The sequence below is a fragment of the Pongo abelii genome, chromosome 13, assembly GCF_028885655.2.
Source record: "Pongo abelii isolate AG06213 chromosome 13, NHGRI_mPonAbe1-v2.0_pri, whole genome shotgun sequence".
In the NCBI taxonomy this organism is placed as follows: Eukaryota; Metazoa; Chordata; class Mammalia; order Primates; family Hominidae; genus Pongo; species Pongo abelii.
The window spans coordinates 100,210,650-100,461,421 of record NC_071998.2 but is presented as its reverse complement, the minus strand read 5'-3'; the positions used below and the strand labels follow the sequence as shown (position 1 = coordinate 100,461,421).

General features: G+C 44.6%; 2 protein-coding genes, 1 long non-coding RNA gene and 1 other non-coding gene across 7 annotated transcripts; 3 read left to right on the top strand and 1 right to left on the bottom strand.

Annotated features, from left to right (window-relative positions):
• Positions 1–37,885: 37,885 nt before the first annotated feature.
• Positions 37,886–42,083, bottom strand: LOC129047986 (uncharacterized). Its single transcript, XR_008509938.2, has 2 exons — positions 41,898–42,083; positions 37,886–38,103 (listed from the first exon to the last, which is right to left on the bottom strand). It is a non-coding gene; the product is annotated as an uncharacterized LOC129047986 (long non-coding RNA).
• Positions 42,084–53,909: 11,826 nt separating this feature from the next.
• EPB41L4B (erythrocyte membrane protein band 4.1 like 4B) lies at positions 53,910–204,714 on the top strand. 4 transcript variants are annotated; one of them, XM_024252799.3, is made up of 26 exons: positions 54,433–54,804; positions 94,994–95,098; positions 106,423–106,465; positions 107,306–107,384; positions 109,820–109,864; positions 111,735–111,787; positions 116,566–116,686; positions 118,390–118,477; positions 118,646–118,734; positions 119,029–119,098; positions 119,192–119,361; positions 121,308–121,417; positions 123,331–123,361; positions 127,064–127,097; positions 131,133–131,197; positions 157,474–157,697; positions 160,789–160,907; positions 166,596–166,721; positions 171,019–171,086; positions 174,377–174,475; positions 180,304–180,481; positions 182,338–182,415; positions 189,108–189,224; positions 191,921–191,989; positions 197,997–198,142; positions 200,058–203,827. In XM_024252799.3, exons 1-26 carry the CDS (start codon positions 54,502–54,504, stop codon positions 200,125–200,127), a joined length of 2,700 nt encoding a protein of 899 aa, XP_024108567.2. In that variant the 5' UTR covers positions 54,433–54,501; the 3' UTR covers positions 200,128–203,827. The 4 variants fall into 4 exon arrangements, with proteins under 4 accessions (XP_054376391.1, XP_024108568.1, XP_024108567.2 ...); XM_054520416.2 differs by lacking the exon at positions 189,108–189,224 and having other exon boundaries at positions 53,910–54,804; positions 180,295–180,481; positions 200,058–204,714; XM_054520417.2 differs by lacking the exon at positions 189,108–189,224 and having other exon boundaries at positions 54,434–54,804; positions 200,058–204,714.
• LOC112135002 (U6 spliceosomal RNA) lies at positions 178,395–178,503 on the top strand. Its single transcript, XR_002916325.1, has one exon. It is a non-coding gene; the product is annotated as a U6 spliceosomal RNA (small nuclear RNA).
• Positions 204,715–207,454: 2,740 nt separating the features above from the next.
• FRRS1L (ferric chelate reductase 1 like) lies at positions 207,455–238,244 on the top strand. Its single transcript, XM_024252338.3, has 5 exons — positions 207,455–207,786; positions 224,904–224,988; positions 227,436–227,574; positions 232,998–233,244; positions 236,967–238,244. The coding sequence occupies exons 1-5, from the start codon at positions 207,567–207,569 to the stop codon at positions 237,137–237,139; spliced, it is 864 nt and encodes a 287-aa protein (XP_024108106.3). The 5' UTR covers positions 207,455–207,566; the 3' UTR covers positions 237,140–238,244.
• Positions 238,245–250,772: the final 12,528 nt, after the last annotated feature.

The window sequence follows — 250,772 nt, the reverse complement described above, 5'->3', positions numbered from 1 at the left end:
TGAAGTATAGCACTGATAGCTTTTGACAGGATCAGCACCCATCCATTATGTACATGAACCATTTGAGTAAGAATGGACAGATAACAAATTTCCAGAAATCCCAGAACCCTACCCCCTAATTATACAGGCCAGTCCTTATCTGTGACTGCCCTTGTAACCTTTGGTGGTTAGTCTCTAAGCCTCTGGATTCCTTTTAGGGTCCAGGAAGTCTCCGGAATTTTCCTTGAGGCTGCCCCAGGACTTTCAACATGATTACCCAAACCAGAGGAAGAACCAGGTAAGACTTGTTGGGATGCAGCAGCAGAGTTCTCGGGAGAGATGGTGGCAGTGAGGATGGAGGTGAAGTGATCACAACCCAGACATGATTAAAAAGAAAAGTAATGAGTTGAGACCTGGCAGGTGTGCAGGGGGAGAAACAGGGGATGAGGCCATTTCATAAGTTGGGCAACTGTGTGGATGTTGGTGCTACAAACAAGAACTAGAAATGGGACAATGGTGAGATTGCTCTTTGGGCCCCTAACACTGGGGACATGTGTAACCAGTCTGAAGGGTCTCAGGCAGCTATGTCTAAACACAAACCTTTATTCTCAAAATGATGCAGACATTTCTGAGTCCTGAGCACTTCAATCAGCCACAGTAAATGCCTTTTCTTTTGTGGCATTCCTATTTACATTTTAATCCATTCGAATGATTTCTTTTTTTATTAAAAAAAAAAAAAAAGAGAGAGAGATGGAATTGTGCTTTATTGTCCAGGCTGGTCTCCAACTCCTGGCTTCAAACAATCCTCCTGCCTTGACCTCCCAAAGTGCTGGAATTACAGGCGTGAACCATTGCACTTGGCCCTATTCAAATGATTCTGCAATCAAATCCAGTTATTAAAATTGCCTCTCTGGGGGTAAGCATGCAGTTGTCTTAATCTGCTCAGGCTTCTATAACAAAACCATAAACTAGGTGGTTTAAGCAATAGATATTTATTTCCCATAGTTCTGGAGGCAAGGAGTCCAAAGTCAAGATGCCAGCAAATTTGTTTCCTGGCCAGGACTCTCTTCCTAGATGGCAAATGGCCATCTTCCTGCTGTGTCCTCAAATGGTGACAAGAGGGAGCCTGCATCTCTTCCTCTTTTTGTAAGGACGCTAATTCCATCATGAGAGCCCCATCCTCCTGGCCTCACCTAACCTACCTCCAAAGGCTTCTCCAGATACCACCCTATGGGGGTCAGGGCTTCAGCATATGAATTTGGGAGATGACATAATTCAGTGCATAGTGTAGTCAAAGTCATATTTTATCATAATTCTAAACAGAAGTCCAAGTCCTCTCTCTCAGAGGCCTTGTTGTCCCCCAGAGCCCCACAACAAGACAGGTGAGGAGGGGAGGACTGCTCATGTGGGGTCCCCAGCCTCATCCTGTGTGGTCCTCTGCTGGCTGGTGGTCTTGGCGCAGGCATTGTGTGCTTTTCTTTAGTAGGGTTCAGCTTTACCCTGGCCCTCTCCAACATGGATAAACAACCCTCTTCCTTCCTCTCAGGGGTGTGGGGAAACATGCCATCTTCCAGCCACCACCCCAACCCAGTTTCTGAGTCACGCAGCCCATCACTCAGCCAGGTGGCTCCATGGACAACCTTATGTTTTTACCATCTCTGTTCCTCCATAGACGGCAATGTAAAGGAGGCCCCCCGGAGCTATGCAAGGTAGCAGTACTAACCATGCTTCCTCACATAGGCCACAAGAACCACTGTGCCAAATTCTGCACTGCCCTGGAGCTCCGCAGATATCGCATCGCAACTGATGGCTTTCTGGCCTAACCTGAAACCTGCTCCAGCTGGAACTCCATCCCCTTCCCATCTGTTGACCTTCATACTGCCCCTTTTGCCACCCAACAGTCAGCCCAAGATTCTGATGGAATACTTGTTGAAAATAAGCCTCATGCCTTGGAGGCTTTAACTTGCATCTTTTCATTTAATGCCAAGTAGACAATTGTGAGTAAAGGGAGGAATTCTCTCTCCCCTCCCCTCTCCCAGCTTCATACCCCAGGCAGAAATGTTGGGGCTTCTAAAGTGGTGTGGTAAAAGAACAAAAATAAAAATAAAAAATAAAGTGGTGTGGCCAGTAACAATGTCAAAATCCCATCTCAGACCTGGTCCCTGAGAACCCCACTACCACAGCCCCTAAACACAGAACACGGCGTGAACTGTTGACACCACTGAGGCCCACCCTACCCTGGACCCTGACTAGATGGGGCCCTGCAACTACCACCCTCACTATAACTAATCTACATTGTTCATGCTTCTTGGCTTCTCTGAATTCTGATTAAGAGTTGGGGGCAGGCTGGATGCAGTGGCTCATGCCCTGTAATCCCTTTGGGAGGGAGATGGGAGACTGAGGCAGGAGGATCACTTAAGGCCAGGAATTCAAGACCAGTCTGGGCAATATAGCAAGTCCTCATCTCTGTTTAGTAAAAAAAAAATAGAGATGATCTCTGGCAGAGCCTAGCTCATGTGTGCATGCCTAGCTGCAAGGGAGGCAGAAAATGCAGGAATTTGGCATTTTCTGCCTCTGTAATTTGAGATGCGGGAATTGATCTCTGCCTTCCACGGTGGAGATGTCTCCGAATGAGAAGCTGGATGATCAAAACAAATGTCCGCTATAGTCCACCCCTTTCACTCTCAATATTCTCCTCATACTTGTAAAATATAACAGCACCTGGCAAAGAATGACCATCTCTTATGTAAGTGAAAATGCTCACCCTTCCCCAAAAGTGGCCAAACAGAACTCTCCTCAACTTCAACTAGGGGCAAATCCCAGATCTCAATTTTTTTTCTATTTGGTCATGAGCCTATCTCATTTTCCTGTACTCTATGGGCTAAACTGTATGTGATAACTATCAGCATTCCCTATAACACAATAAAAGAAAAAGGAGGAGAGAAGTAAAATTAAATATTTTAAATTATACATAACACAGCAAAAGAAAAAATACAATAGAACTCCCTGGTGTGAGGGGGCATTGTCCACCAGGCAGGTGCTGTCTGGACTCTGTCCACAGTGTGAATCACTCTGCCCTAGGCCTCTGGGGCTCCATTGAGAAACTGAGATTTCACTGAGGTCAGGGGTAGGGTTTTGGTTGCAGTAAGAGACCTACCCGGCAAACGGGGAAGGTGTGTGAGGGAGAACGTGCTTGATTGTGATCAAGGCCAGTAAGTCCAGTTTCTAAACAAAAGAGATGCTATTTATAAACCTCCATCAAAACTCAGTCACTTGAAACCAACAACTGAGAAAAGCCTAGAAATATACTTTCTAAAATAATGATTAAAGTTATAGCCCCTTTATAGCCCCTACCGTGGTCTGTTTCTTGCACCAAATCCAGATTGTCCTCAATTACAAAGAGTTTGTAGGAATTCTGTTTTTGCCTTGTATAGAATTGTCTGAAAGCGCAGGAGCGCAAGGGGCCAAAGAGCTGATATTTTCCTTCTAGACACCTCCCTGCAAACTTCTTTTACTTTTCTGTTTTCCTATTTCAGTAAATTGGCTTCAGGCAAATCCTCTCTGACAATTTTTTTTTTTAATCTTCATCCTTTCAAATCTACCTCATTCATTTCAGGAAAGCTCTCCTCTCACTTTTCTTCATACCGTCAAAAACTGAAAAAGATGTTCATAGCAGGATTCTTCATAATGGCCAAAAAGTAGATACAACTACAATGTCCATCAGCTAATGAATCAGGTGGCTTCATGATTGCAGTGGCTCACACCTGTAATCCCAGCACTTTGGGAGGCTGAGGTGGATGGATCATTTGAACCTAGGAGTTCAAGATCAGCCGGGGCAACATGGCCAAACCCCGTCTCTACAAAAAAATACAAAAAAAAAAATTTATCCAGGCATGGTGGTGTGCTCCTATGGTCCCAGCTACTCCGGAGGCTGAGGTGGGAGGATCACTTGAACCCAGGAGGTCGAGACTGCAGTGAGCCATGATTGTGCTAGTGCACTCCATCCTAGGCACAAGAGTGAGACCCTGTCTCAAACAAACAAAGAAAAAGTGGTATATGTGCACAGTGGAATAGTATTTGGCCATAAAAAGGAGTGAAGTGCTGACACATGGTAGAACATAGATGACTTTGAAAACATTATGCTGAGCAGAAGAAACCAGACACAAAAGGCCCCATATTATATAATTCCATTTGTAAGAAATGCCCAGAATAGGCAATTCCATAGAGACCGAAAGTGGATCAGTGGTTGCCAGGGGCTGGAAGGAAGAGGAAAGGGAAGTGACTGCTGATGGATTTCTTTTTGGAGTGATGAAAATATTCTGGAATTAGAGGATGCTGATGGTGATACAATGTTGTGAATATACTAAAAACCACTGAATTTTACACTGTGAATAGTGACTTCTATGTTATGTAAATTAAATCTCAACTTTTAACAACAGAAGGAAAAAAATTAAAAACAGCCTTATCAGCCCCAGGAGGAAGAGCTTAAGTTGTTCTGAGTGGCAGTTTGTTTGCAGACATCAAAGCCCCATAACATATGGGAAACCACTAACCCAGTAATTTCACCTCTGGGAATTTGACCTAAGAGAATAACTTAAGGGATTTGTTTTATGATATTAAGACAGTTTTTAATGTGATTTTTACAGCAAGGTATCTTTATAATAGTGAAAATTTTGAAAGAATCTCAGTGCTCATTAGTCTGAATGTGGTTCAGTAAACATTGAGGTATCTTTGTTATGAGACACCATGCAACTCTGAAAGTGGATTTGGGAGCTGTAGGTGTCTATACACAGAAAGTAGCCATGATGGCCGTACGTAGTGGCTCACAACTGTAATCCCAGCACTGTGGAAGGCCGAGGCAGGCGGATCACGAGGTCAAGAGATTGAGATCATCCTGGTCAACATGGTGAAACCCTGTCTCTACTAAAAATACAAAAATTAGCTGGGTGTGGGAGGCACATGCCTGTTGTGTCAGCTACTCAGGAGGCTAAGGCAGGAGAATCGCTTGAACCTGGGAGGCGGAGGTTGCAGTGAGCCAAGATCGTACCACTGCACTCCAGCCTGGTGACAGGGTGAGACTGCATCTCAAAAAAAGAAAGTAGCCATGATATTTTGATAAGTAAGAAACACAAGTTACAGAATGGTATCACTATGTCATTCAAACTTTTTTTTGAAATAGAATCTCACCCTGTCATGCAGGCTGGAATGCAGTGGTGCTCATCATGGCTCACTGCAGCCTCGAATTCCTGGGCTCAAATGATCCTCCCACCTCAACCTCCCAAGTAGCTGGGACTATAGGTGTGAGTCACCATGTCCAGATAATAGCAATGGCAAAAAAAGCCAAAATTGACAAATGGGATCTAATTAAACTCAAGAGCTTCTGCACAGCAAAAGAAAATACCATCAGAGTGAACAGGCAACCTACAAAATGGGAGAAAATTTTCGCAACCTACTCATCTGACAAAGGGCTAATATCCAGAATCTACAATGAACTCCAACAAATTTACAAGAAAAAAACAAACAACCCCATCAAAAAGTGGGTGAAGGACATGAACAGACACTTCTCAAAAGAAGACATTTATGCAGCCAAAAAACACATGAAAAAATGCTCACCATCACTGGCCATCAGAGAAATGCAAATCAAAACCACAATGAGATACCATCTCACACCAGTTAGAATGGCGATCATTAAAAAGTCAGGAAACAACAGGTGCTGGAGAGGATGCGGAGAAATAGGAACACTTTTACACTGTTGGTGGGACTGTAAACTAGTTCAACCATTGTGGAAGTCAGTGTGGCGATTCCTCAGGGATCTAGAACTAGAAATTCCATTCGACCCAGCCATCCCATTACTGGGTATATACCCAAAGGACTATAAATCATGCTGCTATAAAGACACATGCACACGTATGTTTATTGCAGCATTATTCACAATAGCAAAGACTTGGAACCAACCCAAATGTCCAACAATGATAGACTGGATTAAGAAAATGTGGCACATATACACCATGGAATACTATGCAGCCATAAAAAAGGATGAGTTCATGTCCTTTGTAGGGACATGGATGAAACTGGAAATCATCATTCTCAGTAAACTATCACAAGAACAAAAAACCAAACACCGCATATTCTCACTCATAGGTGGGAATTGAACAATGAGAACACATGGACACAGGAAGGGGAACATCACACTTCGGGGAGTGTTGTGGGGTGGGGGGAGGGGGGAGGGATAGCACTGGGAGATATACCTAATGCTAGATGACGAGTTAGTGGGTGCAGCGCACCAGCATGGCACATGTATACATATGTAACTTACCTGCACATTGCACACATGTACCATAAAACCTAAAGTATAATTAAAAAAAAAAAAAATAGAATAGAAAAAAAAAAAGATGGAGTCTTGCTATGTTCCCCAGGCCGGTCTCAAACTCCTGGGCTCAAGTGATTCTCCCTTGACCTCCCTGGGATTAAAAGTCCCAGCCACCACACTTGGCTTGGATTCGAACTTTAGCTAAAGTCAGTATAGTGTGGAGGCTAAGAATAGGTATTATGGAGCCAAACAATCTAGATTCAAATTCCAGCTTCTCACCATTTACCAGTTGTATGTCCTGGTAAGTTACCTAAACTCTCTGGCCTGTTTTCTTTAACTCTTCGGAGCTTCAGTTTTCTCATCTGTAGACTGAGGATAATAGTATCACCTGTCTCATAGGGTTGGCATGAAAATTGAGTTGTTATGTGGCAAATTAGACCATTTGTGGTGCATAAGTGCTCTGTTATCTATTACTGTTTTAGATAAATAGGTGATAATAGATCAGTGATAAATAAATAAATCAAAGATAGCTCATAGATTGACATGATAGATAGATAGATAGACAGATAATAGCAAAAGGGGAGAAATGCCAATGTGTTAAGAATGATTCTTGCACACCTGTAATCCCAGAACTTCGGGAGGCCGAGGCAGGCGGATAGCTTGAGGCCAGGAGTTCGAGACCATCCTGGGCAACATGTCAAAACCTTGTCTTTACCAAAAATACAAAAATTAGCCAGGCATGGTGGTGCATGCCTGTATTCACAGCTATTCGGGAGGCTGAGGTGGAGAATGGTTTGAGCCCGGGAGGCAGAGGTTGCAGTGAGCCGAGATCTTGCCGCTGTACTCCAGCCTGGGCAACAGAGCCAGACCCTGTCTGGAAAAAGAAGAATGGCTGTCTAGTCTGGGTGCGGTTGTTTACACCTGTAATCCCAGCACTTTGGGAAGCTGAGGCCAGAGGATTGCTTGAGCCCAGGAGTTCAAGACCAGCCTGGGCAACACAGTAAGACCCTGTCTCTAAAAAAACCCAAATTTGGCTGGGCGCTGCGGCTCACAGCTGTAATCCCAGCATTTTGGGAAGCCGAGGTGGATGGATCACCTGAGGTCAGGAGTTTGAGACCATCCTGGCCAACATGGTGAAACCTGTCTCTATTAAAAATACAAAAATTAGTTGGGCGTGGTGGCACGCACCTGTAATCCCAGCTACTCAGGAGGCTGAGGCAGGAGAAACACTTGAACCCGGGAGACAGAGGTTGCAGTGAGCCAAGATTGCACCACTGCACTCCAGCCTGGGCCACAGGGTGAGACTCCATCTCAAAAACAAACAAACAAACAAACAAAAAACTTGGGAGGCCGGGTGGATCGCCTGAGGTCAGGAGTTCATGACCAGCCTGACCAACATGGTGAAACCCTGTCTCCACTAAAAATACAAAAACTAGCCGGGCATGGTGGCGTGTGCCTGTATTCCCAGCTACTCAGGAGGCTGAGGCAGGAGAATCGCTTGAACCCGGGAGGCAGAGCAGTGAGCCGAGATTGTGCTACTGCGCTCCAGCATAAGTGACAGAGCAAAACTCCATCTCAAAAAATAAATAAATACAAACAAATAAAGAATGGTTATCTCTACTTATAGGGTTATAGGTGAATTTCTTTTTCTTCTTTTTGCTAACTGGCATAGTCTGTTTCTGTAATGAACATGTGTCATTTGCAAATTTTTTAAAGGCTAGAATATTGCTACAAATACATATATATGGAAGAAGTAAAAAACATTAACCTTGGCAGTGAAATTAGATGTAAGAGTCAGAGCCTCTCACTCCTCCTTGTGTCAGACAGGATTCTTTTCATTGCAAGTGACAATAACCCAACTCAGACTAGCTTAAGCCAAAAAGGGTGACTCCTGGGCAAGACACGAGGGAGGTGCCAGAATGGAGGGAAGGTTTCAGGAAGTAGGGCAGCTTGATGGAAGAGTTGGATTCTTGGCTCCTTTTAATTCTGTTTCTCTCAGACTTCATTATCTTGGATGTCTTCAAATAGCCTGGTAGGTGGCTCTTCCTCACAGCTCCAAAGCCAAAAAGGAAAGAGAACATTCCCTCCATTCCAATTCAGCCCTGCTTAGCAGAGCTCTCTGATTGGCCCACCTCAGGGTATTTGCTCACCCCGAAGGCCAATTAGTGTTGACCACCCCAACAGAACTCAAGAGCAGCAGAAAGGAACAGCTCCCCAGAGAAAGGAGGGGTCCATTGGGGTAGACTAAGCTCTGAAAGGCCCTGATATTTTGGCTGGCCCTAAAATCAGTCCATCACTGACCCAAACACTTGACAAACTGGCTTCTTCCACAAGCCCCTGAAGAGTGTCCAGAGGCCGCCTTCAAAGTTGCAAGAGTTACCTAGTCCCTGCCTCATGTTATTTGAATTAAAACTGTATTACTCCATAGAAATTGAGGATAAGAAAGAAGAAAAGACAAAACAAAAACCAAACTGTATTACTTCAAGGACCAGCCTTCAAGAAGGAGAGGAAACCCGTCATTCTATTTCCACTTTGGTTTACGATGTCACCATCCCCGAGGTATTCTAGTTACTATCGCACATATGGTGTGGACGAAGTCAATTTGGAATTCCAAACCTTCATGTGAAGATGACTTGTTTTAACACAACTCTCTTTCCACAAGCCATTCACTTTAAGTTTTTTTTGCCCAGTGCACACACAGTGCCTTCTCGCTCCCTCTGACAGGAATGTGACAACAACTTATTTTATCGTGTTTTTTAAAAATAGAGACAGGGGTCTCACTCTGTTGCTCAGGCTGGTCTTGAACTCCTGGGCTCAAGTGATCCTCCTGTCTTGGCCTCCCAAATTGCTGGGATTATAGGCACTGAGCCCCTGTGTCCGGCCAGGAATATGACAACTTCTGTCCTCAGCGGTTCCCTCAGCTCTGTCTTCTCCTTTCCTCATATCCACATGCCCCATGCCTTCCCAGTTGCCCAGGTCCAGCTCAAATGTCCTCTCCTCCAGGAAGCCTTCCTTGTCTGCTCCTTTCTCAACTGGAGCCCTGTTTCCTGGAGAGAATCATACATTGTCCATCTCTGTGTCCCTACACAGACACACACAGTGTTAAGTAGACATTAATAAATGCTTTTTGAATGAATATAGGCTAGTACTCTTTCCCTTACACTACCAATCTTCCTTTTTTACATGATTTAATGCCCCATCCTCATGGCAAAAAGTATTTAAGAGCATTGGGGAAAAAAAATTAAAAGATTTCTAGATCTGACCACACAAAAATTCAGAACACCAGAAACATAATAAAAAAGCAGTCAAGAAACTGAGAAAAGTATTTGGAACAAATATGACAAAATAAAAAATGTGTGTTTTTTTTTTAGTTTAAACTTGGCAAAAACTAAAAGTCATGTTTTTGAAGCATATGTAGTGATCATTTTGTGAAAAATATTTAAAAATAGAAAATCCTGGAAAATCAACAATGTTTTAATAGTAATTAGACCAAGATCATGAGCTTATGGGTGAGATTTGTTTTTTTAAGTTTTGCTCTTTTCTAATTTTTTAATAATAAACAAGCATTACATACATAATCAGAAGAAGACAGCAATAGATGGCACCTTTTGCTGAATTTCCTACAAGACTCAATGTTGGCAAGGAAGTGGTGAGATGAAAGATTGGAGCAACTTTCTAGGGGGGCAATTTAATAGAACATACTAAGAACTTCCAGCTGGGTGCAGTGGCTCACACCTGTAATCCCAGCACTTTGGGAGGCTGAGGCAGGCAGATCACAAGGCAGGAGATCGAGAATATCTTGGCCAACATGGTGAAACCCCGCCTCTACTAAAAATACAAAAATTAGCTGGGCATGGTAGCACGTGTCTGTAATCCCTGCTACTCGGGAGGCTGAGGCAAGAGAATCGCTTGACCCCGGGAGGCTGAAGTTGCAATGAGCCAAGATCGTGCCATTATACTCCAGCCTGGGTGACGAGAGCGAACTCTGTCTCAAAAAAAAAAAAAAGAACTTCCAAAATATTTATATTCTGTAACCCAACTTCTGGTCATTGGTTCTAAAGACTAGAATAAAACAGGACTACAAAAAAGTTCCAGTTATTGATTCTAATGACTAGAATACAAAATGACTAGGAAATAAAACAGAAATTGGAATGATGATTTCTGTAAAGCAATATTCATTGCTGAGGTGTCTAACACACAGCAATATTAGAAACTTAAGTATCTAATATTTAAGATGTGGGTAAAAATTATGGTGTGGTCATATGGAATATTATGCAATCATGAAAATGCCACTTGTTAATAATATTAAAATAACATAAAAAGTGGCTATGACATACTATTCAGGGTAAAAGCCTGGATTTTTAAAAACTAGGTAAACAGTGTGATGTCCAAGATGTGTATGTGTACATGTATACGAAAAAAAAAGGCTCAGATTACACCAATATATTCACAATGAATATCTCTAGGTTTATGAATTACAGGGGATCTTAGGGTTTTTCCACTATTACCATGTGTTTTTTTATAAGAAGAAAAAAATTCTTTTAAACATCACAAATGCACATTACTTTGACCCAGCAATTCAACCATCAGGAACATATAGTCCTCACCTGTGTGAAGTAGACCACATATCCAGTTATTCACTGCAGCACTGTAATGGCAGAAGGTTGGAAATGACACAAATGCCCCTCAGAGAGGTCTACTTCAATAACATGATTTAGACGTACACTGGAATATTCTGCAGTCATAGACAAGAATGAGACACCTTTTATTACTTTATCATTCTATATTAATTTTTTTTTGAGATAGTCTCGCTCTGTTGCCCAGGCTGGAGTGCAATGGCACAATCTCAGCTCACTGCAACCTCCGCTTCCCGGGTTCAAGCGATTTTCTTGCCTCAGCCTCCCGAGTAGCTGGGACTACAGGTATGTGCCATCCACACCCGCCTAATTTTTGTATTTTTAGTAGACACAGGGTTTCACCATGTTGGCCAGGCTGGTCTCCAACTCCTAACCTTGTGATCTGCCCACTTCAGCCTCCCAAAGTGCTGAGATTACAAGCATGAGCCACTGCACCCAGCCAATAGGTTAATTCTTTAAAAAATTTTTTTGTAGAGATGGGGTGTGGGGACCTGGAGGGGGATCTTGCTTTGTTACCTAGGCTGGTCTCAAACTCTTGGCTTCACGCCATCTTCCCACCTCAGCCTCTCAAAGTGCTAGGATTATAGATGTTAGCCACTACGCCCCGCCGGTAATAGTAAATATTTCACATTATTTTTATCATTATTTACTAACATAATGCTCTCCAAGCTAGAGTGCTAAATAAAAACAGCAAAACAGGCTGGGCGCGGTGGCTGACGGCTGTAATCTCAGCACTTTGGAAGGCCGAGGTGGGTGGATCACTTGAGGTCAGGAGTTCCAGATCAGCCTGGCCAACATGGTGAAACGCCGTCTCTACTAAAAATACAAAAATTAGCCAGGCGTTGTAGCGGGCATCTGTAATCCCAGCTACTCGGGAAGCTGAGGCAGGAGAATGGCTCAAACCTGGGAGGCAGAGGTCGCAGTGAGCTGAGATCATGCCACTGCACTCCAGCCTGGGCAACAGAATGACACTCCATCTCAAAAACAAACAAACAAACAAACAAAAACAGCAGACACAGAACAAGGCATATGGAAGCTTTCAATTATGTAAAAAGGGAGAAAAGAATATCAATCTATGTAGACAGATGGATATGGACACTTGCGTCTGTAGGCATAACACAACTGGAAGGTTACACAAGAAACTGGGAACACAGGTTGCCTCTAGAGGCAAAGACAGTGGCAGAAGTGAGATGGCTTACTATATGCCCTTTGGAACCTCTTGAATCAGTGACTGTATTACCTATTTGGTAATATGCAATGCATGAAATTCAAGTCAAAATGAATAATCACTGGTTCCTTAACATCATCCTTAAGAGCTTGGACCATGAATTCAACTTGCCCTTATTTAAATCCCAACTGAACTGCTTGGTGATTGTGTAAACATTAAGGAACTTTCCTCATCCGCAAAACGGAGGAGTTAAAGACACCTTTCTTGAGGGTTTGTTATGAGGATTAATGAAATTATTAAACAAGGATTAAATGAGATAATCCATTTTCAGTGTTTTATTTTATACATAATAATATATACATTTTATTATTATTCCTTGACTGTCCTGGGGATGGCCATTCCACAGGAGCATTAGAATGTCCCCTGCCTCCCTAGTAAGGAGCAGTGTCACCCACTTCATTAGCTCATGAAGATGAAACAAGTTAATACATATTTGAAATGCCTGCAACAGTGCCTGGTTCACAGGAAAAGTTATCATTCACAGAAATATCCCCTAAAAAGCCATGCCCATTTTCTTCTCACTTCTCTGAATCCACAAGTTCCCTTTATTTTAATCACTGTATTATTTCTTCCCTAAAATTTCTATGTAGATGTTTTTCAAACCTGCCTATTCTTTTCTCATACTGCTCTGCTCTTGCCTTAAGGCTTAAGGCATCTGTTCCCTTATCTCTTAAATTTTGTTTGTTTGTTGTTTGTTTGTTTTTGACACTTGAGTCTTGTTCTGTCGCCCAGGCTGGAGTGCAGTAGCCTCATCTTGGGTCACTACAATCTCCACCACCAAGGTTCAAGCAATTCTTCTGTCTCAGCCTCCCAGGTAGCTGGGATTACAGGTGTATGTCATCACGCTCAGCTAATTTTTTTTTTGTATTTTTAGTGGAGATGGGGTTTCACTGTGTTGGCCAGGCTGGTCTGGAACTCCTGACCTGAAGTGACCCGCCCACCTCAGCCTCCCAAAGTGCTGGGATGACAGGCATGAGCCACTGTGCCCAGACAAAAAAAGAATTTTTTTAAGACAGCATCTCACTGCTGTCACCCATGCTGGAGTAACCTGATCACAGCTCACTGCAGCCTCAGCTTCCTGTGCTCAAGCAATCCTCCCACCTCAGCCTCCCGAGTAGCTGGGACTACAATTATGTGCCACCATGCCTGGAAAATCTTCAAAAATATTAACTCTGGCTGGGCATGGTGGCTCATGCCTGTAATCCCAGCACTTTAGGAGGCCGAGGCAGGTGGATCACTTGAGATCAGGAGTTTGAGATCAGCCTGGACAACATGGCGAAACCCCGTCTCTACTGAAAATACAAAAAAACTAGCCGGGCATGGTCGCACCCACCTGTAATCCCAGCTACTCAGGAGGCTGAGGCAGGAGAATCACTTGAACCCGGGAGGTGGAGGTCGCAGTGAGCTGAGATCTCACCACTACACTCCAGCCTGGGCAACAGAGCAAGACTGTCTCAAAAAAAAAAAAAAAAAAAAAAAATTAACCCTGCTTGTTTCAAAGTTTCAGTCTGTTGTATTGTCTTTGGTTTGTAGAGTGCAAAGTCTCCAGCTTGTTGCAGCTGCTGACTATGTGTGGCTTATTTCCTTGTGGGTTTGTAAGTATATTTCAAGCTCATCTTCATCAGATTTCTGAGAGTCCGTGATTTCATAGACTCTCAAGTCCCCCAGTTTTACTAGTTCTGGACAAGCCTTTCCATGATTTTCTCCACTTGGAATTCTCATACCACACAGATATGCACTCGGACCCCATATCTGCACATGGCCTAGAGCAAAGAGGTAGAGTTTTTCTGGTCCTGCTTCCATGGGAAAGCAGCCCTTTGTGACTCCTAGTTTGTTTTTTTTTTTGAGACGGAGTTTTGCTCTTATCTCCCAGGCTGGAGTGCAATGGCGCAATCCCAGCTCACTGCAACCACCACCTCCTGGGTTCAAGCAATTCTCCTGCCTCAGCCTCCCAAGTAGCTGAGATTACAGGCACCTGCCACCATGCCTGGCTAATTTTTGTATTTTTAGTAGAGACGGGGTTTCATCATGTTGGTCAGGCTGATCTCAAACTCCTGACCTCAGGTGATCAACCTGCCTTGGCCTCCCAAAGTGCTGGGATTACAGGCGGGAGCCACCATGCTTGGCCGACTCCTAGCTTTTTTAGGCAGGCAACTCACTTTCACCTCTGTAAGCGCAGAGCCTGTGGCTGGCCTCCCTTCACAGACAGGTAGGAAATATTCCACCCTAATCACCTAGTTATAATACCCTATCAGTCCCTGCCTGTCTTAGTCCATTTGGACTCCTATAACAACATACCATAAACTGGGTGGCTTATAAACAACAGAAATGTATGTTTCACAGTTCTGGAGGCTGGGAAGTCCAACATCAAGGCGCTGGCAGATTCAGTGTCTGGGGAGGCCCTCATAGTTGGCCACCTTTTCACTGTGTCCTCACATGGTGGAAGGGAATAATTCTGGTCTCTAGCCTCTTAAATGGACACTAATCCTATTTATGAGGACTCCAACCCCATGATTTAATCACCCCCAAAGGCCCCCACCTCCTAATGCCATCACATTGGAGGGTAGGTTTCAACATGAATTTTGGAAGGACACAAACATTCAGACCATAGCATGGCCTTTACTTCTTCCATATTATGTGTAGCACATGATATGGAAAAAATATCCATGAATTCTGGACTATGCTGATATCTAAAGACAGAAATGGCCAGTGCAGTGGCTCACACGTATATACCCAGCACTTTGGGAGGACGATGCAGGCAGGTTGCTTGAGCCCAGGAGTCGAGACCAGCCTGGCCAACATGGTGAAACCCCGTCTGTACACAAAATACAAAAATTATCTGGGCATGGTGGTATGCACCTGTAGTCCCACCTACTCGGGAGGCTGAGGCAGGAGGATCACTGCAGCCCAGGAGGTCAAGGCTACAATGAGCTGCGTTCATGCCACTGCACTTCACCCTGGGTAACAAAACAAGAACTTGTTTCAAAAAAAGAAAAAGATAGAGAAATGGGCCCAGAAGCGTCACGATGAGACTGGGAGAAGAAAGCAGAAAGTATCTGGCCTAAGTAACTTACCAGAAAATCAATTTCTTTTTTTTTTTTTTTTTTGACAGAGTCTCATTCTGTCACCCACGCTGGAGTGCAGTGGCGCGATCTCAGCTCACTGTAACCTCTGCCTCCCGGGTTCAAGTGATTCTCGTGCCTCAGCCTCCCAAGTAGCTGGTACTGCAGATGTGCAGTACCACGCCCAGCTAATTTTTGCATTTTTAGTAGAGACAGGGTTTCGCCATGTTGGGCAGACTGGTCTCAAACTCTCCACATCAGGTGATCCATCCGCCTCGGCCTCCAAAGTGCTGGGATTACAGGCATGAGCCACCATGCCTGGCCCTAGAAAATCAATTTTTCAAAAGCAAATGACACAGCCTTGTGGGAAAAGCCTCAGTATTGCAAAGAGATTGTGAAGAAACATACCAAAATGTTAACTGAGCTGGTTTGAGTGTTGGAGGAATGAACGACTTTTCCTTTTCTAATTTTCTGCATTTTACACATTTTCTATCCCTTTTACCTTGGGGGACAGGGGAAATTATAAGTTATTTTGTAAAGTGGTTTTCCAATCAGCCAGCAGGAGGTTGCTGTGGTGACAGGTGAGAACCATTTCCTCCTGTCAGAAGTTGGTGGCAAATCAAGGCAACTGCAGAGAGGGGCTAAACAAGGCCTGGGTGTGGAGGTGGAGGCTTGAGTTGGAGTCCTAGTTCTGCCAACATATTTGTTGGCACACCCACGGAATTAACTTAACCTCTCCTAATCACCTTTTCCTCCTCTGTAAATGGAGATCCATTAATTGGTTCATTCCTTCCACAGCTGTTTATTCAACACATGTGATGTGCTCAGCAAGGTGGCAGGGGTTGGGACCACCAGAAAGAACAAGACAGACCCACACTCGAAGTTTGAGTTCTGAGGCAGCACTGTCCGACAGAACTTTCTAGATGACAAAAATGTTCTGTGTCTGTGACATCCAATACGGTAGCCACTAGCCACACATGGCCACTGAACACTTAAATTGCGGCTCCTGTGACTGAGGAACATAATTTTTAATTTTCTTTTGTGTAATTAAATTTATTTATTTATTTGAGACAGAGTCTCGCTCTGTTGCCCAGGCTGGAGTGCAGTGGCCCAATCTTGGCTCACTGCAACCTCCGTCTCCCAGGTTCAAGCGACTTTCCTGCCTCAGCCTTGCGAGTCTCCTGAGTAGCTGGGACTACAGGTGCAGGCCACCACACCTCGCTAATTATTGTATTTTTAGTAGAGACAGGGTTTCACCATGTTGGCCAGGCTGGTCTCAAACTCCTGACCTCAAGTGATCCACCCACCTCGGCCTCCCAAAGTGCTGGGATTACAGGCATGAGCCACTGCTCCTGGCCAGTGTCATTAAATTTAAATTGCCACATGAGGTTAGTGACTACTGTGTTGGACAGTGTCCTAAATAGCAGACAACGCCTCTGGGCCCACCTCAGAGAGGGTGTGGGAAGATCCAAGCCATGCAAAAACAGAACTGTGAGGGGGTGTGAGGATGTTTCATGCCTCCCTCAGACAGAACAAGCTGTGGGAGGAAACGAGGCTGTGGGGACGTTTAAGACCTAGTGACTGTTGTAAGTGGGCACCGGGAGATGGAAGAAAACACTCAAAGTGGCAGAGCACAAAAGCTGCGGTGACTAAGCCCTGGCACGTGGTCTGGGAGCACCTGCCCCGCGGGCAAGCAGAGACTCCCTGCAGACCCCACCATATGCAGTAGAGAACAATACCTAACTAAAGCAAGTCTGGTGACACCTGGCTGCAGACTGGCTCTCCTCTCTCCACTGTGGTCGGCTCTGATCTCTCTGCTCCTTCCTTCCCGTGGTCCTTCTTCTGTGATACCTGGAGTTCAAGTTCGTTTCAAACTGGGCAGGGCCGCCCCACGTGGTTTCATTCCACACATACCCAGTCCTCCCTCTGCCTCTTTGAACCCTTCCTTCCAAATCAAGCCAGATTTCTCCTTAATTAAGAACATAGGGGCCAGGTGCAATGGTTCACATCTGTAATCCCAACACTTTGGAAGGACAAGGCGGGCGGATCACTTGAGACCAGGAGTTCAAGACCAGCTTGGCCAACATGGTGAAACTCTGTCTCTACTAAAAATAAAAATAAAAATTAGCTGGGCGTGGTGGTGCACGCCTGTAGTCCTAGCTACTGAGGAGGCTGAGGCAGGAGGATCACTTGAACCCAGGAGGCAGAGATTGCAGTGAGCCGAGATCGTGCCACTACACTCCAGCCTGGGGGACAGAGCAAAACTCTGTCTTAAATAAATAAATAAATAACAAAACAAAAAACAGGGCAACAGCCCTGCCTCCCTGCTGTGCCTGACATGGTGTTCTCATTACTTCCTTTCCTTTCACCTGGGTGCTCTGAAAGCACCTATAATATGCTAGAGTCCTTGCAACACCTCCTCCACCACTCACCCTGCTGAAGGGGAAACCCTAGGGCCATGAACTTCTTCCCCACTCCTTATACCCCACAGCTACTGCTGATTGGCCCAGAGATAAACTGCTGACCCAAAGTCACCCAATCTATAGGATCACTAGCAACCTGCAAGGTGGCTTGACTTGAAAAGATGAGCTAAGCCCATGAGATACTCTCTTGCAGAAACCAGTTCAGAAATCCCCAGAGAAGGAGGGAATTAGCAATGGGAGATAACATTGAAAAGCCTTGGCCGGGCACAGTGGCTCACACCTGTAATCCCAGCACTTTGGGAGGCCAACGCAGGTGGATCACTTGAGGTCAGGAGTTTGAGACCAGCCTGACCAACATGGTGAAACCGCATCTCTATTAAAAATACAAAAATTAGCCAGGTGTGGTGGCATGCACCTGTAGTCCCAGCTACTCGGGAGGCCGAGGCAGAATTGCTTGAACCCGGGAGGGGAGGTTGTAATGAGCCAAGATCATGCCAATGCACTCCAGCCTGGGGAACAGAGCAAAACTCTGTCTCAAAAAAAAAAAAAAAAAGGAAAAGAAGTGTTAAGATGGCATCAGGGCTACCAGAGGCCATGAAAGCTGGACTTGTCAGGAAGCACTCACGCAGAGAGGCAGAGGAGTAATGAGGGATGGAGAACAGCTGGTCTTGTTGCTCTAGTTCTACTTCCCAGCCCTGGTGGCTGAAGACACCTGAGAATCACCTGTGAATTAATTTAGCTTGGGCTTCCTGGAAATAGCCTCTGAGATGGAGGGTTGCGTGCGGAAGATGTATTGAGGAATGCTTTGGGGAGATACACCCTTAAGAAGGTGAGAACGGAAGGACTGGTTTGGGGAAGAAAAATGAAATGTAGGTGCAACTGTGCCTCAGTTGATCGTTCAGGGCTCTCTGGAGCCATGGTGGGCTCTCAGAGTTGTCCTAAAATTAGGGCAGGGGAGCTGGGCTTTTTTCCCACTCATTAACCAATCCCTGGCCTTGGGCCACCCTGGGAGGGGGCATAACTTTGGGGTAGGCAGTTCCCCGCTGCTGAAGGCAGTTCCTATTGAGGTGCATGGCTAGGGCTAGCAGCAGCCACACTCCCCACATCTGTGTGTGGGTGCAGGAGCACTGAAGGGGGCTTGGGTGGAGCACCACAGTACCCGTGTGACACATCTCAACACACACTGGGTTCCTTGAGGGCAGACATTATGCCCTTGCCTGGGCAATATGAGGAAGCCCCCATCTCAACAACAACAACAACCAAAAAAAAACACAAAAATTAGCCAAGCACGGTGGCATATGCCTGTATTCCCAGCTACTTGGAAGACTGAGGTGAGAGGATTGCCTAAGCCCAGGAGGTTGAGGCTACAGTGAGCCAAGATTACACCACTGCACTCCAGCCTGGGCAACAGAGCAAGACTCTGTCTCAAAAAAAAAAAAAAAAAAAAAAAAAAGACTTTATGTCCCGTGGTGTTGGAGGCCTGAGTTGGAGTCCTAGTTCTGCCAACATACGTGTTGGAACACCCACAGGATTAACCTCCCTCTCCTAATCACCTTTTCCTCCTCTGTAAATGGAGATTCATTCATCAGTTCATTTCTTCCACAGCTGTTTATTCAACACATGCTATGTGCTCAGCAAGGTGGCAGGCGCTGGTGCCACCAGAAAGAAGACAGACCCACACTCGAAGTTCAAGTTCTGAGGCAGCCTAGCACCTGGCATAGAATTCTGTTAGATTTAAATTCCACAAATTGAGACTCTATATTGTGCTAGGCATGGTGCTAGGCACATCATATAGATTCTCTCACAGAATCCTCAAAATGGTTCTGTAAAGGGCAAACTTTGTAAAGTATAAATTTTTAGCACCATTTTACAGATGCAGAAATTGAATCTCAGAAAGTGACATGCCCAATGAGCAAGAAGTAAGGGCTAAAGTAGAAATTACATCCCGGATTTCATCTAGGGCTCTTTCCATGACACCATGTATGACCAAGACAGTTCATTGTCTACCAGATATCTATTCTCTTCTTGTTTCTCACTAAGGGAGCCCTGATCTCATTGGGGGATGACTTGTGCCCAACTAAAAGACTATATTTCTGAGCTCTTTGTGCTTAAAAGGTGGCCAGGGAGACATAAGTAGAAATCATTTGATGAAAATTCCAGAAAGTTCTATGGGAGGGGGGATATTGACTCAACTTCAAGATTCACCCTCTTCCTTTCCCACTTTCTTCCTCCTCCTACTTTGAAGTTGACATGATGTCTGAAGGTGCCATTTGGGAGACTTTGAAGATGGAAGACACACTCTCAGTTTGGCAGAGCAGAAAGAAGCCTAAGACACACAGAGCTTCCATACCAATCTTAGAAGGCCCACTTGTGTCATTTAAGCCCCTTGTTAGTTTAGAATCTTCAATTCCTTACAGATAGAGTTTGTTTATTATTATCTTATAGATTCTGCTGAATATTGCACTTGGATTCCCTGGTCCGTGAAACTGTATGCTGAAAATGGTTTTTTGCCACAACTGGAAATTCTAGTAGGCAAATATGATATTTTTATTAGGTATTATAATGCTCAGTTCTCACACTAACATGAAACATACTCAGATTAAAGTAATGGGAGTAGCACCCTACATTTATTTAGCTCTTTGTGGAATGTGCATAATCTAATTTGGTCTTTACAAGTGTGTGAAGTAGAAAGGGAAGTGCTACTATTCCCAATTTATTAATGACAGAAACTGAAATTCAAGAAAGTCAATAGAATCATAGCATCCTCAAATCTTGGGACAATAAAAGACCTTAAAGAGTTTGATCATGTTAATCTCATACTCATACTCATCAGTCTCATACTGTCATACTCTGTAGGGAAGTTCTTCTTCTCTACAGAATAGAATCCAAAACTTCCTAGATGGCATTTAAGGCTTTTAAAAATGGAATCCTAGGCTGGGTGCGGTGGCTCACACCTGTAATCCCAGCACTTTGGGAGGCCAAGGCAGGTGGATCACCTGAGGTCGGGACTTTGAGACCAGACTGACCAACATGGAGAAATCCCGTCTCTACTAAAAATACAAAATTAGCCAGTCGTGATGGCGCATGCCTGTAATCCCAGCTACTTGGGAGGCTGAAGCAGGAGAATTGCTTGAACGTGGGAGGCGGAGGTTGCGGTGAGCCAAGATGGCGCCATTGCACTCCAGCCTGGGCAACAAAAGCAAAACTCCATCTCAAAAGAAAAAAAAGGGGGGGCATTCTAACCTAGCTTTTCTACTTTATCTTCTCCCAACAAGAACCTTAATCAGATAGTATTGCCCCCAGTTCCCAGAAAGAGAAAATATGACTGACAGTTGAGCCTTAGCCTGGGTTTCCTCCAAAAACGGAGACTGAGACAAGAACTTGAGTGCAGACGCCAGGTGCAGTGGCTCATGCCTGTAATCCCAGCACTTTGGAAGGTCTAGGAGGGTGATCACTTGGGCCCAGGAGTTCAAGACCAGCCTGAGCAACGCGGGGAAACCCCAACTCTACAAAAAAAAAAAAAAAATTCAAAAACTAGCTGGGCGTGGTGGCCACACCTGTAGTCCCAGCTACTTGGCAAGCTAAGGTGGGAGAGTTGCTCGAACCCAGGAGTCCGAGGCTGTAGTGAGCTCTGACCATGCCTATGAATAGCCACTGCACTCTGGCCTGGGCAACAGGACAAAACTCCGTCTCCGTAATATGTATATGTATAAAAGAGTGAGGTACAAAAGCAAGTAAAACAAAGAAAGAGGAAAGGCCGGTTAAAGAGTATGTTATTATGTTAGTCATCATTGGGATAATTGGGGCTTAATCCTATGATTCTGAGAACCCCTCTCAGAATTGTTAGTCAGGTGTGGTAGTGTGCACCTGCAGTCCTAGATACTTGGAAGGATTGCTTGAGCTCAGGAGCTTGAGACCAGACTGGGCAATGTACCAAGACATTGTCTCTTAAAAAAAAAAAAAAAAGTCTACGCTAAAAGCAATCAGAGGTATTTATCCGTTGACTCCCGTTGACTCCCGTTGACTCCCAGTATTTCATGGTTGCTCCCAGAAGGCTGTAACTCCCCGGGCTCTTCTAGGGGGCACCTGTGCGAACACCTAGCATCCCACATGGCAGCATTGGAGAAGTCTTGGGGCAAAAAATGAAAGGTGTGTGCTTGTCCTTGAGGTGAGATGCTGTCAGGCCAAAGCAAATTAAAAGCCACACAGAGTTCCTTTTCCAGTTCTGACTAATCTAAGATCCTACTAGATGGATTATCTGACAGACAACAGCTATAACATCCTGGCTTGCTATGAATAGTAAGGAGCTCCCTGAAGGCACTAGAAGGGGAACAGAAGCAGGCTGATTAAAGGAGGGAAACTGCACAAAGTGACCTCCCATGTTCACGTCTAGCTGACAGTGTAAAATGGTCTGATGTGTGACAAACCAGGAAAATAAAACACAGGCTTAAGAGCAAAGAAAATCACTAGGCACAATGGCTCACACCTGTAATCCCAACACTTTGGGAGGGTGAGGCAGGAGGATCACTTGAGTCCGGGAGTTCAAGACCAGCCTGGGCAACACAGCAAGACCCCATCTCTACACATTTATTTTTTAATTAGCCAGGTGTGATGGTGCATGCCTGTAGTCCCAGCTACTCAGGAGGCTGAGGTGGGAGGATCACTTGAACCTGGGAGGTTGAGGCTGCAGTGAGCTGAGATCACGCCACTGCACTTTTGTCTGAGTGACAGAGTGAGACCTGGTCTCAATAACAACAACAGAAAAAAAAAAAAAAAAAGAGAGAGGGAGAGAAAAGAAAAAAGAAAATCAGCTGAAAACAACTCCAAGGTAATCCAGATGTTGAAACTAGAAGACAAGGGTTTTTAAATGGCTATTCTCAACATACTTTCAATACTTTTTTTAAAATAGAAAATATCAACAGAGAAAGAAAAATCAAATGATTTAAAAATGAACTTGAAATTCTAGAAATGAAAGACACAATATCTAAAAAATTTTTAAATGTAACAGATGGACTTAGGAGCAAAATGAAAGTAACCAAGGAAAGAGTAAGTAAACTTGAAAATAGTGCTATAGAAATTATATAACATGAAGAAAAAGATAAATGTTTTTTAAAAAAGGAACAGAGTCTATCAATCTGACTCTACCAGACTATTAGATAATATCATCATAATATGTCTATCATATATGTAATTATAATATCAACATACATGTCTAACACATTTGAAATTGGAATCCCAAAAAGAAAATAAAGATAATAAGGCAGGAAAAAAAATTGAAAAAATAATGACTGAAATATTCCTAAATTTGATTTAAAACATGAATTTACAAAGCTTGGGCATGGTGGCCCCTGCCTACAGTCCCAACTACTCGGGAGGCTGAAGTGGGAGGATCTCTTGAGGCCAGGAATTCAAGGCTGCAGTGAGCTATGATCATGCCTGTGAGTATCCACTGCACTCCAGCCTGAGCAACATAGTAAGATTCTGCCCGAAAAAATAAATAAATGAAAACAGGCATTTACAGAGTCATAATTAATACACTCCCCTTGCTCACTGTTACCACAGCTTTACCCATGGGGCAGAGATATTATAGTTAGTGCTCACCAGGTACCTATGAGCTTCCCTGGATTTCCCAGCCTCTGCTGAAGTTAGCTTCGGCCGACTATGTGGTCAGTTCTACCCAATGGACTATGAGCAGGAGTGACGGGTGCTACCTCTGGGTCAAGGCAGTTAATAGCCGATGTACTTCCTCCATCTCTCCTTACCCCACTGTGACAGCACTGTGTTCCATATGGTGTGGTTATACGAAGGAAGAAATCCTCCTAACCTATACTGGACTTTGCACTAGCCAAAAACAAACAAACAAACAAAAAACAAAACAAAACAAAAAACCTTTTTTTGTGAAAAGCCACTGAGACTTGGGGATGGGGGTTTTCTGTTGCAGCACCTGCCATTAATTACACTACTATACCCATTCAATTATAGGTCTACGTTGCTAATCTCTTTCATTAGAATATGATCTACTTGAGGTCACTGGCAGGTGTTCATCTAATAACTCCAGCACCAGTCCCTGTAGAGCCTGGAACATGAAGTGTGCTTATTAAATGTGTGTTGAATGAATTACAAGTGAATGAATCATTCTGCCTGATGTTTCAAGACCTCAAGTAAACACTTACTAGAAACCCAAGGAATTCAAAAATTTCTAGAGCTGGAATTTGAACCCAGAATCTTCTAACTCCAAGCCAAGGGCTTTTTGCACATTATCATTGTGGATAAATGATGGGAACTGTGAATCACCTCCAATGTGTGGCAATTCAGCAGACAGGCAGCCTGTGTGTAGCTTTCTAGGACAATTATTCTGGAAAGTCATTTCTGGGAAAGGGCCCAAGAATCTACACACAGCAGAGGAGAAAGACTTCTTTAAACATTGACTGCTGCTGTTGATCTGGTCTTGAAGCTCTGAAAGCAACACAAGTCAGAATCCTCCTTGGGGACAGAAGAGCATCTGTCTTTTCAAAAATTTAGACATTCCTGTTAAACAATTTCTTGGGAATTAACAAGGAGGAAATTGAGCAGGGAAATTCTTAAAATCCCACAATTAGACTCGAAAAGTCAATGCAAGTTCAGGGTGGGGAAACATTTTGTGAGAGCTTATGTGAATGTCTGAATTGACTGAAAACTCAGGAATAATACAGATAAATTGCTTTGCTGTCATCAGTGAGAGGAGTCTACTGCATGTCAGGTACAGAACTGTATATATATTATCCTTTCTTGCTCCTTGTAATAAAGTGGTAAGGTATGTAATTCTGTTCCTACTTGGCAGGTAAAGGAAATGGGTTCAGGTGGGGCATGGTGGCTGACACCTGTAATCCCAGAGCTTTGGCAAGTGGAGGCAGGAGGATCGCTTGAGGCCAGGAGTTTGAGACCAGCCTGGGCAACACAGAAAGACCCCATCTCTACGAAAAATTTTTTTCTGATTAGGAAAAAAAAAAAAAAAAGAAAATGGATTCAGAGTAATTGTGAAACTTGCTAAAGATCACACAACTAGAAAATGGTTGCTATAAGACTCAAACTCAGGTGTCTTGGACTCCAGAGCCCATGCTCTAGGCTTTTAAATCTGGCCAATGCTGTGGCCAATGCAATTCTTTTATTTGAAAGTGTCAGAAACCCATGAACTGGTTTAGACAATGGGACTTTATTGGTTCGCAGAATCCAAGAAGGACTGAATGAAAATCCACTGGAAAGGCCGTGCTATCCTGAGCTTTTGGAGCAACTGCCACCAGATGCCTGAATGCTGCAGCAGTCCCTCGTCCCCCATCTCTCTGCTCCTCTCATCCGCACCTTGCTCAGCTCCTACCAGGAAAGAAGATTTGATTTGCTTCATTCCAGTTTCAGAACTCCCCAGGCAGACATTTAATTAGCCAGCTTTGGTCAGGTGCCTCTTCTATAGAAATCCATCTGGCTGGGATGATGGGTCATCTAAAAACAAGTCCTCTCCCTGTTTTGTTTTGTTTTGTTTTGTTTTTGAGACAGGGTCTCATTCTGTCACCCAGGCTGGAGTGCAGTAGCACCAACACAGCTCTCAGCAGCCTCGACTTACTGGGCTCAAGCAATCCTCCTGCCTCAGCCTCCTAAGTAGCTGGGACCACAGGCACATGCCAACATTCCCAGCTAATTAAAAAAAAACATTGTACAGACACGGTCTCACCGTGTTGCCCAGGCTGGTCTCCAACTCCTGGGCTCAAGCAACCCTCCCACCTTAACCTCCCAAAGTGCTGGGATTTCAGGCATGAACCATCTTGTACGGCCTGGAACAGGATAAGTGTTGAAAAAACCAAAATGATCAAAGGAACTAGAAACACTTAGGTTGAAAGAGAGGATGCTCAGGGGGATGTTCCTGTTATCTTCAAGCATCTGAAGGACCAGCGTGAGGAAGACAGAAGATGTGCTCTGGGTCACTATGGGACCAATAGTAAGAAGTTTCCGAGAGACAGATTTCAGGTTCACATTCAACATCCACTGAGTGCTTCCCATGTGCGGGATATTATACCGAGTTCCTTCACATATATAATCTCTCTTCATCCTCACAGCAAATCTGTCATAAATTTCATTACGCCTGTTTCACATGTGAGAAAAGAGACCAAGACAAATAAATTGCCCAAGTGGCAGGGATTTGATCCAGGTGTTCTGTCTCTGCACTTTTCCCATTACATCATTCCATTCTGCTTCTTGACATACAACTCTCTAATAATCATTTCGGTTCAAAGAGAGTTGGTATTTTTCAGGAGCAAAGGGCTGCCCATGTCTAAAGGTGTCCCTGCAAAAGTCCAGTGGCCATCTTCCCAGGACTTGATCAAGGTGTGTTGCAAAATGAAAGCCATGGTTGATCTAGAAAACCCCTAAAGTCCATTCTGACTTTCACTTAATAAATTCTTCAAGCTTTTACAAATTCTTTTTAAAACTCTGTTGGGTTGAGCACAGTGGCATACACCTATAATCCCAGCTATTTGGGAGGCTGGGGCAGGAGGATCACTTGAGCCCGGGAATTCAAGTCCAGCCTGGGCAACATAGCGAGACCCTGTTTCTAAAGACAAAACAACATCAAAAATATCTCTGCTTGATATCTTTCATATGAACACCTCCTACCCCTAAATCACTCTCTACCCTTTTGTACTCTGCTCTGAGCCTCATCATGTGGGTCTGTGTGGATTGCATCATGATCTTCCTGCCTGCTGGCTTCAGCTGATTCTGTCTAGCAGGGATCCCCAGGAGATCAGAGGAGGGAGGCAAGTGACACTATGAGGTCACCTTTGGTTGGGTCTTCCCCCAACTGAAGGTCTTTGCTCCTCTTACTGTGGCCAGCTGTGTATCTCTTGCTCCTTCTAGGTTCTGTTAACTCCTTCCTTGCCTCTTCTCTTTCACCTAGCAATGGTAACAGCTCTGTAGCTCTATACGAAAGACCCTGCAGCATCCCTTGTGATTTCCCCACACTCCCACACCTTTGAAATTAATCCCCTTATCAACGAACCACCCTCAAACCGTTTTGATGTTAGTGTACCACCTGTTTCCTATTGAGGCCCCGACTGATAGAATAACTTTTTCCAGATTATAAATTCCTGTATCCTAATTACATTTTTCTACAAACTCAGTGTGGGACTTTCAGATACAGACTCAAGAAGAAAATTTAAATGACCTATAATCCCCCCCCTAGAAATAGCTAACAGTTGGGGACATTTCTTTCCAACATTTTTCTGTGCACGTATTACATACTTCTTTACATTGTGTATATCTCAATGTATGTACAATTTCATTAACATGATAATGTCATGAGCATTTTCCCATGTCATTAAAAAGTCTTCATAAACATCAGTGTTTCAAAGTTGTATGCCATACTGTATCATGATTGTTTTTCCACTTCCCTATTTGGGTTACTTATATTTTTTACTATCATAATAAATATCACTGGGCCAGGCACGGTGGCTCACGCCTGTAATCCCAGCACTTTGGGGGGCCGAGGCGGGCAGATCACAAGGTCAAGAGTTCAAGACCAGCCTGACCAACATGGTGAAACCCCGTCTCTACTAAAAATACAGAAATTAGCAGGGCGTGTTGGTGCGCGCCTGTAATCTCAGCTGCTCAGAAGGCTAAGGCAGGAGAATCGCTTAAACCTAGGAGGCGGAGTCTCAATAAATAAATAAATATCACTGGTGTGATGATCTCCATTCATAAGTCTTAGTCCAAACATCTGATTATTTCCTTAGGTCCCTCAAAATGTTGATGCTCAAGTAATGCCCAATATATTGAATACACTAGAGGGAGCTTGAGAGTTCCCTGAAACAATCGTTTTCTGTGCCCTGGTGAAGAATGAAAATAACCTGCCAGGACTGGCAGAAGTATTAAAGGCATTTAAGGGTTTCCCTTTACCACTGGGAAAGCTATGCCTGATCTCACAATAAAACAATGTGGGCATTCTCTTCCCAGGCCTGGTTCCATCGTGGGTCGGGAGAGAGCTTGGTTTGTTATTTCGGCTGACAACAAGTGTGGTCAGGAATCTTTAGATCTGTGGATGACCAAGAGGGTGACCGCAAAGGCCACATTCAGCTTATAAAGAAAGTTGATCTGAGAGGGTTCTGAAAAAAGGCTCCGCTCCAGCCTCAGGGAGCCGCAGTCCTGGGGTGAGTTCAGCAGGCCAGACCTTGCTGTAGAACTCGCTGGGCAAGTTCTAAGCAGCTGCTTGAGAGACGGTGGTGGGTAATTGTCCCTAACCAAGGCTCAGAGTCACCAACAAATGAGTGGGTGGCAACCCATGTGATCTGGGCTGTGCTGAGTAGGACGAGGTGGGGGCAGGGACCTGAACTCCTGAGCCTTTAGCTCCTCTTCTGTTTCCCCTTCCACCCCTTTTGAGAGGGTTCTTAGTGTAGAAGACTGACACGGGGAGAGCCTGCCAGAGCCCGAGCAGCCCATAATAGCTGGATAAGTGCAGCTGAAAAGAAAGGGAAAAACTCCTCAGCAAGTGACCCAAGAACCCTCAAGGATGAAGATGGCACAAGCTGTTCCCCTTGGGATAAGCATTCTGCCTCTTCCCCCTGGATCTATCTTCCCAGGCATCGGCCCCTCCTGGCCCACCATACTTGACTTGCTCATTTATGCAGGAGACAAATTAAGACCCTCTTTCCTTAAGGCCATAATTACGGGAAGAACTTAGACTGTATGGAGAGTACTCCCATGACCCCGGAAGTCAATGAGGTTTCACAGTTAACAAAGTTGGTAAGCTTTGGAAATACCAGGTCTTGGCAGGCTCAAGGTCCATACTTTCAAATACTAAAAGCAACTCAGATAGAGTTACTGTAAGACCTGTAAGACTTGCCCTTCAAACCCATGCACAATCTTAGTCGTGCAAAAAAAAATTACTTGGGGAATTTTTTAAAGTCCTCACACCCAGAGTAATCACAACAAAATCTCTGGGGATGGGACCCAGACTTTGGTGTCTCTTAAAACTCTCCAGGTGATTTCAATGTGAGTCAAGATTGAGAACCACTGGTCTTCAAAGGATAATGAAAGAAGGCCAAGAGTTTTAATACCTCAATAGGTATATACATTTTATTTATTTATTTATTTTTATTTTTATTTTTATTTTTTTTGAGACAGATTCTTGCTCTGTCACCCAGGCTGGACTGCAGTGGCACAATCTTGGCTCACTGCAGCGTATGCCTCCTGGGTTCAAGTGATTCTTGTGCCTTGGCCTGCCGAGTAGCTGGGACCACAGGCGTGCACCACCACACCCGGCTAATTTTTGTATTTTTAATAAAGATGGGTTTCTGCCATGTTGGCCAGGTGAGTCTCAAACTCCTGACCTCAAGTGATCCGCCCACCTCAGCCTCCCAAAGTGTTGGGATTACAGGCATGAGCCACCGCATCCAGCCTCGATAGGCATATAAATTTAATGGCCATATTCCCAATCTGTACTTAGGTGTTCTCTTTCTTTGAATCTTGCTTTATGATGCACTCTGGCCTTCATTTACAAAGCCAATTAGAGATCTATAAGTAAGTCATAATTTTAGTAGTTAAATTTAAGAAGAAAAAAATCTTGTGTCACTTGTACTCTGTGAGTTACCCTTGCCTGAGGAAAGTGTCATTGGTTGGCAAACCCAAGGCCACCTTTTTTCGCTGAGCAGGCAGAATGGCTTGGCAGAATGAGAGGAAAAGTCAGAGTTCATCAAAGCGAAATCTTAAAGTTAGCAGGTGGAGAAGTTTGGGACAATGAGATGTGCATCTAAGGGGCTGGGCGCAGTGGCTCACACCTGTAATCTCAGCACTTTAGGAGGCCGAGGCACGCTGATTACTTGAGGTCAGGAGTTCGAGGCCAGCCTGGCCAACTTGGCAAAACCCCATCTCTACTAAAAATACAAAAATTAGCCGGGCGTAGCGGTGGGCACCTGTAATCCCAGGTACTCGGGAGGCTGAGGCACAAGAATCCCTTGAACCTGGGAGGCAGAGGCTGCAGTGAGCCAAGACCAGGCCGTTGCACTCCAACCTGGGAAACAGAGTGAGACTCGAGGGGAGAATCTTCGAAGTTTTTTTTTCTTTTTTTTAAGAGACAGTGTCTCACTATGTTGCCTAGGCTGGTTCTCAAACTCTTAGGCTCAAGCTATCCTCCCATGTCAGCCTCCCAAAGTGCTGGGATTACAGACAAGAATCTTGCATTTTAAGTGCAGGAGTATGGCCTACGGGGGCTAGAGGGTGGCAATCAGTCAGGAGCTTATCTGGGTGTCCAACTGACATTCAGGAAGCCCTTGGACGGGACTTTGGTTTGTGTTGTAGTCAGGAAAGCTAAGATTCATCAAATCCTGAAGACTCAGCCCTCTAATTTCTGCATCCTCTTTTCTTTTCAACCTCAGCCACCCTCCTCTATGGTTTTTCATGGAGTAATACGGAATATAGAAAGAGCAGGGATCTTGGAATGAGACAGATGTGAGTTCACAGCCTAGCTCTGTCGCTGACTGACCACTACGTGATGGTCATGAGATGTTTAGCATCTGAGCATTCCGTTTCACATCCATGAACTCAGCAAGTGACCTGAGAATGTGCAGTACTGGTGTGTCAACCCTACATCACCCATGGATTAACATGGCACCAGCTGTTCTCCTTGGATTAAGGACTCTGCCTCTTCTCCCAGGGTTCATCGTCCCAAGGATTGGCCTCTCCCAGCAACGCTGTTTGATTAGCTCATTTGTGCAGGAAATGAAGTCAGTAAAACCTTTAAGCTAAGGCAACAGGGGCCCCTGCTGTCATCAACCCTCATCAACCTATCAATTGTAAGGCCCTCTTCCGGTGCTCTTTTGCCTATACTCACCCTGCTGGGCAGGAGTTTCATGGGGCCAAAGGGACCTGCCTGTTAGAACAATTGCTTCCCTTTCTTCTTTTTTTTTTCAAGACGGAGTTTTGCTCTTGTTGCCCAGGCTGGAGTGCAGTAGTGCTATCCTGGCTCACTGCAACCTCCGCCTCCCGGGTTCAAGCGATTCTTTTGCCTTAGCCTCCTGAGTAGCTGGGATTACAGGTGCCCGCCACCACACTTGGCTAATTTTTTGTATTTTTAGTAGAGATGGGGTTTCACCATGTTGGCCAGGCTGGTCTTGAATTCCTGACCTCAAGTGATCCACCCACCTTGGCCTCCCAAAGTGCTGGGATTACAGGCATGAGCCACTGCACCTGGCCCAGTTGCTCCCATTTCTAGACCACATTACAAGAGCCAGGACCCTGAAATTCCCTGTCCAAATGAGGCCGAGCTCACTTCTGGGTTCTCTGAAGGTTACTCCCCAGATCTTTCCCCTTGAGGTTGGACTACACGGCCCCTCCTAGGCCCCAAAGGAAGTCAAAGGCAGCTGATGGGAAGGGGGTGATCAGAATGGAGGTGGACAGAGCTGGGGCATCCTACTTCCACTAAGGTGGGTCCTCGTGGTGGTTCAAGACAGAGTCAGGGTTGAGAAGAGAAGGAGGCAGCTCTCCCTGCCTGGCTACATACAGTTCAGCACAGAACACTGATGAGCTTAAGAATTCTAAATGTGAACTTGGCCTTCCAGATCATTAAGGAGATATGTGTCAAGTTAGGAGGTTAGCGCATCTTTTAGTTAATAGCTTATTAGCATAATTTTTAACTTTGAAAAATTGAGGCATATGGTATGTGGACCTCACCCTGGCCCCACAGATGTTACAGGCAGGCCTGGGGAAAATAATACAAGCATTTAGGTTGTTGTGAGAATTAAAAAAATATATATGAATGCAGAGTACGCAGAGAAGGTGCTCAGTAAGAATTATTCTCCTTTCTTTCTGACTTGCCAATGTCTCTCTTTAAAAATGCAGTGACAAAAGAGAATTCTTCTCTAGGTAGGGCCATCACCTTCCTCCTTTTTTTCCAGGGTACAGCTTCATGCTGTGTTAACACTGGGGCTGGCTAACATGCCCTCAGGCCTTCCCACTAAGAGGCTGATTCAAGTTTGACAGCTAAGTCAGGAACATTTAGTTAACCGTGGCCAAAAAATTTAAAAATGGCTCTTATGCCAACCAAGAAGGCCTCGGCCCCTTGTGAAGTACCTCTCCAGTGAGGCAGCCTTAAGGTAGGCAGGGCTTCAGGAACCCCAGGCCTTCTGGCAAGACCCACAGAAAGAGATTTCTGGGTGTGGGCAGCAGGGAGGCTCAGCAGCTGCTTTGGGGGCTCTGAGAGCTGTCTGCAGAAGTGCATTGTCCTGAACCAGGAACTGCACCTGGAAAACTAGCCATGCTTCTTCAAGGGCCAAGGTAAGGGGTTGTTGGGGTGGGACTGATCAGGGGATCAAGAACCCAGCAGTTAGGAGAAGCCAGACTTCTCTGATAAGTTGAAACTAGCAGCTGGGCACAGTGGCTCATGCCTATAATCCAAGCACTTTGGGAGGCAGAGGCAGGTGGATCACTTGAGATCAGGAGTTCAAAAACAGCCTGACCAACATGGTGAAACCTCATCTCTATTAAAAATACAAAATTAGCTGAGTGTGGTGGCACATGCCTGTAATCCCAGCTACTCAGGAGGCTGAGGCAAGAGAATCGCTTGAAGCCGGGAGGCGGAAGTTGCAGTGAGCCAAGATCGCGCCACCACACTCCAGCCCAGGCAACGGTGTGATACTCCAACTCAAAACAAAACAAACAAAAAAAACCTAGCAGAACTGGTTCACTGTGCTAAGTATCTCAAATTTGCTGCTGTGTATCTACTTTTTACTTCGAAAATATCCATTTATTTATTTATTATTATTTTTATTGATTGATTTTTTGAGATGGAGTCTCACTCTGTCACCCATGCTAGAGGGCAGTGGCGTGATCTGGGCTCACTGCAACCTCTGCCTCCCGGGTTCAAGCGATTCTCCTGCCTCAGCCTCCTGAGTAGCTGGAATTACAGGTGCATGCCACCACACCTGGCTGATTTTTGTATTTTTAGTAGAGACAGGGTTTTACCATATTGGCCAAGGTGGTCTCGAACTCCTGACCTCAGATAATCTGCCCACCTCAGCTTCCCAAAGTGCTGGGGTTACAGGCGTGAGCCACTGCACCTGGCCGAAAATATCCATTTAATTTCTGCATTCTAAACAGCAAGTAGGAGTATGCTAAGCTGTTAGAAATTGGGGCCCAAGGAAAGGAAGACACGGCAGTTCAGGTGGAGGGAAGAGTATATGCAAAGAGCTGCAGGCAGAAGAGGTAGGGTATCAAAAGACAGTGAAGCTTGGCCAGACACGGTGGCTCACGCCTGTAATCCCAGCTACTCGGGAGGCTGAGACAGGAGAATTGCTTGAACCCAGGAGGCGGAGGTTCCAGTGAGCCAAGATCGCGCCACTGCACTCCAGCCTGGGTGACAGAAAAAAAAAAAAAAAAAAAGACAGTAAAACGTGGACCACAAAGTGTGTGTCAGGGGATGGAAGGAGAGGAGGATGGGAGGGTGATCTGGCCTTATTGAAATGGCTTTGAAGCATTCTGATGTTGCTTCTTGAATCATAGAGAAATATGTGCTCAAGACTCTATAAGATGATTTCCTCCTCATTAGAAAAAGGCTTCTATAAATTTTGAGAAATTAAAACATTTTGGTTACTAAGTGTCAAGGAATGTTTAACCCATATATACATTGGACCTCTTGTAGCTAAATTTCAAATTAATCTATTTGTCTCTCATCTATCTATGTTTTTAAATCACCAGAAATAGAAAATTATTTTATACTTTTAAATCAAAGACAAATTTATTTGATAAATTAGGTATCACACTTAGACCTAAAAAACAGATCCCCTGAAAAAAATCACTATGAAAAAATGTTCTGACCAAGAGTGGTGGCTCACCACCTGTAATGCCAAGACTTTAGGAGGTCTAGGTAGGAGGATCGCTTGACCCCAGCAGTTTAACACCAGACTGGACAACATAGAGAGACCCCTGTCTCTACAAAAAATTTTAAAAATTAGCCAAGCATGATGGCACATGCCTATAGTCCCAGCTACTTGGGAGGCTGAAGTGGGAGGATCACTGGAGCCTGGGAGGTTGAGGCTGCAGTGAGCTCAGATCACATGACTGCTCTCCAGCCTGGGCCACAAAGCAAGATCCTGTCTAAAAAAAAAAAATAAATAAATAAATTCCCAAAGCCCTCCCTCAAGACCTGAAAAACAAACATGACAAATGTTCTCAACTTATTCAAATGCTAAAGAGGGCTGTCACTCTCAGAAACAAAATCTATTCAGTTATGCATCTCGTCATCTAGGGTAGCATTGGCCCTAAAGATCAAGAAATGTATACTCACATTGAGTATACATTTGTACTCTTTTGTTTCAATTTGTACTCTTTACCAAATTTTACCTGAAGGGCCTAGGGGTTAGGGATGCAGTAAATTCACCTCCACACCCATCTTCTCCTCCCCACAACATACATACTTTGTATTAACTCCTTCTTGCCTCTCACGTTAAACCCAGGTTGGCTAACTTTGATGATGAAACACTAGTCCTTTATACTTAAGGTTGGTACAAATGCAACATTGTTTATTTGCTAAATCCCAGAGAGGCAAAGATCTAATTAATCTATTAAGGCTTCTCTTGGAAAAATGTCAAAACTTTCAGATGGGAAACCTAGGTGACTATCATCAGGATGTTTTGCAACATCCTGGGCTGGCTGGATTGCTCCAGACGATTGAGACGGCCTCTGCTCATGGAAGTTGTGGGTAGCAGGCTGGGAATGCAAATGAGGGAGCAGCTCTGTTTGGGGATGTTCAGCCAGGCCAATGGCCATTGCCCTCTGCAGTGGAACAACTGTTCTGTTCCTGTGCCTCCAGAACTGGGACCAGAATAAGGGAAGGTGCAGATCGAATGGGGTCTCAGGAACCCCCAGGGCATGCCCTTGGAATCTTCCAGACAGCAAACTTGAGAGTTGGGGCTCAGCTCTACTGAGTGAAGCCTTCCTCTGAGGCTTTTGTTGGTGGGCATAGCCACTCTTGGGACAGAGTGATCTCCTCAGAAAAGCTCTCAGGGAAGCCACTGTATTGCATGGTACTACTACTAGTTGGCCCAATGAGGGTGAGCAGGGGGAGGGAAGGTGGGTTGGTTTATGTTTAAGCTGCAGCCTTTTATGTTTTCCCCAAACCTTAATGACATTGAAATCCTGGAACAATTCCCCATTTCAAGGCTTCTCTCTGGCCAGGTGTGGTGGCGTATGCCTGTAATCCCAGTAATTTGGGAGGCTGAGGCAGGAGGAATGCTTGAAGCCAGGAGTCTGAGACCAGCCTGGGCAACAAAGTAAAACCACATGTCTACAAAATATTTTAAAAATTAGCCAGGTGTTGTGGCATGCACTTGTGGTCCCCACTGCTTGGGAGGCTGAGGCAAGAGGATCATTTGAGCCCAGGAGTTCGAGGCTGCAGTGAACTATGATCATGCCACCGCACTCCAGTCTGGGCAACAGAGTGAGAACTTCATCTCTAAAAAGAAGAAAACAAAAAGAGAAAAAGGCTTCTCTCCCTTATAGGAGCACAGAAACAGATCGCCAGCTCATTGAAATGAAGACTATGGCTGCATTGATAGAAAAGACCAAAAGGGGGGAACCAATGAGCCCCCTCTCTCTGCAGAGAGAGAGAAAACCATGAAAAATCTAGAGCCATGCAGCCCTCCTCAGAGGATTTTTATTACATGGTTTTTGCGTCACTAGATATCCAAACTGTCTGGGTGTGGTTGCTTATCCCTGTAATTCCAGCACTTTGGGAGGCCAAGGTGAGAGAATTGCTTGAGGCCAGGAGTTCAAGACCAGCCTGGGCAACAAAGCAAGACCCCATCTCTATTAAAAAACAAAAAATCTCCAAGCACAAATACTAAACTCTCAAGGGATTTCCAAACTGGCTTTGTGACATCTGTACCCACAGGGTGGGCAAAGCATGACCGACATTTAGCAGGTGGGGGGAGCAGGGAGGGAACACAGGGACAGAGCTCTGTCCAACAGAACTCTCTGCACTGATGGAAACGGTTTTCCTCTGCACTGTCTAAAACGGTAGCCGCTAGACACATGTGGCTGTAAAACACATGTGGCTCAGTTGCTAGGGCAACTGAGGAACAGAGTTTTCAAATTTTGTTTCATTAAATTTAAATAGCCACAGGTGGCTAGTGGTTGTCATATTAGATAGCACAGCAAGAAGTTCGCTGGCCTTGAGATGCTGAGGGAAAGAGGGCATCTTTACCTCTGCCTGGGTTCCTCTTTTATCTTCCATCCCTGGACATTCAGGCTTCTCGTTCATCAGTCTGGCAGCTCCAATACAGAGGCCCCTCCTCAGTTAACCCTACTGCACTGGCCAAACTTTAGCAAGAGGAAACATTACACGATCTGCTTTGAAAAGACTGTGCATGGCCTGGCGCGGTGGCTCACGCCTGTAATCCCAGCACTTTGGGAGGCCGAGGTGGGTGGATCACCTGAGGTCAGGAGTTTGAGACCAGCCTGGCCAACATAATGAAATCCCATCTCTACTAAAAATACAAAAGATTAGCTGGGCATGATGGTGGGCACCTGTAATCCCAGCTACTCAGGAGGCTGAGGCAGGAGAATTGCTTGAACCTGGGAGGCGAACGTTGCAGTGAGCCGAGATCCTGCCATTGCACTCCAGCCTGGGCAACAAGAACGAAACTCTGCCTCGAAAAAAAATAATAAGAAGAAAAGACTGTGCCTGGCTTTCTCTGAGCAGGATGAGGTTGGCAAGGATCTCTGAAGCTGAGCAGGATATTCCAAACTGCTAATTTGCTAACATAATTTGGGAAAGTGCTACTTAAAACGCTGACCCGAGTGAAGGCAACATTTCTGAAATTTGTGGGAGGCCAAAGCCCATGCTACTGGAGGTTATATTTGCTAATTGTCTCAGTGGTTGTTTATTACATGGCTATGCAGTATTTATCTCTCTCTCTTAGAATACTTGGCCCAGTAAGGCAGGCTGGTTCACCTAGATTTTCTTCTGTAACCCAAGCTAAAGAGTCAGTTGGATTTCTTATCAACTGGAAATGTGGGATGATGTAATCTGCTTTTTCCCCCAAAAGAGCTACAAGATGTTTTTCTGATTGCCTTTGCAACCAGAGCAAACTGTCTCGTCCATTGGCCCTACTGAGAAGACAGAGGCAGGCAGGCATAGGGGACTGTATTTTGTACGACCCTGCTCAACCATCTACAGTGGTGGGATCAGGGCTGGGCACTGACCACAAAGCAAGCTGATTTCATCGGCTGGCCGGTGACCTGTGACGTGGCACATAAGAATATCTTCCAATCAGATTCTCCCTTTCTGGACTCTAAACTGGAAACAGAGAGAATCTGACACTGGAAATGACAAATAGGGAATTGGAAGAGGGAAGCCAAATGTAGTCATTTAGGTAGAGAGCCAAAGACTGATTTTGCACAAATGTGATACCAGCCTTGGACTCTGTGTTTTAAAAATTCCTCAGGGAATTCAAACGCACGAATATCCGCTTCTTAATATTTCCCAGTGTACTTAGTCACCTCCAACAGGACATTTCTACCTCATCTCATACCTTTTATGTGAAACTTTAGCAAAAGAGACAGCCAGCATTTTACTGTTGTTGCTGGTACTTCAGTGTAAGCTTTCTGTTCAATATTTTCTTAGGATAGATTGCTAGCAGTGGGATTACTATGTCAAAGAGATAATTATCTTTGTGGTTCTTGCTACATACTGCCTTCCAATAGGTTGCGTAAATTTACGCTGTCATTGTAACCACTGAAACAAACTATGTGAGTTTTATTACAACCTTTCCAGCACTAGGAATACCATTTTGCATTTCCCTCCCAACTCCCCATATTTTTTTTAGTAAATGTCAGAAAGTGCCCCAAATCTGTTTTAATTTTCATTAACTTTGATTATTAGTGAAGATGAACCATTTCCCATTGGTGTTTACTATCCATGTCTTCTCTTTTCCCTGAGTTTCTCAAAAATAATATCTTTTAGACAGCCCCTTTTTCTGCTATTAAGACTTTTATTCCCAATATTTTCAGAAATAAAACAGAGGTTTCAACATCTCTAGTGACAGCATCCTAAAACCCCACCGGTCAGAAACGCAGCCCCTTTCCGTTTTAGTAAATGCCTGACTGCAGTGTTTCCCATGGGTGTTTTATACACAATGACTGACACACATGCTTATCAAATATCCATGTCACTCCGGTTACGTGGCCAAAGTGTTCAGTGTTCATATAAAGAAGAGACAACTGAATGAAACAAAATTAAACCGATTTCTTTACTGCAAGACTGATCAGAGCCTTCGATGTTCCTTTAACAAATTCTCAGTGAAGCCTTAAGAGGAGAATGTTTGAGGCATCTTTCTGGAATCTATGCTGCCTGCCAAAGGAGTCTCATAGGCTGAAGCATGCTGAAGAAATGGTGTCGTGAAGAAGGTACTTTGAGAATTCCTGCTGCAGCATGACGGTCACCAGCACACTAAATTCAGTGTGTGGCCAAAAGCAAGAAAAAGAGAATCCAGTTACTCCACTGCAGAAACCCACACACGGTGTCAAAATGCAAACGTGTCTTAAGAAGTACTTTAAGTAATACATTTGAAAAGTCAATAAGGATGTTGGAAAGGTATTTTATGGACTGAAAGGGAAAGCTACAACATAGCATGTGGAAAGCATCTTGTTTTTTGTTCAGAAAAAAATGTATCTGTTGTGCTCCCCAACTCCCCCACACTACTAGAATGTAAATTTCCAAGGTCAGGAATCTGAAATCATACAGACTATTCTAAATTTTCTTAAAATTTTAGGATGTGTTTATATTGGTAGACTATTGCATTTGTTTATTGCACTGTCATGTTCTGTTCTATATTTTATTTTAAAATATTACACTTTTTTGCTTTATCTAAAGAATGCTGTTTACTTAATATAAAGTTATGTCTGTGTGTATGCACATGTATGGAAATAGAAAAAAATGTCTGAAAAGATATGTATCAAAATTATATCTGGTTTTCTTTAAACGATGGGATCCTGTTATTTCTTGGTTTTTGTTTGTTAATTTTTTTATTTTTATATTTTAGAGACATGGCTGGGTGTGGTGGCTCATGCCTGTAATCCTAGCACTTTGGGAGGCTGAGGTGGGCAGATCGCCTGAGGTCAGGAGTTCGAGACCAGCCTGGCCAACATGATGAAATCCCATTTCTACTAAAAATACAAAAATTAGTCGTGTGGTGGCAGGCGCCTGTAGTCCCAGTTACTCGGGAGGCTGAGGCAGGAGAATCAGTTGAACCCAGGAAGCAGAGGTTGCAGTGAACTGAGATCACGCCACTGCACTCCAGCCTGGGTGACATAGCAAGACTCCGTCTCCAAAGTAAATAAATACATAAATAAATAAATAAAACTAGTTTTAGAGATAGGGTCTTGCTCTGTCACCCAGGCTGAAGTGCAATGGCACTATCATAGCTCCCTGCAGCCTCCAACTCCTGGACTCAAGCCATCCTCCCACCTCAGCCTCCCAAGTACAAGTAGCTGAGACTACAGGCCTATGCCACTTTGCCTGGCCAACCTTATGTTTTTTAAAACTTGTTTCTCTATGTTAGATATTGCCTGAGAAGCATGTTTTTACAAGGAGTATGTTCATTTTACAATCAAGGAGAGAAATAAAGCTATTTTTGTTTTGGGGAAAAAACGGCAATAAGGGAAAAAATACTTGAGCAACTGTTGTGCCCCAGGCATTTCAACTATGGGATATCTTTAATCCTCTCAATTATTATTCCCCTTTTAACGTTAAGGAAACTGAGGCACAGATCACTTAATTGACTTGCTCAAGATCATACTGTAAGTGGTAGAGTAGGTTTTCTTTTAAATGTGAATACAAAATTAGGCATGGTAGGGTGCACCTGTAGTCCCAGCTACTTCGGAGGCTGAGCTAGGAGGACTGATTGAGCTCAGGAGGTCAAGGTTAGTGGGCCATGACTGAGCCACTGCACTCTAGCTGGGTGACAAAGCGAGACTCTGTCCCCCCCAAAAAAAATTGTGGTAAAATATACATAATGTAAAAACATTACCATTTTAACCAGTTTAAGTCTACTATTATTGGCATTAAATACATTCACAATGTTATACAACCATCATTACCATCTATGTCCAGAAAGTCTTCATCATCTCAAGCTGAAACTCTCTACCCACTAAACATTAACTCCCCATTCAGTCTTTCCCTATCCTCTGATAACCTTTATTCTGCTTTCTGTGTCTATGAATTTCCCCATCTAGATACCTCACTTAACTGGAATCATATAATATTTGTCTCTTTGTGTCTGGTTTATTTCATTTAGCATAATGTTTCCAAGTTTCATCCATAACACAGCATGGGTGAGTACTTCATTCCTTTTTATAGCCAAATAATATTCCATTATATTAATATACCACGTTTTGTTTATCCATTTATCTGTTGGTGGACATTTGAATATTTATTTCTACCTTTTAGTTACTGTGGATAATGTTGCTATGAACATTGGTATACACATATCTGTTTGAGTTTCTCCTTTATTTGTGGGTATATAAACATAGGAGTGGAATTGTTGAATCACAAGATAATTCTATTACAACTTTTGGAGAAACTGCCAGACTGTTTTCCACAGTAGCTGCACCATTTTCTGTTCCCACCAGGAATGCCTGAGGCTTCCAGCTTCTCTGTATCCTGGTCAACATTCGGTCTTTTCTGTTTTTTGTTTGTTTGTTTGTTCGTTTTGTTTTTTAAATAATAGTTATCCTAATAGATGTGAAGTGGTATAAATTACAGTTTTGATTTGCATTTTCCTAATGGCTTGTGGTGTTGAGCAACATTTCATGTGCTTGTTGACCATTTGTATACTTCTCTGGAGAAATGTTTATTCAAATCTTTTGCCCATTTTTGAATTGAGTTGCTTTTTGTTGTTGAATTTTAAATTTTCTTTCTGTGTGTGTGTGAGAGAGAGAGAGAGAGAGAGTCTCGCATTGTCACTGGGGCTGGAGTGCAGTGGTGCAATCTCAGCTCACTGTAACCTCTGCCTCCTGGGTTCAAGCAGTTCTCCTGCCTCAGCCTCCTGAGTAGCTAGGATTACAGGCGCCTGCCACCAGGCCCAGTTAATTTTTTGTATTTTTAGTAAAGATGGGGTTTCACTATGTTGGCCAGGCTGGTCTCGAACTCCTGATCTCGTGATCCACCCACCTTGGCCTCCCAAAGTGCTTGGAATACAGGCGTGACCCACTGTGCTGTAAATGTTCCTTATATGGTCTGGATATTAATCCTTTATCATATATATATGACTTGCAAATACTTTGTCTCATTCTGTAGGTTGTCTTCACTTTGTTGATAGTGTCCTTTGATGCACTAAAGTTTCTCATTTAGATGAAGTCCAATTTATCTATTTTTTCTTTTTTTTTGCCTGTGCCTTTGATATTTATACGCAAGAAATTACTGCTAAATTAAATGTCATGAAGATTTTCCCCTATATTTTCTTCTAAGAGTTTTATAGCATTAGTTCTTAGGTTTATGTGTTTCATCTATTTTGAGTTAATTTTTTTATATGATAGAAGGTAAGGGTCCAACTTCACTCTTTTGCACATGGATATCCAGTTTTTCCCAGCACCACTTATTGAAAAGACTATCCTTTGGCCATTGAATGATGTTGTTACCCTTGTGGGAGTGGGGTTTGAAATCCAGCTCTGTTGGACTTTAAGTGGTGTGGTATGGCTTTTAGTAGTAGAGTGTGTGCCCTAGATTTCCCTAAAGCAGCCTTTCTCTCTCTCTCTCAGACCTGGAAGGGCTGTCACAGGCCATGCCTGGAGAGTCCCTGACAGTGCTTCCTAGATGGGAGAGGAGGTCTCGGGCAGTGCCCAAGGGCAGCTGTACTATGGGCAGCCTTCTCCCTACCAGATGCCAGCCTGTACCAGCTAACCCAGCCTGGCTCTGGGACTGCCCAGACCGGTTTGCAGACTTTCTGTTCCCTGGGAGCTTGTTCTCTGGCCACAGCTGAAGCTTGCTTTCTCTCTCTCCCCACCCATCACCACCCCCACTGACCCCCCTGCTCTTCTGCATGGTCCTTGCCAACCCGCAGACCAAAGGCTCTGGGCTGCTGACCTTACTGCTACTCTCCTGCCCGAGGCTTGGGGCCCCTTTCCTCCCTGGGCCCCCTGCCAGGCTAGTCAGGCTCTGACCCAGAAAGTTTCTATTTCTTTAGTGGAAGTAAAATTATCAATAATAACATGACCACTAATGTGAACAATAATAATTCAACTTACCCGTCAGAGTTGAGGTGCTTTACATGGTTTACTCCCTACAACAGACCTAGGAGGTCACTACTATTATTATGACCTCATAACAGATGAGAAACTAAGGTGTGAGGACTCAAATTCTTTGCCCAAGGTCACACAGCCAAGAAGTGTCACAGCCAGGATTCAAATGCCACCTCCGGACAATGGACTAGATTGTCTGATGTCCACTCTCTCGTGGTGACCATGGCTATGTAATGAACAGCTATATATGCCATCCACTCTGTGTGCGTGTGTGTGTGTGTGTGTGTGTGAAGGGTGCAGGGTTGGGGGGTAGAGCTCTGCCAGGGCAGGCAGGCCCATGGAGAAGTGACTTAACTGAGGTCAAGGGGTGGTAAGCACGGGTAGAATTAGATCTCAAAGATAGTTTTTCAAACCTCAGACTTTTTTTTTTTTTTTTTTGAGACAGAGTCTCTCTCTGTTGCCCAGGCTGGAGTGAAGTGGTGTGATCTCAGCTCACTGCAACCTCCGCCCCCTGGGTTCAAGCGATCCTCCTGCCTCAGCCTCCCGAGTAGTTGGGATTATAGGCGCCAGCCACCACACCTGGCTAATTTTTGTATTTTTAGTAGAGACAGGGTTTCACCATGTTGGCCAGGCTGGTCTTGAACTCTTGACCTCAGGTGATCCATCTGTCTTGGCCTCCCAAAGTGCTGGGATTACAGGGGTCAACCACTGCACCTGGCCACTTTTTTTTTTTTTTTTTTTTTTTTTTGAGACACATTCTCACTGTGTCACCTGGGCTGGTGTGGGCGTGATCATAGCTCACGGCAGACTCAAAATCCTGGGCTCAAGCAATCCTCCCTCATCAGCCTCCTGAATAGCTAGGACTATAGGCATGTGCCACTACATCTTGCTAATTTTTAAAATTTTTTTGTAGAGATGGGGTCTCACTTTGAACTACTGGTCTCAAGGGTCCCTCCTGCCTGGGCCTCCCAAAGCACTAGGATTAGAGACGTTGAGACAGGGCTTGGTCAAACCTCAGACTTTCTGGTGTCCATTGGGCATTGGCTCACCTATAGAAAGAGGGTGGTGGGAAGTGGGGGAGCAGGTTAGGAGCTGAGAGCCAGCAACAGGAGGCAACTTGTAATGAAAGTTCTTGAACACCATCCACTACCCCTTGCTAGGCCTAGCTTGATTCTCTGCCTGTATTCCCCAAACTATCCTGGCTGGACTCACTGATATTACTTTCTAGCAGGTTCAGGCCTGCCCCAGTGTTGAAGGAATTCCCTCAACCAGGTCTGCAGGGGATGAAGAAGTAAACAAGATATGCTTCCACCTTCCAGGAGCTCTCAGTTTGGGAGGGAGGGAGACTTAACAGCCAGAAACCCAGGAGTCACAAGACACTGGCCTCCCACACCACCCACAGCCCCATCACCACATCCTGTGGAGTTCCCTCCTCATTACCTGTCAGTCCTGTCCACTGTGCTCCACTCTAGTCCATGGTGCCACTGTCTGTAAGCAGGAAGCTCTGCCACCCTTTAGCACCGAGGGGCTGCCATGTGTGAAGCAGAGGAGATGAGTGTGCATATGACGCTGTGAGAGGACAGAGAATGGAAACGACTACGTCTATCCAGACAGTCAGAAAGGGCTTTGTAAAGGAGGCTGACCTGGGTTCTGAAGGGTAAATAAGAGTTTGCAGGTGGGAAGATGGAAAAATATTTTTGAGGGGGATGGATTTTGCATATCAAGACAGGAAGGGCATCTCAGGGTGTCCAAAGAATGGCAATAACTTATAATTTAGGTTGGGAGTGAAATGACAAAGCCAAGGCTTTTTCCCTGTAGTTAATGAGTAGCCCCTGAAAGATGTGCCCTCCAAGGGTGAAGGGGGAGTTCTGTTTTAAAATTTGTTCAGTGGCCGGACGTGCTGGCTCACACCTGTAATCCCAACACTGTGGCTCTGAGGTGGGCGGATCGCTTGAACCTAGGAGTTCAAGACCAGTACATGGGGAAACCCTGTGTCTACCAAAAAAGATACAAAAGTTAGCTGCGCATGATGGTGTGCGCCTGTAGTCCCAGCTACTCAGAGGATCGCTTGAGCCGGTAAGTGGAGGTTGCAGTGAGCCATGATCATGCCACTACACTCCAGCCTAGGCAACAGAGCAAAACCCTGTCTCAAAAAAAAAAGAAAGAAAGAAAAAAGAAAATTTGTCCAGTCTCCCCACCCAGCCTACAAATCTTTTTTTTTCTTCTCCTTTTGAGACGGAGTCTCACTCTGTCGCCCAGGCTGGAGTGCACTGGTGCAATCTCAGCTCACTGCAACCTCCTCCTCCCGGGTTCAAGCGATTCTCCTGCCTCAGCCTCCTGAGTAGCTGGGATTACAGGCACAAGCCACCATGCCCAGCTAATTTGTGTATTTTTAGTAGAGATGGGGTTTTCGCCATGTTGGTCAGGCTGGTCTCGAACTCCTGACCTAGTGATCCGCCCACCTCGGCCTCCCAAAGTGCTGGGATTACAGGTGTGAGCCACTGCGCCCGGCCTAACCTACAATTCTTTTAAGTTAAATTTTTCCATTTAGGCAACAAAGACCACCCAGGGCCCCTTTCAGACTCCTAGAACTCTGTGTCCTTTTTGCTGGTGTCTCTTGTCATCAGCCCTGCTGCAAGATTGTCAGTAGGGGAACTATAGGGTCCATCTCCCTTTCAGGAAGTTTACCCTGGATGCTGCAGAGAGGCTGCAGGAGGAGGCCACTGCAGTGGTCCAGGGGCCCGAGGGATGGCTGGGGACAAGTTGGGGATTGGGGGTGTAGATGTCGGGGGTGAGGGAGAGGAAAAGATGGATGTTTCTAGCTTCAACTGCTATAATGGGCAGAGAGGTCCTGCCCAACTCCCCACACCGGGCAAGTCTCCTTCCTCAGCTCTTCAGAGGAGAGAAAGCTAATCTGATTGGTCGGGTTCCAGTACAGCAGCTAGGCCAAGTTTACTCACAAATAGGGTCACTGAGTGTAAAAAAAAAATGACACACAAGAATGTGGCCCTCTCCTCCTTCCACCCACACCTAAACACACTCACCTTTGCTTCTCCATCGAGTCTGCTACTGAACAGAAGGAGGAAACATCTCTCAAAGAAGGAGGGCTCGGGCAGAAGGAGAGGCCCTGTTAGGCCTACAGACGGCTGCAGGCTCCATTCCAGCTTTATTGGAGAGCCCTGAGCCCTGGGCAGGCCCCACAGATAACAAAGTGCAGCCTGTATCCTGTTGCTATGGTCGGTGGCATCTGGTCCCTTGAGAATCCCATGGGCAGAATGGGGAGTGGCAGAGCCGGATGGTCCTGTCGTGGACCCCATCTTACTATTATCAAAATGCCTGCCTTCATTTCTAACAGCTTAATCAAAAGAGAGAAAAGGCCTGGGGGAGGGGGAGATGAAGGGAGGGAGGGTATCTCAGAGCAGGAATTGAAGAGAGGGTGGAGACGTCAAGGTCAGAAACTGGCTCTGAGGAGTCGAGAACAGGGGCCCCCTCCCAGTGAGTCAGTCAGGGCGGGAGCCCGTGTGGCCGCTGGGCAGGGCCAGGTTTCAGTTTGAAGAGGACGTCAGCGAGGGAAGGAGGCCCAGCCAAACAGCTGTGGGATCCAGGAGTTCTGATCGTAGCCCCCACTGCTGCTTCCCAGCTATGTCACCTGGGGCATGTCCCAGGACTTCTCTGAGCCCCAGTTTCCTCGGTATAAACCGGGGATAAAAACACCTCCCTCCCAGGGTTGTCATAAAGAGTAATTAAATGTGGTAATGTCTGTGACAGCACTTAATAAACCATAAATCTCTGCGCAGCATAAAGAGGTACTATCCTTTTTATTATTCCCTTGGGAATGAAAAGCAGAGTGCCTTTGATAAGCATTTGTCAATTCTCAGCTCCACCCAGCTTCCCCGGCCTCATCTTCCCTCCAGCTTCAGAAAATGCCATCTATCTAAAGCAGAAATCACCAGTTAAAAGAAAAGGAAAGGAAGAAAATGCCATGTATTCCTTCTCCATAAACCTCCTCTTTGTTCTCTGCTGCTCTTCATCCCTTTGGTCTCTCCCTCTCCACAGGCTTCTTCCTTTTTTTTTTTTGCTCCTCATATACATCAGCCTCCTCAACATTAAAATAAGAACCATGCCCCAGCTGGGTACGGTGGCTCACGTCTGGAATACCAGCATTTTGGGAGGTTGAGGCGGGTGGATCACTTGAGGTCAGGAGTTCAAGACCAGCCTGGCCAGCATAGTGAAACCCTGTCTCTACTGAAAATACAAAAAAATTAGCCAGGCGTGGTGGCGCATGCCTGTAGTCCCAGCTACTCAGCTACTCCGGAGGCTGAGGCAGAAGAGTCATTTGAGCCTGGGAGGTGGTGTAGGTTGCAGCGAGCCAAGATCAAGCCACTGCACTCCAGCCTGGGCGACAGAGTGAGACTCTGTCTCAAAAAAGAAAAAAAAAAAAAAGAACCATGCCCCTAAAACCTTTAATCTCCTTGCCCCATGTTTCCTCCTTCTTCCATTCTTATATTGTTATATGATTTTACAGTTTCTAAAGTTTTTTACGCATCAGTTATGCTTTGTCATATAGTGAATGTCATATAGTAATGAAATTTTGAGGTGAGCAGTATTCGCCCATTTCACAGATGAGAAAAGTGAATATCAGATTAGAATTCAGCAGAAGTCCATATCTTTTTTTGTTTTTTTTTAAAATTTATTTTTATTTTTATTTGAGACCCATGCTAAGGGTCTCACTGTGTTGCCTAGACAGGTCTTGAACTCCTAGGTTCAAGTGATCCTCCTGCTTTGGCCTCCCAAGTAGCTGGCATTACAGGCATGAGCAACAGTGCATCCCCATGTTCTTTCTTTCGGAGACACCTCGCTGCCTCCTTTTGATGCTAACTTTCTTTTCTTTCCTTCTTTCTTTTTTTTTTTTTTTAAAGACAAAGTCTTGCTCTGTTGCCCAGGCTGGAGTGCAGTGGTGTAATCATAGCTCACTGCAGCCTCAACTTCCTGGGGTCAAGCGGTCCTCCCACCTCAGCCTCCTGAGTAGCTGGGACTACAGGCACATGCCACCATGCCAGGTTAATTTAAAAATTTTTTTTGTAGAGACAGGATCTTGCTATGTTGCCCAGGCTAGTCTTGAACTCCTGGGCTCAAGCAACCCTCCTGCCTTAGCCTCCCAAAGTAGTGGGATTATAGGCATGAACGACTGCACCTGGCCTGATGCTACTTCTAAAATGATGGTCAGGATCTACCATCTGTATTGCCCTGCGTCTATTTTCTCTTAAGCCCATATAAGTCCATTCCTTCCTTGTACCACTGCACCCTCCTCAAGGACACCAGGATCACTAGCTTCAGGTCAGCTGGCTCACTTCAGAGGCCCTTCACGGCTCTCACTCCTATCAACACTTCACTGGCATGGCTCTGATTCAAGACATTCTTCTCCAAATTTTCTTTCCTTGGCTTGAACCAGGACTTGAAGTTTCCCAAAGGAGAAGGAGGATATGGGGAAGGTTCCTTTTGTGTCTCTGGTTCCTGTATCTTGGTTGTGTAATGTTAACATAGGTGAGTCACAGGACCCCTACTTTGGAATGCTGCTTCCATGGTGAGCTCTGAGTTGCAGCAGGATTTCAGTAGCACATTCCACCACCAGCAGCAGCCCAGCTGCCAAGGGCTTTCCCTGAAAGAACAATTTACCTTGGTTTTGACCAACTTGGCAGGAGCTGGGTTTTTGATTTGATGGCAAAAAGGACTGGAGGTGTCATAGCTTGTGAATTGGCCAGGCATGGGAAAGTTAATGTCAGCAGTCTAGGACAGGGCAAAAAGGGTTACCAGTTGGAACTAGACCTTCCCAAGGGGATTGGACAGGGGCAAGGGAGATGAACCCAATTATATGTGATGGGGTGGGGGTGATGTGGAGTCCTGCATTGTCCAGTATAGTAGCCACTAGTTACATGAGATTATTTAAATTTACATTTTGTGAATTTAAATTTAAATTTAAGTGAAATCAAATTAAATATTTAGTTCTTCGGTCTCACTAGCCATCTTTCAAGTACGCAATGGTCCCATGTGGCTAGTGGCTGCCGTATTGGATAGAGCAGATGTAAAATGTTTCCATCATTGCAGGAAGTTCTATAGGACAGGACTGATTTTAGTCCATCAAACAGAAAAGAACAAAGGTAAAGCAGTTGGCTAAGAGATTGTAAGGGAAAGGCAAGCACATCAGGGATGTCCAGGAAGAGGGAGCATGGCAAGGGCAACCCAAGGGTAAGTAACAATGGAGATGGAAGGGGCAGGGTAGGTAGGTGCTATAATAAGTACCCCCCTTCCACTCTATGTGTGCATCTTCCATATGGATATTAGGATTATTTTATCAGAGCCACATGTGTTTCCCAAACCAGGATGCACATCCTCTGGGGAAGAAATGGGTCCTCAGATAGAAACCCCAGCTAAGGCTGCCATCAGGTAAGGAGGGGACCCTCCTGTTTCTCTCCAGATACTGACCTCTTGGGGTCTCGATGGAAGGCTAGATAGTAGATGTTTGGAATGGAGAACTAGGGATTAGATGTTGAGGAGGAAGTCAGAAATACCATCTGGAGCAGAGGGAAAGGATTAGCTAAGAATGTAAATTTGGGACTCAGTTGTAGTCACCAAAGAGTCCTTCCATGATTGCCACTTCTGGATCTAAAAGCTTAGATGACTCATTAACTGTCCATTTATTTCTATACAATTCAGTGATAAGCATTGCATTCTAATTATTGCCTGGAGATGAGTCCTTTAAATAATAAATAAAGTGAGCACCTATTCAAAATAATGTTTATGTCCTGTGCTCAAGAAAGAGAACAAGAGGACAAAGAGAAGATCTGGGACCTGAAAAACCATTCTAATTCTCTTTAAGTTGTAAATTCCAGGAGCTAGATCTGGCTTCAGGCATGGCTGAATCCAGGTAGTCAAAATCAAATTGCCCTCTGTGTCTCTCCATCTCTTGACTCTGCTTCTGTTTGTGTTGGTGTCTTCCTCAGGCTTTCTCCAAATTATGTCAAAATGGGTCTTCAGCAGGCAGTTCCAGGCTTGCACACTTCTCATTCTCCAATTCCAATGGAAAGAAATGGCCTATTCCCAACAATTTCAGCCAGAGTTAAAGGGCTGACCTTCATTGGCCTGGCATGGGTTATGGTCCATTCTTGAGCCGGTAGCAGGTCTTTGGGAAATGCAATTCTCTAATTGACCAGGCCTGATCCTGTGTCCACACCTGCAGCACAGTGTGGGGTCAGCTTCACCTAAACTGTTAGGCCTAGGTGAAATGGCTCCACGAAGTAACCCAAGCTCTGTAACCAAAAGAAAGAAAATGGATGCTAGCCTGGCAGAAACCACAGCTGCCTACTATATGGCCTTTAATTAATGATAGCTATTATTATTGTGAAATGATAGAGGAAAGGTTAAGCTGACATTAAACACCTGTGGCAGTAGGGATGGCTTTGTGGCACATAGGAAGTTCTCAATAAATGTTTATTAAAAGAATACATTTATAAGGGAGTGAATAGGAACATACATTAAAGTGTAATCCTGCTCTATGGGAAAAAAAATGGAGCCCAACAAAATGAGGGCACAATTTTGTTGAGTCTAGGAAATGAGCCAGGAAACAAAGGATAGAGACAAATGGCACATTTCTGAAGAGGAGTTCCTTAAAGACAGGGCTGAGGGCTGTTTAATTAACATGTAAAATTACTCTGGAGGAAGGGAGTGCATAAGGAACTCTCCAAGGTTTGTTGATGACACAAAACTGAGTAGTGATGGGAAGGATAATGGAAAGTTCTCCTGGAGGAAGTGGGCAAAGAGGTGGTAGTTGAGCTTTAACAAGAAGGCAAGAAGGTGACTCTAGAGATCAAATTCCAAAAGATGCCTATGAGACTAAGGAAGTCAAGCTACTGCTTATGACCAAGAAAAGGATCTAGAAGTTAGTGTGGACTGTTTCCTGAGAACTTCAGTCCAAGATAGTTTCAGACAGAAAGGCAGGAGAAATCCTGGGTGTCTTATTCCTTCAGGCTATTCTAACAGAATACATGAACTTGTATTATAAACAACAGAAATGTATTTCTTATAGTTCTGGAGGCTGGGAAGTCCAACACCAAGTTGCTGACAGATTCAGAGCCTGGTGAGGGCCTGTTTCCTGGTTCATAGATGGCACCTTCTCACTGTGTCCTCACATGGTGGAAGTGGCAAGGAGTCTCTGGGGTCTCTCTTTCTCTCTTTTTCTTTTTTAAGATTAGTCAAGTGCAGCAGTGACAAAGGGAGAAAGAATCGAACAGGAATTTGATCTGTAACTGACTATGAACACTTAACTGAGATAGCTCTCTACCTTCGGACTAGCCTCTGGGGTCTCTTATTTTTTTAAATTTTTTTAGAGATGGGGTCTCACTATGTCATCCAGGTTAGGCCCCAACTCCTGAGCTCAAGCTATCCTCCCCACCGGCCTCCCAAAGTGCTGGGATTACAGGCATCAGCCACTGCGCTTGGCTTGGGGTCTCTTTTACAAGGGCACAGATTCCATTCATAAGGGCTCTGTCTTCAGGACCTAATAAACCTCCACCTCCTACTCCTTGGGGGCTGGGATTTCAGCATATGCATTTTTGGGGGATACAAACATTCAGACCGTAGCACTGGGGGTTCTGAATAACCATTTGAAGATCAAAAGGCCCATAAAAGAGCAATGCATTGATAAACAGAAGATATGTGCAGCTCTGGCCCATTCACACTGGGCATAAAAGAGGTCCAAGCAAGAGCAATTAAAATCTTTGAAGGGCTGGTTATAGAGTTCAGATAACAAGAATACAGAATTTTCGGTTCAAAAGACAAAGATTAAGAAAGAGCAAGCATTGAATCACATAATACTGTGAACAGACAAACTGCAAACTTACTCATCAAATATTGAAATTCTAAGATTGAAACTTGACATAAAATGTAGTCAAAGGAATGCCTGAGCCTTGGCTTTTCCTGTGTAGTGGAAAGAATAGTGCTTAAATCACTATTGTGATAAGGATGGAATGAGATCCATGAGGTGACAGTGCCTGACACATAGGAGGTAGAGGTAAAACTAAAGCAATCTGGAGTTCCCGTGTGATTCATGATGACATAGTATTGCCAGTGCTACTATGTGAGAGGCTCCATTCCAGTCTTCATTTTCCCTGTCTCTAAAAGGCAATAACAATATCTACCCCACAGGGCTGTTATGAAGATGAAGTGAGATCTTGCATTCATTCAACAAACATTTATTGACTGCCTACTACTTATCAGACAGCAGGCTAGGTGCTGGGTGGGGATATAATGATGAATAAGAAAAAGTCCTCCAGCATGGGCAACGTGGTGAAACCCCCATCTCTACAAAAAATTAGCTGGGTGCGATGGCGAGAACCTGTGGTCCCATTTACTTGGGAGGCTGAGGTGGAGGATTGACTGAGCCTGGAAGATTGAGGCTGCAGTAAGCCGTGATTGCACCACCGCACTCCAGCCTGGGGAACAGAGCAAGACCCTGTCTCGAAAGAAAGAAAGGAAGGAAGGGAGGGAGGGAGGGAGAGAGACAAAAAATCCCTATCCTCATATAGCTTAGGTCTAGTGGGAGAGAATGATCATGGATAAATCACAAAACTGAATGATACCTACTAGGAGACGGGTGGCACTATGAGAGTTACAAAGGAGATCATGGCAGTAGAGGGCTTTGAAAACCATAATGCACCAAACTAATATTATTTATCTTTTGTGAAACAGAGTCTCCCTCTGTCACCCTAGCGGGAGTGCAGTGGCATTACCTTGGTGCAATGCAGTGTACTGCAACTTCAAACTTCTGGATTCAAGCAATCCTCCTGCCTCAGCCTCCCAAGCAGCTGGAAACACAGTCATGTGCCACCACGTGTGGCTAATTAAATTTTTTTTTTTTTTTGTAGAGACAGGTTTTCACCATGTTGCCCAGGCTGGTCTCGAACTCCTGGGCTCAAGTGATCCTCCCACCTCGGCCTCCCACAGTGCTGGGATTACAGGTGTGAGCCACCACACCCAGCCATGTTATTAATAGTGCACTCATATTAGTTTCCTGTTGCTGCTGGAATAAGTTACTACAAACTTAGTGGTTTAGAACAACACAAATGTATTATCTTACAATTCTGGAGGTTTCATGGGCTAAAATCAAGGTTGCATTCCTTCTGGAATCTCTAGGGGTCAATTTGTTCCTTATCTTTTCTAGCTTCTTTCAGCTACCCAGGTTCCTTGTATCCTGGTTCCATTATGCTGACTTCTGCTGCCATTGTTGTGACACCTCTGACTCTGACCCTCCTGCTTCCCTCTTACAAGGACCCCTGCGATTACATTGGGTTAATACAAAATAATCGCTCTACTTCAAACTCCTTAACTTAATCACATCTGCAAAGTCTTTTTGGCCACATAAAGGGACATATTCACAGATTCTAGCAATTGGTCTGTGGACATCTTTGGGTGGCCATTATTCAGTGTGCCACAGCATTCCTGGGCTATATAGCAGGAAATGGACTATCCTTAGAAACCAATAAGCAGAATTGGGCTACCTTTGAACATCTGCTTGTGGCTGTATTCTATTAAATACAGTCTGGGGTGGAGCGGTGGGAGAGGAGTAGATTGGGTATCTGAAGGCCGATTACAGATGCCCTCTCAGAGAACACTGTCACATGGGAGACCTCCATAGTATCATAAAAGGAACATTAGACAATGAGTGAGGGTACTGGCTGCTGCCACTCAGGAGCTCTGAGACCTCGGACAAGGATATTACTTCTCTTAAGACCCGAACTCCAGTCCTATGTGACTTGGGGGGTACATAGAATACCTGGAAAGATTGGAGTGTGGACTAATGAAAATTCCATCCATGAAATCACCTCAGACAGAGCCTGATCCTTAATAAATGTCTGTTTTAGAATGCCTCATGAATGCACTACTTCCTCTTTGTCTTTTTTGCTGTGTCCACTGCCTTTTCCAGGCCTCTCAGACATCTTCACTTGCCTGCCAATCATGCACATACCTCTGCCTGGTAGCAGAGGTAGTGGTTAGCAGCCAACAGCTTTGCAGCTGGGTAAAGGAGCTGGTCTTAACCATGGAATCTGGAGCCCGTCTCTTAAGCTCTCTAAGCTTCAGTTTCCTCCTCTGTACAATGGGGATAAGAACGTCTATCTAACCAGGCTGTTGTGGGGATTGAGATGATGAATGGAAAGGGCTTAGCACGGTGTTTGGCACAAGATTAAGGGAACAATAAATAGTAGTGTTATTCTTCCCAAGAGGCCTGATCTCCTTTCAGCTTCATCCTCTTCCACATTCCTCATTTAGCAGCACTGGTCAACCCTCTTCACTCGAAGCTGACCTTGAACTTGTATACTGGAGGGCCACTGCTTAGAAACAACTCTGTCTCTCTCCGATATTCTCAGTGTGTCCTACACTACTCATTCTCGGAGCCTCAGATCTACTCTGCTTCTCAGTAATTTTCAACTTCACTAGCCTTCTCTGTTATTTATTCAGGCCTTTATCTCAATACTGGACCTGAGATCTTGAGGAAAGGTGTTTTCTTGCGTAGCATATTGGAAAAATACTTCCTCTCCTCGCCGGGCCTCAACTTCCTTATGTGGAATGAGTCCACTGGACTGGAATGACTAAAAAAGTCCTTCCAGTTCTGAGATCTTAAATTGACAGAACTTAAGTAGCAAGGACCTTGTAGATTACCTTGTTGATTACCTAGTCCACCCCTCTCCTTTTCCACAAGAGGAAACAGTGCTATTTTTCCAAGGGGGAAAACTTAGTGCTATTCTGTCTGGTCTCCGGGGCAACGCTTCCCAGAGGGCACGCGGCCTTGTCTTCCTATCAGTGCAAGGGGGCACTCGGCGCCTCCAGGGCTCTGGGCGCCGGAAACACGTGTGTGCTCACCTACGTGTACACACGTGAGCACACCTACAGCAGCAGGGGGCGCTCGGGCCGGCAGGGGGCAGCACAGACCCGGCTTGCAATTACCCGGCGCAGCCCCGAGGGAGGAGGGCGTGCTGCAGTCCCGGCGGCGGCGGCGGCGGCGGCGGCTGGAGGTGCAGCCTCCCAGGTGGGAGGCGGGGGCTGCGGGCGCAGGAAAAGGCGCCTTGGGAGCGGGTGCTCGGCGGGGCCTCCTCGGGCCCCGGGCGCGGCGCGGCGAGTGGGAGCGAGCGCGCCAGGACCACGCAGGCGCCCTGCTCCGGCTGGCCCTCGGCCGGCGCGCGGCGCGGGAGCAGCCCGCAGCCCGCCCCCCGCGCCCCCGGCAGCCCCCGGGCAGCCCGCAGCCGCCGGTCGGGAGCAGCCCCTCGGCTGCCCGCGCAGGCCGCCGGCCCGGGAGAGCGCGCGGCGGCGGCGGCGGCGGGACGGCCCCGAGCGCGCCCTCCCGCCTGCGGCCACTCGCAGCCGGCGCTGGCCGGGCCGGCGCGCCCCGCAGGCGGCCAGAGCGCGGCCTCGGCCTCGGCGCGGGCTAGCCCCGGGCCGTAGCCCGCGAGAGGCGGCGCGGGCGGCCGAGGGCACTGACGGCGTCGCGGGACGCTCCCGGGCGGCGGCGTAGCGGCAGCGGCAGCGCAGGGGGCGGAGGCAGGGGGCGCCCCCAGCCAGGATGCTGCGGTTCCTGCGCCGGACCTTTGGCCGCCGCTCCATGCAGCGCTACGCGCGGGGCGCGGCGGGGCGCGGGGCCGCCGGGCTGGGGGACGAGCGCGACGGGGGGCCACGGGGGGGCCCGGCCGCCGCCTCCTCCTCGGCGCTGCCCGCCGCGCCCGGGGGCAGCGTGTTCCCGGCGGGCGGCGGGCCCCTGCTCACCGGCGGCGCGGCCGTGCACATCTCTGCCGCCGGCGCCGCCAAGGCCACCCTCTACTGCCGCGTCTTCCTGCTCGACGGGACCGAAGTGAGCGTGGACCTGCCGGTGAGTGACGGGGCCGGTCTGGGGCACTGGCACCTCGCGCCCCTGGGGGCAGCTCCCCCTCCCCCAGTGCTTGCCTCGGGGGCGCTTTCCTTGCACCTCCCTGGGGATCCCCTCCCCCATCCCCTTCTCCGAGCACTCCTCAACCCTTTTTCTTCTTGGGCCACCCCGTCCCGGTCTCTTCCGGGGCCCCACCTTTGGCCCGCGCCCCCTCCTTGGCACACTGCGCCGCGGGGTTGCGATTTCTCTGGCGCCCACCTAGTCCTTGGGGCCTCGCCCCCTCCCCAGTACACACGGTCCCCAAGTCCCGAGACCCCGCCCCCCCTGGTGCGGGTGGCCGGCGCTCCCCTTCCGTCCCTAGCTTCCAGCAGGGGTCTTCCTGATACTGGGTTATTGGGTAGAAAATCTCAAATCAATATGAGGCCGTCCCGGGGTATCCAGCTTGTCCCCCTCAAACTCGCCATCAGGCCTTGATGAGACAGCAGAGAGGAGATCCCCTTGCTTGCTGCTCGGCAGGCTCCCCAAGTTTGGGAGGCGGGGGTTAGACCATTTCTGCTCTCTGCTGATCCCTTCTAGGTACACCCCATTCTCATTCCCTGAGCCCCATCTGCCCCGCAGCCTCGCAGCGGGTAGGGTGACTTGGGAGCTAACTCTAGAGTTGGCTGTCTCGGACCTGCCTGCCTTGCACCGGCAGAGCCGTTGCTGGGGCGTTGGGAGTCGACCCCGGGGTGCCCGGGGGGCCAGGCGCACCTGACTTTCTCCCTTGGGCACCGTGCGTGGGGTCGGCGGGGCACCCCAGGGCGGCGGCGCCTGGGCCTGCGTCCCGGGCACCCGCCCACAGGTGGTTGCACCCCCGCCCCGCGCCAGCTGAGAGCTAGGCCGGCGCTGCCGTCCGCTGCAGGGCGTCCAGTTACCAGTGAGTCTTCCTGGCTGAAGGGGCCAGATCAGATCAAATCAAACCACACATTAACCGGGCGCCCACTGTGCACCCGGCGCTGCGGCAGACGGTGCCTTCGGGAATTTCTGGGTGTGACTGAGGACACAGCAGTAATTGAGCTTTAGATGAATGTTACAGATCATCTCGAGAATGTCAAGGGAAGAAATAACATACCCGGACTTCCAAGGAAGTATATAGCCTTCCCGGGTGGGAGAAATGTTTGGACTTCATGAGAGAACTAGGAACATGTGAAAAGGGTCTCAGATGGGAAAATCAGAGCCTGCCTGGCTTGGAGTTTAACGCTTCCCGGTGTAGGCTGAATTTCGAGACAGTTTCAATTTATGGCAATTTTATTTTTGTGGTTCTTTGTGCTCTCCATAAGATATCATTTTGCTATGAAAATACCCTTTTGGGGCCTTTTTATTGATGGAAAAGGAGCCAACATTCGGGTGCTTAGAGCTGTTGCCTTTAAAATAGCATAAAAATATTACTGTTCCCCAAGAATGAGGCTCTCCAGCTTTTTATTCAGCTGGGAGAGGAGGCCTGAGGAGCCGGGGAGGAAGAGAGGGGAGTAGGCTGCCTCTGGAGTGGGCAGCTTGTGTTAGGAGAGGATGTGGCGTAGTTTGCATCTCGGATCTGGGAAAGGAACGCTATCCTTGGGAAGTTTGACAGTGCTCCTTGCCGGTGGTTTTCTCATCTGTTCCCTGCGGATGATTCGTTTATAAAATGTATTGCTTGTCAGCTCCATGAGACAGGCTTAAGTGGTGTGCATGGTGAATAGACCCAAACAGGTACACAAATGAACAGGTTGGGACAGGAAGGCTGACTGATTCTAGCCAGTGTAGCCCTTAGTGGAGCCTGGTGGGGGAAGGGGATATTTGCATCCTAAAAGGTTTCTTCACTTTATAAAAGGCTGCTTAACAAAAGAATTCCCCCGTCCCAGGTATTCCCAGGATGGCAAATTTCTTGATTCCTCTATGATATGACTTAGTGGAGCCCACATTTTATTTATGCGCGTGCACACACACACACACGTATATGCCGCCTGTCCACAGGCAGATAAAATGCAAATGCTGGCTTGTGTCACGTGAGCTCTCAGGGAGGAAAGATGAAGAAAAATCGCCAGTGGGCACAGCTCATCGATTTAAAGATTTATTCGATATTAGGACTGCATCACAGTCTCCTACACTAATCTTCCCAGATCTGAGTGTGTGCTCCTGTAATTAACTCTGAGTTACGAGGTTAACGCTAGGCGGCCAGCTCCCCAATGCATTTGTATCATTTGCTGCTCCTCAGACCCACTTCACTGGGCTCACTCTTTATGCTGTCCTTTTTGGCATTTGGCCCCGCTTGTCATTATTCTCTTTTGTGTTCCTGGATTTTTACCGCTTCCTGGGCCCTGGTGTTGCCTTGCTGCTTGTCGCAAGATAGGATTTACCTTTGACCGCGATACCCCAAGCTGGCTTCTCAGGCACCCAGGGACATTGCCAGGCTGAATGTCTCCTTTGTAATAAAAACCCTCAGGTGGCGTTAGCCTTGAGAATTCCTTTGCTCAACCTCCTAAAAGTTGGCTATGCGCTGTCATAAACCTTTTTATTAGCCCTAGTTAGGATGCTTGTGTTCTGAAATTGTCTGGAACACAGTAACACCCTCAGTGTGACCGTGCTGTGGCACCTCAGTCCAGTCCAGACTACAGTTATTGGGCGTCTCCAATGTGCCAAGCTCTGTGCTGCAGACACAAAGGTGAATGAGATGTGGCCTGGAGGCTCTTGGGAAACACAGGTGAAAACACGTTTCTTTTATTCTGGGTGATGCTAAGTGGTATGACAGGCACACCCAGACAGGGTGCTGTGGCTGAATGGGATGGGAGAATTGGAAGGACTTCCAGGAGACTTTGACACTTGAGATTATGGGGTCTCAGATCCAGTGTCTCTTGGCAAAGCCACAGGCCAATTGTTGTATATAATAAAGGGAAAAGTAGCTGCAATTGTTTCTTCTGACAGGGCTTGGAGCCCCCTTTTCTGGTGATAGGTTGAGTCACCTAGCATTCCTGAGTGTTCTTTTTTTGTTTTGTTTTTTGGATATGGGGTCTCGTCTGTCACCCAGGCTGGAGTGCAGTAGTACGACCACAGCTCACTACGGTCTTGATCTCCTAGCCTCAAGCAATCCTCCCACCTCAGCCTCTCTAGTAGCTGGGACTGCGGTTGTGCACCAGTACACCCTGCTAATTAAAAAAATTATTTTTATAGACATGGGGTCTCACTATATTGCGCTGGCTGGTCTCAAATGTGTAGGCTCAAGCGATCCTCCTGCCTCAGCCCCTAACAGTGTTGGGATTACAGGCATGAGCCACTGCGCTTGGCCCCTGGGTGTTCTTAATCTTTGCTATGGATAGTCAGCAGCTTTCCAATCTTTGATAAAATAAAATGTGAATAAAAGGATCTTTTAAAAAAATCTATAACATGCAGTCTAAAGTGGACTTGCTGTACAAACCCAGCTTCCAGATGAGGCCTTGCTCGCCCTACCAACCAGAGTGCCAGCCTGAGCCAGTCCTCTTCAGAAACCCTGGCCCTGCCTTCGACAGCACCTCCCTCTCCTTAGCCCAGCCCAGCCCTGCCCAGCCCTCAGGTGTGGTCTGGTCAGAGCAGGGCAGGACTCCCTCCCTCGGCCTGCCCTAGACGCTTTCCTTCTATTAATGCAGCTGAAGATCCCATTAGTGTGCTTGGCAGCAGCACCCACTGTTGACTCATATTAGCTCTCTGTTGACTAAATCCCTGGCATCGCTTTTGCTCGTGTGGCTGTTGCTCAGCCCCGCCTCCCGTTGCCCTGTGTGCTCAGTGTGGAAAGCTGTTAGGATGTGTGGTCGGCCAGTTAGCACTCCCGCCATGCTTTGGAGGGAACGGCCCATGGGCCATTGTTGCATTTGGTGCACTTGCCTTATGTGGATCTGGAACTCAGCATCGACTCATTGTGGTCCAGTGCAAACATGGAGGATTTCAGAATTCGAAGATCTACCTTTGCATATTACACCATGGCTCTGCAGCTTTGGGCAATTTCAGCTCTCTGAGCCATTGACTTCCTGATCTTTCAAATGGGGATGTTGGGAGGATTCAGTGATGGGAAGGCCTCACGGTGCAACAGAGTGCTGAGAGGTTGCTAGTAGGTTGTGATCTTAGAAACTTCTCCTTCCTCTACTTTGGACTTTGGAAAGATTTGAAGAAGTTTCTAGTAATAGACATTAAAAAAAAAAAATGCTGTGCCAGGCAGGCTAACCATTGCTTGGCTCTTCTTTAGTGGAAATTGGAAGTTAGATGTAGTATGAGAAATGCTTTTTAAAAGTTTCACTTTGGATGTGAAAAGTGATGTTTTTTTTCAGCAAAAACAGGAGAATGCAGGTTTCTAGAATTTTAGGACTGAAATCTCTGATCTCACGTAACATACATGATACAACGTAAAGGTCATATGGCTTATTTTGGAGTTGAAAGGGACCCTGGACAGCACCTCCCCGGCCCATTGGAGAAACTGGGAAGCTGTGGTCTGTGGCTATAAAGTGACTTCCCTTCAGTCAGTCAGTGAAAGAGTTGGAACCGGCTGCTTTGGGAACCCTGATTGTCAGCGTCTGAAGGTCAAGCGTAGGGTCAGCAGTGGGAGGGAAGACTAACCCCACGTCCTAACACAGGATCATGGAAGAGGGATGGGGTACATTCCTGGCAGTTGGAAATAGAACAGATTTTCCCAAACAGTGGAAAAACTCGAGCAAAATGATCCCAACTTCAGTGTTTACAAAGTTCATCTGGGATTTTTTTTCTTCCATTAAAATTCCCAGAGCACACCCCGAGAATTTCTTGATTCAGTATATCAGGAAGCTCAACTTTTAACAAGTTACTCCAGGTGATTCTGATGCAGGTGGTCTCTTCACAGCCAATGAGAAACCCTGGCCCTAGAACTGTGAGAACAGAGGCAGCTACACCATGCATTATAAATTGCTGTAGCAATGGGGCGAAGGGTGGTAGGGGGGTTGGCAGTCTTTGAGCTGGGGTTTGACCTGTACTTTAGGGAGCCCATTTTTGTCACAGTGGAGTGGAGGGCTAGGGGAGGGACTGGAGACCAGTCATGCCATTGCAATTGTCAGATAAGGGGTGATGAGGGCCTGGCTAGGAGAAGGGGGCAACGGTAGAGCAGCTCACAGGTGGAGTCGGGTGAGTGTGTTGGGGAGGGTGAAGATTTGAGATAGAGCTGTCTTCACTCTTGGTTGGGAAGAATTAACGGACCCGCAGGAGGTCGAAGACAGCTTCTCATTTCTACTCTTTCCCAAGGCTCTGGCTGCCATGGGCACCCTGGCTTATCCCAGGCCTCTGGGTGGCTTGCTTTTTCTGCCCCTGTAGGGTAGGTGTTGGCTAAAGGTGGCCTTCTAGTACTTGCTCCTCCTACACCCCCTCTCAGATCTGGAATGAGGCCTTGGATATCTAGTGGGTCACGAGTTTGTGTTATTTTTGGATATGCCTTCTTTGTTTTAAAAGGAAAGCTGAGGTGGGGGCGGTGAGAGAGGGGTAATGAACACCCTTCCCAAAGGGGGTGTCATGATACAAGCAAGAGCACTAACTCCCCTTCTACACTTGCTGGATTTGTCAGTGTTAATAAGGGACGGGGGTTGGCCTGCGGCGGGGAAGGGGCCACAGCCCAGCCTCTCCAGTGCCGGTAACATGACCCTACACTGGTACAGGGCTCTGGACAAATATTAACTTGCTAAGCACTTTCACGTGCATAATCTCATTGAATTCTGTTCCTAGTACACTGCAGTGGATGAAGGCACAGGTCTGTTTCGTTCTGAAACAGCAGAAGGTCGATGGGGGTGGGGCCTTCCCTTAAATTCTTGCGTGGGGACTTAGAAAAAAATCCAGCCTGGCAACCACAGAAATCCTCCGCCTACCATTTGTCCTCAAAACACGTGTTCCATCCTTGCCCACTGCTTGACTTCCTTTGGCCGGCTGGGAGTGGGCTCTTCCCCGGGCCTCTCTGTGTGCCGCCCGGAGCCTTCTCCTCCAGTGGGAACTGCACTCCAGTTTCCACCTGTAGCCCGTGGCTGCTGCCTGAGGGCAGGGTCAGCTGCTGATTCATCTGGGTGTGTTTTCCAGGTTCGTGTGCGTGCTCTCCTTTCATCTCTCATTTACAATGCATTCATCGAAGACCCGTTTGAAAATACGCAAAGGTTGGAACAACATCTACAGTTTCATTAGATAAGCACTGTTAAAATAGGGGTGCGCATTCATCTGTGCTTTCTTTCATGTTCAGATATAAACATGTTTTTAAAATGATGGGCTTATATGGGTTAATGGAAGTCTCTCTCCCCGCCCCCACCTCAGCACAGTTGAGTAAGGATGGTCGACTTGGAGCTTGTGTCTCTTTAGGGTGAGGCCCTCGGCCCTCCTCTCTACATTTCCTGGGACTCTTAGCTGGGGTGGGGAGCCGCCAGTGCTGGTTAGCCATCTGCGCTGTGTGCTGCCTGCTGCCCCTTCCTTGGTAGGAAGCAAGCTGCCTGGCACTCTGACCCTCCTCGCCACAATTTCTTTCTCTTGCTGGCAGGTTAAAGGTCTTGTTGATGTGACCTCAGAGTCCCCTTGCATCTGAAAGCACCTGCTATGGGGTAGTCTTGACTCTCGCTAGCCCAGGATGCCTATGACTCTGCTACCAGCCAGAGCTGATCTGGCAGAGTGGGGCTGGAGCCTGGCAGCATCCCTGGTGTGCCCCCCCCCCCACCCTAATCCGTCTAATCTCACTCCTTCTGCAGCCTCCGTGGCCTCTCTGTAGAGCTGGATTAATTTTACTAGTCCCACTTGATTTTAATTTCTGGTTTATTTTAAATTGTTTTCCAAAATGTTTTTGTTTGCTCACAGTATGTTTTCTTCAGTCAGCAAAGGCTTACTGAGCCCTTACACTACATTAAGCATGGGGGAGGGGTATCAGAGAGAGAAGAGTGTTTCTTGAGCTCCCAGTCTTGAGGGGCAGACAGAGTAAACAGATACCCATAAACCAACATGGGGTGGTGCCGGGGGTGAGCAACTGAACTGTGGGCTGGAGTTGGAGAAGGTTTTTTTTTTCTTTTTTTGGTAACATTGGGGTCTGGCTATATTGCCCAGGCTGGCCTGGAACTCCTGGCCTCAGGAGATCCTCCCACTGCGGCCTCCCAAAGCTCTGGGATTACAGGTGTGAGCCACCACACCTGGGCAGCTGGAGAAGGTTTCATCCCCAGAGTGACAATGGAATTGTCCCAAAGGATGTGTAGGAGTTCAGCTGTGTCTGGGTGGAGGGAACAGCAGGTGGAAATGCATGGAAGATGGGAATCAGAAAAGCCCCATCCCTGGGCTCCGGGTTCCTTGGGGTAGGGGAGCCAGATGAGTTCTGGCTGTGTCCCTGGATCTTAAAGGAGTGAGTGAGTGAGTTGCCTTTGAAATGAAGATGATGTCGGGAGCCCACCTAGGTGATTGTCTTGTTGAATCCTCACAAAAACTGTGTTGATGGTTACTGTTGTTATTCCTGATTTGTAGAGGAAAGAATCAGGGTTTAGCACAGGTTAAGAAACTTGTCCAAGGTCACGTAGCTAGTAAAGGCAGACTCTAGCTTGATTTGTGGTCTGGGAAGGTCTCTGACAGCACAGCTGGGCGAGGGGGGTGGGAGAGCTCTGAGCTTGCCCCAGAGGTTCTGAGCTGGATGGGGATCCCTGAGTCCCCAAAGGATTTCCACCTTTGTAGGCCACTTGGGATCAGATTTACTTCTTTAGTTAGACTCATTGAATGTCATTTCACTCGAGTGCATAATGGTTTGATGGCCATAATTCAACACTCAGATCAGAAGTAGGTGATGTTTTTAAAAAGTGCTTAATAAAACAACATTAAAATTATCTCAAAGAAAAACATTTTCGTATTCCTATCCTGCTGCATAGCAACTGGTTGGTTTCACTTTGTTCCTTTCCATCTTTGTGCTTTTGTATACATGTTTATAGGCGTGGTGTATATCCTTTAAAACATTTTTTTCTTTTCTCCTCCCCATCCACATTTCTTGACAGGCTTCTCACCAGTTTGGTGCCCTCTTTTGTGCGTATTCTAGAATACTTAAATTCAACCCTTATTCTCTGCTGTGTGTGATGTGGTTTGAGTGAGTAATACCTGTCTCTGGGGGCTTGGAGGTTGATATGCAAAGCACCTGATCACTTACGCGTCAGGCAGCCCCATCTCCAAGTCATGCAGAATCTGTGTTGCTTCCCTTAATCGCTGCCGCCTGGGAAGGTGCACGTTATCATCCCCTTTGCAGATGGTCTCGGAGAGCAGATGGCCTGGGGCCACTCTGCTAGTAAGTATGGGAGAGCCAGATTGAATTTAGGTTTCCGGACTCATTTTCCAGTGCTCTTCCCCTCAGCCCATGCTGTGCACACCCAGCCTTCCTGTGTTAAATATGTGTTCTCTTAGAACTCCCTGGGAAGGTCAGAATTTCATGCAGTAAAATCCCCTGTCTTTTCTGAACCACTTTGCCTTTCAGCATCTCTGGCATTTGGATTCTGTCTACCATTTCTCAGCATTTTTTGCAGGTTCTTTTCCCCAAAGTCATAGCTGGCTGAGTGCCCAGCATTTTCTTCATGAAGCTAAGAACTGGAAGATGATATCCCAAGGGCCCTGTCCCACCCGTGGGATCATCCGGTGCTTCCTTGGTACCCAGCTCAGTCCCTCCGGGTGGAATGGTCTACCCTGCAGCTGTGAGGATGCCAACTGCCTGGTTCAGCGGGTGCCTGCAGGGCTGGCATCCCTCAGCTCTGTGGTTTCTTTTCCATGCCTGTCTCATGAGCTGAGTGTTGTCTGCAGCATAGCATTCGCTCAGGTGTGTTGAAGTCGGCCTGATCATGCATCTCCTTTGCTCTACCTGTTCACTTGCTGAGCTGCACCTACGCTGAGTTATGAATTTTGTTGAAAATCATGGTATTAATATAAATAATATAAAATTTACTATTTTAACCGTGTTTAAGTGTATGCAGTTAAGTGGCATGATGTACATTCACACTGTTTTGCAACCTTCACCACCATTGGTCTCCAGATGTTTTTCATCTTCCCAAACTGAAACTCTGTCCCCATTAAACATTAACTCCTTATTTCACTCCCCCCAAACCCCTGGCAACCACCATTCTACTTTTTTGTCTATGAATTTAGCTACTCTAGGTACCCCATATAAGTGGAATCCTACAGTTATTTGTCCATTTGTGCTGGCGTATTTCACTTAGCCTAGTATTCTCAAGGTTCATCCATGTTGTATGTAGCAGGTGCCAGAACTTCATGCCTTTTTAACGCTGAGTAATGTTCTCTTGTAAGAGTATACCACATACAGTTTATCCATTCATGGATTGTGGATGTTTATGCAGGTCTGGACCATCTTAACTCGGTCCTACCCATTCACTTGTGGCACTGCCACCAGAGACTTGGATGTCCCCAGCCCTCACCTCGTGGTGTTATTCTTGGATTCTGACACCTCTTCCCTGGTACTCTTCTGCATCGTGCTGATCATCTTCCAAGGCTGTCTGGGCTTCGTTTGGGGGTGTGTGGCAGACAAGTTTTCTCCCCCTTACATTTTTATCTGAGTTGCTCAGTGTTGGCAAGCCCTCTGTCCAGCACATTCTTTAGATTTTTAAATGATGAAATATAAATACAAAAGACTCTCTATAACATGAATAGTTTTAGAGAAATAACACAATGAACGTCCTTGTGCCCACCACCCAGCTTAGGAACAAAGACCATCCCCAATGCTGTGAAAGTCCCCACATGCTCCGTCTCAGTCACATTCCCCTCCCTCCCTCCTGAAGTTTGTCTTTCGTCCCTTTCTTTTCTTTATAGGTTTTCTGCATATGTACGTTTTCCTAAACAATATCATGTTAGTTTTGCAGGTTTGCGAGCTGTATATACATGAATTTTTCCTTCAATATTGTGTCTGTGAGAATTCGTGTCAGTGAGATGACTGGAGTTCTTACTGTTTTGTAGTTATTCCATTGCATGCATATACCGGAATTGATCCTATGTGGACATTTGGGATGTTTTCACTTTGGAACTATTAGGGGAAGAAAATACCGCTTTGAGCTTTCTGGAATTGGTCTCTGGTGTACATGTGCCAGGAAGCATCTCTCCTGGGTGTGTACCTGGGAGGAAGGGTGGGCGGGGCCCTTTATAATCATACAAAATTGTTTTCCAGAGTCCCCACAGCATATAAAAGCTTCCCTAATCCATTCTTCTCCAACACTTGGCATTGTCAGCTTCTTTGTTTGATTTTACCAGGATAGTGGGAGTTAGTGGCACCTTTGTGGTCTTTACCTTCCCCCAGTTGTTGATGGGGTTGAGTACCTTTCACCTATCCATCTCTCTTTCTCTCTCTCTCTCTCTGTGTGTGTGTGTGTGTGTGTGTATTTTTCAGTAATAGAGATGGGATCTGGCTGTGTTGCCTAGGCCATTCTCAAACTCCTGGCCTCAAGCAATTCTCCCATCTCAGCCTCCCAAAGTGCTGGCATTACAGGCATGAGCTGCTGCATCTGGCCAGGGTTGAGTGTCTTTCATATGTTGTTAGCAATGTGTAGTTCTTCCTGGAATGTTTTGTTTTATGATTTTCACCTGTGTTTTTAGGTGGAGTTGTATTTTTCTCACTGGCCCCTGGACTCCATGAGATTGTCTCCCGTATCCCCTTCCTCTTCTGAGGTCACCTCGGTGGAATAAGGGAGCGAACACTGTAAGCCCCAGATTGACAAGCTTCCGTGGCAGGTCTTTCCTCGCTAAGTAGGAATTAATGTTTTGACTTCGCTTTTCACTGTGAATGAGCTGAAGTTGGTTGCTGCTGGTGGCTTTTTGTGTGAGCAACTACGGGATCTATAGTATTCACATCAGCTCTGCCCACTCTTTTTGAAGTTTTTATTATGGAAATTTCTAAGCATATTCCAGAGTAGCGAGAACTATATATGGACCCTAAGTAGTCATCTTCATTTCCGTACTTACCAGTTTATGGCCACTCTCCTTTTATACCCCTCCTTACTGCCCTTTCCTGATTATTTTAAACAAATTCTAAACATGTGATTTTTTTTTTTTTAAAGACAGAGTCTCGTTTTGTCACCTAGGCTGGAGTGCAGTGCGTGATCTTGGTTCCCTGCAACCTCTGGCTCCAGGATTCAAGCGATTCTCCTGCCTCAGCTTCCTGAATAGCTGGGATTACAGGCATGCGCCACCACGCATGACTAATTTTTTGTATTTTTAGTAGAGACAGGGTTTCACCATGTTGGCCAGGCTGGTCTTGATATCCTGACTTCAAGCGATCCGCCTGCCTCAGCCTCCCGAAGTGCTGAGATTACAGGCATGAGCCTCCGTGCCTGGCCTAAACATTTAATTTCAAACATGTATTTCAGTAGGTATCTCTAAAAGATAAGGACCAGTTTTAAAAAAATAGAGTTGGTTGTGATAGCACACACCTGTAATCCCAGCGACTTGGGAGGCTGAGATGGGAGGATCACTTGAGTCCAGGAATCCGAGGCCAGCCTGGGCAACATCACAAGACTTCATCATATATATATATCCCTAATACTATTAAAGCTTCTAAAAATAATGAACAATTATTTTTTAGTGTCAGATATTCAGCCAATGTTCAAATTTTCTTCTGTGATTTTCAGCAAGGTTCTTTCATTGCATTTTATAGATATTCTATCTAAGACTCTTAACCTAAAAACCTTCTCTTCACCTTTTTGAGCCATTTATCTGTTGGAGAAGTGAGGCTGTTTGTCCTATTACAGTTTGTTACTTTCCGAGTTTTGTTGATTGCATCCTCAACATTGGTCACCCCTGAGGTACAGTTAGTATCGGGAATGGTCTTATTTCAAGCATCTGATCAGAGCACACAGAGATCAGTAAGATCCTTATCCTCAAGAAGGCTGAGTGGAGATCAGCTGTTGAATGTCTTCCTCAAGCGTGGGGTCTTCCTCCCTCTAGCTCACTCCTGTTTGGGTCCCCTTCACATACTCGGGAGGCCCTCCATGAACCCTTTCTGTCTCTCCTGGCTGGAGATGCCAGCAGACATTTTAAGGCATGTAGAATCAATGAGAAGGGAATTGGGCCGACTGTGGGACAGCTTGAACCAGTGGGGTTCGCTGCTAAGGGAACCGTTGGAGAACACCTGGTCCAAAATCTCATTCTGGAGGCGGCGAAAGGCCTTTCCCATCTGCCTTGGAAGGCTCTCACTCCAGCCTGCTGCTGCTCACCTGTGGCAAATGAGCAGTAACAAGGGTGTAACAAGTGCAGCTTCCTGCACGTAGCCCCCCAGCGCTTACGAGTGACATCCAGCCAGCCTCTTTGCCTCTCTGAGACTCTGCCATCTCTTCTGAAAGTGACCAGGGTTCTCAACCCCGGCACATGAGAGCTGGGGCTTTCTCCAGCTCTCCTGCCCATGTGATGGACGTGGGCATCATTCAGGGAAGGCCGGTAGATTGTAAAAGCCTACCGGGGTTAGTTATTAACCTGCAGTGCACTCTTGACAGCCCATTCCATGGCGTTTCACTGAGCGGAGTCCTTTTATTCCTCTTGCCTGTTGGGGCCTGAGACCCAAGGCCCATATCACCTCCTGCTCAGTCGGTTGCAATCTGTATTGAGTGGCATCAGCGCCGCTTTGATGGTAGCAAGAATGGCTGGTCAAAGTCCAGGGAGGGGCCCAAGCTGGCTTGGAACTGGCCCAGGTCATGCACACAGCCAGCAGTGACACATCCAATGGGACACTCCAGGGTGAAACCTGAGAAAGGCAGTCTGGGATATGGGATATTGTAATGGGAAAGCAGGAAGTTTAAGGTTGGAGGTATTTGTTTAGGATACCTCAGTATTCTAGAGCTATGGGATTTATTTTGCTTTGAAGTCCAGAGGTATTTAGCTTTGTTCTAAAAGCGATGAAGTTCCTCTTAATTAAAGATGCTCCTGGGGAAAAAAAAAAAAAGGAAAAATTTAATGCTATCTTTTAAAAGGAAAAGGATTGTATGTACTATAATAGAATTACTGTAACATGTCGTTTATTAACTCACTTCAGGGAGTGAGCTCTTCCACATAGGTAAGTTTTCCAGATAATTACAGTTGCATCCATTTACTGACAAGAACTGTTTTATTTCAGCTATTTCATTTATTTCTTGAAGAAAAAAAAAAAAACTGCAGAGCATCTAGTGTCTGTAAGGCCCTGTGCGAGGAATACAAAATGGTCAAATGTATGGGCATTGCTCTAAAGGAGCTCATTTAGGGTGGGGTGTGGATGTTCATTGCATTACCTTGACTTTGCCTTGGTGGCCCCCAGTCAGCGTGCTGAGGGCTCCAGCAGTCCCAGGCTTCTGCATCACCTGGATTCTTGGGTCAGCTCTGTATAGTGTTCAAAGCATTGCTTCAAAGCATTGCTTTACTCTGCCTTTTCGAGGGCTGGCTGATTAATAAGTTAATACAACAGTGGTTTTCGATGTTTACTGCATGCTTAGAATCTTCTGGGGAGTTTTTCAAAGTCCAGCTTCTAAGGTATACCCCAGACTACTACCACCAAGATTGCTGGGCTTGGGAGCTGGGACCCCTTCACCAGAAGGTTTTTTTTTTTTTTTTGCTTGCTCTGTTGCCCAGGCTGGAGTGCAGTGGCACAATCTTGGCTCACTGCAGCCTCCGCCTCCCAGGTTCAAGCTATCCTCCTGCCTCAGCCCCCCAGTAGCTGGGATTACAGGCGCCCACCACCATGCCTGGCTAATTTTTGTATTTTTAATAGAGACGGGGTTTTGCCATATTGGGCAGGCTGGTCTCAAACTCCTGACCTCAGGTGATCCACCTCCACCTCGGCCTCCCAAAGTGCTGGGATTACAGGCGTGAGCCACCACGCCTGGCCCAGAATGTTTTAAAACTCCCCAGGTGATTCTGAGGTGCAGTCAGGTTTGAGAAACAATGTTTTACAGGGCTCCTTCCCTTTTGTGTAGCGTTGTAGGTTTAGATCAGGCTTTCACCTTTGATCATTTCATTTAATCCTTATAGCATTTACTTGAGAGAATTTTGGGTGTTCTAATTTTATAGAAAGCTCACCAGTAAGATTTTGGCTCCATATCCCACAGCTAGTAAATACAAAACTAGACTTAAAAGTCATTTCCAGGCTGTTCAAATCCACTTCTCCGGTTTTTCTTCATGGCCGTCACTCTAGTGGCTCTCTGGTAGCTCCCCAGTGCCCCCTTCACTTCTCACCTGTGTATCTGTACCTGTGCTGCCTTATTTTTTTAATTTAATGTAATTTTTTTTTTGAGACAGAGTCTCGCTCTGCCACCCAGGCTGGACTGCAGTTGCGCGATCTTTACTCACTGCAAGCTCTACCTCCTGCATCCATCGATTCTGCTGCCTCAGCCTCCCAAGTAGCTGGAATTATAGGCATTGGGCCACCATGCCCAGCTAATTTTTGTATTTTTAGTAAAGACGGGGTTTCACCATGTTGACCAGGCTGATCTTGAACTCCCGACCTCAGGTGATCCACCCACCTCAGCCTCCCAAAGTGCTAGGATTACAGGTGTGAACCACCGTGCCTGGCCTTTTATTTTGATTTTGATTTTTTGAGATAGAGTCTCGCTCTGTCGCCCGGGCTGGAGTGCAGTGGCGCAATCTGCACTCACTGCAACCTCCTCCTCCCAGGTTCAAGTGATTCTCCTGCCTCAGCCTCCGGAATAGCTGGGATTACAGGCACCCGCCACCACACCCAGCTAATTTTGTATTTTTCGTAGAGACCAGGTTTCACCATGTGAGCCAGGCTGGTCTTGAACTCCTGACCACAAGTGATCCACCCGCTTTGGCCTCCCAAAGTGATGGGATTACAGGCCTGGGCCACCGCATCCGGCCTGTGCTGCCTTCATATTGGCTGAGTCTTATCCCTTAAGGGCCTAGCCATCTTTCAGGGCCTGTCTCAGATGATGCCGCATTTATGAAGCTTATCCCATCATTCCCCCCATCCTCCCACCCCACCACACCACTTTCCCCCGCTTCTTCCACTTCTCCCATATAGCATTCCCTCTCCTCCCAGGAGCTTGCAGGGCACTTTTTTGCCTTGGGTGGGACCTAGCACATGTTGTAGTAATTATGTAGTAATTCAAACAATAGATAACATTATTGACCTTTTTAGTTTTTGCAAGTGATTTTTAAAATTGTGGTAAAATATACATGACACAAAATCGACCATTAGTGACATTTAGTACATTGACATTGTTGAGAAACCATCATTACTATCTGGCTCCGGAATATTGTCATCACCCCAAAAGGAAACCCTCTACCTGTTGAGCCGTCATTCCTCCCCTGTTCCTAACCCTGACAGCCGCTAATCTGTCTTCTGTCTCGCTGGATTTGCTGTCCCTGGGTATTTCATATAAATAGAATCATGCAATATGTGGCATTTTATGTCTGGCTTCTTTCACTCAGCATTATGTTTTCAAAGTGGATTGACCATTTGTTCCAAGCCCTTTCCATGGCTTCACTCTGACCCCTCATCCCCCCATGGAGTAGGCAGTTCCTATTGATATCCTCATTATACAGGAGATTGAGGCACACAGAGATCAGCCAACTACGAGAGAACACACAGTGCCTAAGTACTCTTGGCCCCTGCACTGTCCTGCTGGTGTCTGCTGTTGACTTTGACCTTTAGAAGGGTAAAGATGAAACACCAAGGAAGAATTCATCTATGGTATAAGAACAACATATGATACGGCTCCAGGAGCAGAAATCATTAGAGGTGCCCCTCGGGACTGCAGAACAAAATTCCTGGGGTTGATTGTGCGCTTAAAGCTCTTGGCTTAATTGGAGTGAGTCAGTATTGCTGTGAATTTCCCTCAAATGTTAGGGGTCAAGTATAGGATTGTATATCTAGTATTGGAAGCCAGCTGGCGTTCTAAGACCACTGAAATGTTGAGGAATGACTCTTAAGGACTCAGAAAGGCAGAGGTACCCCAAGTAAAGGTTTCTTTTCAAAGTAGTGCTTACTATGTGCCAGACAGAGTTCTGAGCACTTTATGTATCTTTACTTGGTTAATTCTCACAAAATCTTTACAAGGTAGCTACTGCCCTGTTTTATGGATAAGGAAGCAGAAGTGCAAAACAGCTAAATTACCTCATCAAGGTCTTGCCACTAGAATGTGGTGGACCCAGGGAGTCTGGTTCCGGCATCCATCTGCTTCATTCTTTTCCCTTTAAAAATTTTTAATTTTCTTTTTTTGGTTACAACATACCTTTCCCAAGACAGTTAGAACAGAACAGCCTAGTTGCTTGAATAAGAACAGAAAAAGGGAAAAAACATGAGGGGAAAACACCTGATTTTATTTTATTTTTTATAAAAGTTATCTGGTCATATCAGTTCTGTGCCTTTAAAAAAAAATAAAAGGCTGGGTGTGGTGGCTCACAGCCATAATCCTAGCATTTAGGGAGACCGAGGTGGGAGGAGTGCTTGAGCCCAGGAGTTCGAGACCAGCATGGGCAACATTGCAAGAGACCCCTTCTCCACAAAAAGAAAAGAAAAGAAAAACAAAAAACCCAGCCAGGTATGGTGGCTCACACCTGTGATCCCAGTACTTTGGGAGGCTGAGGTAGGTGGATTGCTTAAGCCTGGGAGTTTGAGACCAGCCTGGGAAACTTGGTGAAACCCTATCTCTACAAAAAACAAAAACAAAAAAAACTAGCCAGGTGTGATGGCGTGCACCTGTAATCCCAGCTACTTGGGAGGCTGAGGTGGGAGGATTGCTTGAGTCTGGGAGGTGGAGGTTGCAGTGAGTCGAGATCACGCCACTGCACCCCAGCCTGGGAGACAGAGCAAGATGCTGTCTCAAAACCCGCCCCCAAAAGAAACCCACAACTTATAAAAATAAAAGTAATACATGTTTATTTGATAATGTTTAGGTATTATTGATTAAAGAAAGTTAAAAATTGGTTTTTTTTATTTATCACTTTCACCAAGTGATCACCACTTCATTAACATTTTGGTGTATATTCTTGCCTCTTTTTTTCTAAGTATGGAGAAAAAAGTTTTTTCAACAAAAACGGGATCATACTATGTATACCCTTTTTTTCCCCTTTTTTTCTTTTCTCTTTTTTTTTTTTAGAGATGAGGTCTCAGTCGGTCACCCAGGCTAGAGTACGTTGGCATGGTCGTGGCTCACTGCAGCCCAGAACTCCTGGGCTTGAGTGATCCTCCCGCCTCAGCCTCTTGAGTAGCTGGGACTTCAGGCGCATGCTACTGCGCCCAGCTTCTTTTTTTTAATTGTGATAAAATGTAAGCTTAATCTTTATACTATACTGTCTCTTATGTTTGAAGAAAAGCTTAGGGACATCTGGTTCTCATCATAGGAAGGAGAAATCTTATCTTTGCAGCCAGGGAGGCAGCTGCACCCTGGTACAGAAGGATCCAGAATGGCCATGCTGTGAGAAGGCACATTACTGGGCCTTTATGACTCATCATAGGACCAAAGTTGGCCAGCAAGCTCTAAGGTCCTGTGGAGAACGTTGGATCTTCGGGTGTGTTCTTAGTCCTCATATAGTCCCCTAGGTCAGGATACCTCAGTATCCTGACAGGGATGACATCCCTGTCAGTCATGGCAGAGCAGGTTCTGCAGTTCCCACTTGGCTAAGGAGGTAGCTGTTTGGGGCTGAATTGTGACCCCCTCCATTTTCCCCAAATTCATCTGTTGAAGTCCTAATCCCCAGTACCTCAGAATGTGACTGGATTTGGGGATAAGGTCTTCAAAGAGGTATTTAAGTTAAAAGGAGGTCCTAGGGCAGGCCCTAATCCAATATGACTGGTGTCATCTAAGAAGAAGAAATGTGGACACAGACCTGTGCAGAGGGAGGACCATGTGAAGACACAGGAAAAGACGACCATCTACCAGCCAAGGAGAGGCCGAGAGCAATGAAGAGACAGGCATTTATTGAGGACCCGCTGTGTACACAGAACCAAGCCAGGCTGCAGGTAGATAAAGACTAAGTCAAGGATGCCGCTCTTTCCCTGAGTAACTGCCGCTTGGGTAAGAATATGTGTCTTTTGCATCTGCAGAGAACTCTATGGTTTTTACATGCTTTTACCCAGTTTTGGTCTACCTTGCTTCTCTGGGGATGTTGAAAGTTGACTCTTGGTGGCCAGAGCTCTGGCGTAGTTGTTTTGCTGCACTTTAGGTGCAGAAACTGGCATCTGTAACATGGGACCAAGGGAAGAAGCAGGACTTGAATAGTTTATTGACAAAAATGGTTCTGAATCCAGTTGGAGCTGTTTGTTTATTTATTTATTTTTGAGACAGGGTCTTGCTCAGTCTCCCATGCTAGAGTACAATGGCGCGACCATGGCTCACTGTAGCCTGGAATTCCAGGGCTCAAGAGATCCTCCCACCTCAGCCACCTGAGAATCAGTTGGGGTTATTTTTATCGGAAATATTTATCTCAACGCGTTGTAGCTTACCCACATAAGATGGCACAGGAAGTATGTAGATGTGTCTACATGAGATTAGCCAAAACTGCATATTGAAGGCTTTTTAATTCATATGCATTATGCTGAGTGAAATTAACCTTAAAAGAGTAGCCTCTGTATGATTCCATGTACATGCAGCTCTAGAACTGGCAGAACTAATCTGTGGAGAAAACAAATGAGAATAACTGTTGCCTCGGGGATAGGGAAGCTCAGGGATTGATGAGGAAGGGGCCTCCCAGGAACTTTCTGGGGAGATGAGAAGGGGCTGAGTGGTAGAGTGTGGGGTACACCAGTCCATTTGTCAAAGTAGAATAGCTTAGATTTGTACATTTCAAGGCAAATGCAATTTACTACCATCCCAAAAAAAGTATAAAAAAATTAATGGTGGGCCAGGGAGGAATGAATAGAGGAAAAGATGGTACACAGTGTTGATCATTGTCAAAGCTGAGTGACAGGTGTTTACTGTACTCTTCTGTTGACTTTGTGTTTATTTGAAATTGTAATCTTTGTTGATCCCTCCTTCTGAGAAGTCAGCCTGTTGCCTCCTGGGGCAAATGCAGGATCTCAGGGCGGTGGGGCTAAGTGACGGCAAGAAGAGGGTTTGTTTTGTGTTTTCAAATTGACATTTTATTTTTATGTTGTTGGAAATATCATTAGTGATGTGGAATAAATTAGGCATATGTAAAATTACAGGTTGAGCAGGGCTATGGTGGCCATGAGTATAGGTATAATGAGGCTATTATTTTTTGTTAGTTCTTGAGTGATGCCTCATTTGGGTAGAAATCCTGTTAGTGGGGGCAGTCCTCCTAGGGATAGTAGAGTAACAAGCACTATGGATGTTAGTAGTGGTAACTGATTTCACATATAGGATAGTGATAATGTTGTAGCACTTATATTTGTATTGGTTTTTTTATTGTTGTTGTTTATTTCTTTGTTTTTGAGGCAAAGTCTTGCTTTGTCGCCCAGGCTGGAGTGCAGTGGCATGATCCTGGCTCACAGCAATGTCCATCTCCCGGGTTCAAGCGATTCTCCTACCTCAGCCTCCGGAGTAGCTGGGATTATGGGCGCCCATCACCACGCCTGGCTAATGTTTATATTTTTAGTAGGAACAGGGTTTCCCCACGTTGGCCAGGCTGTTCTCAAACTCATGACCTCAAGTGGTCTGCCTACCTCAGCCTCCCAAAATGCTGGGATTACAGGCATGAGCCACCACGCCTGGCCTGTATTTGTATTGAATAATATAAATATGGTTACTGTTAATATTAGGTAAAGTAATGGATTTAAGATTGTGATGGTGGGGTTGTAGGTTGAAACTGCAGCTGTTCAACCTATATGAGCAATTGATGAATACACTAAAATGTTTTGGAGCTGCGTTTAATTGAGTCTCCCTCAAACTCCCACTGAGATGGATAGTGCTCCCGTTGTTAATAGTATATTTAGGTCCATTGAGGGAAAGATTTGGAACATGATAGAAATTTGGGCTAGTTTTTGTCATGGCCCCAGCCACCCTGGCTGTAATCGCTGGACTTGGGTATTCTCTGCCCTGTCGGTGACCGTGAACTTTTAGCTTCTTACCTCTGGCACTTGCCACCGCCCTGTCCCTTCGCTTTCCCTTTTATCTGGGAACAGACCCTCCTCTTCGGTTGACTTTGTCCCTGGCCCCACCTAGTCTCTTCTTATCTCTGCCTCCTCCCTCCTTCTGAGACTCGGAAGCCTTTCTTCACTGTGGTGAATCCACTTGGGTCTCATTTTTGTTCTTCGTAGGGTTGTGGTATGGCACTGGTGTGTCTTTGTTCATAGCTGCAGGCTCTGCTGTGAATGTGGGGATGGGGGTGAGTGGATCATCCCCACACAGCTGTAAAAGAGGCATGCTGTATGATTCCATGTGTATGAACTTCGGCACAGGCAGGAGGAATCTGTGGTACCCGTGGGAGGAAAGGAAGGGGTAGAAATTGGAAAGAGGCACACAAGGAACTTCGCGAGGGGTGAGGGGTATTGCTGGAAATGTTCTATATTTTCACCTTCGTGGTGGCTGCCAGGTACATTCACTTGTGGTAATTCCTTGAGTTGTACATGTATGATCTGTGCACTTTTGTCTAGGTATGTGATGCTTCAATTAAAAAAAAAAAAAACTTGCTGGACATTGTGGCTGATGCCTATAATCCAAGCACTTTGGGAAGCTCAGGCAAGAAAGAGAATCTTTTGGGGCCAGGAGTTCAAGACCAGCCTAGGCCACATAGCAAGACCCGCACCCCCCCCCCCATCTCAACATAAAAGAAAAAAAATTAGCTAAGCATGGTGGTGCATGCCTGTAGTCTCACCTGCTCAGGAGGCTGAGGTGGGAGGATTGCTTGATTCCAGGAAGTCAAGGCTGCAGTGAGCCATGATGGTACCACTGTACTCCAGCCTGGGCAACAGAGTGAGACCTTGTCTTAAAGAAACAAACAAAAAAATCTAGAGAGCCGTACAAGGTTCTTAAAAATCTTCCCATTCTACCTAAATAAATAAATAAGTAATCACATTTGTATACTTTCTTGAAAGACTGGGAGATCTGATAGCACGGTCTGATTTCCCATGGAGTGGCAGTTGGCTAGACCTGTGTAGTGACTGCCACCTCCATTCCTCATGACCCACTTCGCTCATTAGAATGTCCCCTGTCTTTACAGCGTCCAGCAGGAATTCCTCAAAGTGCCTGGTGTGTGGGTGGCAAATGTGTAACCCCATTGCAGAATTCCCTCCTATTTTTGCTTCTCTAGGTATCTTAGAAGGTATAGGGACCATGGGGGATTCGGTGCCTGGTCTGGTGGTACTCTTGCAGGAATACCTTTGACATGGTGTACTTTTTTTTGTAAGAATACTTTTGGACGATACCTGGGACATTGGAGCCCTGTGTGCTCAACCATTCCAGATAAATTTGTTCTCCTTGAACTGCAGAAAATTGGGGTTAGCGAAAATTGGTCAACTCTTAGCAGTTAAAAGATGACGAGACGTTACCTAGGTGTTTGGTTCTGTAAATCATTTCCTATTTGTGTCTTCTAAAGTAATATTTCATCATAGTACCAGTTAACACTTGTTCCTTGGCATTCAGTTGTTGCTTTTAAAAATGCGTATATGGGCCAGGTGCCGTGGCACACACCTGTAATCCCAGCAATTTGGGAGGCTGAGGTGGGTGGATCACAAGGTCAGGAGGTTGAGACCAGCCTGACCAACATGGTGAAACCCCATCGCTACTAAAAATACAAAAATTAGCTGGGTGTGGTGGCAGGCGCCTGTAATCCCAGCTACTCAGGAGGCTGAGGCAGGAGAATTGCTTGAGCCCGGGAGGCAGAGGTTGCAGTGAGCCGAGATCGCACCACTGCACTCCAGCCTGGGTGACAGAGCAAGACCCTGTCTCGGGGGGGAAAAAAAAAAAGCATATATGATTGGGAAATTTTCTTCTTAGTTAATGGGTAAGGAAAGGCTAACTTTTTGTGTGGTGAACTTATAGTCAAGATTCTATTCACAGTAGCCTCACCCTAACCACAAACCACAGACCTCAGGGAAATAGTCTTGATAATCTGTATAAATCCAAGCCTAAAGAGAGGCTGTCAGCATCACACCTTTCTTTTCTCCAGCTGAACGTGTCATTCTCTGCCTTCTTCCTGCAAGAGGCAGTGACTTTTTTTTTCTGAAGACTACTGACTCACCCAAAAGAAAAAGGCTATCTATAAAAAGACAACTTTATTTGTATACTCCTCCATCAGATGAATGGATAGTGATGCCTTGGTTATAGTTTTATGACCCTAATAGCCAAGCTCACCATAGACAGGGTTAAAGGAAAAAAGTTCATGTGCTTTTCCACTCATTGTCCTTTTTGAAAATCTTACACACAGAGCCAAGTACATAGCTCTAAAGTTCTGCTCCTTATGTACAGAATACCAGGCATGAGTGGGACCCAAGGAGCTTGGGGTCCAAGACTGTGCCTTGGCCCAAGTAGCATCCAGGCTATTAGGGACAGCTCTCACCATCAGTTTCAGTCCAGGGGAGTACCATGCAAAGCATCCAGGGGCTGCCATGCAGCGAGGCCCCTGATTGCCCCAGGGATGCTGTGGGAAGTCCTGGGGCTTAGAGTCAGAGGTCCCGGGCGCAGGCCCTGGCTTTGCTGGTGGACGGCCGTGACTGTGCCACATGGCGCATCTGCATTGGTTCTCATTTCATCCTCACATCACTCGGTGGGAAATGCGTGCTATCACCTCCATTCACAGACAGAAAACAAGCTCAGAAAGGTGAAGGGGCTTTGTTGGGGTCATGCTGGTTGTAAGTAGTGGAGCCCAGATTCAAACCTGCCCTCTAACTTGAAGCCTGTGTTCTTGTCTCTTGTTAGTTTGCTAGGACTGCTGTAACAAAGTACCCCAGACTGGGTGCCTTAAACAACAGCAAGCAATTTATTTTCTCACCATTCTGGAGGCTGGAATCCAAGATCGTGGTGCGGCAGGGTTGGTTTCCTCTGAAGCCTCTCTCCTTGGCTGGCAGATCCCCCCCACCCACCCAGCTGCCTCTTCTCCCTCTGCCTTCATGTGGTCTTTCCCCTGCGTATGTGTCTCTAGTGTCTCTGTGTGTCCCGATCTCCTCTTTTTATAATGACACCACATTGTCATCCAGTCAGATTGGATTAGGGTCATTCTAACAACTTCCCTTCAGCTTAGTTACCTCTTTAAAAGCCCTGTCTCCAAATACAATCACATTCTGAAGTACCAGGGGTTAGGACTTTAACATATTAATTTGGGGTGGGGGGGTGTGACACAGTTCAGCCCATAACACTCTCCTGTCTCTTAGCCACCATGAGCTCACTTCCTTCTTCTTTTTTTTTTTTTTTTTTTTGAGATAGGGCCTCGTTCTGCAGTGGTGTGATCATAGCTTACTGCAGCCTCAAACTCCTGGGCTCAAACGCAGTCTTCCCACCTCAGACTCCCCAGTGACTGGGGCTACAGATATGTGCCATCATGCCCAGATAATTTTTAAAATTTTGTGTAGAGATGGAGATGTGGCTGTGTTGCCCATGCTAATCTCGAACTCTTGGCCTCAAGTGATCCTCCCGCCTCCGCCTCCCAAAGTGCTGGGATTACAGGTGTGAGCCACTGCACCTGGCCTCACCTCCCTCTTCTGTAAATAGGCATGCTACCTAAATGAGGTACCTTCATCCCCAGGCCCGTCCCATGGGTGAACCCAGGCCAAGCCCTGTTAAATTCATCATCATTTCATATAATCCTTATAACATCCTTGCTAGGTAAGAAATTTACTGGACATCAAACTCAGCCTGAGCTGAGTAATAGAATTAGGACTCAAACTCTCACCTGCTGACTCCCGAGCTCGTGTATTCAGTGCACTGCATCATAAGGTATATTATGAGATTCCAAAACTGTGATTTCAGGGCTGTGGAAGCTTCATGGCTTATGGGGGAACAGTCACTACAGGACTTGGGAGTTTCAGGAAGCGTCATGTGCGAGATAGCATCGACATGCCTTACTTTTCAAATGTTCTCACATTCCTAAGTTGCAAGGATGGGTAGGGGCAGTCATCCACCCAAAGTTAGTCCTTTCTGTTCACGTTTCTTGGCTAGATTTCCTGGGAATTTGTTGCATATTTATTTATGTGGAATTATTTGCTTTCAGAATTGCACGGAGGGGGAATCTGCAATCTGGCTGCAAAAAGTAATTTGGCAATTTATTTTCAGGGCTGCCCTTCTTCCAGCAGCTTGTTTCAAATTCAACCTCTGGCACAGAGACATCCATCATTTTAATTGCATGTTACTGTTTAGTGAGGCACAAATTTGTTTCATTTTCTTTTTCTTTCTCCTGTAGTAGTAGGTGGTTGTGGGTTTTTTTCCTGATTTGCCACAAAAAAGAAAAAAATAATTACCTAAACCACTTTTTTATGGCCAAGGAGTTTATAACACTGAGCTGTCTGGGGTTTTTTTTTGGCGTTGCATATTTGGTTCTTAACCTTTCAGTAGCAGAAATGTGAGCCTTGCCTTTTCTTTTCCTGTTCAGATAACGTCCATAATACAGTCGCCTGAACATAGTCCCAAGAAGGAAAATTGTATTGGTCTCAGGGTCAGAAGGTTTGCTTTTCATTCTGGTTTTGCAGTGACTGCCTGCCTGTGTGACCTGCCTCTTGCCTCACTTTTTCCATCCATAAAATGAAGGACTTGAATGTGCAGATTTCTAGAACATTCCTATGTTCTTGTGCCTGTAATACTGAGTCCTGGGCAGAGTGGCCATCCAAGGATGTACACTGAGGAGCTTCTCTTGTTCCATATCGTGATGTTCTTATTCTGCTGGGTTGTGGATTATGGTGCTTTAGTTCAAAGTCAAAAATCAATCCTATATCCCTCAGCAGTCTTCTAAGGGATAAAAATATTGTTTACATAAAATTAGCTTGGGTAGAAAGTTAGCTTTGGTGTTCAAAGCTAAGAACTTAGCTTTCATTGCTGCATATACTTTGTTTCTTCCTGTAAAAGGACATGGTGTCTGTGAAGTTAGGCACAAAGTCCAGGAGTGCATCCCCTTTATAAGGTGCACCAAGCACTGGGGCGTGGGGACAAAATGTGATTCAACGTCCGTAGGTGGATGCTGAGTTGGGTGCCAGGACTCTTGTGTATTGTGTTTTGTTTTCACAGTGTGGAAGAGATTGTTAATGGTTTGGAGTAATTTTTTCTGTCTGCATCTCGCGACACTTTCCTCGTCACTGTGGATGTCAGACTCTTCCCCCAGTGACCTGGAGTCTCCAAGTCAGGGCTCAGCCCACACTGTGCTGACACCCTCCAATCCCCAACTCCTTTGCATGTTACAAGATTTTATTTTAAGTGTTTATTATGGAGATTTAAAAATATACAAACTATTGAGAAGGTGTGATGAAACTCTCATGTACACAACACCCACTTATTATTCTGAAATATTTTAAAGCAAGTCCCAGGCAACTTATTGTTTAACCTGTTAATACTTAAATATTCACTAATAAATACTTATACACACACACACACACACACACAGCCACAATATCATTATACTCCACAAAATGAACAATGATTTTTTTTTTGAGGGGGGACAGGGTCTCTGTTGCCCAGGCTGGAATGCAGTGATGCAATCGTGGCTTACTGAAACTTCAACCTCCTGGTCTCAAGCAGTCCTCAATCTTCCTCCTACCTCAGCCTCCCGAGTAGCTGAGACTACCGGCATGTGGAACTGCACTCGGCTAAATTCTTATTTTTAGTAGAGATCAGGTCTCACTGTGTTTCCCAGGCTGGTCTCAAACTCCTGGGCTCAAGCATTCCACCTACCTCGGCCTCCCAAAGTGCTGGGATTATAGGCATGAGCCATCATATCTGGCCTAACAATGATTTTTTTTTTTTTTTTTTTTGAGACGGAGTCTCACTCTCTCTTGCCCAGGCTGGAGTGCAGTGGCGTGATCTCAGCTCACTGCACGCTCCGCCCCCTGAGTTCACATCATTCTCCTGCCTCAGCCTCCCGAGTAGCTGGGACTATAGGCGCCTGCCACCACACCAGGCTAATTTTTTTGTATTTTTGTAGAGATGGGGTTTCACTGTGTTAGCCAGGATGGTCTCGATCTCCTGACCTCGTGATCCGCCCGCCTCGGCCTCCCAAAGTGCTGGGATTACAGGCATGAGCCACCACACCCGGCCAACAATGATTTCTTAATGTCACCTGATACCACACCCGGCCAACAATGATTTCTTAATGTCACCTGATACAAAGTCCTTGATGGGTTTAGTGCAATTATCTTAAAAACCTTTTTATAGTTGGTTTGTTTAAACCAGAAGCTACTACAGACCACACATTGCATCTAGTAGATATGTCTCTTAAGTTCTTTTTATCTGTACGTCCCCTTCTCCTCTTTTCAATGCGGTTTATTGAGTTCTAATATGGAGTTGGTGATGTAGCGTAAGGCAGCCTCAGAGAGTCCAATATCGTTAACATCTTTCTCCTAAACGGAGTTAGTGCCCTTCAAAGAACGGTTTTTAGTTTATCTTTTTTTTTTTTTTTTTTTTTTTAAGAATGTGTATGTTGTCCGGGCATGGTGGCTCACCCCTGTAATCAGCACTTTAGGAGGCCAAGACAGGTGGATCACCTGAGGTCAGGAGTTGCAGACCAGCCTGGCTGACATGATGAAACCCCATCTCTACTAAAAATACAAAAAATAAGCCGAGCGTGGTGGCAGGTGCCTGTAATCCCAGCTACTCAGGAGGCTGAGGCAGGGGAATCACTTGAACCCAGAAGGCAGAGGTTGCAGTGACCCGAGATCACGCCATTGCACTCCAGCCCTGACAACAAGAGTGAAACTCCGTCTCAAGGAAAAAAAAAAGAATGCATATGTTTATTCTGCTTCCTTGTCTTCAAGCAAATGAAACCTAAGTTAACGTCATGGTGTGGGGATGTCCTAAGAAGAAACATTTTTTAAATTATGAAAAACATCGTAAATACAAAATCTTTTATGTACGCATACAATACCATGCATACACACTGTATCTGTGTATATGTATGGTTTTCATTCTGGTAATCTTTTGTTGCATAACACACTCCCCCAATGCTTAGTGCTGTAAAACAACCACATTTATCATGATGGGTTCTGTTGGTCAAGAATTTGAGCAGGGCTCACAGCTCGGAGATGCTTCTGCTCCTCATGGCATTGACCAAGGGGTACTCAGTTGGAAGGTGGGCTCGTGTGGAGTGTCCAAAATGGCTGCACTCACATATCTGGTGTCTTGGAAGGGATTGCTGGAAGCCTGAGCTCACCTGGGATGGTTGACTGGCACATGTGCTTGTGGCCTCTTAAACATGGCAGTCTTAGGGTAGTTAGACGTTTCACATGGTAGCTGGCTCTTCTAGAGCAAGCTTCCTAGGAGAACTGTCACCTAGCCTTGGAAATCACAGAACATCATTAACACCATATTTGATTTGGTTGATGCAGTGACAGGCTCTTCCAGATTCAAGGGAAAAGGACAGAGACCCCCTCTCTTGATAAGAGTGTCAGAGAATTGCAGCCATGTTTGTAAGCTCCACAGTTTAAAAGAATAATACTGAAACTGACACCTTAGGTATTTGGCCACCTGGTACTTTTTAAGTCCCCATGTACTTGCTTGTCTCTTGGTGTAAGATGGAAGCCACTGGGATGGGAGGCATCTGCCTTAGAGGTCATGCAGGGTATCTCCTGCCTCCCATTCCCATTCATAAGGGATTTGAGTGGACTCAATTGGGCAAGCGCACTGTGACAGTTTACATGACTTGCCTTGCCTGATGATAATGGCAACAGTGGGAGGCTTCCAATACAAACTCTAAAAGAAGTTTGTCCAGCGGACCTTTGTGTTAGGGAGGCTGCCTGATATTTTGTTCATGTCCCTGTCAGTAGGGATAGTATATTAGCGAATGTGTCTGCTAGTATTGTGACCAGAAAAAGTGGTGAGTGAAACCAAGTCTCAGGGCAGCCAGAATCAAGTAGCTTTAGGTATCCTTGGCTTTAGTGAACATCTTGAGGAATAAATGGGAAACCTATTTGTAAACTATTGAATCACTAGTGTTAGACATGTTTGGACAGAGCTATAGGTAGACAGGAATCGAGGTCCCTAGCAGATGTTAGGTATTCTATGTTGATTGAAAGAGGGTTCATAGGAATGTGACCAGTGGGGTCACACAGTCCTCATAGTAGCCTTGTGAAGGAGATGCTGTTAAAGGAAGAAATGAGCACTTTGAACCCCTGCAGAGATCTAAATACAGCATGGCCTAAGGACAGTTCATTGGCCTGGAACAGAGGCTGATCAATAGTTGATCAATAATGCAACACAAAGTCTCAGTGTTTTAAATTGATCCCTCTGTGAGTCGAAGCTAGTGCGGCTGTGGTTCTGTGGTGGAACAGTTGAGCCTAGAATCTGCCTGTCTGGGCCTCCTACAGCACATTGGAAGCCCCTTGTCCATGGAGTGAGGAGGACCCTGGTCATCTGTGGAACTGATCATCAATGCCTCCTTCCACGGACTCGCACACCAAGATGACAAGCAGTCACTTTCTTCTAAGATTGTTCTTACTTCCTTGTTGATCAAAATTAAGGACAGTTGTTTTGTTGCTTCCTCTGATTTCTAAGAGATTGTTAGCCAGGCAAGTCAGGAAATTAATAACATGTGCTCTGTTTTACCAGAATTGAATTTCCAGGAGCCGCCTAGACTGTTGACGTCCCTTCTCACTACAGTGTCTTGGCCTCTGTGTTAGTTTGTGAGCAAATAATCTGCTTTTCACTGTGCTTCAGCTTTCCTGCCCTTCAGACTAAGTGGGAATTGGGAATTGCCTCCCTACCGTGAGATCTGTTTGTTGGACTGTGTGTGGCCTTGTATCCCAGCCCTAGCCAAGACCATGCGTGGAGTAGGCTTTCAGTATTTATGTGTTAAATTGGGCTTAAGAAATAGTTCTTGTTTGCAAGGCATATTGTATGTGCTTGGAGCTAAAGAGGTGAATGAGATGGCTAGAGAGGTAGTGGGATGAGATAGAAAGAACTCTGTCCTAAAAATCAGGAAGGCTGGGCCCCTATTATAGTTCTGCTACTTATAAGCAGTATGAATTGATGATGTAATTTCCCTGAGGCTCAGTCTCCTCTGCGAAATGGGGTCATAGAACCTTTGTGACGTTGAGGCACCCTTCAACTGGGAGGTGAAATTTATAAGCTGGACAGCCTGGCCGTAAGTCCAGTAGACCATGGACACTTCTGCATGGTCTTTGCATCATCGTGTTCTAGTTTTGAGTCACCAAATCTTGCTGATGGCTGAGATGGTATTTCTTACTCATGATGAAATGTTAAGGTAGCTTATTTGGTAATTTCAGATATTTGTATTTATGATGTCCAAGAGTAAACAGTTTATATTTGTTTATGACGGCTTAGCAGTGTTGGCAATGGGAACTCCTGGGCTACTTGGTGGGGTGTGTGTGTGTGTGTGTGTGTGTGAGATATATATATATGGCTAGTTTCCTGCCAAGGCTCCTAGAAAATGGCAAGTTATTGGGGGGAGGGCAGAGCTGGTAACAAATCATGAAATCAGCACTTCCTAGAAATAGCTGAAACAGGCCTTGAGGTTGGTGCCTTCTGGGAACTGCTGGCTGGGAAGCCAACTGCTGATCCCAGGTGGAGCTCTGGGACAGTATTTTAAACTAGGGGTGTTTAAGGACTTGGGAAAGAAGGAATTGATCTCTAGGGATGAACGTGGGTTTACAAAAGTCCCCAAACCAGACTAACCTCAATATTTCTTTCAGTGAAATTACTAAACTTCACATACCTCTATTTTTATTAAGCATCTGACAAAAAGCACACCATGTTATTCCTGTGGACAAGTGGGAGAAATAGGTTTCGATGAAAGTCACAATAATTCCTTTGTATAGAACACCACAGGGCGCAGTGTATGCTCATTTGCTATCTTGCTTTTTCATTATTAGCATGATTTAGCAAGGGTGACAGGGCAGATGAGAGTACTCCAAGACTTGGAGGTGCCTAAGGCCATGGTCATATTGCTAGAGAAGTGGTAGAACTAGTTTCCAACCCACCGTTTCTGCCTCACAGAGTCCCAGGGCACAGCCCCATGTGGTACAACTGTGTGCAGTCATGCCTGGGGTTGCAGTTACCATCGGACAGGTGCCATTAGGTACTGTCGAAGAACAGAAAGATACCCCAGCACCACCACTCCCCACGTCAGACCTGCTTAGCAGATTTCCCACGTGCTGTAAAACAGGGATCAATCACTGGTAAGTGGAATAACAAACTGAGACTTGTAATGTTCTTAATAGGATAGATCATAGGCCAATTTAAATAGGATGCAGTTTAGTTGGAACAAATGCAAAGCCTGCACTTGGGGTTAGAAACCATCACTACAACTATTTTGATTGTTTTCTAACCCAGGACTTGTTAGCATTTTGTGCATAAAAGGCATAGCATTTTGTTAGCCACAAGGATAGGCCATAGTGAGATATGGCTTCCAAAACATCAATGTCCCAGTGTGCCTTAGGACCGACGAGGGGTCTGGAAGGGATGACAGGAGTAACAGGGTTCTGCATCCAGGTCCTGGCCAGCTACAGATAATTCCGATGGATTTGGACCAGGCAGATCAGGTTTCTGAAAAGTGAGTTGTTTGAAGACTGTTGTAGGAACTGAGGATTCTCCTTAACCCACATTAGTGTTTATGTTTATTGAGCCTCAGAATGTCAGCTGGCAGAGAAGCAAATATGAATAGGGCAGGGTGCTGCCAACAAGGAAGCTGAATAATGAAGAGTGTTACTTGAAATTGGCCCTGGAAACTGGCTTGCTGCAGGTGGAGAAAGGAATGGGGGTGCGGGAGAAGGGCATCCTAGGCAAAGGAAGGACACAAGCCAAGCCTGAGAGGCGGGGCCTGCTGTTCATTGTGGGGTAGGCCTTGTATTTGGAGAACAACACGCTTCATAGTTTGACCAGAGCCCAGGGTACATGTAGGGTCCTGGGAGGGATAAAACTTGAATTAGGTTGGGCAGGGTTGATGGGTGCAAAGTCCCTGACACCAGGCTGAGGAACCTGCACTTTATTCTCTGGTGGATGTTTTTTGATCAGAGAAGTGACTAAGACGAGGGCTGTGTTTACGGAAAGATCATTCTGGCAAACACAGGGAAGATGGGTGTCAGGAGGGACCCACTGGGGGGTGGGTGTCTTAGTCCTTCTGGGCTACCGTGACCAAATACCTTAGATTGGGTAAATTATAAACAACAGAAACTTTCTTTCCTTTTCTTTTCTTTTCTTTCTTTCCTTTCTTTTTCGTTCCTTTCCTTCTTTTCTTTTTTTTTTTTTTTTGGACAAGGTCTCGCTCTGTTACCCAGGCTAGAGTGCAGTGGCATGAACAGCTCACTGCAGCCTCAACGTCCTGGCTCAAGTGATCCTCCCACCTCAGCCTCTTGAGTAATTGGGACTACAGGCACATACCACCACACCCAGCTAATTTTTTTTTTTTTTTTTTTTTTTTTTTGAGATGGAGTCTCGCCCTGTCACCGAGGCTGGAGTGCAGTGGTGCGATCTCAGCTCACTGCAAGCTCCGCCTCCTGGGTTCACTCCATTCTCCTGCCTCAGCTTCCCCAGTAGCTGGGACTACAGGCGCCCGCCACCAAGCCTGGCTAATTTTTTGTATTTTGTTTAGTAGAGACGGGGTTTCACCGTGTTAGTCAGGATGGTCTCAATCTCCTGACCTTGTGATCCGCCCGCCTCGGCCTCCCTGGGATTACAGGCGTGAGCCACCATGCCCGGCCCTAATTTTTTTGTTATCTGTAGAGATGGGGTTTCCCTGTCTTGCCCAGGTTGGTCTGGAGCTCCTGGACTCAAGCGATCCTCCTGCCTTGGCCTCCCAAACTGTTGCGATTATAGACGTGAGCCACCATGCCTGGCCCAGAAACTTTTTCTTATAGTTCTGGGGCCTGGATATCCAAGATCAAGGAGCCGGCAGATTCAGTGGCTGGTGAGGTACTTGTGGATGGCACCCTGTTGCTGCATCCTCACACAGCAGCAGGGGCAAGGCTGCTGGCTTCAACGTCTTTTATAAAGGTGCAAGTCCCATTCCTGAGGGCAGAGCCCTAGTGATGGGGCCTGAAGTTCCCACTTCTTAGTACCATCACACTGGATGTTAGTTTTCAATGTATGAATTTGGAGGGATGCCATTATTCAAACTGTAGCATGGGACCACTTGGGGGCCTGTTGCTGTAGTCCAGATACAAAGTGACGTGACTTGAGCTGTGATGGAGATGGAAGGGAAGAGGCCTTCCCGAAGCTGGCCACAGAAAGACTTGCCAGCCAGGATTGGTGGCTCACACCTGTAATCCCAGCACTTTGGGAGGCCAAGGTAGAAGGATCACTTAAGCCCAGGAGTTTAAGATCAGCCTGGGCAACATAGTGGGACCCCATAGTGGAGTGCACCTGTGGTCTCAGCTACTCGGGAGGCTGAGGTGGGAGGATCGCTTGAGCCCAGGAGATGGAGGCTGCTGTTATCTGTGATGGCACTACTGTACTCCACCCTGGGTAACAGAAAAGACCCTGTCTCAAAAAAGAAAGACACGTCATCTGATGGATATGGGGCAGGTAGATAGAGGGGAGCCACGTTTACTTTCAAGGAGATGGTACCTGAGATCACTTTGACTGCATAGGCACTGTGGTTTTGCAATTCACTTCACAAGTAGGATGTATACATCTGACTGGCACGCTCACATACAGCTTATTTCCTCCTTTCAAACCTGCCTGGGATGGCTGGCATCTTATGCTATTGAGACTAATGAGATTTGATGGGTTGGCTTCTATCTTCTTTGTTCTTCCGGGACCAGATCTGACCTGTTAATGTTGCACTTGGGTCAGCTTGCAGTCAGACATTGTCAGCAGCATCTTATCTAAGAAGGTCAGGATAGTTCATTTATTTTGGGGGGCAGTTAAGACATCAGCTGTCCAGCAGTCTCCCTTATCAGGAGCACAGCTAGGAACCAGTGAATAAGCAAAATGAGAATCTCAGGCTGGCCAGCGAAGATATCCCAGTGTCCATCCCTTCTCCTGCTTGCTGCCTGCCTGCCCCAGTCTTTCACTGGCAACTATGTACTCTTATTTTACACATGATTTTAATGAGCTGGGTTATTTTTAGCTCATGTCATCAGAAGGAGCTGCTACAGAGACATAGACTGACTCAAAACCACCAGTTGTTGGTCTTTGGGAAAAGTTAATGTGTTGGCAGAAAAACTAGAAAACATTGATGCAAGAACTCAAAGGTAGGAGCTCTCTGGAGCCTGCTGTGTTTGGGAACAGCTCACCATGCAAGTCTGGAAGGAGATGGAGCATTATTGCATTTCGGAACAGGGATCCCGACTTAGCTGTTACATTCAGTACATTCTGCTTAAGAAGGCAGGGAGGGAAATGGTGTTGCTACCTCTGGGTTTGAGTTTCAACCCTGTTTTGGATGACTTGGCCCCTCAAGAAGTACTTGTTCAGTGAGAACTTCCTTTAGTTCCTATAGGGCTTCCCATAGTGAGGGAGTAACGTGAGTTGTGTCTGCAACACCCAGAATGGTGGTTGGGACTTGAGCAATTGGCAAATATTTGTTAAATGAGTGGATGAATTCATCACAGAGAGGGAGACCTGGGTAACGATAAGGCAACAAGAAATGGCTTTCCAGGCTCGTCACAGTAACTCGTCTTCTATTATAACCACTAGACAACGCGTCGCATAATGGCAACAAAATTATGCTTAGGTAAACAGCCTTGGCAGTGCACACGGTTCCCTAGGTGCTTGTTCATGGAATACTTAATTTGAAAAGATTTTAATGAGTGTATCCTCTTTTTTAGGCCTGCTGCTGGTAGAGCACCACCAGTCTGTTGTCAGTGTTGTAGCATGGCTCATCCAGAACATCTCTTTCTTGGCCCCAGATCTTACCCTCTTCCCGCTGCTATCCATCCTTCCATTCACATCCATCCATCCACCCATCCATCCATCCATCCATCCATCCATCCATCCATCCATCCTCCACCCACCCACCTACCTTCCCCTGCATAAAATAGTCATTTATGGAGCGCCTGCTGTGAGCCAGCCAGGCACTGTGCTTTGGGGATGGAGGGACAGAGACGTGGGTACTCAGATGAACACAGCTGGTCCCTGTCCTCAGGGAGGGAGCGCTCTCAGTCAGAAGTAGGATTCTGACACAGGAGCGCAGGCAGCTACAGTACAGTGTGATGAGTATGTATATACTTAAGGCACACACCTGCTTACAGGAATGCTGAGGAGGGAGCACTTACTTCTCCGGGGGTGGGAGTAGAGTTGGGGAGGCTCCTGAAAGATGGACTGTTTGGACTAAGCCTGAGATGACAGTTTGTGTCATCTCAGATTTGTAGGGGTTGCCCCGGGTGGGGTGTCCAGGTTGGCGGTGCAGGCAAAGTAAGTTACCTGGAGCTTTCTTAGTTTTGAGAGGGGACACTGCAGGCTGGGAAGAGTGAGAGATGGTGGTTTCAAGGGCAGTGACCTCGATCACCTTGTCTTCATTCTACCTGGTAACCCACTGGGGACCCCTGTTTGGAGGACCCCTCCATTCCAGCCCTCATAATTTAACCAGATTATTCTTGAAGCTGGAAGGGGCTGTTGGGAATTCTCTCTTCCAGCAGAAGGTAGCAAACAAAGAACGTACTTGGGGGACATATGGGAGGGGCAGTTATAGATATATTAAAAAAAGCATCAGAGTTGAGTAAAGATGATACCTATCCCCCAGCCCCTGCTGTCTTCCACCTCCGAGCCAGCTCAGTGAGCGTCTGGCATGGCAGGAGGGACCTGCCATCCCTCGAAAGATCCCTTTCCCAACTTCCACCTCGAGCCCCTTCTACACTAAGAGCCATTTTAGAAACATCAGAAAAGTGAGATTTGGAATGACCTAGACAGAAACTTAGGCTAACCCTCTTCATTTTACGTAAATAGAGCTGTGATGGTTCAGTGAATACTCTGTGTGATGATGGGATGGTCAGCCCAGAACCAAAACAGACCTAGGTGGGGAACGGGTTGGATTTGGGGCCATTTGAGTTTTGGTGGCCCTGTGTATTCAGGGCACCATGGCAGATTTGCTGCTGCAGGATAAGTCTGGGTTGGCAATATGGATTTGGGGAAATTGTGAATTGCTTAAGGTCGCAGTTGGTGGTGCATCTGGGACTAGAGCACAGGTTTCTTGCTTCCTCCTGGCCCAATTTTTCTGCCACATCCTGCTGCTAAAAGTGTTACTTAACTAGTTCTGTCCCACTAGCAGATTCTCTAATGAAGCACTGGAGCCATCATAATAGGTATTGTGTAGAGCCAGTGGCGATGGATAGTAATAGGGAAAAAAATATCCAAAGGATGGGTTGTTAAGGTCAAGAGGAAAAGTACCAGAATGGTGATTTTTAAGAAGTTGTATTTGGTCTCTGACAACTGCCAGAAGATCACCGTTAAAACTTGGGGAGAAGCCAGGCATGGGGGCTCACGCCTCGGATCCCAGTGCTTTGGGAGGCTAAGGTGGATCACTTGAGCCCAGAGTTTAAGACCACCATGGGCAACATAGCAAGACCCCGCCTCTACAAAATATTTTAAAATTAGCCCAGTGTGGTGGGGTGTGCCCATAATCCTAGCTACTGGGGAGGCTGAGGCAGGGGGATCCTTTGAGCCCAGGAGTTCAAGGCTACAGTGAACTATGATCCTGCCACTGCACTCCAGCCTGGGCAACAGAGCAAGACCCTGTCTAAAACAAACAAAAAACTTGGGAACAAAGCCATCCGTGGTTTCTCTATGCTTCATCCTGATATAGACGGTTTCCAATTTACAGTGGTTCGACTGAGGATTCTGTGGATTTATGATGGTGTGAAAGTAATAATGCATTCAGTGAAAACCGTACTTTGGGGACCCATGCAACCATTCTGTTGTTCACTTTCAGTACATTATTCAATAAATTACATGAGATATTCAATACTTTATTATACAATACGCTTTGCGTTCAATGATTTTTGCTGAGCACGTTTAAGGTAGGCTAGGTTAAGCTGTAATGTTCAGTAGGTTAGGTGTATTAAGTGCATTTTTTCTTTTCTTTTTTTTTTTTTCTTTAAGTCAAGGTGTCACTCTGTCACGCAGGCTAGAGTATAGAGGTACAATGCAGCTTATTGCAACCTCGAACTTCAAGTGATCCTTCTGCCTCAGCCTCCTGAGTAGCTAGGACTACAGATGCATGCCACCATGCCCAACTAATTTTTTTTTTTTTTTTTTACTTTTTTGTAGAGATGGGGTCTTGCTGTGTTGCCCAGGCTGATCTCGAACTCCTGGCCTCAAGCAATCCTCCAGCCTCAGCCTCCCAAAGTACTGGAATTACAGGCATGAGCCACCGTGCCTGGCCTTAAGTGCATTTACAACTTATAATAGGTTTATTGAGATGTAATCCCATCATAAGGAGCATCTGTACAACTATTTTCATTTTAGCAAATTTCCTGTTTTTATCAAGCAGTCTATGTACATAACACATATGTATTTTTATTTAGTTGCAATCACAGCTTGCTTATTCCTTTAAAGTCTGTTTACCTAACATTGTCATTAAAATTTTCCTTGTTTTTTATCTCATCTTCATAATTATCTTTTATAATGGCTGAACAGTATTCTGGAGTGTTGATGTGTCGAGGTTCTGCGTCCCTGTGGTGGAGAGATGAGGCCGTCTCATCCCCCAGCCTCCTTTCTCCAGTTGCATATCCTGCCTTCTGCTTCTATTGACCTGTTGCCTTTAGAGGAGTATGTCGAGGAAGGAAAGAGCCTGAAGGCTGTAATCCCATGATGCAGTTTTCATTCTTTGTTTTTACTTTGTGTTATTGCTGCTATGTGTGTCACACAAATATAGCTGCACAAAGAAAACAAAGGTACCCAGTTTACTGGGTTACAAGAAGGCAGACATCCTGGTACCACTACACAAGTCAGGGGAGAACCCTGCCTACTGCCCAGAAGCCCTTAGTGTAACCTTGCCACAAGATCAACAATTACGCTGACTTTATTGTGGCCACTTCCTTGTTCTTCTCCAGTTTTGTCACCCAAGTGTGCATGTGTAGATGTTGCATTTTCATTTTGCCTTTAAGAAAAAAGTGTATTTTAAATCTCTTTTAATCTGTAGGTATCCCCTCTATCTCTTCTCTTCCCTATATTCTGCTTGTTGAAGAAAGAAATGGGATCATTTGGCTGGGCGTGGTGGCTCACGCCTGTAATCCCAGCACTTTGGGAAGCCGAGGTGGGCAGATCACTTGAGGTCGGGAGTTGAGACCAGCCTGGCCAACATGGTGAAACCCTGTCTCTACTAAAAATAAGCCGGGCTTGGTGGCGCACGCCTGTAATCCCAGCTACTCGGGAGGCTGAGGCAGCAGAATCACTTGAATCCAGGAGGCAGACGTTGCAGTGAGTCAAGATTGCACCACTGCACTCCAGGCTGGGCAACAAGAGCAAAACTCCATTTCAAAGAAAAAGAAATGAGATCATTTGTCCTGAGTGGTTCTCACAGGCTAAATCTTGCGGAGAGAGAGGTTGGGGAGCAAGGTTACATCTTAGGTGATGGGGTGTTCTTATCAGGAGGTACGTAATGTCTGGTTGTCTCCTATTGTGATGTTAGTAAACACTGATGTTCAGTGCTTAGAACCTACAACCCATTAGGGGTTGCAAAGTGATGATGTTGCAGTTCTGTTATTTCTTCATTTATTTGTTGAAATACTTCAATAAAGAAAAACTCCACCCACCTACTATTTTTAAAAGCTTTATTTAGATTCACATGTCATACAGTTTGCCTATCTAAAATGTACAATCCAGCAGCTCTTAGTATATTCACAGAGTTGTGCAGCTGTCACCACAAGCAATTTTAGAACATTTCATTTAAATCCCCCTTCCCCCTACAAATAACTGTACTCCCCTTAGCTGTCGTCCCCCAAACCCCTTTGCCCGAAGCAACCACTAATCTAATTTCTAGCTCTATAGATTTCCCTCCTTTGGAGGTTTCTTATAAATGGATCATATGATGTGTGGTGGCTCCTTGTGTTTGGCTTCTTTCACTTAGCATAATGTTTCCTAGGTCCATCCATGTGGAAGCACATATCAGCACTTCATTCTTTTTTACGGCCAAACGGTAGTCCATTGTACAGTTATACTGTGTTTTGTTGATCCATTCATCAATTGATAGATATTTGGGCTGTTTCAACCTTTGAATATTATAAATAATACTGCTATGAGCATTTGTGTACAAGTTTTCACGTGAACATATGTTTTCATTTCTCTTACCTAGAAGTAGAATTGTTGGGTCGTGTGGTAACTAACTCTATGTTTAGCCATTTGTGGAACTGCCAGGCTATTTTCCAAAGCAGCTGCACAGTTTTACATTCCCATCAGCAGTATATGAGGGTTTCTACTTCTCCAACATTTGTTATGATCTGTCTTTTTATTTATTTATTTATTTATGAGACGGAGTCTTGCCCTACTGCCGAGGCTGAGTGCAGTGGCACAGTCTCGGCTCGCTGCAACCTCCACCTCCCCAACCTCAGCCTCCCGAATAGCTGGGATTACAGGTGCCCATCACCATACCCTGCTAATTTTTGTATTTTTAGTGGAGACGGGGTTTCACCATGTTGGCCAGGCTGGTCTTGAACTCATGATCTCAAGTGATCTGCCCACCTCAGACTCCCAAATTGTTGGGATTACAGGCATGAGCCACTGTGCCCCGCCTTTTTAATTATAGCCATCCTAGTGAGTGTGACATAGTATTTGATTGTAATTTTGATTTGCATTTCCCTCATGACTAGTGATGCTGAGCATCTTTTCATGTGTTTATTGACCATTTGTATGTTTGGGGGGAACTAGCTGTATGTACCCTCTGTCCGTTTTTAAATTGGATACTTGTCTTTTTATTATTGAGCTGTAATAGTTCTTTATATATTCTAGATTAAAAGTCTAGATTTGCAAACATGTTCTCCCATCTGGGTTGTCTGCACTTTCTTCAAGTCTCAATGTCCTTTGAAGCAAAAAAAAAAGTCTCACATTTTGATGACGTCCAGTTTATTTTTTCTTTTGTTGCTTGTGCTTTTGGTGTCATAGCTAAGAAATCATTGTCTAACTGAAAGTCATGAGGCTTTATGCCTATGTTTTATTCTGAGAGTTTTATAGTTTTAGCTCTCACATTTAGGTCTTTGATGCACTTTGAATTAATTTCTGCATATGCTGCCGTCTACTCTTAGGCTACCCAGTGCTGCAGTTAAAGGGAGAGTCAGTGCTGGATTCTTTCCCTTTCTTTACCAGTTTCCATAATAAGGAGTTGCCACCGAGTCATCCTATGGAGTTGGGTTTTTTTTTCTTTGCGATTATGCCACTTAGATTTAAGCATATTTGTGTTTGGATCCATTGACGTTTTATCTGAGAAGCGTGTCTGCTCCGCTTGGGTGACTATTAAGAAGTCTTTTCATTTGTCAGAGACTTCAGTATCCTTGCGGTGGTTTCTCATTCAAACTTTCTCTCAGTTTTCCCAAGGAGAGGTGGGGAGAGTAGGTATCCTGAGGCCCATTTTACAGGGGCAGGAATAGAAGCGTTAGGAGGAGTGACTTGTATGAAGTCAAGTGGCAGATGCAGGACTTGACCCCTTGTTTCTCCGACTGCTTTCTTGTGCTCATGCCCCATGTGTATACCACATAGTCAAAACCTTGGCATGAACCTGGAATTTGAGTTTGAGTCCTGGTTCATGGCCTGTGACCTCCAGCAGGTCTTTGGGTTTCCCTGAGACTTGGTTACCTACTTTGTGAAATCGGAAGGCTGGAAGAGCCAATTTCAGAGGATGAGCTTTCTTTCCTAAGTAAGGTTGCCTGCATTGAGAAACAGCCCAGCTTTCGCTATGCTAGAGTAAGGCCCTCATATACCCTTCTTCAGGCATGTCTGATTTTGGCAAAGCTTATCTTCCCATGTAGGTATTCATCCAAAAAGTATTCTTTTTGTAAGAAGAGACTAGCAAAAGTTAACAGGGTTATCTAGATTCTTAACTTTATGCTATTATGTGGCATTTGAGTTTCTTTAATCATGAGTTTGTATTACACTTATAATCAAACTAATTACAAATTTAAAAATTTGTGTGTGCTGACATGTATGCAATTTACAAAGAGAAGTGAGTTTTTTTTTTAACCTTTTTTTTCTTATCTAGCTGTCTCACCCTAAGTTTTTTCATCTTCCCAATTGTCTTCCAGAAACATGCCAAAGGCCAGGATTTGTTTGATCAGATTGTGTACCACTTGGACCTTGTGGAAACAGATTACTTTGGCCTCCAGTTCCTCGACTCTGCCCAGGTTGCGGTAGGTTATTGCTTTGATTCGTTTCAGAACAGATTGGCTTTTCATTGCTAATTGCACATCCACAGTTGCTAGAAATGGGTAGAGAAAAACAGGACTAAAACTGTGATACTGTGCCAGTAACAGGCATTGGGATGGAGGTTGTGGTGCCCAAGTGCCATGCGTCACAATGCCTGTAGGATGCGTCACCCTTGAGGTGGCCAGTAATCAGGAGAGGATGTGAATGGGATTCATTAGGGATGCATTATAGGCACATTTCTAGAAAAGGTAGAAAGAAGAAATATCATTATAGAAGTTCTTTTAGGCTGGGGGCAGTGGCTCGTGCCTATAATCCCAGCACTTTGGGAGGCTGAGGCAGGTGGATTGCTTGAGTCCAAAACCAGCCTGGGCAACAAGGCGAAACCCCATCTCAACAAAGAATACAAAAATTAGCCAGGCATGGTGGCGTGTGCCTGAAGTCCCAGCTACTAGGGAGGCTGAGGTAGGAGGATTGGTTGAACCCAGATGGTCAAGGCTGCAGTGAGTTCAATCGATCCTGCCACCTCAGCCTCCCTAGTGGCTGTATTCCAGCCTGGGTGACAGAGTAAGATCCTGTCTCAAAAAAAAAAAAAAAAAAAAAGGAAAAGAAAGAAACTCTTTTAATGGTGCTGCTTTTATTTTTAACCAGCAGAAGAGGCTGTGCCACCATCTTCTTGCAGAGTCTGCCTGGGTAGAGAGCAGGTGCTGTGAACGGAGCTGAATGCCAGCCAGGCTTAGTGGGGCTGGGGGTGGATGGGGTCGGAGCAGGTCTTGCTGTTGCCGAGAACCATCTTGCAGGTTCCAGGAGGCTGTGTTAGGTCAGCACTTTCCTTGCTTTGCCTGAGACAGAACTGTTCACAGTGGAGATGTTAGAATAAGTGAACTCCACAAAGCTCAGACCCACTGTTTTTAAAAGCAAGAATGACTTCATAGTTCCCCTTCCCAACAAAATCTAGCTTGGGGTTTCAAAGATAATTTATTCGACAATCTAAATCTATTTATGGAGTGCCCATTATGCACTGGGCCCTGTGCTGAGCGTTGTGGATAAAGCAGTGCACATAGATATGTCATATGCCAGATGGTAATAGGAGTCAAGAAAAATAAAGGCGAGGAAGGAGTGGACTGGGGGGAGGGGAAGCACTATTTTAGACAGTGTATTAAAGGCTGGGTTGCCTGATCAGGATGTTTGAGCTGGAGACCTGGAGCTCCTCATAATGGTTAAGGCTGTCTACTGGAAGATACTTATCAGATACTTCTTGATTGTATCTGGAAGTTGTCAGGTGACATGTGACATTTGTAAGATGAAGGTGTACAAAATTGGTACCTGGGAATTAGGTCTGCTGGAGGATGTTAGTGACATGCTGAGTCCTTCGGTGACAGATTGGAATCTGGACGGGAATGCATCCTGGCTACAGTGCCTCTGGGGTGGACACTCCAACTGGATGTCCCTGTGCAGATGTGTCCCTCAACCTCAGCCACTTCCTCTGCATCTTCAGGACTTCCTGTTATGCCACCCCACCCCGCCCCCAAACGGTCCTCCTCAAACTCTCCTCCTTGAACCCTCCCAGGTTCCTTCTCATTTCTCAGTCAGAGACTCTCACTCCGCCCACCGGGCCGGGGAAAAGGGCAGAACAACTTTTCTCTTTCCGCCTCTCAGTCCAGCTCCGCTTCCTTTGAGGTTGGGCCGACCAGTGTCCTACCCTCTGACCTCATGACTGTCCTTCGCATCCCTCGAGGCCTTTGGTGTCTCGGTTTTTCTCTTCCTCTGGGTAGCCTCAGGATTGAAGTTACTGGCCCTCCTACATATTCTGAACACCATTTCCTGTCATTTAAGCTTCATTTGAGCAGATTGACAAGACCCACATAGATTCCCATGTGTCCTGTCACCACCCGCACTCCAAGATCCAGAATTCTGCCGGTCTCCATTCCAGGATAACTTCCCTTGATTCCTTCCATTTTCCCAGTTCCCCTCCCTCTGGGCTTGGCCCACAATGGTCTCCTTCTGCCCTTTCTCTGCTCCCAGCCTTCTCCTGCCCTGGCCTTCCTCCCAGCCCGAGCCAGGCCTCGGCCACCTCACCTGTGTCCTCACTTGGCCTTTGATTCTCCTGCCCCCGTGACTGTCCCCTGGCCTCCCCTTGACACGCAGGCCCATCTGTGTCCTCTGCGGCTTGTCCCAGCCTGCCAGGCGTTGCTGGAGAGAGCCACGGTCTGTGCCTTCTGGCATCAGCTCCGATCACAAGTTCAGCAGAGTCCAAGCTCCCGAGCTGCTCCCTGAGCCTCAGTAGCCCCAGATTGACTCTTGGCCACCCGACAGGTCCATGTCTGGATCTGAGCACAGACCTTTAGTCCAGTCCCCATGGAGACTTTGTTCCAGCAGTTGCCTCACCTGCTGAGAAGACCGAGGTCGTTCAGTTAAAACTCCTTGAATTTTCTTCCCCTACACTTCCGATTCTGTCTGTCCATCTTTTTTTTTTGTTTGTTTGTTTGCATGCCTACTTCTCAATCTACTCTCTACACCTGGAGCGGCAGTCCTATTTCCACTTGCTTCCTGAATGCCACATTTAGAGTTCTCTCTGTCCCCAGCATCCTCCACCTGTTTCCAGCATCTGCCACTCTCCAGCCCTCTTCTTCCCTGGAACTCTTCTTGATTCTGCCTTCTCCTGTGTGTCTTGAAGCATGTGGTATTTTTGGCTTCAGAATATCTATGGCCCTGGACTAGAAGTCAGACTGGACCTTGTTCCTGGCTCTGCCTCTGACTCATTTGGTAGGCTTTAGATAAGCTGCCTTGCTCTTCTGGCCTCTGTTTTCTCATCTGTAAAATGGGATACTTGGACCTGTTCTCCAAGAAAACTTACACTTCTAATGTTCAGTCATTCTGAGTCTAAAGGGGAGGTTGGCGTGTCTGCTGCAAATGCCTTCTCTAGTTAGAAAGGAGAAGGTATCTTTCATTTCTACCCTTAGAACCTATGCCTGTTGCCTTGGCAGCATGTCCTCATCCCCAAGTGACCCCTCATTAGCCACTCAGATTCCCAGAAAGCCAAGTCTGTGACTCCATTATGAAGGCCTTTGCCATGAGTCTTTGCTGACTTGGCTGGCAGGCTTTCCCGCCCGCCAGTGCCCTGTCACTGTGCAGCAGGAGGGGTGTTCACAGCAGGATACAGGCGGCTTTCCCAGGCCAGACACCTGCAGATGCTCAGGCTCTCAGGCCTTTCCAACATCCAACTCTACGAATGTGAGGCAAAAACAGGTGGGAGGGTGAGGGTCCTCATCTGCCTCCAGCTCTGAGGATGCAAGAGCTGTGCGGCAGCAGCAGTTCCCAGGACCCTCTAGTCATTCCCATCTTTGCTTTCTGAGCTGCGCTCCTTACAGGCTGGGTCTGACGATGCCTGCACTTATCTCTGTGCCTTTGCTTGTGCTGTTTCTCCTTCTGCTGTTTCTCACCTGTTTAAACTTCCAGCCATCCTTCAAGACCATCTCAGATGACCCCCCCTCACCCTTCATGAAGCCTGTCCTGAACTCCCAAAGTGTTTTTTTCTTCTATGCAAATCTTATTTTGCCTTCTGTGGCCATTTGACTATTTGGCCTTGGGTTTGTTATTTGTGTGTGTGTGTGTATATACACATGTATATATTATGTGTATATATATACACATATATAGTATATATACACATGTATATATACTATATATGTGTATATATACACATATTTATGTATATACATATATGTGTATATATATATATATATAAAACTTTAAAATTAGATCCTAAGACTTAAGACCTCCTCCTCTTAACTCGGTGATTCTTGGGGACAAGACACATAACCTAGAACCTTCTTTTTTAGCCCTAGAAGGAACCTGAGGGAGAGGCATTTGTCAAATCTTTCTAGATCTTTCTTTTACCGTCTTCTAGATGGTGAAACCAAAGCCCTTAGACCTTGGCAAGTCACTTAGTGAATAGCACAGCTTGGACTCAAACTCAAGTTTTGCAATTTCACGTCTATGTGCTCTTTCTAGTACACCGTACTCTTGAGCCTCAGTTTCCTAGCTGTAAAGTGGAGGTAGTGTAATAACATCTGTTTCATGGGGAATTTGAGGAGCTCAGAGAATTAATGGAGGAGAAAAGTTTTTGTAACCTGGGTCATGGGTATGGGTCTCCTCTTTGTAGCTGGGCAGTGGGAGGGGGGACCGGAAGTCATCACTGCCCCCAGGGGTGAGCGTGCTAAGAAGGTAGAGTTAGCTGATTGGAACCTATAAGGCCCGCATTGCCTGTGGGAGAAACCTTAGCCAATTTAAACAAGAGGCTTTTGGGAGAGTCTGCTGAGATGGCTTTTGGGGTCATTGATTTTCATAGGACCTGGGAGGTGATTGGATGTCATAGGAGGTGTTTCTGCGGACAGTAGAGTAATAGATGGACCCGGAAGGGAATGGTTCACTTGGCTATTGGCTTATTGCCCCGTAATTGAGCCTCCTTCAAGCACTGGTGTTCCCACCCAGCCCCTGACATACAGATCAGAGGGTTGGCAGCTGCAGGGCTCTTGGCATGGCTCTCTGCATACCCAGCTTATATCCCCAGCTCCCTGAAAAGAACCAGGCCTGGTTTCCATAGTGCCCTGCCCAGCCCTGAAGCAACTGTCGAAGCCTATTGATATCATCTATTTTTTTTAAATTTATTATTATTATACTTTAGGTTTTAGGGTACATGTGCGCAACGTGCAGGTTAGTTACATATGTATACATGTGCCATGCTGGTGTACTGCACCCACTAACTCGTCATCTAGCATTAGGTATATCTCCCAGTGCCATCCCTCCCCCCTCCCCCCACCCCACAACAGTCCCCAGAGTGTGATGTTCCCCTTCCTGTGTCCATGTGTTCTCATTGTTCAATTCCCACCTATGAGTGAGAATATGCAGTGTTTGGTTTTTTGTTCTTGCGATAGTTTACTGAGAATGATGACTAGGACCTCCTGTTTCCCTTTTCCATGTCAAAACAGGAGGCCATCCAGGAACCCACTCTGCAGATTTCACTTTGGTACAGCTCAAAGCAGGGGCTGGGAGTCTGTGTTTACATATCAAAGCTTGCTTCTGAGAGCCAAGGGCTCAGGCCTGCACCGTCTCACTTTCCCACTGCCTGATCATGATAAGTGCTGTTTACTCAGTTCTCGCCCTGAGCCCAGCACTGAACTACAGTCTTTGTGTAACTCTTGTTTAACATTCATCACTGATCTATAAAGTAGGCCATAAAACAGAACCATTTTACAGATGATGAAGCTGAGGCTCAGAGACACTAATGTTCCTAAGAATGTTGTAAAGGTTAAAGCCAGGATTCAGAACTTGGTCTCATTCCAAAGTCCAGCACTTTCCACTTGGCTATACGGCTTGAATATGCACTTGGTTCATGCGTACATACATATATAGAAGGAAGAAAGGGAAGGTTCAGTCAATCCCATTCAGCCAACTTTGACTTGGAGCTCACTCAGTGCTGAGCTCTATGGTTGCACAAATGAGCTGGATATTGTCCCTGCCTGCCACATTCTGTTGGGAGACATAGACAAGTAATCTCCTGAACTACGGTGTATTCAGTCCTCTAAAGGACCAGTGTAAAGGTCCCTCTGTGAGTCTGGAGGAGAAACTGTCTACGTATTATTGACAAAATGAACAAGATATCCAAGAGGAAGGGTGAACACTGATGTGGGCCACGGAGAATGAGAGTAGTTTGCCAGGCAGAGGAGGAGCAGGGATTTGGGGCAGTGGTAATAACAGCTCCACCTAGCAGAAGCCTCCCTTCCTCTCTTGGGAGCAGGTGTCCTGGAGGGTAGATGTGGCCACCGTAAGTCCTCCCCTAAGCTGCTTTTCAACATGAAAAGGGAGCTTTTTCTGATGGTACATTTGGCAGTAAGGAATCCAAAATAGATTATTTTGACCTTTTGTCTCAAGACTTGTCAGATGTGTGTCCTCTGGCCTTTGCAGCATAGAATCTGGCAATGAGAGGTGCAGGGCTGCATAGTGAGGTTGGTACATAGATATGGCGCCTGCTGGGAGGATTCAGTAGCCACTAAAGTGACTCTTGCAGCTCCTTTGGCTTTGCTTTAATGATTGGTCGGAGTGTTATCACATTTGCCGCTTGTGTGGACACTATTGGGTGCTCTTGCCATCTCAGATGTAATTATAAGAAGAAAAGAGTGACTACTAGGTATACCTGGAGGGGACATAGGAGAGTGTAAATGCTAAGAGTGGGATCTATGTGACAACTTCTGGAAACAGACAAAACCTCTTCCTTCCACCCATTGGGTTCAGTGCAGTTTCCATAGACAGTGCTTAGGGGATAGTTCTGTTCACAGGGGCTGAAACTGAGGCTCAGGTGCCCGGGCTGTGAGGTGGGCTGGGGTTGTGGGGGGGCTTGCTTGTGGCCACACATCAGGTGAGTGGCAGAGCTGCAACTTGAACCCTGATCTTCTGCCTCCTTGCATGGTGGTCCAAAGAAATGTAAACTGCACTCAAGAAATGCCACAGGGCCTGGTGTGGTGGCTCACGTCTGTAAGCACTTTGGGAGGCCAAGGCAGGTGGATCACCTGAGGTCAGGAGTTCAAGACCAGACTAGCCAACATGGCAAAACCCTGTTTCTACTAAAAATATAAAAATTAACCAGGCGTGGTGGCACATGCCTCTAACCCCAGCTACTCGGGAGGCTGAGGCAGGAGAATCACTTGAACCCAGGAGGCAGAGGTTGCAGTGAGCCCAGATCACGCCACTGCACTCCAGCCTGGGTGACAGAGCAAGACTCTGTCTCGAAAAGGAAAAAAAAAAAAAAGAAATGCCACAGGCCTCTCCTCATCCTGTCTCTGAATGCTGGGAGGCAGGGCGAGTGTTTTCCTGCCCACGTGCAAATACTGGTGCTGAATCGGAAGCTGCTAAAGGGGTCTCCACCACTGATTTAGATGATTCCAAGGAAATCATCTCACACCAGCAAGTAGCTGGTGTTAAGTGACTTTATAGGGCTTGGTCATCACGGGGAGCAGGAAAGATCCCCCTATAGGCAGAGAAGGCACTTTAGGCTAGTCCGTGGTGTGGAAACCTAGAGTACTGGATGCTGACGCTGACAGGGGTGTGAGTTTGAATTCCAGCTCTGCCTCTTATCAGGGCTGCACCTCCCACACCCCAGCCTTAGTCAGAGGATGGATTTGATACAGTAAACTCCAAAGGCGTTCATCCCCTTCCTTCTCTTTTCATCCTTTGGGTACAATTTGATTATCTCTTCAGATTCCTTCCAGCTCTAGTTTAAACACAAACTATATATATATATATATTTGAGATAGGGTCTTACTCTGTCACTCAGGCTGGAGTACAGTGGTGTGATCTTGGCTCACTGCAACCTCTGCCTTCCTGGTTCAAGGGACTCTCCTGACCCAGCCTCCCAAGTAGCTAGGACTACAGGTATGCGCCACCACACCTGGCTGGTTTTTGTATTTTTGACAGAGATGGGATTTTACCATGTTATCCAGGCTGGCCTTGAACTCCTGACCTCAAATGATTCGCCTGCCTGGGCCTCCCAAAGTACTGGGATTACAGACGTGAGCCACCACGCCTGGCCTATTTTTAATATACACAGGGTCTCATTGTCACCCAGGCTGGAGTGCAGTAGTGTGATCGTAGCTCATTGCAGCTTTGATCTCCTGGGCTCAAGTGATTCTCCCACCTCAGCCTCTCCAATAGCTGGGACTACAGGTGTATGCCACCATGCCTAGCTATTTTTAAAAAAGAAAAGTTTGTAGAGATGGGGTCTTGCTGTGTTGCCCAGGCTGATCTTGAACTCCTGGGCTCAAACAGTCTTCTGCCTCAGACTCTCAGATTGTTGAGATTACAGGTGTGAGCCACCATGGCTGACTTAGATACTCTTTATAAGCCAAGAAAATTTGCAGGTACTAGAAATCCTGTTACGAGTTTCGTCACTCACACTTAATGGTGAAGGCTCAGGAGATGTTCCGGCAGAGAGTTGTTAGATGCTCTTCAACTCCTGAGCTGCTCTGAGGCCTTGTAGTTCCAATGCTCCCATGTAGATTTTAGATGATTAAATTCTACAGCCAGCCTTATTGGTGTCATATTTCCAGAATTGATGTACTATTGGAACAGATGGGCCTTGCCAAGATCATCTCACACATCTTGATTTATGGAAAGGATTTTGCCAGATGGACTTGGATGAGAAATTCAGATTAGAAACCACCTTTCTAACACCCGTTAGAGTGTTTGAGTAAAATGTCCTGCCGTTTGAACTTAGAAATGCACCTGTCTGTTTCCAGTGACTGGTTTAATGGTCTGCTAAGAGGGCTGGAGCCATTTGCCTTGGCGTTTACCCACAGGCGGCATGGCTATATTTAGCCAAGACACAGGTGAACATCTGAGACAGGTCCCGCTGCTGCTGAATACAGTCCTCAAAGCTGAGCGTAGGATACAGTTTACTAAATGCCATGTTGGGCTTTCATTGCCCCAGTGTTCAAGTCACAAGGTGGTCTTGTGGGATAAAATACAAGTGATCAGAGTCTGGAAGGCCCCTGCAGCTAAGAAGAAAGTCAGATCATTTTGAACTGGTTGGATACAAGATAGGTTTTGTCATCTCTCATTTTAGGATTGTGACTGGGTTTCTTATTGCCTCTGATGCAGGCAAGCAAAGCCTGATCCGAACACCAAGGGGTCAAGGAGCTTTTAAAATGAGGAAGCTGTTTCTGATTCCATTCTCGGCTTCACTAGCCCCAGACTTTTCATAGGCATCTATCCTGACGGGTCCTGCTTTGGGCAGGGCTCTGGCTGAGCAGGAAGGATGGAAGCCCAGCCTGCAATGGCTGAGGGGGTGCCTTTTGCAGTGTGGCCAGAGGGCAAAGCAGTCAGCCGCCCGGTACCAGCATCTGGCTGTGGTCTGCCTGTGAATGCACACCAGCCACAGATGTTTGGCCATTTCACCTCTTTGACTAGCCTGTAAAACCTGAAATTGCTTGAGATTTTGCAGAGCCCAAACAGCAATTTTGAGAAGGGGTTGTGGATGTTTCAGGATCATCAGAACCTCTTCCTGGGTAGGAGAGGATGTGGAAAACTTCAGTACTAAATATTTAATGGGCACACTGGAAGCATTTATGAAAACTGATGCTCTGAGACTCTGTTCAATGAGTCTTGGGTGGGACCTGCATTTTGACTTTTTCAAAGTTCCTCAAGTGATGGTAATACTAATACACAACCAGGATCAAAAAGCACAGCCAAGGAGACTGCACAAGTTGGACTTGGCTAAAGATGAGACTTTGACAGTAGAGGGAGAGGAAAGGGAGGCCTAAACTTGTTCTACTCAAAATGCTGGTGAGAAGACTTAAGAAAGGAAAGAAATGGAACAAGCTCCTTTAAGCGACAAGCCTCTCATGGGCTAATTAGACTAGGGGATGAATGGTGAATTCTTTTGAAAGTGAAAAGGACAGGTTTAGTCACAGCCATTAGCATGTTACTTGGTAGGAAAGTCAATATTGGGCTTAAATCAAGTCTGTATCAGCCCCCTCCAGGGGCCAAAGTTGGGGGTTTTCAGCTTGTTTGAGGGCACTAGCAGCATCTGATTCTAATGAGGTGAACTCATAAAACAACAAATGAATATGGATGTGACAACCCAGCCCACCCCCTAAAAATAATATTCTCATTAAAATAAGCAATTATGCAGCAAGGTAAAAAGAAAATAAATGGCATTCACAGCCCTACCATCCCAAAATAACCTCTACAATTCCTTCTGGACATATCTAGATAGAAGATAATAGTTTTATATAAATGAGATTCCACCTGATTTTTTTTTCTCATGTAACATTGTGCTGCTGATCTCTTGCCACATCAATAAATACAGGCCTACATCAGTTTTAAATAGTATTTCATTATATGGATGAGCCATCTTCTAATCCGTCTTTGTTGATGGACATTTAGGTCATTTCCAATTCAAAGCTGTTAACAGTGAGATAAAGCATCCTGCACATGTGCGTCTGAGAGACACGTCCTGCTGTGGTGATATTACGTGGCTGCCTAGCCTGGAGTAGAGATGACAAAAGCCCGACAACCCACGTTCTCCCATTGCACTGCCCCCAGCTTATTGTATTATCAATCATCTGTTATTCGCTTTTGTGTTTCCTTATCCCCTTCCTCCCACACAGTCATAATGACCTCTTTGGTTAGGTGTGGAGTACACTGTCCTGGTTGGGTCCTGCCCCTCCTCATTATTAGACTGTGCAGAGCGCAAATGTGTCTGAAAGCCCATTGGCAGTCAGCAGAATGGCCTCTGACTCTGAGTAACTCATGAGAAGCCCACTCTGCTTGTATCACCCAGCTGTCTTTCTAACAGAGAAGTTCCAGCATGCAGCAGGTCCACATAAAGTGATGGGAACAGTCCCTACTTGCCTCACTTTAAAAAAATAATTTATATTTAATATTTATTTATTTCTCAAGAATCTTAACAGGGGCCAGCTGGTTGCCATACCTTGTGCCTGGCACAGGAAACAGTCACAATTAACTGCACGGTCCCTGGCCTCCAGGAGCTGATGTCTGCAAAGAAGGGCTCAGTAGAATGCTCCTAAATGCAGTTCTCCATGGAAGTTAAGTGGCTGAGACTCCTTAGGACAGCAGTATCAACGACTTTGACTTCATAGAGAAACTTTTATATGAGGCAGATGATTTTGTAATCTCCTCAGATAAGACTGAAGCAGTTCTTTTGGTCAAAGCTAGAGGAAAGTTAAAATGTCCTCATTGACCAGAGCAAAATGATCTTAGGCAAATCCCTGCCTGCCTTTGCATTTGCAGTGTGGCTCATTTTCCTGGCAAAAGAATAAAGGGGTTGTGAATTTTAGTTCTGTACTTTAAAGAGTTTAGGACGACAACCTCAAGACCAGTGCATGATGAGAGATTATTGGTATCATAGCTTGTACTTTTTGCTAGATTAATGGAGACCCAGAGTGCTTGGAGAAGATTGGCTGTAACTTGAGAAACTCAGAAGGAAAAGGCAGTTGGTGGTTCTGCTGATCAATTAGTTAAGGGGTTTTATGTTCTTTCAGGCACCACTTTGTAAAACTTTCAGAAACTAGGGAGTCCCCTCCCCAGAAAAATGCACATATATGCATAAACGTTGAATTTTTTATACCATCCCAAGCAGTTTGCAGATTCCCAGCCTAAGAACCCATGATGTGATCCAAACCCTGGTTTTTGTGGGTAGAGTTACTAAGGCTTTTAGAGGAGGGTAACTGTGAGGGCTGAATAACCTTGCTGATGAACTATTCCTAAAGAAACTTTTTTTTCTTTCTTTCAGCACTGGCTGGATCATGCCAAACCCATAAAAAAGCAGATGAAAAGTAAGTAAGCAGAATTTAGCCCACTCATTTATTTTTTTTCTGAGAGTAAACTCCTTTGCCAGTGTTTTGAGGTGTTATGTTTTCATTAGAACTTGGAAGCATTTTAAAAATCAATTCGGTATTAAGTGGATGATTTTTAATTTCTTAAGGCTAGCCAAAGATGAGAGTTTAAAATTTGAATAAAAATGTTTAGTGGATATTGAAAAATCGACTGTGCTCTCATTTGAAATCAGACGTCTCTGCCAATGAGAACTGATTAATCTGCTATTCAGAAACTCAGCTTTATACCTATTATATCTACTTTCTAATGAGTTACAACGTAGACTCAGAGGATGAGAGAGTAGGAGGGCTCTTTGATAGTCTGCTACAGCTTTCTTGATGTACAGGTGTGGAAACCACATTTTTTAATGTTGTTTATGCTTGGGTAATTTTTAAAAATTCATATTCTCTTAAAAGTACTTTAAAGTGTTTTTAGATAACAGAACACTTTGCAGCACTTTCCTTTAGCCTTTGTACTTTGTAAAAACTAGCTGTCAGTTTGGAGTATTGTGGCATCAGGGGTGAAAATAAAATGTCAGCTTTTAGTAATCTGTCTAAATCACTAGGGTTTTTCTCCTGGAATGAGGTTACTAGCTAAACTATCTTAGTCAGCACAAAAGTCCATCCATCTCAGTTTCCCTGACGAGGACTAAAAAGAATTGGCTAGTGTCGCGTGCCCAGTTATGCTGTCCTGATGTCATGCTAAATGTTATAGATTTAACATGCTTTTCCTTTTGTCCATCCTTTGATCTTCAAAACTGGGGGAAAAACATCTTCAACCTTCCATCTCCAAATGTTTAGTTGGACCTGCTTATGCTTTACACTTTCGAGTTAAATACTATTCTTCAGAACCAAACAACCTTCGTGAGGAGTTTACAAGGTAGGCCATGATGCGGAACAAGCTCCCGCCCAGCAGGGCTTGCCTTACATGTCATTTATGGCTCTTCTCAATTGTGGGTTTGCCTCTTCTTCTGTCTGCCGTCTTTCTATTTCTCAGCAAGAGTTATTAGTACTTTTCCGGTGCTTCTGTATTCCGTTAAAAATCCACAACTTTGCTTAATTTGACATTTTTCTGAGTGAATAGAAATTAGAAGATACATTTTCTTGTCACACTTCTATTTTCTTGGACCCTGGGTAAATTGATTGGTTGCTCTGCGGCGTTTTATTTTTATCTCAACTACAAAAAGGGAAGGCAGATATTGGAAAAGCATTTCTCAGTCCTAAATCGCTGTCTTATGTTTTAAGGGATTGCAAAATACTCTCTTGATTGTTATAACACAAGGAACCCTCTTTAAGAAAAACAGAGTAATTATAGCAAAGTTGTTAAAATCCCTTCATGTTATCTTTTAACTCCTCTGAATTTCTTTTTTTTTTTTTTTTTTTTTGAGACAAAATCTTGCTGTGTTGCCTAGGTTGGAGTGCAGTGGCACGATCTTGGCTCACTGCAGCCTCCACCTCCGGGTTCAAGCGATTCTCCTGCCTCAGCCACCCGAGTAGATGGGATTACAGGCGTACACCATCACACTCGGCTAATTGTTGTATATTTGACTGGAGACAGGGTTTCGCTGTGTTAGCCAGGCTGGTCTCAGACTCCTGACCTCAAGTGATCCGCCCTTCTTGGCCTCCCAAAGTGTTGGGGTTACAGGTGTGAGCCACCGCGCCCGGCCTGAATTTCTTTTTTGTTTTGTTTGCCCATGTCTATGTCTTGGACTTCAGAAACAGGGAAGAAGAAAAAGAAAATTTGAGTAACATTTTAAATGTGGAGTTTCCCTCTAGCCTCTTCCATCAGTGAAATTCTCCACAAAGCCTTTTCCTGCTTTTGATATCCCCAGAACCTCCTTGTCGTTGTTTGTGTGATGAACTGCAGTGGTGACATATAGGCTATGTAGGCTGCTGGGTGGTTCTTAGGGAGATGACCCCTAAGTAATGCCTTAAAGACTGACTGGTTATCACCATTTCCCCTGGGCTTTTTTTTTTTTTTTTTTTTTTTTGGAGACAAGTCTCGCTCTGTCACCCAGGCTGGAGTGCAGTGGCGTGATCACAGCTTACTGCAGCCTCAACCTCCCAGGCTCAAGTGATCCTCCCACCTCAGCCTCCCTAGTAGCTGGGACCACAGGTGTGTGCCACCACGCCTGGCTAATTTTTTGTATTTTTTAAAATAGAGACAGGGTTTTGCCCTGTTACCCAGGCTCCTGCTGGGCTGCTACGGTTAGGTTTTCTTATAGGAATCAAGAGTTCTGGCCATGTTTTTACTGTGTCTCTTGTGAGATGAGTATACAAGATGGTATCCTGACATTCAGAAGTGAAGTTCAGTGGTGGCCGAACACCTGTCAGGAAGCAGGAACATTCTGGAATGTACTAGAACCTTCAGCACGCCCGATCTCCTTGATTTCTGGCAAACAGTCATTCTAGTGTTGCTCCTTGGAGTCCTCTATGAATGCTGCTTCTAGCTGTCATCAAAGCCGTTGGTTTTTAACCCGGGTTGTGTGACTCAGAAACACCTGGGAAGCTTTTGAACAGCTCAGATTCTGGGGGCCACTCTTGTGTGTAGGATTCTGTTTCCATAGGTAGGGAGCAGAGCACAGGCAGTTTTGGTTTTTACAAAGCATTGTGAGTAGTTCTGATGCCTACATCCTCCTGGTAAAAAACAAACAAAAGATACCCCTCTTATTTAAGCCAAGACATTTATTTTTTACCTGAGTAAACCCCATGCGTGTTATTTGCTGGCTTCTTTCTCATTTTTTGTTACCCCTCTAACCATTTGCAGGATTTTTCTTGTTTCGTGTGTGTGTGTGTGTGCGCCTGTTTTGTGTTTTAAAAGAGTCTGTAGTTACACTGCATCAGGGGAAAAGAACCCCCAGTGGTTTTTTGACTAGAATCAGCTGCAAACTTTTTGTTACAATCCACCGCAGCAGATCTGGAATCCGCTGGTGGAGCTGGCTGAGAGCCAGACCCCGCGGCCCCACCCTGCCTGGGTTATTGGACATGTTGCATGCCCATGTGCCGCGTTCGGCTCTCTTCTCCAGACCGAGGGGGTTGTGGAGGCCGTCATTGGACCGTGACGTGTATCATGTTCCATCCTACAAGTATCTTGCGAGTTCCCCACATGCACTCACCTTCCTAGCGTGGTTCTGGGATGCCTTCCTGGAGACCCAAGAGGAGATGCTTCCACCAAAGTTCTCATTTGATTTGGACTCCTTTTTTACAATGCAAAACTCCATGCTGTGTGTGGGGTGGGGTTTGCAGTGGGAAGCTGGGGATTGGGAGCGGCTGGGAAAGAGTTACCCTCTGTTGACTTTTGTATATGTTTGTCAGGTACCTGTTTGTTTTACAACTCAGGCATGACATTCTTTCTGGAAAGTAAGTATGTTTTTGTTCTAACTCTTAACCCAGGATAGATCATAGTGTATTTCAAAATAATTCACTGTTTTAACTCTTTTACCCTTGTTCCCTTTTCAAAATTCAAAAAAAGTGCACCAGGCATTGTAAAGTGAGTCTAATACTTGTATCACTGTCATTATCATCCTATTTTAAATGATTACTATATGGCTTGAAGCATTTCCAAGACCATTTAATATCTTAAGTGATGTGTATTTGGGAATAACTCTCTCCCTGATCACATCACTGTCCCATTCATAATGGCTTTTGTCGTATTTGCAAGCAAGATACGTTATTAGTATGTATACACTTACAAGTATTTGGACAGTCAAAAAGTGTCATTCATCACCATCTGCATATATGTAATGGAAAGACGTTATGTTCTGATTCCAATAGAAAGTTTTAGACATCTCATCTCACTTCCTTTTCTCCTCTTAAAAATGGCTTTGAAATACTAAGGCCTCTGGCAACACACAGTGATCATTGAGCACAAGAAGCATTGGCACTGAAGTGGTTGATTTCGCATGCAGTCTTAATTTACCATAAAGATAGGAGGTTTCAACAGGCATAGCTCTTATAACTGTGTCATTTTTCAGCATCTGTATTGAATATTTTCTATTACATGAAAAACTAAGGCTATATTGAGTCTAAAAAGTAACCCCTGCTATTGACAAGAATACGTTCTGATTTTGAATATAATCTGAAGGAAATTAAAAATGTAATTTCCGAATTTGCAAACTTTCTATAGAATATGTGCTATAAAAACCTCAGTGAAATGTACTCCATAGACCAATAGAACAAGTAGATTGTACAGTGTATACATTTGCCTTATTCAGCCATGCAATACAGACCTTTGGTTGGTGTGTGTATTATGAGTGTGTGTACTTTTTTTTAATCCTCTCTCTCTCTCTCTCTACCTCTCTCTCTCCATACTGTGCTCCTCATACTAAAGGCTGTGTAACTCTAGAAATTGTCCTCAGTTTGGAAAAATATTAATGGCAACACCTTGCATTTGTACAGTACTTTGTAGTTTACATGCAGTTTAGCCTGCTTTGTATTTCAAAGCAGAATGGTGTTCGAGTCCCAACATTGCTCCCTTCCAGCTGGATGACCTGGGGCAAGAGCCCTTAACACTGAGTTCCTCATCTATAAAATGGAAGATGGGTCGGGGGAGTTCACTGGCAACACCCATCCTAAAGGTTTACAAACTTGATGCATTGACCAAATTGGATAATATAAATGAAAAGGCTTTGAAAACTATGAAGTGCTATACCAATGTATGTCATTATTATTTTTCTAACCAAATTTGAAATATTACGTATGAATGAGATCACTGAATTTGCAGTAGTACTCTTCTATGGCTGTGCCTTAGATAGACTTAGAATGCTGAGTGTATCCAGCCATGCTGGCAGTGTTCAATATGGTGTCTGTGTGTTTATTTTTAACGTTATGACCTTGTTTCAAGAAAGATTTGAAGGCAGCTTTAAAAAAGATGCATGTACTATATCAAGATAAAATAAATTTAAAATATGTTTAAAAATAATAAGGCAAAGGGAATACTTTTCATTCTGTTTTCCAAACTTTTCCATTCTTGCCAAATTCAGTAAAATTGTACACGATTGATAGAAACTATACCTACATTGGGTTATTTTGCCCTATGATGAGAATTGACTTTGGGAAATTTGTAGTGCAAGTCAGCTTGTTGCATTCTTTAATGTAGACAGCAAAAATATAACCAAGAATACAAGTCATTATCTAAATATCGCTACCTTTTGAAAAATGATTTTAATGACATTTTGTATGGTTGTACTTAAGTTCTATTTCAAATTAATTTCATTTTATTTTTTTCAAGATTGAAATGCCCTTATGAAACAGCTGTGGAGTTAGCCGCTCTCTGTCTACAAGGTACATTAATCTTTAGTAGTAATTAGCATTTTAATGTTATTGCTTTTTATTTCAAAAAATGAGTGTCCACAGTATACCAGGCCCAGTGCTTAGCTTTGGGGATATAAATGAATATGACACGGTCTCTGTCCCCAAGTGGCTTGCAGTCCAATGAGGAAGGCAAGGAGTAGCAAGGACTGCAGTGCAGTTCCTTCAGGAACAGAGACGTGCAGGAGGTTTGGACAAGGAAGGCCCATTGTGGGGATGAGAAGACCATGAGTCAAGGAACCAAGACACAAAAGTGCAGAGAGGTTAGCAGCAGTTGAGTGACACTACAGAGTGTTCAAGAATTTGGACAGGTAGATGACCTCGGGCCCCATTTAAAGAGAAAGAATTTCATGCAGTCAGCAGTGACACCTTTGAAAGCTCTTAAGAGGGAGCAGGCCTGGCTGGATATGCACTTTAGAAAGGCCACGTTGGCTGTATGGGGAGAAGGGATCAGAGCAGGACCAAGACTGGGACTGGGAGTCCAGTGAGGAGGCGCTGCTGTAATAGAATGGAAAGGAAACTAACTAGGGCAGGGGTTTGCATGCACATGCACACACACGCACACACACACACGCACACACACACACCCCCACACACACACCAAGAAATAGCATCGGCAGTACAAGGAGAAGGACTTGGTGATTAGACTTAGGTGTTGAGGGAGGAGTTTGAGACGATTCTCAGCCTGTTTCTGGGGATGGATAGAGGTTAGAAGAGGTGGGCTCCGGTGGAGGAAATGGTCTGTGTTGGGCCCCTTGGCTAAGAGGTTCTAGAAGCTCCAGCAGTTCTTGAGTACCTGAATCTGGCTCACGCAGAGAGGTCAGGCTGGAAGCATTAATGTCAGGACTGGCGGGGTGCAGAGGGTGTTTTTGCATGTGAGTGGGAGCTGGATGGTAAGAAGTCTGCCTGCATGATTATCAGTGTTGGCCGTTTATCTGTGTGATGCCCTGGCGGTTTGTAGTTTCGGATGCAGAAGAAACACTTGCTAAAGTCTCTAGCACTAATTAAGAGAATACTAACGTGTAACTGCACATCCGGGATTTCATTAGTACATCAGATAAGCATATGTTTTGCACTCGTTTGCCAGCATGTTTGTCAGCTTCTACTGGACTATGGATTATGACATATTCATAATTAGTAATTATTTATGAATACCATAATGAGAATTGACTTCTCACTTTTGTATTTGGCCAGTTTTTAAAAGTGGAACTGAGAGGTTTTTTCAAATTATAAAATTAGTACACACTTAACTACAGAATATCAGGATAACAACCTACCAATCAGACAAGCAGAAGGAAGGAAGGAACCCACTGTCCTACCACCCACAGGCAACCAGAATTTCTATCTATGAGTTTTGAGTGGACTTTTGAAAATTTTATTTTGATCAGTCATCTGCAAATTTTTGTATGATTTTTTTTACTTGGTATTTTTAGTATGTGTATTTTGTCATGTGTACACTCATAGAGATGGTTTTTAATGACCGTAGGATGCTCCCATTACCTGAAACTTCTATTCTTCAGCAGTCACCTTTTAATTCCTGTTATCTTGAACTCCTGGCCTCAAGCGATCCTCCCACCTCAGCCTCCCAAAGCACTGGGATTACAGGCATGAGCCACCGCACCCAGACTCTTAATTCTTATTATCCAATGGGGACTTGGCATATAGTAGATGCTTGGTAAGTGCAGAGTGAGTTGAATTATTGAAATTGGAGAGACCCCCTCACCCCACCCCCGCCAAGAACTTTAAAGGCAGAGCCTTTAAACTGGTGGTAGAGTTGATGGTAATGTCATCTATAGCCATCCGTGCCAAATACAGTGCTCAGTGCTTCCTATGTATTTTTCTGATATGACAGTCTTTATGGCAAGTGCTATAATGACAGGCATGGCTTGGAGAACATGGCAGTGGCCTCTGCACTCCGGCCACTCACCCACTTAGCAAGTGGCTTTCCTCTACCCTAGAGTTCCTGAGCTGCCAGAGGTCATACCATCAGGCTTGACAGCCCAGCAGTAGATGTCAGGGTGTCACTAATGAGACAAAAGAGACGCAAGGCCGTTAATCCACTGGAAAGGTTTCCTTCTAAAGCCGTTGGCACAATATTGCAAGCTTGTACGTTGTCCTGAAAGATCAGAGGATGAGGTGCACATATTACCATCCCACCCCATTGTAATGAAGCCCCCACCACACTTAACAGAGTAGTGTAGAACCAAAACCTTGCCCCAGAGCCAAGACAGACACGAATAAGGTCAGTTCTCTGTGACCGTTCTTGGAGAAATTATCCATTTGAACTGAAATCATAATTTCAGTGTGATTTTAAGATACAATTGTTGGCCGGGCATGGTGGCTCACCCCTGTAATCCCAGCACTTTGGGAGGCTGAGGCGGGTGGATTACCTGAGGTCCGGAGTTCAAGACCAGCCTGGCCAACGTGGCAAAACTCCATCTCTACCAAAAATACAAAAATTAGCCAGGCATGGTGGTGGACACCTGTAATCCCAACTACTCAGGAGGCTGAAGCAGGAGAATTGCTTGAACCCAGGAGGTGGAGGTTGCAGTGAGCCGAGATTGCACCACTTGCACTCCAGCCTGGGTGACAGAGCAAGACTCCATCTCAAAAAAAAAAAAAAAAAAAAAAAGATACAATTGATTGTTATGTCAGATAGAAATAAAAAGACTTGGCTGGGCATGGTGGCTCATGCCTGTAATCTCAGCACTTTGGGATGCTGAGGTGGGCGGATCGCTTGGACCCAGGAGTTTGAGACCAGCTTGAGCAACATGGCAACCCCTGTCTCTACAAAAAATACAAAAATTAGCCAGGTATGGTGGCACACACCTATAATCCCAGCTACAGACTGAGCTGGGAGGATCACCTGAGCCAGGGGAGGTTGAGGTTTGAGGTTGCAGAGAGCTGTGATCACGCCACTGCACTCCAGCCTGGGCAACTAAGACCCTTTCTCAAAAGAAAAGAAAAGAAAAGAAAAACACTGAAGACTTAGACACAAGGGGAGGCTCTTGTTACATTGTCCCTCCGTGCCCCCTCTCCCCAACCCCATTCCATGAGTAAATGCTACAGTCTGCTTTCCACCTCAACCACAGCTGAGCTGTCTCTTCTGGAACTCTAAGGATCACTAGAGCATCTCTGTAGGTTTGAATAAAATGAAGGGTTGTGTTTCCCCCTGTGCTTGAGCCTTGAAGACATGTCTTGCTGTGGTTGTCCTTGGTGCCTCCTGAGTTGTGATACAGTGGCCCTGCAGGGAGGCTGTGCTCTTTTGGGAACTAAATTTGTGGTAGATTTAAAAATTAAACCAGGTAAAAGGAGAAGAAGGGAGAACTAATAGGCCACTCATCTGTTGCACGCCTGTGCTCCTGTTTCATTCTTGTAACAATTCCCATTTTACAAATCAGGCACCGGAGACCCAGAGATGTTAAGTGACTTGCCTGCAGTCACATAGTTAGATTATGATAGGGTTGGGATCCAAGCCCTCTTGTGTCTGAGCTGTTTCCACCACCCTCCACGGCCTCCTAGAGCTGAGGCCTGGCTGCAGAGATTGCAAATTGAGTGAAGTGTTAGTTGATGGGATCTGATGTGTGCAGCAGAGGTTCTTAAAGTGTTTTCCAGGGTAGCCACATTAGCATCACGTGGAGACTTGTTAGAAAAGCCAGTTCTCAGGCCGGGTTCCAGACCTAGGGATTCAAAAACTCTGGGGGCGGGGCCCAGTGATGTGCGTTTTAACCAGCTCACCAGGTGATTCTGATGCACACCCAAATTCGAAAGCCACTATTATAGAGCAGTGATTTTTCCAACAAATGTGCAGGCCTGTGACCTGGGCATCTTGTTAAAAGGCAGGTTTTGCTTGAATAGGTCTGGGGTGGGGCTTCAGGTTGTGTGTTTTGGGCAAGCTCCCAGGGGGTGGCAGTACTATTGGTGTGTGGTCCACACTTGGTATAGCCTAGTGTTAGAGGGAACTCTAGAGGATTGCTTTTCATTCTGGGGTCTGCTTCCTCAGTTGCAGAGGGTGGGGGAGAGTGGATTTTCTCATCATCCCTGGAGGAGGGGCCACCTGTATCCTCAGGCCCTCCATCCTGTGGGGGACTTGGCAAGGGCAGCACAAATTGCAGCATAAATTGGGCTTCTTGCTCGGATCACTTGTGTGGCTGCTCCTCCCTCCTTTCTGCACAGCTGTCTCCCTCCCAGGTTCTGCCTGACTTTCCGCAGTTGCTCCTGCAGCCCTCGCACCCCTCCTCCCTGCCTCCCTCCCGCTCTCCCTCTCCCTCTCCCTCCCCTTCCTACTTTCCCCCTGGATGCTGCATGTGCCGAATTCTTGATCCATCCTCCCCAGCACTGCAGACCCTGAAGTGCTGCTCTGACCTACTCTTAACGACAGGCTTGTTAAATGGATATTTCTGGGCAGATCCTCATTCCCTGCAAGTGCCTTTTATTGGAAATTCAGGGTTCTACCACTTCGTGGGGAAAATGTAACCGGGGCTTCCCTGGGTGGGAACAACAGTGGAGAGAAAGACAGTAATAACTAGGATGATGCTGTATCACCCGACAGGGAGGACATTAGAATGCTTCTAGGATTTTGAGTGTACATATGACTACCCAAATGAGAGTTAAGTCTTCCCGAAAGGAGGGAGTTATACATTAGGGGGGCCTGTGCTTTATAATCATGCAAAATGCCTTTGGACCTGGTTGCAGCAATAACTGAAATCATTCAATGTCTCCTATTTTCCTCCCTTTTATGAAACTTACAGCGGAGCTTGGGGAGTGCGAGCTTCCAGAACACACACCAGAGCTTGTGTCTGAGTTTCGGTTCATTCCAAATCAGACAGAAGCAATGGAATTTGATATCTTCCAGAGATGGAAAGAGTGCAGGTACCTCGATGCAACTGTCTAGCATTCTGATATATCTATTTTGTCATAAATAAGTGTTGATCACACTCCTTTATCTACCAGTGGAATTACTCTGTTGATGGCCATAAAACTGCAGCTCCAACTCTTCTCTCTTTGTGTCAGTCCTGTTTTTCCAAAGGCCCACATCTTGCCCTTTTTATTTCTGAGAGAGTCTCACTCTGTTGCCCAGGCCAGACTGCAGTGGCACTATCTTGGCTCACTGAATCCTCGACCTCCCCATGCTCAAGCAATCCTCCTGCCTCAGCCTCCTGAGCAGCTGGGATTATAGGCATATGCCACCATGCCTGGCTCATTTTTATATTTTTTGCAGCGATGAGGTTTCACCATGTTGCCTAAGCTGGTCTTAAACTGCTGAGCTCAAGTGATTGTCCCACCTCAGCCTCCCAAAGTGTTGAGATTACAGGCAGGAGCCACCACGCCTGGCTGTCTGTCTCTTAAGAGATGTGCAGCAAGAACCAAACCACACTCCTTTTGTCTCTCTGCAAACAGAGCCTGGTTCTGATTTGTTTATTGCAGCCAGGGGAGTCACCACTGTCTTAGTGACACCCCAGGGCATCCCAGACACTCTCACATACCTGCATCTCTGGGACCTCAGGGCCTGAACCTTCTGAAACAAGCACTAAATTTAGAAATACACCCTGTTGTATAGGAACATACACATTTGAGGCCGTGTATTGTACAGTGTTACATTTCAGGAAATGTGATCATCATACCTAAATCCAGCAGTGTCATTTATCCCCTTTGTTTTTTCCCTCCATTCCCCCTGCAGGCACCACTTTCATTCCTGGACTACCAACGCCACCCCTCACTCACGGGTTTCCTAGATGTTAACCTTTCCTCCCTCCCATCCCATCTTCCCCAAACACTGCCTCCTCCAGGTCACCCTTGGACTCTGGAGCTTAGCATGACTTTTTCTTATTCCTCAGTCATTCTGAAAAGCTCCTGTGACTATTTTAGTGGAAAGTGGCATTAGTCCATTCTCATTGTGTAACACCGAAGCAACGTAAATGTCTGCGGGTATGGCACACCCCACCCACACACTTACACATCCACTGTCCTCCCTGCAGGAAGCCATCATTGGCAGTCTGTAGTCTTTTCCTTTTGCATTTACATATACAGTTTGTTTTGTTGTTTCCTTAAGTGATCATATTGTAAGCACTGTTCTGTGATCTTTGTTTTTTTGTTTGTTTTTTTGAGATGGAGTTTCACTCTTGTTGCCCAGGCTGGAGTGCAATGGCACGATCTTGGATCTTGGCTCACTGCAACCTCCGCCTCCCAGGTTTAAGTGATTCTCCTACCTCAGCCTCCCAAGTAGTTGGGATTACAGGCATGTGCCACCACGCCCGGCTAATTCTGTATTTTTAGCAGAGACAGGGTTTCACCATGTTAGTCAGGCTAGTCTTGAACTCCTGACCTCAAGTGATCCACCCACCTTGGCCTCCCAAAGTGCTGGGATAACAGGCATGAGCCACTGCGCCCAGCCTGTTCTGTGGTCTTTCTAGTCAATTAACAGTAAGTTCTTGGGAATCTTTTTGTATTACTATAATTTGGCGTCCCTCATTGCTTTAATTGCTGCATAACATTCCATAGTAAAGGCCGTGCCCTTCAGAATCCTGTGGGCTTACGAGTTGCAGTTTACATGTATTTCCATTGGTTTTTCTAAGGGGAAAGAGCCCTGCCCAGGCGGAACTCTCCTATCTGAATAAAGCGAAGTGGCTGGAAATGTATGGGGTAGACATGCACGTTGTCAGGGTAAGAACTGTGTGCGTTTAAGTAATTTGGTTTTGCTGTTACTGAAAAATGTATGAACATTATGCAAACAAAATAACTTGTGGTGAGGAAACTGTTTTTGCATTTTGCATTCTGCTGTGTGACGACCTGTTAGAACCCTCTACCGACTGTCACTTCGTTTGTTTGTAGGGAAGAGATGGCTGTGAATATTCTCTTGGACTGACCCCGACAGGCATATTAATCTTTGAAGGAGCTAACAAAATAGGCTTATTCTTTTGGTAATTTAGTTTTGTCTAATATTAAAAATGTCTTTTCCTATTTTGTGGTGGAATTCTATGTGATGGATGATTATTGAGGGGTATCTGCAACACCCAGATTCATCCTCAGAGCACACGGTGCTGCTGTTGTGGGTCTGTGGCAGTTGCGCTGAAACTTCTGGATAATCACACTTGAATGAATGATTTTTTTTTTTTTAGTCAATCTAAGCTTTAAAAGTAGAAAGGAAACTGCTATTTGATGTGTAGATAGTTTTACTGCAGATTGTGCTTTTAAAATGCTTTCTCTCTGACTAGGCCTAAAATTACCAAAATGGATTTTAAAAAGAGCAAATTGACACTCGTGGTGGTCGAGGATGATGATCAGGTAGGCCTTGCTCCCGTTTCTTCCCCTTTGCTGTGAGAATCCTGCATTGGGGTTGCAAATGCCCACTCGAGGCCCTTGTGCTTCCTCTTTAAGGGACGTGAGCAAGAGCACACGTTTGTGTTCCGGTTAGACAGTGCCAGGACCTGCAAACACCTTTGGAAGTGTGCAGTCGAGCACCACGCGTTCTTCCGACTGCGGACGCCGGGTAACAGCAAATCCAATAGATCCGACTTTATCAGGCTGGGCTCTCGCTTCAGATTCAGGTAGGGAGCCATTTCTGCAACACGGATCACGTCTTCTGAAGGAGGGCTACTGTGATTTCTTTCTTGTGTCCGAATAGAGTAGTGGATTTGAGTCCAGAAACTTAGGTTTTGTGTCCTGTCCCCACTTTTCTTAAGGTGAGTCACTGAAGCTCTTTTGACCCCCACATCCTCATTGATAAAATGGAACTAATAACAAAATTGTTAATAACTGACATTTAGTCAGAGCTGTGCTGCTCAATACAGTAGCCACTAGCCACATGTGGCAATTTAAGTTAATGAATATGAAATAAATTTTACAATGTAATTCTTCAGTATCCCTAGTCGTATTTCAAGCGGCCAAGAAGCCACATGTGGCTAGTGGCTACCATATTAGATAATATAGACACAGGATCATTTTGGAAAGTTCTGTTGGCCAGCACTGTGCCAGAACTGTTCACACACCGTTAATAAGGTAGGTTGATTATCCCCATTTTACAGATAAGGAAACCAGGGCCAGAGGCATTACGCTTAAAGTCACACACAGCCAGTAAGTGGTAGAGCCGAGATTCAACCCCGTGAACTCTGGCTGTTAAATTTCTAACTGCTACTGTATTGCCTTTTGCATGCCAATGTCCAGAAATTTGGGATGATTAAGAATGAGAGCAGATATGAACATGTAACCCAGGGTAGGATGAGTAGATATTTGAATCTGAAAAGAGCCTGAAAACATCGAGAGCTTATTCTGATACATTTTTCCTTGTCATCCTAAAACCATTTTTCTCAAAGTGTATGAAAACTTTCTTGGTGTTTGTTAAAAATGAGGACAACAACCTCATCTGAGACCTTTGCAGTCAGAATCTATGGCTATGCATGTGTGTGTATGTGTAAGGCCTGGCAGTGTGCATTTAAAATGTGCTCCCAGGGTTTTTGAGGCCCATTTACATTTGAGAATCTCAGTTACGATATCTAAAACTTCACATGGTTTCATAACCTCTACCCACACATGGCACATCCCTGAACTCTATTTAAATGCCAAAAGATTTGCTCATTTCAAATGTTTCTACTGTGTTAATGGCTATGAACTTCTGTTTAAGGAATTATTTTGTTTTAAATGCTCCAAGGGGTCGGGGGCGGGGTAGGGGGAAGACCAAGCTCTTTTTGAGAAACAGTCAAATCCCAGGGTCCTGTGGAGGATGCAGAGGTTACCGGAGACACTCCACAGAATGCTGGTGTCTACTCGGGTGGAGTGAGGCAGGAAGGACAGTCAGGGCAGTTGCCAAGGCAGGCTTTTCTCTCCTGGGAGGAAACTGCCCCAGGCTTAGTCTCAGACCATGTTCCTTTCTGCTTGTCTAGAAGTGTAAGAAGGAATGGAGTTTGGAGAAGAGATTGCCCCTTAGAGGCACACAGAGCAGGTGACAAATGGTGACTAAGAGCGACTGGAATGAAGCAGTTGAGGGGTAGATCAGACGAAACCAGCAACCTCCTGGAATCTGCAGCTGGGCGTCACATTGGTTGAAACCCAAAAAGCCTTAGTGAAATCAGTAATGTTTGCCTTGGCATAGCAAAGAAAGCCAAGGCCTAGTTAAGTGGGTATTGATAACAGTCTTTTAAAAGATGGGTTAAATGTCTATGCAGTGTGTTCCGTGAAAGGTTATTTTGTGCGAAAATCAATGTTCTCTTAATGAGATGTATCAAACCTGCTTGGTTTGTGCAGCCAAGCGGCTGGTACCTAAATTGCAGGTTTTGTCCTTTGGTGGAAATATCTGCCCCTGGACTGTAGCCTGGACTTGGCAAAGGAGATTTTATTCCCAAATGGAAGGCTAAACGTTGTGTTTCTTTACCCAAGTGAGTTTAGGCTAAGTTGAAATGTACATTGGAGCTCTTGGAAATAAAAGTGCACTTTCAAAAACATGTAATGTACTGAGATTCTGATATTGATAACACACAAGAAAATATTTACTTCCCAGTGGGCGGACAGAATATCAAGCTACACATGGCTCCAGGTTACGAAGAACCAGCACCTTTGAGAGGAAGCCTAGTAAACGTTATCCATCCCGGAGACATTCAACGTTCAAAGGTTGTGTGTTTTTCATTCTGTCTTGGAATTTTACATTATGCTTTAGTCATTTAAGCCCTCAAGGAGCTTGATCAAGCAGCTTATGAAGAAAGTTCCTGCAGTTCTCCAGTGTGGAGCTTTTGGAAAAATAGTCCCAGTGGTGTTCTTTTAACGGGACCTGGCCACTTCCGCCATCCCTCTGTCATTAGTGTTTGCCTTGGATGTGTTCATTTATTTCTCCCCTTTCTCCATATTTCTTTTCATGTGCCTCTTTGCTTCTTTGAGACCTGGGCTCAAGCCCCGGTACCTCAGGAATATCATAGGGAAACACCTTTCTTGCCTATAGAAGATACTGTATCTCCATCATCTTGCAATTTTAAGTGTGGACATCAGGCCCATGCTAACTGGAATTCTGACCACGTACAAGTACATGAAAAACTTTTAGCTGCTCGGCTCACGTCCCACAGTCCTTAAATTTAGCCAGGCCCTAGAATGCCTGCTCCCTTCCCCTTTCCAAACCCCTTCAACCTTGTCTATCAGTTACAGCTGGGGCCTCATACCTGCATGAGGCCTGGAACACAGTACAACTCAGTCAGTGAATGAGCAAGCCAGGCTCATTTCTGTTGGATCCCAGCCTCCAGATCCCATCTCGTAGCTCTTCTTTCTCTACACTAGGTTGCTCCCCCACTTAGGACACCCAGTTAGCACTCAGTGTGTGCTCTTTTATGGCAGAGCCTCTGCACTCCCAGCCTCCTGGCCCCTTCTGTATATGATTTCCTTGTGGCCACTCCATGCATTTTTCTTGGCTCAGGACTTAGTGGGCCTCCATGGGACTTGGTACCTCTACTTGTTCCCTTCTGGAATCTGTAACTTTGTGTTCCCCACCATTCTTTCCTTTATGAACCAATGGTGCAACAGTGTGACTACCTGAAATTCTTAGTCACTCCCAGCTGCTTTAGTGGAGGGAAAATGCCCACAGCACAGGAGATAGTCCTGCCCTTCGAGAGAGGCCAGAGGAAGGGAGCCTGTCCAGAGAAGGGTGATGGGTTGATGAAGGGTGACCACAGCGCCCGGGAGGAAGGGGCCAGAACGCTCTCTGTTCTGTTCCATGAGGAGGATTATGCTGGTATGTGTAGTCCACTGGGTCAGAGTTGTCCAGAAATAGCCCAGTGTAAGGAACAATTTTCCAAAGATCAAAAGAGCTGTCTCAAGATAGCAGTGCGCTCCCAGCCCCTACAGGTGTATACAGCACAAAGGGAGGGACCCCCTGGTGTGGCTGTCACAGAGGGAAGTGGACATCCTGTGGCTTGACCCCACCAGATGGCTTTAGAGATCTTCTGGGCCCCAGGGTCTGTGATTCTCTTCCCCCTCCCTCTTTTCTCTCCCTTATTTCACTGACTTTTTTCCAGCCAGAGTTCTAGCATCTTCTTTGTGAAGCTTTTAACGATTTTCCCTGCCACATCTATCCTTTTAAAAACAAAATGGAGTGTAAGCGGCTAAGCTGTACCTCATTCCCAGGGCTCTGTCCATGCAGACCCTCACGGCGGCCCCGAGGCCCCTCAGTCCAGACCCATGCTTATATTTCATCCCTGATCACCGTGTGCTGTTTTCCCTTTTACCCACTTCTCTGTATCTGCCTTTCTCTGTCTCTAGACAGGGAACTTCTTGAGAGCAGAGACTGTGTCTCTTTGTCCCTGCCTCCCAGAGCGCCCAGCCCTGGGAACCTGCTGAGTGGATGGTTGCTGAGTGAATCAGAGGGAGGGATAGTTTACTCTCCCTGAGGAAAAGAGAAGTAGCCACCGTGCATTTCTGCCTGGGTTGGGGTTGGAACGGCTCTGTGATGGTAGAAGTCTCGCATGGCCATTATCTGTCATTGCACAGTGAAAGCGATAAAGTTCTCTAAGATGTCATAACTTTCTGTTTTTCCTTTATAGCAAGCAACCCAGTGATAGCAGCCCAGCTCTGGTGAGTGTCCTTGAGCTCTAGAGCACAGCTCTCCTCTCTAAGGATCGTATTTATTTGCAATGTTGACTTTTTCCTTACTACAATGAAATCAGAAAGTGTGTCATCTGGTAATTTTTTTTTCCCTTTTTCTGCTGCCTGGCTATTCCATGCTCGTGGCTTTCAATAAGTACACAATATAATGTTCCAAGACAGTTTGGTTTTTTTGGAAAACACAGCTGCTTTGTTTGAGTAGCTGTGTGCTTTGTTTATGATAACAGTGGGTGGGAAAGGTAGAGGCCTGTGTGCAGCACGCTGTGCTCATGGCGTGGCAGGCAGTGCTGGGAGAGGAAGGCCTTGCTCCCAAGCAAAAGCTGGATGAGAGCAGATGCTAGATTTGCTCAGTGACGTGCAGGTTTTACATCATAGAAGACATTAAACACCTTTACTGAAATTACTGCAGGAAAATGAACTTACCACAAGAGTGAAAATTGCCAACACAGGATTCAGCAAACATTTTCCGTAAAGGGCCAGATAGTCCATATTTGAGACTTTGCAGGCTCTGCTGTGTCTTTCACAGCTAGTCAGCTCTGCTGTTGTAGCTAGAGAGCCTCTGTGGAAAATATGTAAATGAGCGAAAGTGACTGCATTCCAATAAAACTTTACTTATAAATATCAGTGGACCAGATTCGGCCCAAGGGGTATAGTTTTTGCGGGCCTCTTCCCTGGCACAGGTGCCCAGGGTCTTGCCTGTATAGTAGAATGATCTAGTGAGCATAATTATCTGAAACATCCTCCGCAGCCACACCCCAGGCTCATTGAATCAGTCTCTCAGGGTGGGACCCATATAGCTTGTTTTTAAAGCTGCCCAGGTGAGTCTGCCTGGCATATACCTCTCTTGCTCTCTCTGAAACAACTGCCTGTCTTATGTGAGTTTTGGCTTGTTAAGTAGACAAGCTGTCATGTGAGAGAACCACAGACTTGGATTGTTTGGACCTTTGGTCTGAACTGCAGCCGCTGGTAGGTAGGCCAGGTTCGTTAGGCTCTCAGTCCTCCCAGGTGCAGGTCTCAAGGCAGCTGAGAGGGTGGTCTTTGAGATGGGCACAGCTTGACTGTGCCATGCACTATCAGTCAGGACAGTTGGCAAAACGTGGCACAGGGTGGAGCGGGTTGCAGATACCCCGGTGAGCAAGGAGAGCCCTGGCTGAGGCATCAGGAGCCCTCCCTCCAGGTACCAGCTGTGTTCTAACCCAGCTCTGGAGACTTAGGCCTTCCTACTTCTGGGCCTCCGTTTTCTTTTTTGCAAATCAGGAGGTTGGGCTAGATCAGTGTTTTTCCAAACTGTTTTACCCTCTGATTTTCACCCTGTAGAAGAAACCTGATGTCAAAGCCCAAAACACAGAACAGACAAATGTGGAGGTCCTCTGGATGAAGCTGAGTGGGAAGGGAGAGGCCAGTTCCTGCCTGCTCTTCTGCCACTCCTCCCACCCCATAGCTCCAGGGCACCTTCGAGGAACCCAGGGTTCTAGAGAACACAGCTGGTCCCTCATATTACACAGGGGGAAACTCAACCTCGCATCTCTGATTCCAAATCCTACTTTCAGTGTCGTTCTGCCTTTTGTCTCTGGGTTTTGTTCTCAGCATCTGATGAAGGGGCTCAGGGGTCCTGTTGAACTGCTCTGTGTCGCCCCCTGCCCCGGAGGGTGGGAGGAGGTTGCAGTATTCTGGATGGGTTAGTTGTAGGTCGCTAGATTCACCCCATTTCTAGGATCCTTCTGGCAGATAGTATGCCAAATGGTATCTGTACCTTTCTTAGCCTGTTGGGGTGTCTTGCTTTTAACTCTCTGGGGCTTGTAAGTTACAGCCCCAATTTCTTTCCTTTGCTCTCTAAGGTAGTGATTGTTTTGCTTGTTTCTCCCTAATAAAATTACATTTTCCTCCCAGCATCTAGTGGAGATTATATATTGGGAACCAAAACAAACTAAAAAAAAAAAAAAAATTCTGCCAAAAAAAAAAAAGCCCTGGTAAATACACCCTTTAGGAACAAATGAGCTAATAACTGCTGTTCGCAGCTGTTCAATTGCTCTTCACAGCCTGTGGGATCCCGGGGTGAGTAGGATTGCTATGGGAGCTGTGGATGAAATTGTGCTCTGGGCTCCAGAGGTACTACTAGAAAAATAGCACCTTGCGGAACGCTTAACTTACCTGATGAGGTCCAGCCAGGGGTGATCTGGCCCAGAGCCTAGCTCTGTGTACTGGTCCTCCCTGAAAACCGGAACACAGAGCCATTTAGACCCCAAGCAAGACTTATAACAATGATCTGTTTGCCTCTCAGTGTTGGAGAAGCCAGCAATAACAGTTGATTTCAAGCACACCTCCTGGCAATAATGATTGCCTGCTCTGTCCATATATATATATATATATATATATATAAATTTTTTTTTTTTTTTTGAGATGGAGTGTCATTCTGTCGCCCAGGCTAGAGTACAGTGGCGCGTTCTCGGCTCACTGCCAGCTCTGCCTCCCGGGTTCACGCCGTTCTCCTGCCTCAGCCTCCTGAGTAGCTGGGACTACAGGTGCCCGCCACCATGCCCGGCTAATTTTTTGTATTTTTAGTAGAGACGAGGTTTCACCGTGTTAGCCAGATGGTCTCGATCTCCTGACCTCGTGATCCACCCGCCTCGGCCTCCCAAAGTGCTGGGATTACAGGTGTGAGCCACCATGCCTGGCCTGTATATATATATTTTTAACATTTAAGATCCTATCAGCCAAGCACAGTGGCTCATGCCTATAATCCCAGCACTTTGGGAGGTTGAGGCTGGAGGATTGCTTGAGCCCAGGAGTTCAGGACCAGCTTGGGCAACATGTGAGATCTCATCTCTTAAACAAAAAGATTCCATCAAAATACGATCATGCATGAGGAGCCCTGAGCCTTTTCTCAGTCCCTCTAAGAGCCAAGTTGGTTTAGCAGAAAGAAGACAGGCTTTAGGATTCTGTAGGTGTTGATTCTAGGCCTGGCTCCCACTGACCAGCCAGGCGACCCTGAACAGGTTTCCCAACTCTCTATTAGGCAACTGTTCCTTTATCTGTAAAACGAGGTGGTCACATTTGTTGACCTCATAGCCTTGTCGTGTGGATTAAATAATAACAGATGTGAAGTTCCCAGTACAGAGTCTTGTCTGGAGAGAACATTCCAAAGTGGTGGCCAGATTATTGACAGTAGTTTTAATAGCAAGGGGACCCAACATGTGGCTCCCACCACAGTACCCAGTGGGAGATGCTCAGGAGGGACTGGTGCCTCCCCCTGCCGTGGGAAGAGGCTCTGCGCATCACTGGAGTTTCTGGTGCCGGTGCTGTGGGGTCTCCCAGCAATTTACTCCTAAAATGGGAGTAAAATTACTTGGTTTGCCCAACTGAAACAGGACCTCCTTTTTGTCACCAAAATATGACATTGAGACTGCATTCTGGAATATTTCCTACTGTTTCTGTTTGTGAGCTCTAAAAGGACGAGTGAAAGTTGCTGTCTGTGGTTTTCCTTGTTATATGTTCATTTAAACAGCCAATGACCAAAAAAAAAGTCGTTATGTGGAAGTTCCTATTAGAGTATGTAGCACATAGGAATAGTTCATGATTGTTAAATAAATCAGTAATAATGCCACTCTACAACCTAAGTTATTTTTCTTTTCTTTTTTTTTCTGTTTTCTTCTTTTTTTTTTTTTTTTTTAGCTCTAAAACAAATCCAGAAGTCCATAATTACCAGGTAAGATACTGCTTTTAAAGGTTTTCTTTAAAGAAGGAAAATTTAAAAATAAAAATAAAGGTTTTCGTAAAGTTTCTAAATTTTCCATAATGAGCAGTCATCATATTTGTAATCAGATTTTGAGGAAATAATAACAATATTTGTTTTTTTGAGAAAATGGTAAAAGGAGAGCCCTTTCCTTCTGACCCCTGCCGCTTCTTGGCCATCTGAACTGCCTGTTTTTCTTAACCTTGTCAGCTGGCAAGCATCAGGGACATATGTTTAAGTTTCTGGGTGGCCAGACGCAGCCCCTTAGTGGCATCCAAGTGAGGCAGCTTTTTGTCAAAGTGTGTTTTAGGCCTAGAGAACATGAGTCCCTTGAGATGGGCTTCCAGGAAAGGATGTTTTGGTCAAATGTTTGGGAAATGTCGCATCTTTCATTTCCCTTCTTGGATTTTAGTGTCCATTGAGGTATGAAAGTACTGAGAAATCCTGCAAGAAAGACATGTTTTTTTTTTTAATTTATTGTTTCCCCAAATTATTTGCGAATTGCTCCCCTCTTACGCCCCTGATTAAAAAAAAAAAAAAAAAGTAGTCTTGAGCTGGCATGGTGGTGTACATCTGTAGTGCCAGCTATTTGGGGGGCTAAGGCGAGAAGATCACTTGAGCCCAGGAATTCAAGGCTGCAGTGAACTGTTATCATTATACCACTGCACTTCAGCCCAGATGACACAGTGAGAACTCATCTATTTAAAAAGACAAACACTAGCCTCAGCCCCTTCATATCTTTTTTAAAAAACGCTAGCCTCAGCCCTTACCATTTTTTGGTGGTGGTGAAATTAACACGAATAGATACATGGTTTCTAGAACCTGCTTTGTAAAGCACTGTGCTAGGCCCATCACCTGCAAGAAGGAGCACAGGTACGTTTCCATGGCTGGCGTCTTGCTGTTTCTCAGGACGGCCAACCAGGGCCTGTGCCACCTGCCAGCTCACCCATGCCTGGTAGCATGAAAGGTGTGGTTTACAGCTCAGCCTAGATCAAGCACATTCTTCCTAAGCCACCGTGGGTGGCTCTCTCTCTGGCCATTCACAGCCTTGTACCACCTGGTTCCAACTTCTCTATTTATTTCTCACCACTCCCATCACGCTCCATATGTTCAGCTTACAGGGAATTGCATAATTGTTGCCCCATAATTTCTTCCCACCATTCTTTGCCCATGTTCGTCTGCCTGGAATTCCTTTACTTCCTATCAGTTTATTAAAGTATCTCTCAAAGACCAACTCAGAGTCGGCCACAGTGGCTCATGCGTGTAATCCCAGCACGTTGGGAAGCCAAGGCAAGAGGATCACTTGAGCCCAAGAATTCAAGACCAGTCTGGGCAACATAGTGAGACCCCATCTCTATTTTTAAATAATCCTGGGTTCAAGTGATTCTCTTGCCTCAGCCTCCCAAGTATCTGGGGTTATAGGTGTGTGCCATCACACCCAGCTAATTTTTACATTTTTAGTAGAGACAAAGTTTCACCATGTTGGCTACGCTGGTCTCACACTCCTGACCTCAAGTGATCCGCTCACCTCAGCCTCCCAAAGTGCTGGGTTTACAGGTGTGAGCCACTGTGCCCGGCCCAGGGTTCTTGAATCTTCTTACTCACTGATTGTTTTTTGTTAAGGGGTTTTCAGGTGTGAGTAACTGAAAAGTTGTAGGGACAGGTAATTGATAGGTGATCAGTGCTTGAAGGAGAGAAAAAAATTTTAGAAAAGCAAAGCAGCTGAGCACTGCCTGTGCCCTCTCTGCATAGCCCTAGGGTGTGTTCTCACTGTGCGTTTTCTGCTTAGAGTGAACATCGAAGCGATTGTTGAAATCAGATCTACTGAAACTCATCTAGGCATTGTTATCACAACATCATTGGCAACCACGGGTCCTTTGGACCTTGCCAGTCTTAGAGGTCTTGTGTTCTATCAAGGGTTAGGAATAAATTGACCGGGAAGAGAACGTCCTGAGAAGTGGCCCTGATTGGCATGTGAATACCGTGAAGGGTATTTGAGAGGATGGTGTTGCAGCATTTATCTTATTTCAAGCACTGCAAGGTCAGCCAGCTGCAAAGGATGGATCTCTGTGTTCTCAATGAGGACGCCGTTGGCATTTGGGGAGGGAGAGTTCTTCATTGTTTGGGACTGTCCCTGGAATTGCAGGATGATTGGCTTCCTTTTTCTCTGTTACTGTGACAAGCAAACGTGCACACATTCGTTTCCCGTTGCCCTCTGAGGGATATGAGCGTACCAGTTGAGAACCAGCTGGGTTAACACTAAAGTACTCCTTGACAGTTGAGAATGTGAATAAATTGCCAGAGGAGACCAAGGGAGTTTCCAAAATCTTTTTCCAGGTCTGTGGCTAAGGTTCCCACCTGTCTCTGATGAATCTGATTTGGTTGTGTTTAAAGCCAGAGAAAAACATAGAGGGTCCGGTTCTAGGTCAGCCTCTCTGTATTGTTGAACAGCCAATGAATGGAACCTCATTCTGGGCCTGTCTATGTGATCAAAACACCTGGAACAGTTAGACTCTGGGCAAATCATCTAAACTCTGGGTTTCTGTAGCCCCTAAAGGAGAAATATGCAGAGATTGCGCCAGGGAGATGCTAAAGCCCTGGTCAGCTCCTAGATCCTGCTACTGAAGTATTTTCTCCAGATTCCTTTTCCTGCAGCATGTCCTTCCGGGGGCTGCAGAGTCTGCTTGCTGACAGGCGTCTTTGAAGGAGAAAGGAAAGGCTGCTTGAATACAGAACAGGCAGGGAGGGCATCTCAGGTCCATGAAAATGGAACGAACAGAACTGCTGAGATTCTCTGTGCCAGAGAGCAGGCGACTGCTTATTAACCAAAGCAGCCTGAGAAGGAGGGGAAGAAATAATTAAAAGAGTAACAGTGGCAAGACTGTAGTGACTTAAATGTCAGGAGGGCCTAATTTGCCCCTTAGGAGGTTGAGCCTTGAGAAGCCCCTGACTTCTGCTGATGTCTAGGACCACTGCCCTCTGCAGGCCAGAAGTGAAGAGGCAGGCTGCTACCTACCCAGCTAGGGCTGCACCTCGGTCCATTTTTGAGTACAGGGTCTGTGTTCTCTTTTTAAAATGGACAACTTCCTTCAAAATTAGCGGGGTGTGGTGGCACGTGCCTGTAATCCCAGCTACCCAGGAGACTGAGGCAGGAGAATCGCTTGAACCCAGGAGGTAGAGGTTGCCAAGATACTGACATTGCACTCCAGCCTGGCGACAGAGCGAGACTCTGTCAAAAAAAAAAAAAAAAAGACCACCTTCAACCTCCTTCCTTCTCTTCTTTCTCTTTCTTCCTTCCCTTCCCTTCTTTTTCTTTCTTCTCTCCTTTCCTACCTGCCTTCCTTCCCTCCCTCCCCTCATCCCTTCTTCTCGAACTCTTTCCCTTCCTCCCTCCCGTTTTATCAGGATGATAAGCGCTCTGGATGGTTTTGTTTGTTTTGGTATTTTGTTTTGGATTGCATTTTAGAAGATTATTTTTATTGTATAAACCAGAGAGAAAGAAAAAAACCTTCACCCACGGCCCTGCTGCTTCACTTAGCATCCCTGTCCAGTCCTTGTCTGTGTGCAGATGTAACTGTTCCACATGGTCATTGTCATTTTCAGCAATGACAAAAATTGTTTCTGAAGAGAGAAGTTGCCTCCCACTCTCCCCATCTCTCTGACACCTTCCGCCTCTTCCCTTGGGAAGATGAATACAGCTTGTCCCTGGTACTCCGGACGACCCCCATCAAGGCCGGTGTTGTCACCTTCTAAGGGCAGCTTCCCATCCCCTTCACAGGGAGCCACCTCTGAAGAGGGCAAGAACCCGCGCTGGGTTCCAGCCCCCAGCCTTTGTCAGAGGGGGAAACGTGATCATCCTGGGAAACATCCACCCCCTAGCCAGGGTCTATAGCCTTTCCGTTCTTAGTCCCCCAGCCCCTCGGGTGGATACCAGGAACAGACAAAGTGAATGAGGACCATTGAAATTAAAAGGTCATCAAATAATCAAGTTTGGTGTTTCATTTCTAGCCTCAGTATCATCCTAATATCCATCCCAGCCAGCCCCGGTGGCATCCTCACTCTCCAAATGTCAGGTAAGTGCTGGTGCTTCCAGAGCTGCACCTTCGAAAGCTCTCCTTTCTCTAGAAAAGTTCAGATTCTGCTTAGTTAGGAATAGAAAGTCTGCATCAGAAATAACCCTTAAGGGATGCATTGTCATGGCCGAGATGAATAAATTTTCAAAGCAAAGGTAGCCAGTGATGCGTGTGGATGTATCAAAGGTATGCTTTGTGAAATAAAAAATGAGTTGATTTTTTAAAATCATTCTGATCTCATATATTCTTGGTTTTTAGTTTTGTGTTCAAGATGTTACTGAAAATTTCTAAGTAACATTTTTCTGTCCTGAGAATTTGTTTACTTCAAATGTGATGAAAGCTTGGGGATTTTGTTGTCATGGGTTGTTTTTTTTTTTTTTAGAATTTTTTTTTTGCGGGGGTGGGCCGGGGGAATGGGTTTGCTTTTTGTGGCAATAGATATTTTTTCCCTAAACTGAGGGGTCAATAAACTTTTTCTGTAAAGGATCAGACAGTCAGTATCTTCTGCTTTGTGGTCGCTGTCACAACTCCTTAACTCTGCCATTGTACTTTGAAAACAGCCCTAGACAATCCATAAATGAGAGGCTATGGCTGTGCTTCAATGAAACTGATTTAGAAAAACAGTGGGATTGGGCCGAGGGCTGCCATTTACCAACCTTGGCCCCAACCTACCATAATCCTTTCTAAGCCAACTGGCATCTGCTGGACTGTGTTTATAGTTAGGCTTGACAGGTTTTTTTTTTTTTTTTTTTTTTTTTTAAGGCTAGCTTTGTTAAAGCAAATGTTCCTTTTAAGATTTGAATTTTAGATCAGTCTTAATTGGTGTTTATGTGTGAAGCTATTTCAGAAACATAGTTGGCAAGTTCAGTTTGCATAAAGGTGAGGTTGCTAGCCTTTCTCTGAGAAAGTATGGAGAATAAAATGATGGAAATAAACCCACTTAGAGCAAGGCCAAAAAAAAGTTTGTTGGGGAATTTTGTAACCCCAAAGTGTGTTTGTTTATAAACACTTGGTAGTCACTTAACTTTTTAAAGCAGATTAGGTTGGTGGAGTAATAATTCTAAATCTTGCTGTGTTTCAAAGGTGCTTTATTCTTCAGACATAAGAAACAGAAGAGATTTATAGAAACGCTATTTTAATTAACATTGTTTTTACAAAAGTTTGTGCTTATCATTGCCTGTTTTATCATGTTAGTTTCCTTCTGAGGCATGGCCTGGCAGCAGGCCTTCTGAGGAAAGCCGTAAACAGTGCCTCTCTGGGGTGGGCCTGCTATTGGCAGCTTTAGTGTCATCTGGAAGCTTGTTAATGCAAATTCTCAGCCCCACCCCAGACCTACTGGATCAGAATCTGTGGGGTGGGGCCCAACGTTTTGTGTATTTTCAACCTCTACAAATATACCCCATGAAAACAGAGTTTGTTAGTCCAACAGTTTTGGCAAATGCTGCCTGCGGCATTCATGGTGCACGCTGGCATGCCTCCAAGCAGCCCTGTAGTAGTGGAACATTTTCCACCTTCACTTAGCTTTCTCCAGACGGACTTGACCCATGAGACACCCTTTGAGAAATGATGACTTGACCATAGACAGACCCTGGCTCTGCTTGGAAGTTCATAGGTGATCTGCATCTGAACTTTTAAAATTCTCACGTAGGAAATCCATTCATTTCCATTCATAGCCATCCCCATTCACATGGCGCATGGCTCCCCCTGCCCCATTTCCTTTGTGCTTGTGTTGTTTCACTTACATTTCTGCGTTTTCTTCCATTCTCCCACTAACCATTCACTCTGCAAACAAAACAGGCCATCCTTTCAGGATGACAGGTCGCATTGGAAAGCATCGGCCAGTGGAGATGACAGCCATTTTGATTATGTCCACGACAAGAACCAGAAGAACTTAGGAGGGATGCAAAGTATGATGTATCGAGATAAACTCATGACTGCACTTTGAGAGACTGAAGCATCTCTCTTCCATTCACCTTCATAGTTTCATTGCATTCCATGAAAAGTGTCATGGCCTCACATGGATGGATGTGTTTGTACGAGTGTCTTTAACGAGTAGTCCTGAAAGGTGTTTTCGGTGTCCATGTAAATATTTGAAGATGAAACCACTATAGCTTGTCATAATTTACTGTTGACTGCATTCTCATTAAAATGAAGGTAGTTAAAGGCTCAGGAATCATTTTGATGTTCTGATTTTAAAATTGGAGTCAAAGTCTATGTTTATCATTTTACCATGTACCTGATGTTCTTTGTTATTTAATTAATGGGAGCAAATAAAACCAGAAGAGCTTGGGAAGATTGCTCAGCATATATTCCTGTCGTAGAAGTTGAGATTGCTAGGGTCCAGTTTCCCTAGTGTGGCCTGGACGAGTCATTTCCCCTTCATTGACCTCATTTTCCCCAAATGAAAAGAGAGGGTTGGACTAAGTGATCTCCAAGGTCCTTTCCAACTCTAAAATTCTGCAATTTGTTAACATTTCATTTTGTTTAGGTTGAGGCCATATATTCAAACTAATTTTATCACAAGGAAAACTGCAATACCCACTTCCTTGACAGAGTTACTCCTTTCAGAAGCTAAATAAAGTATATAACTTATTAGATGTTATATAAATACAGAGGGACTTTGAATTGCACATCTTAAAGCAGTTGAGCTACTTTGAATTTAAGCAGTTGTACTAATCTTAAATTGCATAGCATTTGTTTTGATAGAATTTGCTGCTCAAGTATGAGAATAATTTTTAATGTCTTAATGATTGGTGCTGCTAACTTGCATGATTTCAGAAGACGTAATTGTGAATACACGCTGTCAAAATTGGGGGATTGGTTTTTACCCTAGACTTCACTCTTAAAAAGCAACGTGCAGTCAAGATCGTTTATGGCTCAAATGAAAGCATATAAGGTTTTCTTGAAGTTGTGCCAAAGCATTCTGTAGAGTAGGATGAGATGGGTGCTGCCCTAGTCTGTTCGTAGAACCAGAAATCAATGTGTTGTCTTTTAGGTTAAAGCTTGTACCAAAATATTTATTTCCCCCATTTCAAGCCCTGAGTCAAACAATTTTTTCTCTTAATAATAGACCCGAAATGTTTTATTAGTATTTCTGTGAAATCAGTTGATTCTTGTGCCATTTTTATATATGTAATTGTAATTTTGCCCATGTTAGGCCCTCTAAAAAACGTTTGACATCCTTTGAGATATTTTGTTACTAAAATCTGATCTTTTTTGGCTACTACAAAAATCTATTCAGCAAGAAGGTATCAGCTGCGTACCTTGCACAGTGGAGCTGACTACCTATAAACTCTCCCTAAGGTATTTGTTTACAGGTGTATTCCATTTTAGCAGACGTTCTGATCCTCAGTGTATGTGCTGCATACAAATAAATGTGTTCTGAATTTTTCATCTTATTGATAGCATTTTTACAAATGTGTTTCCAAGGAATAAAGATTATTCTTGCTTTTTTTTTGACTCCATCTTCATTTTTTTTAAAATTGATTCTTGTTGCTATGCAGAAGTCTCATTTGTGAATGACCTTGGTAACAGAACAGTTGGCTTTTGGAAGTCTGAAGGTGAGCATTCAGTTAGGTGGGTGGAGCAAGATCATCCTAGAATGAGGCTGCTCTTGGCAAGAGTGGATCTTATAGGCACAGCAGCTGATGCCTTTCTTCATCTGGGGCAACTCTGGTGAAGGTTGTCCTGCCTGTCACAGGTGCTGAGTAGAGAGAAGTGGTGGCAGTGGGATTTCCTCAGTAATAGTCCTGTAAAGGTGGGTGTTTGTCCTGGCTACTTGAGCTCTTCCTGGCAGGAAGGCATCCATACCCTTATCTGTGGGCTCCTGGAAATTGTGTATGCCATCTAATACCCTCTAATAAATACCTCTCTGCTTAAAGCAACTTGAGTGGTTTCAGTTGTCTGCAACCAAGAAGCCTCACCAGTATGCATACTTCTGACATCCTGATTGTTAAATGAAGTGTACACTTTTCATTCCTTAACTTAGTGGACCTTTCTCTACAGCAGTTGACCAGTTCCGTCTTAACAGCCTCCTTTTCTGCCATCCTATTACCTGTTGGTGTTTTCTAAAGGTCTTTCTTCTGCTCACTGCTCTTTTCACCACAGTCTACCCAAGTCTTCTCATTCTGTCATGATTTTATAATGCTGTTGACTCTGAAACCATCCTCTGTAACCCAGACTGTCCTGTGAACTTTTGGACTGACATTTCAACTTGGGTATCCTGTGTACACCTCAAACTCCACCTATCAAAAATCAGATTGATCATCTTTTACCCTCCTCCCACAAAACTCTTCTTCTGCCTGAACTCTGCTTTTTACCCGCAGTGAGAATGTATACATCATCTACAACTCTTCTCCCTGTTGCCACCCATATCCAAACAGTACCTAGGTCTGTTCACCTCTGCCTTGGTATTCATACTTGGGCTTTCCTCTCTCTCCTTACTGGCATGGATCCCATATGAGCATCTTTTCTCTGGCTCAGAGGTGCCCTTCCTCATCTCCCTGACTCCAGTTGCTCCTGACAAGCTCATGCTCCTCCCAGTCACTAGAGTGATCTTTCTAAAACACAGTCTGCCTGTGCCATTACAGTGCTTGCCATTACCCTGAGGATGAAGTCCAAGGGCCTCTCTGTGGAATTCCCCACTCTGTGTCTCCATCCTCTTGCTCTAGCATATATCCCCCATTTCTCACCATACTGTTGAAAATCCTTCAATGCCAAATTGCTTGTGGTTCCTGGCATGCACCACACCCTGCTGTTACTCACATCTGTGCCTTTGCAAATACTGTTCCTTCTGCCTAGAATTCTGTCACTCCCATCCCTTCCCCTAACTCCTGCTCAATGTCTGCCTCTGCCCAGACATCTCCCAGGGACTCTGACGGCCCCACCTCTGCAAATCGGGTTAATTTCTATGTTCCAGTAATAACCCCCTCCCTTTCTACCCCCAACTATAGCAACATTGCACTTACAGCTTTGTATTAAAATGGGCTCTTTTGTTTATCTCATCCTGGAACCTGTACACTGCATCAGTCTGAGCTTTGTGTCTTACTTGCCTTTGTTCCCCAGCACCTGACAGATAGCAGGTGCTCAATGAATGTCTGCTCAGCAAATGGATTATTCCACATTCATTTGAAAGGAGATGTCTAACCAGATAACAGGCAATAATACATCATCTCTGGGCTGGTCTGAAGGTATCTGAACAACCTTATCCAGTATGGGGGCATCATACTGTGAGTAGGACATTGACCACCATGTGACTTCTAGATTCAGTTTCATCATCTGAATATTACTCAGTGTGTCAACTGTGTTCTCATTTGAGGCATTCGTATCATGCTGTACAGGGCAGAAGAAAGTCCAGCCACGCGACATTGGAAACCCCGGTAGGTAGACATTGATCTGCACTAATACATAGGGGCTAGTCATCTAATGCTAGGCTTTGCATTCTGCATGTGTCACTTCACTTCCTGACTACTCTGTGAGATGGGTAGTATCCTGTTTTTCATAGATAGGGAAGCTCAGGCTTAGAGTTTAACCAAGCAGCCTGTATTCCAGAGCCTGTGGTCTCAACTGCAGTGCTCTCTTGCCTCTCACCTTTCATCCCACCATTTGCAACCGTGGGGATCCACATCTGCGTGAGACTGCTAGATGATGTTGAACAGTTCACTCCACTGAAATCTAATTGCTAACCAGAGAGCCATCCACTCCCTCCAGCCATCTAGTAACCCCTGTCCATCTGCATTACCACCACACCGGTAGGTAGCTAACTGTCCATACAGCCCCCACCAGTGTGGCCTGGTAACCATGTTCCCTCCACCATCACCGCTACCAGTCATAACTGTCCATACCTCCCACACACACACACCAGGGCTGGTAACCTTGTTCATCTCCGTCACCTGTGATCTAATAACGCTGTTTACTGCCTTCTCCCCAAACACACCCCCTCCAGTGGTCTAGTAACCCTCTCCACACCTTACCACCCCTCCCCCAGTCTAAAAATCGTGTCCGCACAGGCATCATTCAGCAGTAGTCCCATTTTCAAAGAAGCAGAGATTGGACATTATTCTTAATGAACCACTGCTTATTTGAGACGATCCACTCTATGGCTTCCTTCCAAAGAGCTCACAAATGAACAATGTCTTCTGGAATATTACTTGACAGTAAAACTACACTCACTATTCCATGACTAATGGAATTAACTTTTACATTTTGGAACTCAGGTATGTACTGGTTTATCATCTATTCATGTTTCTGTGGTCCCTTAGAATATCCAACAGTGTATTGACAGTTGTCATTTGATTGATGTAATTCATGCCAGAAGTTTCTAAATCCTGCCAGGTAATTAATTACCTTGGTCTTCAAAACCCTTTTACCTATTTCATTTATTGGTCTACCATTTCTGTTGAAGATGGTTCTCCTTAACCACAAAGATGGAGGAATAAGGACAGTGTTGGAATTCCTCTCAGTCCTTCTTGTCTGTTAATATTGCACCATCCTTCCAGGTCAGTGACTCCAGCCTCCTGGGTCCCACTCTGAACACGAGTAATGACAGAGTCGTTTTGTTGCCCTTGACTTTACAGCTTTTAACTAGTCCTTTAAAATCTGAGCTCGTTAAAGAACTCCCTGAACAGCCATATTGATCCCTTCGGATCGGTATTTCCCAAACTTAAGAGTTCTAAATCAATTCCCTGGCTGACCAAGTCTTCCAAACGTACCACGAAAATACCCTACATTGGTCTAGGATGATTTGCTTCCACTGTCTCGCTACAGGAGGCAGTGGACAGATGCAGAGGCGAAGCATAAGGGGGCGGAGAGAAAAAGCAAGTCACTGTTAAAGGTCCCTTGCACATGAGAAATGGCACATTTTAAGAAACCCTGGGGGGTATCAAAAAGACAAACATGTAAAATGGACATTCAGCTAAGCCTTAGCAAAAGAAATCCTCAATAGTTCTGCAAATAGGCCCACTTCTGCCAAAATTAGGGAGCTAAAGAATGGCTTGGACAACTTACTAAAAATGTGGATTGCGGCATTCTAAATGTTCAGTGGTAAGACCCAAGATCCTGCATTTTAACAGCCCAGGACAGCCTGAGGTGGGCAGTCCAGGTTTGCTTTTCACTTTGGGAAAGCAAAGCTACTTATCTGCTTGTGTTCATCCTTATTTTAATGCCTCAATTTTAACTCTCAGTAGAGGTCAACTCTCTTTTTTTTTTTTTTTTTTATAGGCATAATGTTAAGTCAATGGATGGACACATCATAATAAGTAACTAGATCTGTCTGCTCAGCAAAGCTGTGCACTTCCTTAGGCCCAAGGTGAAGCAGAAGAATGTGAGCATTCTAGTGGTTCTTTATATGGCTTTAATTTCATCATTAACCGGCCCCTTGCAATCTATCAAACCAAGTCTGTGTTCTGCCCTCCCTTCCCACTTCAGAAGCAAGGGACTAGTGAATTCCAGCTGTTGGAGAAGGACAGGGTATGTGTATACACCAGTCTAAGCACCTGGGCTAAGACTGGAGCCCATGATTGGGAAACATATGGAAGTTTGCAGAAGTAAAATGGCAAGACATTGCCAGCCAGATGAGAGAAGGATTAAAGGGTCCACAGGGTGGTGGTCTGGTTTTGTCAAGGGACAAGAGCCCTGTAGTTCTCTGATTAGGTGAAGTGTGGAAGCTTTGGAATCTCACACGGTTTGAATCCCAGCTTTGCCACTTACTAGCCATGGCACCTTTGGCCAATTTCTTCTGGACAGCTCATTTTCCTCATCCCCAGATGGAATTTACCAGTATCTCACTGATAAGAGAATTATCAATAACTGACATTATATACAAAAGACGTTTTGCACGGTGTTTGATGCTAGATGGTAAGAATTTTTAGTCGTTTTTGAGATGTAAGGTCGTAGCTGTCCATGTGGACAGAAACAGGCCAAAGAGATTCAAAATAGCTCAAGGCCGGGTGTGGTAAATCACACCTGTAATCCCAGCACTTTGGGAGGCCAAGGCAGGTGGATCTTTCAAGGTCAGGAGTTTGTGACCAGCCTGGCCAACATGGTGAAACCCTGCCTCCACTAAAAATGCAAAAACTAGCCGGGCGTGGTGGGTGTGCCTGTAGTCCCAGCTACTTGGGAGACTGAGGCAGAAGAATGGCTTGAACCAGGGAGGCAGAGGTTGCAGTGAGCCAAGATCACGCCATTGCACTCCAGTCTGGGTGACAGTGTGAGACTCTATCTAAAAAAAAAAAAAAAAATTCTAGCTGAAGAAATGGTATTTCCAATAGATTGATGGCTTGAGATGTATATTCTAAGTTTAGCAAGGGAAAGGGGTGTTTGGTTCCAAAGGACAGATCAGATGTAAGAGCATTAACACATATATAAAGACATGTCTCTTTGAAACTAACAAACTCAGAGCAGAAACACCATGGGGATCTTTTGAGGAAATAAAAAAGAAATAGAAATGATATTTCTGTCCAAGAATACTAGGAAATAACTGTCCAGGCAGAATGTGGACAATGCTTTCCCATCTGCACATGGCAGAATTGGCATAGAGTAAAGAATTGGTGAGATGGCTGAGAGTCCATTCTGCTGGTACGATTGGGACTCAGAGGCTTGGAGAATTGAAACAGAGCGTCTGCTCCATTTCCACCTTGTCTAATTTGGGATTTCATCTTAGACGAATTGGAGGAAGATTTTAACTATTAGGAGACTGAGTGGAAAGTTAGTAACAAAAGGGAACCAGTGTGCTTTGTTGCCATTTTGTTGTTGTTTTGCTTGTTTATTTGTTTTTGAGACAGGGTCTCTCTCTGTCACCCAGGCTGGAGTGCAGTGGTGCGATCATGGCCCACTGCAGCCTCCACCTCCGGGGCTCAAGTGATCCTCTCACTTCAGCCTCCTGAGTAGCTGGCATGCACCACCATGCTTTGCTAAATTTTAAAAAAATTTTTGTAGAGATGGGGTCTTGCCATGTTGCATAGGCTGGTCTGAACTCCTGGGCTCAAGCAATCCTCTTGCCTTGGCCTCCCCAAATACTGGGTTTACAGGGGAGAGCTACTGCACCTGGCCTGTTGCCTTTTTTAAGATAGATAATACAAACAGTAGTAAAAATTCAAATACAAATAGCCAAAAGTTACTTTTCCTTTTCACCTTCTTATTCCCCAGTTTTCTTTGGAAGCAAACATTGTTAGCATTTTTCCTTGTCAATCTAGAGCTACTCCATATATAAACGAGCGTATATTTATTTAACCAATCAATATTGATGGACATTTAAGCTGCATCAACTCCCTCAAGTTACAGTAGTGCTGCCATTCTTGTACCTTGTGTTTGTGCACTTGAACAAATCTATCTGTAGAATAAATTCCCTCGAAGTAGCATCCAGGTCAAAAGGTATGTGCATATTTAAGTTGGATATTGTCTAATGAAATTTCTCTCCAAATATATTCCCCTGTTTATACTCCCCCCAGCCCACAGACACCCCCAGCAATTATGACAATGCCTTTGTGACCTCACAGGAAGCAAATCATAGCCTTTTCTAGCTTTTTTTTTTTTTTAAACTTAGTCTGATGGGTAAAATCCAGAATTTCTGTTTTAATTACATTTCTCTATGAACAAGGCTATGCACCTTTTAATCTTTCTAAAGATGGTTTGTTATATGTTTTCTGTGAACCATCTGAAACCCCTGTTCTTGAGTCATGCTCGTTAATAAAGATCAGGCTGATGAAGTACAATTAACCATATCATCTTAGCATTTATAATAGTGAGTAAAGGGAGGGTTTGAATGAGTTGATATTTACCAGACAATTTTTTTGAAAGTAGGTTTCCAGGCCAAGCGTGGTGGCTCATGCCTGTAATCCTAGCACTTTGGGAGGCCGAGGTTGGTGGATCGCCTGAGGTCAGGAGTTCAAGACTAGCCTGGCCAACATGGCAAAACCCCATCTCTACTAAAAATACAAACAATTAGCTGGACCTGGTGGCGCATGCCTGTAACCCCAGCTACTCAGGAGTCTGAGACAGGAGAATCGCTTGAACCTGGGAGGTGGAGGCTGCAGTAAGCCAAAATCACACCACTGCATTCCAGCCTGGGTGACAGAGCGAGACTCTGTCTCAAAAAAAAAAGTAGGTTTCCAGAAATTCAGGTAACAGTCAGCATGATACTGCCCTGCAGAGCCGAAAAAGGGAATGTGGGCAACATAAAGATAGCAAAGGCAAAGGAATTGATTTCTAATGTCTGTGTTTCCTTTCCTGTTTGGGAGGGTATTGAGAACTTTCCACTCAGGCTTCTTAGATGCCCGCCCAGACATCATGATTTCCCTGGTGCATTGACTAAGGAAGGGTGGATGTACTTCTAGTTACAATTAAAGTTCCAATATATTACAGCCACATCCCAAGAGTCACCTGTGGTTTTATTGGATGAAAGGCTGCAGAATTTAAAATATTAAAACTGCTGTAGTCCAGGCCATCCACTAAAAAAGGATTAGAATAATTAGAGGAACATCCCTGTAGGCTCATGTTATAAGAAACCCACAGAAACCTCCTAATCGTCCCCTACTGAATGGTGAATGCTTTAAACATCCACGTTCTGCACTGAGACCTCAGAAGGAAGAGGTGTTGCTATGCTAATGCTCAACCAGCTCCATTCCCTGGCTGAATAATGGACACTGTCTGTATTAAAGGCAATTAAACCATCAAGCCCTTAAAATTCATATCAGTGTTACGGCTTCGGAGGCTAAGGATGTTCATAATAGAAGCTTCTGAAAAACCTGCAAGAATTGGGTAACAGAGAGAGAATCATTTGAGGAAATTTTTAAGCACTAATGAATACCAAAATAAATTAATCCTCATCTGTATCACCCTAGAAACACATACCCAGTGTTCAGCTCCAACTCTGGCTCACACTGGTGTCTTGTGCAATTAGAATGTCTAAAACCTACTCTTAACAGATTATGCATCTTATTCATCTAACCTGAACTACATTCCAGGATGAATAATGTTTTAATTTCATTCATTCAGTGAGCCGGATGGCGTCTGGGGAGTGGAAAAATAACACTTTCCAGCTCATGCCTGAGTCTGCCGTAGCTCTGTCAGAGTGCACAGGATGACAAATAATCTGCTATGTGGACATTATTTTACACTCACAGCTGAGCTTTTGTGACAATTATTATTTTTGTCTTACTGTCCCTTTGGGGGCTCTCATATAATACTGTTTGAGGATGTATTTAAAGAAGTGGTTAGGGGAAAGTCTGTTAATGCTGTTGCCACCTGAAAAAACAGAATAAAGGCACAGGAACACAGAAATGAGAGGCAAAAAAAAAAAAAAAATCTGTAAGAAACCCAGAAGTGACCGGGCACAGTGGCTCATGCCTGTAATCCCAGCACTTTGGGAGGCCGAGGTGGGCAGATCATTTGAGGCCAAGAGTTTGAGACCAGCCTGGCCAGCATAGCGAAACTCCGTCTCTACTAAAAATACAAAAATTAGCCAGGCGTGGTGGCACACACCTGTAATCCCAGCTACTCGGGGGGTCTGAGGCAGGAGAATCACTTGAACCTGGGAGGCAGAGGTTGCAGTGAGCCGAGATTGTGCCACTGCACTCCAGCCTGGGCGACAGAGCAATACTCCATCAAAAAAAAGAAAGAAACCCAGAATGAAAAGTTCAGCTTATTAGAAGTGACTGTTGCAAGGCAAAACGACTATATTTGTGTTGTTTTTTTTTTCTTTAGGCAAGAAAAAGATTGAATAAACTTGGTCATGAGCCTCTGAGCAAAAACCAACTCATGAAATAGTAATTCTCTGGACTGCACACACATGCACACCTGTGAAGGCACACACACAGTGAGGAAGCCATTGCAAAACCTAGCAAGAATAGCATCACAACAAAACAGCCTTTCTGGCAGAAAAATGTCGGGACCTGCTTACACCTATTTATTGAAATCATTTGATAGTTGTTTGCCAAAAGAAAATTCCAGACTCAGAGATGGAAGCACATATCCTGTCCTACCTCACACAGGACTCAGACCCAGGAATTACTGAACCCCAAAGGCTCTTGTCAGTCCTTAGGATGTGGGATGTTACTCTGCAGTTTTGCAGAGACTACATAATGTAGTTAGGAACAAGTAGGGAATTCATGTCAAAAGTGCAACTTTTATGAATAGATATTTGATAAATTACCTAAGGAGAATTAAATTTTAATGCACTGGAACTAATTAATTGAATAAAGTTCTGCTATGTTTCTATGCAGTGCTGGTATGTTGAAGAAGATGCCATCTTTGGCTCCAGGTAGCTAATCATCATCAGATTGAGAGCTCCCCATCTAGCATGGATTCATACATCAACTGTGCTAGCACCAGAATAGCTTGCAAAGTTGATTGTTTGGAACATTTCTTGAAAGAAATGCAAATTTGGAAAAGTTTTGTGCCAATTAGTCTCTATAAAGGAATCTAAACTACACCCAAAAAATGCAGTTTTGACCTTTTTGTTTTGTTTTTTGTTTTTTTGAGATGGAGTTTCACTCGTCACCCAGGCTGGAGTGCAATGGCGCAATCTTGGCTCACTGCAACCTCCACCTCCCGGATTCAAGCAATTCTCCCACCTCGTTCTCCTGGGTAGCTGGGACTACAGGCGTGCGCCACTATACCCGGCTAATTTTGTATTTTTAGTAGAGATGGGTTTTCACCCTGATTGTTGGCCAGGCTGGTCTCGAACCCCTGAACTCAGGTGATCCGCCTGCATTGGCCTCCCAGTGTTGGGATTACAGGCGTGAGCCGCCACGTGTGGCCAATTTTGACCTTTTCTGAAGAGAAAGATGAAGTAGAGTCAACCTTCTCGCTAGTCTTTTTTTAAGAAATAAGACCACTAAGTTGCTATAAGAAATCATCCCTGATTAATAGATGCCACATTCATAACGTACCACACTTCTAAGATGTCGATAGAATTTTCTTCGAAAATCCATTATGAAGAAAGTACAGTGTTTCAAATATAGACTCTATTTGCTGCCAAATAGTATGCTTTCCCTGAATTCAATAAGAACATGTAACAATATATCAGTCTGTTTAGTCTCGACCAAATTAAAATTGAAATAAGCCACAGCTATCTGGGAAACCAGAATGAGTAAATTGTACTTTCTCTCATCTCTCAGTCGGACATGGCACAGATCAAATTATATCACTGAGCTATAGTTCCTGGCATACAAATGCTTAATGTCCAAAAATGCAGTGTCTGCCACCCAGATAAGTGAGTTACCTAAGGTCACGTAGGCAAACAGCACCAAAGCCAAGCTAAGTGCCAACGCGTGTTCCTTTTTTGTCATTAGATTGCTCCTTCCAAACACATGGCAAAGCAGTATTGCCTAGCAATTCAGAGAGCCCAGGTTACCTGGGTTCAAATCCCACCTCTGCCATTTACTAGCTTTGTGACTTGAGGAAAGCTCCTTGGTCTTTCTGCTCCTCTTTCCTTATGTATAAAATGAAGATAATAATAATTGTCCTTTCTTCAAATGGTTGTTGGAAGATTAACTAAGTTAACTGATGGTAAAGTACTAGGCACTCAAAAATGTTAGCTTTTGGGTTTTTTTGCTCTGTGAATATTTAAAGAGCATGATTAATGCACTGGTGTTCAGTCAGGAGGTATGATTCTGGCTGACACCATCTGCTGTAAAAACACACTACTTGAGTGAATTCTCGTAAGAGAGTCCCAGTTGGAGAGCCACAGTTCCGGGCGAATGGACTGGGTATGGACTAGTGGCAGGGCTTCCTGACTTTTTCTTGTCCTTGGCACACATAGAAAGTGATGTATAGCATGCTGGGACAAGCAGACAAGGCTGCTTGAAGCTCCAGGCTCCCCATGTCCTGCCCACTTACTCCAAGGACTGGGAGAATAAGTGGTTCAGCCCACTTGCAACCCTTCTGAGGCTTACCAGTTGGAAAGTTCCACTGAGGTCCTTGTCAGCTTATCCCCAATGTGTTAGTTCTGATTAGGAATATGGAATTGTCCCCATTGAGGCTAAAAGTAAAACAGGAACCAGTTTGTCTCAACCAGCTCCTCCAGAAGGTGTGTGGAGAACTTGTGTGCTACCTGTGAGTCTACTGTGTGGGCTACATATACACTGATCCTGCCGCCAGGAACCCCAACTTGGAGTTAAGACGCATGACATAAAGAGATGAGGAGTAAGTCCGAGTTCAGGCAGCACTTGATATGGGCGCACTGAGCAATCCAGACGAGATGTATGCGACTTTGGATAGGGGATGTTCATTGTATTTCCTACTGCATCAGCTGGCATAGTACCTATGGGGGACTTCTTGACCATCCAGACATGGGCATTCTGTTAAAGGTGGGGAATCTGTTGATTTCTTGGCCTGCCTGGCTGATGATTTGGTTGCTTAGGAGGTAGAAGAAACCCTGCAGGTATTACTGTTGTAAATTCTAGCCAGCAAGGAAGACTGCATTGGAAATGTGTAAGTAACAAGATCCATGGAAGAAAAAAACCCTGACATCTCAGAATCATTAACATGAAGTGAGTGAAATCCAGGGCTTAATTCTCCACATATTCTTTTTCTTCTTGTTGTTTATATTCTTTTTTAAAATTAATTTGTGTGCGTACATATTAGGTGTATGTATTTATGGGGTATATGAGATGTTTTGAAACAGGTATGCAGTGTGAAATAATCACATCATATATATTTTACTGTTTAGAAAATCCAATTTCAAAATGTCATGGAAAATAGACTTGAATATTTTTTTACATGGGCTGTGAATTTAGAAAGCATAGATAATCAGAAAGAGAAAGGCTTTATGAGCCTCTCAGATGAACCCACAATTTGTAATAGTATTTTAAAGAGTAGGAAGGTGGAACATATGATCAAAAACAAAGGGGCACAGAACTTTTTTTTTAAGGACTCCAAAGTTTTGTAGATGCTCACTTCAGTTGGGGCAAAAAGATGAGCAATATAATGACACCCAGTTTTGAGGATGGTATGTGAGACTAACCGGCAGAAGCAGAGCTACCCAACTTTTGTTGTGCTTTTTTCTTTTTCAACAAGGAAGCTAGTCACTATACTAACTGCAGAGAGTGAAGAGAACAAACAGAAGAAAATTGAAGTCCAAGATAAGAGAAAGAGTAGTCAGGAAATATTTTACTGCTTTTTGATTAGCTCAAGTCTTTAGGCTCAGAAAAATGGTCTCCCAAAACACTGAGAAAATTTGCACTTGTCATTGCTGAGTCAGCATCAATACCTTTGAAAAAGTCTTGGGAAAATGCTAGACAAGTAGATGGACAGTTTTTTTTGGAGCGTGAATTCCAAAAACTAGACTGATAAGCTGGATTGCAATACTGAGGAAAGTTTGAGAACAGAGTCTATTGTAAGCACTTAGTAAAGGAAGCAGTGTTGACTTAGGAACAGCACAGATTTGCTGAGAATAAGTCATGCTAATCTTTCAAGATTTTTAGTAAGCTAAGAGTGGAAGAACTGTCTAACCTGATAAGTAGAATTTGTCAGAAACTGACATTTAATGGTGAAACACTAGATAATGTATAAACTTCAGAAATAAGGCAAGGATAACTGCTGATATTCAATATTATTCTGGAGACCTTACCAATGGAATAAGCCAAGAAAACAAAATTAGGAATAACTACTGGAAAGGAAGAAACAAAATTCACGTGATTCTCTTCTTAAAATCCAAGTGAATTCCAACTGATGAGAGTTGTGCAAAGTGGTCAGAGGCAGAAATATCCTAAAGTCAGCAGCTTTGTATATCCATCTAGTCATTAAAAAATTAGACGATAGGGGCCAGGCGTGGTGGCTCACACCTGTAATCCCAGCACTTTGGGAGGCCGAGGTGGGCAGATCACGAGGTCAAGAGATCGAGACCATCCTGGCCAACATGGTGAAACCCCGTCTCTACTAAAAATACAAAAATTAGCTGGGCATGGTGATGCACGCCTGTAGTCCAAGCTACTCAGGAGGCTGAGGCAGGAGAATCGCTTGAATCCAGGAGGCGGAGGTTGCAGTGAGCCGAGATCACGCCACTGCACCCCAGCCTGATGACAGAGCGAGACTCCGTCTCAAACAAAAAAAAAAAAATTAGGGGATATGTAATAATTAAAAAGATCTCATTTTCAATTGTGACAAAACTGAAAAATATCTAGGTAGGAATAAAGTTATGTTCTATACATTAAAGAAAAAGTTTAAAAATTCTAACTGAAGGACATTTTGAAAGATCTGAGCAAATGCAGAGAAATATGTTCCTTATGAATATATTCTTTCAAATTAATCCATAATATGTAATGCTTTAAATCAGAATTCCAGTGGGATTTTCTGGAAGTAACTTGAATTCTGGAATTCAAGAATTCAAGTTACTATCACAAAAGGAATCTAGAAGACTAGGCACGTGATAACAGCTAAGAAAAAAAACAAAAGAAAAATAATGATGTGAGAAAGGGAATAAGATTTATAATGTCACATACGTGTATATATTAAAACAAAAGTAATTAAGACAGTCTGATATAGGGTTAGATTAGTAGAACAATAAAAGTATGAAGGCACAGAGGCTCATACCTGTAATACCGGCGCTTTAGGATGAGAAGTGGGTGGACTGCTTAAGGCCGGGATCTGAGACCAGCCTGGGCAACATGATGAGACCCTGTCTCTACAAAAAAAAAATGAAAAATTAGCCAGGTGTGGTAGTGCACACCTGTAGTTGTAGGTTACTCGGAAGGCTGAGATGAGAAGATTGCTTGAGCCCAGGAATTCACGGCTGCAAGTGAGCTATGATTGTGCCACTGCACTCTCGCCTGGGCAACAGAGGGAAACCCTGTCTGTAAAAGAAAAAAATATATATATATATGTATGAAGAATCCAAAAAGAGGTTTTTATTGTATGTAAGTCATGGGCAATGTGAAAACTGAAACTACTCTAGGCATTTCTTACAGAGGGAATTTAATTCAGGGAATTGGTTATACAAGGGCTGAAAAAACTAAGAAACTTAATTGGACAGTGAGGTAACCAATAAGTTAGCAACAACCAGAACCTGCTTATCACTCCTAGAGCTGGAGGGACAAAGGGAAGTGGCAGTGTTATAGCACCCAGGAGCTAAGGTAGCAGGAAGACAGTCTAGAGGGAGCTGGAGCCACAGAGAACTCATGGCTGCTTTTGGAAGCATCACCAGAGGCAGGAAGAAATGAGGGAGAAATACCCTGACTTGTCTCCTGTATTCACCCTCCAGTCCATGTCAGTGCCTCCCATTGGCCAAACCTATGTAAAAGCCAGAGGACAGGGAGCCCGAGAAGTAAAGTTTCCTTTAAACAGAGTAAGTCGCAGGGGAGCAGGGAAAGGATCTGAGAGCACTCATGAAAATGGTGGACACATATGAAGATGGCACCGCAAGTTCATGGGGCACGGGTGAATGATTCTTTGGGTGATCTTGGAACAATTGGCTCTCCATTTCAGAAAAAGTTAGGACTTTACTTCACAATATACACATAAACTCCTGATGAGTTCATAATCCAAATGTGAAAAATAAAAGCTGGAAGTTCACTCTCATGCCAACACGGAGCTCAGGCAAGTCCCCTCACCAGTTAGCATGCATTGCCAACTCCAGGCCTTAGCACATGCAGTGCCCTCTGCCCAGACCGCCCTATGCAGTCCCTCCCCCAGCCACTGCCGTCATCCTTCAGGAGCCAGGACGTGCTTCAAGCATCACTACCCCAGGAAGTCTTCCTTGTTGGTTCCAGTTGGGTTGGGCACCCCTATCCCATGTATCAAGGTAGCAGTGAGCTCCTTGAAGGCTGATATGGTTCGGCTGTGTTCTCGCCCAAATCTCATCTCAAATTGTAGCTCCCACAATTCCCAAGTGTTGTGGAAAGGACCTGGTGGGAGATAATTGAATCAGGGGGCAGTCTCCCCCCTGCTGTTCTTGTGGTAGTGAATAAGTCTCATGAGATTCGATGGTTTTATAAGCGTTTCCTCTTTCGCTTGGCTCTCATTCCTTCTTGTCTACTGTCATGTGAAATGTACCTTTCACCTTCCACTATGATTGTGAGGCCTCTCCAGCCACGTGGAACTGTGAATTTATCAAACCTCTTTCTTTTGTAAATTGCCCAGTCTCGGGTATGTCTTTATCAGCAGTGTGAAAACAGACTAATGCAGGGCAAAGATAACATCTCATTTGTCTTTATCCTTGTGCATGGCACAGTACCAGGCACAAGAGCTGGCCTTCAAATATGTACCAAATGCACTGATATTTCATTTTGTTCTCCGTCTAACCGGTATTAGTTGAGCACCTGCTATGTGCTTAGTACTTTTCTTAGCACAGTGGAGGACGTGAAAACATGTGATGGACAGTCTCCGTTCCTACAGAGTTAACTGTATGGCTGGGAGGACAAGATACATACACAAGGATGTCTTAGCCGGGGGCTTCTGAGGAGGACTTGGATTTTCCTGATGAGTGCACTTGCTGCCTTAAATAGAAGCCAAGACAGATGGGAAGAGGCAGCAGATGGGCAACACTTGAGGCAGCGAGCAGAGAGGCAGGAGTCTGGACTGTGTCCCAGGATCAGGCAGGTTCCTGCTGTGTGACCTGGTCACCTCCCTCCCTGTAGCGAGCCCCCATCCCCCCATATGTAAAATGAGGAGGTTGGACTACTACAGCAATGGTTCTCAGCCCTGGCCACACATTGGATTTAGAGATAGATTATGAAATCATTAGTCTGGGAAAGGGCCTGGGCATTGATACATTTCAAAACCTCTCCTTGTGATATTTTTATCAGCTTTATTAAGATACACATCAATTGTACAACTTAATGTTTTTTAGTGTTTTCACCAAGTTGTGCAACCATCACTGCAGTATAATTTTAGAACATTTTCATCACCCCTAGAAGCAACTCCACACCCATTAGCAGTCACTCCCCCTTCCCCCTGCCCGCCAGCCTGCCTAGTCCTAGGTAGCCGGTAATCCACTTTCTATCTCTATAGATTTGCCTATTCTAGATGTTTTATATAAATGGAATCATATAATACTTGTCCTTTTTGTGTCTGGCTTCTTTCATGTAGTATATCATGTTTTCAAAGTTTATCCATGTCATGGCCTGCTTAATATTTCATTCCCTTTTGTGGCTGAATAATGTTCTTTTGTATGGATAGACCATGTTCTGTCTATCCATTCATCAGTTGATGAATATTTGGGCTGTTTCCACCTGTTGGCTCTTATGAATAATGCTGCTATGAACATTCACATGTAAGTTTTTCATGGAGCTGTTTTCATTTCTCTTGGGCATATACTGGAAGTGGGTTCGTTCGGTCATATGGTAACTAATGTTCAGCTCTTTGAGGAACTGCCAAGCTGTTTTTCAAACTGGCTGCACTATTTTGCATTTTCTCCAGCAGTGTATAGGAGTTTCCCCTGGTTTATTTTATTTTATTTTTGAGATAGAGGCTCCTTCTGTCACCTAGGATGGAGTGCAGTGGCACAATCTCGACTCACTGCAACCTCCACCTTCTGCGTTCAAGTGATTCTCGTGCTTCAGCCTCCAGAGTAGATGGGATTACAGGTGTCCACCACCACGCCTGGCTAATTTTTGTATTTTTAGTAGAGACGGGGCTTCGCCATGTTGGCCAAGCTGGTCTCAAACTCCTGACCTCAAGTGATCCACCCGCATCAGCCTCCCAAAGTGCTGGGATTACAGGTGTGACCCACGGTGCCCGGCCTCCCCCAGGGACTTTAATATTTATCCAGGGTTTAAAACCACCAAACTGGACAATATCTGAGGGGCTCCATTTCTAAAATTCTGTGATTTCTTATCCAGAATTAGATCCCCAGGGCTCCCCCAAAAAGCTCATGTCACTCAGAGCTGGGCTGAGCTGTAGAGTCTGTGATTGGCTTGTTGGAGCATTGATCACTCAGCCTTGTTGTTGAGAGAAAGCCGTGCCCAGCACTGGTCATAATTCTGGTGGTAGATTCCAGAGGATACCATTATGCAATATGCAACAATTTTTTTTTTTTTTTTTTTGAGACAGGGTCTCGCTCCGTTGCCTAAGCTGGAGAACAATGGCTTGATCTTGGATCACACTGCAGCCTGGACCTCCCAGGCTCAAGCAGTTCTCCACCTAAGCCTCCTGAGTAGCGAGGACCACAGCGTGTGCCACCATGCCGGGTTAATTTTTTGTTGTTGTTGTGGAAATGGGATCACCCCATGTTGCCCGGTCTCGAACTCCTAGGCCCAAGCAATCCTCCTGCCTTGGCTGCCCAAAGTGCTGGAAGTACAGGTGTGAGCCATTGTGCCCGGCCCAGCATGCAACAATTTTGACTGAGCACCACGTGTTTGGTTGTCTGGCAGTCCGGGGTCAGGGAGAGGAGAGGCTCTGGTTGGGGGTACATATGGGATTAGGCAGGGCTGGAAGAGCCCCTGCAACCTCACTTATTCTGCAAGCAATAAAGCTTCTTATGGCTAGGCCCCAGTAGGAACACTAGCTTTTCTGGAGTTGGAGGCCAAATGGGAACTGGGTCTTCCCCTGAGAAAAGGGAAGAGAAGAAATGAGATCAGGGTCAGTTCTCACTCTGCATTTACTAACAGGGCACATTACTCCCTTTCACTAAGCCCCAGTGTCTAAGGCGGCACCAGCAGCTTCCTTGCAGGAAAACTGAAAATTAACCATTAAAGTGCCTAGCACAGTGCCAGGCACATAGCAGCCCCTTCTTCCACACTAGATTTCTTTTCAACTGCCAGCTCATGAAAGCAGAGACTGAAGCCTACATCTGTCCTCTGTCACCCACCCTGAAAACCAGGATGTGGGACCTCCTTTCCAGAATGCCAGGAGTCTGATGAACCTCTGTCTCTGGTGGTGGTGACTGTGCAGCAGGCCTCATCCAAGGTCCCTGAGTACTGCTGGACCTTCCAGGGTGGGCTTGACCTCTGAGGTCTCTATGAAGAGGGAAGATGTGCAAACTAGTGAATGTCATTTACATTGTAGTCTGTGAGTGGTATCTCCAGGAGTTCCTCAGGGCACAATCCATGAAGCCATGAGCAACCCCACAAAACTTCTCCATGTTATAATCTTCAGGATGATCCCCCCAGGCGTGTGAGCTGAGAAAGCACCCTAGTCATTCTACTGCTTGCTTAGGAACCTTTGCTCTGCGAAAGACCTTTAACCTGAGCAGATTCAGGCAGCTTCAGGCAGCTTCTCTGACCCTCATCTATTTCTCTCTTCATTTGTTTCTTTCTCTGCCTCTCTCCAAAGTAGCTATAAGATGAAGGTCACACATGCATATTTTATTTGACGTGTTATGAAATGCAGTTTCTCACTCCCTGCATATATATCTTTTTACTGTTTAACTCTTTACTCTGGGTTTCCTTGAAATAAAAAAGTTTTAAATACCACTCACTTTTAACTTGGAAAGACAAATGCATGATACCACCGTGCTCTTCCAAGTCCATGGCAGACATCAATAATCAATCACCGCACTCTTTCCCTCTGAGTTGGGCACAACCTCAGACTCCTTCTGAATCTTGAACTCCAAGCAGAGAGTGAGAATCAATTGGAGCTGGCATGACAGATGATATCTATTTGCCATCCCTCAGGAACACTTACTCAAAGCTTTCCAACTCCACCTCCAGCCCTGCATGTACGCCAGATCTCTGCTACAAGACATCTTTCCCTTTGAGTGTTCATTCTCACACTCTTTGTTACCCATGTGTTGGTCGATCATAATTTTCTCTGCTCAAAGCAGCCCTCATTCTCCACCTCCTTTTTTCTATTAATGATATGCCGTTTGCCTGGTCCTCTAGGTTAAAAAAAATTTGGAGTTTTCTGACCCTTCCATATCTCCATGTTCTCCCTTTCTCAAATCCAGCTAGTATCTCTATCTTTTCCTTTTGATGTTTCTGTGATTTGTCCCTCTCACCTAGGCAATGATAGTGTCAGACCTTTAATAGGCTGGCGGCAGCAAGGAAGAAGGGCAGGGTGGACGACGATCCCCTCAGTTGGGAAGCCCTCTCCAGGCCTTCCAAGCAAAGGGGAATTTTCTGAGCTCCCAGTCTCTGCAGCTCCTTAGGACAGATATTATTTTCACCATATTTGCAAGACAGGAAAAATAATATTAACAGGCTTTGGGGTCCACAGACCTGTTGTCAAATCCCAGCTGCAGAACTTCATTAATCCATCCTTCCTTTCATTCCTCCTTCCTCCCTCTCCCTCCCCTCCCTTCTTCCTTCCACCAAATATTTATGGAACACCTACTATATAACAGGTAAAGGTCTCCATGTTTTTAAAAGGGAATCTTTTCTGTAAAATAGCTAGCACAGTATCTGAGACACACAGCAAGTACTGGATAAATAGTTGGGGAAAAGGATGATTCTCAGATCCAGAAATTTGCGCAGAAATCGCTTAACCCAACTCACGTTACAGTTGAGGGAATGGAGGCTCAGAGTGACTGCTCAAGCTTCTCCTGCAAAGTAGGGGCAGAACTAAGACTTGAGCCCAGGTTTTTCCACTCCAACTCAGGGCACTTTTTGCTGCCTCCATGGGGCATGAAGAGGGTGGATACTCTGGTTATGTTTCAGGTTGGAGAGGCGAGGAGGGATCGTGATTCCCAGAAGCCAAAATCGTGCCTTCTTCCACATTCTTTTACACACACACACACACGCACACACACACATATGCTCACACACACCAACATGTGTGTGCACACACACGCACACACACACACACAGAACCGTCCTTGAGCAAAGTCTCCAGGAGGCAGCCAAGATGGGTCAGAGATACAGCTCATGGGGCAATGTAGGGGAGAAATAGTGCCATTTCTTCTGGACTGTCTCCTGCAACTGCAACACAGTCCTCAATGACACCTCCTCCCAATGTCCCCAGGTGACAGGTCTGAAAGCCCTGCTTACACAGCTTCAAAATATCCCAGAAGGCAGTTCACCTCACTCCATCCACCAGGTTAGTCTAGATCCCACCCTGAGGCAGTCTCCTAACAGAGAGATACTGGAGTCTCTCCCCAACCAGTCACCTCCACACAGTGCTCAAAACAAACTCTCCAAAATGTAACTCCCTTGCTTAAGCCCTTTCCTTGATAACCAGGCACTCTAAGCCCTTCATAACTAGCCCCAGCCTGTAGTAGTCTCCCTTCCTGCTACTTCCCTCCTTACTTCTCCAGACATCCTGCTCTTTCAACCACCGTTCCTTTGCTCATACTATTCCTTAGGCCTGGAACAGCTGTTTCTACCTTTTCCACTGAAAAGAAATTCTACACACACACAAAAATGACAAAATAACACACCTCCTCTGATTTCAAACATGTGGGTTATTAATTGGAAAAACCCAACTACTTCAAGCAATAAATAAATAAAGGCATTTACTGGAGCTTATAATTGAAAAGTTCAGTGGTAATGCCAGCTTCAGGTGTGGCTGGAACCAGGAGCTAAAATGATACCATTAAGTTTCTTCTCTCTCTGACTACCTCTAACCTCTGCTCATCTTGTCTTTCTTTGTGCATTGGCCTCAGTCTCACAGGGACTACTTCTCTGTGTCCAAAAAAGATGTTCACGAAGAGCCCTAACTTCCATCATCCTTACAGCCAGAGCCAGCTTACCCATTACACACAGTAGTCACACAATACTTAGACTCACAATACTTTCAGGATCCCACAAAAAGGTTTTAAATATTTTTAAAATAAGAAAAAAATGGATTTTCAGTTAAAGAAAATGTTTTAATATATGTTATTAACATATTTACTTTTATGCAGTTGTGAAATTTAATTTTTAGTTAATTTTTATAGAAAATGGACAAAGGCAGCCGGGCACAGTGGCTCACGCCTGTAATCTCAGCACTTTGGGAGGCTGAGGCGGGTGGATCACGAGGTCAGGAGATCGAGACCATCCTGGCTAACACGGTGAAACCCCATCTCTATTAAAAATACAAAAAAAAAAAAAAAAAAAAAGCCAGGCGTGGTGGCAGGCACCTGTAGTCCCAGCTACTCAGGAGGCTGAAGCAGGAGAATGGCATGAACCCAGGAGGTGGAGTTTGCAGTGAGCTGAGATCGCGCCACTGCACTCTAGCCTGGGTGACAGAGCAAGACTCCGTCTCAAAAAAAGGAAAGAAAATGGACAAAGGCAAAAGTGCTTGTGGCACAAAAAGGCACAATAAGGCCCTGCTTGCCTGTCACAAAGAAAGAGAGAGGCTTCCTTTCAGTTTTCATGTGTTAAATCTTAGGAAAAACTCTGATTGTCCCTAATTGGATCACATTCCAGAACACTCTCATTAGAAGGATGCAGGACTCTGATTGGCCAGGCTCAAGTCTCAGGCCCGCTCCTGAGGAGGAAATGTCAATCCCATACAAACACAAGGAATGGGGTTTCCTATAAGAAAGAAGATTCTGTTTCAAGAATTGTCCAGCAAAACCTAACTGTCTTCCCCCGAATGCTCTTTCCCTTACAAACACCTTCCCCCAGGAGAACTGATTGCTTCCACTTCTGCATTTTCTTAGCAGTTTGTTCTAGTATGATTGTAAGTGACTGAATCACAGAGCTTCCTACTCTGGAGTGTGAGTTCCTTGAAGACAGAGTGAAAGAGTGGGCAGTAGAGATCTGAACCATGGCAATGAGCAGAAAAAGGGGTTAGCCCTGCCGGGGAATAAGAGGAGGGGATCTTTATCTGGGTCTTAAAGGCTGGAAGTCTTCCTGGAAGAAGGGGTATTTTCACTGGGTTGACAGATGAGGAAGGACTCCAGGAGGCACCAAGAAGTAAGAGGCATCGGGATGGGAAGGAGTTAAGGTGGGAAGTAGAAGGACGTAGCAGGAGATGAGGCTGAAAAGAGAAGGGGCCAAGACTGGGGGCGGGGGGAGGTGCTGTCAGTGCCACATAAAGGATTGTGGCTTTTATCCTTCAAGCCAGGGCTCTTCACCTGGGTCCATGGAGAGGCTCTAGAGGGCCTGATATTGTGTGTAGAATGTTGTTTGTTGGTTCAGGGAAGGTTCGTGGTATTCACCAGATTTTCAAAGGGGTTTCTGTCTTAAAGTGGTTAAGAATTATTAGTATTAGGCTGGGTGCGGTGGTTCATGCCTGTAATCCCAGCACTTTCGGAGGCTGAGGCAGACAGGTCACTTGAGGTCAGGAGTTCGAAACCAGGCTGGCCAACATGGTGAAACCCCGTCTCTATTAAAAATACAAAAACTAGCCAGGTGTGGTGGTGTGCACCTGTCTGTAATCCCAGCTACTCAGGAGGCTGAGGCATGAGAATTGCTTGAGCCCGGGAAGTGGAGGTTGCAGTGAGCTGAAATAGCGCCACTGTATTCCAGCCTGGGCAACAGAGTGAGACACTGCCAAAAAAAAAAAGAATTATTAGTTTTAGAGATATATTCAAGCTCCTCGAAGAAGGAGAGCATGGTCTGGAATGTAGTTAGAATAGCACTCTGGCAATTACTCTGTGGAGGATGGACTAAAGGAACGAGCAGAGACGGGGAGAGCCAGCAGGAATCTGTTACAAGAGTCTGGGTGGGAGATGACACGGCCTTCAAATGGGGCAATCCTAGTTGTTTTTTGTTTTTTTTTTTAAAGGAGGTGGTCCACTGGAATTAAAAGATGTTGTAAGCTGGGCACAGTGGCTTACACCTGTAATCCCAGCATTTTGGGAAGCCCAGGAGGGTGGACCACTTGGAGTTTGAGACCAGCCTGGGCAACATGGCGAGATCCTGTCTCTACAAAAAATTTTAAAAATTAGCCAGGCATGGTGTCATATCCCTGTGGTCCCAGCTGCCTGGGAGGCTGAGGTGGGAGAATCGCTTGAGCCTGGGAGCTTGAGGCCACAGTGAGCTGTGTTTGCACCACTGCACTCCAGCCTGGGCAACACAGCGAGACCCTGTCTCAAGAAAAAGATGTTGTAGCAGTGATGTTAACTGGAGCTTTCTGCATGTTGTGGGTGACAGAGAGGAAGAGAAAGTGACCCCAAGACTTCTAGTTTGCATTATGATCTTGTCATAGGATTATTTACAAATGATTTTTTATTATTGTTTTTACCTCTTCCTCTCATTTAGAGAATGCCTTTTAAAAAAAGAAATAAATGTTATTTCATTTAATTTCAAATAATTCTTTAAGGTACAAGATTTAAAGTCTCTGATATATATAAACTTCTACTTGGCTCTTTTTCTTAAGTATAATATTACCATTGTGTATACTTTATAGTAACTATGGATCTATTTTTTGAATTTATTTCTTTCAGTGTTTAATGCCTAGAAAACGTCTTTGAAAGTACACAGAGGGCTTGCAAGGCATTTTGCTTTTCTAAATCCTGACTGTGTCACCCTCCACAGCTACCCGCTCCCTTCCCCAGTGCCCAGCAGCTCAGACCGGTTGCCTTTTGGCATTGAGGAAAATGGGGGCACGCCGTTCCTCACCGCAGCTTCAGGAAGGCATCACCACCAGCACCAGCACCAGCATCAGCACCAGCACCACTCAAACTACAGCCTCTCACTGACCCTGGAGAACAAAGAGGGGCCTCTGAGGTCCCCAAACTCCAGCAGCAAGTCCCTTACAAGTGAGTAGGGGTGGAGGGGGCAAGGCAGGAGAAGGGGGAGCAATGCTGCAGGGCATGAGACTTCCCTAGATTATTAAGACAGACCCTTGTGGTGCAGCACACAATGGTGGTCATGTTATGCTGGGCTACCAGGTTTGGGCCAGAGTAGACAAGAGCCTTATGCATTTGAGTAGAAGCACTTTGGGGATTATGGCTTACCAATAAACTCTAATTTCATTACAGGATCACAGTTCTCCACCTCCTTTCTTTTTTTTTTTTTTTTTTGAGGCGGAGTCTGGAGTCTGGCTCTGTCACCCAGGCTGGAGTGCAGTGGCACGATCTCAGCTCACTGCAACCTCCCCCTCCCAGATTCAAGCAATTCTCCTGCCTCAGCCTCCCCAGTAGCTGAGATTATAGGCATGTGCTACCACACCCAACTAATTTTTGTGTTTTTAGTAGAGATGGATTTTCACTATGTTGGCCAGGCTGGTCTCAAACTCCTGACTTCAGGTGATCCACCGACCTCGGCCTCCAAAAGTGCTAGGATTACAGGCATGAGCCACCGTGCCCGGTCAAGAAGTGAAGGCTTTTGAAAAGTGATGAAGTCATGAGAGTTCCACTCTTATGAATAGATCAGTGCCTTACAAAAGAGCTGGATGAAAAAAATCCCAAAGTGCTGGGATTACAGGCGTGAGCCACAGTGCCCGGCCTCTACCTCCTTTCTTAACAGTTCTCTGCCTCTGCGGTACCCAGCACTGGCTTGAGCAATGGAAAAGAGGAAGAGGGGAGGGGAGCGATGGCTGGACTTTCTACTTTCTTCACATAGAAAAACCCATTCTATCCCATTTTTGACATTCCACTTGAGAGAGCAAAGTGGTGTCAGGTAGATCCAATCTGTCTACTGTTATGGGTCCCAGAAAGAGAAGTTACAAAAATAGAGAGTGAGCAATTAGAAATTTTATTATTTTATTTTATGACAGGGTCTTGCCATGTTGCCCAGGATGGTCTTGACCTCTTGGGCTTCAGCAACACTCCTGCTTCAGCCTCCCAAAGTTCTGGGATTATAGGCATGAGCCACCATACCCAGCCCAGAAATATTGTTAGCAATATGATAGACTGAGTTTATATCTTTTAAATCTAATAAAAATACGGGCTTTGATTCTGCATGTCCATTATTTTATTTTTATAGAAACTCAATTTTATTATATGTTACCGAAGAATTCATCTTTGGTATGAACAGAACCTGTTGTTTATCAAATGTGGTTTGAAAAGTACTGAAGGCTGGACGCAGTGGCACATGCCTATAATCTCAGCTACTCAGGAGGTTGAGGCAGGAGAATCGCTTGAAACTTGGAGGCAGAGGTCGTAATTATGCTTGTAATCCCAGCACTTTGGGAGGCCGAGATGGGTGGATCGCCTGAGGTCAGGAGTTTGAGACCAACCTGGCCAACGTAGTGAAACCCTGACTCTTCTGAAAATACGAAAATTAGCTGGGCATGGTAGCGTGCACCTGTAATCCTGGCTACTTGGGAGGCCGAGGCACGAGAATCACTTGAACCTGGGAGGTGGAGGTTGCAGTGAGCCAAGATGGTGCCACTGCACTCCAGCCTGGGCGACAGAGTGAGACTCTGTCTCAAAAAAGAAAAGAAAAGAAAAGTACTGAAGTGGAGGCTTCGATTCTAGCTCTTACCCTTGAACTGAGTTCCCTCTTTGATCTTCTATTTTCTCATCCATGAAATAGGGTAGAGGGCATTGAGATGATGACCAAGGAATCTTCCAGCTCTGATATTGTGTGAGTCTGTGAGCTGGTGAGACAGGATGGGCCATCCAACCTTCACTTTGGGGCCACAGGGAACAACTCTGTGTCAGCTGAGCTGGAAATGGAAACTCGACACCCACTTGGTATTGAAGAATCAGAACTCTGTCCCTCATCACTATCCACGCTGCCCATGCCCTCGTCCCTGCCTCATCTTTGTATATCTAAATAACCATAACAGCCTCCTAAAGGGCACCCACTCCAGGACAGTCTCCAAATAGAAGCTGCCAAAGTCATAGTTCTCACCACATAACTCTGACCACATGCCATAAGACCTTTCATTAGCTCTTCACTGTCTGGGATAAAGTCCTGGCTTCTGAGCAGGGCCATACACAGACCTTGCGTATCCTGACCCCTGCCAAGGTCTTCATTCTTCCCTCCACTCCTCACCATACTCTAGCTACACAGAACTACTCTCTTCTCACAAAATACTCTACTGGGTCTCAACTCTGTCCTTTGCACCTGCTGTTCCCTTTGCCTGGAATACTTTTCCCCACCTTGTTGAACTCGTACACAGCCCTTAGCAGCCCATTCAAATGTTCGCTTGTCAGCGAAATGTTCTCTAACACCCATCCTCAATTCCGTCTTGCTCCTTTAGCAATTAAATAAACCTTTTCTCAGTCTTCTTCGGAATATCTCCACATGTGTCCGTCATCCCCATTAGATTAAAATTGTGTCTCATTCACCTCTTTCTTTCAGCTCCCAGATCCCAATTGCTAACGATACTTGGCACAAGTTTTCATATGTAATGAATATTTAATATTTAATGAATATTTAATGTATTAATGAGTAAATTCAAGCTGGAAGGAGAAATAGTGGCAAATGAATCCGAAGTAGCACAAAAATAAAAATCAATGGATTTGATTTTAGGAACATAACATGGCTTTTAAGGGCACATTATATGCCTGTTAGCCTGAACACTAATCTTTCCAATTTGCATAATGCTTTTCCATTTTTAAAGCATTTATACATAAATGACTTCATTTGATATTCACAGCAACCCTGCAAGGTAAGTAATTTTATTTTCATTTTTAAATGGCTCAGAGGGTCAGAGAGGCAAAACAACATACCCAGGGGCGTCCAGCTCCTGTGTGGGACAGTTAGGCCTTGAAACCTTGACCTCAGATATTCTCACACCCTATCAGCTGATGCCTACTCAAGGCATGAGAGCTGCTGGAGGAGGAGGAGGCCGGCAGAAAGGGTGCTGGGAATCGGGCGCTGGCAAGTGTCCCTTTTCCCCTGTATCTATCTGTCCTTTCAACCTTTCCTTATTTATTTCTCCTGGCTGCTTTGTAGAACTGAGTCCAGGAACACCTGCCTTGTTCAGTGAAGCCGCTGCCCATCTAAAGAAGCTGGAACTGGAAACTGTGAAGGCTGCTGGACCCTGGCCTCCTCTGCACATCAACATAAACAAGGTGCCAAGGGCCGGGGCTCTGCCATGGACTTGGTGCTGACATCAAACCTCTGATTACTACCCTAGCCTGCCTGCTAAACCAAGCGCCTTTGCCTTGGAGGGATCTCTATTCCATCTTTCCTGACATTTCTGTTCAGGCTGTCCTTTAGGAGCAAATATTTACTCACCTTCCTTTTGGGTGAATTATAGCATTAGGCGTCGTTCCCAGTGTTTTGCCCAACAGGCTAGATCTGTTTATTAGTTGTCTCTCCCTCCTACTAGACCGAAAGCTCCAGAAGGAGCATCCACATTTTGCATTTCTAGCTTTGCATTTCTAGCCCTCTATCTCCCTCTGACAATGCCTGGCACATTGTAGATGTTCAGTAACCATTTGCAGATGGAAGGAAGGGAGGGATTAAGATAGGGAGGGAGAAGGACACAGGGCAGAAGCCAGGCCCCCTTTTGACTAGACCTATTCTTACATCCAAATAGGCAGCCTTATAAAAGTCAAATTTTATCTTAGAACGATACATACAGTAGTATTCAGTATACATACAGCTGGATTCAGTCTGTCATTTAGTTCAACCTTCTCAATGTCTCAGACTAGAGGAAGGGAAATGACTTTCTCAAGGTTGCACAGCCCTTGACAACCTTCTCAATGTCTCAGACCAGAAGAAGAGAAATGACTTTCTCAAGGTCACACGGCCCTTCACAAGGTTGCAAGGCCCTTGACTCTCCATCCAGTGTCCTTTGCACTCCAACATGCTTCCTCGTTTTCTTTGCCAGCGTTTCTCAACTTTGGCACTAGCAACATTTTGGCCTGATGACTCTTTTTTGCAGTGGCTGTCCTGTGCATTGTAAAATATTTTGCAGCCACAATGCACTAAATGCCACTAGGGACCCCCATCCAGTTGTGACAACTGAAAATGTCTCCAGACATTGCCAAATGTTCTCAGAAGGGCAAAATCTCCCTAGTTGAGAACCACTGTTGTACATACATTTTAATTTTTTAAACCCCCAAAGGAAGAATCTTTTTCATTCCTGGTTGCTTTCTTCCATTTTAATGCTTAGCTTTGTCCCTTTATGAGAGGGAACAGGAAGAATTTGGAAGAACTGGCCTGTGCAGCATGGGAAGGTTATACCTCCTGCCCTTCCCGTCCCTGCCCTTTCCCATAATCCCTCAGCAGGGCGGCCTAAAGTTCCTCTGATTACTAATGGACCCCAACTTCAGGTTTAACCTTCAAAGCCCTGCTCATTCACTTTTTTTTCCTATACCACCCTCCGTGATCACCAGCCAGAGAGAATTCCTCCTGCAGGATGGCTCTGATAGCCATTCAATCAACAAATCTTTATTGAGCAGGCTTGCCCTAGCTGCTAGGGATTCAACCCAATGCACTGTGTGCCCCCTGATTGGTCTTCTTTTTCTTAGTCGCCTGGTTTTCAACTTTTCTTCTGCAGTATACACAATAAATGGTTTTAATGGGGGCTTATCCAGAGTTCGGCAAAATCCAAAAATATTTTGCAAGGAAATACAGCATATAGTGTAGCACAGAACTCACAAGCTCTATAGTGATTTGCAATTGCCATGACTATTGGTGGAGCATTGACAATAGCGGTTTGCTCTGGGTGAAGGCCTACCTGAGATACCTGTGGGTTATCGAGCATTTCCCTGGAGGTCAAATTACAACTCCCTTCCTATCTCCTCTACTCAAAGAAATTGGCCTGGCATGGTGGCTCATGCCTGTAATCCCAGCATTTTGGGAGGCTAAGGCGGGTGGATCTCTTGAGGTCAGGAGTTCAAGACCAGCCTGGGCAACATAGCGAGACCCGTTCCCCCCCCCCCCCGCCATCTCTACTATAAGTACAAAAATTAGCAGGGTGTGCTGGCGGGCACCTGTAATCCCAGCTACTAGGGAGGCTGAGGCAGAAGAATCGCTTGAACCCACGAGGCAGAGGTTGCAGTGAGCTGAGATCCTGCCACTGCACTGCAGCCTAGGTGACAGAGCGAGACTCCCTCTCAAAAAAAAAAAAAAAAAAGAAATGCATTAGTAATCAAATAAGCTAGAGTGATGTGATTATACAGATAATTTTGACTTTGTCCTGACACACACACACACACAAAAATATATTACTTCACACTTTGATTTTTTTTTTTTTTTTTTTTTTTGAGATGGAGTCTTGCTCTGTCTCCCAGGCTGGAGTGCAGTGGCATGATCTCGGCTCACTGCAACCTCCACCTCCCAGGTTCAAGCAATTCTGCCTCAGCCTCCCAAGTAGCTGGGATTATAGGCACACGCCACCACACCTGGCTAATTTTTATATTTTTAGTAGAGGAGACGGGATTTGACCATGTTGGCCAGGCTGGTCTTGAACTCCTGGCCTCAAGTGATCCACCCGCCTCAGCCTCCCAGTGTGCTAGGATTACAGGCATGAGCCACTGTAGCTGGACACACTTTAATTTTTTTTTTTTTTTTTTTTTTGGTTATCATCCATGAAACATTCCTTGCAACAGACCTCACTTCTCACTTCTGATCATGACACCAAAATTGGGAGCCACTGGCTTGGATGGCTTTTAAGGTTTTTTCCAGCCTCAAAGATCAAGAATCCTCTGATTCTTCTAAGGTTTGGATAACTTCCTGTTCTTGATTGAATGGTGAGATGTCATTTTCACTGTCCAGTTCCAAAGTTTGTGCCCAAAATTAACACAAGAATTTAATTCTCATCAGATTTTAGATGTGTAAACAATTTGTATAAACAATTTAAATATACATCTATCTGATCATTTCTTTATCCCCAAATGATATCCCCAAACCGATGGACTATTTCCAACTATAATAATATCAAAGCCTAATTGTCACTCATGTCTATGTTTTGAAATCTGTAATCCCATATTGAAGAACAAAGTATCTTTCCACAATTCAAATTGACTGAACATAAAATACAAAATACAGTCACAGGAAAAGAGAAAGCACAACATTCTTGAAGCCATCCTCCAGGCAGGAATGATACAGTCTTGGAACCCAGATGCTTATCTCCCACAGAGATATCTTTCATACAAATTCATATAATGACGCACAAATTTCCCAAAATGTGTATTGGCCTTCACCTGCGTCAGTTCGTATAGCAGAATATTACAGGTCTTGCATTGTCCAGAATGAACAAGAACAAGCCAGCTTGAATTTTATGTCCAAAAAAGCAGTTTAGAATTAGTAAATTCAAGGGGAAAATCAGTGCTAACTTTTCGTTCTTATTTTAGCAGGATTCTATTTTTTGAAGTGGGTCTTTGGTCATTACTGCCAGTATAACTACTTCCCCTTAAGCAATTGTCAAAAGCCTCAAATGGGCTTTATAACCAATTTGACTCCTGTATGCCAGCATACCATTCCAAAAAATTAAATCTAATTTTAAAATTATCTCTTCATGCACCAGTGAAATATCCATTCAATTATCTTGATGTAACAGGATTTACAAACACAAGATAAATTATCTTAAGGGTATACTGTAAACCTCACCTTTCAAAATAAATGTTACTTACTTGCCTGAAGGAGAACGTGGAGGCCCTCAGGATAATGAATCCAGTCAAATGAGTCAGCTTTCTTCAGATTCAACTTGACGGCTCAAGAACGATTGATAGCTCAGGATCGATCATTAGTGTTCTCACATCCAATGCTCTTTTTTTTTTTTGGTTACATATATTTGCTAACTAAAGAATCTAACCTGAAAGTGCCATTTATATCTGTTTTTCTCACTTGATCACCATAACAATCCTATGAAGAAAGAAACAGATTCAGCAGTACGATTGACTAGTCAGGAGCTCTGGCTTTGGAGTAACCAACGTCACTATTTCTGGCTGTCAATCTTGGCTCCTCTGCTTACTTCCTGTGTGACAATGGACAAGTGACTTACCATCTATCTGCTTTGTTTTTTGTATCTGTAAACTGGGGATAATGATAGTAGCTACCTTGAAATGAGATGGTTACATGAGGGGACTTGGTGAGACATACATATGAAATGCATAGTCAGCAGCTAACCCATAATAAGCTCTCAGTATATGTTGGCCACTGACATTGTTTTTCTTTTTATAATCAGAATTTTTTTTTTTTTTTGAGACAGGGTTTTGCTCTGTTGCCCATGCTGGAGTGCAGTGGCGCAGTCTTGGCTCACTGCAGCCTCCACCCCTGAGCTCAGGTGATTCTCCTGAGTAGCTGGAATTACAGGTGCGAGCCACCACGCCCTGCTCATTTTTTCTATTTTTAGTAGAGATGGGATTTCACTATGTTTCCCAGGCTGGTCTCCAACTCCTGGGCTCAAGTGATGCACCTGCCCCAGCCTCCCAAAGCACTGGGGTTACAAGTGTGAGCCACCGTGCCCAGCCCATGATCTTTTTTTTTTTTAAATGGTCGAAGTAAGTGAAAGAGCTGAGAATCAAATCTGTCTCTGCCTGTCTTGCTGTTACATAAAATTGGAGAGTTCTGCTTGGTCTACCAAATGCTTCTCCATATGTTTGGAGGTCCCCCTGGGAAACCCTACCTCATTTCTTTATTAAACTATATTAGCTGGCCAGTTGCTCTATACTTCCTCTAGCTTTCATAGCACTTAGTGTGTACCAACATGCTCAGTAGGACTTCTTAATTAGTGAATAAGATTCATGTTGGAACTTGAAGAACTTGAGAGCTTTATGACATTTGATTCTTGCTCTGGTGCATGGTGGCTGATATGTCACATTTAGTCCTAATATTACTGAACTGACCTCTAGCAATCACATGGTCCTATGTCTTTCTTATTAAACGCATCTCTTCTAATAATGACTGTATATTATCATAATCTTCTTTAGTAGGTATTTATTGGACATCTACTATGTGCCGGGTACCATATTAGCATTGAGATATGAAATGACCACAATAGGCATGGTTAACAATAAGACATTATTTCCCAAAATGTGGTGTGTATACCATCAAAGATGATTTCAGGTTGTACACATGGATGAGTACTTTTTATTTTAATAGTGATGTAAATATCATCATGTTTATTATAATAAATACAATAGTCACAAAGCCTATAATTTCAAAGATATTATTGCTTTTGACACAGTTCAAATAGGTGGTCCCAGGGTAATTCACCTTAACTGGATCACATGAATTATAGATACAAGTTCAGTGAATACATGAGATATGGCAAAAATTATAAAGGTCATGCAAATTACTGAAGTGCAAGACACTCTACAATAAGCTAACAAATATAAATTTCTTGTTGAAAATCACAATTTTCTGCAAGATTTTTTGTGAAACTACCAATGAATATTTCGTACCCTTCCTCTGGACCCAACAAGTCACAGAATTGAATCTTTCTATGTAAGAGATGGCAGTTATGGGGAAAATAACACTGGACTGAGGTTAGGAGGCTTGAACTAGGAGATGTCCTGTTCTGCCACTGGCTCTTGCCCCATGATGCTGGAAGAGCCTTTTCCTCTCTTTAAATCTTTACTCTGGCTTCTGGTAGGTCTTCACCCTATTTCACGAGGGAATGAGATGCTGTGCCTGGGAATCCTTTGCAAATAGTAAAGCACTGATAAAAATACAAGGAGTTGGTGACACCACTGTCTATGTATGTTGGTCTATGTGTTATATGCAGTTATGATTATTGGGAAAAGTTAATGTACGTGGTTCTCTCTTTGTTTACAATCTGCTGTTTGTATTTTGGTTTGTCTCAGGCTGAAGAAAAGAAAGTCTCAGAGAAAACTCTTCAGACTCCACTTTTGCCTTCCCCTGTTGCGGATCATGTGAAGTGTAACATTCTGAAAGCCCAGTTGGAAAATGCTTCCCGAGTGAACATCCAGGTGCGCAGAATGCATACATTCCTTTGATTTCATGTTATAGGGTTTCCTCGATGCCACAGAGAAGAAAGAGGCACTGTAGGACTGAGATGCTGTGTCAGTCAGGGTCCAGTCAGGAGATGGGAACCGGGTATGTGAACCATACCTGATACGTGAACCAAGATTTTAATATAAAAGAATTAGGTACATGAAAGGGTAAAAAGAGAACTTGAAGGCAGCGGTTCTCAAATGTCATTGTGTGTAAGTCACCTAGAAAACTGGGCCCTGTCCCCAGAGATTTGGTAAATTGGGGTGGGGGCTCATGAATATTCCTCTCCTCTCCTCTCCTCTCCTCTCCTCTCCTCTCCTCTCCTCTCCTCTCCTCTCCTCTCCTCTCCTCTCCTCTCCTCTCCTCTCTCTCTCTTTCTTTCTTTCTTTCTTTCTCTCTCTCTCTCTCTTTCTTTCTTTCTTTCTCTCTCTCTCTTTCTTTCTTTCTTTCCCACTCTGTTGCAAAGGCTGGGCTGCAGTGGTGGGATCATGGCTCACTGCGGTCTCAACCTCAGGCTCAATCAATCCTCCTGCCTCAGCCTCCCAAGTAGCTGGGACTACGGGCATGCACCGTCACACCTGGCTAATTTTTGTATTTTTTGTAGAGACAGGGTTTTACCATCTTGGCCAGGCTGGTCTCGAACTCCCGGATTCAAGCAATCCTCCCACCTCAGCCTCCTAAAGTACTGGGATTACAGGAGTGAGCCACTGTGCCAGCCTGAATATGCATTTCTAACAAGCCCACAGGACCACATTTTGGGCCACACGCCTCTAAGATACCAGAGGTAGCAACTGCAGGCCACAGTTTCCATCCCTACAGCTAAGGGAACAGAAATGCTGTCAACATTAAAATTTAGATATTTGGAGGAGAAGCCCTGTGGAAACTGAACTCAGACTTCTAAGCAGGGGCCACAGTGCTTGGCATTGGCATTTCTGAGTTCTTAAGACATGCCTGTGGGGCCTGGACTCAGACTGAGGAGGGGACATCAGCTGGCTGGTGCTGATACGTCTGAGGTGGACACCATGCAGCTGGATCTGCCAGTGTTGGAAAACTGCAAATTGTATTCAGCTGTGACTGCAGGAGGAACTGCTGCTGCCCACATGAAGCAGAAAGGCTGGGGTGACTCGCAGAAGCAGGAAGCAGACAAGAAGGAGCACCCCATATGGACAGAGCCTATCATGGAGCCAAATGGCAAAGCAGACATGAGGTTTGCAGGCCCCTGGGCCAGCTCCATAAAATAGATGTTTGAAAGGTGGACTTGGAGATAAAAGTTGCTAGTTCAATAGCTGCCATAAATTCTCCCACTTGAACTCATAACAGGTATCCCTGGTGGACCATGACTCTTTCCCTGTGACCCTAAATGCAGCCTCAGAATCACTTTCTACATGGTGGGTATTCCAAGGAGGTACCACCTGTTGATCAGAGTTGGCACTCACCTGAGTGCCCATTTGTCATCCTTGTCCTGGAAATATTATAAAAAGCTGCAGTCCGTGATTTCATTAGAAAAAATATATAACTATCTTCTTCAGCCTGGGCACAGTGGCTCATGCCTGTAATCCCAGCACATTGGAAGGCCGAGGCGGATGGATCACTTGAGGCCAGGAGTTTGAGAGTAGCCTGGTCAACATGACGAAACGCCGTCTCTACTAAAAATACGAAACCTAGCCAGGTGGGGTGGTGCATGCCTATAATCCCACTACTCGGGAGGCTGAGGCAGGAGAATTGTTTGAACCCAGGAGGCGGAGTCTACAGTGACCAGAGATTGCTCCACTGCACTGTAGCCTGGGCAACACAGCGAGACTCTGTCTCACAAAAAATAAGCAAATAAATAATTAAATAAAGTAAAAAATAAGAAATAAATTTTAAAAGCCATCTTCTTCATTCCTCATAAACCTAATGTATATGCTTATGTTGCCAAGGGTAAAGTAAATACTCAGTAATCTCTTCTATTATTATTTCCATTTATATATGTAGCAATCTGAATAATTTAGGTCCTTCCAGAACATACCATGAAAGTCAAGAGAAAGCTTACAAAATGTCTTTTATTTGGGGGTTGTGATATAAACAGGAGGCAGTAAGATGTAGAACACAAGTTTCAAAGTCAGATGGTCTGGCTTTGAACCTTCATCTGTGATTGATCAGGAATGTCACCTTAAGCTTGTTTGTCAACCTCTCTGAGCCTTAGTTCTCTCATATGAAAATGGAGATAACAACATCTATCAGGTTATTGTGAAGATTACATGAGATGATCTATGCAGAGTACCTGGTGCAATGCCTTGCTCTACCACTGCGGAGATATTGACAACAGTGGTCACGGTTGTGGCCTGATGAAATTGCTGGGGGCACTGATTGCTTATAGATAACAGTGGTAGCCCTTTTTAGAGGATGGTCAGGTTTATTTCCCATCACAAACTCAGAAATATCAAGGTTATAGTCACAAATTTTTTATTTTCAGTCTACCTTCGTTGATTTCAGGTATGCCATTTTTATACTATCACAGAACAAACAAAACTGACACATATTTTGCAATTTACAAAGCTGTAATTATCTACATTAGAAAGTTGTAACATGTTCCCAATAACCCCATGCTGCAGGTATTATCTGTGGAGGACCCATATTTCTGCTCCATTGGAGAAGTGCAGTATCTCGAAAATATTCTATTTTGTAAAGTATAGGGAAGAGATGAGAAATAGGTAAGAACACATTTCCTAGCCAAAAAGACATAGCGGAAGGGCATGAAAGCAGGAAAACAGCAGGGGAGTGTGAAGTCAGTAATTTGACAGCAGCGTTTCCCAAGATGTTATAAGGAACACAAGCCCCATGGGATGCTCCCTGATAATTCTGGAAATGCTGCACATGAAATCCCATGGGACGGTCCCAGTGCACATCAGCTTCTTATAGGCTCTGAAAAGTCCTGCAGGAAAGAAGCCTGTTTTACTTTCTTTCACGCCTAACTGGCCATAAGTATCTCCTACTGTTATCTGTAGAACTGAAATGCATAGGAACACAGAAGCGTGCTTTGGGAATCCATGGTTTAGAGGGTTTTGAGGGGTTGTAATGGAGGGAGAGGAGGTTGACGCACAGCCAAGTATACTGCTAGGGGTTTAAATGTGAATCCCCTATTGGCATCAGTGCGCAGTGAGAGTATAAGGAAAGGAAGCAGAAGTCAAACAGACCAATGGTACTATCTGTTGCTAACTCTAAAAAAGGCTTTGGCTGGGTGTGGTGGCTCATGCCTGTAATCCCAGCATTTTGGGAGGCCGAGATGGGCAGATCGCTTGATCCCAGGAGTTCAAGACCAGCCTGGGCAACACGGCAAAACCTCGTCTCTACAAAAACATATGAAAAAAATTAGCTGTGTGTTGTGGTGTGAGCCCGTAGTCCCAGCTACTCTGGAGGTTGAGGCAGGAGGATTGATTGAGCCTGGGAGATCAAGGCCGCAGTGAGCCATGATCGTGCTGCTGCACTCCAGCCTGGGCAACAGAACAGACCCTGTCTCAAGAAATAAAAAAATCAAAAACAAAAATTAAAAAGGCTTTGATTAGAATGTAAGACTGGATCTATATGTGGGCAATCTTGACAGGCTAATAATGCCATGTCCTCCAAGCCAGTAGGCTTGAAATCTTTGATCAACATGTATTTAGAACAAGCTCTGTATGTTGTGATGGGCATGAGGGCTGCAGGCGTCTGCATGTTCTATTGACCACTAGTATGTGGTCAGCTGGCCTGGCTGGCTGAGTGGGTGTCTATTCTTCCCCCACCATTCTTTGTGGGACTCGTCAGAGGGAGAAGGACAAGGTTTCTCTCAAAATCATATGATGTGATTCCTGCCAGGCTGTTATGGTTGTTATGCTGATGTGAAAGGACAGATTCCAAATTCCTTTGTAAACTCTAAGTGCTATGTGAACATAGAGCTGATTATTATTCCTGACCTAAACTGTGAGGTGAGGGATTAAACTGCGGGTTTGGCTTTTCCCACACTATCCCTTTCTAATTCAAGCATGAGCTGGCACGTAGCAGGTGTTCAATAAAAGCATGAATGCAAGAATTGATTGCATCTGAATGATTGTCTTAATCCCATTACTCAAGAAAACATTTTTTGTTAACATATATAAACACCAGAGCAAGATTCTCTATTGATTGAGTACTTGGTGAACTACCTCTTTGGTCCACTTGCCAATTTCTATAATCTTTTGAACGTAATAGACTTGAAAACATTTTTTGCATGCCAACATATTCAGTTTCGACTAACCTGAATGCTTTCTTTAACAGGGTGGAAAAGAGGAATCACCGTTTGTAAATATCAATAAGAAATCCAGTCTTCAGGACGCTAGTGTAAGGTCTGTTTCTCCTTGTCTGAATGGGGAAATGATATTCTCTATATCATCAACATTATCCTTGAAACATTGCTCATGAGGGCATTAGATGATAAAATCAGAGGACAAATAAAACAGAATAGGAGCCCAAAGAGATGGAAAAAGACTGGCTTGACCAACTTTCTGCAAGCCTCAAAAATGCTGCTTATTCTCAGTTTTAATATCTCTGCCTGCTGCATTAACAAAGAAATCAATCACTTTGGGTTGTCACTCAAGCAAGTGGGCTTCACCTTGCCATCCCCCTGCTTACAGCCCTTTAAAGGCTCCGTTTACACTCGGAATGGAATCCCAACTCCTTAACAGAGTGCAGGAGGTGCTTCAAGACCTGGCCTCTGCTCACAACTCCAGCTTGGCCTTGGGCCAGCTTCCCTTGGCCCATTGATGTGCCCTGCCTGCTGAGCTTCTTGTTAGTGCTGGAGCCACATATGTTCCTTTTAAAAATGTATTTATTTAATTATTGTTTTTTAAGACAGAGTCTTCCTCTGTTGCCCAGGCTGGAGTGCAGTGGTGTGATCTCGGCTCACTGCAACCTCTGCCTCCCAGATTCAAGCGATTCTTGTGCCTCAGCCTCCTGAGTAACTGGGATTACAGGTGCATGCCACTGTGCCCAGCTAATTTTTGTAATTGTAGTAGAGACAGGGCTTCACTATGTTGGCCAGGCTGGTCTTGAACTCCTGACTTAAGTGATCCACCCACCTCGGCCTCCCAAAGTGCTGAGATTACAAGTGTGAGCCACCACACCTAGCCTATTTTTTATTTGTATAAATGTATGGGGTACAAGTGTAACTTGGATCTGTGCATAGATTGCACAGTAGTGAAGTCAGGGCTTTTAGAATATCCATCACTCAAATAATGTACATTGTACCCATTAAGTAATTTCTCATCATCCACTCTCCTCCCATCCCCTACACATGTTCTTTAAAGCTTCCAGGCCAGCACCACCCCAAACCCAGAGGAAGTCCTTCCTCCCCTGATGTCACAGAGAACAGGAACTCTTTCCTTCTTGGCATGGTGGTGGCGGCCTCACTGCCACCTGGTGGTTTACTAACACCAGCAGGGTCTCCTTAGGGTAGTTTCCCAAAATGGGTCCAAGGACCACTGCATCAGAGTCTCTTCTTAAAAGCACAAACTCCTAGGTCCTACTCCAGACCTTTTGGATCCTTTGTGTGAATGTGTGTGGTGGGGGTTTGGTGGGTGCCAGTAAAGACAAGAATCATCATGTTAACAGGCACCTAGGTAATCTAGAACCACTGCTCTGGGGAATTATTATACTTGATGCCAAAAATAAAAGCTAACATTTCTCTGTATCACCTTATGATTCCCAATCTGTGTTCTTGGTATAAATTTGTCTTACTCCTGAGATACATACCCAGCTGCCTCCAGGGCTTTTCAAAAACTTAATTCATCTCTTCCCACCCCACCCCACTAACCTTCACCTGGTTAGTCAATGGTATTATTACCTACCCCTCACCCAGGCCTGAAACCTGGGAGTCCTTGCTTTTCTCCTACCTTATTCCCTCATCTAATTGGTCACCAAGTCCTGGCAATTTGACTTTCATTTTACCTTCCACATCCATCCTCTTCTCCTCTTGACTATACCTTGAGCCCTCATTGTCTTCCGGGCCTACTGCTGCCCACAATCCTCTAAGATGCTTCTGTCCTCCCTTTCACCTGGTCCTCTTCGTTGTTCTAAGGACCTTTCTAAAATGCAAATCTGACTATGCCACTCCTTTGCCTAAAACCTTTAGAGAGTTGAGGTCCATTGCCTTCAGTGTAGACTCCTCAGCCTGAGGCCCCATATGACCTGGCCTCGACTTTCCCTCCAGTCAAAATCCTCTGCCCTTCCACTGAGACCTCACCGGACAGTAGTTCTAGTGCCCTGCGTTCAGCCAGGTCTCCACTCTGCCTCTCATCTTTGTGATCTTCGCTCCATCTGGAAAGAGGAAACTCCTCCACGTAGCTTTCCCTGATGCTGACCATTCCACCCAAGCAAATTCATGTGCTCCCGCAATAGACTATACGTTCTTCAGGGACCATGTTCCCTTTACTCTGGAGTTGCAGCTTGAGGAAACCATGAGTATAGAGTGCATTGACTCAAATCCTCTATTTTCTCATTCATGTGTTTATTCAACATACTTTTCTTTTCTTTTCTTTTTTTTTTTTTTGAGACAGGATCTCACTCTATCACCCAGGCTGCAGTGGAGTAGCATAATCATTGCTCATTGCAGCCTCGACCTCCTGGGCTCAGGTGATCCTCCCACCTCAGCCTCCTGAGTAGCTGGGACTACAAGCATGCGCCACCATACCTGGCTAATTTTGTCTTTTTTTGTAGAAACGGGGTTTCACCACGTTGGCCATCAAGTGATCTGCCCACCTCAGCCTCCTAAAGTGCTGGGATTACAGGCGTGAGCCACCATACCCGGCCTCAATATGCGTTTGTTAGGCCCTGGTCACGTACTTATCACCATATTGAGCACTGACCCAGAAGTGTCAGTTGACTTGCCAGGGGTCCCTTTCAAGGACCTCAACTTGTTTTGATGCCTTGTTGGTCCTAGGAGGTAATGAACTGATTTTTCAAAAATGAAATTAGTTGTGACTACTACAAAAATACATTAAAAATTTTCCTTAAAATTACTATTTTGAGTAGGGTCCATTGGTTACCTGAAATAAATTCTTGAGTAAAGATAAAAGTGACGCTTAATTTTTAGCATTTTCACACATACATGGAATTAAAATGTGTTGCAGCAAGTCCTAAAGGTCTTCTGATTATGCATTTTTCACACAAAGTATAGTATGGTTCTTATCTTTTTTTAAAAAAAAATATAGTCTGTGCTATGTTTAAAATAGAATAGCTACCAGATTACCTGGAATTAAAAACAGGTTATCCATAGGTTTCTCCTCATTTTACTGGCAAAACCTGGTTATGAGCCAAACCCTGAATCTGGTTCACCCCTCATATTGGGGGGCAGGGGTGGCTGTTTTGGGGCAGAGAAATTTTATTTGGTACCTCAATTATGTTTAGTTGCCCCACTTGCTATATTTTCTTCCCTATGATTTTTTTATTACTGTTTGGATTTTCTATGGTTTTAAAAAATAATTATAATTATTAAGTAGGGTAGAAAGGCAAAAAAAGTGGATTTCTTAACTATCAGTGTTATTAAGGTGTACATTAACTGAGAAAGCAGTCCCTATGGCTAAAACAAGACCATAAACCTTTTTTGATGGTATTGTTCTGTTTTTCGGTGTGTCTCTAGAAGTCCTATTCCTATTCGTGTGGAAACTGCCCAGCCAGCTGTGGAAAAGCCGGAAATCAAGCCTCCCCGAGTGAGGAAGTTAACAAGACAGTATAGTTTGTGAGTTCTGTACTGCAACTTCTTCAATTAAAGCAACTACGATGACTAAATGTTTAGATACAAATGCTTCTTAGTCCCTCTGACTAGTCCCAGGGAGCAGCCCCCAGATTCCATTTATTTCCAATTTAGGTAATAATGGGACTAGCCCTTTCTCCCTGAAAACCTTACATAGTTGGCATAAGGATTCATTATTGACTACTGTGTAATAAATTACTCCCAAACTTAGTGTCTTAGAACAATCCACCTTTATCACCTCACAGTTCCTGTGGAGTGGGGGTCGGGGCATGGCTTAGCTGGGTCTTCTGTATCAGGGGCTCTTACGAGGCTGCATTCAAGGTGTCAGGGCTGCGGTCTCATCTGCAGGCTCATTCTTACAGTTGCTGACAGGGTTCAGGTCCTCAAGGACTGTTGGACAGAGGATGCCCTCAGCCGGTAGTCACATAGGTCTCTCCAGCCTTCTCCATCAGAGAAAGCACACAAGAAGAGCCAGAGAGAGTGACAGCAAGGCAAAGGCACAGTCTTTTGTAACCTACGCACAGAACTGACATCCCATCACTTTTTTTATTTTTGAGACAAAGTCTTGCTCTGTTGCTCAGGCTGGAGTGCAGTGGTGCGATCTTGGCTCACTGCAATCCGCCTCCCAGGTTCAAGCAATTCCCCTGCCTCAGCCTCCCAAGTAGTTGGGATTACCAGTGTGAGACACCACGCCTAGCTGATTTTTGTATTTTTAGTAGAGACGGGGTTTCACCATGTTGGCCAGGCTGGTCTAGAACTCCTGACCTCAAGTAATCTGCCTGCCTCGACCTCCCAAAGTGCTGGGACTGCAGGTGTGAGCCACCGCACCTGGCCCCCATCACTTTTGCCATATTCTGTTCATTAGAAGCAAATCCCTATGTCCAGCCCACACTCAAGGGGAGAGATTACACAGGGGCATGAATACTAGGACGGGGATCATTGCAACCCACATCAGAAGCCGCTTTCCACGGCATATCCATGAAAAGGCAGCCCCGTCTGTTAACAGAACCAAAGCTAATCACTGAGCTTTGACCCCTGTAGGAGGAGCCATTTCCCAAAGTGTCCCAGAATCACCAGGGCGCATGTGCACCTGACTGTTCTAGGCATCGTTGGGGAATAGTAAAGTGACTTTGACAATTCCCATCCAAAGACTTACACTTTACTGAAGGGAAAGACAAGAGTCACAAATAATTATAATCCAAAGCAGAAAGATAACTGCTGTAATCAGGGTGGTGAGTACTAGTAATAGTTGTAGTACTGATCACAATGGCAGTTCCCTTTTTTTTTTTTTTTTTTTTTTTTGTGAGACAGAGCTTTGCTCTGTCACTCTGTCACCCAGGCTGGAGTGCAGTGGCACAATCTTGGCTCACTGCAACCTCCACCTCCCGGGTTCAAGCAATTCTCCTGCCTCAGCCTCCCAAGTAGTTGAGATTACAGGTGCCCGCCACCACGCCCAGCTAATTTTTTTGTATTTTTAGTAGAGACAGGGTTTCACCATGTTGGCCAGGCTGGTTTCGAACTCCTGACCTCAAGTGATCCACCGCCCCCCCCGCCCCCGGCCTCCCAAAGTGCTAGGATTACAGGCATGAGCCACCGCGCCCGGCTTGTAGTTCCCATTTCTTGACCTTCGCTATGGCATGGGTACTGTGCCTAGATGTGTCATTGGTCAGAGAGTAACTGCAGGGGGATCTCTGGACGAATGGAAAGCATGGGGGCTTTGGAGTTGGAAAGGCTTCTGTCAGGCCCCTGGCTAGTTTACAGCTGTAAGCTCTTGGAAAAATGACTCTTTGATCCTCTCTTCCTTCCTCTGTAAAATGGATGAGATAATACCTGCCTCTGAGGAGTTTTGTGGGGCTTAACATGAGAGAATGTGGGTAAAGCCCCAATACCCTGGCCGTAGGATGAGATCCCCTTTCTTTCTTCTCTAGGACCTGGAAGCTTCTGAGGAAAGATGGAGTTTAGGGGGTACCCAGAATGCAAAATGTAGGACAGGAAACGGGATTCTGGATGCAATTAACAGCCATCTCAGGTCTGCCATTTGTACCTGTGAAAAGGAAAAGAGGCATGTATGGGGGATATTAAGGGAGATATATCCCACCTCATTATCCTTCATAGAAACTTCTGGTCAGCTGCATTTCCTAGGAAAGCCAAAATGAGTAAAGTTCAAATAATTAACAGCCCTAATGATCTCTGGGGGACAATTAAGCCACAACAGTTTGCTTCCCTGGAGGATAAAGCTGGCAGAACTTGCCATTCCATTTACATTTTGAAACTCAAAATGTTACTATCACTCATTTGAGAGATGTAATCATGTTTGAAACAATGACTGGCTGATATATAACCTGGAAGGAAAGGAAATTTCACTAACTCACCAAACTCACTTTTTTTTTTTTTTTTGATACAGAGTCTCACTCTGTCGCCCAGGCTGGAGTGCAGTGGCACAATCTCGCCTCACTGCAACCTTTGCTTCCTGGGTTCAAGCGATTCTCCGGCCTCAGCCTCCCAAGTAGCTGGGACTACAGGCGCATGCCACCATGCCCAGCTAATCATACTGGCTCTTTTAAGGACACTCTTTTTCAAACCTTGAACTTTACATGTGTATTTCTTAAGCTGCCCCAAAGTATTCTGCTTTGAAAATCAAACAATGGCAGCATTTTCCCCATTAGTAGAAAATAGCAACATTCATGGATGAGATTTTCCCAGTGTTATTGTCCCATAAAGAGTTCTCGAATCCTTGACACTGGTTACCATTCATTTGCCCATCTTTTTATTATTATTATTATTTTATTTTTTTGAGGTGGAGTCTCACTCTGTCACCCAGGCTGGAGTGCAATGGAGCAGTCTTAGCTCACTGCAGCCTCCGCCCCCTAGGTTCAAGTGATTCTCCTGCCTCAGCCTGCCGAGTAGCTGAGATTACAGGCGTATGCCACCATGCCCAGCTAATTTTTGTATTTTTAGTAGAGACGGGGGTTCACCATGTTGGCCAGGTTGGTCTCGAACTCCTGACCTCAGGTGATCCGCCCGCTTCAGCCTCCCAAAGTGCTGGGATTACAGGCATGAGCCACCGCACCTGGCCTTTGCCCATCTCTTTAACTCTTTGATATTGATAAAGTTGGCATGTGATCAAGGAATATAAATGGGAAAACTCAGATCTATGATTTTCTGGAAAATATTTTTTGCATCATCATTTTTGAGATACAGATTTGTGTGCACACATCGCCCTTTTGGCTGTTGTAATATTTCTAGTTCCTAGGCTGGAATAAGGTGTAGTCAGATTTTAGGTTGCTCCACCAAAAGCATTGTAACATTCAAGTGCTGTGAACAAGTCTTCAAACCACTGCTTTTAAAGATACAAACAAAAATCTCAGCCACATTATTTCCTGGAAATATGACAAGGAGGGAAAATGTGGCTGCTGCATGCAGTGAGAAGGGAGAAGTAGAGGGGCTCTACAGAGAGTTTAAGGCAGGCGAAAAGGTCTTTTTTTTTTTTTTTGGAGACAAGGCCTCACTCTGTTGCCCAAGCTGGAGCGCAGTGGTCAATCACAGCCCACTGCAGCCTCAGGTGATTCAGCTCAGGTGATCCTCCCACCCCCTCAGCCTTCTGAGAAGCTGAGACTACAGGTGTGTGCCACCATGTCTGGCTAATTTTTGTATTTTTTGTAGAGACAAGACCAGACCACGTTGCCCAGGCTGGTCTCAGACTCCTGTGCTCAAGCAATCGCCTGCCTTGGCCCCCCAGAGTGCTGGGATTACAGCCATTACCCTCTGTGCCCAGCCAAAAGTGTCATTTTTTATTGATACCAGCTAGTATGTTTAGAAAATCATGAGCTATTTTATTTTTTTCCAGAAATATAACTTCACTGTTTATTTAAACGTAGTGTAAAAGTCTAAAAAAAATTCAATAGTGCTCACTTTGGCAGCACATATACTAAAATTGGACCCATACAGAGAAGAATAGCGTGGCCCGCCTGTGCAAGGTGAACATGCAGATTTGTGAAGCGTTTCATATTTTAAATTTTTTAATTACATAATAAAATATTTATAAGTTGATTAAAATATTTAAAGAAAGGAAAAAAAAGTAAATAGGCAAGACAGAAGAGAAAAGTAGCCAATTTCCCAGAATCAAAAATAACCAGGGTTCATAGTTGATGACTGTTGCATTAGACAAGTTTCTATGCTTATATATTGTTAAAAAAGAAACAACTTCAAAGCAAAAAATCATTCTGTATGTAAAATTTTACTTATTAAACTGTTGTTTTGTGACTTTATCATGAATTTACCTTAGAAACAGGTAAAATTGGAAGACTTGCTGAATTTTAGATATTCTTCTTGGCCATAAGATCTAAACTAAGACAAAAGATAAAAACCGTGATGAATTTGGAGTCTTTTTCAATTTTAGGCAGTATCAGTTGACTCCCTTCTGTGAAAAATGAGCTATGGTTTTTAAATGGCCTTTTATATAAAACTAAATAATAATAACTATGCTATTGAGGTGATCATTTTTTAAATGAGGTAAAAAGAAATTTTAACTCCGCTCCTCCACTTAACTAGCTATGCGAACTTGAACAAATAATTTCACAATCAGCTGCTAAATATCATCTGATTCTCTGAAAAATGGAGATGGTAATAGGGTCGGTGTGAAAATTAAGTGGGTGAATGAACATGTAACCCATCTGACCTACGTCATCTATGTGAATCCAAATACTTGGTGTATTATTAGTTTTTCCATGTACTTATTCAATTCTCACCTCTCCCCCTTTTTAGTAATGAGCCCTAAGTCCTTCCCTTGAGGCTTCTCCATACACAGAATAATCTAAAACCTCTCAGGGACCCCTCGGTCAATCCCATCCACACTGCAGCTGTGTCTCACGGCCTCATGTTCCACATGGCCCCGTGCTGGGCTGAGGCCTTACCAGTGATCTGCACAAGCTGCACTGGTGCCTACCTGTCATGGGTCTTGTATCTACACACTCTTGAGCTCAGCCATCATTCTAAATCACAACCCCTGTGACTCCAGAAGCTCTACACGGCAGATCCTTAGGGACAGTGTGCCTGGAGTCCCCGGCACCACCCTGAAAGCAGAGAGTCAAACAGATGTTTGTACACCCATGTTCACAGCAGCATGATTTATAATAGCCAAAAGAGTGGGAACAAGCCAAGTGTCCATCAACAGATGAATGGATAAACAGAATGTGGTGTATCCATATAATGGAATTTTTATATTATAAAAAGAAACGAAATTTTGATATATGCTACAATATGGATGGACCTTAAAAATATTATGGTGACTGAAATAAGCCAGACACAGAGGAACATAGAGTGTGTGATTCCACTTATGTGACGTTCCTAGAATAGGCAAATTCATTGGGACAGAAAGTGGAACTGATGTTACCAGAGGCTGCAGGGAGGGGCTTGGGGAGTTATTGTTCATATCAATATGGAGTTTCTGTTGTCACTGATGAAAAAGTTTTGGGGACAGATAGTGGCAATGGTTGCACAATATTGTGAATGCATTTAATGCCACTGAATTGTATATTTATAAGCAATTAAAATGATAAATATTGTATTGTGTATATTTTACCACCAAAACAAAACAAAACAACACCCTGGCAAATGACAGAAAATTCACCCCAATTTGTTTTGGCAAAAAAGTCAGAGTATTGGACCTGCAAGCTGGGTATCTGGTGGACATCTGTTTGGGAACCCCCAATCCCCATCCCTGGTCTTCCCACCGCTGCCCATCATCCGTCCACTCCTCACAGCCTGTTTATTATTGTAATGAGCAGAGCTTCATGTGCTTTTAGTAACCGCAGTGATGAAGACGACCTCCCTCCAGACCTGGCCGAGGCAGTGGGAGTGACCACAGCTACAACCACAAATATCACAACTGCCGCCACACAAGTCTCCGTGCCGCTGCCGTCCCCCAAGGTCCAGAATGTCAGCTCGCCTCACAAGTTAGAAGGCAAAGGCCTGCTGTCCCCCGGGGCCAAGGTATTGGGGGGTGGAAAGCCCTGGCAAGCAGCCACACTTGCTGGGAATTCAGTATCAATTTACTGAGTAGCATCTGGTGCATGTATTTAAATTTTGCATAATCAATTGTGTATACTCATAAAACAACAGCAACAACCAGAACATGTTTTTATATAACTTGATCCCAAAATACAAGCCAACCATTTGCGAGAGAATGAGTGAAATAAAAAATCAGGTTCATTGTACTTTAATTGCAATGAAGAGATTTTTGATGGCAGTTTTCATTTAGAATCTCATCTCTATAATAAGCTATTAGTCCACTGTAAAGATAGAAAGAGAGAAATGATTCCCCCTCAACCATAGTGAACAGTTTGGAGGAGCAAAAACATAGAAGTGTCCCCATCCCTTTCCTTATGTCATATAGCTGGTGTTAGTAGTTTGAAAATAGGAAATAGTATCCCATTTGCTGGTTTGAAATTTCAGGAAATTGCCTGAGATGTGAATGGGCTATGACAAAGGCTTTACACAAGATATTTCTCTTGGTTTTCTTTGAGAGACCTCTAGCTACAAATACTCTTTGGCAATTGGTCCAAATACAGTTGAACCTATTGCTATTCAAGTGGATACAAGTCAGAGGTTGCAGTGGTTCATGCAACTACACAGAGAAAAGGTGCGTGCATGAGGCAGGTGCCCTGAAGGCAAGACCGGAGCTTCAGAGGCTGTTCCCAGCTCTTCCATTCATAAGCCACAGCACTCACTTCCAAAACCTTTATTTCTTCAAGCCTCAGTTTCTTCCTCTTAAAAATAGGAATAAGATCTGCTATCTTGCCCTGGCTGGCGTCAGGTTCAGTGGAGGTTAAAGTGCTCATGCAAACTGGATGCCTGAGGCTTTTGCAGCTTCAGGGATCACAATTCCTGGTGACAGCTAAAGAATAATGGTCCAGGGCCACCTCCTGCATTACCAAGGCCAGTCTTTCACCTGGTGCCTTCCCTGGGTGTCTCTGGAAATATCTCTGCTTAGTGTTCTGCACAGAAACCTGGCTGGAGTGCTCAGCCAGCGACTGGCCAAGACCGAGGTTCTCTGCTTCTCTATAGATCACCTCTTGGCATCTCAGCCTGGATTATCCTCCACTGTGTGGAGCCCCCTGTACAACTTTGTCTCAGGTGTGGACCCAGGCTCCTATCACATATCCCACACTGTGGTTAAAACCAGGCTGAACGAAACATTTACGAAACAGAAGGGGGTTGGGGTGGCGTGGAGGGGATGCAAGTGGCATCCTACCAAAGGCCACAGGGCTCCCTCTCCTGGCCATCTCTCTCCTTGGGGCCTTGCTTGAACCACGTTGATGGGACTTCTTTTTTCTCCCTTAAAAGACCTCGAGGCCATCCATGCAGCTAAGACCCCAGAGCAGGAGGACAAAACGTTTTCCAAAAGCAAGCAACGTAATCCACGTGCCATCAACTGCCATGGAGATCATTGCTGTTAGTGTGCGGATCAGTTTAGCTCCTGGAGGACCCTGGATTTGATCTTCTTAATCTAGGACAAAGTCTTTGCTCTCTCTTTATACATTCAGAGGACTCTTTCAAGTGTTTTTTCCCCAAAAGACCAGTTGAAGAGCACTAAGAGCACTTCAGAAAAGCTGCCTGCAGCTCTGAAAGGGACAGCTCCCCACACCATGCCTACTTCTACCTATGAAAAAATTGGGGTTCAGTCTCAACATTTTGTACACTACTTGGTGAGGGAAATACAAGGGGATTGTCATTGCTAATGAGATCAGTGTAGAGGAGAGGCTGGGAACCTCTGCCTGTCTTTTCTGGTGAACTTTATCATCAATGCAGTGCCGTCTCTAACCAGGGGTGTTTGTCTGTCTCCCTAGAGCCCCTCTGACCGAGGAGGTGCCTTTACCCTGGAGCCGGGTGATCTTCTGATGGATTTCACAGAAGCCACTCCTCTGGTAAACTTCCTATTTTGCTAAAACCAGAAAAGCCACAGACCATAGAAACATCTTGGCAGTGGGACGGATGGACAGAGGTGGGCACTGCTGTTGAGGAGCCTCTTCCTTCTCCTCCTGGAGGCTCAGGGATCAGCTCTCATCCAGGGGTCAGGCACCGTGGGTCCCTCCATCTCTAGAGCCCTTGAGGGAGGAAGGGGTGCTCCCTTTGCTCCGAGGGTAGTTGTGGGGGTCCTGCCCGTGCCTGTCTACCGCACTTCGAGTGTTATAGGGCTCCTCGGTGTTTTGGTCTCGGCTTCTTGGCTTCCTGGACTGCGCCCTGCATGCCCACCCATGGGGAATCTCTTGCTGTTGCTTCCGATGATCCATCTGGTCTGAAGCACTGGCTCAAGGCCACATCCCAGCTTTCCAGGCCCCTCGCACCTCCTGCCATCTTCCATCCTCTGCATACAGGTCTCCCCTTAGGAATGGCAGCCCTTGTGGGACTCCTGCAGGTGAGAAACCCTTTTCAGGGGACAAGTAAAGGGCCTAGTGGGTCTGAGAATTAGGGTCAATTTCCAAAAAAAATACATGGTGGCTTTGACAAGAGTGATGAGATTCCCTTAGAGATCATTGTGTTGCAGGTCCAGCTTGTAGATTTAATTACTTATAGATGTAAATGGTCTTTTCTTTGTTTGAACCAAACAGGCTGAGATTAGAAAGGAAGCAGCATCTGGTAGGGAATTGGAGATGCCGTGATCTGAGGGGCAATGCCTGCCAAATGACTGTCCAGCCTCTGCTTGTACCCCTTCAGTAACAGGAAGCTCATTCTCTCTCCCCAAGACATGCTGCTCACATCTCAGGGTACCTCCAACTTAGCTATGGAATGGGTATGGGCCCATTTCACTGCTCAGGCATGGGACAACTGAGGTCCTTGCACTGCACTGAGACACAGACATCACTTCACAGCTGAAGTTTGCAGTGAATGTGTATCCTCAGGATAAAGCATCCTTTGAGGCATGAGTGCATGTACGCAAGCCTCAGGGAGAAGGTATCCTGGGCATCTAGCTTTTTGGCAAGAGCTTCCTCCATTTTGGGCTTTCCTTGGTACCATGGGCCTTGACCTTACTTTGTTCCAGAATCCTGTTTCCATGAGCGCCAAAGGGTCCTAGAGGGGAAGAGGGGACTCCAGCCGTCTGTTTCTCCCTTTGGTCCTCTTCCCTCCATCTCCTTCCCCCAGCATCAGAAATGCAAGCAGCAGCCCTCCCACCTGTTGGTAGGGTGATGGAGAGGTCTCTATCTCAGGGGACTGGGACTGCCTCCACAAGTCAGTGTCTTGGACGCTGTGGATGAGGGCTGCAGATAGGCTTCCTTATCCATGGGAGGAAGGAGCCAGAAGTAGAGGGAGGTGAAGGTAACCCCCATGCCTGACTTGTGACCAGGGCTTCCTCAACTAACTGGCCCTAGCCTATCAGCTGGAACAATGCCTTGGGACCATCTCATTCAGTCCTTCACATATAGATGGGAAAACCAAGGCCCAGACAGGGGCCTTGGGACTTGTCCCAAGTCACATAGCAAGTGTGTATCAAAGCCAGTTCTAGAACCTAGACCCTGGGCTGCCATTCCATTGGCAGATGGCCCAATCCAGGATGTGTCTGTCTCCTTCCCTGTTAGCCAGTCCCCTCCCTTAAAGCGGGTCAGATGCCCTGGTCTCAGCCTGGGCTGTGGGACAGTCCTGGGACCATCTCCAAGCTGTCAGCCCAGGTTTGGTCCTCAGAGTTACTGAGTGGAGCATGAGGAAGGGAAGTGCTCAGGTACCTTGGTCTAAGAGACTCAGCCTGGATGAGCTATGGTTATTTTGCTGCCAGCCCTGCGCCCTTTGCCTGTGGCTGCTCTCTCTGGGCCTTCCCATCAGCATTTCCCGCTGAAGAGGAAGCAGCCCTTTACAGGCATGAATGTCAGAACTTCCCATGTGCTACCCATCACACAGGCAGTGAATTACCCCTCCTTGGTGAATACTTTCTCCGTGTAGTCATTTCCCAAGCTTACAGCCTATCTCTAGCCCCCTGCCTCCTACTGGATGAGACTCCTGAGGCCCCACCACTATCCTGGTCCCTAGGCCCAGTGCTGGACCAACAGGGAACTGGAGATCTTGCCTTCATTCAGCAACATTCCACCAAGACACTATCAGAACCTGCGTAACCCAGCCGGGAGTGGTAGTGTGTGCCTGTAATCCCAGCTACACAGAAGGCTAAGGCAGGAGAATCGTTTGAACCCGGGAGGTGGAGGTTGCAGTGAGCCAGGGTCACGCTACCGCATTCCAGCCTGGGCAACAAAGCAAGAGTCCATCTCAAAAAAAAAAAAAAAAAGAAAAGAATAGAAAAAGCCAGGCATGGTGATATTATTCCTTTAATCCCAGCACTCTAGGAGGCAAAGGCGGGTGGATCACCTGAGGTCAGGAGTTCAAGACCAGCCTGGCCAACATGGTGAAACCCCATCTCTACTAATAATACAAAAATTAGCCGGGCATGGTGGCACACATCTGTAATCCCAGCTACTTGGGAGGCTGAGGCAGGAGAATCGCTTGACCCCTAGAGGCAGAGGTTGCAGTGAGCCGAGATCGCGCCATTGCATTTCCAGCCAGGGCAACAAGAGCGAAACTCCATCTCCAAAAAAAAAAAATTAAAAAGGAAAAGAACTAGTGTAAACCTTATCACTTTTATCACTCTTGATACTTGTTGCCAGTCTCTGTGTAGAGTGGTTTTCAAAGAAGCACAGTCCAAAGGGCCCAGAGTAATAAAAAGGTTCAATCTGGAACAGGCATCTCTCAAAAAATCATTAAAGAATATTAAATTAACACCTCCTGTAGCACATCTTGATCTCTTTTTGCCTTTTCTTTTATTCTCTTACATTCCTGCTTGACTCCAGGGACTTTCATTCCCAAACTCTCCACAAAGAAACACTCTTTCCAACTTCGCTTTTGTAGCTTTCTTCCCCCTCCTTTTCCCAAACCTTTTCTGCTCTAATCCCCAACTCTTTTATTAGGTAGCTCAATTTAGCAATCTTAAGCCATAGAACTTTTGCAGCTTCACGTCTTTCCATTTCCGATTCTGTATCAGAGTTCGTAAACAGATCTGAATTTCTGCCTGGGTTGCAAGAGGTGGAATACGTGGGTGAGAAGGGAAGGAGGCAAGTGAGTCAAGACAGCACCTGCTCTCCAGTTGGTATTTTCTTTAGGGTGTGAATGTGAGCAGGTGCTTGGGGGCATTGGCTTTGATTGAGCGAGGGGAGTTGGGGGAGGGTACATTAATGGGTTAGTGATGTTGACCCTAGAATGCGGAGTCCTGCACACTACTCCAAGTCTACCGTGCTAGCTTCCCTCCCCAGGTAACACAGACCATGAACACCTATGCTTTCTGTGTTCTTGACTCTTTCTCTTTGGGGCTCGTCCCTCTCTGATCCCCATGCTTCATGAACCACTCACCCAACTGCAAAGCAGAGCCAATTAGCACCCAGATCCCTTCTGGGCCATGACATGTTAGTCAAAAGTTCATGTGTCAGGAAGGACAGGGCCCTGGCCAGAGGAAGGCTGTGTAGGGCATTGGAACAGGCCCTGCGTTGGGTGTTAGAAGGGAGTTTCCATCTGGTGCAATAACTTACTTTTATTTTGAACTTAGTTATACCAGCAGGGCTGAAGCTGAATCTCAAATCAAATGAGGGTGCCCCTTCTGTGATTTTAGCTGTGTTCCCTAGGGCACAGGGAGGTGGAGAGAAATCTATTTAGTCCATGATGTCATCTGTTCACTGATACATCTAGGCCTCTCTTTGGTTCTTTCGTGGCTGTTTTGGGTGGGTGGAGATCACTGTCCTGCCAGGATGTGTGACTCTCTACCTGTTGGACAACATTCTGTTGGGAGGCCATCCTGTCCTGGGGCCTGCCATCTCCTCAGCTCTACCTGAGGGTGTTGGCAGGGCTGGTTCTTGCTGCTCTTCAATCCCTGCTTCCCAGCCTCAGTGTATGGAGAAAGTTGCACAGGGCCTCTTTGCTCAGTACTCACTAAAGTCTACTCCTCCTCCCTTTCCCTCTGACTTTTCTCTCCAATGGTCAAACTAGCCATCTCTTTTCCTATCTGGATGATGAAGAAGCCTTACACATTTTCATCATCATTTATCTATGCCGAGAATCTTTCTGTTTCCCCAGGAATCAGATTTTGAACTCAAAAGCCAAGCATGTACGGAAGAATATAGCTGCTTGCCTGCAGAAAAGACCCAAGGAAGAAAGGAAATACTAGGAGAAAAAAATTAAGTGGTATTTCAAAATAGCCTTTGATTCCATGTGTTATCTTACTTCCTTCTCACTTACCAGCAGTCCAGAGCGTGGGAGCCCCAGGATGTTCTTTTGTTTCAATCCAATCAGATGCATATTTAGAAAGGTCAGAAAGGCTTGTGCGATGGATCAACACTTCTTTACCATGACAGTCAAATGCTGGGCAATCCCTTAAGGCGCTCATTATGTTCTTCAGTTGGGACCCTGGTGGCCAGGACACATTTTGGCTTCTAGGCAGTGTGGCCATGTTTCTCGGTCATTTGTGCCAGCTTTTATTTTCTTCAAAAAATACCCATTGCGTGCCTGCTGTCATCAGAGAAGAAAAGACCCAGTGGCCTGGGGCCCCTGATGTGGTTGTTTCTGGTTGGAGTATGGATGCCCTGGGGCAGTAGTGGGAACTGTTCCTGAGGGCAGCGGGGAGACAGGTTTCCGCAGGATATACCCTGAGGTCCATAGAGAGCAGCAGGAGGGTTTTAAATAGTCTGGTAAAAGTTAACTGCAGGTGACTCAGATGGATTTACCTGACTAAAAACTAGATTTAGAAACAGTCAACAAAATGAACCATGAACTTAGACTTTGCAAATGCAATTTCTACATCTCCCAAATTTGAATAGTAAAACAGGCCATCGTGAAGACCATTGTGAGATAATAGTTGTAAAAAGCCCTTTGGAAATTGTCCAGGACTGCACAATTGTAAAGAGGACAGAGATAGATCACTTTGGAGACAGAAAAGAGGCTGGCAATTTTCTTGATCATTTTTCTATGAAACTTACCCAGGGGCTGTATTTTATTCTTCACAGCAGGATGATATCAACTATTTAAGGAAACTCTCTTGAGCTAAAAGACGTGTATATTTGTTCTCTGGAGCAAAAGGTCCCTCCCTGAAACCCAAAATAACCCTGTCCGTGGTTCCCTCTCCTAACATCAAGCATCCTCTGTCCTCCAACCTCATCCTCACCAGTACAAGCTGTTGGACCTCTGCTGGGCGCATGGTGCTATTCAAGGATAAGGTGGAGAACCCTGTGTATCCCAAAGGATGTGGCACTTTTTTCACAATGTTTGGTATTTTCCAGCTAAGTAGCAGGGTGTCCCAGTGTCAAACGAGATGCCACGGCTGGGCCCATGCATCTCGTCATGGGTCAGGGTCAGTTTGTTTTCTGAACACAGATAACAAAGAGCCAAGACATATGAAATCCTAAACTATATGTTACAGCTGGGCACAATGGATCATGCCTGTAATCCCAGTACTTTGGGAGGCCGAGGACCTGGGGAATCTCTTGAGGCTGGGAGTTCAAGACCAGCCTGGGCAACATAGTGGGACCTCACCTCTATAAAAAAGAAAAATTAAAATATTAGCCAGGCGTGGTGGCACATACTGTAGTCCCAGCTACTCAGGAGGCTGAGGCAGGAGGATCGCTTGAGCCCAGGATTTTAAGGCTGCCATGAGCTATGATCACACGACTGCACTCCAGCCTGGGTGACAGAGCAAGACCCTGTCTCTTAAAAAATATGGCATGGTGGCTCACACCTGTATCCCAACACTTTGGGAGGCCAAGGCAGGTGGATCACTTGAGGTCAAGAGTTTGAGACCAGCCTGGTCAATATGGTGAAACCCCATCTCCATTAAAAATACAAAATTAGCTGGGCATGGTGGTGCATGCCTGTAGTCCCAGCTACTTGAGGGGCTGAGGCAGGAGAATCACTTGAACCTGAGAGGCAAAGGTTGCAGTGAGCTGAGATCATCACACTGCACTCCAAGCTGGGTGACAGAGTGAGTCTCAAAAAAAAAAAAAAAGAGAAATTAAACTATATGTTTCTCCCCATGATATATTTCTTTCCTGGTGCCCTCTGTTGATATCCACTCACTTGCATACCACAGTGTGTGCCCTTGTTCAGCAGAGTGCAGGAGGGCACTGAGCATGGAAGGCAAATGCTTCAAGTGTGTGGCCACTCCTCATTTCGTCCATGGCTCACATCACTAAGTCATCCTGGCTATCTTTCTGGCTTGGCCTGGGCAATGCTTCAGAACCCTCAACCGTGAGTCGAGAAGCCACTACCTGTCATGTGCAGTTGGCACAGGAGATAGCCTCTACCTACCAGGCCTGGGAATGGGGTCTTGGTGTGTCATCTGCTCAGATGATGGAGACAACAGATGAAAGACAGAAAGGAGAAAAGAAGGCTGAGAGAGAGGGTGGAGGGTGGGACCAGAAGCCAGTTGGCCAGAGCCTGGAAGTAGGCTGTGGGTGAGGCTGGCTTGAGAACAGTCTGGAGTTGCCAGATCTGTCTTGCACTGTGCTGTCTTTCTCTCCTTTCCCTTCCCCTATCTCCTCTTCCTCCTCCCCCTCTCTTGCCACCTCCTCCTCCCCTTCTCTCCTCTCCTCGTGAGCAGGCAGAGCCCGCCAGCAACCCCCACTGTGCCCACTCTCGCTGTTCTCCTCCACTCTCTCTCCCCATGAAGGAAGAGACCACTGGAGTTTGCATGTACCCTCCAATCAAAACGAGGCTGGTAGGTACCCTGGCAGGGAGAGGGGCCTGGCCAGGAGAGGTGAGGTGGGCAGGAGCCACCAGGCGAGGTGGAAGCCTGGGTGGGCGTGCAGAAGCCCCAGATCTCGGGCAGAGCCCATCGACAGGTGCCCTCACTCCAGATGGATGGAAGATTTGGAGTCCAGCTGGCCCTGGTCAGTTTGGAACATGCAGCTATGGAGCCCCCTTCGCCTCTAGGCCTCAAGAATCAAGAAGAGTCTGTTTTCCTAGAATTTTGATGGGCATAGATGCTTTCCCCAGAGAGAAATATATGCTTTGGTACTCACCAGATGGACTCTTAAGTTGCATTTCTATTGAAAATAAAACTTCTTTAAACTTGTCTTCTTCTGCTATTTATCAAGCTAATGATGTAATAGGAGTGCTACCTGACAATGTGAACAAAATTACCTGTCATCCCAATTTAGCATGATTTTTTGTCATTTTTACATATTTCCTTCTATTTATTCATATCATTCATAATTTTACATAGTTAAATCATAGTAACCATATTCTCTCCTGTTTTTCTCTTTTCACTTAATGCTGCTATGTTGTTTCTATCTTGTTCTTGTTACCACATTATATGACTATTTGTATTACATCAAGTGAATGGTCTACCATTTATCTAACACATTCTTTACTGCAGGACGTGCGCTTTGTTCCCAGTTTGTCATTATTCGGGAGAACACATATAGCTTTTTGCATCAGGAATTTTATTTTCGTAGGCTAGACCCTACTGGATTAAATATGGTGACTTTGGCTTTTGCCCCGTTTCTAAAGTGGTTGTGCTAACAGATAGTGCCATCAGAAGAGAGTGACTTTGCTTTTCTCCACAGCCTTAGCAACACAGGGTGTAATTGTTGAAATATATTTTTCTAATTTACAGCAGGTATAAAATAATTCTTTGAGATTGCTAACTTTCACCTTTCTTTAATAGCAATAATAAACCTCTTTCTGGCAGGGCACAGTGGCTCACACCTGTAATCCCAGCACCTTGGGAGGCTGAGGCAGGCAGATCACCTGAGGTCAGGAGTTTGAGTCCAGCCTGGCCAACATGTTAAACCCCAACTCTATTAAAAATACAAAAGTTAGCTGGGCATTGTGGCACGTGCCTGTAATCCTAGCTACTCAGAAGGCTGAGGCAAGAGAATCACTTGAACCTGGGGGGCGGAGGTTGCAGTGAGCTGAGATTGCACCACTGCACTCCAGCCTGGGCGACAGAGTGAGACTCCGTCTCAAAAAATAAGTAAATAAATAAACCACTTTCCCTCTCTGCTTCATGATGATCTGAGAGTCTTATCTGACTGTTACTTTCCGCTAGGATATTGGTCTCAGAGCACCATGCTGACTCAATAGGCAACAAGAGGAGAATGTACCCCAAGACTTCACCCCAAGAGTCCTTCTCTCATCTGAGTCAAAAAGGCAATTTCAGGCCTATTCTGGCAATTTTGAGATGTGTAAAGAGACCAAAGAAATTTGGGGGAAGGGGAGCAGGCTTGGGCTGGACATCTCAGTACACACGGCAAGGATATTGTCATCCCCACATGGGGGAGACCTGCTTTACCCATTTGGGAAAGCTTGGCTGATTTGGGTCTGAGCTAATGTGTTCTTACTCATCCCTGCCTCACCCTCCCATTGGAGCCACTGAAGACCATCGAGTAGCTATCCCAGTGTCCACAGGCAAGACCTCGAGACACACAAAGCCGGCTGCCCCTGGGCAGTGGTGGCCTTGGTGTCTTGCCTGCAGCCCTCTGCTGGCGGGTAGTACAGTATGCATTCACCAGCAGGTGTGCAGACAGTTTCTGTCCCCCAGGAATTGTGCACAAAGCTGGTGTCAGAGTCATCTGGTTCCTGGGCCTGATGACATACCCTAGGCCAGTTTGAAAAAATAAGCCCTCCCATTTCCCAAGGCCTTCAGGAGGCCAAAGACAAAATGACCAAAGGGAAAGACGTGGAATTCAAGAGTCGTTTTCACCACCACTACCTGATCAGCTGTTCATCTGGCCTTTTTCAGACTAGCTCGGTACTACAGGTACTCCCAGCACTGGGCATCTTTGTGCATCAAGCCATCTGTTCCCAAAGGCCGTGGGGGCAGGATTCTCCCATGCTTCCACGGGTTTCCCTGAGGTCTCCTTCTACTGGCCAAAGCATACAGGGAGTCCAGTAACTGAAGTGATTAGACAGGGAATACTTTCTAGCTTAATGAGCCCAGCTTCCTTGTACCCTGCCTGCTGTGAGAGACCGTGTCCCAGGATGTGATCTCTCAGCAGCCTCTAGGCCATTCCCACAGCTATGGAGAAGTCATCAGAAGCCACCCCAGGCAGCTCTGACTCCCTCATTATCCACCTTGATTGTGGTTTTTTATGAGTCAGGCCCGGAAGGCCAAGCAGATCCCGCTGAAGGAAGCTCCAGGGCGAGGCAAGAGCGGGGGCGCTCTAGGAACACGAGACTCCAGGCTGTCATCCCTGCTGAGGCCTGTCCTACAGTTCAACTCCAGGCACAGATACAACCACCAGCTCATACTCCTGAGGGACCCTTTGTATGTGCCCTTACACGAGTGAGGAAGGCTCTGCGGGGGCACCCCTGAATACTTCAGTTCCATTTTAAAGGTGCTCTGCCAAAGATTGCAAAACTTTGTTTTCTAATCTGAAGGTAACCCCCTTGTCTTTCTCTCTTTTGAAGATAAAAACATTCCCGGTTGATACAATGAACCCGTTTCCTGATGCTTTCACCACAGGGCCACAGTTTACTGTAAGTAGATCCAGAAAACAGATGTGCATTTTAAACCCTTGTTCCCATGCGGTATGCTTTTCTGCGGGATGCCAGACAGCAAGGTCAACCGCTTCTTTTGATCACCGTTGAACTCTGTGAGGTTGGGAAGAAGCTTGGATTTGTACACAGTCTGCCTCTATTTTATTGATGTGACATTGGCATAAAATTAACCATTTTAAAGTGACAATTCAGTGACAGTACATTCACAGTGTTGTGCAGTGACCACTTCTCAGTTCCAATACATTTTTATTGTGTCCTCCAAAAACCTCACACCCATTAAGCAGTTCCTCATCATTTTCCCTTTGTTCCTACCCGCTGGCAACCACCAGTCTGCATTCTGTGTCTGTGGATTTACCTAGTCTGGATATTTCATATAAATGGAATCGTATCATACGTGACCTTTTGTGACTGGCCTCTTTCACTTAGCATAATGTATTTGAGGTTCATCCACGCGTGTATCAATACTTCATTTCTTTGTTTGTTTGTTTGTTTGTTTTTGAGATGGATTGAGATCTGTTCTATTGCCAAGGCTGGAGTGCAGTGGCACGATCTCGGCTCACTGCAACCTCCGCCTCCCAGGTTCAAGTGTTTCTCCTGCGTCGGCCTCCTGAGTAGCTGAGATTACAGCTGCTTGCCACCACGCCTGGCTAATTTTTGTATTTTTAGTAGAGGTGGAGTTTCACCACGTTCGCCAGGCTGGTCTCCAACTCCTGACCTCAGGTGATCCACCTGCCTTCGCCTCCCAAAGTGTTGGGATTACAGGCGTGAGCCACCGTGCCCAGCCTCATTTCTTTTTATGATGGAATATTATTCCATTGTATCTATATACTGCAATTTGTTTATCCACTCATTTATTGGGGGTTTTGGGGTTGTTTTCACCTTTTGGCTATTGTGAATAGTGCTGCTATGCATATGTGTGTACATGTATCTGTTTGAACACCTGTTTTCAATTCTTTTGGGTTGGATCTTGATAATGGTGTGGTCTTAGGTAAGTCACTTTACTACCCTGAACACCAGCAGCTTTTTCTTTTTTGCTTTTAGAGATGAGGTCTCACTGTGTTGCCTAGGCTGGTCTCCAACTCCTGGGCGAAAGTGATCCTCCTACCTTGGCCTCCCAATGTGCTAGGATTACAGGCATGAGCCACCGAGCCTGCCCCCTCTTCTTACTTAAGGTGAAAGTAGTAGTAAGAATATCCTCCTCATATCCTGTTGGGGCAAGGACCAAAAAGGACCAAGAATTTGAAAGTGTTTTACCAACCACAAAACATCCCACATCTGTCAGTTATGACTGTTGTTTCTCAAGGCTGGAGAGGCAGGGTGTTGTGAAGAATGAGAACAAGTTGTCCTGACAACAGACTTCTTGTCACCACCTCTCTGGGTGTCACTGGGCAGCTTATTTATTCTGCCAAGGCTAGGCACAGTGGCTCATGCCTGTAATCCCAGCACTTTAGGAGGCCGAGGTGGGAGGATCACTTGAGACCAGGAGTTCAAGATCAGCCTGGGCAACATAGAGAAACCCTGTCCCTACAAAATAATAATGATAATAAATTAGCCGCCTGTAGTCCCAGCTACCCAGGAGGCTGAGGCAGGAGGATCTCTGGAGTCCAGGAGGCTGACGCTGCAGTGATCTATGACTGCACCACTGGACTCCAGCCTGGGCAACAGAGTGAGACCCTGTCTTGATTTTTTAAAAAATTCTGCCAAATGTTTAAATGCTGTAGTTTCCTCATCTGCAAAATGAGAGAGTTTGATAATGTTCATGCTTCTTTTCAGGGCTCAACTCATTCTCTAAATGAAAGCTTCTGCAGAAGCTCACTGTATCATGAGCAATTAGATGGAGCAGAAGTAAGGAATCTGAGGTCCACACCTCCTTCCTCTCACTCTATCCTCCTCCCAGGAACCAAAGCTTGCAATTTCTATGATCCCCGAAGCTCCTTCCAAAGGGTTTTTGTGCCATCTGGAGGATCTGTGAGTTGGGCTGTGGGTGGCTAAGGGTAGCTCTAAGTGTAGTCTTATGAGATGGATGATGGCCACTACCCAACATGGCTTCAGCCACATAGGGAGGGAGAGAGCAGTGGCTGATTCAAGTTTCAGAGGATGAGCAGAGGTGGGAAGGTGTCCAGCAGGGCAGGCGGAGGGAAAAACAGGTTCCTAGAACAGTCCATTTCTAGGGTCATGAGCTGCTTCCAGCATCTGCCTTTTAAGAATGAGAGGGCAGAGACACGGGGCTCTGCCAGGATGTTAGATGCTCTTTCCCTGACACTCATCCTGGCTCCCTGCAGTCTTGCTGGACACAGCTCCCCGGCTGGAAGCTCCGGCTCCACCTCCCTTAGTTGGCCGTAGTGGGGCACTCTGGCCTTCTGCCCAGCCTTGGCAGTGCTGTGAGACACTCAGGGAAGCCCTTCCCAAAAGCTGGGGGCAAAGATGGAGCAGGAAGCCAATGGCAGAAACCATGCTGGGACTTTTAAGAACTGAGCAAGAGTGGCTCGAAGACAGCTGGAGCAGCAGAGGGAACAGCATGAGCCAGACCCCCAGGGCGGGCGGGGTCATCACACATTCAAGGGACTGAAAAACAGGCCAGTGGGATTGGGATGCGGAAAGCAAGCGGAGCTGGGTGAGAGAGGAGGAAGGGGATGTAGGTGGTGATAAAACTGGAGGGGCACAACCCTGTTGGCCTTGTAGGCCACAGTAGGGATTCTGATCTCCATCCTACGAGCAACGGGAAATCTTTGAGGGACTTTGAGCAGGGCAGTGACAGGGCAGATGCACTTGGAAGGGATCCCTGCGATCACAGTGGGAGGACAGTGGCATCCAGGCAGAGTGGATTCAGGACAGTAGCCTGGAATGCAGGACAGTGGCTTAAGGGAGAGAGAGCAGAGAGCTTGACCCACAGTGGTTTTGCTGGTGGAGGTGGAGAGAAGCGCACAGATAGGGAAGATATTTAGGAGGCTGGTAAGATTCAGGATTAGATGAGGCAGAGAGAGGGTCAGAAATGGTCCCCAGATTTCTGATTTGCAGAATGTAGATGGATAGTGGGTCCATTCACTGAGATAAGGAAACTTTGAAAAAGACTTGGTTGGGAGAGATGAGTTTGCCTTTGGCTATGATGGATTAGAAATGCCTTTGAAACATCCGAGTGGACACAATGAATGGGCAGTTGGAAATCCAAGTCTGTAACTCAAGAGAGTGGACTAGACTGGAAACAATGACTAGGGAGGCAGTGACAGGTGGATGGTAACAGAAGCCAAGCTCATGGGCTTCAGCTTCTCAGTTTTCTCACCCCTGTGTGTAGTGTTCTCATCTCCTTCCTGCCAAGATCATGACACTTGAACTTTCTGCAGGTTTGGCCTCTCCACAGGCCTCCAGACCTATCCTGGCCACAGTGACAGGGGTTGTTTAGCAGTGCTGGGAAGCTCTGCACAAAGTTGGTCTCTCAGTTGATCTAGCATTGATGGAGCTGGGTTTCAACAGCTGGGCTCTTGCTTGATCCCGAAACCAGTTTCTACTTTGTATTCAGGCCTATTAACTGGATCTCTGCTGATACTCAGCCCAGTATGTTGGTCCATCTAGGGTGGGGACCCCTGCCTAGCTCTGGCCAGATTTCTGCTCCACATGCTTCTTTCTAACCTGGCTCTGTCCTTCTGTTACGTGCTTTGTTCCAGTGAAAGCTTGTTCATTCATTCACTCATTCATTTCCTCATTCAAAAAATATTAAAAAGACAGACACTTAGGGTTGAGATTTAATAATATAAGTAATTTTTACTGCTTCTTCAAGGTCATTCTTTAGTGAAGCTGGCTTTTTTTTTTTTTTCTACTTGAAGTATATGGCAATGAAGAACACAATGACTACTAGTACAGTTTGGTGCCACTACCTCAATTCATGCCAAGGCCCTGCCCCATTTACTCACTATTGCCTTTGCACCATCAGTGCAAATTTGCCTCTTTTTTCAGAAAGAATAAAAAATGGCATCAAAGGACGGGTGCAGTAGCTCATGCCTGTAATCCCAGCACTTTGGGAGGCCAAGGCAGGTGGATTACCTGAGATCAGAAGTTCGAGACCAGCCTGGCCAACATGGTGAAACCCGGTCTCTACTAAAAAAAAACCCCAGTTATGGTGTCAGCTAGCCCTTGTTCTGAATACTGTTCTTAACACTCACACTTACTAATACAAAAATTAGCCGGGCGCGGTAGCAGGCACCTGTAACCCCAGCTACTCAGGCGGCTGAGGCAGGAGAATCACTTGAACCTGGGAGGCAGAGGTTGCAGTGAGCTGAGATTGTGGCCTCCAGCCTGGGCAACAGAGAAAAACTCCAACTCAAAAAAAAAAAAGATACTGCTCATTTGATGATCAGAGTGTCTTCTTTAGAAAATCATGTAATAAATTTCTTCAAGTTCAGGGCCAAGAACTAGCATGAGAAATCCAGTTATAAAATATATAGCTGGTATTATCAAAAATATAAAACAAACAAAAACTATGCATTGAAAAAATACTATGATGGCCAAGCATGGTGGCTCACACCTATAATCCCAGCACTTTGGGAGGCTCAAGTGGGAGGATCACTTGAGACCAGGAGTTTGAGACCAGCCTGGGCAACATAGTGAGACTCTGTTTCCACGAAAGATTAAAAAAATTATCCAGGCATGGCACGTACCTGTAGTGACAGCTACTTGAGAAGCTTAGGCAGAAGGATCACCTGAGCCCAGGAGTTGCGGCTACAGTGAGCTCTCATTGTGCCACTGCACTCCAGCCTGGGCAACAGAGTGAGACTCTGTCGAGAGAGAGAAAGAGAGGAAGAGAAAGAGAACCTATGAGGAAATATACTGATGACAAGAGTAAGGAATTATGGAATTTCTTCATTGATCTACTTTTTTTTTTTTTGAGACAGAGTCTTGTCTGTTCCCCAGGCTGGAGTGCAGTGGCGCAACCTCGGCTCACTGCAAACTCCACCCCCAGGTTCAAGCGATTCTCCTGCCTCAGCCTCCTGAGTAGCTGGGATTACAGGCGTGCGCCACCATGCCTGGCTGATTTTTTGTATTTTTAGTAGAGACGGGGTTTTGCCATGTTGGCCAGGCTGGTCTTGAACTCCTGACCTCAGGTGATCCACCCACCTCAACCTCCCAAAGTGTTGGGATTACAAGTGTGAGCCACCGTGCCCGGCCTGATCTACTTTTATATATCTTCTAAGTTTTCTATATAAAAGTAAACAGCATAGTTTTCTATATAATGAAAATGACAAGAATATATTATCCTCTCCAAATGAGACAGTATACTCTAGACCAGTAATTCTGAAACTTTATTGTAATTCCTCCAGAAGAATCATCTGGAGATCTCATTGGACTTCATCCCCAGGCATTCTTGGTCCCAATGGTCTTGGGTGAGGCCTGAGAATTTGCATTTTTACCCAGTTTTAAGATAATGCTGATGCTGCTAGTCTAGGGCCCATACTTTGGGAACCACTGCTACAGTAATGAAAGACCCCAGTTATGGTGTCAGCTAGCCCTGGTTCTGAATACTGTTCTTAACACTTACTAACTGTGTGACCTTGGGCAGATTACTTAACCTCTCTGAGCCTCACTTTTCCCCATAAAATCAGTTTTAAAATATACATTTTTTTCACCTTTTAACATTTCCCGATATCAGAACGTTTACCACTGGGCATGACAAAGTTTGATAGTGGGCATGACAAAGTTTAAATGGCTACATGTTTCTTTCTGATTGGCAAATGCAAAAATGGTGCATCTTACAACCGATGGTGCCTAAGATGTGAGAAAATACTATCGCTACCTTAAAGGGTTGTCAAGAGTTAATATGTGTCAAGTACTTAGCATGGTGTCTGGCACAAAGTAAAATCACTTAAAATGACAATCCATTTTAGCTGGTAGTGAAAAAGAACAGGAACTGTAGAGTAAGGCTTAGGGAGAAACTGACAGTGTGAAAGTGGAACCCAAATTGAGATTGATCTCCTCTTTCCTGTTTCTTCTCCAGGCAGACTTCAGAGACAGTAAATTACAATGCTGTCCTGGCCCGACTTCCCCGCTGATCCCAGCAGCGACCCTGAGGCCTTTGACAGAGACCGTCTCCACAGTGCAGACCATTTACACCACACGGAAACCTGTTTCTCTGGCAGCCAGGTATGTCAGGTCAGCAGGTGCCGGCAGGTAATTCTGGTGATGGGAAAACCACGGAGACTCTAGGTTCAATTGTGTCTGTGACACCTACAGCCTTTTCCTACATTCTTTCATTTATTCTGTAAGTATTTATTGAAATGTCTATAAAGGGGCCAGGTGTGGTGGCTCACACCTGTAATCCCAGCACAAGGGAGGATCCCTTGAGGTCAGGAGTTCAAGACCAGCCTGGCCAACATGGTGAAACCCCATCTCTACTTAAATTAGCCAGGCGTGGTGGTGCACACCTGTAATTCCAGCTACTTGGGAGGCTGAGGCAGGAGAATCGCTTGAACCTGGTAGGTAGAGGTTTCAGTGAGCCGAGATTGCACCACTGCACTCCAGCCTGAGCAACAGAGTGAGACTTTGTCTCAAAAAAAAAAAAAAAATGTTTACAAGGGTAGGCTGTTAGAGGAGATAGACAACAAATGAGTGTGTGTGTGTGTGTGTGTGTGTGTGTGTGTGTGTGTGATATTGACAAGGGATAGGGAGGAACATGAAACTGTGAATGGCAATAAGGTATTCTGGGATGGCCTCAATGAGGTGGCATTTAAGCAGAGCCCTGAAAAGGGCTATAGAGAAAGCTGCAGATACCTGGGAGGAGTACTGCGCAGAGGAACCAGCCAGTGCTAAGGCTCCTGAGGAAGCATGTGCCTGACATGGTTAAGGAAGTTTAAGGGGCCAGCGTGGCCAGAGCAGAGTGAATGACAATAGAGGAGGCCTATGAAGTTGTGGGTTAAGGCCAGACTGCGTAGGGCCTTGTTGGCTACAGTAGAAACTTTGTTTTCTACCCTGAATGAAATTCTTAAACTTGGTTAGTGCCTTTAAAGATGTGTATTTTGCCAGGCGTGGTGGCTCATGCCTGTCATCCCAGCTACTCAGGAGGCAGAGGTGGGAGGATCAGTTGAGGCCAGGAGTTCAGGAGTTAAAGTCCAGCCTGGGCAACATAGCAAGGCCCCATCTCTAGTTAAAAACAATGAAAAGATGTGTATTTACTCTGTGTGTGTGTGTGTGTGTGTGTGTGTGTTTGTGTGTGTGTGTTTAAACAGTGGAGGCAGGTTACATAGATATGCAACTGGACCTGAGGTCCAAAAAGTCAGAGGCAACTTCTCAAAACAGCCAATTTTACTTCATTCAATTTGATTCATTAAAATATAATTAATTATTTGTTACAACATTCCCTCAGATATTCATCAAATGAAAGCCTGGGAGAAAATGCATATGAAACCAATTTAAAGCATGATTTAAATAAATCTAACCCCTGGACATCTTCATTCAAAAGACTTTACTGAGGGCCGGTGTGGTGGCTCACACCTGTAATCCTAGCACTTTGGGAGGCCGAGGCAGGTGGATTGCCTGAGCTCAGGAGTTCGAGACCAGCCTGGGCAACATGGTGAAACCCCGTCTCTACTAAAATACAAAAAATTAGCTTGGCATGGTGGCACGTGCCTGTAATCCCAGCTACACTGGAGGCTGAGACAGAAGAATCGCTTGAACCTGGGAGGTGGAGGTTGCAGTGAGCCAAGATCGCGCCACTGTACTCTAGCCTGGGTGACAGAGTGAGACTCCATCTCAAAAAAAAAAAAAAAAAAGACTTTACTGAATGGCTGCCATGCACCAGATACTGTGCAAGGCTCTGGAGGTTTAAAGATGAATGACATATAGTCAGCCAGGAACTCTCAGCATGGTGGGACTGAGAAACCAATAAGTAGCCAATTTGAGATCACTGAAATGCTAGCAAATGTAGGTAGTCCTCAAGGAGCCTAAAAAAGAAAGTCCAACACTGAGATCAGGAATGAACCTGGGAGATGATACTTAAGCTGTCTGCTTCTGCAATTTTTGAGGGATCTTCTCACTATTTTGTCACATACTTTTTTTTTAGTGCAGAGACACTCCGGCAGGAACTGGAGAGAGAGAAAATGATGAAAAGACTGTTGATGACCGAACTGTGAAATTCTCCCCTTGTCACCTGGAAGATGGCATGGTGCCTTCTGTCCGTCTTCTTTCTTTGGGCTACGTGTGCTCACTCTAGCACAACATACAAATGTGTGCTCTGTTCGCCCAGGTCTCCATGGTTAGTTGAAGCCAATTTCTGGCTTGACTTTTATGGGAAAAGTTATTTTATGTCTCCTAAGCATTAGAGTTTTTCTATTACTCTATGTAGTTGAGACAGGATTTGATAAGTCTAGGAAAAGAAAGATGGGAAAACGGGATTCCTTTTCAGAAGTACCTGTGTGTATCTGTTAATAACCACAGGGGTTAATATGATGTGGGATCTTTTACTATCAATTTCAACCATTTGATTTTGTATGATTGAAACTTGCACCGAGCTTTGACTGTTTGTTAAAGAGTCATTTTTAATGAAAGAATAATTCTTTATTGCTGGTTTTTCATTTACACTGATAAATATACAGATCTTATAAAGTCTTTAACATTCATTTGTATTCAGATGTGAGTAGATGAACTAAAAAAAGAAAGTTACATATCACTATGACTGAAGGTACTTCAGCTTAATCTGAAATATAATTCAACTTGTGAACTCTTTGGATATGATATTATTTGGAATAAATAGAATTTATCATTGAACCCAAAGTAGGAGATGATAGCTTACATTGTCTAAAAATCCTTACAAGGTTAAGATGATTCAATATCAAGAAGATTCAGAAAATTATTTCTAAAGTTGATCGATTCAAGTCCTATTGATAGAATCTTGACCAGAAGAAGTTTTGCTCTTTTTATATAGTTTCAAGAAATGTGTTTTTAAATTTTTATTAATGCACTTGAACAACTTTGCAGGAATAAAGGAACCCCCTAACCACAAAATATCCCTCTAAATTAGTTCCCTAGCTTTCTCAATGAATACACACATATTTTTACATAGCTATGATCATTGTGTACATTCTCCTTTGTTTTACTTCTCCGCCTAACACTTGTCTCCACTTGTCAACACAGATTCTACTCTCACCAATTTAAATATCTTTTATCTGTGTAACATGGGTAACCTCACTTCACCCCATTATTAGATATTTGAGTTATATCTAATTTTTCATTCTTATAAATAGTGCTGCTATGAATGTCTGTAAAAAAAAAAAAAAAACTGCTCCTTCTTTTGGATTATTCCCTTAGGAATATCTCCAAAGAGGGATTACAAGGTCAAAGAGCATGAAGTATTTTATAGCTCTTGTTTTATATTGCCAGATTGCTTTCTAGAAAGATCCAATCTTTGGGTTGGAAGGACCTTAAAGGTCATCTAGTTTAGCCTCCCCACCCCCTCTGAATGCTTGAATCCCCTCGACAATTTATGATGCCACCAGCAATGTATAAGCATTTCTGTTTACCAATAGCTCTGTCAGTATTGGGTTTTGCCATTTTTATTTATTTTCGCTAGTTTAATAGGTATGTATAGTTATTCTTGAAGAGTTGTTTTATTTCATTAATTGCTAGCAAGGCTGAGCACTTTTCCATGTGATGATTTACTAGTTGTATTTCCTTGTGTGTAAAATGTTCATTCATTTCTTATGACCACTTGTTAAGAGGAACTGATCTCATATATTTGTATCAGAACTGTATTTTTATGTTATATTGTATAGTTTGCTCTCCTGTCCCTCTCCTTAAAACTGAATGGTGCCAATAATTTGATACTAATGACTACAAAAAAAGGTAATGCCTCATTTACCAGTATTGTTGTAAAATGAGGAATGTATGCGAATATTCAGATAACCGAGGAGTAACCCTTTAAGTGCTGAATCTTTAAAATTTTAATATTTTTTTTGAGGGAAATCTTTCTAAAATGTATTACGCACTTCCCTGCCTTAGTAAACAGAGTATACTGGAGCGTATTTAACCTTTTCTTCATGAGTCATGGTCATGATTATAAACATCAGCCCCTTTTGTACCTTGGTACGGTGCAGTGATATCATTAAGAGCTATCAATATGTGTAGGGCTTGGCTTGGCCTTTTATAGGATATTATGCTGTTCTCACTGATGGTTTTTTACTGCTCTCTGCTCTATCAGTGGAGCTATCCGGGGCAACTGTAGCGTTTGGGGCCTTTTACCCCTATGTCCCCCGGCTATACTTTTAAAACAGCTTTAGCTGTTCTTTATCTTGTGCACATGATACAAAATATGTTCCCGTACAATATGGGGCTGTCACTTCTTGCCAACCCAGCACCCTCTTCCTCTTCTAACCTGCTTTCTGAGGCTTCTGCTCTTCACCTCCTGCTCGCTGATGGAAACCTCCAGGGCAAAGCTGAAGGTTTCTTGGGGAAGCCAGGAAAGCCAGTATTTCCTATGTGTCAGATTTGCTTGGCTTCCAAGGAGGGATGCATGGGCTTTTTGGCCAGTGTTTCCAGGAGGCTCTGGGCTTCCTGCTTCTTCCCCGCTTCCCCCTGAGTTCACAGACGTTGAAGTTTCCGAAGGTTGACGTCACTGGAAGTCTGACCACAAACAAGTTGGCTGTTACTGTATTTGAAACCCAGTACCTTTGGCAGCTCACCTCTAACCAGTAAAATAAGAGGATTCCATGGTTTCAGCAGTTGTCCTGGTTATTTGCCTATTTAAGTGAATGATGGGTGCTTGGCATTGTGACTGAGAAGATGAAATTGTGCTGGATGGATTCATAGGGATGAAAATGAATTGGCGCAATTGTTTCACATTTTTTATATATTTTAAACCCAAACAACAACACCATATGGGCACACAACACACACCTTATGTCCAGGGGGAAACAATCAGCTTACTGACATAGTCATTCCAGAGCTAGGGCTCCAAACTGTAGGATGCAGATTCCCAGTGGGCATGGAAGGTTATTGCAAGGGGTCTGGGAAACCTGCAACCCACAGCTTTATGGATTGTAGACTGCACAGGAAATTCTATGTTTGAAGAGTTTGAGATCCTAGGGCATTCAGAAGATCCCACTTGCATGTACCCAGAATTTTATATTCCCCAGGAATATAGCAGACGAATATTCTGATATCATATTTATCTTTCACCACTTCAAAAATTACAGTTTTAAAAACTCAAATAAAATTCATCACTATAACCATTTTAAAGCATACAATTCAGTGGTTTCTAATGAATTCACAATGTTGTGTAGACAATACCGCTATCTAATTCCAGAACAATGCCATCATGCCAAAAGGAAACCCCATATCTGTTAGCAGTCACTACTGATTCTAACCCCTGGCATCACCTGGCAACCACGAATCTACTTTCTGTCTATGGATTTGCTTATTCTGGAAATTTCATACAAACAAACTCATACAATATGTAGTCTTTTGTGATTGGCTTCTTTCATTTAACATAGCGTTTTCAAAGTTCATCCATGTTGTAGCATGTATCAGAACTGCACTCCTTTTTATGGCTGAATAATGTGTTATTATATGGATATGCCATATTTGGCTTATCCAGTCATCAGTTGCATCAGTTGATAGATATTTGGGTTGCTTCTGCTTTTTGGCTATTATGAATAATACTGTTAGGCTGGGCGCGGTGGTTCACACCTGTAATCCCAGCACTTTGGGAGGTCAAGGTGGGCAGATCACCTGAAGTCAGGAGTTTGAGGCCAGCCTGACCAACATGGAGAAACCCCATCTTTACTAAAAATACAAAATTACCTGGGCATGGTGTTGCATGCCTGTAATCTCAGCTACTAGGGAGGCTGAGGCAGGAGAACCACTTGAACCCGGGAGGCAGAGATTGCGGTGAGCCGAGATTGCGCCGTTGCACTCCAGCCTGGGCAACAAGAGTGAAACTCTGTCTCAGAAAAAAAATAAAATAAAATAATAATAATAATAATATTGTTATGGACATTCGTGTACAAGTTTTTGCGTGAACATCTGTTTTAAATTATCATGGAATTGCTGGGTCACATGGAAACTCCATGTTTAACTTTCTAAGGAACTGCCACAATCACAGCTTTTATTTCTTACAAAATCCAAAGTGAAAAATTATATATACTAGACAGTCAGAAGCCTGGGCAAATCGGTTACTCATCAGATACCAAGATGCGGCAATGATTTGTGGGAGTTTTTAATCACAAAAAAGGTTGTGTCAGAGAAATGGCTTTGAGGTGCAGAGAAAATAAAGGTACTGTCTTTCTTTTTAAAATGAAAATGAATTTAAATCTGATTCATCTCTAAGTTTTTGTTTGAGTGGCCAGCTCTTGTACAGCCAGTGGTCTCAGAATGTTCAGGCAAAGTTCCTCCCCAGAAAATGTGCACAGTAGAGGAAACTACAATATTTCTTAGCTGTTCTGTAGAGTTACACTGGTGGGGAACAGAGGGTCTCTGCAAACCTAGGATGTAACTAAGAGGGGAGCATGTGCTTAGGGTTGGAACAGGTCTGCCTCCACTCTTTCCAGGGCTTAAATCTTGTCAGAAAACATGAAGAGAAAGAAAATCCCCAAAGGCAATTTGAGTGGATGGGAGAGAATCTCATGAAATGGAAGGAGCCGAATAGGTTGCTAGGCCCTGAAAAGGCATAAGGCTTGAGTGACCCATAAAAGCTATAGGTTTTCCCAAACACTGCATGTTCTCACTCATAAGTGGGAGTTGAACAGTGAGAACACATGGACACGGAGGGGAACATCACACACCAAGGCATGTTGTGGGGGGTGAGGCAAGGGGAGGGAGAGCATTAGGACAAATACCTAATGCATGCAGGGCTTAAAACCTAGATGATGGGTTGATAGGTACAGCAAACCACCATGGCACATGTATACCTATGTAACAAACCTGTACGTTTTGCACATGTATCCCAGAACATAAAGTAAATTAAAAAAAAGTTGAACATGGAAAAAATAATTCATAAAAAAAAGCTATGGGTTTTCTCCCTAGAAAAACCCATACATCACAACATTATTCCAGCACTTTCATAAGGTCCTCATATCACCCCTGAAGCCTATCTGTGTCCCCCTGTGAGTCTACATGAGTAGAGAGAGAATTGAAATACATAGATTACCTGCAAACTTCATTTTAGGCTGTAGTTGCAAACCGTCCCCAAAATACCCAAATACCCCCATAAAAACAATATAGAAAGCCCACGTGGTGTTTTTTTGTTTTTTTGTTTTGTTTTGTTTTGTTTTGTTTTTGTTTTTGTTTTTTTTGAGATGGAGTCTCACTCTGTCGCCCAGGCTAGAGTGCGGTGGCCTGATCTCGGCTCACTGCAAGCTCCGCCTCCTGGGTTCAGGCCATTCTCCTGCCTTAGCCTCCTGAGTAGCTGGGATTTCAGGCGCCCAGCACCATGCCCGGCTAATTTTTTGTATTTTTAGTAGAGATGGGATTTCACCGTGTTAGCCAGGATGGTGTCGATCTTCTGACCTTGTGATCTGCCCACCTCGGCCTCCCAAAGTGCTGGAGTTACAGGCGTGAGCCACCGTGCCCAGCTGCCCACATGTTTTTATATCAGATTAATTTACTAGGAGAAGAATGGCCTGGTTTTCATTTGCCTTCTATTTGGGCACCATTATTGTTAATTTCAGTAACCAAAATGAAGGGAATAAAAAGGAAAGTAAGAGGTAAAAGCTTGTATTCCCAAACCAGAGAATCTACACTGAAATCAAAAATCTAATGCTTTCTTTTTTTGGCTAAACCTTGGTCCATTTTAAATTGACCATACCTTCCCTGGTGAACAGAAAGAGAAGAAAAGAAAGAAATTTCAATTTTTAAGAAAGGTTTAAGGTTTTTGTTTTTTGTTTTTTGTTGTTGTTGTTGTTTTTTGAAGGACTACACTTTAACAGATTTTCAATCTGTTGGATTCGCTTTTTTAGAATGTTATGCATTGCCAAGCTATGCTTTTTTGGGAAGAAGTCTCTTGAGTTTTTAAAGTAATCATAGTTCATCTTACCTTTTTCAAATAATCTGACCTATTTTTTGTGACAACTGCTATGTTGGGGGACCTAGTGAAGCTCAAGGTTTTCATGAATTACACCTCATTTCCGCCATCAGGATTAACATGTTTAAATTCCAGCTGGACAGCCCACTGTTAGCTGATACCTAATAGAAAATACCTGACTTCTAAGTCCCCCATCACGTCTCCCCTATTTCAACAGCACTACCCTTATCTCTCAGCCAATCAGGCCATAAAGGGTTAAGATCACTAGTTTCCTTTTGAATATTAACATTTCACAATATTGTGTACATGTGTGCATGCCACTTACAGCACTGAACCCTATTGATCCTTACCCCTATGATCTTCCCTAATCTTCATTGCATCATGTCAGTGACTAATCATGAGAGATCAGGCAGTCTGACTTCTAGGTCTGCATTTGGGACCTCTATGCTTTTCTGCCTCCATAATTATTTTGTTTATGCAATAAAATAAAATAATAAAATAGGAAAAGCAGGTTAAAATGCTGGCTCTGCAACACCAGCCTGAAAGGAATTGCGTCCGCGTCTCTAATGGAAAACAGCTTAGCAATTCGAATATATCACCCCAACAACCATCAGCAGAAGAGAACCCTGGGACCTGCCATAAAGCAAATGCTTGGTGTGAATCAATGGATGGCTGAGTAAATAGCCAAAAGTGAATTGCAAGCAGCAGGAATGGATTTGAGAAAAATCAACAATTCAGCATGGCCCTCAGACACGGTGTGAGCCTTCCAAGGCCTGTGCGTGCTTGCTGCAGGTAAAGAGAGTAAACCAGAAGCCTAGTTTTGAAGGGGGACAGGTTACCTACTGGCATCAGCCTCTGTTGATTACACACCGCAAGAGCCTGGAGAGGAAGCAGGTGAATCCAGTCTTCTCTGTCTCTAAACACCTCAGTTTACCTAGCTCTATAGTGGGGGTCTTGCAATTTCAAGTTCCTTCTGTGATGATCCAAGAAATAATAGGTCTAGCAAGTGCTTTATGTAAACCAAAAAGTGCCGGCACAAGGTTGAGGAGGCAGCACTGACCAGGTGTGTCCAGGGTAAACTCTCTAGAGGAGCGTTTCATAAATTGAACGTGCATTGGGATCTCCTGGGAATTTTGGTGAAATGAACATGCTGCTTCATGGGTCCGGAGTGGGGCCTTAGCGATGTTAACAAGCTTCCAGGTGATGCTGATGCTGCCGGTCCGCGGACCATACTCCGGAGTAGCAAGGGGCTAGAAGGGCCAAATCTGCCTGAGTGGAGGCAAGTCGGGGAGATGGGGAGAATGGAAAGAAGGATGGGAGAAGGGAAGCTGCTAGGAAGGAGAGACCGGTGCGGGGAGGAGGGGGTTCCAAGAGGAAGGGGGAGGCTGCGGTGCTGGAGCGAGGATGCGCAGACCGAGGCAGGGAGGCGGGGGTGCGGGAAGCTCCGCGGCTGCGCGGGCGCGTGCTGGTGGCCTCGGCGGCGGCTCAGTCCCGGCCCGCGCCCGCGGCGCCCCCGCTGCGGCCCGAGCGGCCTGGCTGCGGGATCTGTGCGCAGCGATGGCGCGGCCGCCCCGGCAGCACCCGGGGGTCTGGGCGCCGCTGCTCCTGCTGCTACTGACGGGGCCCGCCGCCTGCGCAGCCAGCCCCGCGGACGACGGGGGACCCCGGGGCCGCGCGCGGGGGGACACGGGGGCCGACGAGGCGGTGCCGCGCCACGACTCCTCCTACGGCACCTTCGCGGGGGAGTTCTACGACCTGCGCTACCTGTCGGAGGAGGGTGAGGCTGCGGGAGGGCGAGGGGTTGCGGGAGGGGAGACCCAGGGTGGGGGACCGAGGATCGGGGGAACGAGGAGAGGGGGCGGGGGAGGGGGAGGGGGTCGGAAAAGATGTCCGTGGAGGCAGCTCTTGCAGAGGCGAGGCCAGGATGGGGAGCGCAGTGCCCAGACCTCCGCCGGCCTGGAGGAAAGGCCCAAAGAGCTGTCAATGCCTGCCGCCCGCTTTACAGATGGGGAGAGTGAGGCTGGGAGAGGGAGGGGTCATCCAAGTTCTGCAAGGCTGTGGATAGGGGTGGGTGCTGAGTCTAAGCTCCCCCAGTTCTTAGATCTGGCTTCCGCCTTTGCCGCCTGGGGTTGGGTTATAGGGGAGGAGGCCGCCATCTGGCCAGGGCAGCTAGGGGGAAGCAGAAAAACCCCAACCTAAAGAGAGAGGTTGCCTTATTTCCTCCCTGTCTGTATTGACCTAAATTTGCAGTGAGCAGCGCCCACCTCGTAGCATTCTGTTCCTGCTCACTGACCCGTCAGAGCTGGGTCACATCAGCCTCCCCACTCCCATCCCTCTTCTTTTATGACGCCACGTATGTTATGGTCCCCTAGTGCAAGCCACCATTGTTGTGGCCTGCTGGACCCGCAGACTGGGAGTTTGTCAGCCAAGGGCCTCCCTGTAGAGCTGCTTCAACGAGCACAAAAGCCAAGCGGATGGTGGTCAGAAGGAATGGAAACTGGCCTCTTACTTTAAGCAACTTTGGGAAGTAGTGACTTTCCTTTTCTTCTGCTAAGAGGGATATCCAACAATCAAGCTGGGGTTTGAAGTGTTGAGTCCCAGGAGCTCATATCTGTTAGTGGATGTATCTGTTGTTAGGATTAAGTTCAGCTGTATACAACAAGCAAACATTAATAGCTTCAACAAGATAGAAGTTTCTCTCTTACAGAAAGAAACCTAGAAATAGGTAATCCAGAACTGGTGTGGAGGCTCCTTGGTCACCAGTGTCTCTGGATCCTGCCCTTCTGTTTTTTCACAATTCTTAGCATGTAACTTCATGGTTCAAAATAACTGCTTGAGCTACAGCCATTATGTTCACATTCTAGACAGTGGGAAAAATGAAGCAGGAAGAAGGTCACTGACTACTTTATAAAGGGATTACTTGGAAGTTTCATATAACAATTTTTATACTTCTTTGGCCACAACTTAATCATGTGGTTGCACATAGGTACAAAGGAGGATGTAAAGTAGAGCCTATTAGCTGAGACATAATATGCCCAGTTCAAAAATCAGAATTATTGTATTAAAGAAGATGGAGAGAATGGATTTGGGGAAATGTATTAAGTAGAGGCTTAACTCCTGAATTAGAGATTTTAACATATAGTGGTTTAAATAAGGTAGTTTATTTTTCTCTCTGATAAGAGTCTGGTTGGATTGGGGCTGGTGGGATGACTCTGTTCCACAAGGTCATTCAGGGACCCGGGTTCTTTCCATCTTGTTGCTGTACCATCCCCCTGAGGCTTTGTCCCCATCTGTACAGTAGAAACCAGGTTGCTTGCATGTCCTTGTTCAAGATTGAAGGAAAGAAAAAGAGAAGTTCAGGGCAAGTAGTTACCTTTTAGGCTGGCTGCCCACATTACTGCTGTTCACATTCCTTTGGCAAAAACATAGTTACAATGACCTAGCTTCAAGGGAGACTAAGAAATGTAGTCTTCTAGCTGGAGAGCCATGTGGCAGAATCTGTCACTCTAGAAAAGAATAAATATTCCGAAGCCCATCTGTTTTTGAAAGCATCTAATGTATCTTTACATTGTACACAGCCTAGTGCTGCCAGGTGACTTAAATGTGGTATGTGAGACCTTATATTCTGATTGGGCTCATGCATCTAACAAATGAAGGATAAGCTCAGATTCTGTACGTCCTTTGAGTCTCTCTGCGGAGAGAATGATATGTTCATTGTATAGTCCAGAAAGTTTTATGAACGTGGACATCAGGTGGGCCACAGCCATCAAGGACAGCTTTATAGAGTCAAGCCATGAAGTAGGAAAGACTTCAGCAACACAGAAGAGGGAAGGCATTTAGGTGAGGTGATCGCATAGCAGGCAGCAGGGCTTTGTACCGATCCCTAGTGTGTCTACTTCGCCCCCCACCATTCTGCACATAAAACTGGTTTAACCCTTCTGAAGCCTGCCTCTAACCTGTTGGCATTGCACTCAAAAGTCTGTGATGGGGCCGGGTGTGGTGCTTCACGCCTGTAATCCCAGCATTTTGGGAAGCTGAGGCGTGTGGATCAGGAGGTCAGGAGTTCGAGACCAGCCTGGCCAACATGGTGAAACCCCGTCTCTACTAAAAATACAAAATTAGCCGGGCGTGGTGGTGCACGCCTGTAATCCCAGCTACTCAGGAGCCTGAGGCGGGAGAATTGCGTGAACCCAGGAGGTGGGGAGGTTGCAGTGAGCTGAGATTGCGTCATTGCACTCCAGCCTGTGCAACAGAGTGAGACTCAGTCTCAAAAAAAAAAAAAAAAATTCAACCTGCTCCCTGAATGAATATTCAACTGCTTTATCTGAAATTTCCTCCCAGGCTCAACTTCCTTTTACAACCATATCTCCCCTTCCCTCACCCTGAGCTTTTACTCTCCATTCTTCTCCTACCCTCTTCTCTCTGACAGTTTCACTTCCTCTTTGCATACAGATTCTACCACCATCTGGTGGGTGCTAGTTGGGATGTAAGTGGCATGGGCCTATCAGAGGCAGTGCCTCTGCTAGATTACCCTGGGTCTGGGCTTGGGCTTCAGTCCTGTGGGTCCTGAATAGAGACTTTCCCAAGACACTTAGAAATTAACAGTGACATTGCCTTAAAAGCGGGGGCTGAGGAGGGGTTGCCAGAGAGAGGGAAGAACCAGGAGAGAGGGGTGTCCCAGAAGGCAAAGAAAAAGAGCCTGTTTCCTACCAAGGTGTGGCCTGATAGCATGAAGACTCAAAATTATCAATGGATTCAGGAGATGAGAGGTTATGGGTGGAACTCTCCTAGGATAGATTCAGTGAAGAAGGAAGGAGGGAACCTGACTGACCTTGGAGGATGTGGCAAGTGAAGAAGCGCAAGTAATGCCTTTGACTTATTCTATCAGTACACTTGAGATTGTCCATTTCTAGTGACTAGGCTACTTGTTCCCTCTGTGCAGGGTACCCCCTTCTTATGTCTCAAATAGCCATGAAACTGAGTACAAAAATCAGAAAAAAAGGAATTTGAATAATGGAGATGGGAATGGAAATCCACTGAAACTGAGAGAGAGCCTACTGACCATTACCTACCCTACCCAGAGACTATTTCCCCAGTATCCAGATTGCCCAAAATCCTCAAATCCAGAGGCAGGATGCTGGCTAATTTGCTGTCTCAAGAAAATGATCACCCCCTAACATGGTCATTTTTAAAAATGTAAGTTATGTTTTGGTTTAACTATGCTAGTGTTCAGAATTCTTTGAGGGTCCCACTGTCTAAGCCTATACTACTCATCCTTACAGTCTCAGCTCAAATGCCACCTCTTTCAGGAAGCCTTCCCTGATTTTTTCCTTCTCCCACAGAAGATATTCTTCCACAGCACACAGTCTGCCATGACCCTCTTTGCTCTCTATGGTCAGGAGTTCAGATAGGGTCTTAGTGCTTGAATCCTACCACTCATACTTCTTTCCCTTGAGGTTCTTAACCCAGAATCTATATATTCAGAGCAATGATAGAATGTGAAACAGATTACCATTTGATTATGGGCAAATGCTCATTTCTGAGGGTTCTTTGGGGAAAAACAAAACTGAGTTGGATGTTGGCTAAGGGTTAAGTCCCAAATGAAGCTTGCTTCTCTCTGCTGCTAAGATGGCCAGGTTTGAGAAGCAGACCCTGAGTCTTAACCCAGCCAGCTACATGGATGATGTTAACTGCCTGACCCTTGGAGCCATACCCTGCCTAAGAAGGAAAAGACAGAACATCATTTATGGTCACTTATCTTTAAGGCATAGTCATCTGACTACTTGTAAAATGTGGCTCAATCAAGGATTTTCTGACCATTGAGTTCTGATCACAGTTTTTCTTGGGAAAGAGCTAGAGAGATAGAAAGAAAGACAGAACATGGTGCAAAGGGCAGAAGTTTAGCCATCTTCCTATATCCTTCCCCCATCTACCATGGACGGTATGTGGATATATAACTTACCACTCTACTAATCTGGAAGTTCTTTAAAAGTAACAATTTACATCTAATTTATCTTTGTATCGTTCATCAATCTAGCCTGATCATAATACCAATTAGAGCAACTTTTAGTATGTGCTTACTATGCAGCAGACACCGCTTTAAAGTACCTTGTCCATATTAATTTTAATCCTTATAGCAACACTGTGAGTTAAATACTACTATTATTGCTACTGTAGAGATAAAGAAACTGACCCACAGAAAGTTTGCATATTTTAGCTAAAGTCACAAAGCTAGAAAGTAGCAGAGAACTCTATGGATTTGTTGATGGACTTAATGGAGAAAGTGGTATAAGGTGTCCTGCCCACCTGGAATGGAGGGTCCCTGTTGACTTGCACTAGGAAATGGATTGGACAGGTAGAACTGGTGTTTTGTTTTTGTTTTTGAGACAGAATCTCGCTCTGTCGTCCAGGCTGGAGTGCAGTAGTGTGATCTCAGCTCACTGCAACCTCCACCTCCTGGGTTCAGATGATGCTCGTGCCTCAGCCTCCCAAGTAGCTGGGATTACAGGCGCGTGCCACCACACCTGGATAATTTTTGTATTTTTAGTAGAGACAGGGTTTCACCATGTTGGCCGGGCTGATCTGGAACTCCTGACCTCAAGAGATCTGCCTGCCTTGGCCTCCCAAAGTGCGGGAATTACACATGTGAGCCACCACGTCCAGCCTAGAATTGGGTATTTTTGTGAGTGAACTTGAGAAGAAGCGTTTGGAACTGATACGGTAGACAGTTAGGGACTACAGTTTCCTGAGCAGTGGAGTGCCACCGTGAAGGCTGAGTTTGCTTCTGTGTGGAACTGTACACCTTATAAAACCCTTTGATACTTTTACTTCATAATATGACCCTGAAAAGAGAAGGAACAAAAATTGAGGCCGTCTGGAAAGAGACTGATGCAGTCGTTCTTGGATGAAACTGAATGGTGTGGCCAGACAATTAAACTTCAAGGAATCAAGTACTAAATTAATACCTAAAGGCTGTGAGCCAGGCAGTTAATTAGAAGCAATAAATAGCAAACCAGAAGCCATTAACCACCCAGTAGAGTACGGCAAAACAGGCTCAAGGGATTGCAAAAAAGGAACAGATAGTTTCTTGAATTAGACAAGAATGGAAACCACAAAGCCCGATTGAGAACCTAAAAAATCAACCAAGAAAATAAGCACTTCTCATGGTTCAGGAATAAATGAAGGGAGTATAAAAAATAGAGAGGAAAGGAGGGAGAGAAAAAAATGGCTCAAATTGTTCTCCAAAACAGAATTTACTGAAAGAGCTTATAGAGTCCATGTCAGAAAAAGGAAAGAAAAGGAAGGAGAAGAATTGATACACCCTTTTTTAAAAAAGCCCCAAGCCAATATTAATTTAGTCTCATTCAGGTTCTTATTTTAGAGGGAAAAAAATAACATCAAAATGGAAAATGGAGAGAAAGGAACAAACCAAAACAATTTAAGTGATGAAAAATGGGGGAATGGACAGAGTGAAGGGAAGAGGGAAAAGCTGGCTGTGTCTGGGTGGTTCAACACATATGTCTCAAGACTAAGGAGGACAGGTAGGTGTAGGGGAGATGGAATGTTGGGGAGTAGTGTGAGGAGCAGTGGGATGACAGAATTAGATTTCTGCTTCAGGCCGGGTGAGGCGGCCTATAATCCCAGCACTTTGGGAAGCCAAGGCGGCAGATCACCTGAGGTCAGGAGTTCAAGACCAACCTGGCCAACATGGTGAAACCTGTCTCTACAAAAATACAAAAATTAGCCAGGCATGATGGCAGGTGCCTGTAATCCCAGCTACTCGGGAGGCTGAGGCAGGAGAATCACTTGAACCTGGGAGGCAGAGGTTGCAGTGAGCCAAGATCATGCCATTGCATTCCAGCTTGGGTGACAGAGCAAGACTCTGTCTCAAAAAAAAAAAAAGATTTCTTTTTCAAAAAGATGGCGGCGGGGCAGAAGGAGTAAGAGAGAAGCCAGAGAACCAGATAAGAGGTAGAACTACAGCCAAAAGTCAGGCTCTGGTTTCTGAGGTAGGAATAATAATAAGTGGTCAGGTGCGGTGGCTCATGCCTGTAATCCCAGCGCTTTGAGAGGAGCCCAGGAATTTGAGATCAGCTTGGGCAACAAAGTGATACCCCATCTCTACAAAAAGTTAAAAAGTTAGCTGGGCGTGGTGGCACACACCTGTGGTCCCAGCTACACGAGAGGCTGAGGCAGGAGGATCACTTGAGCCCAGGAGGTCAAGGCTACAGTGAGCCATGTTCACACCACTGTACTCCAGTCTGGGTGACAGAGTGAGACCCTGTCTCAAAATAAATAAATAAAAGGAATAACAGGAAGTGATGGCTGAGTAAATGTGCCAGGTTGGGGAAAGGGAGAAACTTAGGACTGAGGTTTCAGGATTGTGAGACTGTAGGTGGCTAGTGGGATTATCCACTAAGATAAGAAACATAGGAGCAATAGCTTTTGGGAGGTGGAGGAACTCATCTGGAATTGATTTGCTTGTGGAATATCCAGGGAGAAACCTCTGGAGGCAGTTGGCTGTTGGGTTTAAACTGATAGAAGAAAAGAAGAAAGGCTGAAAACTGTGAAGTGAGAGAAAGAAGGGAATAAATCTGAAGATAGTAGAAGGAAACAAATAACAAAATAATAAAGATATAGCAGAATTAATGAAATAGAAACCAAATATTCAGTAAAAGGGATCCACAAAGCCAAAAGTGATTCTTTGAAAATATTAATAAGACAGATAAGTGTATAGTCAGGGTTCTCCAGAGAAACAAAACCAATAGGATATGTATCTATGTAGACAGATTTATTTTAAGGAATTGGTTCACATGATTATGGAGGCTGGCAAGTTCCACAGTCTGCAGGTTGGATCGGCAGGCTGGAGACCCAGAGATGAGCTGATGTTTGCAAGTCAGGTCCAAAGGCCATCTGCTGCTACATTGCTTGGTGGAGGTCACTCTTTTTGTTCTCTTCAGGCCTTTGACTGATTGGATGAGGCCAGCTTGCATTATGGAGGGCAGTCTACTTTGCTGAAAGTCCACCTACTTAAATGTTTTTTTGGTTGTTGTTGTTGTTGAGACGGAGTCTCGCTCTGTCACCCAGGCTGGAGTGCAATGGTGTGATCTTGGCTCACTGCAACCTGCACTTCCTGGGTTCAAGCGATTCTCCTGCCTCAGCTTCCCAAGTAGCTGGGATTACAGGTGGGTCCCGCCATGCCTGGCAAATTTTTGTATTTTTAGTAGAGACAGGATTTCACCATGTTGGTCAGGCTGGTCTCGAACCCCTGACCTCGAGATCCACCCACCTCGGCCAAAGTGCTGGGATTACAGGCATGAGCCACCGCTCGTGGCCCACCCACTTAAATGTTAATCCACTCCTAAAACACCCTTAAAGAAACATTCAGGTTTTTTAAACCACGTATCTGGGCACTTTGGCCAGCCAAATTGACATATAAAATTAACCATCTGGCAAAATTAATCAAGAAAAAAAAGAAATAATATTAAGAATGACAAAGGGGGAACCGTAGACATAGCAGAGATTTAAAAGCTAATTAAATTGTAATTATTATAATTTAATAAAAAGATAATCCAATTTAAAAATAGAAAAAAGCTTTAAAAAGACATTTTTCCAAAGAAGACACACAAATTGCCAACAAGTGCATGAAAAGATGCCCAACATCATTGGCTGTTAAGGAAATGCAAATCCAAATCATAATGAGATACCATTTCACACCCACTAGGATGGCTGATTTTTTTTAAAAGGAAAATAACAAGTCCTGGCAAGGATGTGAAGAAATTGGACCTCTCATACATTGTTGGTAAGGATGTGAAATGGTGCAGCTACTTTGGAAAACAGTTTGGCAGTTTCTCAAAAAGTTAAACACAGAATTACCATATGATGCAGCAGTTCTACTCCAAGGGAATTGGAAACATATGTTCACACAAAAATTTGTCCATAGCAGCATTATTCATAATAGCCAAAAAGTGGAAACAACCCAAATGTCTATCAAACTGATGAGTGGATATACACATGTGGTTGATCCATACAATGGAATATTATTTAGCCAGAAAAACGATGAAGTTCTGATACATGCTACCATGTGATGAACCTTGAAAATATTATGCTAAGTGAAGGAAGCCAGACACAAAAGGCCACATGTTGTATGATTCCATTGATATAAAATGTCCAGAATAAGCAAATCCATAGAGGTAGAAAGCGGATTCATGGTTGCCAGGGGCTGAGAAGAGGGGGAATTGGGAGTGACTGCTGACAGGTACAGGGGTTCTTCTTGGAATCATGGACGTGTTTGTGAATTATATAGTGGTAATGGTTGCATAACCTTATGACTATATTAAAAAACACCGATCTGTATACTTGAAAAAGGTGAATTTTATGGTATGTGAATTAGAGCTCACTAAAAATGAAAGCAGATAAGCTAATAAGAAATACAAGGAACAGTTTTATGCCAATACACTTGAAAATTTAAATGGACAAATTCCTAGAAAAAAAATGCAACTTACCAAAAACTGACTCAAGAAAAATTAGAAAAGCTGAATAATTTTTTACCTATCAAAGAAATTGAATCGGTTAAAAAAATCTTCCATCCAAGAAAGCTCCAGGCTCAGTTCTACCAGACACTCAAGTGACAGCTGATGCTAGCCTTAAACACATTATTTCAAAGGACACTCAAAGAAGGAATAGTTTCCAGCTTGTTTATGAGGATAACATAACTTTATTAGCAAAACCAGACAAGGACACAATGAGAAAGGAACATTACAGAAGAGTATTGATCATGTACATATGCATAAGTACTATACAAAATATTTCTGAAGGAATGGAAAATGACGTTTTAGGCAAAGATGAACCATAAGAAAACCAAGATGACAGTAACGTCGGACAAAATATAGAAGATAAAACATAAGGAGCAACTTATGTCATGTATCGATAGAATAAACTAATCAGGAATGTTTACCTGTAACAGTATAGTGTCCAAATAAAAGCAATAACTGATGGAAATAGAGTACAGCAAAATATAAACCAACATTTGAAACTGGACATACCACCCTTGGTATTGAAAAATCAAACACATTTTTAAAATAAAAGATATAGGGAGACCAAGGCAGGAGGATAGCTTTGAGACCAGGAGTTTGAGACCAGCCTGGGCAACATATTCTCTACAAAAAAATAAAAAAATTAGCCAGGCATGGTGGCACCTGCCTGCGGTCCCAGCTGCTCAGGGTGCTGAGGCAGGAGGATGGCTTGAGTCCAGGAATTTGAGGCTGCAGTGAGCCATGATTGTGCCACTGCACTCTAGCCTGGGCGACACAGTGAGGCCCTGTCTCCAAAAAATAAAAATAAAATATATAGATAGTTTCAATTGTATGAATGATAAGTTCAATTAAATAGATATGTAAAATCCACAAATACAGAATCATACTCTTTTTGAGCACATAAGATCCACTAAAATCAGCCACATACCAGAATATAAGAAAGTCAACAAATTACAAAACAGTCTGCATCATACAGATGTCTTCTGATTACAATGCTGTAAGATTTGAAATTAACAAAAGTTTAGGGGAAAAAATCACCTATGTCTGTAAATAAAAACAATATTAACCTATATGTTAAGGAGAAAAATCATAAAGAAAATTAAGATATGCATATAATGACCATCAAAGCACTGCATGTCAAAATATCTGGCGTGAATCTAAAAGAGAGCTTAGAGGGAAATTTACAGTTTTGAATACGTTTATCAGAAAATAAGAAAGATTAGATGCTGGGCGTGGTGGCTTACAACTGTAATCTAAGCACTTTGGAAGGCCGAGAGGGACGGATCGCTTGAGCCTGGGAGTTTGAGACCAGCCTGGTCAACATGGCAAAACCCTGTCTCTACAAAAAATAAAAAAAAGTTAGCTGGGTGTGGTGGCTCATGCCTGTAGTCCCAGGGTGAGGTAGGAGGATCACCTGAGCCAGGGAGGCGGAGGTTACAGTCATCGCGCCAGTGCACTCCAGCCGGGGTGAGACAGCAAGACCTTGTCTCAAAAAAAAAAAAAAAAAAAAAAAGTCCAGGTGCAGTGGCTTATGCCTGTAATCCCAGCACTTTGGGAGGCCGAGGTGGGCAGATCACGAGATCAGGAGATTGAGACCATCCTGGCTAACACGGTGAAACCCCGTCTCTACTAAAAGTACAAAAAAATTAGCCGGGCGTGGTGGTCCACCCCTGTAGTTCCAGCTACTCGGGAGGCTGAGGCAGGAGAATCGCTTGAACCTGGGAGGTGGAGGTTGCAGTGAGGCGAGATCGTGCCACTGCACTCCAGCCTGGGCGACAGAGTGAGACTCCATCTCAAAAAAAAAAAAAAGTAAGCTAAGCATTCAATTCAAAATGGAAACAAAAAGGAAGGAAATAACAGATCTGGGTGGGAATAAATGAAATGGAAAACACATGTGAAAATGAGGGGATGACCCAAACTGAATGTGGATTGTTTTGAAAACTCTCATAAGATACACAAATTTCTGGCATGACCAATCAAGGGAAAGAGTGAAAATACAGATAAACTGTGTATGAAATTAAAAAGGAGAAGTTTGACAAATACGGCGAATGAACTCCCTCTGCATCTATCCCAGACTCTCTAGTGTGCCGGCCCCTGATGCAGAGGCTAGAGTATTACCTGGACTCCTGAGTTCTGGATACAATTTTGATGCCATGAATCATGTACATGACACTGGAGTCAGAACTGGGTTATGTGAAGGGTGGGAATGGGATGCAAGACATCCATTTTTTTTCTGCAACAGTTTTATTGAGATATAATCACATACCATGCAATTCACCCAATTAAAATGTGCAATGCAGTGGGTTTTAGTATATTCACAGGGTTGTGCATCTGTCACCACAATCAATTTTAGAACATTTGCATCATCCCCAAAAGAAATCCTATACCCTTTAGCTGCTACTCTGCAGTCCCTCATCTCCCTCCTCCCCACCCCAGCTCAAGGCAACCACGAATCTTTCTGATTCAATATTTGTGTATCCTGGACTTTTTTTTTTTTTTTTTTTTTGAGATGAAGTCTTGCTCTGTCTTCCAGGCTGGAGTGCAGTGGTGCAATTTTAGCTCCCTGCAACCTCCACTTCCCAGGTTCAAGCAATTCTCCTGTCTCAGCCTCCTGAGTAGCTAGGACTACAGTTGTGCTTTTTTTTTTTTTTTTTTTGTAATTTTAGTAGAGACAGGGTTTCGCCATGTTGGCCAGGCTGGTCTCGAACTTCTGACCTCAAGTGATCTGCCTGCCTCAGCCTCCTAAAGTGCTGGGATTACAGGCATGAGCAACCGCGCCCAGCTTTATCCTGGACATTTCATGTAAATGAGATTATATAATCAAGGTACATCCATGTTGTAACATGTATCAGTACTTCATTTTTTATGACTGAATAATATTCAGTCTTACATATGTGGATAGATTTCCAAAGGGAAATAATAAACAGAATGAGAGGTACTGCACCGTGTCATTTATGCAAATTAAAACATACACAAGTGATATATTAAGAGCACACCTATGTAAAAATAAACATAGAGGTGAATGGTAAGTTGCAGTGGGCCCTCACTGGTCTGCTCTGTTTGGGCATTTCCAGGCTTTGTGCCTGGCCATGAACAGGCTAATGCAGTGCAGCTGTGGGCAGCATGGCAAGGGGTGCTGTTGGCAGAGTGAGAAATTGTGCCTGGAACGTGAACCTTAGATCCAGGATCTGCTGAAGGCAGTTTGGTAATTATCGTGTAAGGTAATCATGCAAGAGTTTCAGGATGATAATCTTGGGAATATGAAAAACTTTTTGCAACCTGGCAGGACTTTACCCTGGATAGGCAGAATTCCATGCTACATGGAATGGACTGAGATGAGAACCTTACCCCACCACCAAATTGTCTGTTATCCATTATTGCTAATGTGTCCTTTCAGTTTATCATAGTAAAATATTGCTTTTCTAAGACGTATGTGTCAGAGTGTTCATTTTTTGTTAAAACTTCCATCCTTGGGAGAAGGATATGCATGAAACACACTGGACGTATTGTCTAAGGTGGGGAAGAAAATGGAGTTAGTGATGGATTGGGGGAAAAATCTAAGATTGGCTTTGTATAGACTGATAATGAGTGTTCCATAAATCAAGAAATAGCAATTTAATTCTGTGTACCTAGGGTACTTAGAATTGTACAATTAAAATAATTTCCCATTAGAATTGTGTAATACATGTAAAACATAGATCCTATTGAATGTCTTTATTTTCTAGCCTTCAGATAAGTACTAATAAGCTACAGTTTTGGCAAACACATTGTATCAGTATTGAAAGGTTAATCCATTTAGTCTGTATCGATCAAGGTCCAGTAAGAAAGACAGAAATCATACTAGCTGTTTAAACAAAAGACCAGCCCAGGGAATTGTCTAAGTAAGAAGTTGCGGGACTGGAGAAGCAAAAAGGGAGTACCAAGATAGCATACAGAAAATAACTTCAGGAAAGTTACCATCCTTGGGGCTGGAGTTGCAAAGAGAAGGGCTTGAGATTATAAAAAGGTCCCAGACCAGGACCTCGCAGAGCTGTGACCCATCCTTTGAGAATGAGGCTGTGCTCAGCTGCTGCTGATACCTCAGAGCAGCATGGGATGAGGTTGGTTCTGGGAGCCTAGCACCAAACTGGGAACTCAGACCAACTGCCAGGATAAAGTAGAGTTGCTGAGAACTTGCTTATTGGAACAGCAATCACACAGGAAGGAACAGTCCTCTTTCCCTCCTCCTGCCTTCCTCTAATGCTTGCTATTGGCAGAGTCTAAGCACCTGGCAAAGGAGAAATGGTTTGCAGAGTACTCAGCCTATAGAAGGCTGGGTTGTAGCTGAGAGACAAGAGCTTAAATATTGGCACATGGTCCAAACTTATTTTATATCAAATAGAGATCATTTAATTTCAGGAAAAAAATCTAATTCTGCTCTGCTTATATTCCAATATCAACTCCCAACTGGTGTACTGCAATTCAGTTCCTACACTAATGACCCAGAGTTAGTGCAGATCCCACAAGTGAAAGGGCATGGTTCACAATAAGATTATCCACACCTCAGACCAACTGGCTATAAATGTGGGGTTTTCCCACAAGATAGAAGAAGTTTCCCACTTCAGCTTCTATTATTTGCTAGAATGTTTCACAGAACTCAGGAAAAAAAAAGTGCTATTTTTACTATGACAGTTTTATTATAAATGATACAACTCAGGAACAGTCAATGAAAAGACACATAGGGTGAGGTCTGAGAGGCTCCCAAAGGCAGAGTTTCCATGCCTTCTCCTCGTGGGATTATCACATTGCCCTCCCAGCACACTGATGTGTTCAACCAGGAAGCTGCACTGGGCCTCAGTGTCCAGAGTTTTTATTGGGGTCTCACTATGTTGGCATTATTTATTTAATCATTGGCCACATGGTTAAACTCAATCTCCAGCCCCACAATCCTCCCTAGAGGTAGGTCTAGCACAAAGCCCCAACCTTCTAATTATATGGTTTTTTCAGTGACCAGCCTCTATTCTTAGTCATCCCGTTGCTCAGCATAAACTCAGGTGTAATCCAAGGGGCTCATGAAGAACAAAAACACTCCCATTACTTGGGAAATTCCAAGGATTTAGAGTTTCTTTCCCAGAAACCAGGGACAAAGGCCAAATTCTTTATTTTTCAACAGTTAGCAATATAAGAGGAAAATGTTATTAAAGGCATGTCCAAGTGCATTTGACAGAACGCAAGTTCCTATTACAAGTTTTAGAAGCATATATGATAATAGAAAATTAGTGCTAGAAAAGCCCTGAGAAGCCATTTGCCAACATGAATAAACTAGTTCAGAACATTTATGAGTGAGTTTTGTTCCAAAATTTGCTTTCATTTGGAGTTTAGAAACCTGTTGTTCATTTTTTTTTTTTTTTTTTTGTGATGGACTCTCTCTCTGTCACCCAGGCTGGAGGGCAGTGGCGTGATCTTGGCTTACTGCAAGCTCCACCTCCCAGGTTCATGCCATTCTCCTGCCTCAGCCTCCCGAGTAGCTGGGACTACAGGCACCCGCCACCACGCCCAGCTAATTTTTTGTATTTTTTAGTAGAGACGGGGTTTCACTGTGTTAGCCAGGATGGTCTCTATCTCCTGACCTCGTGATCCGCCCACCTTGGCCTCCCAAAGTGCTGGGATTACAGGCGTGAGCCACCACGCCTGGCTGAAACCTGTTGTTCTTAAAGAGACAATCGTACCCAATGGTTATTACTTCTCAGGCCAGTTTACAAAATTTAATAGTGATGATAGGACCAGGCTCAGTGGCTCATGCCTGTAATCCCAGCACTTTGGGAGGCTGAGGCGGGCGGATCTCAAGGTCAGCGGGTTCGCGACCAGCCTGACCAACGTGGTGAAACCCCGTCTCTACGAAAAATACAAAAATTAGCCGGGCATGGTCGTGGGTGCCTGTAATCCCAGCTACTCAGGAGGCTGGGGCAGGAGAGTTGCTTGAACCCGGGAGGCGGAGGTTGCAGTGAGCTGAGATTGTGCCATTGCACTCCAGCCTGGGTGACAGAGCAAGACTCTGTCTCAAAAAAAAAAAAGGTGATAATAATCCAGTAGTAATAATAACTGGTATTTATTGAGTTGGAAATCTGCTGTATGCTAATGTGTTATTCTAGATGCCAGGAAGTAGTGAAGATGATATGTTTGAAAATGGAAGAAGATAGGGAACCTGAGTCAGATGCAACATTTAAAGAGATTGTCTTTGTCAGTGAAACATAGAATTTCAAAAACATGCAAGTGAACAATCATTGAATTCCTGGATAAATATTCTGAGACAAATGGCCTCAGGATTGTAGTGAGAAGTAAGAGGAAGAAGGTATATGAAGCTGCTTAACATACAGTAGTTTGTAGTGGCTCAATAACTATTCAGAGAAAAACAAAACTCATTCAAGTCAGGACTCAGTCTATAGCAGCAGCACCCAGCCTTTTTGACACTAGGGACTGGTTTAGTGGAAGACAGTTTTTCCATGGACTGGGTCAAGGGGATGGTTTTGGGATGATTCAAGTACATTTATCATGTACTTTATTTCTATTATTATGACATTGTAATATATAATGAAATAATTATACAACTCATCATAATGTAGAATCAGTGGAAGCCCTGAGCTTGTTTTCCTGCAACTAGAAGGTCCCATCTGGGGGTGATGGGAGACAGTGACAGATCATCAGGCATTTGATTCTCATAAGGAGCACACAGCCTACATCCCTCACATGCGCAGTTCACAATAGGGGTCACACTCCTATGAGAATCTAATTCCACTGCTGATCTAAGAGGAGGTGGAGCTCAGGCAGTTATGCAAGCCATGGGGAGTGGCTGTAAATACAGGTGAAGCTTCACTTGCTTGCCTGCCACTCACCTCCTGCTGTGCGGCCTAGTTCCTAACAGGCCATGGACTGGTACTGGTTAGTGGCCCGGGGATTGGGGCTCCCTGGTCTCTAGTACTGAAGCAGATATAGGACTTAGCATAAAATAAGCATAAAACTAGAAAAAGTAATGCATTTGACCCAACTACTTCAGTGGTAAAAAGTTAGGATTGTACTTTATCGTGTGATCAAGGTCTAGGATAGTAAAAATGGACTATTCAGAGTGCACAGAAGTGTGCCAGAAAAGTGTGACCTGGTGGTTTTTTTAAAGTCTAATAAATCTAATGGACAAAATTAGCAAAGCCTCACTTTTAAAAAAAATAGCATTACAAATCCCAAAGAAAAAACTTAACAGGAAAAAAACTCATAAAATAGAATGATTTTTAAAAGTTTGTACTGATTTACATTTCCTAATGTCTGTGGGTGATTTTATTTATTCATTTGACAATCATTTATTCAGTGTCCAGTGCCAAGCACTATGCTGGGCAGAGAATACAAGATAAGTCACACATGGTTCCTGTGTACGTGGAGTAAACAGCCTAGGAGAAAAGATTTCTCTCACAAAGTGGAGGCATAATGCAGCCTTACCCTTCAATGTATGGTTTGATACATTATGGTGGGAAGTAATCTTATAAGAAAGATAGACAACTATTAGAAATTATGTGTTTAAAGAATTTAGTGACAAGTTGGGTGCGGTGGCTTACACCTGTAACCCCAGCACTTTGGGAGGCTGAGGAGGTGGATCACTTGAGGTCAGGAATTCGAGACCAGCCTAGGCAATATGGTGAAACCCTGTCTCTACTAAAAATACAAAAATTAGCCGGGTGTGATGGCCGGCGCCTGTAATCCCAGCTACTCGGGAGGCTGAGACAAGAGAATCCCTTGAACCTAGGAGACAGAGGTTGCAGTGAGCCAGGATCACACCACTGCACTCCAACCTGGGCAACAGAGTGAGACTCTGTCTCAAAAACAACAAAAAACAAAAACAAAGAATTTAGTGACATAAGAAAATGTTACCTACAGCTTAACGCAAAATGGAAGTTAAAAATGGAATGGAAAAATCCTGTTATCAAGTATATAAATGGAAAAACCCCACTATCAAGTATATAAATGTATCACTGTTAACTTTTTTCTCTTAGAGCATGTATATTGTATTAAACATGTGATTCTCAAACTCCCAGGGGACAGCGGTAAGCCCGTGGTTATATGAAATTGTGCGTCTCTCAGTGCCCCAGGTTCCTCTCCTATAAAGTGAGAAAAGGACACACCTACTCTCAGTTCACATGCAAGATTAGGTCCAAAGGTGTGTGTCCTACACCCTCCCCCATGAAGGGGATGATTAGGCTTCATCAAAGCCATTTTCTGAGTCCGCAAACATTTCTCAATATGTGTGAGAAAAAACAGTCAACACATTTTTAAAAATTCTCATTGGAACAGTTGTTACTGGATTTTCTAACCCTTCTTTATTCTCACTGCCCAGGTTACCCCTTCCCTACTGCTCCTCCTGTGGATCCATTTGCCAAAATCAAAGTGGACGACTGTGGAAAAACTAAGGGATGCTTTAGGTTGGTGGAACCGCAGGTTGGATAACTTTAAGGCTAAGACTGATTTACTTCTCAGGGTAGTATTTAAATTGCATGCAGTTCCTTCTAATCAGGGGGCCTGAGCTCCTTCATCATCTCAGCAGGGTTATGAAGTTTCGTAATGGCCATCTCGCTTTTCAGTCTTAAAGGCGTTTTAACTTTAGTATGTCCTGGGCCCGGGACCATTCTTCATGGTTCTTTTCTAGCTGTGCCACCATTGCTCCAGGTGTCTCCTACTCACCAATTGCTGATATGCAGAAGACTCATGTGACACAGAATGTGTCCGTGCTTATTCAGCAGAGGCTGCAGGCAGGACAGGCAATGACAGACATGTTTAGTACCCAATTCCTTTTTTAATAAATAGTCCTGACCTATGCATATCTGTATGATTCTAACTAGTCATTAAGCATTCATTGTTGCTAGCTTGTTATCTCAGGCATGGTGAGTCTCTACATGATTATTAGTAGTATCACGACATGACAGGCTGGGCTAGAAAACAGTCATGTGGACAATGGGCCTCCCATCTAGACAGCTCAGCTTCTTTGGGAAAGCCTCCTCCTTTGAACCCTTTACTTCCTAAAACAAATTGCCCCTGAATAATTTGATGGTCAGGGGCAAAGTTTTGATGGTCACTGCACTGAAGGTTCTGATTTTGCTGTTGTTCAGTACTCAAGGTCTAAGAAGGAAAAATTGAATGAATACAGGGGTTTTGAGCTTTCTTTGGATTACAAGGCCACTTCTAAGGAATAAATAAAAATATCCAATAATATTCTTATTGAGGAAGATGGTCAGCAATGTATAAATCTGGTGATTGGGGGATGTTTTGAGAAGGGAGGGAATTTTACTACTCTACTGGCTTCAAAGTGACTTGTTTTCTTGTCCATTTACTCCTTTTTTAACTTCCCTTGTTCCTTTTCATCTTTTTCGCCCCAGTCCTCTGTTGCCTTGATCCTGTTATATCTCTTCCTGACTGCTTGGGTATTTCTCCCAGCATAGTAGTACATTCCTGTCCCTTCCTCAACACTTAGCACCCCTGTGCCCTGTTCCTTTAGATACCTTCCATCTGTGCATAGATTGTCCCACCCATTGCTTCAAATTTATACCATTCTGCAAATGGTGTAATACAGTGTTCCTCAAACCAGGGCTTGCTTGTTCTGAAAGGATCCACAAGTCCTCTGTAAGAAAATTTAAATTTGTGTTTTCATTTCAGTGGTGCTCTCAAAAAAACATGAATGTCTGCATAATCTCACTATTTGGATAATCACCTTATATTATTGTATGTTTTAGTGTCTGAATTTGTAATTATATTAGCAGCAAGTAGCCCAACAGAACAAAGGCAGATTTTATAAATAAGGCCAAGCACAGTGGCTTGACTGTAATCCCAGCATTTTGGGAGGCTGAGGTGGGTGGATCACCTGAGGTCAGGAGTTCAAGATCAGCCTGGCCAACATGGTGAAACCCCATCTCTACTTAAAATACAAAAATTAGCCAGGTGTGGTGGCCCACGCCTGTAGTCCCAACTACTTGGGAGGCTGAGGCAGGAGAATTGCTTGAACCCAAGAGGTGGAGGTTGCAGTGAGCCAAGATCCTGCCATTGCACTCCAGCCTGGGTGACAGAGTGAGACTCTGTCTCAAAAAAAAAAAAGAAAAAAAATTTATAAATAAATATTGCATTCATTCATGGTCCATGAGTACCAGATGGGGGTATTCATTTGGTGTATCGCATAAATAAGGATTTTGCAGCAGTTCAAACAGATAAAAGTGAAGAGTTGAGCCGTCATGCTATAGAGAGTAGTAAGAACATGCTCTCAACTCCAAAGACCCTGCACGATCTAATCAGATACCACATGCACATAAGCAGAAATTTACTTTCAGTAAAGCCCCATCATCTGTTGCATGAGTGCTGTGAATTTCAATGTTCCTGGTTTATTAGTTTAATTTATATTGAATTTGTAAATTTGTGTTAGTTTGATTATATGAAAATTTGTAAGTTAAAAAGAGTTGGTATACATTTAATTAACAGAAACAATTTAAATGGTTAACTTGGAGAATCTTTTTCCATTAAAAGGGATTCAGAAATAATTCAGTAGTAACTAACATGTAAAAGACTCTAATATTAATATAATGTAGAGAACACTGGCTGGGAGTTTAGAGACCCAGGTTCAAGTCCTGTTGCAACCGCTGACTTCACTATACAACCTCGGGCAAGCCCTTTCCCATCTCAGTACTGCAGTTCTTGTGTACAAAGTGGGGCAGATCATCTCCAAGGTTCCTCCTAAGAGAGTGAAACTGTTTTTAAGATTCCAGGTAGCAAAAATCCAGTGTGTTTAATAATATTGCTTAGCATCCCACCTGATACATGGTAGATGCCCTCTTAATGTCTTTTGTGTAAGTAGAAGCAGTAACGTCTCTTTCGATATATCTTCTAGATATGGCAAACCAGGCTGTAATGCAGAGACCTGTGACTATTTCCTCAGCTACCGGATGATAGGGGCTGATGTAGAATTTGAGCTGAGTGCAGACACAGATGGTTGGGTAGCAGTTGGATTCTCTTCAGACAAGAAAATGGTAAGATGCAAAACATGATAGAAGCTGATTTTTTCTCTTTAGTTGGCTGTGCTATTTTGATTTTAGAAGCAAGTTAATTGATCAAAGCAGTATAATGATCAAATTAGTTATGGCTCTCTGATTGCAAGTTAAAAAAAATTCAGCCTAGCTTAAATGAAAGGCTTGGCTATCAGAATCCAAGCTGTCTTGTGGCACCTCTATTCATCAGCTGTTTCCACAGTAAGACTGCAAAGAAGAGGCCCCCGTGTTATAAGCCTTATGTGGCTTATAACAATGAGCATTTCTTGCTTGCTCACGTGTTCATGGATTGACTGGGATGCAGCTCATTTTAGGTGGGGTTCATACAGACTTGATGCCAGTCCATGAGTTGGATTCAGGTTTTCTCTGTGTTTTCACTAGTCATCCAAGGCACATTTTTTTCATGGCAGAGGCAGAAGTGAAAGAACCACTTATGAGAGGGAAAAACAACTTTTTTCCATCTCTACTCATATTCTCACTACAGAAAGAACACTTCTGTGACCAGATGTGTGGGGATGTTCCCCCACACCGCAAGCATTTCTCCAGTGGACAGCTGGGTGTCCTCTAATTCACTTTGTTTCTAACACTACCTACCTGGAGATAGCATTAGATCCCACAGGTTAAGGGTTCAAAACCACAAGACTGCCTCCATTTGAGGCACCAGTCACAAGCCCCAGGTTGTGACCTGTATTTCTGACCAGCCAGCTATAAATCTGGGGTGCTACCACCCCCTTCTGTTCAGTTAATCTCCTGGAGTGGCTCACAGAACTCAGAGAAACACTTTACTCATTTATTTATTTATTTGTTTGTTTGTTTGTTTGTTGATTGAGATAGAGTTTTGCTCTTGTTGCCCAGGCTGGAGTGCAATGGTGTGACCTTGGCTCATTGCAACCTGCACCTCCCAGGTTCAAGCGATTCTCCTGCCTCAGCATCCCAAGTAGCTGGGATTACGGGCACCTGCCACCACACCCCGCTAATTTTTTGTATTTTTAGTAGAGACAAGGTTTCACCATGTTGGCCAGACTGTTCTCAAACTCCTGACCTCAGGTGATCCACCCACCTCGGCTTCTCAGAGTCCTGGGATTACAGGCATGAGCCACTGTACCCCACCTACTTTATTCATTTATTATGAAGGCTATTTTGAAGGATACAGATGAACAGTTAGATGGAAGAGACACGTAGGGGAAGGCATGGGGAAGGGAGTGAGGAGCTTCAACACCCCGTTTGGTGCGCTACCCTTCAGGCACTTCCACCTGTTCAGCAATCCAGAAGCTCATCCGAACCCTGTCCTTTTGGGTTTTTTTTATTTTTTAGACAGAGTCTCGCTCTGTTGCCCAGGCTGGAGTGCAATGGCATGATCTTGGCTTACTGCAACCTTTGCCTCCCGGGTTCAAGTGATTTTTCTGCCTCGGGCTCCCAACATAGCTGGGATTACAGGCGTGCACCACCACACCCAGCTAATTTTTGTAATTTTAGTAGAGATGGGGTTTCGCATGTTGGCCAGGCTGGTCTCGAACTCCTGGCCTCAAGCAATCTGCCCACCTCAGCCTCCCAAAGTGCCGGGATTACAGGCACTTCCGTGCCTGGTCTCTTTTTGAATTTTTGTGGAGGCTTCATTATAAAAGGCATGATGGATTACATCAAGGAAGTTAAGAATTTGTTTCAACAATTTTGTCTTCCTCTGTACCCAGGGGCAAGAAAACCTCTGGACCTCAGACAGGACAGTGGCCAGGCACAGGCGGGGCCTCAGGCACACAGGCAGCTGTCATCACTGGCCCCTGCTCTTCCCTGTGCCTTGCTGCATTTTTCTCTCTTTCCTCTGGAGCCCCATTCTTTGCCACTTCACTGGGCCAGGCTTGTTCCCAAACTATCAGACTTTCTCAGTCCTCTGTGCTTTTGCCCTTGTTGCTGTTTCTGCCTAGAGCACCCCACCCTTCTCTTCACCTGGCCTATTTTGAGGCTTGTGTAGGGCTACGGGGGAGAGAGGAGGGCGGCTCAGACCAAAGTTCCAGCAGTGACAGTGGTGAGAAGGGCTCAGATTTTGAATTTTGCAAGTAGCACTAACTGAGGCCAAGGCAGGTGAATCGCCTGAGGTCAGGAGTTCGAGACCAGCCTGGCCAACATAGTGAAACCCCATCTCTACTAAAAATACAAAAAATTAGCTGGGCGTGGTGGCGGGTGCCTGTAATCCCACCTACTCGAGAGGCTGAAGCGGGAGAATCACTTGAACCCAGGAGGCAGAGGTTGCAGTGAGCTGAGATCGTGCCATTGCACTCCAGCCTGGGCAACAAGAATGAAACTCCGTCTCAAAAAAAGAAGAAAAAGAAAATAGCACTAACTGGCTGGGCCTGGTGGCTCACACCTGTAATCCCAGCACTTTGGGAGGCCGAAGCAGGTGGATTGCTTGAGGTCGGGAATTCGAGACCAGCCTGGCCAACATGGTAAAACCCTGTCTCTACTAAAAATACAAAACTTAGCTGGGTATGGTGGCAGGCGCCTATAATCCCAGCTACTCAGGACGCAGAGGCACAAGAATTGCTTGGGAGGTAGAGGTTGCAGTGAGCTGAGATGGCGCCATTGTACTCCACCCTGAGCAACAGAGCGAGACTCTGCCTCAAAAAAAAAAAAAAAAAAAGTAGCACTGACTGACAGGATTTGCAAGTGGATTGGATATGGGTTGTAGGTGTGTCATAGGAAAAGACTGGGAAACAGTCTAAGCAGTGGCTGGTCTGGTGGCTTTATTCTTGGAGAGGTCAGCAGGAGAATAGCCTTCAATGAGTTCCAGTCCAGTTGGTAAGACAATGGGTACAACTGGTAAGACTGTATGGATAGATATTAGTCTACTTATCTCCTGCCCTAGAGGCAGCAGTAGAAACAGCAGGGCATGCCACACCCAGAAGCTGGCTTGCATTGAAAGTGACCACTTCCTGTCCTAAATGTATTTGCACTCGTGGTAAGGCTGTTAAGATTAGGGGAGTGAGGCAGAGTGAGGAGCATTCAAATTTTGTTTGATATTTTGGTATCTAAAGGCCCATAAAGTATCTACTGTCATATTATCTGTGAAAGTAGAGGTCTCTTTTTTTCTTGTATTATTCCAAGAAAAAGCACAGATTAATTTTTTTTGAGAACCTAATGTATAGGAAAAACAAAATGGAACCCCTTTTTAAAAGCCTTTAACTTTTCAAAAATGGTACATTATTAGCCGGGCGCAGTGGCTCACAATCCCAGAACTTTGGGAGGCCGAGGCAGGCGGATCACCTGAGGTCAGGAGTTTGAGACCAGCCTGGCCAACATGCTGAAGCCCTGTCTCTACTAAAAACACAAAAATTAGCTGGGCATGGTGGCGGGTGCCTGTAGTCCCAGCCACTCGGGAGGATGAGGCAGGAGAATTGCTTGAACCTGGGAGGCAGAGGTTGCAGTGAGCCGAGATCGCGCCACTGCACTCCAGCCTGAGCAACAGTGAGACTCTGTCGGGGAAAAAAAAAAAAGATGCATTATTGTGTGCGTGTGTGTGTTTTAATTAGACTTTACGTTTTACAGCAGTTTTAGGTTCACAGTGAAATGAAGCAGAAGGTACAGATTTCCCATATACCCCCTGGGGAGCCTCCCCCATTATCAACATCCTGCACAGGGTGGTACATGCATTACAACTGATGGACACTTTTTTTTGTAACTTTTTATTTTTTTGTGATGGAGTCTCACTGTATTGCCCAGGCTTGGAGTTCAGTGGCACTATTTCGGCTCACTGCAGCCTCCACCTCTCAGGTTCAAGCGACTCTCCTGCCTCAGCCTCCCAAGTAGCTGGGATTACAGGCACCTGCCACCACACCTAGCTAATTTTTGTATTTTAAGTAGAGACGAGGTTTCACCATGTTGGCCAGGCTGGTCTTGAACTCCTGACATCAAGTGGTCTGCCTCAGCTTTCCACAGTGCTGGGATTATAGGCGTGAGCCATCACACCCGACCAAACTCTTTTAACTTTTTTAAACTTGTTTTGAAAAAAATATAAACCTGTAGACAAGCAGGAAGGATAGTAAAGGTTTAAATGACCCTCCCACCTCAGGCTCCCAAGTAGCTGGGACTACAGCTACTTAGATTAACAAAATAATAACTTTTTTATTGTGGTAAAATGCACATAACAAAATTAACCATTTTATTTTTTGTTGTTGTGTATTTATTTTTTTATTTTTATTTTTTGAGACAGGGTCTCACCCTATTGCCCAAGCTGCAGTGCAATGGCACAAACAAGACTCACTGCAGCCTCAACCTCCCCAGCGATCCTCCTACCTCAGCCTCCTGAGTAGCTAGGACTACAGGCATGAGCCTCATGCCCAGCTAATTTTTTAATTTTTTGTAGAGATAGGATCTCACTGTATTGCCTAGACTGGTCTCGAACTCCTGGGCTCAAATGATCCTCCTGTCTTGACTTCCCACATTGTTGGGATTACAGGCACTAGTCACCACACCTGGCCAGAATTGACCATTTTATTTTATTTTTTTGGGACAGGGTCTCATTCTGTCATCCAGGCTGGAGTGCAGTGGCACCAAAATTTATGATTTTAAAGTGTCAGTTCAGTGGCATCAACTACATTCAGTGTTGTGCAACCATCACTACTCCCTAGTTCCAGAACTTTTTCATAAATAATGACATTAGCCACACATGCTTTATTCTCGGTACTGCTGCTACTGCTACTGCTACTGCTACTACTACTGATTATTATTTTTTGGTTGTTATTTTCTGGAATTTTGGCATTTTAATAACAAATATCGTAATCTTTTAACCCTAAATACTTAAGTAGGTATCTCCTAAAATCAAGAATGTTCTCTTTTATAATATAGTTTATTAAATTCAGGAAGTTTAACATTGATATGATGGTATTATTAAATATATTGTTTGTTTTCATATGTTGCTACTTGTCCCAATACTGTCCTTAGGGAAATTTTGGGTTTATAGCCCAAATTTCTATGTAGGAATACCTAGAACTGCATTTTGTTGTCATGTATATTTTGAAATAGTTTCTTAGCCTTTTTTTTTTCTTTTTTTGGTCTTTTATGACACTGACTCCTTGAAGATTATAGGCTAGATTTTTTTAAAAATTTTTTCGTAGAATGACCTTCAGTTTGAGTTTGTCTGATTGTTTTCTCATGATTAGGTTGGTTTGTGTTTTGGGCAGGAATACCACATAGGTGGTAATGTCTTCTCCAAACATCAGTCAGGAGGCACTGAATGTCACTTATTGTGATGGTAACTTCGGTCTCCTGGTTGAGACTTTTTAATGGCACTTAAAAGAATTTTTTTGGTGGGATTTCAAATTGCAGAGGTGATGGAATGTATATTTCTAGTGACCAGTGTGCAAAAGATGAACCTTTGACTTTTTTTTTTTCTCAATCATTTCTCATGTTAGGGTGGTGATGATGTCATGGCCTGCGTCCATGATGACAATGGCAGGGTCCGCATACAGCACTTCTATAATGTAGGCCAGTGGGCAAAGGAGATTCAGAGAAACCCTGCCAGAGATGAAGAAGGAGTTTTTGAGAATAATCGCGTCACCTGCAGATTTAAACGCCCTGTGAATGTTCCCAGAGATGAAACAATTGTTGATCTGCATTTGAGTTGGTATTATCTGTTTGCTTGGGGTCCAGCCATTCAGGGTAAGCTTACATTTCAGCATCTGGATTAAACACCAGACACCACTGTGCTTGTGTTCATTACTAATTGAAGTCACACTGTGTGCACAAGAGAGCGATAAGCACTCTGGATCATTTAAAGGAAAAGGAGATGCGACTCCTACCTTCAGAAGGTTATAATGGACTTATTATAATGGACTTATTATACGGACAAACAAATGAACAGTTACACACATGCGAAGCTACAGCAGTACAAGATAGTATGTCATGGGTGATGTGCTTAATGAAACAGATCATGTATCTGCTGTATGTAGGGCTCTGTTCAATTCTCACAGCATTCTCATTTACTCCTCACCATGTCCTTGAGAGGTATATGTATTATTGTCCTGGTTTTAGAGAGATTAAGAAACTTGCTCAAGGCCATACAACTAATTAGTAGAAGAATTAAAATTCAATCCTAAATCTGTCTGACCCCAAAGCCCATGAATACTCTTAACTCCTATCTTGTAAATATAAAAAGACTGAACAGGGGCTAGATGTGGTGGCTCATGCCTGTAATCCCAGCACTTTGGGAGGATGGTTTGAGCCCAGGAATTCAAGACCAGCCTGGGCACTATAGTGAGAACCTGTCTCCATTCAAAAAAAAAAAAAAAAAAGAAGAAGAAGAAGAAAGAAATCATAAAAAGTACTGAACAGGAAGGGCTTCTGGAGACTTCTCCAGAGAGTGACACCAAGCATTTCATTAGGGCCCACTTTGTGACTATTCTGTTAGTCACAAATCTACCAAATTATCCCATAGTTTAACCCATTACTCCTTAAATATTTATGTGTATAGGAATTACCTGGCTATATTGTTAAAGTGCAGTTTTCTGAAGGTCTTCTCCTCTCCCCTCCCCTCCTCTCCTAGGGTCTTGCTCTGTCACCCAGGCTGGAGTGCAATGAAACAATCAGAGCTCACTGCAGCCTCCACCTCCCAGGTTTAAGTGACCCTCCCACCTTAGGCTCCCAAGTAGCTGGGACTACAGGCATGCGCCACTATGCCTGGCTAATTTTTTTGTATTTTTAGTAGAGACAGGGTTTCGCCATATTGCCCAGGCTGGTCTTGAACTCCTGGGCTCAAGCGATCCACCAGCTTTGGCCTCCCTAAGTGCTGGGATTACAGGTGTGAGCTACCACGCCTGGCAAGATTCTGCATTTCTAATAAGCTCCCTGGTCATGCTGGTTCATTGATAACCTCATTTTGGGTTGCAAGTCTCTGCAGCATTTCCCCAACAAAGACCCAAGGATATCATGAGACCTTTTAGAGACTGCTAAAATCAAGTTACACCGAGTCTTGAGCATTCCTTCTGGCTGATTAGCCTAAGGGCCTGCTCAAGAATGGAAGTGAGTTTGGTTTGCAGTCCTTGCACTGAGAATTCATTCTGGCTCCTGGTAATTGCATCTTTCTTTACTGTGTGCTCATCAACTATTTGCTGCCTAATCTGATCTGGTTGTTTTTTTCCTTCAATTCGTTTCCACCAATCAGCCCAGAGATGACATAATCTACCTTTTATTTTGCCTGTTGCCAATTGGGAAGACACTGGACTGTCTCCAGATTGGTGACACCTTCTCCATTTGCTAATTTCCCAGATTACCAACAGTGGCTCTGCAGTTATAACTTCAATTACTTTCGGTACCCTGGGAAATAAATTATATCTCAGCCTGGAGAAATGGAGTAATCTAAAATAGTGGGATTTGAAGTCTAAAAATTTGAGTTTGAGTATTGGTTCTGCCCCTTGGTAGCTGTATAATATTTAGCCTGTTATTTAACTTCTGAATTTCATTTCCTTATATCTAAAGTGGGGATAATAGTACTTCCTATTCCATGGAGTTATTGTAAGGATTAAGTGAAAACAACTATTTGAAATTGCTTTACCAATTGGAAAAAGCTGTATTTTCAGAAGGTCATCCTTTTACATATATGGCAGACTAGCCTAAAGTTCAAAGCCTTCTCCAAATCTCGTCCTGCTTTACCTGATAAGCTCCCTCAAGACTTCTGTTCTTCTCACTAACTCTAAGCAAAACAGGCACATTCCTACCCCATATACAGGCTTCTGCTTTTCTTGTTTTCTGAATGCCCTTCTATTTTTTTTTTTTTACTTTTTTTTTTTTTTATTTTTGAAACGGAGTCTCGCTCTGTCGCCCAGGCTGGAGTGCAATGGCGTGATCTCGGCTCACTGCAACCCTCAGCCTCCCAGGTTCAAGCGATTCTCCTGCCTCAGCCTCCCGAGTAGCTGGGATTACAGATGCCCACCACCACACCCAGATAACTTTTGTATTTTTAGTAGAGACGGTGTGTCACCATGTTTGCCAGGCTGGTCTCAAACTCCTGATCTCATGATCCGCCCACCTCAGCCTCCCAGAGTGCTGGGATTACAGGCATAAACCACCACACCCGGCCTCCTGAATGCCCTTTTAATGCCTTTTTATTGATTATATCCTTCCTATTCTTCTAAGGTCTCTGTAAGGGGGAAAACTTTGAACTAAGGCTTGAAAGGGGTATGAGGTTGGATTTCACTCAAGGAAGGCATGAACTGTAGGCGCATAGTTAAGTTGAGCAGCCCTTGCAGGTGACCAGTGAGCTGACGTTAGGTAGGAGAGGTGACTGGGATCTATTGAGAGAAAAGTCTGCTCTGTTACCCAGTCTGGAGTGCAGTGAAACAATCACAGCTCACTGCAGCCTCCACCTCCCAGGTTTAAGTGATCCTCCCACCTCAGCCTCCCAAGTATCTGAAACTACAGGCATACAAACCTGAGAAGTTTGATTTTTGCTGACTGGGGCCAGCACAAACACTAAGCAGGGACCTGACATGTCAAGTTTGGCAGGGCTTCCCTAGCAGATAGGACCTTAAAAACCCTCACTCTGAGCCCTATGCCTAAGGAGACCTTTGCACTGAATGCATATGCCTTAGTCTCCCTAACCCAAGTTTCAAATGGATTATTCAGGAGGTCAGACACTTTTAACCAACTGAAGATTATTAAATATATTTTACACACAGTCTGTACTTTTTTCCACTTGTAGCAAAATTAAAAGAAAGTTTCCCATCCAAAGACTTGTTTGGTACTTTAATCATCCCACTTTCTATACCATTCTACCCTAATCTGCCAGACACACAGACACACACAGACACACACCCAGTATACCACACTCCCTCTGGCATGGCCTGGGCAGGCTACTAAGTGTCCCACAGACAGTAGAGGAGGGCTTCCATTTGTAAGGGAGACGTTAGTAGTGTTGTCCGGAGTTGTTGATGATCCATATATATACAAGATAGATTTGAGGGAAAAAAGTTAGTAGTCTCTGCTGTTTGAAATAAAAATATAGTTTGCCCATTTGGGTATTAATAAGACAAAACTCATTAGAGCCATTTAAAGGAGGCAATCATACAATAATCATACAATATTGTATAACTAGTAGTTTTAAAATTGAGATGCCAGGAAACAGACCAACAGCATTGTTCTGATAGGGGGAGGGCAGATTAATGAGAACTAGTCTTTTTGGATAAATTTAACTAATTTCTATGTTCTTCATTATATGTACAATGATAGAGAATTCTGATAACTCAAATACCTGAATCCAGATCTTTGTAACCACTGCTTATGTATTCAACACTAAATAGACTTTTGATTTTTCCATTGTTTGCCTATACCATTATAAATCTGTTCTTTTTTCAATTGCCCCTTGCCCTTCTCTTTTTTTCTTAAAGGCTCTATCACTCGACATGATATAGACTCACCGCCGGCTTCAGAGCGTGTTGTCAGTATTTACAAGTATGAAGACATTTTTATGCCATCAGCTGCCTATCAAACCTTCTCATCTCCATTTTGTTTGCTTCTGATTGTTGCTCTGACCTTCTACCTATTGATGGGAACCCCCTAACCACAGCTGCAGGGCCAACAGATTACATGGATTGGGAAGTCTTTAGTATAAATATATTTTTTAAAGAATATCCAGTATAATTTTAGCTTCAATTATTTAAGAAAAAAAAAGCTCACATAATTACAGCTTTTTGGAAGAAAGAACAAGCTTCTTTTGTAGTCAAAGAAGATTGTTTAATAATGACCCTATACTTTTGGAACGTATTTACACCTTTTCTAAGAACTTTCAAATATGTTTTCTTATTTAACTTCACAACATCTCTGAGTTGGATTGATGAAAATTATGATTGCCATCTTCCTGAATGGGATTTGAGACCCAAAAAGACTGCCTTTTTATGATCCATATACCATATAACTTTGGCTAGAAATGACAAATTGAAAGGCAGAGAAAGAACTAGGTATAGAAATCATGTCTCAAAACAGTCTTTACTATGAGTGCTATAGCACAGACAGTTATTTTGAATATTACTAGGGAGAACTTTACTGAATGTCGTAAGTTCACAGTAGCCTTTTGGGCAGAAGAACTTTCAAATTTCCGTAAAGCAGAAGTGCTTTTGGATATTTACACAGCCAATGGGGAGATTGGAGGAAAATATAATGATATGAAAATAGTTCATATTTATTTGAAATTTTGGCCGAGCACGGTGGCTCATGCCTGTGATCCCAGCACTTTAGGAGGCCAAGACGGGCAGATCACCTGAGGTCAGGAGTTCAAGACCAGCCTGGCCAACACGGTGAAACCCCGTCTCTATTAAAAAGTACAAAAATGAGCCAGGCGTGGTGGAGCACACCTGTAATCCCAGCTATTCGGGAGGCTGAGGCAGGAGAATTCCTGGAACCCAGGAGACAGAGGTTGCAGTGAGCCGAGATTGTGCCACTGCACTCCAGCCTAGGTGACAGAGCCAGACTCTGTCTCAAAAATAACTAACTAAATAAATAAATAATATTTATTTGAAATTTCTTCTCAGTTAGAGAGTAGTTATGGGAAAACATTTTTACTGCTGTTTGGAAAGGTTAGAGACCAAACTGTGAGCATTCCTGAAGATGTAAAGTTGTGTTAATGATACTTAAAAAAAAAAAAAAAAGGGAATTCTTAGCAGTTAGAATTTGAACTTTTCTACCACTGAATTTTATAAAACTAAGGTATTCATCTGTGGTTATAGTGAATTCTCTTGTCAGAGCCAGCATACATTAAGTATGATTAAAAATGTATTTTTTTTTTTGAGATGAATTTTCCCTCTTGTCGCCCAGGCTGGAGTACAATGGTGTGATCTCAGCTTCACTGCAACCTCCGCCTCCCAGGTTCAAGTGATTCTCCTGCCTCAGCCTCCTGAGTAGCTGGGATTACAGGCATGTGCCACTATGCCTGGCTAATTTTTTTGTATTTTGAGTAGAGCTGGAGTTTCACCATTTTAGTCAGGCTGGTCTCGAACTCCTGACCTCAGATGATCCACCTGCCTTGGCCTCCCAAAGTGCTAGGATTACAGGTGTGAGCCACTGTGCCTGGCCTAAAAATGTATTATATCAGACAAAACATCTTAGTAAAAATTTAGGGCATTTTAATAATAAGCCAACAGTTTTTGAGACTGTAGAGATTCTAAGTAGAATTTTTTTTATGAGGCGGCTTTTTAAAAAAAAACTGAAAATGGAAAAATGACCCATAAAGTGAATTCACCTAGAATATCTATTTAAAATGTTCAGACTTGTGGCTGAGCGCGGTGGCTCACACCTGTAATCCCAGCACTTTGGGAGGCCAAGGCTGAGGTCAGGAGTTCGAGACCAGCCTGGCCAACATGGCAAAACCTTGTCTCTACTAAAAATACAAAATTTAGCCAGGTGTGGTGGCGCATGCCTGTAATCCCAGCTACTTGGGAGGCTGAGGCACAAGAATCACTTGAACCTGGGAGGCAGAGCTTGCAGTGAGCCAAGATTGTGCCACTTGTACTCCAGCCTGGGTGACAGAGGGAGACCCTGTCTCAAAAAAATAAGTAAAATAAAATGTTCAGACTTATAAACTGGACAGGTAGTCAGCATAATTCATAATAATGCCTTGACATTAGGAGCCCCAAAGGACTCCTTTGTTCTTTGTTCCAAATGTCTGTGCTAACTGCCCATTTTGAGGAGAGAAGTCTGCAGGTATAGTTAGTGCTGCTGAGATATTTCCACTGTGGCATTCTAGAGTTCTCTGGCTTGCCCTTGTTGCTTTAAAGCTGGTTCCAACTTCGTGGGCTTTATGATTGAACAACACTGGTGATTGTGATTTCTAATACCACCCTCCAGATTCATGTCACAGGTTGAAAGTCTGCCTGTGGGGAGAGCTTTCACATTCTCCTGGAGTTGAACCAAAATAAGGAAAACATCAACAAACACAGTTACCAAAAGCTTCTGAGGAGGGACGGAGGAGAAATACTGTTCATTGCAGATGGGGAGAAATTAAATGACATCAAGTGCATAATGGAACTGGGTAGGATTCAAACTCAAGTCTCCTGGTTCATGTCCTTGACTCCACTCTGGGCATGGCTAAGTCTGGCCTGTGTCTTATCTTCTCAGCTCTAGTGGCTGTTTAGTAGTGAAGATACTGATATGCAGGCAGCCATGTTGTAAATAAGAAGCAAATAGTTTTATATTTCTCTCTCTTATGTGTATAATATTTGAGCTACAAACAGGTTAAAACAAAAGAGAGACTTCAGCTTAGTAGCAGGCAGGGAAGGAAGAAGTGAATGCAGCTTCCTTCCGCTTACATTTCTAATCAAGCTAATTATTTCACTAATGATTTCTCATTTGATTACCGATTTTGCTTATTTATGCTTAGAACTTTAGTGACTTCTCAGTGCCATTAACGTAAAATGCAAGCCATTTCTGTGACATGCAATATCATCTTTTGCCACTCCTCCTCACTTGCTATGTCTTAGCAAGACTGAGAGGCTCTCAGTTCTTCAGACCTGCTCTATCTCACCTCTCATTTTGTTCATATTCTCCACCTCTTATGCCTGATGAACTCCTATTCACCTATCAGGTCACAACTTAAATATTTTTTCCTCCAAATCTCTGGACTACATAGGTCCAGGCCCCTATCAAATGCTCCCATAGCACATTGGGCTTCCTCATCAACATGCTCATTATACTTTTCTAGAATTGCTGGCTTGTGCTCCTTGTTATCTCCCTAATGCAGAGACGATTACTCGTCATTGTAGCAGACATTTATCCATAGCAGGTACTCAGCAAACATTTGTGGAATGAATGTATATGTGAAACTATACTTCTATGGCAATTTTGTTTGGTTCAGAAGGCTTGCATTTCATGTATATTAGGAGACTGGCCAACATTTTTATATTCTTCCTCCTGTGCTCAAACCATAAATAATTATGTTAGCAAACATTGAACTTTGTCTTTTGAAACATAAATAGAAACATCCTTAGTAACAGTACTAACAATAGTCATTTTTCAGAAATAAGAATTCACACCAGTGATACAGAATGGCCTTTGACTATTATCTCAGAGAACTACCAGTCGATAGACATGCTGAAGTGATAATTCCGTAGACTTCAGTTTCATTCATCCCTACTTAATATAAGAGAATCAACTTCTATTTTATGTCTGTATTCCCATTTTCTAATATACTACTTGTCACAGACGAGATGCCCAACCAGTGTTTTTTGTAAAGTACCTGAATAGATTAATAATAATGCTAGTGAAATAAATTTAGTGCTGTTCTAAGCACTTTACATGAATTAACTCATTTAATCCTCACCACAACCATAGGAAGTAGATTCTATTATTTATCCAATTTTACAGATGAAAAAACTGAGGCTGGTCACTTGACATAAATTACCAGTGCTGGCCAGGACTTTAGAGACCATTTAATCCAATGCTCTTATTTTACAGAGGTGCAGCTGAAGCTTAAGGAGGTGATATGATTTCCTACACATTCATGCACCTTCGTGCATATCCATTAAAACTTTTATTAAATAGAACCCAGTATCCACATTCCAATTAGCTAGGTGCCTTTTTTCCCCCATTTAGTAATTTACAATTAATCGGAGGACTTTTTAGTTATATTTAGAGGAAAGGAGCATGTTTTACTCTATATGAACTTTCTTCTCTGCTTAAAAGCATTTTGATTCTTTATTTTACCAGTCATTTTAGTTCTTTTAATAGGTTTAATCCACAGATCAAACAAGACCTAAATACATTTTTAACAATGTAACAATTTAAAAGGAATTGCCTAAAACCTAGGTCTTCTAACTTGGAGCCCAGTGCTTTTTTTTATTGCTCCACTGAGTCAAAAGGTGAATATATAAACATGATTTCAGATAAAATGCAGAAGCTGTATTTAATTAAGTTGGCTTTTGTCATTAAAGAAATCAGAAAGTTTGGACAACTCAGGAATGGATTTCCATCCTAGATGGTATTTACTACTATTTCTGGAATTAAGTTTACTGTCTATATTCAGGATTTTGTGCATAAGAGACGTGACCACTGAGGTTGTGTGTCATTCTTAGCTGTAGTCCAGGGGTCAGCAAACTTTCTCTGTTAAGGGTCAGATAGTAGTTTTTTGGCTTTTCAGTCTCTGTTTGGCTCTGCTATAAATAATACATAAGTGAATGAGCATGGCTATGTTCCAATAAAACTTAATTGACACTGAACTTTGAATTTCATATACTTTTCAAATGTCACGAATGTTTTCCTTTTGATTTTTTTCAGAAAGCCATTAAAAAAATCCAAAGACCATTCTTAGCTTGCAGGCTGCACAAAAACAGGAAGCAGGCTGGGTTTGCTTATGGACTGTGGCTTTCCCACCCTTGTTCTTAGATAGGGACACACCAATATGTCATGATTAGTTGTAAAGGATACTGCCAGTAACATATTATTACTGGTTAGTTGTAAGAATATCAAAGTTAGTGAATAATTTGTTTTTAAAATAAATTATTGTTGATTTATTTTTATAAATAAGTGGCACAGGGCATTCTCATGCTCTTGCATTCTAATATATTTTCTGGAATTGATGCAAAAGTGGTGGCAGTAAAGTACAGAGCTGGCTAAGCAGCAGTTTTGTCTTAAGTTAAGTGTGGTGATCGTGGTCAACCATTACTGCTGAACTGCTCTTCATGGTAAGGATTTCAGTGTTTCAGAGTAATTCATTAACCTAGAGATGTTTTAAAAAGTTGTATCGGCCGGGTGCGGTGGCTCAAGCCTGTAATCCCAGCACTTTGGGAGGCCAAGGTGGGCGGATCACGAGATCAGGAGATCGAGACCACCTGGCTAACACGATGAAACCCCATCTCTACGAAAAATACAAAAAAAATTAACCGAGCGTGGTGGTGGGTGCCTGTAGTCCCAGCTACTCAGGAGGCTGAGGCAGGAGAATGGCGTGAACCCGGGGGGCGGAGCTTGCAATGAGCCGAGATTGCACCACTGCACTCCAGCCTGGGTAACAGAGCAAGACTCCATCTAAAAAATAAATAAATAAATAAAATAAAATAAAGTTGTATCAAAATCTGCTGCACCATGGGAGTGTTTTACACATGTGATGTGGCATCTACCTTATGTACCATAATGGAAAAATGTTTGAGAACCACTGCACTAGGCCAAAGGCTGGGATGTGTATACTTTGCTGTTGTGTATAATTGTATGTCCTTGTTCTCTAAACAGAATTGGTTATGTTTAGTGAACAGTTAGGTGGTTCTCCGTGTGTTTATATACACAGACGATCCCTGAATTTGGATGGTTCAACTTAAGAGTTTTCAAACTTAATGATGATATGAAAGTGATATACATTTGATACACTCCTACAACTTACAGTGGGGGTTATGTCCCATAATTGTTTTGACTTATGATATTTTCAACTTACAATTGATGGGTTTACTGAGACATAACCCTCTTGTAACTTGAGGAGCATCTGTATATTTGTACATACATGATGGTGTGTGTTTATACACAAATGCCTGTATATACACACCATGAGCATTTGAAGGTCTTTGTCAAGGTTGTTTCTGTTTCTGATCTCTTGCCTACTTTAAAACCCAAGAGATAGAACATTATGCGTATTACAGGCAAAACTATGCTTGAGTTTATAGCAATGTAGTTTGTAGAAAGGATTCCTGGATCTTTTACTAAGCCTTGCCCCTCCATTCAACATTATATGAATTGTTAAGAACATATAAAGTACCACTGTTGAATGTGACTTTTCTATACTGTTAGTTAAGAAACCAAGACTAGTGTTAGCTGAGTAACTGGCATGTTGATGCAACCTATACAGGTTTTGTATTTAATTAGGCTCCTTATTCAGTTATTGAAGTATCCAGTTATTTGGTTTCAAGTTAGATTTCTTTGTTTTTATATTTAATAAAAGACTTGCATATAAGTTCCTCTTCATGAAAATAGTGGCTAGGTTAGTGTGATTTTAAGTATGTCTGGCAACTCAAAATGTAATGGATTCATCAAGCTATTTGGGATTTTTAACATAAAATACACTGCTGCTTGATTAATGTGTTCAGTTTTCCCCTAGATATTTGCTATTAGGCTGATAGCCATTCAGTTGGATTCTTCTGGAGAGTAATTGATTCTCTAAGGTAATGGGGTGCTGCAGTGGGTGTAGCATTCACCCAGGTCACTAGAATCCTACCTGTTTCATCACATAGAAGGCCCTGGCCATGGGGAAGAGTGAATGCAGCTTCTCCAGATGCCTTATTCCCACAGACATGCTGATATGCTGGAACAATCTGGCTCCAGGAGTATTAATATACTTTTTTGAGACTGTCTACAAAATACTATTTTGTAAAAACTATGCCTTTACATAGACATTGATAGGTTATATTTGTTTTATAACAATTGTGTACCTAATGTTCGATTGTGATTAATTTTGAGATTTATGTATATTTATAAGCCTATCTTATGTAAATTTTTACTCTAAGATGTGTGGCACATTACTAATAAAGACATGGATTTCTATTTATGTAAAGTAATTGTAGCAATATTCCTAGATGCTACCTAAATGATTGTTCTGTCCATTTGCCATCACAAATACTTTTATCTTTGGATGATTATGTTAGTCAGAATATATTAATTAGATTTAAACTTTAAAATAAGAATTATAACATAGTTTGAAATTCTTCCTGTTGATGTAATTAAAGTTAGTTTATAATTCCTTATTGCTTTGCTCTGGTGCATTTTTCTTTTCTGTTTCTGGTTTTAAATCTTTCATCAGTAAAGTCACTCTCATTTCTCCCTGAATCTATAGACCTTGGAGAAGACGATAGCCTGTCTTGTCTGACAAAGAGGAAAATCATGTTGCTGTCATCAGGTAAAAATTCCCGTAGAGAAACAATTTGTAAAATAATCTTACATTTATAGCTTTGGTTTAATACTTTATTAGGTAGTGAATGGAGGCCTATAATCCCATTTCAAGTGTATCAGTTGGTTAATTGCACATGGCCAGCTCTAACAATTTCAATAATCAGCCTTATTGGCCACTAAACCATATAATATGTTGAGAATAATTAGAGTTTAGTTGTAGAGCATAATGAATCACCAGGGAGGTCGTTGAGCTGCTAGTACTACAGGGGCTAGCTTGAGAAGATCAAGGAATGGCATGTTAAGAAAGAATCAGGCATTACCACATTCTGCATTTGAAGCTCTAATTTTCACCAAAAAACAAAAAAAATTCAAATATTTTGTCCTTTGTTTAGTATTCTGCTTGTTCCATGTAGTATTTATTTTGCAGTATCCTGAATGGATAGCCCAGCTATCAATCCTGATCCTGGCTAATGTTTGACTTGGAGATTTCTTAGGGCTCAGTCACGGGTACAAGGATCAGATGATCAGATGATAAGCTATAAGAAGAGACAGAGGAACTGCAATGGACATGACAGTCACCTGCATCCAGGAGGTTAAGAAGCTTTAACCATTCATTCATTCAATCAATCAATATTTATTTATTTATTATTATTATTTTTAGACAGGGTCTTTCTCTGTCACCCAGGCCAGAGCGCAGTGGCACGATCAGAGCTTACTGCAGCCTCAACCTCCTGGGCTCAAGTGATCCTCCCACCTCCTCCTCCCAAATTGCTGGGATTACAGGTGTGAGCCACTACGCCCAGCCAATAAATATTTATCGAAGACTCTTATGTGCTGGTCCTTGTGCTAGACATTACACAGAGAGGACTCTAGGAAGAACAGTTCTTGATTTCTGCCCCCACCCTGGGGCTCACCCTGGGGGCCTGTTTGGAGAGTCAGACAAACACACACCATGACAGTACCTTGTGGTGAATGCAGTGGTAAGGAAAAGCTCAGGTCTGATGCTAAACCTGAGTGGAGGTCCTCAACCAGCCTGAGGCAACTAGGAAAGCAGGTGGCGATACGAAGTGAACCTTAAGGAAGGAGTGCTATAGACTGAACATTTGTTCCTCCCAAATTCATATGTTGAAACCCTAATCCCCAATGTGGTGGTATTTGGAGATGGAGCCTTTGGTAGGTAATTGGGCCATGAGGGTAGAGCCCTCATGAATAGGATTAGTGTCCATATAAGAAGAGATAGGAGATAATTTGCTTCTTTTCTCCACTCTCCACCATGTGAGTACACAATGAGAAACTGGCCATCTTTGAACCAGGAAGAGGGCCCTCACCAGAACCCAACAATGCTGGCACCTGCTGTCAGGCTTCCCAGCCTCCAGAACCAAGAGAAAGAAATTTTTGTTGCTGAAACCAGTCCATCTGTGGTAATTTGTGAGAGAAGCCTAAATTGATTAAGACAAAGGGGTAGAAATATGTTAGGCAAAGGGTATACAGGGGCATCACCAAGAAAAGCCTCAGACGAAAGACCAGCAGGATGTATTCTGGAATCATTGTCATCTGACAAGGCTTATCTTAGTTTCCTATTGCTCCTGAAAACAGTTTCCACAAACATAGTGGTTTAAAAGTACAGAAACACATTTTCTTACAGTTCTGGGGCCAGAAATCTGAACTGAATCTTACACAGCTAAATTTAAGGTATTGGTGGCAGGGCGCAGTGGCTCACACCTGTAATCCCAACACTTTGGGAGGCCGAGGTTGGTGGATCAGTTGAGGTCAGGAGTTTGAGACCAGCCTAGCCAACATGGCAAAAACCCATCTCTGCTAAAAATACAAAAAATTAGCTGGGCATGGTGGCGGGCACCTGTAATCCCAGCTACTCAGGAGGCTGAGGCAGGAGAATCGCATGAACCCGGGAGGCAGAGGTTGCAGTGAGCTGAGATTGTGCCACTGCATTCCAGTCTAGGTGACAGAGCGAGACTCCATCTCTAAATAAATAAATAAATAAATAAAAATAAATGTAAGGTATTGACAGGGCTGGTTCCTTCTGGAGGCTCCAGGGAATAGAATTCATTCCTTGTGTCTTTTAGGTTCTGGTAGCTGACCAAATTCCTTAGGCTGTGGCCTCATCACTCTAGTCTCTGTCTCCCTGGTCAGATGACCTTTTTTTCTTCTGTAGTCTAATCTCCCTCTGATAAAGATACTTGTGATTATATTTAGGGCCCACTGAAATAACCCAGGATAATTTCCCTATTTCAAGATCCTTAATTATACCTGCAAGGTGCCTTTTGCAATGTAGGGTAACGCTTCATAGGGTCCAGGAATTAAGGCTTGGTTACCTTTGGGGGTCATTATTCCTACCACCACAAGGCCGGAGGATAAACGATGAAGTGAGGATGGGGAGAGGTGAGGCAGGGTGAGCAGCATCCTGTTCACAGAGGACCTTGCAAATCATAGTAAAGAACTTTGACACCTTCCCACAGGGGATAAGGAGGCTTGGGGAGAGACTAGCTTGTGTTTTAGAAAGATCATGCTGGCTTCCATGTTGATTGGAGTAGAGTAAGAGGATGAGCTTAAAGACTAGTTAGAGGCTGCAGTGACACCAGTGTGGTGCAGAGTGTACAAACATGTAGCACTTAGAATTCAAAACCAGCAGGACTTATTCTACAAATAAAGATGGTTTCTTTACACATAAAGAAAAATTAGTCTGGCCCAGCGTGGTGGCTCATGCCTGTAATCCCAGCACTTTGGGAGGCCAATGCTGGAGGATTGCTTCAGCCCAGGAGTTTGAGACCAGCCTGGGCAACATGGCAAAACCCCATCTCTACCAAAAATACAAAAATCAGCCAGTCTCATAATTAGGTCTCAAAATAAATAAATAAATAAATAATCATTTTTTGTTTAAAAGAAAAATTAGGCAATTTTTTTTTTCAAGATGGAATCTTGCTCTGTTGTCCAGGCTGGAGTGCAATGGCACGATCTCGGCTCACTGCAACCTCTGCCTCCTGGGTTCAAGCAATTCTCCTGCCTCAGCCTCCCGAGTAGCTGGGATTACAGGCACATGCCACCAGGCCCAGTTAATTTTTTGTATTTTTAATAGAGATGGGGTTTCACCATGTTGGCTGGGCTGGTCTCGAACTCCTTACCTCAAGTGATCTGCCTGCCTCAGCCTCCCAAGTGCTGGGATTACAGGCATGAGCCACTGTGCCTGGCCTAGTCTGGGCAATTTGAAATGCATCCACCATCTCCTGTTTTTCAGTCTTGCTCAGGTTTGCAGCAGAAGGCTGGTTGTTTATTCCACTGGGTGGCCTCAGCCTTAGCGTGAGTATATCGTAGGGAATAGAGCTAAGGAAGCAATGGGCTAAGAATTCCAAATCCTGAGCCCTAAGGCTTAAACTTCAACTATCCATGTAAAGCGTGAGCCATTCCTGTGAAGAGGGGCAACCACCAGTGATGGACCGTCAAGGTCAGCCACTTTCTAGAGAGGGAATTCTGGCTTTCAGTGCATAATTGTTTGTCACAAAGTCCCGCTTGCAATGCCCATCCTTCACACCAACCTTCTTCCTACCTTAGGAAGGGAAGGAGGTGGCTTGTTGCAGACTTAAAAAAAATTATATATCTCTACACTTCATTTTATTCATCTGGCCCTCTCCCAGGCACGTCAGTTTCATCAAGGTTGGTTGAATTGATTTGATAAGCTTTTCACTGAAACATTTCACTAACTGGTAAATCGTTGACATGGCACGACATTGTATGGGAGGTTAGCTGCAGCTGGATGGCACAGACCAAAAGGACAGGAAAGGCTACCCTTGACTCGGTGAACTAGCAGGACCTGCACTGTGAGTAGGGGCCACATGTCCAGCTATGGGAGTGGGAGGGATGAGGGGGAAGTAGGTAGGGAGTCAGGCAAGGCCTGATGGTATCAGACTTGCTTGCACCATTTATCCTTCAGCCACTGAGATTTTAAAAAAATCTTGGCCTGTAATTCCAACACTTTTGGAGGCCAAGGCATGTGGATTGCTTGAGCTCAGGAACTCGAGACCAACCTGGGCAACATGGCCAAAACCTGTCTCTACCAAAAATACAAAAAAAATTAGCCAAACGTGGTGGCATGTGCCTGTGGTTCCAGCTACTAGGGAGGCTGGGGTGGGAGGACTGCTTGAGCCTGGGAGGCGGAGGTTGCAGTGAGCCGAGATCGCGCCACTGCACTCCAGCCTGGGTGACAGAGCGACACTCTGTCTCAAAAAAAAAAAAAAGAGAAAGACTTCAGTAATAGTTCAGTGATAGATTAATAATGTTTGCCATGGACTTAGCAAAGGAAAGTAGTAATTCACATGCCATGCAATTGCCAGCCTTGGTTTACAGTAATTGTAATAAAAGACCTTGTTATAACTATTCCAATAGTCACTGTTTGAATTTCTATTGTAAAGTAACCATCATAGCTGGGTTCAGTTCATGGCAGCTAAGTGCTGTGTATAAAGGGGCCCAAGGGAAGGTAAGTAATAACTACTCTGTGGCCAAGTACCATATTAGTTATTTACATAAACTAGTTCTAGTCCTCACAACAGCTCTGCAATGTAGATTTCTTATCTCTCTTGTACAAATGAGGAAACATGCTCAGTAAGTTAATTTATCCAAGGGTATACAGCAAGAAAGCAGTGGAGCCAGGATTATAATCCAAATCTGTCTGCCTTAAAAGCTTGTGTTCTTTCCAGCACATCTTGCAGCCTCTACAATAATATGGTGTCTACTCACTTTTTTAATTACTAAAAAAAAAGTGTGCAAAGTACTGGAGCAAATGCAAAAAAGCTTATCGATGACTTTTGATCCAATGGGGAATTCAGATATTTGTGAAAATGATTACAATATAATGTGGTTGGTACTTGAGAAGAGGTAGCTGTAAGTGCTACACGGTAAACGTAGCTGCTAAGTTTCCCTGGATCAGGAAAATTCCACAAAGGAGATGATTTTGAGCTGAGGCTTGAAAGATGAATGGGAATTATCCAGATAGGCAAGAGGGAAGAGCTGGGGCTCAATCATCTAGTGCATTATGTACCATGCAAAAGCTTCCATTCTTTTTGCAGTGGGGAAGCACCAGCAATTCACTTTTAGCAAAGGAGTGACATGACTAAGTGTCTATTTTAGAAATATAATCCTTTTAGTGAAAGGGACAAGATTGGGAGCAAAGACACCTATTAGGAACCTATTAGGAGGCACCACAAAAGTGGTGAAGGTACAGACTGGAGAGTTATGTATCTGGAAGGCTGGTCCTATGAAGATAGAAAAGATGTCCAATGTATGGTTGTTGGTCTAAGGAGCTCAATATGCTCTTGGCAGTTGTTGCACAACTGCACGGGATACCAAATGTAAATAGTGCCCCCAGATGTGAATTTTATCCCTGGAATTGCACAAAGTGGTGGCCCTGGACCATGGAGAGATACCACAACGTCCTGGGTAGAGCCTCGCTCTGTCGCCCAGGCTGGAGTGCAGTGGCGTGATCTCAGCTCACTGCAACCTCTATCTCCCAGGATCAAGCGATTCTCCTGCCTCAGCTTCCTGAGTAGCTGGGATTACAGGCGCCCACCACCATGCCTGGCTAATTTTTGTATTTTTAGTAGAGATGGGGCTTCACCATGTTGGCCAGGCTGGTCTCGAACTCCTGACCCCAGGTGATCCGCCTGCCTTGGTCTCCCAAAGTGCTGGGATTACAGGTGTGAGCCACCGCGCCTGGCCTCTGGGTGTTTAATATATGTTATTCTCCAATTTAATCTTTACTGCCACCTTATGAACAAGGATCATGCACCATTTATAGATGAGGAAAATGAGCTCAGAGATGCTATGTAACTTGTCCAGGATTATACAGATAATAAGTGGCAGATTTGGAATCTGAATGCATGTCACCCTGATTTCATTTTCACATGATCACTTCTTCTGCATTGTACATAATACCTTATACACAACGCACATACCACATTGTAAGCACTGGACTTGGTACAAAGCAGATACTCAGCACACCTTAGTAAATTTGTGGAGACACTTGAAGAGCTCTAAAACAGACACAATGCTGGAGAATCCTCTCTCTGCCTGTGTTTGTAATATCTCTGGTGGATGTTATCTTGATACCTTGGGAGTATCCGTTGTTTAAGAGATACCCCTTATCTTTTCTAGGACAAAACTAAGAGTTACCCTGAGAGTCACTGTCAGATTCTCACCATGTCAGAGACACGGTGCTGCTGCTTTTATACATACTTTCTTATTTCACCTTCACAGCAACCATTTTTATAAATCAGGAAGCTTTCTGTTTCAAGTAATAGAAACCTAACTAAAACTGGCTTAAATGGTTA

Bases quoted from the DNA above. Each gene is read 5' to 3' on its own strand.
- EPB41L4B (XM_024252799.3), top strand. From the start codon at position 54,502: ATGCTGCGGTTCCTGCGCCGGACCTTTGGCCGCCGCTCCATGCAGCGC. The intron at 107,385-109,819 runs GTAGGCCATGAT...TATGTTTGTCAG, and splicing joins CTTCGTGAGGAGTTTACAAG to GTACCTGTTTGTTTTACAAC. The intron at 166,722-171,018 runs GTGCGCAGAATG...TTTCTTTAACAG, and splicing joins CTTCCCGAGTGAACATCCAG to GGTGGAAAAGAGGAATCACC.
- FRRS1L (XM_024252338.3), top strand. From the start codon at position 207,567: ATGGCGCGGCCGCCCCGGCAGCACCCGGGGGTCTGGGCGCCGCTGCTC. The intron at 224,989-227,435 runs GTTGGTGGAACC...TATATCTTCTAG, and splicing joins AAAACTAAGGGATGCTTTAG to ATATGGCAAACCAGGCTGTA. The intron at 233,245-236,966 runs GTAAGCTTACAT...TTTTTCTTAAAG, and splicing joins TTGGGGTCCAGCCATTCAGG to GCTCTATCACTCGACATGAT.